At 42.4% G+C, this 288358-nt stretch overlaps 4 protein-coding genes and 1 long non-coding RNA gene across 8 annotated transcripts; 3 read left to right on the forward strand and 2 right to left on the reverse strand.

Annotated features, from left to right (window-relative positions):
• The first annotated feature begins 524 nt into the window (after window positions 1-524).
• Window positions 525-14729, forward strand: NCEH1 (neutral cholesterol ester hydrolase 1). Its single transcript, XM_088523903.1, has 5 exons — window positions 525-674; window positions 8092-8320; window positions 10258-10327; window positions 12769-12940; window positions 14109-14729. Exons 1-5 carry the CDS (start codon window positions 534-536, stop codon window positions 14724-14726), a joined length of 1230 nt encoding a protein of 409 aa, XP_088380029.1. The 5' UTR covers window positions 525-533; the 3' UTR covers window positions 14727-14729.
• LOC148594802 (uncharacterized) lies at window positions 8158-8937 on the reverse strand. The gene is made up of 2 exons (XR_015913317.1): window positions 8792-8937; window positions 8158-8332 (listed from the first exon to the last, which is right to left on the reverse strand). It is a non-coding gene; the product is annotated as an uncharacterized LOC148594802 (long non-coding RNA).
• A 21575-nt stretch (window positions 14730-36304) lies between the features above and the next one.
• Window positions 36305-43114, forward strand: TNFSF10 (TNF superfamily member 10). Of its 2 annotated transcripts, none has more exons than XM_088523950.1 (5): window positions 36305-36424; window positions 39826-39975; window positions 41386-41428; window positions 41858-41974; window positions 42646-43114. In XM_088523950.1, the coding sequence occupies exons 1-5, from the start codon at window positions 36305-36307 to the stop codon at window positions 43092-43094; spliced, it is 879 nt and encodes a 292-aa protein (XP_088380076.1). In that variant the 3' UTR covers window positions 43095-43114. The 2 variants fall into 2 exon arrangements, with proteins under 2 accessions (XP_088380076.1, XP_010217251.2); XM_010218949.2 differs by having other exon boundaries at window positions 42649-43114.
• Window positions 43115-50818: 7704 nt separating this feature from the next.
• On the forward strand, window positions 50819-54559 carry GHSR (growth hormone secretagogue receptor). Of its 2 annotated transcripts, none has more exons than XM_088523952.1 (2): window positions 50819-51575; window positions 54303-54559. In XM_088523952.1, exons 1-2 carry the CDS (start codon window positions 50822-50824, stop codon window positions 54557-54559), a joined length of 1011 nt encoding a protein of 336 aa, XP_088380078.1. In that variant the 5' UTR covers window positions 50819-50821. The 2 variants fall into 2 exon arrangements, with proteins under 2 accessions (XP_088380078.1, XP_010217252.2); XM_010218950.2 differs by having other exon boundaries at window positions 50822-51575; window positions 54255-54559.
• Window positions 54560-62644: 8085 nt separating this feature from the next.
• Window positions 62645-204210, reverse strand: FNDC3B (fibronectin type III domain containing 3B). Of its 2 annotated transcripts, XM_088523915.1 has the most exons (25): window positions 204076-204210; window positions 195050-195125; window positions 153516-153592; window positions 146112-146355; window positions 142902-143201; window positions 124990-125048; window positions 120593-120750; window positions 119446-119505; window positions 116672-116810; window positions 116302-116355; window positions 108863-108987; window positions 107352-107526; window positions 106455-106541; window positions 103119-103257; window positions 102415-102486; window positions 101562-101680; window positions 100586-100691; window positions 98794-98966; window positions 97901-98014; window positions 95408-95557; window positions 91676-91956; window positions 85087-85299; window positions 74272-74438; window positions 71655-71782; window positions 62645-64918 (listed from the first exon to the last, which is right to left on the reverse strand). In XM_088523915.1, the coding sequence occupies exons 1-25, from the start codon at window positions 204184-204186 to the stop codon at window positions 64610-64612; spliced, it is 3636 nt and encodes a 1211-aa protein (XP_088380041.1). In that variant the 5' UTR covers window positions 204187-204210; the 3' UTR covers window positions 62645-64609. The 2 variants fall into 2 exon arrangements, with proteins under 2 accessions (XP_088380041.1, XP_088380042.1); XM_088523916.1 differs by lacking the exon at window positions 116302-116355.
• Window positions 204211-288358: the final 84148 nt, after the last annotated feature.

A 288358-nucleotide genomic window follows, 5' to 3' on the forward strand; every position in this document is an offset into this window, starting at 1 on the left:
GGTCTGGGGATCACCTGGGCAAGGCCCCTGCTCCAACAGGGCCACCCAGCGCGGGCAGGTCCGTGTCCACATGGGACGTGAGGGTCCCCAGGGATGGAGATGCCTCAACCCGCGTGCCAGCACGTGGTCCCCTCACCCTGCGGAGGTGTTTCCTGGCGTTCCTGTGTTCGGCGCGTGTCCATGGCCTCCTGTCCCCCCCGAGCGCCTCCGCGGCCCCTCGCTCACGGCAGCCCGCGCGGGATGCGGACGCTTCTCCCGGCTGCAGGTCGCGCAGGGCAGCGGCCGGGCCGGCGCTGGCGGCAGCCGTGGCCGCAGTGCGGGCCCAGGGCCCGGCTGGCGCAGGCGGGGAGCCGGGACCCCCCCCTCGGCGCTCCCCGCCGGGCAGGCGGAGCGGCGGCTGCGCGGGCACGGAGGCGGCGCGCAGATAAGGCCGCTGCCACCGCCGCGGCTCCCGGGAGGGAAGGAGGGCGGTCAGCGGGGAGGGAAGCGCCGGCATTTCCTCCGCTCAGCCCGGCCCCGCGCGGCCCGCGGTCATGAGGGCCGCCCGGGTGCTGCTGCTCGCGGCGCTGGCCGCCTTGGCCGCCTACTACGTGTACCTGCCGCTGCCCGGCAGCGTGTCGCAGCCCTGGAAGCTCATGCTGCTGGACGCCACCTTCCGCGCCGTGCAGCAGGCGGTAAGGGGGGCCCCGCGCGGATGGGCGCTGCTTCCCGCCCCGGGGCTGGGAAGGGGAGGATGGGGGCTGCGGTGGCGGCGAGGGGGAAGACGCTGAGTCTCGTCGTGCCGGTCCCGTGTGTTGAGCGCAGGGCTCCCGCTGCAGGGCTCGACATGGGGTGTGTGTCGCTTGCCTGAGCTCTTGCCTCCTTCCCGAGAGGTGTTTTCATCGGGAAGCAAAGCAGACCGGGGATCGCAGGAACTTTCTGATAACTGCCCTTTTGTGGGGGATCTTTTATTTTCTGCTGGGATGGATTGATCTCCTGCAAGGAGTGATAAGACATCTTCAGGCCTGGCTAACTACTATCTATGTTAAAGTACAAAGAAAAAAAAAAAGGCACCTTTTCCCGCATTTCACTTGCATTCTGAAACATATAAGTGTATTTTAAAAATGCACTTTGCGTGGTTGAGCCTATTGACTGATTCCAGAAGGAGTTAGGTGAATCCTTGGCCTGCAATGGATGCTACAGGGCTGAGTGGGGATACGTGGGTTGGGATTTAGCCCCTCATGTCCCTGACACAGTGACTGTGGGGTATGGGGAGGCACAAGGAGGCTTGGACACGGTGCCCACATAGCTCCTATGTCCCACTAGGCCGGGCCCAGGGCTGGACAGGCCATCGGAGCTGCTGGGGCCTGTCCTCACAGCCCAACATGCCACCGAGTCCAGACTCTGGAGTGAAGGAACAACGGGGCGCTTCCAGGGCAGCCACCTTGGGCATGCCATGAAAACGATGCCAGCATGGCCCGTGGTAGCTTCGCTCTACAATAGATATTACAGCTTGACATTCATTTTCTCTGTGCTGCTAATGAAAGCATCTGGACGGCAAGCTTCCACCTCATCCAAATTCATTGATAGTATGGTCAGAAGGGCCGTGACGGGTACCCAGGATATTGCTTGCAAAACATCCTAATATTTCACCCAGGAACACCTGAATCAAGTCCATAACCTCTAGCTGAAGGAGATCTATCTTTAGAAAATCATATGACCGTCATTCCATATACATATATTACTGCTGGCTTGCGTGCACGTTCTGTGTATTGATGGGCTGCGTGAGGGCACGGTCAGATGAGCACTGCTGCCTTCAGCTTTGGAGGCTGGCGGATATCCCAGGATCTTCACTAGAGATCGTAATCCCAGGATTAGTTAGCTGAGCAGGTCTTACCGTTGTGGCGGTTTGAGCTAAACTGCCAAGCTCTGCCCATCATTCCCAGCTCCGTGGGGCTGGGAAGCATCTGCTCAGGGGGAAGTGGGGGTTTCTTAGTAGTCTGCAAGTCTGGCTTTAGAAATAAACTTGCATAATGAGGACAGTTCCTAACCAAATAGCAGTCCCTGCCATGTGTACTTTAAAGGAGGGAACAAGGGAGTATCACACGGAAGCACGAAGCCGAGCAGGGTGTGAGAGGTGTCCGGAACGGAAGAGGTGAGCCCTGGGGCACCGGTTTTGGGAGAGACAGACGAGATGTTCTGGAGTCTTTCCGCCACTTAGAGGTAGTGCAAAGCCAGGGATTAATGTGTGCCACTAGGAGGGAACTGTGTGGGCTGAAACTGGGATTGTAAAACAAGCTGCAGTACCAAATTAGTTAGAAAGCTGGGGGTTTTTTGTATGTGTGTGTGCATGCACTTAAATATAATAAAGTGTATGTCCTCTTGTAGAGCTAAGCTTCCCCTTTCTTTTCGAATTGCCTATTTTAAGACCAAATGGTTCAGCATTTCTTTAAATGTGGCCACTGAACTTTCCCCTACTTCTACATATATTTTCAGTGTGCTATTTATTCCTTTCCTTTGCAGGTGTGATTGCAGACAGAAGAAATTTTTCTGACTAAGTGTTTTTATTTTAAAATCTCAGAAGTTTACTGTAATCTTGCCTTCTAAGATTGTGAAACGAACTTGAAATGCTTCATGTACCATTAAGTGGCTTTTGCTTATTCTGAAATAGATTTGCAGAGATGTGGACTGTTAAGCATTACAATTTCTTGTGAATATATATTTACAACAGGGATAATGTGTGATAATTTATTTTCTTAGTATACTAATTAGTCAGTATAAACATAATATACTAAGGATGTCTCTGTCCTAGTCAGTTGCAAAGTATTTGACAAGCTTGGAACTCAGTGCTCTGACTCAGGGCAAGACACACTTCAAGTGTTCTGAGTGTAATCATATGATTAAAAATACTTAACTCCTGTGGGAAGCTTTCTGTTAGCAAGCTTGAAAGCATATGACAAAAGGAGACTGGAGTTATGATGATAATCTTACTTTGGCAAGGGGAACAAAGAGATGAACAACCAAAATATCTTATTTGAGGTCACATAAACTAGAAGATAACTTAGGTTGGAACCGCACATATACACATGTCCACAAAGAACTTGAGTTCACTGAAATTTGGGCAATCACAGTAAACTCCTCAGGATTATAAAACTGAGCCATAGGTATTGTTTTACTTTGTGTCCCTGCCAACGAGTATCTGCAGAAATATTTATAACTGTACAGATAAGAACAGGGCTACTGCGAGCATTTTTCCATCTTTTTCTAACCACTCTCCACCGATACAGTATAGAGGACAGCATATATTTACTTAATGAGCCCTTTGAAATGGGCTAGTTTAGAACACTGCTGTCCCGATACCTTCTATTCTGACACTTGGGAAGGAAGGGCTGATTTTTGGAACTTGGACACCTGCTACAGAACATAGGGAAAGGTCATCAGGTAGGCTTATATGGAAGGAGTTGGGCAGCCGTGCCGGGCACAAAAGTATCCTCATATTTCTCCTCATCAGCAAAGCAAGTCCTTCCTGCTTCCCTGCTACTCGTTTCCTTTCGGAATAAAATCTAGGGTGTGGGACATTAGCAGTCAGGACCAGGGAAAACAGTAATTAGTGCTGTGTCTAACATTTTAATATCTAGTCTATTTGCCCATCATTTTTAGGGTGTGTGACTGCTAGACAGATGTAAATTATAGCCAGCCAAATTGTTCATATTTTTGCATAGAAAAACAGTCTTGCAATTGGCATACATTAATCTTCTATAAACTATTAGGTGTGGCAGTAAATCTCACTGAAGTGGCACCTATGCAGAAACTGGGTTTCACTGCTTATCTACAATAGAGACAAAAGTTATTAGTTACCTAGTATAAAAGCTCATAGTAGGTTCCAAACTGCAGTTGTAATCCATTTTCTTTGCTTCTAACTAATAAACACTCTGTAAAATATAGTCTTTTTATTTTGTTAGTTCAAAAAGAAATTAATGAAGCTTAGTGCACTTGTCTTGAGTGCCAGAGGAATATCTTTATAACACAGTATGAAAAAGCTCATTTCAACATATTCTGTAGTATGCAGTAAGGCACCTGCATTAAGAAATAGTACCATAAAATAGAAGAGATTCACCTTTCAGCTTGATAAACTGTTTGAAATGCAGTCAAAACAAAATATTCTGCCTGCAACTAAATGGGGAAATGATCCTGTTTATTTTTAGTCGGGCCCTATTATTGAAAAGATACTGTAGCTGGCATTTTGGGCTCTGGTGTTACACAAATGCGCTCTGCAAAATGATGGCAGACCTGACAACAGTGGCACTTGGGGTGTCTATAACTTCTTTTATGGAGTTAGTTTCAGAGGTTCAGTCCATGTGAGCCCTGAGTGGGACATGTCTGAGTCCTGAGCAGCGTTGGAGGTGAAGGAGCGAGTGGGCTCTTTGCTTCATCCCCTCTCCTGTGTAAGGTCAGTGCAGAGCGTGGAGGCCGACGGGCTGGAACGGCACCGGGGGAAGAACCGATGTGTCCAGCTGGCCCCGGGAGGCCTCTGAGCGCCAGGGAACGCAACCCGCAGCAAGAGCTGTGGGACTAAAGGTCACAGCTACGTGAAGTCGGGAGCTTTATGTGGCCAGGCAGCACCCGCTGCAGGGGTCACACGAGGACAAAGACACCCAAATGTTCCGAGTACTGCTAGACATGAGTAGAAATCAGCCACAGAAATAAAATCACAGGTTTTTTTCCCCTAATATAGGTGACCTGGCTGAGTACAAGTCCACGTAGGAGGTAAGGAGAGGAGCGGTGAGCGTTAGGCATTCCTTATGTAATTCCCAGCTGAGGAGCTGATACAAGAATCCCGATAGTTCAGGGACAGATACTGATATGAAAGGTGCTCACGTTTGCCTCGCTCTGGTCGTCTTGTGCCCGTGTCCAGCTGCTCACCACATGCAGCTGCGTCTGTCGGCCTGTTCGTGCAGCAGCGTTTGCTGGCCACGTTTCCCTCGAGATCTCCGGCGAGAGAACCAAGTACCCTCCTTCAGACTGATGCTGAAAGCAAAATGCAGTTGTCACAAGGGACTGACCCAAAGTAAATATGTTTTCTACCTGTGGTTAGCAGAGGATTTTTGGGTGAAGTGTGAACAGAGTTTTCATCTGTCAACTATCTCCCCGCCTTTTTTTTCTGTATGTTTTTCTGCAGTTCCTTAACTTCATAACTTCCCCTTTTCTTTGTGTTTCCTCTTCCTTTTCACTATCTGTTATCATTACAGTGTGGTCATTTTACCACAGGTTTTCACTCTGTCCATCTCCTGCACACACACTTATATAAAATACGATTCATGTACATGCTATGTTTCATAGCCTGCAAGAGTCTTGTATTGGGTCATGGGAAGAAAAGAAAAATCATATAGAATCATGAATACCTGCAAAGATTAAAGCAGCTGCTGCTTGCATTAATTTCTGGATCCAGCCCAGCTGCAGGCTGCTCCCACAGGGGATGGCCCCATCCTTTTCCCTGCTCCCTCTTCCCGTCCTTGAGTCATCAGCAGCACAGTGAGCTGGCTGAGGTTTGTTTTTCTGTGTTTTCGCTGGGTTTATGCTCAGCTGAAGTTTGTTTTTCCGTGTTTTCACTGAGTTCACCCTCAGCTGACTCATGCAGCTGATACTCCAAGGCTGCATGTGCATTTGTGGCAGCAAAAGCAACGTGTCAGGGAAGCACAGTCAACAGTAGAGGTCAGGCAGACCTGTCCTGGTGGCAAAGCCATCCTCGATGAGCTTGAGACAACCACCGAGCACATCCTCTGCTGCCAGGAGTCAGATAACAGGGCACAACTGCAACTTTGCTTCCAAAACCTTTGGAACAGACTGGCTGTTTACCAGTAGAAAGTGAAATCCCGATGCCTAATACATGATAAGATACACAGATTAGATTCCAGAGAAACCGGTTGATAGGTGCTTGGCAGAAAAGTTGCCTGGATCTAACAAATGCTGTTCCTCCTGCACCCTGTGTACAAGACATTTCTCCCTAGGGGTCCTGTGATTCCTGGCAAAGGTGACACTGAACCACCCTTTTGATCCTTGGAAAAGGTGGTCCATTATGGGGAGGAAAAAACCATGTGATAAGCTTGAAGATGGCTGCATTGCTCTGCTGTTTAAAACACAGGGCAAAACACATCTCGGTAAACAACAGTAGCCTTGAAATCAAACCGTTTCTGATTGCAGGGAATGTGTGGTAATCCTGTCCACACAGAATGGAAACTGCTGTGGGAGAAAACTAAAAGGGAATGGCTATTGCAAAACAGAGTCGGCCTGAAAAATCTCTCAAAACTGTTGTTTTTCCTGGCAGAATTCCTGCAATTGAATCAAAATGGTTATCTTTCCTGAGAAGCTCCCAAGGACACCCAGAGAACCAGATCTTTAGCTGGGTCATTTGGTGGCAATCCAACAGCTTCAGTGCCAAACTATTAATAGATGTATAGCTCTTCAGATCTTAAAAAGTCAGGGCATTTCTCTATGCATCTTTGCTTCTCTGTTAATATGAAATGTTTGAGAACCTCCAGTTCAAGATTGAAAGCCTGAACTGAGTTTTCTTATGGGAATTTTAAGGAACAGTGGGAGAAAAGCATGATCTGAAATACAAAGTTACAGACTGCCTTGTGAATTCATCATTTCTTGGTGCTGGCTGGACACTCTGCATTTTTCTTACAGGGAAAGACCTTGCAGGAGGAAGAAATGGTATTTAATCTGTAAAGTAGCAAACATTTTAGAACTTTGATTCCCACCAGACTATCTCAACAGGGTGACATTACCACAAGATAAGCAGGAAAGGAGTTTTTCTGTAAATTCCCCTTGTTTTGGAAGTGCATTCCTCCTTCCACTCGCATGCAGGTCCATTGCATTTGACATTCATAAATCTCTCTACGTAAAATTGCAGTGGAAGTGAGGCCGTGCAAACCTTTTTTTTATACAGCACCTCACTGAAAGCAAATGTTTCTTTCTTTCTTTCTTTTTTTTTTTTTAACCAACAAATGATTACAGCTGAGAGTCCTGCATGTGAGAACCTAAGAGAAGTTCTTGGTGTGGATATTGCAGAATGCAGAAAGTCAGTTAACAGACTGCTTCAAAATTCGCTTGTGCAGGTTCTCCTGTCCTCTGCAATGTGGGTGCAACAAGAGCAGTACCCCCTGCCCTCTGCCTTGCTGGCAGCTTTAATTCCTCCTAGCAGGTCTGCCCAGCAATAGTGACAATTTATTTTGCATTCCAGCTCCACTGCCTTGACCCAGAAAGTTTCACAGAAGGCTTCGCTGGCTGCTCAGTTTCTAACCTGCCTTGACAGGATTAACTTTGAGATTAACTTTGCAAATGAGGGAGAAAACCCTTCTTTTTTGATGGCCCTTCTCAGCACTGCAGTGTGGTCAAGCCTTTGGCAGACCCTTTACAAGCCCTTTTGCACCATGGGGAGTGCAACACGACCACCCAAGACTAAAGGAAAGCCAGAGCTCCTACCTGCCCTTGCTCACAGAAACATGTTTTAATCTACTCAAAGTTTTTATTAAAACAAAACAAAACAAAAATCTGGTTAGCAGAAGGGGATGAAGTATTTAGAGCTTTTTAAACATTATTGACTCCTCACAGTCATTGCTTCCTCGAGGAAAGTGCTACTCTAATCAGTTTAGATAAGAGCAAACAGAGGCAGGACCTCGAATAAGTGGGTTTGTATGTTAGGATCATGTGAAAATGGCTCTGCATCACTGCCCTCTACTGGGAGCTTCTGAGGAGCTTCCTAAAGTCCAAGGGTGGAAAGCTCCTGGTGAGGGCTGGCTCCTTCCAGAGGTGTCTTTCCAGAGGAACGATCTGAATTTTCATTTGGACTTGTCTTGATCCACCTAATGCCCGTCATTTGATTCTATATGACAGCAGGAAATCTTATGGACAGGGTTTTGTTTTAATGCCACTTTAAAAGCTTTAGAGGTCTCCAATAATCATATTCATTTTCTGGTGAATATTCTAAGAACCCCTATTCATTTTTCTACCAACACTGTCTTTTGAAAACTGTTGCATTAAACATCAATGCAGCGTCGCACAATATGCTCTGAAGTAACAAAAACCTTTTTTCTCTTTTATTTCTCCTAGTGCCACCTGATTCACTATCTGAGGCTCAGCCATCACTTGATAGTTCTGAATTATGTGATTGGTACCTTTGACAAGCTGAAGTCCGTGTCTTCCGAGCACGTTACCATCACGGATGCTGTTTTTGATGGTGTGGAAGTCAGGGTGTTTGAACCTGCTGCGAAGCAAGATGAGACACTAAAGCGCGGCGTTGTTTATATCCACGGAGGAGGCTGGGCCTTGGCAAGTGCAAGTACGTGTCTGCCTGTAGTTAAATTGAATACAACTCTGTTTTCTTTGCAGTAGGAGAAACCAAAATTGCTTTCCCTGCTAGGGATCACAATTTTGCTAAGACGTATCTGCATTCAGGAGTAACTGCCTCTGCTCTGATAGACCAAATGCAAGAAGGGAGGGGAAAAAATCATAGCACACAGTAGAAATGCATATCTCATCAGGATGTGAGCTGGAAAAGGAGGAAAAACTTATTTTCATTATATCCTGAAAGGACAATATAGCTTATTGTTTAAATTGCCAGGACCCCTGGATGCGTCCCTGATACCTACGATAAGTGCTATGGTAGTGTGCAAATACTGTCCTTGGTGATCAGGAGCTAGCGACGGGTTTAGCCCCGTTCTCACATAATAATTCCCAGAAGAATGTACTGAAATTGTTCAGAATTGCATGTGTCAGCATTGCTAATGTACAGCTCCTAACTAACACTTACTTGGGAATGCATGCTGCTAATTACAGAATCTATGGGCAGCATGATGAAGGAAGCTCCTAGAGGTGGGTACCAATCACTTTGTATGACCTGCTCCCTTCAGGAAATACTCCAGGCACTTGCAGAAATTACCTTGGAAATGAGTACTATGACAGAATTCATGTAGGAGCCACAGACATAATCAGAGAAAGTAATTTATAGCTATAGACAATAAGATAGCCATTGATTCTTCCACATTGTACAGAACGAGGCAAGTCTTGGGGAGAAAAAGGGTGTGCAGCTCTCACAGCTGTCTCAAGATCACAGTCAAACAGGAGATATTCCCCTTTTCCTTCCAAACTGCTCCTGACATATCATGAAGCCAGTGCAGCATGGATGTATTCTGAAGGATCTGTGGCCTCATCTATAAAGAATATTCTGAAATATTTCAGGAACAAAATCCCTATTGATTGCAGTTGGACTACGGATAAGTCCCTTAGACCATGATTTAAGTGAGATTTAGGTTTCTAAATACTTCTAAAATCTGTCTTTCAAGTGGCTTTGGAAATCCCAACTTCTGTCCTATAGCTGCTAAAAAGCAATTAGAAATATTGCTTGTTGCCCTCGTCCTTCAGAGAAATTAAGATTTGGGTTCAAGATGGATTTTCTTAGATGCATCTAAGGGATGCTTGCTAGAACTCTGCCCTTCACTTATTTACAAATTTCTTTTGTTCTATAATAATCTGCATCAGACTGTAGCTCTGCAAAAAGTTTGTATTATTGTGCTTTTATGGATGACTGTAACTCAGCAATGTCAGACATTAGGATAATGTCCAAGTTACAGTTTCAAGATACAAAAGTTAATGGCACAAGCCTTACTGCTAAATAATAAATTCTAAGGCTATAGATACATTAGAAAACGCTTTATGCTATACTATATTTGATAGTACCAGGAAACAATGATTAAGTAACTGGAAAGGAATAAAATTACAGAAAATCAGTCCCCTGATAAATAGGATAACTGTGATTAATTTTCCCTTAAATGAGTAGTTCAGTTGACGTTAATAGGGCAACTCATTTGAATCAAAGCAATTCTGAGTCCAATGTACATGCTTTAATAAAATGAACAACACGCAGTGACTCATACAATAACAGTGCCTGGATACTAATGCCCCCAGGCCACTGGGTAGCTTAAGTTTTGCCTAAGTGAGAGAACAGCAATATGTGGATGAAATGACTTGCCCCAAGTCGCTGAGAAACAAATGAGAAAGAAAGTATTAAGACTGTAGGACTTTGGGACTTCTCAAGGCGTGAATTACTGTTTCTTCTGCTAGAATATGTATTCAGAATTCAATTGCAAGCTGGCCTCATTTACTTTACTTATATTAGCATGATGTATTTATATTTTCTGAGACTGCTTCCCTACAGCTTTGTGAGTTACTGACATAAATGGACTCATATGTCACTAATGCTATGTCATTTCATTCCAGGAACAAGTCTTTATAACAACCTCTGCAGGATTATGGCCGAGTCTCTCAATGCTGTAGTAGTCTCAGTTGAGTGAGTAATTTAACACTGATAAGTAATTTTAAGGAATTTACCTGTAATTTAGTTCTTTTGGTTATTTGCCTTTTGCCTTGTTGCTCACTTGTATATAAGAATTTAACTTGGAAAATAATTTTATCAATATGGTACTTTTATCCTTTTAAAATGACAAGTAGTATCAAAAGCTAACTTGGATTTCTAAGGCAAAAATGCAGAAAAGGGAGTAGCACTCTAATCAGCTGGAGAAATATTATAATGCAAATCCTACTGCATCTTGCAAATGTAGCTACATAAAAGGAGTGCAACTAAATCCTGAGATCAAATGACCTAAGTTATGATTCTGTAAATATTTATCAACTTAAAAAAAAAAAACCACACACACACACTTGGGCATTATACATACCCAAAAGAAGGCTGAATTACATCTGTCTTAATCTCCCCATGCATCAGGAGGGCCATTTACCCGCGTCAGTGGCCACTCCCACTGCTGCAAGGTGTATTAAATATAAAATAACTGCAAGTTTTTCTATAAAGCAGAGCTTCTAAGTCATATTGAGAAAGGCTCTGCAACATAAAAATTAGCAAGTGATTTTGGCATTGCTCTTAACCAATATATGCAGTGGAGTCTAGCACATTCCCACTGTTCTCTCAATCACACACCGTTCCAGTGAATTTAACCTGCGTAATTTAATTTAATTTTCTACTCAAGAGCAGGAAACAACAGGAAGAGAAACACAACTGCTTTTCTGACTAGCTAAACAATTCCAAGGTTAAATGAATAAATAAATAAATAAACTCTTCCTAGCTACCTAACTACATTACCTGGTTCGCTCCAATGCGACTGATACTTTTCTCATCCTTATTGTCAACTTTTAATATTTTAATTCACAAAAGCAATCACTTGATACAGCTACTCAAGTTTCCCACTTAGAGATGATTGCATACCAAGTTCTGTGAGCAAACTGTAACTTAATTATATGAAGCTGATGTTACTACTGCAAAATTAATTCTAGAATACTTTAAGGGGTGGATTTTTTTTAACTTCCTTGGTGTTTATCAGTAGAAACAATAAAAAGTAAAAAACGGATGTTGGCCATTTCAGACAAGCGGTGATTGCAATATTGGAAAGTTTCTTATTATTCATTTTTCTTGTTTATGGCAGTATAATACTAACATTTTTTTTTTCAGAGCTGTTATTGTTTGTCTCTTCTCCTTTGCCATTATGTCTCTCAATCAAGGATTTTCTACTCCATTAGTGAAGTCTAATTTGATTTCTCCTAGGTTTAATTGTACATCTCATTTCATGATCCATACACAATCTGTTAGGTACTTTTGCAAGAAGCTCCCAAAGGCCTGTTTCATATTCTCTTGGGGCTGCTGCTATACATAGATTGCTTCCTGAAAACAGGACAGAGTTAGACTCTGAAACATGTGTTAGTTAAGTTTGAAGTTTATTTTGCATATGTGATTCTGCTGGATTAGATTTCTAACAATAAAATATTCAAACCAGAAAACTGGCTTTTGTTTTGCCTCAGGAATAATGGGAATCAAAACACTTCTGACAGAAACTTTCTTGATTTGAAATGCGAAACTTTAACTTGTGTAAAGATCTGCTTTCTCTCAAGTTGACAATAAAAACTATTTTGTCAAAATAGTCTTAATCAGCCCCACTGAAAATGAGTAAAGTCCATTAAGAATATAAAAGGCCACAAACAGAAGTGTGCTTGGCATCATTATGCCCAATAACAATTCTTTTGTTACATATGATTTAGTAAATACAAACTGACTTCTCCCACACTGTTTCTTTGACACTGAAGAAGTCTAGTGAGTGGAAATGTTCTTTTATCTATCTGCACCTCAGTTTCTCCACCTCTGAACTGGGTAGATTTCTGCTTGTCTCCTTGATAAAGGAGTGGAGTTACTGAATGTGTTGCATTAGGGCAAACAGGCATTACTTCAGTTCCTGGCTATTATTCCTTTCCTGGTATACAGACATCTACCGGGAATACATTCAATTTGGGCAACACAGAACTGCTTAGGTACATAATGTCTCATTTGAATCTGTTGGGCATATATAACTTACTGTCCCCAAGGTGGGGATTTGGGACTGAAAACAAGCTGATTGCAATGACTGCTTTGCCAGAGGTGTTTTAAGTATTCTTTTTTTATATATATAACATGATGAAATCCTCTACTGGGAAACCCTAGGAAAGTGCTGCACAATTTTATATTATCTCAGTGTTATTCCTATCTAGCTGGTTAGTATTAATTTTTCTGAATTAGAATACTGATTAGAAGATTAAGTCTAACATTGGTGCACACGTCTCATATTTTTCCCGTAGCATTTATCCTAATGAAATAGTTTTTAGCTGGTAAGCTATATCAGATAATATATTAAAGCTGATAGAGAGGTATATTCATTGTAACGATTGTCTCTCACATCTTTTCTCCTGTAGATACAGGCTGGTACCAGAGGTGTGCTTCCCTGAGCAATTCCATGATGCCCTTCGTGCTACCAAGCATTTTTTGCATCCTGCTGTCTTAGCTGAATATTCGGTTGACCCAAGTCGTGTTGCAATCTCCGGTGACAGCGCAGGAGGGAACCTGGCTGCTGCTGTGTGCCAGCAGGTAACGGGCAGAGCCTGACACACACTCACTACAGCACTTCCTCATTAACTGATGCGACAGGGTGGCCGTGCTGCATCACCACAAGGTGATGTGCCAACTTGACACAAAATTGCAGTGCTCGCTACTGAAAGCCAGCATCTAGATAGTCTACAAAGAAAGATGAGTCAATTATACACGAATCAAGCAGCTTTGCAGTGTCTTACTGTATTTATGAGTTGTTATGGGCCAAATTTTAAGTGAGAAGCTAAAAGACTTATTTTTTAATCCTGTTTGTTGGTGAATGCTGTATTTTCCTGAATAGGTAACTAGATGAATAGTACCTAGATGCATAATTTATCAATTTATTTTCCTGTTTTGCAGGCACTTGTCTTAAATGTCCTTACTTCTTTCAAATACAAATGAAGGACAAAAAATATAATAAATGAAAACAACTCTTCTGTTAAATTGCCTTCCTATAACATTTTGAATTTTAAGGAAAGTTATTTCATGTATCTCTAGTTTAAATGTAACCTCAATTTAATCTAGTAAAGATCTGAAAGGCAGCCTGGGGCAAGTAATAATATTTTCATGGTTGAGTGAAATACTATTATAAGCTTTTTCATATCATCATTAACCATTGGTGATAAGAAAGCTGATATCATGTGCAGGCAGCTAATTATCATGACAACCTTGCAATATTGAATTAGGGTGAAAAAATTAATAAGAGACAATTACACTAGAAGTTTCAGTCTTGAGGACTGTTAAACATGATAGAAGCATGTTTTGGAAACAGCATTCCTGATTTCTTTGTCTGATGCATAGTACTTTTTAAATCAATGATATAGGATTGCTTCAGGGAAAGATTAAATAAGCTAAGAATCTTCAGCCTGAAAGAGAGATAAAGCTGGGTGTGATGGATCTAGAAATCTTGTACGGAAGATGAACAGAAACAAATGTTTGCTGACTCCTCCACTAAAATATTTAGGGTCCATAATGGCTATCATTACAGTACAAGAAAAAGGTCAGGTTGCTTGTATTGTGGCCAAAAGAGCAACATCTCTCAATGGGATTGTATTAGAGAAGAATTTGGCCTAAAATTTGTAAAATGATTGCTTGCATATAGATCAAGGTTGATACTGTAATGTTGATTTTTTAATTATCTCAATTCTGACCTATATTCTTCTTGCAGCTTAGCAAAGAGGAGCATATGGCCGTCAGACCGAAGCTGCAGGCCTTAATTTATCCAGTCCTTCAGGCATTTGACTTTAACACACCTTCGTATCAGCAGAACATGAATATGCCTGTTCTTCCTCGTTATGTCATGATAAACTACTGGATAGACTATGTCAATGGTAACTATGACCTGGCTCACTCACTGATGATCAACAATCACACTGCTCTTGACGTGAGCCAAGCTCTGTCCTTTAGAGGACGCTTGAACTGGACATCTCTCCTGCCCTCATCTTTCAAAAAAAACTACAAACCTGTAATACAAACTACAGGCAAGGCTGAAATCGTCCAGAAGTTACCAGCACTGCTCGACGTACGAGCAGTCCCACTGCTGGCAGAAAACGAAATTTTGCAGCGGCAACCAAAGACCTACATCCTCACCTGTGAGAATGATGTCCTGAGAGATGATGGGGTGATGTACGCAAAGCGGCTGGAGAACGCAGGCGTGGAAGTCACACTCGACCACTTTGATGACTGCTTTCATGGCTGTATGATATTCACCATTTGGCCTACTGATTTCTCTGCGGGAGTTCAGACCAGAAACAGCTATGTAAAATGGCTGGATGAAAACCTCTGAGGAGAGAGTTTCTCTAGAAGACCCCGAGTGTGCAAGAGAAAATAAAACAACAATAACAAAGTGCACTTTTCTAAATTCTGACTTCATCCGTTCAGCTGCAGTTACTGAGGGTTACAGACCACTAGCTACAACATTCACTATCTTATTGGCCTTGCCAGACAAAGTATTTTGTGAAGTACTTTTTCAAATTTCTGGGTTTTTTTGCCTTTTTTTTTTTCCTTCATATGATACAAGCTATTGCCAAACGAACAAACGTTGAGCAAGGAGATCAGCATTCCTGAAATATTCTTAACTGGCTGAGTTAAAGCTTCGACTTTTATGGCACAAAGGCCATGATTTTCAAATGCAGTGATATAAAGCTAAACACCTACATCCACATCTGGATATGTAAAAGTGAGAACTGAACTTCAGCAGTGTTAATTGAATTCCTGATGTCAAAGAAAGTGTTAGCACTCTCAGCTTTGTCAGCAGAGCCATGCATTTGAATGTTAGGCATGGATTTTGGTGTTGGTTTTTAGGCACAAAGTGAATTTTAAATTCAAAAAAAAAAAAAAAGTTCTCAGGCAGTTAAGATGATGCTAGACAGGTCTCTTAGCCAAATATGTGATCAGCTTTGGAATTTGGTCTTTATTCTGTTATTTATATTTTAAATAAGCACAGGACTAATATATTTTCCAAAAACATATAGCATACATATGTAGTATGAAGTATTATGTGTAGCAACGAACCCAGGTTGCTTTTTATAATCTTCAAAGCTGACCACTTATTTGGCTAATGAATTGGCTTTGTTTAAAATATCAGTTTCATGACCTTCTTAGAGAAAATATTGAGCGTACTAAAAATAATCTGCTGTGTGGTTTGCACTAATGTTTGTAATTAATATCAGAAGTTTTTGTTCATTGGCTTTTTTCTGTATCCATAGTGTTTAGTTCATATATTTCATTCTTCCTGGAAGGAAGAAAAGAAGGAAGCAAATAGAGGAGGGTTTTAACCTGCACTGAAGATTTAAACCTGAACTTTTCAGCTACACGATGTCTCTCTTGTAGAGTGAACCTAAACACTAGGTAAGATGATCTGGCAAATCTTTGCAGCAAATCTTTGCAGTTTGGGCCAGTCTCTAAAATTCACACAAGCAGGATAGGGAAGCGAAACCACTTGCGACAGGATATACTGTCCAGGAAGTTTGGTGCGGGCAGAAATGAAGGTCTTGCCAAAAGCCACATGTTTCTAGGCAAAGCTGAAAGAAAGGCAGTCCCGTGGTTAAGCGAGGAGATTCAACCCACCCTCGGCTTTACCACAGGCTTCCTGCAAGACCCCAGGAAAACAGCGTCATCTCCGTGTGCCTCCCTTTCTTCTTCTGCAAGAGAGGGGGCAGATACTTGCTACCTCACAAGGAGTTGTGAAGATGAATGCACAGACATTAATGAAGCACACTTGTATTGCAGCTGGCAGGCACTGGACAGGTCCCTTAGCCTCTGACTTTTCATCATCCTTTAATATGTGGCTCAGAATAGCTTGCCCCATGACAGATGGGGCTGTTAGACTGCCTGTTCTCTTAGGATGTAGATTAGTTTCTGGGATGACTCGTCTGAGAGGGCACTAAGGTAGAGTTTTTTGGCCATTGTGATACCATGAGCAAAGCAATTTCCTTGGAGCATTTCCAGTGGCCAGGTTCTGGAAAACCCTTTAAAAATGCACTGGTAGAGCTCACTGGCTTCTGTAATTTAAAATACATGTAGAGAAGTCCACTCTCACTGATAGATAGATAAGAAAATTGCTTTGCTGAACCATTGGTTCTGAGAAACACCAGGATTGTATTCATTAAGAAAGGGTATGAGTGGGGCATGGCCTCAATGCAGACCCACTCCAGCTCATCGAAACTATTTTCTGGGCATGGGTCCACACGGAGGTCACAAGCTACAGCTGCTTCACCAGTGGCCCTGATTTTTCTTCCTTTCAAATCATTACAAAGACTCGATGGGATTAGATCAACTGGATGACAATTTAAAACAGAACAAGTTTGGGCCAAGATATCCAAACAGCCTAATACTGCAGAAGAATTAAAACTTTTTTGTGTATGTATTTAAACCCTCTTTCTTCCCTTCTCATATAAGTGAACATTCAGTAGATAAAATTTACATCTAAAAGACCAACTAAAGCTATGTCCTTACAAAAGACAGATTGCCATTCTTAAAATGTGGTGTGCCCCAAAGCTCATTTTGCGTGGGAGCAATTCCTTCTACCTGGCTTTAGACTGACTTCTAGGGTCAAAAATGATTTTTACACTGAGTTGTAATAACAGGTTTCCTATTGGTTCTCCCACTTAAAGGATAGACCAAAATAAAGAAGAGTGTAATTTATATGCACCTGCAGTCATTTAAAGATAGTAGTAATTGTAGTACCAGGGAAGAAAAACACAAGTGGTTTATATTGCTATAAATTCTATAATAATTAATTTTTCCTTAGATCTGCCTGCAAAGCTTTAGATCAGCATTTGTTTATGGCTAAGTTATAAATAGCTGTTATGAAACGATAATATAATTACTGCTGTGTTTTTTTTAAGTGAAATGAAATGGAGAGGTAGAACGTATATTCCAGTGTTGGCTGTAAATTTCTTTCATGCACTGAAGCACATTAAAGTTTTGGCACAAGAGGCGGTAGGAAGCCTAAAACTGGATTGAATGTCTGTGCTAAGTCATCACCAGCTTGAAGATGACACTCAAGATGGCAGCACAACTTGGATGAGATGCTGCAGTACGACCTCGTTTATCAAAATATCCCAACTACTTTCATCATGCCACTATATGGTTTAAGCACACGATAGCTGGAAAGATGTGTGATATAGCCTGTAACATATGCAAGGAAACCTGAGTTACAGCTATAGAAATATCTTGTTCTTTCTAACAGCACAAGACACTTGCTTAAAATTCAGTGTAAACCTTTAAGTAAATCCCAGTCGCCTTCTCGTGGTTACTCCTTTTCCTTGTTGTTCTGTGCACGCAGTCTCAGTGACCAAAGCTCAAAGTGTATCATTATTTTTCAGCTGAACTGCTGTAAGCTCCCAGAAATGAAGCTGACTCGACTGGTGGCTCAGTTTGGCCTGCCAGGCATTGTTACCCAAACCCGAAATCTGCTAGGAAGAGATTAGGATTAATGCTTGTTACCATACCTCAATTTGCTCTTTTTCTTTTGTTAAACGATCCTCATCTGAGCAAAGTCCCACGTGTTCTGCTGTATGGGCATATGGAGCACCTGCATTCCTTGATGATCCCCGAAAGGCGTGTGGGGCACTCAGCACACCGTAGCATCAGCTCAAATACCTGCAACAGATCTGGAGACTATTTGAGCAGTTTTCCAGCGACTTGGCCAACATTTGCTGAAATAAATTGGGATTTTGTTTGTCTAGCTTAGCAACTCTTCAAGGATGGGTGTTCAACATCTGTGGAACTTCAAACCACTTTAAAGATGTTTCATGGTGCATAAAATATCACTTATACCGTGAAATGCCTAGCCTTCATCTATGTGGTTGCAAAATTATATCCCTAGCTAAAGCTGAATGGCTACTGTGGGTTTTAAGACCTACAACTAAAAAGAAAAGCTTTACCTTTGAAAAACAACGTTTTATAGTGTTTGGGCATCTTTATCTTTTTCTAATTAGGTACATTGTGGGTATACTTTTTATCTCTTAGTAAAGTTTATTAGAAACTTCTTCCGAATAAAAAAAAAAATGGATTAAACTAGTTTAAACCTTTTTAAGCTGCTATGATATGTGAGTAATGATGCTGTTAAAATCCCAGCTGGTTTAATGCTCTCTTATTTATGATGACGTCGAGAACCCGAAGTGCAACCTACTTCCATGAATGCATTCAGCATCTTACACACGGCTGCTTCTTACTTCTTTCCCAATGCAGGTGAAAGATCGTGGAAGTTTAAATGAGCAAGTGTTATTTAAGTGTGCTATACAAAATGAAGAACAAATAAATAAAATGAAATATATCTGTGAAGTTTTTTTTTTTTTTTTCCAGGACTATTTCTTTTTCTTAGATGTTCTGCATGTGGTTTCCAATCTGAAGTGGAGTTTTCATTTATCAGAGTCTGGAGACTTAGTACTGACTCCAGAGAGCCCAGAGTTCCTAAAGAAATGCTAAACCAAGGACTAAGTGTTTGTTTTCAAAGCAGGAAAACTTGCTTGCCAGTCCCTGGCAGGATGACCCAGCTCTTATCTTAATCTGTCAAATTAATTACTTTTGCTCTGTCAGCTAACGGCCCATAAATGCCCCAGTGTTGTTCCCTCTCTCAAGACAGACAGCAGATCTTCAGTTCTCCCCTCTGGTCTATAAATTGAGTGTTTGTCTGTTTGTTTAGCATGTTTAGGGTTTCTTTTTCAGTGAAGTAAGTTTTAGATGTCTGAAACCCTGTTTGCCTTTTCATTCACAATTACATACACAAAATGTCTTTATTTGTGAACTCCTACTCTTTTTCCTGTGCTCTCATTTATTAATGACCAAAGCAGCATTATTTTTGAAATATTTTAGTATTTTACCTTTTTGCCCAGCTGGATACTGCGACTTTCAATACAAAGCTTTTTGGCCTGCAAAAAAATAAAATGTATGGGGGAAAAAAAAACTTAAAGTGCCTTAGAACCCTATTTTAAATAAGCAATAGTCATTCGTATAATACAAATACATATAAAGTTATATAAAAGATTACATATATATATATATCACTATAAAGTGATATATGATAGGAACTATATAATAGGAAGTTTGTATTGTCCTGAAGCATTTCAGTCTAAATCCTGACGACAGGTATTTGCAGGCTTAAAATTCAGAAGTTAATTAAATCCTCCCTCATCCCCACGAGAAGTATGCAATTTTCTGCTTGCTTTTAGTTCTGTTCTAGCATTAGATTCTCTTTCATAAGAGATGTTTATATAGCAGGCACCACATCATTAACGTCTCTTAAAACCAAGTTTCACTCCTAATGTAAGTTCTGTAAATGTATAATTTTTTACCATGATTTCCTACAGTGTTTTGAAGTGTTTGTCAGCTCTTCAGCAAGAATACAGGGGAAAAGAACACAAAGAACAAAACCCTACACTGATTTCCCTAGAACTGTTTTTATTGAAGCTTGTATTTTTAATAACTCTTTCTGGCTTTGTCTAAGCAGTGGAAAGTTAAATATTTCCATCATAATCATGTATCTTTTTTCTGAAGTGTAACTTCTATGAACCACAGCACTTATAAGCAAGACAGTCCAGGGATACAGGAGAAGCAAGGTTTGGTAGGAGAGAAAGACTATATTTTATATTGAAAGTTTTAAAACAGCAATAATAATTATTTGGGGTAATAGAAAATTACCTTGCCTGCAAACACTGTGTCCATATGTGGTGATATGTGTGATATACTCCGTGCAATTGATCTGTGGGCTTCAGAGCCAGGTGAAGGGGAAAAAAAAAGGAATTTTTTTTACCACTTACCCAGTAATGTTATTGGAATTGCATTTTGGTTTCAGGCTTTTCATTAAAAAATAATCATGCACAAAACTGCCAGCAGAGGGAGCATTTAAAACGAAGCCAGACTTGGAAAAAAGACTCGAACCTGTTTTTAAAAGACAACATAAAACCGAAAGCATCGCGGAGGAGCTGCCTGTTTACATGGGGCAGCCCAGGCCCTGACACGTGAATTCTTGGAAGGACAAAGCATAACACGGCTCGCTAATCTGAGACTAGCCAGAGATTTCCTGAGGGAAAAGTAATGGAATAACAGCCATGGGTGTTCCATTTCCGCTCTGCGGGTGAGCAGGAATGTCCCGGAGAGCCGCGGCCACCCCTGCCCTCTTGCCCTGGCCTTGCTGCTTTTTAGGGCCACTCGGGCACTAACAAGCGCCTTTTGCAAAGGCACCGGCGCAGCCCAGCAAGCAGCAAACCCCTATTTAGCAGCTAAAGCTCCCCCTGAACCTGGCGCACGTGCAGGGCGTCCTGAGAACCCTCCCCAGCTCCCAACTGCTCTGTTTACCTACCACGTTGCAGCCGAACAGAAAGAACAGCCCTGCTCTTTGCTCTCTCTGTCAATACTCTGCACAACAAAAGCACCGAAACTGCCTGCACAAACAAGTTCAGACTCAGCGATTTTATTACGTTCCTCCTCTGACACGTTCTGCCTTTGGCTGTGCCCTCCTGCATGAGAGGCACCGTGTTAGGATATTGCTTGGTCTTACATATGAAGTTTTAATATTAAGTGCACCCTTTGCCTATATTTAAAATGTATATATATATTATAAATACACTTTTTTATATATATATACACATTAATAGATGCATGCATATGTATATGGCTCAGCAGTGCAAATCTGGAACCACTTTATTAAGGATTACAGACCAACTCTAGGTTCAAAATGCTCCTTTTACTGCACGTGGAATGATGTCCTTGTCCTTTGGGCACAGACACTCTGTTTCAATATGAGCCGTGCTGGGTTTTCCAGGCTGCTTATCTGAGCTTACATGGGAGTGTCCAAATAAAATTTAAAAAATGCCTTAGCCTGTCCCTTGGAGGAAGATAATGCGTTTACTGACATTGCCAACGCCTCCCATTTCTTGAAAATGCAGCTTCCATCTTACAAACTGTCTTTTGGTATCACTTTGAAATGCAGCGTTATCCGGAGCAGAGACTCCTCCCGCTCTGCCGGGCTGTCCTCCCGCGCTGGGAAACACAGGATCCCTCACGTTGACCCTGCCGGGCCAGCACGGCCCCCTGCTTCTCCTCCCCAGGCACGGGCAGCAGCCCTGCTGTCACCAAGGGGCTGGCTCCGGCTCGGGGCACTTCCAGGACACCAAGCAAACTCCTTCTCAAGCACAGAAATCGTTAAAAGTGAATGTGCATCAGGAGCCCTAAGGATGTTCTGCAGTTTGGCTTTCTGCAACTTGGCCTTCCAGGTGAAAAGATGCAAGTTAAAGCAGATTAGCGGGTTTTTCCATTAACGCCTTAATCTTTCTGCCCACGTCTGGTGGCTCCAGGCTGGGCTGGGGAACTTCCCTGCGTGGGAAAGCAGCGGTACCAGCAGGAGCTGCTCTCGCCCAGGTAGGGATGGGGATTTCCAGTGTCAAGTCCTCGCAGCGCTGGGGACAAAGTGAGCAGGGCGTTCACTCCCTGCCCGGCAGGAAGGGCTTGTGCCGTTAAGCAGAACAGCCACAGCCGCCCTGCTCCGCTCCCAAACAAAAGCCTGGATTTGCAGTCAACGAACTGCACTTGTTTTACTTAAAATTCATGATTTCTAAAGGCACCACCACACTTTTTCGGAGAGCCAGACACTCCTCCAAGCTTAGCAATACATGAGCCCCAGAGGGCAGTGCTAAAATCCGTGCCCACGTAAGGCTTTCAGGAAGGTCTGAGAATCCATACAAACCCTTTGGGAAGGATCTCGCATGGTTTTGCCTGCCTACCTATAGGCAGCTCATCTGTAGCCAGCTCACCTAACGCACTAAGTGGAGGCACCTTGGAGACAGAGCAAGGAGAGCAGGAAAAGCAGCGGACAGCTGGGATATAAAGGAGACCTCAGTGCACTCTTATAGGAGGTAACGTGTGCTGCAGGTGCACACTTTAAGGACAGTAAACTGCAGTGCAGGCATCTGAGGCTTTGGCCTTTAGCCTTGCTTTCTGGCTTGGTGATTTCCTGAGATCCATAAAATAATCAGGGAGAAGGAAGCACGCAGGAGAGCTGCCCCTTGGCCGCTGGGATCCACCACTCGCCTTCTTTTGCCCTTCCCGAAATGCTTATGGAGAAATGAGCTAGAGTTGATCCAGCTGATCTGAACTTTAATCCAGCCTCGTGTCCGTAAACAACAAGGAAAGGGGCTGGCCCAAGTGGCCGGTCTATGAGTGCCATGCTGGGAAGTCAGTGGTGGTAATTACTTGGAAAGTAATTAAAAGCCAATCTTGGATAGCATTAGGAACTAGTGTAAGTGAGCATGGTTTTGCTAAAAGCAGCAGAGGTTTCAGACACACAAAACAAAAACAAACCTTTATAATTAAGCAAGGGGTATCTCTCAAGTGCTCCACTAAGTTTCATGTTCCCTGAATGAAGTTTCACTTGTGTTTTCTCTCCAATATGTCTTGAGCAATAACCATTAAATGAAATGAGTCCAAGTGAGCAAAGCTGCCTGGTATTAGGCAGATGATTTATAGTCCTTAATCAGGGCTAACAAGAACAAGTAAAAGGTTGCTGCCAACACAGACAACATAATAAGAGATTGAGCCTGGTCATGCCAGGAGCTGCTCTAAAACATGACATTTGGAGGCCTTTTTATACCTTTGGTTTCATGTTTTCATTGAAACTTCTTGTTACTATTGGATTTTGTAGTGCTGGGAAGATACCTAGCCACCTTTTCTCAGCCAAGTGGAGATGCAGGTGTTGTTCTTCACCCTCACATTGCTTCCTTACCCATCTGCTACATGTTCCTCTTCATTGCTTGGAGGTTTAAACTTCAGGTGCCTGGAATTCCTCTGAGGTCTTAGCCATCTTGCTCGTTACTGTGAGGACAGGTCTCCCTTGAAGCTGTGCATTTCCATGAAAACACAAGAGACAAGAGACCTCTTTTATAGCTGTTCTGTGAGCAACTCTCAGGGCTCCCTGATATATATTTTCACTGCAAAGAAGGCGAGAAAGCAGGGAGGTTCTAGCTGCATTAGCACAAAGTGTTCTTGGGTTCTCAGCATCACTGATGAATTCAGTTTGCAGGGTTAATATAATTCAAGCCTTTTCCCTTTTTTTAATTTATTTTTCTTTTTTTGTCTGTTTTTTTAATGGGAAGAGAGCCACAGGAATTTGCTTTGAGTGTCTTGTGCAAGAACAGCGCGTTTCCTGGCTTTGCAACTTACTGTAAATTACATAAGAATTTTGCCTTTTTTTATTATTATTTCAGAAATGAAGAGGGAAGGAGGTTTGCACCCCTCCTTGCCTGTATTTGCTTTTTGCAGTTTACCATCAGTGCAACTCCCATGTTTACACTTGCTGCTTAAGTGCAGAGCGTTCCCAGGAAAAGCAGGGGATGAGCTGGAGACGGTCAGCTGCCCCCAAGCATACAAGCCAGACATCAGTTTATCTAAAAACATTCCACGGCCCAGGTATTTACAAACATTTTGGAGCTTGAATTACGTTTGCTGCCTTTCAAGTTCCAGTTCAGACCATATGCACCTGGAAAAGCCACACGAGGATTTCCAGGATGGTGACATCTCCCTTCATTTTCCTTACGTAATCCGGCATGCAACTTGCTCCCTCCAATTAATTTAGTGTTTTGAGAAAAATAAAATTCATATCTTAAATCTAATAGCACAGGTAGATCTGTAGGGATTAACGATATGAAGGAGAACATTGTCAAGCATATAACGATGTTTTGTGGTATGTTTGCTACAGCTAATGCTCTTAATTGCATTTTCCAGTTTAATTCTAGTAGCCAAAGGCTCAATGCACAAGGCAAATAAAAGGCAGGCTAATTGGCATGCCCAAGTGGCTCTTTTCAACATAAATCAGGCAGACAGCAAATATGAGTTGAGCAAGGAGATTGCTCTGTTCCCATTTAATTCACTCAAGATTTTGCCAAAATTAATTTCACGCCGCAGGATGGAAAAATAGGCCTGGGAAGTGAAGTCCAAACACCAGGAGGGACTGGTGCCACAGCACCCCCCTGCACATTAACATTTCAAACAAGTGTGAGGAGGCTCGTTTGCAGATTTATGCAATGAGACAAGGCTGGCTTCTCAGGTACGCTCTTCCCTTCCTACAAGCGGCTGAATTGCTGGAATTTGCATTCCCCAAGGATTCCTCCAACTCGACAGGGCCATTAGCACAGGCTTCTGGAGCAGAAGGACCTTGCTGGGGCTCACAGCAGCAATAGGGCTTGTTAGTCCTGCCAGGCCCTGCAAATTCCCACACAGAGGAACTATCTGGCTCTTTCAATAGGTACTTTGCAGCAGCTTGTATGCATGCAAGAAGCTGTGCAAGAGCCTGTTGGCATGTAAATCCTCTGGGGTGAAGATTATCTTTCTAGGCATAGGCACACAAACACATTACTACAGCTTTGCTCGTAATCCGTCTGAGTGGCAAGCTAAAATAAAACTCAGTGAAAAATGCACATCTTTTTATTTAAGTCAAGGTGCTTCACCTTCCATTTGATCTAAAAGCACAGCCAGAGTACCCAACTCTGAAAACGCTAGCATTTTTAAGGCACTCTAAATCTGACTCTTAGGCTTTTTTGTTTTGTTTTGTTTGAAGATAAATACGTACTTACATTTATAGTGATGCTATTTAACAGGATCAAATCACACAGTTCCTGTGGGGAAATCCTGATTTGCTCAAGCTTCACATATCAGTAGTGGAAATGTCGCTGATCAGACTCTAATAGCGTTATCTGGGGTTCACCAGCAGCCTGCTGACCCTGTAGCTTGTGCATCATGCTTGGACTCCCAACAGCTATTCAAGCTGTTGCACAGGCATTTTTTATTAACTGTAAGGAAAACATGTCTGTATTTTGGCCTCCTCAGAGATTATTTGGCCATCTAACCTAACAAACCACTACAGTAATGTTGTCAATCATGGCCTGTTTTGGAACACCGCACTGTGCTGACAGGATTTGCAGGCTGTGAGCCAGAAAACGAGCCTGTTCCTGCTGCCTTTCGTGGGACTTTTTGCAGTTACCTGTAACGGGATCAAAGCCAACGCACAGGCTCAATGCCACTTGCAGAGATTTCGAACCCAGAAGTCACTGTGTGCAAAAACAGAGCAGTAGTGGGATACACAGGCGGGGAGCAACGAGGCAGGGAAGTGTTTGTGAGCACGTGGAGGTAGTGACCTTCCTGCTTCCTTCTGCAGAATGCCGTGCAGCAAGGACAGCCGAGGGCTAGTTCAAGGGCAACCAGGGCAGAAGCAGCCAAGAGCAGCCCCTTTCCAACACCAACAAGCCACTAATTGGCTTGGCCTGAGCGCAAGGCGGCACCTGAACATTACAGGGCTGCTTCCCCTATATCCCTCGTTGCATTATCCAAGAGCCATTCCCGCCAGACAACCATGCGTGCCAAGTTTACAGTCAGATGCAGATCTGTGTTGCTGTGAGCATGCCTTCTTTATGGCCAGAAAAACCCACGGGGTTAGGAAGGACGCAACCCAGATTTTCCCTGTTTACCCAATATCAGCGATTTCGTAACACACAGCCTGCAAGACGTGACAAGATCATCCCAGCGCCAGGAGCACAGGCCAGCTGCATGGCTAGGAATAAGAGCTTCCAAAATGCATCTTTGGAAACCCAGATTCCACAAACAGGTAACACGGTACCTTAGAAATGTTTCTTGGGATACAGATGTGCAGCCTGGTGCTAGTGGATGAGCCAGGCATAGTGCTGACCTCCAGGCACTTCTGCTCCTATACGGACTGGGCAATATCAATACTGTTAGATTAACGCTTGATGTATTAAGCTGAACATGACCTAGGGTCTCTCTGTTTATTGGGATAATGCTTTCTTCACTTGACATTTCTGTTCAGAAGACATTTCTAGTCCCAGATCACCCAACACTTAAAAAGTGCGTAGTTTGTCTTACCTTTACAAGAGGCTTGCACTCTGCAGTAAACCTTTAGGCTCCAGAAAAAGAGCAGAAATCAGAGGAGAGTTTTTGGAAGCCAAATATTATGGATATTATGTCTTGCACCTACATGGATATGACAAAAAGAAAGGGGAAAGAAAAGTGAATACAGTAGACTTTGCATGGACTGCAAATTCTGCAGGTCAGCAGAAGTCCACATTAAACATACATCAAAGCCCTGCTCCAGGCTATGAAATAGAAAAGGAAATGGCAAAGTAACCTCACTGGGGTTTTGGAGACGTACATGGTCACGAAATGCTGATCTGCATCTGTTTTAAAATATATTGTCTATGTTAAGAAACTTTGATACCATAAATCTGATAAGCAAGACAGACAAAAGGTAATTGTGACCCCAGTGCAGTAGCACACCACATCTGGAAATGATTTTCACCCAGAGTATTCAAACTACAACAAACAGATTTGCTAGGTGCAAAGGTAGGATTTTCTAGGTATTCAAATAAATATGTGTTTAGAGATAGTTGTGTACATTCATGCATACCTGTCTACATCTATGGAGATATTTGAAGTCTGGGGCACCAACATGTACAAGGATTACCTGATTAGTACGGTTTTTAAGTAATCTGTTCCTCATGACATTCTTTCCCCGTGGGAAAAAAAAAAAAAGAAGAAGAAGAAGGAAAAAAAAAAGGTCTCAAGGCATCAATAATTCAGTCTTAAAGCTCAACTCTCACAAAGTGCTCTTTGGCATGAATTCTTTATAATCTGCCTGTGGGGAAAATGGGTCTTGAGACTCCTTCCCCTCAACTGCCCCCTTGAAGACAGGGACACACTGTGGAAGAAAAGCTGGAGAAACCTGATGGAGAGCCCACGGGAGGCCTGGCCTCACACTCCTGCCCCCAGACCACCCAGCTCAAGGTGGTTTGGTGCCATTTGGTGTCTCAACAACCATTTGGTGTCAACAACAGCTCCTAGAGGCATCAGTTAATAAAAATACACTTGTTAAAACAAAACCAATTTCCCAGCCCTTGCAGCTGCAGTGAGAAGTTCAGAGCTCAGAGAGCAAAAAGCAAAGCTAAGGAGCTGCAGGTGTTTCCAATTCTGACTTTTCCATAGCAGGATTGAGGCCAGCCCAGGAAGTGTCAATGCCAAGGTGAAGACACCTCGAGCTCCTGTGCCTGGCACGCTTGCAAGTCTTGCCTTCATCTGAAGCAAGCGTCGAGCTGCTCTGTTCTGCTCTAAGTCTCTAGATGGAAAACTGTTGCATGGCCGTGAGGAGGGGATGCACTCTAAGTCCATCAGCAAGCCAGTATAACAAATGAGGAATATAGTTTACCCTTCAGGGGTGTTCCAGCACCTCAACCAGCCCAAGGATGTTGAGCAGGGAAACTGCAAGGCGCTTCGCTGCCTTGTCCACGTGTGTAACCTCTGCTTCCCCTGCCCAGGCGTCGTGCTCCCTTTGGAATAAATCCCTATAAATCCATGGAGCGACCCAAGGCCAGCGCAGCAAGCAAAAGCTCCAGGATTACAACTCCATGGTTCTGGTCATGATTTTTTTTAGGCTAGAATTGCAGACACAAAATATACACAATATAACCAATATACTGTATATATATCTCTACCATAGACATATGTGCAGTCAGACACTTGGAAGATCCGCCTGGTTTGCCATACCTGTACACATCGTTTTGAGGAGCGTGTACAGCATGGCAAACACCAAGGAATTTGACTCATTCTGAGTGTGGCCATATGTGACATATTGGAGATGTCTGCAGGTGTGCAGGAGTTCTAAGAGCAACTGCACATGCTCCATGACATCGCTCAAGAACACCTTGGGGAAACCCTCTGAAAGCAAAAGAGGATATGAGTGGGAAGAAAAAAAACATGCTATGTATGGAGCATGTGTAACATATCGCTAACTTCCACCATTTGAACATCTTGTAGAGATGAGGAAATTGCTGTTCAACAATAGGTTCCACAGACCAGCTGCTGCAAAGGCTCTCCAAATAATGACCTATTGCCTGTGGTATGTTTGAACTGATGTAAGATTCAAAATAGCACCTCTTCCTTGTCACAGGATGGCAGTGGTGATGAACATGTCCTGAAACAGCCAAGGAAGAAGTGGTGATGTGCAGATCAGAGCACGCTGCGGCTCTCCCCTGTGGAGACGAGCTTTAAGCATGTTCTATCCTCTGGGCCATGATGAGAGAGACAGCCCAGATAACCCTCCTGATGAGATCTGTAACAGCCATTCATTGTCTTCTAGGATCCTTTAATTAAAATAAAATCTGTATACCCATCAGCTACCAGCAGCACACTAGCCCCAGCAGACATAGGGGTCTTATTGCTCAAATTACAGAGTTATTTCACCACCACCATCACTCCCAACTACTTCTGTCCATAACAGCAAGTTCAAAGGGTTTCTGGCTCCTATTTCAAGGATTAAGCTGTGGTTTCAAAAGCTCTTTTTATTTAAAATACTTACCCCCCTCATGATATTCACAATTAAGCCTTGAGATACAGTCTCTTCGAGCTCCACCTTCTACCTTTCTCTCTACAACGCGCTGCCAGTGGGGGGAGAAGTGCCTAATAAGGCAAATAAGACTGCTTATTATCATGGAATAACTTTAAATGCTTTATAGCCAGCTCTAAGCAACTTAGCCCAAAGCTGGAAAGGGCAGAAGATATTGAGTGACTGCCCAATTTTCAAGCTGGGCTTTGATCAATGGGAAGCTCTGGTTGCAGCAGTAGATTGACATCTTCACACCAGCACTGCTGCATGCTGCCCCTTAAATACAGCAAAAACAAGTACCACCCCATGAGCAACACATGGGAACCGAGGAAGGTTTCTCCTAAAACACCTGGTCAGAAAGGGGCTGGGTGGAAGGTGAGAACTCTAATTCAGCATTGCCAGTGGAGCCCTGGGCCTTGTCTCTCAAGCTGCACCTGATTTTCTCTGAAAAGCAGGGAAAAAGAGGCTGTGGGGAGCGTTGCACAGTTGCAGATGGGCTCCAGAGTCCTCTTTCCTGGACCTTTCTGGAAAAACATCACTAAGTCTGAAACTGCTAGTAACAAAGCAAATGAAAGTGCAACTGAAAAACATCCCCTTGGAGGAAAAGAGTAGTCATCTCCTAAGCAGTTGCTCTTCTCCAAAACAGATGTCCCATTAGAGATAAGTGTAAGGCAGATTCCTGCCCTTATTCATCGGACAGGTTACTTTTTGCAGCCTGAAAATAATTTATAATAATTTACAATTCAAGTGCTAAAAAGCTCTCCACAGAGTCATCTTTTTTCTCCGAGAAGTGTCAAGCAAAGAGAAAGCCAACTCTACGTTGGCACTGACGAGAGACACTGGAATAACGATGGGGGCAGCAGGATGAGCAGAACAGGACAAGACCTCACTCCTGAGCACCAGCCACGCTCCTCATTGAGCCTCCTTAGGCACACAGCTTCCAGCAAACTGCCCCTCTACCCTAAGGAGAAACACAGGATAAAGCCACTTGATAGGACTACGAGTGACACTTGTCTTTGTGCAGCCCTTTCTTTCCACGTGTTGACTTATTAAATATTATTTTCAGATGGGCTTTATTTGCATTACCTGAATAACCCTGCTATTTAATAAGTTACTTAGGAACTCTCAATGGCCAGAATAGAAGTTAATCTGTTGATAATGTGACATTTGTTCAGACAAACACAAGTAAGAGGCAGTGACTGGATGAAGCCAAAAGCCCGAGCTGGGAACCTTTTCCTTGCTGACATCTGGAAAGTGCTGGGGATCTGCTTGGTGGACCCAGATCTCAGGGCTGGCTAAACCTTCATGGGGGGGAAAACAAGTGCTACGGTTTATTTAAAATGAAGTCCTGGGCTGCATTTCAATCACTGGTGTTGTCACAACCCTAAACCACTGTTTATTTGTTTATTTTCAATTCTTTGTTCTCCATTTTAAGATGCGTTAAGTTAGATATTTATTGTCGAGATTATTATTTTCTAGCTTCCTTCCCAAGTAGAAAAGGAAATCCTCCTCTAAGGAAACCAGGGAAGTAATTGCTATAGTTTTCTTTCTTTCTTTCCTTTTTTTTTTTTTTTTTAATTTCCAGACATTGAAGTTCTTGTTTAGCAAACTGGTGCCAGCTTGCGTTTAACTCGAGTGACTTGGGTGATGAAAACAACTTGGCCACAGAGTAAATATACTGCAGCTTAGTGAAGTACACTGCAGTTCCCTTTTAGTTAAATATTGCTCTAGCTATAATTTCTTTTTAGTTAAATATTACACAATTTTGGAGTAGGAACGATGAAAACAGAAGGCACATTGACCCAAGAGGCAGTTTCCCTTTCAATTATTTCACCTTTCTTTTTTTGTCTACTGAATTTCAGTGCAGCACAAGCCCAAAATCTTGCACCTGGGAAGATCTACCCTCTGTAAATAAGGCTTGGGCAGGCTCCAATGGGCCCAGCCTCGTTAGGTTTCTTTCCTTCAGCCACGAGGCCACAAAGCTGTTTCAGTACCATGTTTGCCTCTAGCAATGGGGAATTTCTGCTCCCAACCCATTTTGGGGGACAAAAGGAAAATATTTTCCTGCCCAAAGTTACTAGAAATACAAAGTGGTCACAGAAAATCCTGATACACATATAGGTAGTGCTATAACTCCCTTATGGTACTTGCATTATATTTATATCATCAATATAACATTAAAAGTCTGTCTGTTTTTTATTGCCACTATCACAGAATTGGAAGGGACCTCTGGAGATCATCTAGTCCAACACCCCAGATACGTTCACAGATTTCATCGGCATCTTTACTGAGTCCAATGTCTCAGACCAGTGTTTACTTGAGCTAATTTGTAACTCGGCAGTGTGCACAAATAATGATTTCCCCACACTCTGCGCCTCATATTCACTCCACCTGCCACATGCTTCCTACTCATGACCTTCTGAAGGTCCCCTTGAATGCTCTTTGTGGACTTGTCCAGCCCTGAGAAACCCCAGCAGCCCCTTGCAGCCCCCTCAGCATTTACCACTGTCCATCTGTCTGACATGAGCAACATTCAAAGTGGAGCAGATACCACCAAACTGATGGCACAATCCTTCTGCTGTGCATGCGCTTAAGTAGGGGTAAATACAAAGCTATTCCCCACTGCCATTACTATGTCCTTGTGATGATTGCACAGCTGTAAATGCAAATGCATTAGGCCAGGCCAAGCTGAGCCTGCAGCAAAACTAAGATTCTGCTGGACAGAGCCGAGGTCTCAGCTTCACTCTGTGCTTTCAGTCACAAGATATAAAGCAACCCACACAATTAATATGCACAAACATACTGTCCAACTCACTCTTTTTTTCCTAGTTACAAGAATGAGAAAGGCTTTTCAAAAAATTTAAAAAAAAAAACTCCCCAATGGTATGTTCTGTCTCTTGGCACCCATAGCATTTGGTGGCTCGCTAGAAGAACATGTCCCAGTGAGACCCGCACTCCCGCTGCACTGAGCCCTCAGGTGCACGAATGGCAGGTCCCCCTCAGCGAGGCAGCAGAAATCTCATTAAATTCTCTATCACCTTGTTTATTGCTTTTAATCTCTCCCAGGAGGAAGCTACATCCCAGGCAAAGTCAGACAAATATATGACAGATGCTTTACCATGAAGAAGTTTCTGAAAAGAATATCTTTTATATATATATATATATATGTATATATGTGTGTATATATATATATATATACACACATATCTGGCACCCTAAAGAGAAATATTTATCTTCTATTTCAATGGAGGTTAAAGGCGCTCATCTATGATAAAGATAATCAAATTTTATGCTTCACGGCTTAAGCAGATTGGCTAGCAGGGCTTTGCTATATAATGGAAAGATTCCTCCCGCTTTGTAAAATATTACAGAGGCCGCTAGGTTTGTTATGGATTTCATCCTGCCTTCCTCTGGAGCCAAGACTGCAGTGAATCTGTTCCAACATTATCACCTTGTTAATGCACAGTGCAGTACAGTGACAGGCTTCACCCAACGCAGTCCTGTGAGAGCTGCACCACCGGTGAACTGCGTCAACCTGAGAGATCTCCAAGGACGTACAGGCAGATATAGCTATATAGCCCTTAGAGTGGACCCATCATCCTAATGATTAAATCATTTCAGCTACTCCAAAATTATTTTTTGGACTATTACGACAAACAGAAATTTGTAAATGAAGTTGCAATTTTAGGCTCCAAATTTCCAAAGCTCAGAATCCTGAAGTTCCGAGCTGCTACCAGCTGTACCAATCATGTTTAAAAGAATTACATATAAATCATTTCCGCTATAACGCAGGAAAACAACAAGGAGTCTCAGACCAAGGCATGCCTGGCGAAAGCAATTGCACTGCCTCATTAGGTTACGTCCCCGTGTTTTGCCAGACTGTGCCCAGCGCTTTTGGCTCAGGCTCCTGGAGCACTTGGGCTGTGGTAGTACCCTGTTTATGGGAGTTTTGCCCAACTTCATGGTAAGGTCTAGCCCACCTCATCAAAAAGATGTGTTCTTGCCCCTCTAAGCCATGGTGATTCAATAAATGTACTCGGTTTTTCAAGATACAGCAGAGGAGAGAGCTGAGGATCTGGAGACGATGCAGACAAACCTCAAACATGTAGCTAATGACCTTGTGAGGATTTACTAGACTGGAGAATACTGCTTCCAATCTGCTTGGCAATTCTCAGCAAGGGAATCACCATCCTGCACATGCACTCCCTCATACAAATATATCTGCTCTTGCAGTGTACACTGAGCAAAAGAAGTCTCCTTCTGTCCTATAATAGTACTGATGTTACAGATTAAAGAGTGTTAATGTTCTACTCAAGAACTAGCTTTCTAAGTTTTTGTAGATGGCTAATGAAGTGCTATTCACTAAAGATGAAGAGCACTCATAAAGGGAAGTATACTCTTCAAAGGTCCCCTATATAAGAAACATAATTAATGACAAATCCAAATGGTGCATGAAGAGGCCAAAGACTAAGTATTTTATCAACTAAAAATCAACTATTTGAAGTCAGAGCTAAAATGTTAGCGCTAGGGTGTTACTGGAGATCGTTGGTATGCACATGCAAATACACTCCCTGCTTTATTTACCAAATCTACTGCTTGAGACAGTGAAAGAAAGACATGCTGGATCTGAAAAAAAAAATCATTCCTACCTACATTTGGAGCAATTATTGTTGTTTGTGTGACACGCTATGCAGAAAGGGCATGATACTGGTGAGGCGGTCCTCACTCTGAGCCAAGGACAGTCTAAATCGTGATGAAGACAGGAATTTGCAATGGTTTACAACTGGCAGCAAAAAGGGAGGTCTGAGTCTGGCCAAGCTGCCATCTGCCCCGCAGATGTGCAAGGACAAGGGCTGGATCCTGCTTCTCCAGCCTGCTCCATCACGAGGCTTGACAGCGGGACTCATGGCCCTCAAAGAGGTTTCAGAGCATCAACAGCACTCAGGACAGAGGGTTTTCTTTATATGCCAGTTCGTACAGGTCCCGAGACCAAGGATTTCCTGCATTACCCTGGCGTGGGGCAGGGATTAAGGCTTATGTCTAATTAAACGGTTCACTGGGTAGGCTTTAATGGGATGAAGGAGCCAGAAAGAATCAGAGGTCTTGCTGGTGAGCTCCCTGCATGCGGCTCTACGCCGATGCACAAGACTTCGCTTTTCATGGGAGCCAATGACATTCCTTGCTGCTGGTGTCATGACCCTGGCATTTTACTGGGGTAAAATTCCATCAAAACAGTGATGTGATACTCTCAGAAACTTCAAAATAAAATTTTGACAGCATAAGCTCACAATTCTTATAGAAAAAAAAACTGAATTTGGAAATTCAATTTTTAAAAGCAGAAATAGTCTCAAGTATATTTTACAGTGAAAACGGTTGGAATTTCAATTTCCTGTTAGCTACATTGGTGTGGAAAACCCCCAAATGCATTATCAGTGTACGATTTTCTTAAGATCTGAAAAATTCAAGCTGAAGTGTGACATGCTTATTTTTGGAAGGGGTATTTGAGCATGTTTTCCCCTATTTTTCCTCATTGTTCTTTTCAAAAAAGGCTTCATTAACTTAGTCTTGCAATAATGACGATAACTAAACAAGTATTAAATCAGAGACAAAGAAGATCCATGGGGGTTTCAAAAGAAGAGTAAGGGGATGTCTTGTAGACACCTACAAGAGTTTAGTACCTTGTAGGTAAACTACCTTGAGTTTATAGTTCTGGAAGATCTTGTGTGAACTGTTAGATTTATGTAGTTCTGGGAAACTGGTAGATTTAATTAATTCTGTTGCTGCCATTGGTTGAGAACAAAACCAAAAGAAATGTATGGAAAATCAGAGACTGACTCCTAAGAATGAATACCAAGAGGACAATATAACTTTGAGAGTGCCCTGGCTTGCTTTCATTTTTGTTTCTATTCTTTTCTAAAAGTAAACACTACTGGGAAGTTTTGTTTCTTGAAAATGCAGTAAGCACTTCCTAACCATTTGGAACAAAAAGCTGGGAAAACCTTATTCAGAATGCGGAATTCGTTCTCTGAGGCAAATACCAACAACAAAACCAACTTTTTACAGGGATCTATCAGATGAAATTTCCTTCTTATGAAGCATGATAAAGCAAGTTGTTTTGTAGAATTCTTTTGTGCACATGCTAAAATATATTGGAAATTTCTATTGTGAAGATCATATAAAGAAAAACTTTGTATTAATTTAAACCAAAGGAGGTTCCTCTAGTGCTGCTCAGTAAGGGGCTGGGATGCTGCAAGCCAGACAAACCCAGGAGGTCACGTTGACTCTGCAGACAGACTGTAGGAGGAGAGAATGAGCCCGTGTTCAAGAAAACATTAATTCTCTCCATTTGATGCATATTTGGGAGTTACACAAATTGGCATGCAGATTAAATGCTACTCAAAGCCAGGCAAACAAATCGCCTGTTGCCACATTAAATAGGAATCCAGGGATTGTTTTACTATGAAAGTTTGCAATGGAAGACCAAACAATTTCTCTGTAAATGGTTCAATGCATTTACATCTCCTAAAGACTATCCAGATAGCCATGAAAGGCTCAGAGAAGAGCTCTTTGTTTTAATTTTGCCCAGAGAATTCCCATGTGGAAGCTGCCTGCATCCTAATGCACTGGTTAGGACTTTCAGGCAAGGGCCTTATTTTCATCCTGCTCTGCAGCAACAACATGAAAGTGAATCTAAGTCTCTGGGTTCAAAAGTCTATTTTGTGTGGCTGCACTCTCAGCAGGTCCATAGTGGTGCTTCCTCTAAAGGTTTTGAACCATCCACAGCTCATTAGGAAGCTGCTGCTTAACCCATGGTTATGTGTGAGGAAAAGGCTCCTACTAAAAAGGTCAGTGGACACATGCCCTAAATCACACAGATGCCTGTGGAAACCCTGATTTGGGGCGAAATACTGTAAAGAGCTTGCAAGCAGGAACCACAGAGGTTTGAAAACAAACACTCAAAAAATAAAATCTCCAAAAGTGATTTCAGATTAAGGATGTGAAAAGTGGCTTAAGGAAACAAAGTGACTTTCACATAAAGGATGTACCAGGTTCATTAAAGCATCTCGTGATGGGGGATGAAAAACTGCTCTGTCCAAGTTCCTGCAGCTCCAGACTGGGACTCGATTGAAAAAGTGCTGGATATCGTCCCAGGGACACCACAGTTGGACCCAGCAGCTGTAAGAGAGAAGTTGGGGAAAACACAGGCCAGGAAACCCCGGGACCTTCCGCACACCTCCATCCCTGCAGAACCGCGCTCCCATCGTTCCCAAAGTGAGCGCGCTCCAAAGCGCAAGGGCCGGAAAGAGGAAGCCTTGTTATCCGGGCAATTTGAACACAGGGAGGTTTATTATTATTAAGGGAGGCGGGGCGGGAGGGCAGGGATGTCTCCGCGCCCATGTCCCTCCTCCCGGCCCGCCACCATCAGCGGCAGGAGCGCGGGGACGGACGCGGGGAAGCGCGCGGGGAAGCGCAGGACGATGCTGTCCGCCGGCCCCAGCGCGGCGCAGAGCTGCGCGCTCGTGCTGGCCGCCGCCGTGCTGCTCCAGTCGCTCTGCGTGGCCGTCACCTTCCTCTACTTCACCAGCGAGCTCAAGCAGGTGGGTGGCAGCGCGGGGAGAGCCGGGCACAGGCCGTGCAGAACTCTGAGGAATCGCACACGTTGCAGGAGTTGCAAAAGTTGCAGAAACTGCAGAAGTTGCAGAATGCAACCTGGGAAAGGAGGTTCTCAGAGCTGCTTGACTTCCTCCCTGATCGCACTGCAGTGCTTGGGACGTCCCGCAGGAACAGCAGTAACACTGGGAGGACTAGAAGAGGATAAGCACTGGATGGACACTCACACATAGACAGCAAGTAGGGAAAAAAAAAAAAAAAGGCAGCAAAGGGGGTATTCTTCTTTCTTTTTAAATGCCTCCTCCAGCAACATACACAGTTTTAAGACACTGATTAATCCTGGAGGAATTTCAAGCAGATAAAGAGCACAATTTCTCCTAACGACCTGTAAAATACCCTTTGTCCAGCCCTGGTGTTTTGGGCTTCCTGCAGCTAACCTTGCTTACTTCCTCTTAACTCTTTCCTTGCCCGAAAACAAAGGAATTCCTTGGATTCTATGAAGTTTGCACTCAGGGTTTCCCTGACCACATTTACTCCTTGCTATACAGTGGTAAGAGCATATGGCTCTCCACGGCACAAAGGTAAACCCCGCTGCAGGTAAGTGCACTGTGGTTATATTATTTCAGGAAACTAGTATTATTGGTTCCCTGTGTGTTTTCCCCACAGCACAATTAAAGGAAGTGGGAGTGTTTTTAGAAGTGAAGCCCCGGTTAAAGGGCAGTATTCTGCAGTCAATGATTATATTAAACTGTACAAAACAGATTGTTTTCTGCTGAGTTTATACCTGAGGCTTCCATATTTTGCAACACAGGGCAATCATAGAAATATGATCATTTTATGAAATCAGATCACATAATATCAGTGATGAAAAATTACATCCCTGCCTTCTCATTTTTCATGCAAAAAAACCCTTGCCAATCTAAGTAAGGAGTAGCAACACTTGCCCTTCCCTGGCTTTCACGGAAATATATATACCTGAACAGGACCACATCTGCACAGAATATAACTATTTCTAAAGAATAACATGCCTGCACTTGGTGCAAAAGACTAAATCTGCTCATGCTGAAGTTCTGCTTGGCGAAAAAGTAACCTTGCTGGCCCTATGGTATATACTGCACCTTAAGGACTGCAGAACTTCATCTGGTGCATGACAAAAGATGTGAAAAGCTGATCTAGAGCTACAGAGTGCTGCCCCACATCCTCGCAGTGAACGTGGAATGAATCTCGACATACACACTGCTGATCTTTGCTCATTTTTCTTCTCTTTGCTCCCAGTATCTGCCTTTCTACAGCTTGCCCACATTACTATGGCTGCAGTGCAGATATTTCAATCTTTACAAAAAGAAAAGTTTTAACTGGCAGTTTTTATCTCTGCAGCTGTAGCTGTTAGAGCTACAGATACTTGTTTCAGTTTTACTAAGCAGGAAGAGAGCACAATAAAGTGCATTATGCTTCAGGATATAGGGCTGAAAAGCAAATATCCTCAGACTTCCTTTTCAAAAACATAGTCCTTGTAGAAGTCCTGGAATAGGAAAAGTTTTGGAAGTATTCAGATTCTATTAGCATTGCTGTAGGGCTTTCCGTGGCAGGGGTTTGCATGCTATGGATAAGCCTTGCAACACCCTGATGCCTTGTTTCCTTCACCTATAGGGCAGCAGTAGCCGTTCCTCTGCACTAGACAGTGGTTGTACAAGGTTGCAATCCCTGCAGATCTCAGTGTCGATGCAAAATATTGTTCCAGGGGCAGTGAACTGAAGTGGTTGTGTGGGGAAGATTGGTAAACAAAAGGCAAAAGTGCAGTACTGTTTGCTACCAGGTGGGAGGGCAAAGCTTGGAGGTGAGCTTTGCCAGGTGTGATAAGAGAGTAAACACGTCTGGTCTGCATGGTGTTTTTCAAACAATCTTATTATAGAATCTATTGTAGTTAAATCCATCAAAGTCTTTAGTTTAAGCACAGATGTAGATGTACCTCAGTAAGTCCATAATTTTCATGACTTTTGAGTTCTCAGAAGAAGAAACCTTACGTAAAAATATCAGTGTTTTCTTCAGCAAAGACTCGGGAGTCTTCATGGACTCAGTGTGGTGGCAGCATTCTTCATGGGTGACTGCAAAGCACAGGAATCTTTTCAAATATCAGATTAAGTCTGCTGTCCAACTCAAAGGTTTGCTGTTAGACAGCAGAATAACTGCAGTGTAATGTGGGTGGATTCTCCTAATCCTCTGAAGTGTGAAATCTCTTCCTGAATGTCTTTGTTTCCTAAGGGGCAGCAAGAGAATGGAGTGAGGAGGAGGAGGTGCAAGAGGAAGCTCTTACTTGCGGTTCTCAATGCTGCAGGCTTAAGGGCAGCTGCAACTCTGGTGCATGTTGAGTTAATGTAGAGCAAACTGCACCAAACTTCTTTAATGCAAGAAAGGTGAAATATTAAAACAAGAAGCTGGTCTGAACGGCTCTGCGTGCTCATTGCCGATTGCTGTTTTTCCAAATTTTATGTAATGCTTTGCTTGCATAATGAGTCTCACCAGGATTTATAGCTGATGCAGCACTACTGGGTTCAAAGCAAACAGGAGTTCATAATCCGCAGCGATTACTCCCAGGCTTTGGTGCTCTTGCATTAAGCAACAGCGCCAGCTTGAGTCCTGCACGTTGCCTAGCCCTGCATAGGCAGCACTGCCTGGGAGAGCTTTTCTGATATCATTTACACACTCAGGAAGTCAACAGGAATTTTGGCACTCTGCGAACTCGTTTCTTTTTTATCCTTTGGGAAAAAAAGGCACTTTCTGTCTACCCACAGAGCATAGGCATGAACCTCAGCGTTTAGCTTTATAACTCCATCTGAACTGAAACATCTCTGTTGTCTAGATTTTGCTTTGGACTATTCAGTCAAACAGAGCTCCAGGTTACTACAGAGTGACCCCAAACTGTCATGGATACATGCCAGGGAAAGCCTGCATCAGAAGTAGCATTTTCCTGAAAAGACAGAATGGCCTTTTAGGCTTTTAACTAACTTTATGGTCTGATACTTGATTTTATCCTCAGTAATTTGCAAAGAAAAATCCACTGTGCAGAAGAGGAATTTTTAATGTAGAATCAGAGACTAAAGCATTCACAAGGTTATAGTTTAGGTGTCGAATTTCCCACCAAGCTTATTTAGTTGAGTACCATATACCAATGGAGAGGGTTTGGTGTTTCCTTTGCATATTAGGTATCCTTGTAATGAAATAAAGATGCAAAATGAGAATGCGTGGTGCATTCTGCCAGTTACAACCTGCACCGTACCAGCAAGCGCTACTAGGAAAAGCCAGTGTGTGCCTAAGCTAGAGATGTACCACAGCCAAAAGCCTATGAGCACATCATAAACAAGAAATTCTGCTTTCCCTTCTAACACAGCTCCAGGACACGTACTCGAAGAGCGGCATTGCCTGCCTCACCGGGGAAGAGCTCGGAAGCTTCATACAAAACCTGGACACAATTGAAAATGAAAGAGAGGCTGATCCCTGCTGGCAAGTCAAGTGGCAACTGGGAAAGTTAATTAAAAAGGTATTTGGGAACCTGTGCACTCTTGAACTGTGGGACTTGACCATCTCAAAGAGCTACTGCCCAACAGCAGAATCAAGTTGGGCTCAAGCTGGAGCAGGGTGTACGTAATGGGACCAAGTGCCCCTACTCTATGGAATAAACCATTAGTAGGTCCGTTACTGTTAAAGGGAATATAAGAGGCATGAGCGAAAAGTGTTGTTCACCGTCCTTCCAAAGCAAGTCCCTCTTTGGCCCTTGCTTCCTGCTTGCACAAACAGGAGCTCTGCTTGACTTCCCCAATGCTTGCTTTCTACCTGCCCAAATTTGCAGAAATGCCATTCTCCAGGCAAAAATACTTGTTGTCACAAGCAAATGAAATAAATTGCAGCAGAAAAGCGCCCAAGCGACGGTCCCACCAGGAGCTGTGTAACAGGTCAGCGGGCCGGGCCGGGCGAGCAAGAGCGCAGTGCCGGGCACATGCGCTTCCAGCCTGGCATCCCGCACCTATAGCACTGCCTGCAGGGAATAAATTATGCCTGGTTGAAAGCTCAAAGGGCTAAACCCAGGAATGCTTCTTAAAAATCGCACCTCCAGCATATAAAATCCCCATCCATACAAATTCACTTCAGGCTTTGCGTCCCCTAGTCGACACCACATTTAGCAGCCAAAGATCTCAGTTACTTCAGTGTAAGTTCTGCCAGTGAAGCTCCTGTCATGCTGCGTGAAGAGAACAATGTTTTATTTTGTGGACTTTTATGTATCTTAATATATCTAATAGCTAACAGATGCCCAATCTACCTACTAGCTCCCTCATTGCACAAAAAGGCTGTAGCAGGGCAGAACGCAGCAGTAAATCACAGTATGGAGGCCAAGTTTATCATCAAGGTAAATCATCTTAAGGGCAGGTTTGCCACAGCTGTCCTGCCTGTAGCACCTGAAATGTTTCATTTAAAAGCAGTCAGCAAAGGGTTATGAAAAAAGGGAAAATGTAGGGAAGAAGATATGCTGCCTTAAAAACATTCTAGATAGATAGAGGTATAAAAAGAAAACAAATTTAATTTCCGAGAGCTAAAATCCCAAAGAAGTCTGGCACTGCAAAGTATTATTGGCTGAATGAGAACGAGTGCTTGCCCATAAATCTCTTCTTATTGAAGAAGAGCACAAGGGTCACATTTTCAGAATGAGTAAGAACTCCTTGCTGGGCACTCTTGAAAATGTATTTTTTTTTCCCCAGAACATTTAGTTACATAAAAAATGCAGCTGTAGAAATACTTTATTACAAAGAATTAATGATACAGGCTTTTTTGATTTGCTTAATGGTCAAAAATTCATAATGCCATTTATCTGCGAGTCCGAGGGAAAAGTGTCTATTTCCTGCCTCCATTGCTTTCTGCTGACAAACTAATTATTTTTCTCTGTGTTTATTGGCAGATGATGTCAAGAAGTTATGAGGAAAACATATCTGCAGTCAATGGTATTACAGTCATTTTATTAACTGCGGCAAAAAGAGGTTGCTGATGGGGTCTGATGTGTTGTGATTTTGGGCTATTTTTTAAAAGCACAGAAAACAGGGACTTCAGATTTTGCCCTATTATCTCCAGTTCTTGAGTGGCAGGTTAGAGGAAAAGGATAATGTGTTACTAGGAGGTGTGTTTTTGGGAGCCAGAATTAAAGGCTAAACGTTTAGAGCCGGGGTCCAGAGAACCTGGGGAGGAGAAATGGAGGAAGGCGATCAAAGAGGCATACAAAGACATCTGAAAGGGAGCAAGGGAGAATTTTGAGCCTTATTATACAAAACCGCCTTGTCTACTCTGTAGTCAATCAAGAAAAATGACAGCCACATTTATGAGCCATTTTCTGCCATCGTCGACCCTAATCCAAGTTTGTTTCTGCCCTCGTTTAGCTGAGAGAGCCCTCGCGTTCCCAAGCACCAACGAGCAGCCGCAGACGGATCCTGTCTACCGAATAGCAGCGCATCTCACGGGCAGCAGCAATAAGAAGAACTCTCTATCCCCGCGCAGTAAGGATAAAAACAGCCATTTCTGCCCTCTTTGCTAGCTTGGGGCTTCTCCATGCTTACACTGAGTTAATAATGAGAAACCAAGTACCAAAATGCCTTTGTGTCCTGTTGAGAGCGTTTTTCTCCCTCAGCTCATTCCTGTAGCATAGAGAAAAACCCTTTCGGCTCTGGATGCCCCTCTAACTTTTCTTCTGGAGGCTTCATCCAAGAAAAAAACAGTAAATAAAATCCCTCTTCCTAATGTTGAGCTTTCCTCTTCACTTTCCTTTAATTTCCGTCTGTTCGCCAGCTGCTATGTTGAGAAACATATTAGAAATGCAAAGCATGGACAGGGAAGATCGGACACCGGAGCTGTGCTAATGAAGGGCCTGCTGGGGTTTCTGCACCCTTGTGGCTATTTTACCTGTGCTGCTAAGAAACTGCACTGCGATATGCACTGTTTTGGGAGGGCAAAAATTGCCAGTGAGAAATGTGAATTCCCACATAGAGCTAACCAGCTTACGTATGGACCTTCAAACTGTTTGTACAGAACAGGCCTAACGAGCTGCCTTTTGAAAGCAATGGGAGCAGCCAATTTATGTGCTTCTTTTTGGAAAAGCAGACCCCAGGCTTAATTACTCAAGTGCTTTTAACTTTACATCTCCTGTCGTTTTTTTTTTTTTTTTCTGCAGTAGATTCCACACCCAGAAGAGGCAGAGGCCAAAAAATAAACAGCTGGGAGTCGTCTCACAAGGGCCATTCCTTCCTGTACAACGTGGAGCTGCGGAACGGCGAACTCGTGGTGCCCAAGACAGGCTTCTACTACATCTACTCGCAAACGTACTTCCGCTTCCGCGAAAATGAGCACGAGGACTCGGCCTTGCTGGCCCAAATCAGGAACCCCAAGCAGCTGGTCCAGTACGTTTACAAACTGACCAACTACCCTGAGCCCATTTTGCTCATGAAAAGCGCCAGGACAAGCTGCTGGTCGAGGAAGGCCGAGTACGGGCTTCACTCCATCTACCAAGGCGGTGTCTTCCAGCTCAAAAGGGACGACAGGATTTTCGTGTCTGTCAGCAACGGGGATATAGTCGACATGGACAAAGAGGCGAGTTTCTTCGGAGCCTTTATGATCAGTTAGGAGGTTCTGAGCACGCTCCACAGGAACCCATTTGCACTGTTAGGACCGGCTTGAAATTCTGTAAAATCGGGGCTGAAAATCAGACAGCACCCACAATACTGGACCCCCCATTCCCGGCTCGTGGAAGAGCTCTGGCTGTGTAGAAACAGACTCCGAAGACCCAATAAGGAGGAAGAGCAGCTGCACAGTCACAGCGGGCTGGGGAGGAACGAGGGTTTACAGCGCCCGAGGCCACCTCGGGCAAGAGCAGGTAGATGCTGCCCAAGATCATCGCTGAGCCGCGCAGGGGCTGCTGCTCCTCTAGTTACTCAGGCTGGGACTGAAAAACAAATTTTACTCATGGGCTGCACTTGGACCTTGCCTTGATCATCCCGATGCCTCCATGGATGCCAGTGGAGTTACTCTGACAGGAATTAGCTCCTATCTGAACCTGTTTTACAGAAGCAGGGCTACCAGACACACAGCACTGCATCTCTGCTCTAATCTAGCCAAGCACTTAAGTGCCTAATTAATTTTAAGCTCATGAATGGCCTCGCTAACAAGGGAGTGTTTGTGTGCTTGAAATTAAATATGTGCTTAAGCATTTTTCAGAATGAAACGCCATGGATGGATTTAATGGCCATGGAAAGCCATTCAGATGGATTGAGTCCATCTTAATCAGTATGCTGTACATAAAAAACAAACAAAAAAAACCCCACCTGCTGCAATTGTACAGAAAAGCTTTGAAATTGGCCAGTATTTTGAGACACCAGGGCATTATGGTCCTGCATATTTACTCAAGTCAGCGCTCTGCAGAGGTTTCACCAGGCCAGCAATAGGCTCAGGAACACACTTGCTGCTGCACTTGCTGACAGCAACGGTGTCACCCATAAGAAATTCTGTTTTTTTTTTTTCCCTTTAAACCCTGAATTCTGTTAGACTTTTGCCACAAATTGAGCTTGTCATGCTGCTTCCATGTTTACTTGGACTGTCTGCCACTGGTAGGAAGCAGAGCGGAAAAACTGACCCTGAAGACTGTCTTTTTAAGGAAAACATACACATCTATCTCTGCTTTACCATGACCTGCAATTTAGGTCCTTCCATTTTTTTTTTTTTCAAAAAGGGACAGACTTTTTTTGTAATTTTTTTTCACTTACACAAGCGAGTGCATTTGTTAACTGTATGAGTAGGACTGTTTTATGTATATATACATTTATACATGTCTATATTTGCACAAATCAGCACCTCTACAATATCAGCAGTGGAGCGATGCCAGATTGCACCGTGCGTGCATTTTAATCGTGTTTAGTGAAAGTGGTGAGGAGAAGAAGGTGGAACAGAAGAGGGATGGCAGATAGCTGCTCTGCAAGCCTTGCTTGAAATCAGCAGAACGGTGCCAGGAAGACAGGGTGGTGGTCGGTCTTCTACTAAATTAAGGTTGCTTTGGGAACCTTCAAATGAGGATAAGGAATAAATCCCTGTATGGCTCTTGCCTATGGGTCTCAGGAGCAAAAACATTTATCGTTCAGCTCCCTACGTTGTTTCTAAATGAGAGGAAACAAATGACAACCACTTTTGTGACCCAGAAAAGCATCACCTTGTTGTTCATCTAACCTCCTGCATGCAAGCAGCAGGAGGAGGACTTCTGAAACACCTTTTTGGTTGGAGCAAAGAAGTGCTTGCTGACTTCTAGCCAAAATTATGATTCCAGCCAGTGTTTGCTGGTTTTTGTTTGTTTTCTGATTTTTGCTGCTTTCTGTGATGGTCAGGGTGTAAATTTCTCCATCCATAACTGGAATGCTTCAATTTGTCTCATTCACAAATCATCTAATTCCCCATGAAACTGAAAATATTGTTGCAAAACTTTTCTTCAGTTTTCCTTTGTGCTTAATTCAGAAATCATATCCCCTCTACAAAAAGCTGGGCAATACAAAACCATGCCCTGCGTAGCCAGATGACACCTTGGTGAAAAGATTTGGCAGCTGCTTGCCTTTACAAATAGCTGGGGCTGTTTGTCTAAGCACAGGATTGACTCCTGTCTTTCAATCTTATAGTCATTGAGTCTATTTAATAGCTTTTTTTTTTTTTTAAGACTACATTATATGCTCATTTGAACGAAGAAAAAGCAGATTTATCAGTGACAGATTAGAATGAGAACCCTCCATGTGGCTCAGAAATTACTTCTATTACCCAATAGTCACACTGTTAAAAAGGACTGGAAATAAACTGTGGAAACATGGGAAACTACACAAAGTAAGAGCTCACATTAAGACAAACTATTATACACATTTTTTTTTTGCTTTCTGTAACTCTTCATCTCCCAATATATACTATCATAATGACTCATTTAGGAAATGCTTCCAGGCATGGTCTTCTTTCTTATCTAAATATACATATCCTTGGTGTCTGCATGCAGAGCATAGCCCAAATGGGATCATACCGAATAACCATATTTTATTTCTGAATAATCCCGAGCCATGCTTGCCGGATATTATCCTGGGGAGAAATATAACGTAATATCAGACAGGACACATTTAAAGATGAATAGAAAGATATATTCACTTCAGTCGGTAGATTTGCACCCTGAATCATCCTTTTCATCTCACTCTTTATGCCAAATGGTGAATGTAGCAAATTTTTATATGTGGGTGTCGGTTGCAGGGCATACAGTTTTTGTAATTTTTATACCTATGTTTTCTATAAAACATTTTTACTAATTAATTGTTTAGTCTTGCAGTGTTTACTGGTGTCAGTTCTGGGTCTGAAATCTTTCCTCCAACAACAGGTTGGTATGAGGTATAACTAATTGAGTGCCACCAGGGAGGTGCACTGGCTGTAGACCAGAGTCTACACAATGTTGGGTACTTCCCTCGAGGTTTCCTCACATTCCTGGTCTTCAGTAATAATTCAAGCACTGGAAATGTATTTCGTACGGAAACGTCTCATCCTTACAATTATTCTATTTAGCATGGAAACATCCTTACTATTACTGGATTATAGCAGAGGATCTATTGAATTCATAGGTGGCCATTTGCACACATCCGGTAAAGTGGGAGTAAACTGGAGGCCCCAAGTTGCTGGTTTAAGCACAGCACATACATACCTAGGTTTGACCAAGGGATGGTCGCCCCAATCATGGTCATATGTAGTGTAAACACATTTACCTCTGTGCTTGTGTTTAGCTTAGGTTGTTTTTCTGGTGTTTCCATGGGAAAGGGGGCGTATCAGCCAACTTGCTCTTATTATATTTTCCATTGCTTTATAGAAACAGATTTCTATCTTTTTGCTTCTCTAGGTAGACGTCATGACTATTGGCTGTATTATGGCAGTATTCACTTGCCCAAAAAGAATCAGGGATGTATTTTGCTGCTCACCAGCTAAAAAGCCTGATCTCCATGTTGAGATTTTGAGATCTACATTTTGCAGGTTTCAGCTGACATCTAAATGTTAAGAGTTTAAGAAAGACTGTAAGGATCAATATAATAGGAAAAAAAAAGGTGCATACTGAGACAAGATCCACATCCCTCCAATGTACCTTGCTCCCTTCAGTATCAGAAATTGCAGACAGATATGGATGATCTTCAGGTCCAAAGCAAATTTTCATAGGTTGGGAATTTCTTTTAGACTTTGTTACACAGAGGCCTATAACTTTTTCATCAAAATTAATTAAATTTGGAGAACATTCTCCAGAATTTTTCCTTCATATTAAAAGCCTGGAATTGCATGCTACATTACATACCAAAAAACATATGCTGCCCTCTGATGACCAGGGTACCTGTTAGGTGCTTGAGCAGCACACCACAGCTGTCTTGCACCACCGGACTGTTTGCTGACACATTTACAACCAGAAACTGTAAAGACATTCCCATTCTTTCTTCTCCAAGTTTTAGAGGTGACACTAAGTCGGATCACCGGGCCAAGACAGGAATGCTAGAGCCAGAGCTCCATCTCAGGGCAGAAGTCCATCATTTAAGCAGTTTCCCATTTTTCTGTGGGCTAACGGTTAGCTAATAAAACTCAAACTTCTTGTCTTTGGCACATATACACCTTTTGTCCTGAACTCACCACACAGATGGCACCTGGAGCAGTAGCAAATATTATGGAACCCAAAGTTGTTTAAGCTGCCTTTTAAAAAGCAACAATCTGAACACAACAGAACCAAGACACAAATCGCTCTTAAAGATACCTCTAGTTTCATCTGATGGGACGTCTTCAGATCAAATTATTTTCAATTTGTATTAAGTCATCCATATTTATCCCACACATCTACTGGTGGAAGGCCAAGTGAATTAATTGCCAATTCGCTGCCAAATTCAGCCAAGTTAACCCTTCCCATTTCATACTGGGCACAAAAGCATCAAAAAGGAAATAGGAAACTAGGACCAGGAATAATTAATTTTCCAGCCCCACCCTGCATGTTCAGGCACTAGCACAATTCAAATCCTAAGGAATACAAATAACTACACAACAGTCAAGTGAACATATCCCTTCCTTGTTGTAAAGTTTATTGTTCTGGGAATCACAGGGCAGGTGTCTGCTGCCTCCAGAATCAGTGACAGTGACATTAAGTCTGAAATCAGGGACCTTATTTATCCAGAATGTCATAAGGCATTCAAAAAAAAAAAAAAAAAAAGAAATGCAGAATGATCTTCTACTACTCTCCTACCATAAATTATTTAACATACTTTTAACTGAGAGCAAACTTATCCGTGACCACGTTCCCTCTCTGCTTAACGAAGAGATGACAAAGAGAGAGGTTAACACAGAGATGTAACAGAGGGACACGGGGTGAAAAGGTAACTCAAAGATGGATGCTCTGAATCTGCAGAGATAGAGCAAGTCCTTGCTGATCAATTAGCACTATTTTGCAGTCTGCTTGCGGATATTTACATCCATATAAACAACTGCAATGTGATTTGAGCACATTCTGTTTTCTAGATTAAGTCAGATGATTACCACTATTTTCATAAGCAGCATCCACTTGTGATACTTATTGAACTATAACCTTTGAAAGCATACGCCAGATGCTCCCTTCTGTTCTTAAAATGCAGCATTTGTAATAAAAGTTGTAACATCTTCTGCCTCTGGATATAATCAAATAATTGAATTTGCTGTTCTGCGAATTGGTGGAGATGCATCATTTTTACATGGGTGATCTCTCCCTTGAAGTCTGTTTTCCACTTCCTCCATCTCTCCGCAATAAAACCATAATCATTCTATAGTCAAACCTTTCAGCCATTTCCATGACAACAAACTACGATATAAACAGGAATTAAAACTTTATTGCATGAAAGAAAATGGAAAGAGTGGCCCATAGGAGAGAGGTTTCAAAACACCGTAAATAGACACCCTCTTTCAGCCTTATCTCCTAGTGCTCAATAACGCCTCTCTGTTGCACAAGCGAAGCACCAATTTTTTTTTAAGAATTCCATGAAAGGCAAATATCTGCTATTGTTTGGTTGCTGTGTTTAGAATGTCTGTTTTGGTCATACATCTAGTTAGTGGGTAAAACTGTGAATAGAAAGTGATTAATTTCCTCCTCTCACTCCTTTTTGTCTCATTGACATAACATCAGTAACTAACTTCACTCTTTTCTGTTGTTAAGGCAACATAAGAGCACTGTCCTTGCAGCCGGGGGCAGGTAGCTGGATGGAGCAGACAGCTCCTGTCACAGCTGGTGACAAGGGTTCTCCACCGTTGGCTTTCACAAATCCAAAGCAGATGCATCAATTCATTTTTAATGCAAAGTTAGTGGAATTTCACTTCTTTACACCCTATTAAAATTTGGTCTGCAATTGTGAATCAGAAAACCAGAACTGCTTCTCTTTTGCCCTTCTGCTGACGCTTCTTGTGGCCTCAGCACCCTTTAAGCAACCCAGGGATCGATGCTGTTGGATGCAGAGTAAGGCAGGAATTTCTCATGCCCGTGGTTCATCGGTCAGCACATCAAACTCCCAATGAAATAAGTGTAATAAGTATTTCCCCACAGCACAAGGCATCAGGATACTTAAGTCTGGTGTTTCCTCACCCCCTCAGTGCTTGATTTCACTGCATACACCCCAATTCGAGTATTATTTTAGTAAGAAGTCAGTAATTTTCTGAAGATCAGACAGCAAGCTTTGCTCTCCATGGTGTAAGGGAAATGATCATTTTTGACAAGATACAGCCTGGCAAAAAAATGCAAGAATTTCATGAGAATGAAAAACACTCACTGCAAAGTCACATTTGCAGCCACAGACCATTTTCTCTGGCAAATATCAAAGGTCTGCAGCTAATGCCACTGGTTTGAGGATATATCAGGGAAAAGAGTGAAGAAATTCTTTATAATAATGCAAAGTATGTGGGAAATGCAGGGAAAACCACCAGCTCCTCCATAACACAGTGCAGTGTGATATAAATTAAATTGGACATTAAATTGGACACAAAATTGTAATATGAAATAACTGTACATTGGAGGCACATGGGTTCTTTTTCCAACATGTAAAGCAATTATACGGGCAGCTGGATAAACAGAAATTGAGAAGCACATTAGTCTCTTTCTTCTCCCTAGCTGCAATTAATTTGCAGTCATCTCCCATAAAACTATCACCTGTTGAGTGCAACTTGCTGCAAAAACTGACTCACAATGTGAGATTGGGAATGAGGAATAGGGACCCTGACCAAGCTGCAAACTGTCTCATCTGACGCGGGACAGGGATGAGGCACTGACGTGTGTGCTGGTGTAAGGAGCTGGTCGAGACCAAGTGCAGGCAGAGCAACCCTGTGCTGTGTCACACCATGCACAGCCCACTAGTGAAGCCTGGCAATTATCACATACAATAGCTCTTTTCTTTTCTTTTTTTTTTTTCCTCTGGAAAACCAACAAAAAACAGTGGAAAATTCTAATTCCCAGGTGGGTGGAACTGGATGCCCATGGAGGGGCTGCGGCTTGGGAGATGGGGGTGCAGGGCAAGGGAGCAGGGCCATCACCGTGCTGTAACTTGCTCCCTTTAGCCCTCTTGCAGAGACTAGCTGGAAGGAAAAGAAGGGAAGATCCCCCTCTTTATGGGTGTTTTGAGCACTATATCACTGTCTCAGAGTCCAGTTTACGCTGCTCCCATCTTAGTGAAGGGTCCTGGGCTGCAACATTATCGGGAAACAGGAGGTGGGAGCCTGAGGAAACACTCAGCTGGAAAGGGCAGAGTGCAGGGCAGCAGAAACGCAATGAAACACAATTTAATGGCAGGTAAATCATAGCGAGGGGGTGACTACAGCAGCTCCAGCAAAGCGCAGCCTCCCCGCGCTCCTGGCTACGCCTGCGAGAGCCAAGGGCAGAGCAAAGGCACAAAAAGGGGAGGGACGGGGACTGTCCTTATATCGCTATACCCATCCCCACGTCCCCACTAGGCAGCCTGTGAGGATCTAAGGCACTTCACATCCGTGCAGCTGGAGAGAAGACCTGCACGAGGGGTGAAATGAAGCCCCGGCTCGGGCAGCGCGAGCACCCTGCCCACCCCGCAACGGCGACGCGCGCTGAGGCGACGCGGGAGCGACGCGCGCAGCCCGAGCGCGGGTGTTAGAGCCAGGAGCCTCCGGGACTCAGGGGACAGGGGACAGCAGCGGGGGAAATCGCAGCCTCCAGGGAAACTCCGCCGGGACACAGACTGCTCAGGGCAAGTCGCAGCGCCGAGCGGCTCCGCTCGGCACCGGCAGCGGCTCCGCGCAGCGCCGGGCGGTCCGTGCGCGGCCACGGGGGATGCGGCGGCAGCATGCGGGAGGGCAGCGCGGGCGGCCGCGGCGCCGAGAACCGCACGGGCCCCGAGCCCCCGCTGCACCTCTTCCCCGCGCCCGTCCTCACCGGCATCACGACCGCCTGCGTGCTCCTCTTCGTCGTCGGCGTCGTCGGCAACCTCATGACCATGCTGGTGGTGTCGCGGTTCCGGGACATGCGGACCACCACCAACTTCTACCTGTCCAGCATGGCCTTCTCCGACCTGCTCATCTTCCTCTGCATGCCCCTGGACCTCTTTCGCCTCTGGCAGTACCGGCCCTGGAACTTCGGGAACCTCCTCTGCAAGCTCTTCCAGTTCGTCAGCGAGAGCTGCACCTACTCCACCATCCTCAACATCACGGCCCTCAGCGTGGAGCGGTACGTGGCCATCTGCTTCCCTCTCCGTGCTAAGGTCATCATTACCAAAGGGAAGGTCAAGCTGGTCATCCTCTTCCTCTGGGCCGTCTCCTTCATTAGCGCCGGGCCCATCTTCGTCTTGGTCGGGGTTGAGCACGAGAACGGCACCAACCCGCTGAGCACCAACGAGTGCCGAGCCACGGAGTACGCCATCCGGTCGGGGCTTCTCACCATCATGGTCTGGACCTCCAGCATCTTCTTCTTCCTCCCTGTGTTCTGCCTCACGGTGCTCTACAGCCTGATTGGGAGGAAACTCTGGAGGAGGAAGAGGAAGAACATGGGTCCAAACACTGCCATCAGGGACCAGAACAACAAGCAAACTGTGAAGATGTTAGGTACGACGCCTCTTGCTCCGTGTTTGCAGAGTGGGTGTGCGTGTGTATGAGAGACAGAAAGACTGAGAAAAACGCTGGCAGTTCATTAAAATCACTTGTAAAGGGAAGCCTTTATTGAAAAGGTTCCATACAAAGGGCTACAATTTAAGGTATTTGTAGAGTAACTCTAGAGTAACTCTCTTCCCTCTTTAGATTTATTTCCAGCTGGCTTGAGCCAGGGCTCTGAAGGGCTTCGGCAGATGTTCATAACAATTACTGACAAGAGCAAACGCTACAGATACGATTAGCCATTGCCCTGGAGATTTCTGCACGCTTTCGCTCTGTGGCGGTGGACACCAACATTATTCAGAGAAGGACAGTTTATTTGATTTTTAAACAAAGCAAATCACTCCCAGAGCAACAAAGTTTAGCTGCAGCCTAAGTAGATAGGCGATGAGGGCGTTTAGTTTTAAATGGGGTGATTATGGGGTTTTTGACAAAGAGGAGATTATTTACAAGCGTGGCTGTATCAGCTGATGAAAACTAAGCTGTATTTTTTCACTAGGGAAACACCAGCACGGGCTTCACAGGGAGCATTTTACCTCCTTTGAGATTTTACCTCTGTCTGCTCGAGGGGATGAATTTTCTGAGTGTGGAGGTTTCGCCCGTGCTCATTTCCACCGCGCTGAACTTGCTGGGCTAATGAGCTGGATGGAGAGGTGCTGGTGGTCTGAACTTCCATAATCAGTAAATGGGAACCCAGCTGATTTTTTTTTGTTCCCGTGCTGTTTTATTACTATGCAACGGCTGCAAGAATCATAAAACCCGCAGCGTTCTTTATGCCCTTTCACTCTCAGTTTATGATCAATAGAATTACTTCAGTCTGGTAAGTGTGACCTTGGAGGTAATTCCTCATTTCACACTTCGAGAGCCTCAGAAATATGAACCCCTGCTCACTGTAACAAAGCTGTGAGCATATTCCTCCCGTGCTTACATTTCCAAATATTTCACCCTAAAGAACTCCAGAGCAATAACTGATTATTTCTGCCACAGGCATCCACATTTCAAACACCTATTTGCTTTCACAAGGTCGGAGAGCAGCAGGATGGGGACAAGGCTGTCCTTTGACAGAGACACAGCATTCTCCAAATAACAGGAGCCTAATGCTGAATGGAAAGAAAAGAGGTTCAGGAAGGCTTAGTGCTAGCACGGGCACAGTGCCTTTTGCTCTCATTGTTTTCTGCTTAAAATTTTGAAGGCAATTTCCAAGTCCTTAGCAAGTCACAGAGCACCAGGTAAATGGGAGCAGCAGCAATACCTCTTTGAGACTATGTAGTAAGGCTTTTAGGTCCATAACTAACCCCTAAGTGCACAGCACAACTTCCAAAGGAGCTATAATTTCCCATTCCTACTGAAAGCATGTATGCATGGGTATATCATGGATATATACGCATGCCATGTATATCAAGGGTATGCATGCTCACATGTGAAAATACTGGCTATGCTTAAAACACTATGTGCAATAACAGCAATGTTTGTTATGTAGGTTTAGCTCCAGAGCACCCTTGCTAGCTTGGGAAGCATGGTCTGAAATCTGCAGGGGGAGAAAATGAGGATGAAAGTGGCAATGGTTGGCTCAGGGCAAGGAGGAGCTGGAAATTAGCTTCACCAAAAGTAGTCGTCTAAATTTGGGAACTTTTTCCTGAAGCTTTTAAAGGAAGTTTTAAAGAAAGAATAATCATCCTGCTTAGTTCTTTGATTTTTTTCTGCTGTGGCCTGATGGTCTGAAGTCCTGCCTCCCTGGATTTGTTGGGAAACACTAACTCATTGCACCGGGGTTTGGATTGATATGAACAGGGCTGTTAACAAGACAGAAGAGGTGACTGGTAAAAAAGTATTTAAGACTGTCAAGAGCCCTGTCTTGAGTTTTCTATTTTTTTCTGGTATATTAACAGGTCCATTCACAATAATGTGAAAAACAGCACAGGTCCAGAGCACACTGTATATTAACAGAAAAAGTTTCCCCTTCTCTAGAATAGAAATTCATAAGGTTCAAAGATGCAAACATTTCCTGTGATTGCAATATATGTTATTATGTGTGCATCTATATCATAGTGCTAGTACAATGGTACAGGAATAGCAGGTGACAACATAATTATATATTAAGTTTTACCTTTCTTGAAGTAACTCATGTTCCAAAAAAGTGACAAACTAGAGTTGTGGAATACGAGCCTTGGAATATGCCCTCTACTGAGCTGGGTACCCTTACTTGCTTTGGGCCCTTAGTTTAAATCATTTTGCTTTGCAGGAGTTGCATTCTTCCTTATGAACCACAGTGTTGAGTATCTTGCATCATCTGTGACTTTTGTTGAACACTGCACTTGAGAGACTATATTTATGCTTTTTTTTATAACCATTCTGGTTTTTTAATTCTCTCTCTTTTTTAGTGAAAAGCCTAAGTTAGCTCAGAAGTATGCTATATCAAATTAGTGATGCAGTAGACAGACAGCCTGTTTAAATATGATAGATGTGTAATAAATATAGCTATTTTAAACTGTCAGAAAATGTATCTGAGAAAGACAAAACTGAAAAGAAATCAGGACGCATTTTCACGCGCGTGAAGGGAATAGGAATATATTTAAATCAGCCATCGCGTAACCTTCATACTTAACTCCGTTTCTTTTGCTGTTTTTGTTTTAGTTGTGGTGGTTTTTGCTTTCATACTCTGCTGGTTGCCTTTTCACGTAGGACGGTACTTATTCTCCAAGTCCTTCGAAGCGGGCTCCTTGGAGATAGCCGTGATCAGCCAGTACTGCAACCTCGTGTCCTTCGTCCTCTTCTACCTTAGCGCCGCCATCAACCCCATCCTCTACAACATCATGTCGAGGAAGTACCGCCTGGCCGCCTGCCGCCTGCTCGGCCTCCGGCCGCTCCCGAGGAAAAGACTCTCCGGCACCAAGCAGGAAAGCTCCCGCGCCTGGAGCGAGCCGAGCGTCCTCACCTGACAGCGCCGCCGGGCCCCGGAGCATCGTCACGGCGCCAAGCGGGGCCGCCGGATCCCCAGCACGCTGCGGCGGAGGCCGTTAACAATAAACTAAAAAAAAAAAAAAATTAAAAATCTAAACTTTGAGAGGATGGAAGGAGGCAGGGGGTTGCACAACTCAGCAACGTTCAAACATCATTTTTTTCAGCTGCTTTTGCCCACGTGACACAGTTTTGTCCCCCCTTTATAATGTGGACTGTGGAAAGAGCTCTGGACTTTGGCACTTGGAGCAACCAGCTCTGTCTGACCACGGGCTCACGGGGCCTCAAGGAGCCACCAATTCAAGCTGATTTTTTTCCAGAATTAACAGTAGTTTACTATGGATTTTCCCTAGTGTGTCATCAGATCCTAAAGAGAGGAAAACTGAATTGCCTTTTTGGTGCAGTAATGTGGAATTTGATATACTCTTCACAATTTTTTTTTTTAAACAAATTTTCCTCGTTCAGAGGAAAATGATTTCTTCAAAAGAAAGAGAGAAATAAAAATGCATAATTTCTATACACACTACTGAAAAATAAATGACCTCCATACCTTGCCTGAGTAGAAAGGAAATGAAAAAAATCCCTTCATAGAAATGACTCAGAACATGACCGTGCTGAAATAGTTTTTTAAGTATATATCAGTGGGACAAGAACTGACTTCAGAGCTGCAGTGATGCTATAAAAATACGGGACACAATCTCCCACCAAAGCATTTTTTTTACTCGCTAAATCATCCGTGGTCATGCTGCGCAGTTGGGCTGCAAACAGCTCGATATGCTGGAACTTGCAGGCATTTGGGTATCCCCAAAAGCAACGGCTCCTGTCTCTGCTACCCACTGTGGTCCCCCGGGTTGGTCAGCAAGGCAGGTCTCCTGCACGGAAAGACTCTCCTTTGGGTTAAAAACCACGGGTTTTTGAGTGCACTTTGCATGCACTGGGGCTGCCTTACTAATTTCAAAATTGCTCTTGCTGGCTTTGGGGAACATCTGTAGCAAATGTGATCTGGGAAAGCAATGGAAAAAAAAACTGTGTTAAAATGCAGAAGCAGAGACGTTCTTGTCCTTGAGCTGTGAAAAATCTGATTCAGTTAGTTAATTTTTGTAACTTAAATATTCTATTTAAAAGAAAAAAAAAACCCAAGCCTTTCCGTTTTGTATGCTGATGCATATGTCTTGTATTGCATCTGTTGTCACATCGACATGTAGATTTTGTGGTCCAGCAATTGCCACGTATGAGCATGCCTGTGCAATAGCAACTTTCTATTTATTTTGTCCTAGTATTTATTACTGACTGCCCCACAATTAACTCTGCAGAACGAGTTGTCCATTACCCAGCAGGTCCTGCTGCCTTGGGCTCTGTTACTGATGACAGGCCGTGTTCTGCCAGGTGTGGGCCTACAGCCTGTGTCCGGGCTACAAGTTTGGATCACGCACCTGAATTGGTTTTGTTCCCCATCAATGGTATTTTTTGAACACAAACGTATGAAACAAAATGTAGGAATAGCTGGGGAAGCCAAGACCAATCCAGGACGCCAAGGGTCCAGCTCAGGAGACCCTGTTGGTGTGACCCTCAGCTAGGCCCAGGCTGGTGGGTCATCGGTAGGAGCCATAGCCATGGTACCAGGCCTCTCACTCCCTCACACCACGTGTGCTTTGCTTAACCCTTTTTGTTCTTTCATTCCTCGCTGACGGACACACGGGTCTGGTGGCAGATACCATGCAACTCAGGGAAACAAGAAATTTGGGAAGCTCGGGAAGGCCGTTGAGACGCAAGCTCACGAACCACATCGCTGTGTAGATGACCTGAACGTACGGCCAGCGTCACCTCCGTGTTTCAAACTTCAGCTGTGTTTGTGGTATTAAATGTGAACAGAAAAATGAAATAAAGTTATGAGAACCTTTATAATCCTACCCTTTCTGGTATTTGTGGTGGCACAACACTGCGAGATACCTCTAGGAAGATATATAACATATATACCCCGCCACAACTCACCACCACTAAACCAGCCCATTGGGATTTCTCCCCTCCAGGGCAAGTTATTGCTCACGTTGTGATGCTTCAATTATTTCTTCATTCAAGTAATGGTGTAAATTGGATCTTAAGCTCTAGCTTCGTGTAAAAGCTGCCTGCAAAAAATACAGAAGCGTTTTCTATCTAGGCATAGATAGGTGAAGTCAATCCCAGTTGGATATAATGAATTTGCCCCAGGGAGCAACGCTGGGAAAGTGATGGGCAGGTTTCTCCTTTGCCAGTTCTGATAGGGGAAATGATTAGAATCAAAACAACAAAAAAAGCATAGGAGCTTTGTGGATCCAAATTTTGCTTTGTTCTCACTGCCCTGTGAGAGAAAACCCCATAGTGGGAATAATTTGCCACCTGCACTGGAGGTTCATTCATTAGACATTTCATGTCTTAAAGGCTTTTCTGACTCTACGTTTTGTACCACAGTGTCACAAATAAACAGGAGCAATCCGTCTGCCTTTTATGTCTTGGCCCCATGTTAAATCAGTGATAAAAGAGATCAAAAGCAATTCCCTAGAAAGTGTCATTCACTTTAGAAAAGTAGCCTTGATGGAGGCACGCGCAAGGCAGAAAAATCATGTCCTATTGTACTTGCCAAAAACAAAATGATTCTGGAAAATCAGCAATTTCATGTCAAATTCTGACTTAATAGATATTTAGAACTTATCTAAGTCAGTGTCAAATATTGATTGCATCAGCCCTATTTAAAGAAGCATTGTTTAGATACCTAAACCTGCAACAGCTACATCAGACAGTTTTGAGGAGCAAAAGCAGCACCTGCAGTGGAAAATAAGCTGAGCACAGTGCCCCCCAAAACATCCGGTGCAAAGCATTCGGTCTCCAATCTCCTTTTTTTCTATCCTGTTTCCTTTGGTATTTCTGCAGCAGGACTGCTCTTCGCTGGGTTTGTCCTCCCCAGGAGCCATCTAACTGCCTGGTTTCTCATCTCCTTGTTTTGACCATTGGAACATCTGTTTGAAAGGCTCTGGGCTCCTGGAGCATACCTGGGAATAAAATATTTGTTAATGGATGTGAAAGGTGCAATCTCCTGAGCTGTGTTAGGAAATAGTGTATTTTGGTGGGTTTTACAGGGTGCGTGGGTTCAGAGGCAATCATGAGCCCAGCAGGAGCAAGAGCTGCTATCTGAGCATCTCCAGCTGAACACTCGTACCAAAGGGAGCAGCACAATTTCAGATACACTCACTTCAGTGCAGTGGTTTGTTCATCAAAAAAAACAAAATTGCACTCACAACCTCAAAGCCACCAATGTTACCCTGAGCGGCACTTGACCAGAAGACAGGAATATATGAAAGACTGGGTAGTTACCCAAGTGGAGCGTGACCAGCTTGCAGACATTCTGGAGAAAGGAAGGATGGTTCATAGAATCCTAGAATTGTTAAGGTTGGAAGGGACCTCTAGAGATCATCCAGTCCAACCCCCTGCACATGCAGGGTCACCTAGAGCACGTGGCACAGGACTGCGTCCAAGCGGGTTTGAAGATCTCCAGAGAAGGAGACTCCACAACCTCTCTGGGCAGCCTGTTCCAGTGCTCTGGCACCCTCACTGTTAAGAAATTTTCTCTTAAGTTCCTGTGGAACTTTTGGTGTTTCAGTTTGTGGCCATTACCTCTAGTTCTGCCGGTGACCACCACTGGAAAAGAAGCTGGCCCCATCTTCTTCACTTCCTCCCTTGAGGTATTTGCCTACACTGCTCAGATCCCCTCCCAGCCTTCTCTTCTCCAGGCTGAACAGGCCCAGCTCCCTCAGCCTCTCCTCATAGGGCAGATGTTCCAGGCCCCTGATCAACCTTGTGGCCCTGCGCTGGACTCTCTCCAGCAGCTCCACATCCCTCTTGTACTGTGGGGCCCAGAACTGGACACAGTACTCCAGATGTGGCCTCACCAGGGCTGAGTAGAGGGGCAGGATCCCCTCCCTCGACCTGCTGGAGACGCTCTTCTTAATGCACCCCAGGATCCCATTGGCCTTCTTGGCCACGAGGGCACACTGCTGCCTCACGGTCAATCTGTCATCCATATGACAAGCTGTTTGAGCTATGAATTGTGATAAACGCAGTATTTGCTCGGGATTATGGGGAATTTCTCCGCTCTATTCACATGTTAATCCTTGCAAGGCTGTTAACTCTCCACGCTGCTTGTTTGGCTTTACTTACAGGAAACAACATCTTTCATAGATCAGAAAGTGAGGGAGATGGGCTAACAAAATTACCAAGAAGTGACATCCACTGAGCATGTTGACCCAAGGAGCTATTCATTAGCAAAATACTAGTAGACCAAAAATAATTCTGTTTGCATGCAGGACCATTCAGGCTAGCAATTAGTACTAAAAAATGTAACTATTCATCTAATAACAGCACACTCAACCTAAATAAGAGCAGAAAGCAGGCCAGCCCCTTGTACTTGAAAGCATCTCAGGAAACCACAGGTTCCTTTTGTTGTTGTACTCAGCCAAGAACCTGCATGTTGAGAAAGCGCAATTGTCAAGAGCAGAAACATATGCAATCGTTCAACATTTATTAAATGTAATAGTGATAAAATGGCCTTTTCAAAGGATCTCATCTGGCTTTCTGCTCATCCATAAAAATATTGAAACAAAACGTCCATCTCCCTCTTTCGACTTAATTGTGGTTCTCAGCTCTGAGAGGAATGAGAGATGACATTTATATCTTTACTGCAAGGCAGGTGAATGTTAATGACACAGAACACAATTTTGGCAATTCCTCCATAAATCATAATACATCCTGAATTCTGTAATAATTCAATAACTTCTAGAAAAGATTTGTACAGGAAATACAATTTCCATGGTGATTTCTGTATAGCTTTTCTCCATCAACTCTGGGCGCAGACGCGTCTAGCGAAACTGCAGGGTTTGTGTGTCATGGGTACAGAGAGGATCGCTGCATTCCCCTAGTCCCTAAATCCCCCCAGCTGCACTCAAACCTTAAATGGCTCTGCACTTTTAAACTTAATCAAGTGCTTTCTCATTATAGGGAAGCAAATCTGAGTTTCCTAAAACTCAGGCTCCACAGGAGGCGGATGAGCTGCGGTGCTGGGTTGACCTTTCCTCCCTCGCCATGGGGGCTCCCACTGCTCCATCCTTGGATGCCTCCATGTCCCCGCAGACACCCCACTCCCCAAACAAGGCTCAGGTTGTGGGTAGGCTCCAAACTCCCAGCAATGAGCAAAACAAATTCTGATCGTTCCATTTTGACGCAGACTCTTTGGTTGCGGCAACGAGGGGGAATTGCTGCTGCTATAGAAACAGCAGCCGCGTGTGCTGGAGACCACGCTCGGCCGTGAGAGGACCCAGGGGCTGCTCATTTACTTCTGTCCCTCTCCAGCAACATACACCGAGCCTTGAGCTCCTTCCTGAGGCCACCAAAGCACCCAAAGCCTGAGCTCTGCTTCAACACTCTCCTCTCACCCCCAAAGAGCACACGAGAGAAGTCGTTTTGTGCAATACTGCCCGAGTACGGACACAACGTGCTTTGTATTTCTTGGTGAAGCCCATGTGAAACTCACGGCTGCTTAACCCACCTTGATAGCCCCAGGCAGGGAAGAGGACCGGGGATGGCTGCACCATTCTCCGTGTCTGCAGCACCACTTGGAGCAAGCACGGAGAGCCCTCGGCATAAAAGGATCCTCCATCACCTCCGCAGTCACTGGGACAACAGTGCAAACCAAGGAGTTAAAAACCCAGACATTTCCTCAAACGACAAAACAGTGATTGCTATTCTACAGGCGTTTTTAAAAGAGAGTTAGAGACTGTTTTGGCAAGCACTGCTTAAAGTAAAAAAAAAAAAAAAAAAAAAAAGCTGAGCCACCAAACATGAAAAATTACATTTCCATAGGAGGGAAAAAACCCAAAAAACAAAACGCCAAAAAAACTTGCATTGTAATTTGCAGTAATTTAAAAAGTGCATTGATGCACTGATTTGAGGAAGAAAAGCCTCCTAAAACGAAAAATGTTGTGTTTGTCAACAGGTACGTCAAGGTGTGAGCCATTAGATGAATTCTTCATGATAAGCGTTGAATTCATTGCACATAATTACAGAATAAGTGCACAGCTCCATCTTTCAAGTGGTGAATGACAAATAGAGAACAAATCTGGGTATGCTTTTAACAACATGCTTTCACTTGAGCTAATAAAAAAACTGATTAAAATACCTCAGAAATGCGACTTTGAAACAGTTTCTGCTAGGCACTGAAGAGTGTAAATCAGCACCACGATGGAGATGAGACTGTGGTCGGGCTCCAGACCTCAGGTACCTCTGCCCAGAGCCTCGCTGGGTGCTCGCGAGGACTGACCTGTCGCATGGACAAGTTGGGGCCTCGAGTACCGCTTGTTACTGCCCCCTCGCAGGAAAAACTTCCTCCCTGGCAAGCAGCTCCCCAGCTGGTTCCTGCAGTCCTCCCTGGCACTGCATGGAAGTAAATGAGATTGCATTAAAAGTAAACATGGGCACAAGAGTGTCACAAGCACGAGTTCGATCGAAGCCAAAGACCCAGAAGAGCCAAAGTTACCATCAGGATTAATCCTCTCCACCATCTTACTCCTCACTGGTTTCATCAGCAACACTTGATGGGTTTTAGCCAACAAAAGCAGCTAGTAACAGAGGAAAATTATTGTAATTTTTTCTTGCCCTAATTTTATTGATTTGTTTCTTGATTGGCAGAGTTGGCCAGTTGGCCAAGATGCTCATCCCAACCTTGACAAACCACAGGATTCAACGCTACAACTCCCAAGGATTGGAAGGGGGCCACCACGCACAGGTTGAAATGCCCATGGTAAGAAAACTCCTGGTAATATCAGAAAGAATTAAAACATTTATTGGGCATAAATATATTACATATACACTACAGATACAGTTAAGTCTTACATACATAGTGTAGTATTTGCAAAATCTATACATTAAAACTGGTATGGCAGTTTTAATACAATGCATATGAAAGTCTAAAATTTACAATACAAGAAAACTTATGATTATTTTTTTCTCTTAAAGTTGAAAAGCTTGGAATGTATGTTCCCATAGTGAGGTAAAAACTTTTTTTTTTTTTTTTTCAATTTAAAGAACTGTGCAAGAATAAGGTTCATACACATTCAGTTAGGGCACTTTTCAATTGTGACACTGAATACTGAACTACTGTAGCCAACAAACAGAGTTAGAAAACACCGTATCGAGTTCATAAAGAAAAAGACAGGAAAAAATCTCCTTAAGATTTTAAATATTTAGTGTTTCAATCTACTTTTTATTTGTTCATAATTTCTTTGACAGAAGAGAGTTCTCAGATTTGATTCAATGCCTGATACTACAGGATCAAAAGACAAGGATACCCGGAGGAAGACAAGACATCACTAAAGGGCAGTATCCAGTGGCAGTGGGAATCAAAGCAGGAATGGTTTAAGATCTGTGATGCTTTCTTTTTTTTTTCCTTTTGTTAATAAATGAATTACAATCAAATCACTAAGGCAGAATACACCATCTAAAATAATGTCAAATTAACTTACTTAGGGGCCTGTCCCAACTCCTCCGGAACGCGTTCAGTGCCAACTATGGAGCTGGACTTGGCTTTTTCATCGGCATGATAAGGGACACCAAACAAATCAGCAAATCAGCAACGACAGAAATGCTTAGGGTGGAACTAACAAATTGCTTTTCTTCCACTTCTGCTTGCTGCTTGTAGAATCATTTTTTACAAATTCCAAACATTCAGAAGTGACCAAATTATGTAAAGCACTTTTATTATTATTATTATTTTTTTAAAAAAGGTGTCAAGCTTGGACTTCATAGCAGCACTGCTGAAAAAGTATTCAAAAAATAAAAAAGGGAATTCTTCAAATTTCTGGGTTTCCAAACTAGCTGTCTTCTCATTGTTTTAAAAAATACAATCTTTCCCCCCTCCATTGAAAACAGCTGTATATGATTGCTCACAAAATACAGATGCAAGGTCACAAAGTTTCACATCACAAATAAATTTAAATAAGATGTAAATAAATTTGACAAGCTGTGACTTTGGCAAAACAAACAAACAAAAAATATATATTTAGCTCAATGCCATTAGTTTGCAAGGCTAAATTAAACTAATTATAGTCAATAACAAAATACAGAACATTTCTAATATTTGCTACATCTAGAGAGGCACACAGAATAATTCATTGATCTTAGCACTTTTTTTTTTCCAGAGATGATTATGTTTTTGGATACATGTAAACGTTTGAATCACTGATAATGTTTTTTTGGCATTTAATGTACTAGATGCTCCCATCTTCAAAAACACAAGAAAATGTAAGATTAATAATACTAGGAATGCTGCCAGGTAAAAAGTTGACCTAAAGCACAATGGTATAAAACAGACAAAATATAACATGCTACAGGGAGGGTGGGGAAGGGGATTAGTACATAAGTACACTTTTTATTTTTATTTTTATTTTTTTACAATAAATAAAAGATTGCACTGTAATTGGTATTTAAAGTACTGTATGCAGTATATAGTATAAATAAACCTAAAACAAAAATAATGTTGTTTTTCCCCATTACTTTGGTTAAGGGAATATTATGCTAGTACAGGACACTGAATCTTAGACAAATGGAGACAAAGCACAAAAGAGCTAGGACAGAAGCAAAAACGAGTAGCAAAAATATACAAAAACAGTAGGCAGGGAAATACACTGTGTCTGTTGCACCCTTTTGGAATCTATTTGCACCTCCAGCTCATTAAAGTCCCTGAGGTACTCGCACAATGTTGACTTAATATAAATAGCCCAATGACTCAAGAGTTAAAAATCTAGTATCTCGATGGATTAAAATGTGTGTCTGGGAAGGGGCAGTCAGGAGGCGGGTGGGAACACGGCCACTAGAGCAAGGACTTCACATCGGCAGGACTCTCTTGGCTGAGTTTTGCAATGTACCAAGTATTTTATTTAGCCCTGTGGTAAGAATTACATAGCCACCCATTTAAGGTACTTAGAGCAAGCAGATCTCCGATACCTCCGAGTCTTGTATAAAATAGATACCCCTCCAAAAAAGTAATAATAACAATAAAAAAAACTGACAGTAAGTTTCGCTTGTGTTAAATGTAAATCTTACCTAATTCAGTAGAGGCAGTAGGCTGTCACCAGCTCTAATCATATAAATCAGGCTGCACATAATAGAATAATATCTAGTAGTAGATTAAGGATAGTTATATACAGTGACAAACAAGTTAAAGCAGCTTTTAAATAGCTGAACATGGGAATAACTAACTATTGCACAATGCCCTCTTACTTAAAGTTACTGCTAGGAATCAAAAAGGTAACAAAAATCTATAATGCTTCATAATTTATATGCAGTTTGGTTATTTGATTTCTTATACAGGCAGTTCATAGTGTTGTAAAAGTGTCAGATAAAAATGTTTTTAGGCTGCAGGATAATTTTCTGATTTAAACACACTAAACCATTAAAATAACAGTGTACATTTAATCTTGAAAAATGGGGCAAAAGTATTGTAGTGAATAAATCATAGGCAACATTGATAATACTGTTCAATGAAAACCTGGTACTGCTGACTAACACTGTATACTAGTCTTACCACTATACACACCTGTGACTAACGTTTAAGAGAAAAAGAAGAGAAAAAAAATAAGTGACTGATGATTAAAATTCCTAAATAGTAACATAAGAAACTGTAAAGATTTCAGTGAAAACAAAAACAAGAAAAAACAATGAAAAGGCAAATTGGTGACAATTTTCAAACTGTGAAGGAAAAAAAGAGTCTTGCTTTTGGTTATCTGGTTTGCTTATTTCTCCAGTTTGACCACTTCCTAGTTTTGAATTTCAAAAAGGTGCATCAAAACACTGATTTATCTTTCTTCAAGCTAGAACTGTAAAAACAAGAGAAGTATATAAAATGTATGGTAGAACAAAAGGCTTTCAAAAAGGAATATCTGAATAAATGTGTGGATTATAATGCGTAGCATTAGTTAAATTCGTATCTCAAACTCCCATTGAATTCTCTACTTCATAAAGAAGTATTGTAATATACAGGCAAATATAATTGACAAACTTGCAAAGCCAAGCACAATGAGGGCTGCAAACTGTTCATCAGTAGGAATCAAGCTCTTGATCTTGGGGTCATCGAGGCTTCCCACTTCTGCAAGCATGAGCTCGCTTTGCTGGAGCACGAAGGCAACGGAGGGGCTGAAAGGGCCGCTGAGCTCCTGTGAGGTATCCAAGCACCGGCGACACGCGCACACACGAAACCGATAGTCCGTGTTCACTTGAAGGCCTGAGATTTGGAACGTCGTCTCATCCCCCTTGTACACCTGCAAAACCCCAGAGCAAAGGTTGTTAAACACAGAAAGTGCCACCAAGCAGCCCCCTCCTTTTCTCTGTAACATGTCCGAACTTTTTAAACAAGTCTCAGATGAACCTTTCTTGAGCGCAAAATGAGTGTAAATACTCCCTTGTGCACAGAGGCACGAGAAGCTGAGACCTGAAAGGAGTCTGCGTTTCAGACAAGCACAAGCAGGAATAAATTTGGAAGCAGCACAATTTCGCGAAGACTTGGGACAGAATTTTAAGTTAGGTCAAATATACATCTTGTGAGGAAACATTTCCTCAGTCTCCAAAGGAAGGAGCTGACTATGTCAATGAAAGTTTCAGAAAAATACCACCGCATAGAGGGTTGTATGAGAAGTTCATCTGTTACAGCTCTCAAACTCAAGCTTCACCCAACTGGATATACACAAAGACAGACAACACAACCAAAGTATAAAAAGCTCCTCTTGGCTACACTGTGTTTTTTTTTTTTTTTTTTTTTTAAAACACTCTAAATCACATACCTATGCTAATAAAATGTAAGTAATGTATGACTCAAGAAAGCATGAGTCATAATATGAGAAAAAAGAGAAAACCAAGTATCTAAGAGACAGTTTTGCACTTTAAAAGGAAAGCAAAACAAAACACATTGGAACCGTTTAGGAACTCTGAAAACAAATAACTAGTCAACAATTTATGTAATAGGAAGTTTTTGAAACTGGTATTTTATGAAATGAAAAACAATGTGTCAAAAAGTGCTTGTATCTCCTGGAAAAAGAAAGGAGAAAAAAAATTCTTATTTCTTTTCTCATTTAAACGGTTTCGTTTTCTCCCCATCATGGGAATGGGAAGTGATAATAGCAGCTCTACACTCTTGAAGGTCTTGAAAAAGGGTAACAAGAGGAAAATTACAACTCATAGGGGATTTCATTTGTCTTGCTATATTTCTTATTCTAGAGCAAGTAAAAATAATCAAAATAAGAGACGTGCTCAGTTAAACACCACGTAAATAATCCAACTGTCTTGTCCATGCCTACCCCTGAGACTTACTCCTCCATTAGAAGCCAGCTTCTGATTGCTTGAAAAGATCTGGGACAAAAGACTAAAGTTTTCCTTTCATTCTTTTTTTTTTTTCCCTCCCTCCTTTTAAGTTTATTTAGGTCTTTGACAACTTTTTCAAAACAAGTTTGAGTGATGGCTATTTTAAGTTTCCAGACCAGCCAGAATTCAGTTAACTAGACTTATGTTTCTTGGCCTCGGGATGTAAATCCAGAGGAAACATACAAACAAAATCATTTTGCCTTCAGTATGTTCAACATTCATAGGAAGCTCACTTGAACTCAAGAGAAATTACAGAGAAATACATCATACTCCTACTAGAAGTATCTGTGTTTAACTATAGCTGTGTCCCTTGTCTGCCTTGTAATCTTTGTTTGTCTGTCCAAAGATAATGAGAACTGAGAATTTTTGAAGTGTACCTCGACTCTACCCCAATACCAAGAAAATCCCTGCCACTGCATTTTCAGATGGTAGTTCCATTTCTGGTGTCCACCTGCTGTGGTCAACTGTCTTCCTCTTCCTCTGTCATCTAAGTAACATCTTTCAGGCAGTTAATATTTCAGTGTACTCACAAATACAAGCCATCATGCAATCAAAATGCATAGATTTGGAGTGTAAATGTAGTTTCAATGAATAATTAAAAAGGTACATTTCCACACACTAAACTCTACTTCCAGGATTTTCTAATTTCCCTTTCTTTAGACTCCGAGACATCACAGCTCCAAGAATTTATCCTTGCAATGCAGCTGTAGGCAAGGTATGTCTTGTGGTGGCTGTTGTAATTATTCATTTCATTTTCAAAATGTATCAAAGGAACTCTAGATGGCTTTGCCATAAGAAAATTCTTTGCACCCAACATGGTTATTTCGAAGACAAATCAGAAAGCCAATATAATCCATATAATGAAATTTAATAATAAATTTACAAGCTAAACTTCATAAATTACATTTACCAAATACTAAGGATGGAATATAGCCAAGTTGTCTTTGCATTATAAAATCCATCCAGTTAATTGGTTTTCTTACTTTTTTCTTCTGTTGGGGTGGTGAATACCAGTGTAACTGGAGCCTAAGGTTTGCTAAACCAAAGACTTGTGTCTTCATTATAGTCAAATAAAGACAGATGACCCAGTTCACTTTAGCAAGCCAGTCAACAGCACTTCAAAAAAGGCCAGACAGTCTGGTGTGAGAAGAGTGCATCTTTAAAGTAAGTTTGAAAAATAGTCCAATATCCACATTAATTCAGTAATGCTCCAGAATAACAAAGATAAAACATTCATTGTACTAGAGCTAGGAAGGTGGTGTACAATGTCCAGTTTCAAGGGCAGGATGAATATTTAGCATTAAGGAGCTATGTCCTATCTCAACGACAGGCAAGCAATCCTCGTGCTCAGCTCCCATTCCCTTTTGAAAGTAGCCACTGCAACAACTGCATCGGCTGCAGCAGGATTCTGGAGAGCCTCTTTTCCAGTGGGAAATGTGCTGAGCTGGATTTTGCCAGCCCTTATGTCTCCAGGACCACAAGGTTAGTACAAAGACACCATTAGTACAAAGACAGATGCTTGGTTGTGAATGTAGTTATGTTTGGTGAAAAGGGCTTCACGTACAAAACGGAGGAAAAATACCCACACTTATCTCAAAGGTCTCCAAATTTACTAAACAAATGTTAAACCAAATATCATTTTATAAAGCATTTTTTCAGATGTAGCACACTATGCATCAGTGGAAAATAAGTCAGAGTAAAGGGGCTATCTAATTTATGACTTTCAGATCCTAGACACCATTCTTTTGTTTTAGGCACCTGAGAATATAATAAAAACAAAACGAGCTTTTCTGCTGGCTCCCTCAGTGAAAGTAATCATCACCAGTCATACACTGCTGCTGAGGCCTCTTATGGCATTTGATATTATCGATCAAACTAGACAGCTGAGAAGGCCTGTAGGCAAGTGTTCCTCAGCGTTACACACATCATTAAAGAATTCTAAAGAAAAACCCTCCATCTTTTCAAAACAACAAAAATGACAGCCACAATTGCTCTATTGGCAACTCACTGGAAAGATAACGTCACCTGCTTGTTGCAGTCCATTGCAATGACCAGTGCATTTAATAATTAATAAAAGCCTTGTCACCTAAGCAGAGCAAATAAGAGGCGCTGACATGAACTTCCAGGCATTGGGCTGCACTTAGCGATCCTAACAAAAACCAAGGTGGTTCCCTCTCTCAATGGCATCAGGAGGCAGAAGAAACACTCAGAGCAAGTTGCACTAGCAGCATCATGCCTATGCACAGCATAGAGTTACATCGTATACTGGTGTGCCCCTAACACAGGTGCCTTTGATTTGAGGAAAAAAAGAAGTGAAAAATGGTCCCTTATTTCCATTTGTACCCTACTCTGCCAGACTACAGTGGAAACAGTGGACTACCTTATGCTTAGTCGGCACAAAGTGCCCAGGTGGTTTATGCTGGTTTATGCTCCGTGATGTAAAAACTGTGCAGACACTGGAATCAAGTCTCCGAACTGCACAGCTCGGACACGTGTTGCATGATCAAGTCCATGGAGCCTGATACCACTCCGTGTGCACAACAGGTTCTCTGAACCGGCACGCGATTTAGCTGCATTTTGAACAGTCAAACATAAACCACCATTAAAAAGTTTTAACTCAGTTTTCATGACGACAGGATTTTTCTCTTCCAAGCATTTATGTGAAAGGAAGGCTTCAAATCTATTGTGTAAAGCATACAACATCCTTTATGAAGAAAAAAACACCAGCTTTAAATACCTAACACAGTATGAATGCTAATCTTGTATCATAAAAGGCATGCTGACATCTTCATAATATGCTTGCAAGAACAGCAATAACTTTGTAAAATTTCTCGAGAGAGAAACATAGACACATATCAAGCATTCTCCTTTCTATGGTACAAAAGCAAGATTCACATGCTTCATCATCTTGATTTCTACTTTCCACAGATGTTATTGCTTTACAATCTAATTGGTTTGTTCTAGTCCAGGAGATACCTGTGCATGAACTTTTGTTCCAAACCTTTTATTCCTCTTTTAAATACTGAGAGCAGGAATCAGAGCTTTATGCTAAAATAAAGAAATTTATGTAGGTCAGCTCTTAGCTATATTCATCTGAATTTAACCTCCTGACAGGTGACAGGGAGATGTGTTTTGATGGATTTATAGCAGGTTCTCTTAGTCAAATTTCTTAAGACCTTGCCATGAAAGAGTTGTCTTTAAATTGCTGCAAAGACAATGACCTGGATGTGGACAGGATTACAGATCGGTTGCCAAGAAACGGCTTTATAGCTGCATTAGCCAAAAATTTTCCATTTTTTCCAGTAAGTGGAATTTTTCAAAAGTGGATTTTTGTTCCATATATACCTACATGCCCAGTGACCTTGACTAGCACCTAGATAATGACATTCCCTAATGACACATTTGATCTAAGTGAAAAATAAGCAGAGGGGAAAACACAAATATTCACCCTATTGAATACATCCTACCGGCTGTGAGAGCAGCTCTATTCACTGTTCAGAGAAGGATCTGTCCTGCAGCAAGATTTCCGCCTTCCTTCCACTACTGAGCTTCCCCTTCCCACTTAGGGATTTCTCAGACAAGGATCGATCCCAGTAGACAGAGGCTCAACAGGCTTCATTGCTCCAGCACAAGTCTTCCTAGCTTAGAAGTAAAGCCAGGTAAAGGCCACGCTGGGAGCAGCTGGACCTGTCCAGCACCTACCACTGTCCTAGGATGGTCCCTGATGGCCACCCCAACTCTTCTCACCATGGCTTGGGCTATTGCAAAGCAAGTCCTGGGGCAGGAGAATCAAAATTGCCTTCAAGAGGCTGCATGCAGGTGACAGGGTAATGTTGTATGTCCCTTGAGACACATACGCAAAACATGGACACCAGTTCCATTTGAAAAGTAAATCTAGGGCTTGCGCTTAAAATATAATTATCACTAAAAATTGCTTTATAGTTATATATTGCTAAATAGCAGCAAGCGACCAAAGACACATCCTTATGCCACAGCACATAATGAAGCAAAATGCATTAACCAGAAAATCACTGGAAAAGCTTATCTAAGCTAAAAGCATGCACAGGGCTACTGCAGCTCAGCTACATGTACAGTAAGTCAGTCACATGCCCAAGTGCCTAGAAAACTCCCACCTTGTGATGAAGAAAAATTATTTAGATCAGTGAAACCAATTTCTGAGACAGTAAATAGAGGCATTCACCCTCTTTCCCATGGGTTATAATTAGCCAGTCCAACTAGTGAACATGAAGTGTCTGCTTTGAGAGCCATTGTGAGGAGTCTTCCCGAGTCACTTGTGAAAACACAAGCTACATTCCTCTCCGCAGGGACACGCTTCCTGTGTATTTATGAGAAATGCAAACCTTTCATATACAATCTTGAAGGTATCTTTTCATTTCCTTTATTGCTGTTCTTTTTCATACCATGGTTTCTCCTTTACAGAGACCACATCATTACCCACCTTAAAAGAACACGAAGCCGTGCCCAGCACAAGCTGCACACGATGGCTGCACGTCCGGGCTGCTTTATAAAGCAGGCAACAGAGCAACGGGTCCAATTATCCACTTAGCACCGATATTAACAGGAGAGCACAGCACACATGGCTCTTCTATTAGCTACACCAGGGCCCAGAATGTTTCCTGACAAAAACATCCAGGTTTCTATCTTTAACACCAACTGAACTGCTCTGTACTTATGTCCATGTTATCTTTCAAAATTCTTTAATTTGCAGGAACTCTCAAAAAAGGGCTTAAGAGGAACAAGGGCACAGATGCAAAAAAGTACCACTTTATTCCCATTTTAAGAATTTCATTTCCTATGCTCATTCTCTATTTTGGATTTGCCTGGAATCCACATGAGGGAGAAAAAATGGCAGAGATGAAATGCATTGCATGTAAGACTTATACATGATATATGATATAAAGGATTTAGCTATGAATTAGTTGCACTGTTTCAGCTGCTCTGGGAACATGTCCACTTGTGATCTCTAATCAACACAGAAAATGAAAGGCGGAGCAGCTTTCTTCATAAAATAAATATCTCATTTATTTCATGGTTCCACATTGCAATAAAGCTTGCACAGTTCCTGGGGAGCAGCAAATCTACAGTAAACTTGCCCTGGACAGTAGATCCAAGCATTTAAACCATGAACAGGAATGAAACAGCTGAAGCAACCAATTTAAAGATGTGTTTGAATGAAATCCTTGATAGAAGGTCTTGAGAGTTACCCTGGAAATTTGGGAACTGGCTTGGGGATTAGGAAGATAATCCGTCCAGTTCAACATCTCATCTTCAAACAGCAGTCAGTACCAGCCAGTTCAGAAGAACACACAAGCAGAAGAAGAAATGGTGGGCAGACCAAAACCTGACTTTTCAAAATGTTAGCTCAGTTACCAATAGTAAGTAAGCACAGAGTGGAAATTACTCCAATAACATAAGGATAAGGATGGTTCTACATCTCTCAGGAGAAAGGCAACCTATTAGAGTGCTTAACTTTGACTCAGCCTTTACCAAGGCCCACCTCATGCACTAACACAAGGTGCAATCCAATTCAGTAGAAAAAAAATGCAGCAAAGACAGGGTTCAAAAATATTTTCATTCTACCATCCGTTTAACGGTATTAAAACCAGAGCATTTTCCTACCTGCTTATATTCAGATTCTCTTCCAACCAGTACCTGCAGGATATAAGCAACTGGATCTCCCTTCATGGGTGGGACCATTTCCCAGGTGATTTCACAGGCATTTCCTTCCAACTGGGTCACTCGAGGGGCTACAATAAAAATAAAGGTGTTAGAATTTAATATAAAGACTCCACTGCCGTGATTTCCATTTATTACAAGACAATCTTGCTTGATTAGTTATTTCAGAATTCTTGTACCAAACTACAGCAAACAGTATGCACAGAAAATAGGACTCAGTTTAGACCTGCTTAACATGAATCTAAGAATTTTACTGTAGAACATAGTTCAGTTCCTTAGAACTAAAGTGATATAGCTGTAGAGACTCTCTTATCTGTCAGCTGTGTAAACTGGGAGGAGGATGTGATAAAAACCTTGAACTTGAAATATATAATTGCAATATTCAGTCACACACTGGTATATTTTCCAACCAGAAGCCAATTCATAAATTTCACTTGCATTAATAAAAGCAGAAATTTCCTTAAGTTTTGAGCAAACACGGAGCTGTCTAACTCACACTGGTCACATGCCATTGAAAGCAAGCACTAAAGTCAAACTTTTCATTCATGAAAAAGATGGGAGAAGGGAAGCTAAATAATCTTCTGTATTAGAGGTGAAGTCCAGCTTGTGAACTAGAATTAGAAGCAACATTTTAAATACTCATGTCTAATTTTGAGGCTTAAATTCAGACGAGCAGACCTGATTTTAGCATATTTTTGAGCAAGGACACGTGTAAGGACACAAGCTTGCTAAAGGCAACACTGCTTTGCAACCCCACGAGAAGAGACGACAGACAGAGGCTATCAAGGAAAGAAAGGCAGCTGCTGCTGCATACGTTACGTGAGTTTTCAACTAATCCACTGCCACCCAAGAGGAACACATGAATTACATGCAGACCCAAATGAAATCAATAGCCATTTACTTCTCCCTGCACATCTGCCTGTGCTGACTGATAACAGCAGGCGTCATTGCGGCTGACAAGAGCATCCTCACCCCTTCCCTTCTCCTCCTGGCACGTGCAGGTTTTTGTCCAACGTTCCCAAAACGCTGCTGCTAACAATAACGCTATTTTAGGGCTGGCATCAGTAATCAAATCATTAAGATACTTTGTAAAAGAATAAACATGTGCTTATGATTCATGGAAACCTGTGCAAAGTTTACACTGCTCTAAGCACTGAAGGGAGTCCACACAATTATTTTGTTGCCTGTCTCAACAGATCTCCTCCCCACGGCATCACTTTCTCATGGCAGTGATCACTAATACAGATTTTGTGGTGTTTTTTTTTTTTTCTCTTGTAGCCATGGGTCTGTCATGTACCCATGGCCCCATCCCACACATGACCCAGGATATCTTACATGACACACTGTATCTTAACTGCTTGATATTTAGTCCAGAGCATGAGTCACATCTAACAGGCACTAAATGCATGAGCAGGAAGGGAGTCCAAAACAAAGCAAACACCTAAATGAGATGTGACCACACTAAAAGTGGGTTTCCTCCCCCCAAAAACAGGGATGCAAGTACAGCGTGCACTGGCATCCCTGTGCTGGCCTTGCCCACTTGGTGCAGGTTAAGAGAAGCAGTGAGGCCAGGGCAGCACTGGAGCAAATGCCAACCCTCCAGGCAAAATCCATGGAGCAAGGAGGGTGCTAAACAGGCTTTAACTGTGTTCCCTCTGCACCCGGGACAAGCCAGATGTTCCTGAGGGTGGTTCAGAGCAGCTAACTTCAAGGTCAGGCAAACCTGGCAGTATTTTCCCCTTCCTAAATCCTCCTGTCACGAATGGTGCCACAAGCACCAAAATCATGATGAAAACTTTGACAAACTTGAACAGTTGCTATTTCCCACAGTGCCTGGTACTGTTTGACAAATGAGGATAGAGCAGGGAAACGGATCAGGGTGCTACCTGATCTTAGCTCTTCTTATCTGACAGCCAATTCAGCAAATCTGCTGCCTTCCTGATAATGTTTTGTCAAAGGACAAAAACTCTGCCCATTCTTAGGGCAGACTTTATAAAAATTAAAAGAAGTTTCTTGATAAAACTCCATTTTAATTAGGTCTTTTAATTCCAGTGGAAAACAAAATAAAATGGGATATCTACTGTTTCATGTGTATGAAGTATCAATTATTCTATATCCCAAAGAAACAAAAAACTTGAACAAAAAGTTGAACATTATCTACACATTACAAGCAAAATCCAGCTTTCCTAGTGTTTAAGTTGATATGTACACATATACAGCCCTGTAGCACTTATACCCCTTATTAAGTGTTTCACTAATCCATAGTAATAGAGCAATCCCCTGGGAATTACTGTTAGCGGCAGTAATTTTAACACCTCCTGTAGAACAGAAGTGGTTTGTACATGATGTACGTTGTTCATCTGAGATTTTCTTCAGTGATAATTTAGCTCTCCACCATAATGCAGTTTCACTACTCAGAGCACCAGTTTCTTATGCACATTATTCTATACGTAGGTATGCCCTTATAAGCATAATACATACTTAATAATTACTGAAATAATGACATCATTCTTACATATGTAACACGTGCAAAAAACAAACAAAAAACCCAACTCCCTACCTTTGATTGCAGGTGGGACTGACTTAGTAGTGCAGAAGGTGCAAACTTCTGAGAAAGGCCCTTCCCCAGCATCATTGACGGCCTGTATTCGAAACGAGTAACAAGTGGATTCTGTCAGCCTTTGTATCTTGTACGTATGACTCGGGCCCCTGTAAATTGGAATAAACCTGGAAACAATGAAAATGAGAAAACAAGTTACACTGGGGTAGCAGGGACATTTCTGGTGCTTATGTATAGTGGATGAAGGCATCCATACTGTGAAAACCATCGGAACATGCTTTGCAATCCTATTTAATCCTATTAAAATTAAGTATAAAAATAACATGTTATCAATACACAAACAGGGATTATTTATTGGAGAAATGAGGATTTCATTGTATCTTTTGCAACTAAAGTTTAACTTGCAAAATGATTGCATGAATTGTGTGGAAAACCTTCCATCAACACATTTCCTACTATCTGGTAATCCAAAGGGATTAACAGTGTTTTGCTACAAAACACTGAGAATGCAGCTTGTTTAAGAATATATATATATATATATATATATATATGTATTGCAGGTGAGACTACATATATAGATACACACATATAAAATAGAACTTGAGGTCTTTTCCTGCTTGACTTGGTTCTTATTCACAAGCTAAGAGCCACACCAGACCTTACTATCGTGTATATCATCTTACAGGCAGAGCAACTTCACATAAAACAGGACATATGGATAGGAGGAGGAGAAAGATGCACCACTAAGGAAGCAGCTTCCGAAACACTTGCTTGGACAGTGCCAGACATGATGCCAGACATGACCACGCACTGTCATTTTCAAAAATGTAATGCAGAACAAAAATCAATGCCACTTAATCTCAAAAAAAAAAAAAAAAAAAAAAAAAAAAGTTGCTAGGGAGACTCTGGCTTCTATTCTCAACTGCTCTGCTCAGATATTTTTTTTTAATAAATCAGACATTAGCCAACAATTTCTAACTGCTTCTCCTCTCTGAGACGCAGTTTCTGCAGCTGCTGAGCAGAATGGGAATGAGGGTTAATAGGGAGCAAGCACTCGGCATCAGGCCACGTAGCCTCTGCTCAGGAACAAGGTCATACTTGCTGGAGTACCAAATCTGGAGAATACTAAATTCATCACGTAGGATGACATCGTTTCTGATGATTTAGAACATCTATTCCAATACGTGAACTATTTTAGGTGATTCGAGATCACCAGGAAGGCAGTGAGTGATTTGTTTTTGACCTCGTTGTTTAGGCACTGCCTCTGCCCTGGATAATGAGTCCTGAGCCCTTTGGCTTCGCACAAGATGTACAGGAAAACCAATTGGAGCAGCTCAGGGAAAAAGGGACTCGTTAGCTCTCCGGGTCAGAAATCAATTCATATTAAATTACGATTGAAATCCACAGAAGTACAAATGGAGAGGTCAGGAATCATCTGTACTAAACAGAAATGTTCAGGTAATTTAAATTGCTGAAAATGTACTCTGAGGACTAATTTCTCTTACTGCCCCTATGGAGCTTTGGTTAGTTACACTTGGGCTACAAATCAAAGGTCAACATCAGTGATTTTTTAACAGCAGATTTCGAAGGCTGTTCCTAAGGGTGACCTTTTTCCACCGTGCCCCCACGCGGCCTGCGTAGGCCTGCCTGCCAGGCCGTGTTTTGGAGGCTCACAGAAGCTCCAGCAACAAGTTTCAAAAGACCTGACAGCAGATCTGGTGCAGGAGGGAGATTCCTTGGGATTCACCACGTGATGAGCAGAGCACGAGCATTTCGGATAGTGTTAAGCTGGAAATAAAACTGCTCAGCTCCAATCTCTCTCTCTCTCCTTTTTTGCTTTTTTCAATCACACACCAGCTCTGAGACCACTGCAGTGCTCAGAGGAGCCCAGAGCCTTGTTCCTCACCCTCATCTAGGCTGGGGGTAACAAAATAGATGCAATGCAATATGTTAATGCAATATTTTAAATTAATTTGTATTTGCAATCACCTAGGTAAATACAGTTGGATAAATATATCTTGCCAGCTAACAAACATGTAAACTTCTACCTCATGGTGGACTGATGGTGCCCTTGCTAGACATATGGGTAGAGTGAATAGTAATGAATGTCAGTTCTCTAATTAGAGCTTCACCTTTCAGATATGGCCAGTCAAGGTTTCATAACACTGAAACAGTGATCTGGCAACTTCAGCTCCTTCTGTAATTTGAGAATTGGAAAAATATTCCCATCCACTCTCCACATCCACCTCTCTTATATCTCTGCCTCCAGGAACATCCGTAATGAAAGCAAAAAGCATTCCAGAAAAGTTTGCATCCATATTCAGTACATAAGACCAATGAAAGAAAGCACATTTGGCCACCTTCCTTCAGAAGATGATTCTTCAATTTTAGAAGAAGAAAGGCTGATGATTAAGTCAATCAAATTCAATCACTCTTAGGTTGTTCTATGGCAATACTACTTTATAATTGCATTTGAAGATGCATATCATGATGTAGGAAATGTAATGCAGATGAAACATTTCAACTTCAAAACGCAAGTGATATTTTGGTAATAACATAGTATTTTCTTCAAGTCTAAAGCAAGCACTTCATAATCCCCCAGAGTTATTTTTTATATTATTATTTTTAAAAGCAGAGTAGTTCCCATTTGATGTAGCCTGCTACAGAATCAGAGGAACATATCCTACCATCCCTTTCCAGCCTCTCACATTTTTGGCTGAAAAAGAATTGCAATGAGCTTAACAATAAACCAAAAGGATTGCTTGTGATTGCAATGCCAGCACACATTGCAAATTTTTACAAGTAAGATGATTTGTTCAAATTATTGCAATTTGATCTTAGGGGCACCCATTTAAAAGGCTAAATGGTCATTCTCCAGATTAGAGAACTGATATGGATTAAGGAGCTACATAAATAGGCTATTTTTATATTGGATTAGCTCTCTAGCCTGGTTCAATGTTATGCCAAAACAGTCGATTGGCACAACTTTGGGGATAGCATGGGGATACAGGGGATTTCAACAAGTACCTCTGCTAAAAGTGTTCCCGGCCTAAGAAATAGAGGTGCATTTACTTTGGTTTCTTGTTTTTCAGTCACTCTGTGCTCTGAGATGTAAGAAAACAAAACACAAAGTGTGCCAGGCTGCACCTCAGCCAGGTGTGCAGTCTCTAACCTCTGCCAATCCCAGAAACGTGCTGAGAAGCACCAAGAAATGGTTAATTCTAAAATGTCGGCCCATTCAAAAGACAACAGGATACATATTAAAACTGACAGTATCTTCTTTGAAAAAAGACCACCTTTACTGATTAATGGAATTCTCAATAGCTGCCTTTTTTGTTCGCACATCCACAAGGAAAGCAAGCCTCTTCTTTCAGTATTTAATATGCTGCACTCTTGCTCCTCTCCACTGAAGGGACAGAAAAAACTGAGAAGAAAGCGACTTTCTCTTGGGAAGCCGACACTCCCCAGAGCATGTTTCCCCTCTTTTCTTAATTCAGCGAGCTGAATTACTCTCTTTTCCAGTCTTTCATCATTCACTTACTTGCACACAGTGGAGAAAAGAGAACACGATGTCCTAAAACGACTGTTTGGGAGATACCACTGCTGTTATTTTTGCCTCAATACCTTCCTATTCTCAATCAAGATCTTCTTGGAAATGTTTTACATGTTGTAGCTATTTTGTTTCCTCCACTTCAGTCACTCCCAGGCAAGCGAAGAAATGAATGTACTCGCTCTACCTTCACTCATTAGTTCGCAGCACATTTTAATCAGCGAGTTCCTTTTCAAGTTCTTTGGGTTTGTTTATAGTTTAGTAACACAATTGTCCTTACAATAATTCAATCCAAAAGAAAATCGAATGCACAGCACTGAAAAAGAGCAATGTTAAGCCCAGTGCAATGGCTGAAATAGCAACCCGAGTGCTTCTTTTGCTGTCTCCCAGAAAAAACATGCTGAGCCGCTGGAGAGAAATCATTAATATATCAATGATCTGAACCTGGTGACCTATGGTTCCTTTTCAGAATATACAGGCAACTGTATAATTTCAAACCAAAGTACATGAATTTCACAAATCAACAACTACTCTAATATTATTATCACAACAGCAAAAAACATGCCCATTTTCCACCCCGTTGGTGCCCCTACCCACTCGTTAGACCCTTTAATGAGCATTATTGAAGCACACACTGGTTTACGTGATTTTTTTTCCCCCAAACAGCAGTTCCCTGCACTAGGAAGTGGTACCCAGGAAAGCAGAAGCTTCAAAAGAAAAACATCCAATTCAACACGAGGGGCAGAGAACATTCAGTTCTTCCTAGCACTCCAAATGAAAAAAAAAAGTCCGTATTTTCTGCTGAGCGTCGCTTCATCAAAGTTCATGCGCTGCATTCACGAGCTCAGCACTCTGCATTGCCCTCTATCCGAAGGCACCAGTGGGGTCTTCATTCTGAAAGATACCTCAAAATGTGTATTTGTTTGCAAATTTGTTTCCTGCCTTGAAGTTTATATCGTCGAGTGCAGCTTGGATTTATAGCTTGCGATTTTGTACAACTCTCTCATACAGAGACCAGGAGAAAACCGAGCCAAAATATTAGCCACTTTCCTCAATTATGTTGCTTTGCTGTGGAGGGGTTTTAGAACTGCTTTGCAATCCTTTAGACTTTCTGCAAGTCGACAACAAACTTGCATGGAGCTGACATAAATCCTGCTGTTTTATGGAGGTGGGAGGTGGAACACACACTATGGAAGAAAGGCAACTAAGCACCTTGAGCATCAACCTGTACGGATGAGCTGGAGAGGGAGGACAAATGTTTAATACTGAGTTCAGCAAGTCCCAAGAAAAACACAGAGCAATATTCCAACAGCTTCAGGGCAAAGTCAGCAAAAAATCGAAGGCAGATCAGTAAAGTGTCTGACAAACAAGTCCTGTGTGGTACCATATGGGCAGGCCAAGGAGCAGGTGGAGAAAAACTAGTATTGAGCCCAAGATAATGAGAATTAGCAGCGTTCGACTGAAAGATTCAAGGGAAATTGGGAGAGCATCCAGTGGCCTATATCATCTATACAGTTAAAAAGAGGCAGACAAGAAATTAGGCAGCAATGTGCCCTCAAAGGAAAATCAGCTAACATGCTCCTTGCTGTAAGCCAGATCTCGAGATATTAAGTAGTTATCATGCTGGACAAGACATTCTTTTTCTTAGGAAACTGTTACAAATGCATAAACCTAGCGTTCATTACAGTGTAGTCTTTGGACCTGACTCTGTTCTTCTATATGATGAATAATCAGCTACACCAGTGAGGCTGGGGGTTGCAGTAGGTATGTACGGATGAAAATACAAAAGAAAGCTGCTCAAATGGGTTCCATTCTATATTATTATCTACCAAATTTCCCAACAAATCAGGGAAACTTTGAATCTACTTACTGAAAAGCTTTTAATTTTGAGTCTCACTAGAATCCTAAACAAACTTACCTCAGACCTTAAACATGCTTTTCTCACACTCCACTCTGCCCCAGAGGTGAGGTGATTCATATGTATGAAAAATGCAGTTTTATTCCTGTTTCTAGGAACAAGCTGAAATACAGTTACAAGGGTTTTAAACCAGCTCTTAGAACAGTTCTTCTCCTTTTTCATTTGCCCTGCACTCTGCAAAGCCCCTGTGTCCAGTCACAGTGTTCTTACATCTACTACTATTAACAGGGATACTCATCCATACAATGCAGCACTAACCAGGTAAACACAGGCTATGTTAAAGACTTTTCTGAATGTTAACTTTACCGTGCAAACCACGCTAAGTAGAAACTGTGGCATGCCATATGTCTTGGTGCTAAATGTTAATTTCCTTCCATCAGTGGTTTACCCAATATGAGAATTATTTTTCCTGCAGGTTTTTGCAAGGATATGTCAATGTATCTAATTTTATATTTTAATAGAATTTTACAAGCCAGTAGGCCAGATTCATATCAGTAATTGCTGATAAAATGGGTGCAAATTGTCTTGATCAAATCATGAGTGTAAACAATTTTCTAATTAGACTGCTTGAAACTGGCAGTAACAAGATGATGCTTATGCTAGTCATCAGGCAGAAAGGATGTTTAGCAATTTATCTCCCTATTTCTGTTTTGTCTCCCTGCTGAAGCAGGGCAAACACACGTGTCAAGACTGATACACAGCAGCAGGACTGCTCCCCACGGAGATGGTGCTTGCTGCTAACCTTTCTGCAAAGGCTGTGACTTAGAGCAAAGTATCAGATGTGATGAGTAACTAGGTCTGGAAGGAAGGGAAAATCAGTTCCTGCTGTTATATACACTTAAGCATGCTTGGAGGAAGAGGTTTCCAATACCACTGGGTGAGGAAGGCAGAGGAAAGGATGAAAGCACCCTAGGAAGGAGCCAGAAGCTTATGCAAGCTGAGCAACCCTGCAGGAAAACCAACCCATCCCGTCGCATCTCTGCTGTGGCTCGGTTGCTTACTGTTCCAAGCATGTTTTAATTTTTCTTGGAAAACACCAAGTGCTTTCTGGTTCCTCTCAGTTTGGAAAATAAGAGCATGTATTTTTATAATATGAGATTTTTCTCTTTTTCTAATACGCTTTCTGTAAAATCATTTACCATGCAACTGAGAAAGACAGTACTTCTGACAGCATTCATTAACATCTGGACTAGTGGGCACTGAAAAGAAGGGACCAATACATCTCCCTCGGATCCTGTGCAAAACTTGCATGTCTCCCCTGTTTATACTCAAGCTTTAAAGCCTCTATTCTGCACCTACCAAATGGGAACAAGAAAAGAAAACCTGAGCCACTAGAAGGTTCCTGAGTCTATCAAACTCACAGCTTCGATGTCCTCTACTGCCTGTACCAGGATGACAGAGCAGCCTTTGGCCAAGGACCATTACGGGTGATGCCTCCCAAAATAAATGGAACAGCCTTCAAGAACAACTCAGAAAGAGCTGGGCTCAGAGTGCTCAGCTTTCTGAAATTGTCTATGTGCTGTTTTGTTAAATGGAATAAGAGCCTGCAAGAGCTCTCTGCCTACCCGTCCGCATACCAAATTATTGCTACAGCTTCACGCATCTTACTGCTGGAGTTCTGTCAGTGCACAGCTTCATCAGAAACATCATGGGGAAAAACATCCGGCCTGCTGCTGAAGTTAATGGGCAAAAACTCCAAATGATTCAATGCTGCAGGATTTCTTCTTAATATAAATTAGGGCATTAAGTCATAAATTTCTTTTGTTGAAATAAAAATCTTCGGCAATCTCAAGGCAAGAGCCTGCAGGAATTGCTGCAGAGCAACTGTCCCAGAAAGCAATTGCTATGTTCAGGAGAAGTTCCTCCTCTATTCACACTAAGGTAAAATTGCCTGGGTAGAAAGAAATAATTCAAGGTATTATGTCATCTGGTTGCAACTTGCTTTCCCCTCCTTGGAGTAGCTAGAATTTTCCAGGGCTACCTGTACTGTGCCATGGGGTCATAACTCACTTATTCATTAACAACAATAGCTTTTACAGTGTAGAATACCAGTAAATATCACCTCCCACAACCCTTTTGCAAAAGTAGCCTTCTAAAGAATAGCAAACCTTCATGGATATTTTTAGAGTATGTTTAAATTACTTCTTAACCAACATCTCCAAGGATTCTACTTTAAAGTATAATTAAACATTTTTATTTGGACTTCTATATACACATAAAGTCACAGAACTATCTCAACTGCAAGATACCTTTGTCTAAAAGAAACACAAGCAAATGATGAATGACCTGCTAATAAAGTACTTGCTAATTTTCCTTTGGAGACTGGATATTGTAAGCATTTTGAGACACTAAGAAGCATAATTAGTTGTAGGAACAACTAAAGACTAATTACAAGTTGGGGGGAGGAAAGCATTACTATAATTAGGCTCATTTGTTTCACCTGGAGAGGAAAAATCCACAGTAATCTGGAAAACAGTGCAATATAATTAACATTATTTTTTTTGACATAACTAAGTTAGGAAATGAAGTCGCAACAGATAGTTCATTTAAAAAAGAAAGAAATTTCACAGTCCCCTTTATGCAAAGGTCAACTGCTCCCAACTAATGCTCCTATGTACTGTGCTTTCTAGAAACAGATTTTTCTTCATTTCCCCTTAACACTACACATAATTGCAAGGATAAGAGATATTAATTTGATCTTCCTAAATGTCACACACTGAAGAGCAAATGAGGGATAATTCAGGTGCAGTTCTGATGTGCACACCTTTTCCAGTCCCTACATTAATCAGTGCTAGGAGAGTTCCAAGTATTTTGTTTCACAGGGTCTTGCAATCAATGAAACATTTAGACTACAACAACCTGCCTATTTGCCTCATTACGGCATGGAAAAGTTAAAAACATTTCTTAATGACCAAGACACATTCAAGAGCATTGGTCGACTAGTGCTGTATAAAATAAGGACTGTATCTCTAGAAAAAAGCTATCAAGGTTGAAATCTGACTTACTGTTAATTATCTTTTTCAAAAAGGATTTGCTCACCTTTGTAATTCTGTATATGTTAAAATCTTCAGTGGCACTTACAATTTAACATATATTTTAACCCTCATGAGTAATCAACCTTGCAAAACGAAAGCTGCAGGTACAGATAGTCTGCAGAAGGGAAGGTTGTGCTGCGAGTGAAGGGATTTCAGTATAGAGCAGGTAAAAGTAATTTCAGATGTCTCTTCACAGAGAAGACAGTAAGAACATCTTATGAACAAGCAGGTTATCTCTGGTTAATCCTCTGCTCAGTGATTTTGAGTTATCCAGAAAGCCTTCCTAAAAGTCATGTCAGTAGACAGAGAAGACCTTTCTACAACTCATTCAATGCCATGAAATATCCCCAAACACCTTTCTACATCATTTTTTACTGAGTCATTTTTCACTAGCACCTGGCCTTATATATTTCCATTAGATGTCCACATTGCATTGACCTGCTATGGCATCACACATGCAGAGAGGCCAGTGATGTATTCCAGGATTTTTCACAGGCATGAACATGACTGTGAGTAACCGCTCAGCTGTGATGGACTTTATTTTATGGATGTGAACTAAGAGCAGACTCCTATCTCTGCGACTAACTGCTGTACCTACCAGAGGGGGAACAAGAAACGGGTCTTATCGCAAAGACCTGCCCATTGCAACTGTTCTCAGACAGGGACAGGACACCAAATCTGCTTGCTCGCTGTGCCCAGTTCCAGGGCTAGGCCTCATTTCAGACATTAATTGCACTAATTGCTGCAATCCCAACCACAAAAAGAAAGCAGTTCATGCAAGGGCTTCACTCAGGCAAAAGGAAGCAATCAGCGCAATGCAGATGAAATCAAGTAGTTGCTGTTAACCTTTGCAGGCTCACATGTACTATAACCCAGATCAAGCCCTTGGAAGACCTAGAGGAGGGACAAATGCAAAGAGCAGTAACTGCTCCTAATTAACAGTTCTTAGAGACCATTTACAATAGGAAAAGTTTGTGCAAAAGCAAATGGTGATGCTAGAAAAAGCTCTCATTCTCTGCTGCCAGGTGACATAATATATTTTATTCTTACGAAGAAACTTATTATTTCACCACCATAAAAACAGGTTTAAAACAATTTACGGCCCCTCACCATCCTACCTGCAGTGCTACGTGAAAGCAAACAAAAGCAGCCTGCTGGGTCTGGTTTCTTTAGAGCCGACTTGATCACATGCAGCTGCAGGTGATGGGCTCCTGCCAAGCATCATTGAACTCCGAAGAGACTGTTTTATCAGCCAGACTTTCAAACAGGCATTTATATTCATTGAACACCTCTCACTATTAATACAAGGGAGAACGTACCCTCTCTGCATCTCTCCCAGCTGAGACACTGGGAGGGATTTAGGCATTATTCATGGTGGTTTTATTGCTTACAATTAGAGCTGTTGGACCAGCTCTTCAGCTGGCATAAACTAAGCACTGCTTTATTTAAATTAAAAAAAAACAGGCTAATTTACACCAAATTATGATTTGTACTGAAGGCCCCTACAGATTATTTACTTGATACATCAATTACTTTATGTAATTAAACTATCTGATAGTGAGTGTTTCTTCGTAAATTATGAGTCAACTATAATGTTTATTCATTGAAGGGATCAGACTGTTAGGCAACATGAATGTTGCCTTTTTTTTTTTTTTTCCTCCTCTCTCTCATGAATTTGGAACTTATCAAATCCGCATGGAAAACTCCTTGCAATGTCCGATTTTGAACTTCTTGCACATTCAAAGCTCTCACAGCTTTAAAGAAAATTTTAGGGAAGGAAGACATGGTGGATGAGTCCTCTTGCACTTATTTTGTAATTATTGCACAGTTAGCAAGCTGACGCTGAGCTCCTACTTTGACAACGCTTCAGAAGAGTCGAGCTGTAAAATCACAACCACCATGCTGCCCAAAGGAATTTATTTTGCCCAGTTTTGTCTTAGATGTGCAGCTTTGCGACCAGTTGCTTTACTAATATACACAGTACACTGAGAGCAGTATCTCTGTTTTGTGCATTCCAAAGGGCAAAATAGTCACAATGTTGAACCTCAATATACAGACAGAGAAGTCAGTGTTTTGCTAGAATATCAGCATGGATTTCAGTTGTTCTACAATGAGTCTAACAGCTTTGTTATTTAATTTGCTTGTCTGACTACAAGCACAGAACCTCTGTTAAAACTACAACTTTTAGGTAGGTTTGTAGGTGTATGATAACTAGGAAAACAATTTATTTTCCTACTGTGATTCACAATTATTTTATGATGAATCAGTATCCGTTTTCATTTACACAGTGAAAAGTATCTTGTATCTCTTACCTTTTATTTCTGTCTTCTATCTGCAAGATATACACCATGTCATCGGCAGCGTGAAGTTTGGAACTGCTGTCTCCCCATTTCAGCTTCAGGCTCTGAGGGCCCGCTGCTGCACACTCTAACCGAGGAGGTAAGGGTGGTAATGGCCTAGTTTTTGCTTTAATAAAGTTGCTAAATGGTCCAGGTCCAATTTCATTGACAGCTTGGATCCTGATCCTGAAGTAAACAAGAAAAAAGGGTAAATGTTAAATAAAGTGCTTTCACAATGTCCTTGGATAGAAAAGTCTCAAGAAACCAAACAGCCTTCTGGAGCTGACTGATCCTTCATTAAATACTGTGTCCACCCACGGTAATCAGTATCTTGCCCTGGCAAAGTGAAAGGCTCTGTAACATAACAATTATTAGCATCCTGTTTATATCATAAGAACAGCAATGAAGACACCAAGAAATGCAATCATGCAGAGGAAGGAAGATCTGGTAAAGCAACCTGCAAGTCTGATGGCAGCCCCTTCGACCACTTGAAAAACAGGAGCAAACAACTGGCTTCTGGACTCTTACACAAACTGGATATGGCCATCATCATTGGATTAGATATTAGAGCAAATAAAAATTTGCTTCGAGTCACTCTTACAAGATGGACAAAAGCTCCATAATGTCATCTGAACCAGATTAAGGGCCTTTAGAAGAGAAAAACAGACCACCTATGTAGTCATAGCAGTTTTAATTTGGAAGCATTTTTAAAATTGAGCTTCTAAATTCTATTTATTTCTTAAGGTAATGACCCCTGGCTTTTACTCTTCTGTCACTTGCTTATCCCTCTGCACCATAGTTTACTAATTGCACAATGGGAACCTGCTCATAGGAACAAGCAAAGCACAGTAGTATTTTACTGTGGTAGCATCAACAGCAACATCACAAACAAAAAAGCAAAATATCCTTCTGGAAAGAGGGCTTTCGCTAAGAGATTGAGATTCTGCAGAAACACAAGTATTGACAGAGATGACCCTAAAAGGTTTCAAGCGCTTGTTAAATAAAAGCAGAAATAAGAGACAACAGCCTGGGAAAACTAATCGGCTTTTTAGACAGCAACCCAGTTCAGAGAGCTGGACAGATGCCATTGACTTTGAAACTCCTGGGCACAGCAGCCTAATATTTTCTCATGGGAAAAGATTCTCTCCAATAAATGTTGCTTCTTCTCAAAATTATTAGCCACCAGGAAGCCAGGAGATCCCTGGCAAAGGTGGTAGAGGAAGAAGGGAGAAAAGCTGGTATGGCATTACAACTACCTTGGGGTGAGCACAAATACTTATTTTGATTACAGAACACCAATAGTTTATTAAATATTTTTCTTTGAAGAGTAAATATGTAGCTCTACCATTAGAAAAAGCTTATGCAGAATTAACATAGGAGCAAAATATCCTTAGAGGAGATCCCTCTCCCTTTACTACTTCAGCAGTCTAAATAATCTTCTGGATGGAACAACCCATTTGATATGAAAAAGGGTCAAATTCTGTCCTCCAATTCATGCTCAGAGAGCGCTCGTCTCATTCAAAGAGGCGTCAAAAGGGCTGAATTTGGCTCAGAGTTTTTCTTGACAATCTTGTTGGATCACTGCAGGGAGCAGCACGATTCCCATGACAGTCAACATAGACATTTTCACCCATGGAGAAGGAATCACTGGTGGAATATTGGTGACATGAGAACTAAGCCCTAAACTCTGTTAAGTTCAACAGTAATCGTTATTATTGACATTGCTGTTGCATTCAAAGATGCAAGAAGAATAAAATATTTCTAAGAAACTAAAAATAGGATTTTAAAAATAGGAAGGAAAAAAGGCTTATAAAGCAACTGAATTAAAAAGGACAGCATGCTTCTGTAATATTAAGAGCAGTGCAATTAACATAAACATTGATATTATTTCATTTTACATTATTGGTTAGCTTCAGGTTGAAAAGTCATTACATTAATATTCAATAGCCCTCTCAGTTAAAAACAACAACAAAAAAAAAAACCCGAATTTTCCCCAGGATGCTGAGAACTCATCGGTTGGCAGGCCCACCTCAGCAGGGACACCGGAGGCACAGAACGTCTGGTTAGAGCAACACACTCCACAGCACATGCTCCATGACTTTGGTGTTTGGTTTTGGATAAGGCAATCTCTCAACAGGACCAAAACTGCTCCTGTCCTCAAGCTGAGTAGCTCTCCCTCATTTCCTACAGTGGTTATCTCTTTTGGAAAAAAGTAGTGTTGGATACAGATGTCTCCTAAATAACAAATCACATTTTTTAGGTATATGCTGATGGACGTGCTTAGTAGACATGTGCATGAACATACATGTACATCTGCTCATCTTCCCCACGCCAGTCATGGGCACATGCTAGAAATGAATCTCTTCCTCCTCTTCCATTTCCTGCTGCATTCACCTGCTCTGCTGCTCGTGCTCCCTGCTCCTGACATGCACATACTCCCCAAAACCCACTCCTGAAACATGCACATACTCCCCAAAACCCACTCCATGCTTCTGAACCAGGAGAACAGCCTGGTTGCTCTGCATCATCTCCATCGCGGATGCTTCCGCGCATCCCTGCCCCAACGCGGGACACGCTGCAGCTCAGCGGCACAACCCACAGTGGGAAAGAGAGGAGACTCTCCAAATCAAGCGGAGCCAACTGAATAGATACTGCGAAAACCAGTGTTTTGGTTAACATCTCTGTATTTACATAAAACTAGGGTATAAATATGTAGAATTATTTGCAGTGAAAACCGCTTTTGAATCCTTTCGTCATTTAAAGATTTGTAACTTAAAGTATCCTAAAAATTGTTTTGGAAAGGTCATTTTCAAATCTCATAATCACAGTTTCAAAGTCAAAATATAAATAGCAAATTTAGGTATATTACCTAGTTCTGTGGGCCCCAGACAAGATTATTCAATCTTGCATTTTCCCACTGTTTATTTTCAACATTAAAAAAAAAAATCAGACTGCTTATTTTCAATATTTAAAAAAATATCAGACTAGGCAAATTTAGAAACCATTCAATGACCTTTCATAGATCATTATATCTTATAAGATTCTTGACCCAGGAAAATAAACACACGGAACAGGATGCTATTTTCAGTTCAGTCATGAAGTCCTTTGTAGAGTATTCCAGCAAACTGAAAAATCACTTTTGAATTAATTTGATGTTGCTTGACATGAGAAGAGTTTGATTCACCCGTTCCCATAAGCCTGATGCAATTGGTGGCCTTCTAAGCACACAGTGCCTGCAAAACCCTGAGTTTTGAGTTAAAATGCTGCAGACTTCAAAGGGGAGGAGAGGCAGCACAGCCTTCCCCTACCATCTGCCTGCACACAACGGCTGACAATTATTCAGCCTCATAAATCCCTAGTCAAATAACATAAATTCTGGTTTACAACCCAGTGCTAACTGCTGTCTTGAACATCCAAGGAGCTCCTTTCTCATCTCGGAAGATCTCCCCTCCAATAGAGCTTAGAAATGGCTGAAAATCTTTATTCCTATAGTAAATTGAAAATAACTTTTGCTATTAAGCTTTAATAAGGCTACTGTGTTTATTACTAACTTAAAGGAGCATTCTTAAAAGTTGTTTTACAGCAAAGTATTATAACAGTACAGCAAAATTAACTACAGAAAATACCCAGCAAAGCTTGGGAACAGAGTGTAACAGAATATTGACATTTCTATTGCCATTGAATACTTATTTATTGCAGAATATGTATTAACTCGCTTCCAGTTACATCACTTCGCAGAAAACTGCTCCAAGTATTATTACTTTATTATCAGAGCTTCCTGACTATGGCAGTAAAATGGATGGATTATGGGACATACACACTATGTATTTCTGCAGCTGGCCAGGCAGACAGACACGGTCAGAGTGGATGCTTATAGGTGGCTTCTGGAAAACATTCACCTTTTACAAGAGTTTGTACCAGATTCTGGAGGTCTCCCCTCAAAATCACCTGTCCATTGGCTGCCTGGCAGATGCACAACTCAGCTCTGATGCCTCCAGCGTGTTTGGGGATGGAAACCCTTCCCCTTCCATCCTTGGCTGGAGTTACTACCAATCCAGAAACTGCTTTGGCAAGATGTTGCAGAGACTCAAAAACAGTAGGGTTTGGCTTGTTTAGTCTAGGAAAAACAAAGCCTGGATGAAAACATGTTTGCTGCTTTTAAACACAGCAGGGAACAAGCACTTGAGAGAGGGAAGAGCTCGTTGTGTTAAAACGAAGTTGACTCAAAAGAGAAAACTGCTGGGGAACAAATTTAGACAATGAGATCAGTGCTGTTCTGAAATACCCTTCCAAATCGAATGGGAGGACAGAAAACGAGGGGCGGGAAGGACAGAAATCTCCAGCACATTTTTAAAAAATAGCATAGTAATTGTGTTGAAAGGAAATACATGGCGTCCTGACTCCCACAGCAATTCCCTGGGGCTCACTCATGATGAAGAGCCTCCTTGCAGGCCTGTTTTCCAAAGGCATTTCACCTTTGCATCTCTGAGAGCACAGAATTATCAGCAGCTTCCCATGTTCTTACCATATCACTTCATTCCATTTTCTGCACCAGCAATTCCACTTTAGAGTAGCTCAAGGAAACTATTCGGGGTGGTTAATCAAAACTAGCAATATTCTTACACTTATGCGGTCCTTGGAGCCTGAAATAGCATAGAAAACTAGAGCATGTGTGTGTGTAAAGGGATGTGTTTATTTATGGACACATTTATATGGGCACAGATGTTTCCAGATTTAAAAACTGGCGTACACAAGCTTAACAAAGAAATACAAATCAAGGAGTTCTCAGTCAATCTGGTGACAAAAATATCTCTTCAATATGTCTATTTTTACAAGCACACAAATACTTCAAACTGCAGCCAGTGCTACAAGAGGTGCTATTGCAACTTGGCTTTAGACACTTGGTCTGCCCTGACAGACACAAGACTTAGGAGTTCACTTATTTTATTAAACAGCAATATTTCATATATTATTGCTCCTGATTGGTCATCTACTGGTTTGTGCTCTTAATTTTTAGGAGCTTAGCCCTACAAAAATATTTGTTCCCTTCAGCTCATCTCCAGTGGGTTGCTCCAGGCTCTTACTGTGCATTAGCTGGTTTGGCCCTTGACTGGGTAGTGAGCAACAGACTGTCCAAAAAGGATGCAGTTCCTCAGCTGGGTAATTCAGTCAATTATTAGTTTTATATTATAACTTATTATTTATATAACTTATTAGTTTTATAATAGGCTTTTGATTAGTTTTCAACCAGTTGAGCTCCCTGATCTGGCTTAAAAAAGGTCATATGAGCACCAGTGCAGATGCAAGGGAGAGTGGCAGAAACACCTGGAAATGTGGTGGCAGAGGCAGATCAGAAGCGTGACAACTGGTAGGGGAGGTGGTTTTGTTCTCATCTGCTTTAAAAGTAGAAAACACAGCTAATTTTCAACAGGATTAATTTTTGCATTCTTTAATACTGCAAGAAAGTTTTGCTGGCACAAGGGAGGATAATACTTGAGGAGAAAGAACAAGAGGGCAGGACTGCTTCCTTTGACAACTACACGTGCTTGAACTTACACCAAAGTTATTTAAAATACAAACAAACCACAGCTGAAGATTGTCAAATCTAGCTTTTTAAATAAAATACATGTTTTTTAACAACCCGGATATTCCAGGCAAAGATCAGGACTCACTGTGCTAGACACTGTAAGGACACAAAATGAAAGTATGTCCCTTGCTTTAAATAACTTCTATTAGGTATATTTGTATTTTACTTGCTACAAGAAGTTCTCTTTTTAGGGTGCATGGTAAAATTCGAGAACTGAACTTTTTCTTTAAATTTTACAAGATCTGTAGGATTGTGACCCTTGAATACCAGAGAAATTTTATTATTGGTCTGTGCCATGTCTAATTTTAGAGCTGTGCAATTAGATGTCTGTACTTACTAGAATAGCACTCAAAATAGAATTTCTCCTGACATAACTTCTGCTGTATTGCTGCTCATTTCTGGTAATAAAATGCCAGAATGTCAGGAGTTAAGGGAAAAAAACATTATATATGCCTGAACATTGAAGTAGCTATAAAATTTTTGCAATACTATTTAGAAACAAAATTTAGACTCTGGACTATTATGAAGAAATTCATTCTAAACTCAGATTTTCCTTTCTTTTTTCATATGCTAAAATAAGAAATACAGCTATTCAGAAGCATACAAATAGAAATCCATAGCATGCAAATTGCTATCCACACATAGTCATCAATATAGTTAATATTAACACTACAGACCCTTGGGATTTTATTGATTATCATCTGAGAAAAGGTGACATTGCATTCTAATTCTAGCTACCCTAGTTTGGGACTTTTATCTACCAGAGCAGCCTGTAAAGCATCATTTAAAAAGGAGAGGTAACAGGAGAGGGAGGAAGAGTAAAAAAGGGAAGAAAAAACTAGTATTTGAACCCTCCATATAGGAACTGTATCAGACTGAAGCTCACTTCTTTTTCCCCTAAACATTTCCCATGTAATATTAAGCTCTGCATTCTCATCCTGAGTTCCTGCACCTCACCAAAAATACTCTACTCACCGGTACGAGGTTTCTGGCAGCAAATCTTGGATAACGTAAGTGGTGACGTTTCCCACGGGAATGCTGCTGTCGCCAAGGTCAATGTTGTAGGCGGTGATTTCGGCCCCGTTGTTGCAGGGCTCCTCCCAGCTCAGAACAAGGCACACGGAGGGGGACATCTGGGAGGCATCCACGGGCTCGTCCTCCAGCACGGAGAGGATGGAGACGGCATCAGGCACGGACGCGGGGAGTCTGCAGGCGACTACATCGCTGTAGGGTCCAGCTCCTGCCTGGTTAACAGCCTGCGAGGCAAAACATAATTTTTTTATGGGACAAATTCTCTATTTTACATGTCAGTCAAGCTTGTAAGAGTGAACTCTGCGGTCAGGAACAGTTGCATCGATTCTCTAGAGCAACTTATAAGCAACTTCTAAATGATTTACGCCCTCCTTGTTAGAGGGACTAATATCTTCCTTTGCTATTCAGAAGTGTCACTTAGACAAGTTCAAGAACATTTATCTTTGGCCTAACAGCTATTTAATCAAACTTAAGAGTAGCCCTTTTAGCAGCAGCAAACTTTGCTTAGTAAGAGAAAACATCACAGTCACCACTGTGGGTGACAGTTGGCATCACGTTGTCCAACAAAGTGGCTACCAAGCTGTCGTGCTGCCCTGTATACAAGAACTCTGCCTTGTGCAGAGTCCAACCTCAGGTACTTTATGCGAGCAGAGCACCTCATAGAGGGCACTTTGCTTGCTAACAGCTACACTAGTCCCTGACTTAAGTAATTAAGAGCTAATTTCATACCAAAAGTTTTTGATAAAAGAAAATACTAACTCAGCATGGCGTTTAATCAGATGTGGGAAATGCTGTGTACATTGCATTGAAATGGAATGGGAAATGCCTAACATGACATGATTATTACATATGTTTGTATACAGCATCAGAGTCATCCAGGTTGGAAGGGACCCTGGGACGTTATCTAGTGCAACCTGCTACTCCAAGCAGGGTCAGCACTGAGCACCAACCAGGTTGCTTGGGATTCTGTCCAGTTCCATCTTAAAAACTACCAGGGGTGGAGAACCTACAGCCCTTTAGGGACACTGTTCAATCTTTATTTATTCTCACAATGACAACTTTTTCTACTTTTTTGGTCTTTTCCTTTCTATCTTGTTCAGACAAGATACTCCAAGTTGATCTACTTCAACTTTTCTCTGGAGTGAAATTGGACACAGAATTCCAGACACCAACGAGGGGCAAATAACGGGGAAGACCAGCTTCCTTGGACCTAAAGACCTATGTTCACAGGTTGATACACAGCCCACTACGACGTTGGCCAACATGGTACGTGGAAAGCTGGCAATGTTATAGTACAGTCTGCACTACGCCAGAGAAATGCTGAAGATACAAGCCTCCAAAAGGAGCTTTTGACATTGCCCTGCATTATCCATCACACTGGTTTCTTTGGCAGCTGGGAAAGCAATTCCAAATTCTCCCTCTGGAACGTGACTGACCTAGAAAATGAGTTTACAATCTTTTCAGGAGGACTAGGACAGCGAGAAGGGGATATGCCAAACAGCTGCTTGGCTTCTTGTTTATGCTTTGCAGCAGTGAATAATTCTGCCTGCTCTGCATAGCACAAATAGACGGCCTTGCTTGCTGTTCTAGGAGGTGCTTTGTGTAATTGAAGAGATAATAAAATTAGATTTGTCAGCCCTTTAAAAAGCCCTTCAAAACAAATCCTGCTCCAGGGACATCTTCTCTTTAGTGAAGCGCTCCGAGAGCTGTTAAGAAGAGCGCCTTGTCCTGTGACCTGCCAAGGATGTTGTTTGCTTTGCCTCTAAACCAGGGCTGCCAATCTGTATCTTGCTCCAAGCAATGCCTTTTTAGTAGTGCTTTTAACTGTTTTATTGGACAACCTTATCATCATAACTGATGGGAATTTCCTTCTTCTGGGCTTCCTAGATATTTCCCCTCCCCAGATGGCAGAATCTTTCCCTGGGTAAGAGCCACAGTTGTGGTCAGGAACAGTCATTACGCAAAAAAGCCCCTGAGCAATAGTAAAGAAAAACTGTGTCCCCTGCAGTTATATACGCCCTATTCCTTGATTTTCTGTGGATTGAGATAGCAATGTTGTGTTTATTAGAGGCCAGAGTAAAGGTTAGGGGAATCTTTATTTTTAAAAAGCAAAAGAAGGATTTTCTGTTAAAGCTGCTAACAGGTAAGAAAGGAATATTCTCCTCTCCATGTTATTTAAAAAGCCTAAGATTTCTGAAACTAGTTAACTTTCCCTCTTTGTCCACAACTCACTCTTTTTTGTCTTTATTTTTGAAAAAAGTTCAAATGTATCTTATTCAAATGCATATCAATGTATCTTCTAACATGGCTTCTCAAATGCTTCTGTGTATAACAAAGCTCAGATCTACAGAATGAAGCCCTTTAGAAAACACTGCAGGGTCACAGATTAAAATATCTTAGTGGTGGTGTGTATGCAATTCAACTTGAGCTTACACATTAAATTATAATTGATGTGTTAAGACCTGGGTAGTTTGATGGAACTCATTTTAAACCACCTACTAGAAATATCTGTCCCTTCCAAAGATTACAGATGCTCTAGAGCTGTCTCTGTTACCATTTCTCACACTGAACTTCCCAGGTCCCCACCACTGGCCACAGAAGCGACTCCATAGTCACATCTAGTCCTGCTCAGTGGATTTTCATCACTCGCCTTCTCACATGGGCAGAACGAGCTCCCCAGCTCACACTTTAATCTGTTTCTCCCAACATTGCCAGAATGAGAACACTGCTATGGGCAGAAAACACAGCGGCGCTTATTCGCACGTGGGGGGCCCTCACTCTTGGGCTTCTGACCAACAGCTAGAAAACCTCAATAATAATAATACAAAAAAGACCGCCCCATTTAACAAAATGCAAGAAGACAACGCTTAACAAAATCACGTTGTCCCATCAAAGCAAAGAGCGTGGGTGGTCCCTGCGTTGCCAGCTGGGTGCATACATGGATGTTCGGGTGGATTTACTGGTGGTATTCTGTCTTAGCACACAAATAAACCTCGCAGAAGAGAATGCAAGAGTATCCTGGGTAAAAATGTTTTTACTTCATTCCCATTTACTTCCCATTACTTCCTGTCTACTTTCTTTCAGCAGACATGAAGGAGGAAAACACACATTTTGCAAATCTAAGAGACAAAATGTTAAAGATGAGGATTATGCTTTCTGGCAGCTACAGCTAGGTACATAGCAAGCTGCTAACTGGTTTGCTTCATTCGATAAATGAAACAGCTGTTGGAGTATATTACTTAAGTTAGGGCAATCTTCAACATCCTCTGAAAAGTGGGACATAGCTATTGTTTACTTAACAATTCCCAGAAAAAAAAAATTCTGGAAAGAGTCTAGAACATAATAATCTTATTTTAATATCAGAGGGCAGTTCATTAGTGGCAGTTAACAGCAGTATTCCCAAAGGATCAAGCACATAATGTATGAAAGCAATTTCTGAGAGCTAAAAGTTGTATCGACTATCTCACTTTGAATTGTGCAAAATCTAGAGTGTTTGATTATATAGATAAGAGCACTCTGCACTATTTAAAATAGAGATACACCGATTGTGACTTGAGCACTTAATTTTCTTGTGAGTAACAATGAAAATAAAAACACAGCAGAAGAAAATTGTCTTTACACTCTAGATTGCAATACATGCAAAAATTCACAGACAAAAATTGACAAAATCCATACCTGGAGCCTACAGCAGTAATGTGCTGCTGCTGACAACTCACTTATTTCAAAACAAGTCTCTGTGCCGTTATATACAAGTTCTAGAGAGTCCTCATCTTCTCCCCACTCTAATCTGTATTCAGAAATGTCAGCACCGGAACATTCAGGACTCTGCAACACAAATATTTATGTGGTTCAACTCATGAACGGACACTTCAGATCATTGTGTTTCAGTGAATAAAGGAATAAAGTCACTTATTACTATATTAATGCACAATTACCACAGCAAATGGACACACGCTGAATGAGTGTTGTATAATAGGTTACTGAAACAGGTCAATTTTGCACAAATATTACCTGAAAGAAATTCACAGAAATGAGAACGTGCATGCTGGTTCCACAGCACTACTTTGCTTTTCATCAGGACACTCAGTAATAAATTGTCTCTCTGCTGCCTTGGCAGAAGCCCAGTATGGAGACACAAACCTCGTCCATCTAATCTAGCCTCCCTGGTGATGTAAAGCACAACTGGAAGAACTAGCCTGCAAGAGCCCTAAGGAGCTCCTCATGGTACTGGAAAAGGAAAAACCACAGCAAATGAGGAGCCTGTTGCAGGCTTTGGTGGAAGTCAGCTATCCAGCTAAGGGTCAAAGTATGGGATATGGGAATGTGGGTCAGCATACCTTAATACCTGCAAAAAACCCTACAGGATTTGTATAACCCCAACAGTTCCTTTCTTGTTTTTCAGTCTACAGGAACATGGGAACCTGAATTTGCTAGAGATGCACTAGAGCAGGCATGGCTCCCCCCAAAACCCACGTATCCTGTTTAGTGCTGCACTGCATGGATTGGGAATCTCTGCTCTACGGGCACTTTAAAAACCATACTCTGGAATAGACAAATGTTTGGCAGTTACAGCATGCAACAAGTTCTCTCCTCTCCAGTGGGGAGAAAACAAAACAAAAAACAAACTAGTAACTGAGAAAATTAAATAAAGAGTCATCCACTTTAGAACTGCAAATTTGTCAGTATAACTATTCATTACTTGGAAAACAAGGATAAATTATGGGCTCAGCAGAGGAGGCACATGAAATTTCCACCACAGGGAGGCTATTTCCAATAAAAGGAGATAGAGCATCATTACACACCATAATGACCGCCCTGAAAAAACACCCAGCGTTCACTAGCGTCGTCTCAGAGCTCCCAGTTATTTCAGTAGGAAACCTGAGAACTGCTAAGCTGGAAGTCATGAAAGGAGCATCTTGGCATTTGCAACTTCTTGCAAAAAAAGGATAACCACCTTAACTGAAATTTAACTTAAAAGCCACAATTTTAAACCAATGTACAACAAAGGCACAGTAGGCTGCATGGTAGGCAACTTTATAATTCTTTAGTCAGAAGGAAACAGTCCTCAAATCTCAACAGTCCTTTGCTGTTTTTCATTATTATCCTGATCAGCTAAAAAGTAATGGGTCATTTAGGAAAACCTAACTATTGCAAACCACAGTTTTCCTTCCAAAGACAACTACAGAGCATGTCAGAAGCAACACAGCATTCACTCATGGCTGGGGACAGCAAATAACTGTTCATGCACTCAATTAAAAGGTAACCTTAAAAAGATTAGTGCAAATTTATCTTAGCTTCGCAAAATGCTGCAAGAAATATGAACAACCTTACCCAAAACGGCACGAAACTGTGCCTGCTTCATTTATAAAATAAAACTCGGATTAAGCTTGTGTCTGGATATGCTGGCAGCACAAACCCGTACATTCAAGTATCTGACTAACATTAGTAGCTTCTTTCTCAGCGCTGCCCATGTTAAGAGTCATCCTTTTGTAGGTGACACAGCTCGTTTCCAAAGAAAGTTTCTGGCAGAATTACAGCTCCATATCGAGTTTTATGTATGACAACATCCTTTCTCTTCTGTCTTAATTGACATCAACCGACCTCTCAGGGTTTCAACTATGATTTATTTAAAAAAAAAAAATCTCAAGTCTAAAACCCTAAAGGATGGAAAGAGAACACATACAAACTTAAATCCAAGTAAATATTTGGGGAAGAGACAAACAGTTTCTGAGGGAAAGCCGAAACATAAGCATTTGAGCAGAGTTAGCTTCATTTCAGAGAGACTGGCTTCATCCAAAATCAAATATTTGGCTTCGTAATTCCAGTCCAGAACATTCTGACATACTAAAAGCCTGCAGAGAGTGCACGTCTAAACAGAACAACGTCTATCGTTTGGTGCCAATGTAGGAGGTCTCGTATGCCCATATCCTAGGTCTGGGTGACTCATGATTAACTTTATCTAATTCTTTGCAGAGAAAAGTGGAGAAGGCATTTTTCTACAATAGAAGAGTTTCTGCATATATATATATATATATATATATATATATATATATAGTTTTTAAAAATCTAAACTAGTTAATAGTTCTTGAACTGGCTTTAAAGTGTACAATGACCAAATTGGGCTGGATAAGCAGGAGAGAAATTAAACATTTGGGGCAGCTGACTTACCTCCCAGCTTATGAGGACGCCTGTGTCAGACAGAAAGGAGAGGGAAGGTGCTCGGCACTGGCTGGGTGGTCCCGCTGCCGTGGTGACCTCTGTGGCTTCCGAGTACGGCCCGTACTACGGGGGACAGTTACCTATATGTTAATATAACAGCCCGCACATCTCTTGCTCCTTTAAGACTTTTTAAGAATATAAAGGACATAGAAACATTCTGAATGCAACAAGCTTTCTCAAGATAAACTCAACACTCAACACTAATTATCAGAGTGCAGAATTAGACTGTGGCCATATAAATTATTACAAAAAAACACTTAGAATGACACTCCCACAAAGACGAGCAGGACCCACTCATATCTCACTGAAACAACAGGAATATTTCAGCAGATTTCAGTGGTCATCAGATAATTTCTGATGAATGTGGGAAGGCCTATCTTCCCAGGAGACCATAAGAACAAAAAAAACCCATCAAATAGCCTATATTTTATCAACTTGAAATAAAAATATTCATTAACAATGTAAAATATTTCTCAAAGCACATCAATATCTTAGTGAAATTTCAGTGTTTGCTTTTATATAATTAAGTTTCTTAAAAACTGGAGGAATGCAATGGAAGAGCAATAGAGATGCTCCTTTTCATAAGCAGATATGACTATCAGTAGAGATTTAGCATATTTTGATCCAGGTGATTTTAGCCAGCCAAATCACGTTTTTAATAAGAGTATTGGATTCAGAACTGCACATCCTCATCTAAAATCCCTTTAAGAATTTCTCTCTCTATATTTGTTGCCCGACCTTCATCTTTCCATTCGCCAGCACTAACATCCTTCCACTCCAGCATCACGTCCCTGGCACAACACAACCTGCAGGGCACAAAAGGCAGAGGACCCCGAACGTACCCCGCCGTCGTTCAGAGCCCTCACGCGGAACCGGTACGTCGTGCCAGGAAGGAGGTTGCTGACTGTGCACTCCAGCTCAGCACCTTGATACACTTCAGAAACGACTTCTTCAGGTTCTGTCATTTCTACACTGTACTCGGAGACGGGACAGCCACTTTCTGATGAAGGGGCATCTAGAAAGAAATCATGGAATGTATTAACAGCATTAGGACATACGCCGGGAAGATTGACTCTTCACATATCATAGACACATAGACTATCAGCAGTTATTTTCCCCTTTGAGAGGCACCTTTAAATAATTTTAACCTAAGTATTCACATGGTCTGAGCCATGACTTGCAAAGAGTTCTCCAAGGCAATGATCTCTCTCTCTGAGTGAGAAGCAGTGTTAGATACCCAAAATCCCCAATTACTTGAACACAGTAGCTACCCCTCTACTACTGACCAGTTATGGTTTCCTATCTGAAAGGTCACCACCTTTATGTGGTGGTTATGTGGAAAACAAACAAACAAAAAACCAGAAAATCCTGCAACACACACAATTTGGACAAACACTACAATTTGGACATTGGTCAGTAAGTCACAAGAAGAAAGGGCAGACAAAAACACACAAAGAACGGAGCTAATGCTAAACATATTCTTCCTGGAGCAGCACATGGTGGCTGTCTGATGTAATCTTGGCTGCTGGTTTTGTTTGGACACATGTTAATAGAGGTCCTGTACCCTCAAAATCTACTGCTTAAACTTGGGATTTCGGGTAAGGCACCAACAACACCTAATAAAGATAAAAGCAACTGCCATCTTCAAATTTATTAGTCACTCTGCATGCAATAAAATACCACAAAACATTTATGAGGATCCAAATCTCTATACAATGATGTAAATCTTGAACTTGAGTTGGAATAATAGCTTTTTTGGAAACTGAACTTTTTTGTGCTCATACCTCATTCTTTTCAGACACTTTGCTCACCATAAAAATAATATTTTTGATAATATTTTCATACTAGATCTTAAGCCAGCATCACAGAACCAACCCCACATGGAGTTCTGAAAACTGATGGTCCACCCTAAGATACAATCTTCAAAGAAACAACATGAAACACTGAATGCACAACTAAAATTTTGAAATATATGTTAGAAATAGTGATGCTCTAGTAGACACTTTCCATATTTAATTTAACAGATGATGCTGAAGAACACAAAGAGATAAAGAAGAATCTTGGATGCTGCAAGTTTATCGTAGTGATGAAAGAATCTTGTATTTGGAAAAACATGCCTTTTGATGTTTTAGTGCCATGTCTATCATCCATGTACTTTTCAAAATTACAAGCTTCCAATGATTCTTTTGCTGTTATTTTGTGGATTGAGGTTTAAATACCACCCAAGATGCTCTGACTCAGATTTCTGAGTGCAGTTTTAAATTAGAAGTAGTAAAATGCTTCTACTACTTAGTATGTGAATCACACAGTATTTTTGAGATAAAAGGAAAGATACTTTAATACAGTGGCTATTTTATAGTCTTGACATAGAGATAGGTCCTAATTAACAACAGCAGGACTACAGTTTCAGGCCCAAAGGGCAACTGAAAGACGACCAAGTTCAGAGAGGTCCATACAGAGCCACAGAAGTCAATGAAGAATTTTACTTCTGACTTGCCCAGATTTTACTGGAATTGGGCAGAACACGCTGCAACTTCTCGTAAAACCCAGCAGGACAAATAAAAGCTAATGAAGGCTTAGCAGCCAACAGTGCAAACCAAAGCTATAGCCCAGGGACACGCTCCAGCCACTCACCCCATTGCAGCTGAACTTCTTTGTGCTTCGGCTTCCCTAAAACCCTTGGTGGCCGGCAGGGACCTGGTGCAACGCTGAGCGTACGGACAGGTAAACTCTCAGAACACTGCAAAAGAACAGGAGCTGCAGTTAACACCCCAGCAAGATTACCTACAGGACTACGAAAGAACGCAGGAACTAGAAAGTGATAACAAAAAATATTTCCTACCACTGCCAATTCTAAAATGCTATACTGGCACATTAGGAATTTATCTAAACACTAGAGGATATGAGATACTATCAAACATATTACCTACAAATGCAACACAAATAGTCCTTGCATTAGCACAATTGAAAATTTCACCTGAGGAAAATCTGTAGGAAAATTGTGTGTGGCTCTATATTTTAGTTTTCATTGCTTTTTAAATAATACCAAGCACTGAAGAACTCTTCAACTTCTCACAAAAACCGATATGTAGAGGAATAAAAATGTAGGTACTAAAATGCTCTTAACTCAAATAATGATGTGAATGACAAGAATCAGTGTCTGGAAAATGTAAGTAAAAATGTAAAGATTTCAACCACATAAAAGGTGGTTAACTACTACAGCGAGCTACACATACTGTATCTTCTGATATCACCAAATTAGGGCAATACAGGCCTACAGCAGATGAGATTCTACAGCCTTTCTCAAGCAAGCTGTCAGAGCAGATAAATATTACAGTCTTTCCTACCCTACCTTTGAGAAAACAAAATCCCAATAAATTGTGTTTTGCCTGAAACAGCCAACCAACCAACCAAAGTAGTAAAGAAAACTTCCAAAATGCAGCAACTTGCAAGAGATCATTAACTAAAACTGCTGTGGCTATACTGCATTCAAGGACTAAATCTGAGGGAAAAAATCACTTTTTAAAGCAGAAATGATTTAGCATATTTAACACATAAATCTCTGAAAAATATATAACGACAAGAGTTCTTACTGTTAAATAATACTTACCTGGCTGTGTCCACCTGTGCTGATGCAGCATGCCCGGAGTTTATACAAAGTGCCTGGTTTCAAGTGAGTACAGGTATATTCTGTAGCTGATCCACTATATGCCACTTCCCACTGATTGGCTAAAAAATGAGATATATGCATATTTAGATAAGGAAAAATGCAATATATAATTACTAGTGTCTAGGAGGAAAGAAAGTCTTTAATGCGGTTTCCCATAAATTATTTTAGGAAAGTATTTATACTGCTAATATTCTTCCTTAAAGACATACATGTATACATAGAAACACTTTATAAATATACACATATGTACAGCCATACAGTAACTTCAGCCCTACAGTCTAAAGTTCAACCCATCTTATAGAAAAGGAAAATAAAAGGATAAGTAAATACCTCTCCCTCCCTTCTATAATGCAAATTCTCCCGGGAATCCTGGAAATTTTAAGGCTGCAAGTTTTACTCAGATCTGTAGCATTAGAATGTTAATGACAATAATACTCTATAATTTGCAGTGTTTAACTTACTAAGTGGTACTAGATTTAGCTTTCTGGTTAAACTGTGTCCAGTGAGCTCTAATATTTGCTATTATGACTTAGGACATAAAGACTTTTTTCTTTCCTTACATCTATGTTTCAACAAAAATTTTAGTTTTCTATTTCATATTTGGTAAAATTCATTGAGTTTTGGGAAGATGCCAGCCTATGTAGCTGAAAATGCCACCTACAATACTTGATACAATCAGTTCTTAAGCATAATCATGCAAAAATAGCATAAGAAATGATCAGAGCCCAAAAGGGCATTACTCTGTTATGGCAGGCGTTATGAGTGGAAAGGGATAAAACTGTGTCAGACCTACCTTCTGAATTTCCTTGGGAAATCTCTAATAGGTATTTTAGAATTTCTGAACCACCATTATCCTGCGGGGGATCTGAAAAACAAGGCAAGTCATCACTACATCAGATTAGGGGTAAAATAGAAGGTAAAGTTAACAGAAACTAATTCTGCTTCTGCTCTTTCTCCCTCACAAACAAACTCCCCCACACTTAACTTGAGGAGGGAAGTCTTATAGCAGAAGTTGGCAGTACAAATTATTTTTTTTAGAATGAGTCAAAATAAAGTGGCTGGATAACATCTCAGAAAGATAAAATATATGGAAAAATGAAAAAAGATACAAATATTTGTGCTAAGTATGGAGGTTTGCATCCCTGCTGAAGGAAGCAGACTGATGGGCAGCGTGCATGTGAAAAGGGACATGAAAGGGACCGTGCAAACCCTGGACATGGCAGTCAAGTGAAAGCACAACTTAATCAAAGCAAACAATGTTTTTGCCTTGGCAAACAAGTGGTTTTACACTTTAGTGCTTTTTGAGTAGTCAAACAACTAGAGCTGTGAAGCTCTCCAACACATTCAGCTCCAAGCTGAGAAGCTACATGAAAAATCTGAGTGTCTGCATCTGAGCGACATCTGAGTGACATGATGTGTCTGCATAATTTGACTTGAAATCAGTAATGTATATAATGACCTGCAAAAGCTGTAGCATGAAAAACTGGGTTGGCTTACCCCATTTGACACTAAAGCCATGGGATGTTATCGGCCCTTTAATTATGGGCCTGGTTGGAGGTCCTGGTCTGTCTGGGCTTGTGGTACAGACCAAAATTTCACTTGGAGAACTCTTTCCTTCCACATTAGAAGCAAACAACTGAAAGAAAAACACAGCAAAAATAATATTATTTCATTTTCTGATAGCTCTCCATAATATTTGTGCAACTGTTAAGGGAAGTGTTAAAACAGAAAGCACATCAGATCCCAAAGAATGTGGGCTTCTAACATTAAATATCTGATTGTCATGTTTTTTCCCCAGAATCACAAGGAATTTGCTAGTGCTCCACTAGTACTATATCATAGTAAGTCTGGATATGAGAATTAGAGGTTTTCTCCTTTAAAACTCATGCCAGCCCCTGTAGTTATACATATTCTAGGAAGATGTAAAATATTCATATAGAAAATATTCATAGAAGATGGAAATAATGACAGCAAATATGCTCTTTTTATTTTAGCGGCATCTCAAACAGTATTTAAAAGAAATTGCTTAAGAATATCAGTATCACACAATCAAACACTTAGGCAGAACGGCAGTCAATAACAAGTGCTTCTTTTGTAGTTATTGATTTTGTAGTTATTTATTTTGTGTGCAGGATGCACACAAAATAAATATTTTCAGCCAAAATTTTGGATCTATTCAAGAATATTTTCTGTAGACTTCAGTGAGAATGGTGCTGAGCCAGGAGAAGACATTAGGACCTGGCCATGACAGTGAGCAGATCCCAGTCATGTTAGAACCCCAAACGGTCCAACTGTGGCTAGTGGGAGTCATGTTAGTTCATACTAATATTTGGGACTTAAATCTGCTGCCAAGGAAATGAGTGATGAAATATTTACTATAATTGCTAATTGTGAACATCGATTTCCACTTTCAAAAGTTCTGCCACAATCGTTTCTATCATCTCTCCTAACAAAGGCCTTCAAAATAAAACAATTTATGAATTTTAAGGCCAAAAAAGAGCCATTCTCTCGTCCATGCTCCTGCTTCATAAAGCTATTAAAGTCTATATTCATTTCTGTGTGAACTAGGACATATCATTTCCATTTGTATCTGATCTCAACATTAAAAAAATGACGGCAAAAAGAACCAAACAATCATTACCATCCATGTGTTTCTCCTGAAAACACCTGAATTTGCTTGGCCTGCAATTTTCTGCAAATGGAAATTAACACTTTTTGACCTGCTAGATTGAACAGCAAGTTATCAAAGTTTCATCCACACTGGAGATCCCAATTGACCTGTCTACCTGCTAAATTAAATTAAATCAATTGAGGTTGTGGCATTAAAAATGTGTTGTACTTTCTAATCATTTATTCATCTTGCTTCTTCTCTGAATATTTTTCCATTTCCATTTAAGAAGCCTTAACGCAATCAACAGATACATGAACTAGCCAAACATCCAAGCAACAACACTAGGGATCAGTGCCAGATACAGATGCAATAAAACTCTATTTTTTAAACTAGTAAAACATTATTTCTTAAACTTATACATTACCTTCTTTATATAGCTAAAGACTGTACTAGCCTCGTAGGAACTGAAAATTCTTATTAAACTTTCAGCTCTTTCTCAGAGACACGGCTTCCCCAGCCTAGAGTCCTCCATCCTGTCACTAGAAATAAAACCTTATTTCCTTCCAGGTTACTTTAAAACAATGAGAAAGTGTACAGCAGCACTGGGAAGAGCCACTGGTGATTCCTTTTTGTGCTGAACTTTCAAATATTTCAGAGAATATGGTTTCTGCACATTTTCATATTAAGATTTCTATCATTTATTCTTCTTTCTCAAACCCTCATTCCATATTAAATGGGCCATTTTACAAAGGTATATTATGCTTCCATTATCACCGTAATGAACCAAACTAATTTCATCAAAAATGCTAGCTAAGCAGGGTACATATTCTGTAAGCACGCATGGAATAGTAGGAATTAAATTTCCCCTTTCAGTTTTATTAGCACAAGTCCCATATTCGTCAACCCATCACTTTGCCAAGGTTCAAAGACAAGTTGAGACTTAGCCAGTATAAAAATACTGCCACAGGATCAGGTTTTTTTTACAGCTTTGGGGCTCCTTATCTATGTTGTATGGCTAACGAACCCTGCACAGTCTGCACAGTGCACGAGCAAATAGCTCAGCACTGGCAGCTCAGGGTTGTGCTGGCAGTCAGCAATAGGAGGAAGAAATGCAGTTCACTGCAACATCAATGCAGCTTGGACACATTCATTTTTAATGTAAAATTAAAACAAACAAATAAAAAAATCCACTACTCAACAATCTTCCCATAGAAAAATCACAGGAGCTTTTGCAATACAAAACTAAAATATGTTTTTATTTTCATCTCCTAGTGCAACCTTGACAGCTTTCTGATTCTTTAGCTAGTCTTTATACAACTTTACAAAGCTTCTGTCCCATGAGGCAATTTATGCAAGGTTGTTTTTCAAGCTTTAAGCAATTCAGTGTGATTTTCTTCTGTTGCTACAGAACACGTTAAGATCGAGGAAAGCCAAGTATTTTTGTGCTGATCCAAACCTATCACATCCTGCTCTCACCGTGTCGCTTCTGAGTGACAAAACCCTGTTCCCAGACCCCGTGCTGTTGGTAACAGCAGTGTGCAAGCACAGTGTGCAAGCACAGAGACCACGAGCGTTGCAGGAGCGGGATCTCCATCTCCTGGAGCAGGACGCCCTCCACCGCCCCGACGCTGCAAATGCTGCCACGGGAGCCCGTCCTGCTTCAAAACACCTTGATTTGGGAAAAATCACCCTTCTTTTCCAGTTGAGCACAGCATTTCTACTGTGCCGCATGGCTTCAAGAGTCAATAAGGCAGATTTCTGACTTCTGCATGTGCAGAAATAGATTTCAAGGTATCTGCATGGGAAGCCTGTCAGCTCTGGAGCACTCACAGAGCAGGAGATATTAACACCCGCTAAACCAAAGCACAGCAAAGACCTGTGCTCACCTAAGAGCCATGTCTCTTAAGGAAAAGAAAATCCAGCATCACCTCAGACCCAAATTCATCTTTTTACAAGACTGTACTCTATAGGACACAGTATCAAGAACTATGCCTGTTTCAGAAAATCTGAGCAATGAGGAACTTCTATGGTTAAATTAGGACTACCATTTTAATATTTCCAGTCTCAGTATAAAATAATTCCTTATATCATTAGTGGAATTTGTATTTGATGGCTCAGTTTTGCAGGCATTAATAAAGGGTCCCTACAGTGCCTGGACAAAAGCAAACAACACGCAAAATACTATTGAATGACGACAGGAAAATGACCTCCTCTAAATTTACCCTAAATTTATACTGTGTGCTTCTTCTGAGATTCTTCACAGTACAGGTTTGCTCCTCTCCAGTGTACTTTGGGTGAAACACAGTATCCTAGAAAAAAAGCAAAAATAAACACGTTGCCATAACTAGGAAGTTTGAATAAGCACTCTCTAGCTTACGATATGCAGCTAGAGCACATTTGTATCAAAAGGGTGTTAAAGTGGAGTGGCTTTTGTTGTTGTTGTAATGTATTAGGTCACAAGACTTGGCTCTGAAAGTTTCCAAAAGTGTCAGATCTGCAAGCAGACCACACGGGTGTGAGCAGAACATGGACGATTGAACTAGCTAAGGACAAACTGCCTTACATCCTCTGGACTCCTGTGCAGTTTTGCAAGGGAGTTCTGGATAACAAAACAGATTTTTAAGCAGCTTAACTAAGGATCTAGTTGCCAGTAGGGAGCAGAAGAAATCACTGAGCTCCCTCCTGCCAAGTCGGTGCCTGACTTGGGGTCCTCCTCCACTTCCAGCTGCTTGCAGAGGAGGGGGAAAATGGAGAGAACAGAAAGTCCACCAGCTCTCAGGCTGTACCCGTAAGCATTTCTGGAAAGGCATCCATTCAATGGAAGCAGAGTTGTGAAATGTATTTAGAAAAAACAAATTATGAAAAGCAGAAGAGAATTTAATTTAAGCAATGCAGCCCAAAATATGTGACCTAGCTTCAGGTTCCATCTTATATATGTTGTTTTATTCAAATAACTTTTCTATTTCGTAAAGCTTTAAAGAGTCCTCATATAATCATTATAAGAATATTAAAAATGGCTCTCTACAATAGCAACTCACAGTCTTCTCAATGAAATTAAAATAAACCAATTAATAAACGTAAACCCACTCTGAGCTTCTCATTGGCAACACAGCACTTACATTATCTTCTTCCTGAATTTCCAGGGTGTAAGAAATCACTTCCTCTGGCGTACATCCTTCTACTTTATTCCACTGCAACGTGATCCATGTGACACCAGCTCGAACAAGCCTTGGCGCAGACGGTGTCTGGGGAATATTACCTGCAGTGTAACAGACCACTTCCTGGCTGTACCCACTGCACAGCGAGGGAGAAAAAGAGGGACATTAAAAACATATATAGTCAGACATACAGTTAATATTTTAAGAGCTCTAAACAATATTAAAATTGCCCAGGTTATAGCAAGCAAAATTAGGAAATACCAGAACAAGAATGAAAATTAATTCAGGATTATCTGTGTCTTCACAGTCATTTCTGCAGATATTATCACAATATTATTTGAAAATATACTATTTGACTGCCTGAAAAATATTAACTGTGAGGTAGAATGGTTATCTCAATTTTACAAAGGAGAACTGAAACACAAAGCCCAAGCTGTTAACTTTTAGATCTTTTAGAAAATTTAGAACTATTAGTCAAGTTGAACTTGAGATAAAAAGGCTCGTTTGGCAATTTCTGCCATTTACAAACTCAAAATATAAATTCTGGATAAGTTAGAGCTGTGAAAGCTGAGCATTTCAGCAAATTCACTCCCACATCCAAAAAAAGCCAGGAAAACTCAGCCAGTCATGACCATGCTGAACATCATGTGGAAGTTTTTTGGTAACTCCTACCTCTCCAGGCTGGCTCTCCACCTCTCTAACTTTCTCAAATTCATCCGCATTTGAAGGTGAACATAAAGCTGTTCTTCCTTCAAACAAGTGATTCAAGTAACATCTTAAAGCTATATATTGTTAGGAGTTTGATATTTGGGAATAGGTACACCAGTTCATTTCTTTTCCCACTGTGCAATAATTTATTATTGAATAAAGTCTAGCTAAGGACCATAACTGAGTATATAAAAACACTGTTTCAAAATTACTTCAGCTTCTTCACCACTAGACATCCTTGCTCCGTCCTTAGCTGTATAACATCTCAGCCCAGTGCTACCTACAGCATCTCAAATCCGTGAGGACTGGAATAAATCTGATTTTTCATCATGTTCATATGATGTCTATTTTCAGAGGGAAGTACAACACAAGGTATAGGGAACCAGGGTCCTTGTGCTGTGTCTGTCCTATCTTGGTCCTGGCTCTTACACCCTTCTTTCCCATCCTACTTGCCAGCCCTGCCGAAGAAGGAAGAGGCTGTACTGGTGAAAAAAGACAGAAGGACATTGATTTAAAATAAAAAAATAAATACATCAAAATTCCTTTCAAAATCTGTAACTCTGCTTCCTCTTGTTTGTTTTTCTTGGTTCACAGAGGTCCCCAGTGGGAATTTTATATAAGAGATGTATTCTTCTTGCATTAAAAACAGATAAAAAGGAAAGAAAAAGAAAAAACAGAAGCCCCACTTTACATTGCCACCGTGAGTTAAACCTTTTAACTGTCACCTCTTCTCTGTGCGAGTGCAGTGCTTAGGAATAACTTACCTAGTACCAATGTCATTCTGAGCTGCTAATCGGAAGGTGTATCCCAAAGCTGGGCAAAGCTTGGTCAACTTGCAGTGCTTCTGGCTTCCGAAGTAACATTCTCTGAAACCACTGTTTCTTTTTCCCTAGAAAGAAAACGAGCCATAACTGGAGAGCTATGAAATGAAAGCATGCATTGCTTACTTTATTTCTTCCTTTGAAAAATAACTGTTGAATGATGTTATAACTCAATACTTTTACACAAGCTCTGTGCAAAGACGTGCAAGTCGCTGACAGCATTGCTATGTTATTTAAAATAAGACTTATCAGCACAGTCAGTCTGCTGTCAGATTCCTTTCCCTATCAGATTTCTATCTCCATGAGATGCATTTCAGCTCCTGTCCTTTCACCTGAATTGCAATTCATCCTACTTATTAGACAAAAAGTTTACAAGCTAAATGTGAAATCCGTCTCTGAAAGAACCAGGTCACAGGCTCACAGAAAACTTGCAACCAAAGTTTCTTGGCAGCGCAAATTCTCCGTGAATCCTTCAAAAATGCTTCATCCCACAAGAGGGCTCTCGCTCCCCACGGTCGGCCAAGGCACGGGAGGATTTGTTAGACAGCAGTAAACTTTAAGAAACTTGGCTTTCCAAGAGGTCCTCTTTGTGGGAACTTCCCATTAATCTGACCTGGGGCTAGTATGAGCTCTGATAAAGCCAAGATAACATAAGAGCAAGAAATGATATCGAGACACCTCTCCAGCTCCCAAGCCCTTCCTAAGGTACATCAAACACCTTACAGTTGAGGACAGGAACATTGAAAAGCTCTCTCCCTCCCCTCCACATTTAACAGAAAGCAAAATCCTTTTCCACCCAGCCCAACTTTGTATGGTCTATTCAGGATAAAAACACAGCTGAGGCTTCTGCAGATGTCCAAGAGAAATTGGCCTTTTTCTGTGTCTGACTGCTCACACAGAGGAAATATTTGCTTTGAAATCTTTTAGGACTGAGAATAGACCTGCAGGAATTAGAGAGGTGATGATGATGAGAGGTTTCATTTCAAAACTGAAATGAAAAAGTAAGAGACAATAATGAAGTAGAAGTACCTAGAAGTAGAGCAGATGAAAAACCTACCCAACAAACCCACCCTACCTAATCATGTGCTCAAATTGGCCCCCGAGAGCAAACTAGTGGTCATCTCTGCAACTTCTTCTAGCATAAGCAGCTCCGCAATGCCATTTTTGGCACCTATCTCTACAGGTTTTCTTGGTAAAACTCAGGTCCTGAGAGCCTAGGCAAGACTAGACAAGACTATACATTTCATGTGACACAGCAGCTTGGCAGAAGACTCCACATTTCCTAGGCTGACCATCAGGGGAATTGTTTATTGAGATGCCCCTCCATGCAGCTAAGGGCCTAATGTCCTGACGCCTCCAAGAACACTGTCTTGCCTCCCATGCACCCTACCTCTTCCACAGGCAATACATCATTTTATCTTTAATGATTGCAAAAATGTCCAAGTGGGAAACATTTTTTTGCTGGCCCATTCTTTAGCCCACATCCATTTCCACCTCTTTTCACTCAAACTGCATCACAGAAACAAGAATTTCACAAAAAGTTTGCAGTAAATCTCCAAAATGTGTTTATCTAGCTAGAAATTGTTCACCTCCTGCACTGCACAACAATTTGGAGGCACCTCAGGGACATTTAGTACACTGGAAAAGAGCCATAACTTACTTTTATGTACACAGCAATAGCCTACATTAGTTCTAGAACTTGTTTTTATACACAGTCTTTTGAAAATTTTTGCACCTGGTCTGGTTGTGACTCTGCTTTGCAGAGCAGCTAAATTAAGGTGTAAAATTGGAAGAGAATAATTAATTCTAAAACAAAAGTTCTTTATATATGGGAAGACATTAATCAGATCTTAAATCCTGGGCACAAAGTTATTTCATAGAAATCCTTTTGGAGAAAAGTAATGGGTGACAGCTCTGATGTAATATATTTAATATCCAGCTTACACAAAAGAGAATTACCAATCTAGTGTCTTAGTAAATATGTCTAATATTGTCTAAAATTTTTTCCTCCATAAGCTCTCTTATACACATACAGATGCTTTGATTTATTTTCTCCTTAACACTTTAAAATCATTATGACTTCTGTATTTTTAAAGCATTCAAAAACAAAGGGCTTTTTCCTTTTTCTTTCTGCTTAAGAATACATTTTTACTTGATCATTTTCCTATGCTTTCCCTCCCTAGCGAATGACGGTGGCCAAAGGCTCAGAGCGTGGATTGATAAAACAGATGAGCTGTGACGGCTGCCTGAAGAGCAAAGTCCCAGGGAAGCATCACCTGTAGCACGTCAGCTACGGTGCCTAAAATATAAGCAAGTCTCCGAAAAAATTCCGGATTTTCAAACTGGTGGCTTAGATCTTTGCAAAGACCCCCAAACACTTATGTTATCTTCAGCTTTATAGTAATAACAAAACAAAAATGTGTGTTTATATCTATTTTTCTTCGAGAGCTGGTATTGTACATTCCCCAGACATGCTCAGAGACCAACTGGTATTCCAGTTACTCAGACTGGCTGGTATTTTGGATTCTATTGGCATTAACTGGAGAGGCTGGCCGATATTTCTAATTATCCTGGCATTAATAGCCTGGAAATAGTCTCTCCAGTCCTTCCCTCCCAAGATTTATGGAAGCTCTAATGCTGGCACAATTATAGACAAGAGCAACTGGCAGGCTGGTACTGGCTGCCACCCAAGACTCTTACAGCTTTCCCAGAATCCTTCCTCTCTTATTCTTTGTAAACTCAGCATCCACGTTTTAATCCTTCAGATAATGTTTTGTAAGTTGCTTAAAATATACTTTATCATTTCCTCCAATCTTTCGAATCCTCAAGTTTCAGATGGAAAGCAGACACTGCCTGCCTGCTTCACTAGTCCTGCCTTCTCCAATCCGGCAGTCTTGTCGGTACCCAGGATACTGTGGAGACAATCAGGACCTGCCCAAGGAAACAAGTTCAGCTCCACAAATCCACTAGAATTTGCATGATACTATAACACAGTGTGGACAAAAATGTCTTGCCTGCCATTGTACTTATATGTGCACTTATATACTCCTTTAAAGCAGAGTGCTCAAGTCTCCCTTGGCGAGACTATCCAAAAGCATGTTTAGATAGTGGTTATGAGATCTTAAACAGCTTCTATTGACTGTACTCCACAGAGCAGACAAAGCAGTAAACACGAAATAAAGAATAAGCCAGCGCAGGTAGAGTGGATCCAGAACCAGAGCACGGTCCCTCAAAAAGAGCGAGTAAAAGCTGCCAGCACAGAACTGCGATCGCAAGGCCAGCCGGTAATCTCTTCCAGGCCGTACTAGCATTAACTTCTTCTATTTGGTTCACACTGGCAATAAAAAGCAACAGACTGATATTCAATCTGACACAGAGCTGTGGAACAAATTGCCAGTGGTTTTTATAAAGCACCTTAATATCACAGCAAAACATTTACTGAATTGGCCTTTTTTTTTTTTTGATAAATGACTATATTTTCTATATATGCAGAAAACAGAACAGGACCTGAGGCACCCCTAGGCATTAAATATAACCGGAGACACCCCTCTTGCATGTCTAATATCAGTGGCATAGCCAGAGAACAGACCTGGAGGGCAAAGAAATACAAGCCTGAGCATGAGAGTGGAACTCTGAATTATGATGGATCATCATGAAGATTCAAGGACCAGACTATCAGATAGTATAAGTTAGCATATTCCTGCTAGTCTCAAGGAATTGCAAGCTTTTTAATCTCTACCTATTAATATATAAACTTAACTATTAACTTTTCACCACCAACCCATTAAATCCTCTAGTAATGCATCTGCATCAATCCTGTGCAAACGAAAATGAACATTTATCACATCAGAATTAAATCTGCTTTCGAGTTATATACGGAGAGCAAAACTGCATGAGTGAGTGAGATGTCCTTGTTGCTGCCTCTGGAGTAGTTCTCTGCTTTCCCATAGAAAATGAATAGCAGACTTGTTATTTGTTCACCCGGCAGAAACCTTTATGTGCCACTACTTAACCACAGCAAGATCACTTCATATCCAAAGAGGAACAAAGGTACCAGTCTTGCACCGGTGCCAGGAGCACACTACAGTTATCAGCCACAGATTTTTTGAACACTGCGATCAGAAGGAAGCATCACATCCTCTACAGTGATGTTTTCCGCTAGGTATTTTTTAATATACTTTTTTCTGATCAGCCTTTTATTTACCCCGGTTGATCAATATTGGCACAAAGTTGTCAAGTGCCTACTCTTAGCTTGTAAATTCAAAGAGAAACACACACACAAGAGACAGAGGCAGGTGAAGATTTCCTTAATTGCCACTTCTAAGCGAAGCAGTTGCCAGCCACACCATTGGTAAACACTTGAGGTTTCCGGATCTCAGTGACCTCCAAAATACTTGAGAAGAGGGGCTGTTTCCAAACCCTTTGAAGTCACAAAAACTTTGATACTGTACATCCAGTTTCACTGGATGATCAGTCACTAAATTGATCTTTTATTCTGCTGTTAAAGAATGTTCACCCTAGTTCTTTAGGCAGTTTAAGCTAAAAGAGTTTATTAGCAAAGCATTAGAAGGGTAATTCAAAGACCTGCTTTGGTACTGAGAAAGCAAGACACCTTTGCATCTTCTAAATAAAATGTTAACATTGGTCGTACTACAAGCAACTTAATCCAAGCTGGGAGGTGAGAGGACAGAAGGGCAGGTATTTCTGCCATGCTATTTTCTGGAGTTGGCAGGTCAGGGGAAAACAAAAAACCAACGACTTGGGACTAAACTGAAGAACAGAAAGAAGCTGGGTAAAACTCACACAATGCAACGGCCTCTTGTCAAAAGCAGATCAGATATAAGGATATCTGTCGCAATAAAGAAACAAACCCAACTCACATGTGCTTCTGCTAAAGCTCAGCTAATGAGCTCAATGAGGACTTTTAGCACAGAGGGAAAATAAAAGCGTAACAAACTCCAGAAACCAAGCAAACCAATTACTTGCGGAGATAACTCAAGCCTTATCTCCAGTAAAGCTCCAAGGGGAAATGTCTTCACACAAACCCATCCTTCTTGCTGACAGGCATCCCGTTCCCGGCCTCCGCAACCGCCACGAGAAGGTTGCTCAGGTCTCCAGCTCCAACAAAGTCTTTTCCACAGCAATGCACATAATCTGCATGGCAGCAACTAAAACAACTAAAACATACACTAGATGTATTGATAAGTTCCTTTTGGAAGGTCTTTCTATGTCCTTCGAGCAGCTCTCGGAGCTCTGCGCCCATCCCGCTGCAAGGCACGTGGTGGGATATGCGCCGTGGCCAAGTCCTAACGAGATCCCCTAATGACAAGCTGGAATTTTAAACACTTCAGCCCCGGCAGTTTTAGCAGCTGCAGCCACCAAGGGATTAGACGCTGTCCTCTTGTTCCAGTTTCCAACCTCCTCTAGTCCCATGGCTATAAAATATCACGCCCTCCTTTTATTATTAGCAGATAGATTATTAGTGGATAGATATTATTAGTGGATAGATTTCTTCTTCTCCACTCGCACAATTTAATTTCCCTCTAATCACCGTTTTCCTGGGTTTATATTTCATCCTGTGCCCTGCAGCTAAGGAGCGCTGCCCTCGCTGAGACCTGGCGGAGCTTCCACCTCGGCCTGGCCGCGTTTTCCTCCTCCCCGGGTAACGTCATTCTTGATTTCACCAGGACACAGCGTGGCCCTGTAACCAAGTTGCTGCTTTTGCTTACGTGGTTTTTACATAACCCCGATAAAAGGCACAGGACAGGACATGGAAATGCTCTTTTGTGCCCACACGCGGTGACTTCAGCTACTTTGGTAGTTCCCGTACACTAGGGCCTCAAATTTCAAGACTGCTACTGAGAAAATAAGGTAATTAAAATAGCTAGACTGTGAAACAGAAAACCAGGATTTTTTCTTTTCTTTTTTTTCCTATGGGTAAATGGGGTAGCCTAAAACAACTTTTAGCTTGTCGAAATAGTTGCAACAACAATTCCTCCCAAAGATGAACCTCTAGGTATGATAAATGTGAAAGGCTTTATAGGATGACAGCATTTACAACTCTTACACAAATTCAAGGTTTTGATTGGGTTGCAAGTGGAAAAAATAACACTCAAAGCACATGCAGTGTGTTAATGGTTTGTTATGGTCTTTCTTCTGACAGGATCTTTTGTTACTTCCTTTCCCTTTGCACATTTCCACTACTTCATTCCTCTTTGGTATTATCTTCCCATGGAAATTATGGAAGCATTGCAAGAGAAAACAAATGCACAATCTAGATGCTGCAGAAGGTACAGTAGGTTTCAGGGCTCATGTCTCTGATTAACTTGGCCAACTCTTACGGAGATTTTATTATTTCCTTCCTGAGATGTCATATTCCATCATTTTTTCTTTTTCCCTGACAACCTTTCCCTGCGTTATTCAGACAGGGGCAGCAGGCCATTCTTAAGCTGTTGTCGGATTTTGGTTCAGTTCAGCGGGTTTCTCATCGTGCTGGTCCCACTTGCTGTGACACCACATACGCCAAATGTCTGCACAGTGTGAGGTCCCTAATGCCAGACATGTAGCAGAATGGTCTGGGAACCTGCTACTAGTCAAATGATGGAAAATGATTCATAACATAATACCCCTCTTAAAACACTACCTGAAAAATACTAAAGACCTCAGAAGAGGTTTATCAGACTGCACAATTTCTAAACAGCCTTCCACACTTATCCTTTTTATTTTTGTTCTTTCTAAACATGTTGCTCAAGCTAGTTCTGTCATCCAAAACATATTTTTTTCCTTCAAAGAAGATGTTCACTGACTCATGCTTTACACAAAAATATGGCTTGTGCAATGGAAAGAAGGCGTTAAGGCAAACCGAGGAAGAAGATCAAGGTCTTTGGGGCAGAGAACTTATTCTCCATTGTGTCTGTAAGAGGACTAGTCACCCATATGTAATGGGCAACAATTTTGGGGCCTCAAATGCATTGTTTATAAAAAGGACTGCAGGATCCCCATCTCCTTTGAGGCAGGAACAGAGCTTTATTCCGTGTTTACACAGCATGCAGAAGGAGAGTGTGACTAGAACTTTAAGTTCCATCACAAGGTAAATAACAATACGTAATGCCAATTAACAAATTAACTGCACCGAATGAGCACTAAAAAGTTAAGTTTCAAGTATGCAGAAGCAGAATATTGTCTCTGCAAAAAACACACCGGATGAAAAGTACTCCCCTCATTGCCCTTTCACCTTTCGAGATCTTTATCTAATGTCATCAGGATTTCATTTTCTTACTTTTAGTTTCCCCTGTATTTAATTATTTTTCTTTACCCGTCAAATCCTTGCAAAGTCTGAGTGCCATTTATTTATGTATTTATTTCAACTAGTTACTACTTACCTCATCCCATTCTAGAAGGTAGCTGGTGATTTTTGAACCATTATCAATGGGTGCCTATGAACAAAAATAAACAAAAGGCGATTTTGGGAATAAGAGAAAACTACGTCCCCCTCAGGCAAATGACTACAGTCTGAAGTGAAACCAAAGCTCAGGGTAACCAATAACGGGAAGAAGCTGATGGTAATGAAACACACACATTTTAAAAGTCATGCGTTAAGTCAGTGCATGGGAGGGCTTCATTGGAGCACAGCGAGTTCAGGTCTGTTATACTGGAAAACGGTTGTCTCGGCTTTCCAGTATTTTCCGTGCTTATGCCAGTAAAGTGGATTTCTCCCTCCTTTTTCAAGCGCCTGGTCCCGGTGCTACCTACCTTCCACTGCAAGGTGAGGGAGCTCTTGGTCCGGTGCGAGGGCTTGGGTGGGAAGGGAGGCTCCGGGGCGCAGCTCGGCGTGGAGAAGCTCGCCGGCTCCGAGCACGAGCCCTTGACCGAGTTGTAGATGACGTGTACCCTGCGGAAGGACACACGGGCACACGCGTTATCAATGTGCTGGCCATTGCAAAAGGAGAGTGCGCTGCCTCCAGGACAGTATTTGACTTCCAAAGTATCCCCGAGGACACCCACTAATGACAGATCTCTCCCAAACCAGGGGCTACCACTACTCTCCTGCAAAACATCAAATTCACAGCAGACGATCACGATGGTGTCTTGTGCAACTGCTCCCACAGGCAGCTGAGATATCGTCAGCTTTTCTTTTGACTGCACCAAGTCCCTGCCACTCTTTCCATGGCTCCTGGCTGTACTTCATGCACTCACATCCTTTCCAACAGACAACAGCAAGTCTGAGCTCATGAGGAAAAGGTGTGAATGTCAATGCCCTGCTTAAATTTGATGTACATGTACTGCTTTCAGTGATAGCTATTGCTGCTGCCCTTCCAGAGGTGTAAGTTTCTCCTGTGTCAATATTCAGTAGAGCTCTGTGAATTAAAAACTAATGCTGTAATAGAAATAGCTCAAAAACATTCCTTTGATAAACTAAAAATCTTGATTTCAAGCAAATCCCCTAATGTCAGCAAAAAAAAGGAATACGCTGCAAACTAATATGGGAAAACAAGTACAATGTATTTGTGCACCTCCTCATCAGGTGCTTTTCTCTGAAAATTAATGTTATTTTTCCTGTCACATTTTCTGCACAGCAAAAGGAAAGTGCGAGTTGCAAGTCTTCGACTCACAAAACATTTGCACTGTGCCCAGACAGTGACCTCAGGGCTGGCTGCAGCTATTGTGTGCTTGAATGTAGAGTTTAAGAAAGGGCAATTTCTAATTTGTTTTCAGTAGATAAGAGTAATTTATGTGCAGTGACCACCTACGTAGAATTAAACCTTTGGGGGGAATTCACAAGAGCTGCTTGCCCTTGGTAGAAATATCATGTAGTGCTGCTTTATATATCTTCTGTTAGCAGTCAGGAGTGAAAGCAAATGCAATTAATTAATTGAGGCTGCATCTGGCAACTGGATACACTGTATGCATGTGTCCTGGAAACCAGAGCAGCTCCGAGTCCCAGACACATCACTGGGGAACACAACCACATAAAAACGAGTTTAACAAGAACATCTCCTACAAGTCAAGGGGAAATTGCACTTTTGCTTCTGCCTGTTGGACGTTGCCGTGGTACCTGAGCTTTGCTTGTCAGTGTTCATTACTGCAATGCTACTGCCTACTCTGGGGTGTAATACAAGCTCCTGAAAAAGGAAGGAAAACAAGTGTCCTGGAAATAAGCGGCTCTGGAATTCCTGCGGCAGAATTCCTTGTGCAATAGGGGCCTCTCAGGAGATTAAAGGTTTAAGCATAAAAGGGCCCTCCGATAGGTGTGCAGAATCACCTCTGTAACCACTCAGATAACTTGAAGAAATGTGAGATTCATATGGAAGCAGGTTATCCCAAGTGTCTAGGGCCTCACAGAGCAGCAATAAGCCCCCAGTTTATCTGCGTGAAAAAAAACAGCCCTCAGAGATGCTGCTGAGATTAAAGATGGCCAAGAAGATCTGTAACTGTTGGTCACAAATTTCTTTATTTAGCAGATTTATTTCTTTAGAGTTGTTAATGCAGATTGGAGTTTTAACAAAGGGAAAAAAAAAGAAAGAAAAACTCTCTGCTTTTAAATGCTCCCCACCACAAATGCACACTGCTGCTTTTAAGGCTGACTTTCATATCTGGCAGTTGCTTATTCTTTCTAAACTAAAGTTACTGCTAAGTGTTCACAAATGAGTTATAATTTGGCAAACATGCAGAAAAATACAGGGAACTCTATGTGGGTCAGAACAGACCAATTTGGAAGGTAGCCAGGACATAGGGCAAATACCCTGAGCACCATTAAAAACTGCCTGAGATCTCCAGAGCGCCCAGTACGTGGGTATCACTTTGCTGTCAGAAACTTGCTTTAGAAGCAGCGTTTTACAACTTTCTTGCTTGAACTGGTGCATTTCACTTACTCAGAAGTTACTTAGGATCTTGAGCTTCTCCTTGAAAAGTGTATTAGAAAATATTCTTAAAAAGAAGCTATGATATTAGAGAAAGTGAGACTTTTTGGTTTTTAGGAGTTTAGAAGAAGAGTGTTTGATTTCTAAAGTATTGCAAACAGTAACAGCCTTGATGAGAGAATGTTTGCCAAACTTAGGGCTTGTCTGGAAAAACAGAAGGAAACAATAGACAGGAGTGAAAGGAATTTTTTAAAAGGCTGTTGAGCATAAGTGAACAGGATGTGAATTTGAAGTCTTGGTTCATAAGCAAAATCTTTCAAAAACGCAACAGACAATAAAAAGCTGGTATTAAAATATCTAGGCTTAAAATTGAGAATATGTTAATAACTGTGTAACCAATGCAAGTATAGGTAGACACTCCCTTACTCTTCCTTTAGCAATGACAACAATATGACAGAAAAGTTCAGGTTCAAAAAGGTCTCTCATAGCTTTGAGGCTAAAATAAAAGGGATCAATGAACACTAGGAGGCATGAAAGAAATCCCACAGAAGTGACCACAAAAATTTTGAGTTGTGCTGCATATATTTAGATAAAAAATTTCCACGTTTATTCTCACATACCTGAACAGACTATATTTGAGTGACATTTGGAGTCACGCAGACTCACCTGACATGATAATCTGTTGCTGGCCTAAGGTCTTTCAGGTTATATTCTAGTTCTTCTCCACTGCAAAAATAAACCATAAACACATCATGAAAATCAGTATCATATTTGGTGCAGCTATTGATCTGCCAGTGACTAGGGACTCCTGCGTATTATGATTTGGAAAAAAAAAAAATCCATCACAGAAAAATAATAGTAAGAAATACAGGTCTGATCTGTCCGTGCACTTCAGGCTTCTGGAAACCCTTACAAAGCCTGAACTGCAGAGCAGCTATGTTCCTAGTCTATAAATTCAGCTAACTATATGGGATAATTTCAGGGCTATCCTTACATCTGCTGATAATCATATAAAGCTTCTTGTATTTTTCTGCCTTCTCGGAGTTGAAAGGAGCTGAATAAATACAGGATGACTGTTGCACTTCTTGCATATTTACTACTTCAAACTACCTTAGAAAATGTGAGAGGCAATCTTCACAGCTAAAAAGTAGTTCGTTGCACAACTGTTTCGCCCTCTCTTCCAGACCCTGTTTGCCATGAGACCATGGCAAGGAGATGTGCAATTAACCATCTGACAGGCAGACCCAGACCTCTCTTCCAAGGCAAGAAAAGTAGAACTGATTTTCAGACATTCTAGGAAGCAACAGCACAAAATTTATTAATTTCAGAAGTAGCCAGTGTAGTTCAGGGTTGTTCTTGTTCCTCCTTCTTGTTCCTCCAGCTTGTCTGCTGCTAAATAAAGACTAGACCGACTTGTGCATTGCTGCTGTTGTGACAGGTAAAGTATGGGCCAGTGCTTAATACAGCAACAATCACCCCATGTATCTGTTGGGTTTAGTCATTATTTTATTGAAATATGAGAAACAACAAATAGTCAGAGTAGTCAAGGTCACATATCAGTTTTCTATCCTAGACATCATTAGAGGAGAAAAAAACAAAAGGCATAACCATATGTACTCAATCACAAAATAAGCTCAGATGATCACTGAGATCTTCCCTGAGGATCTAGGGGAGAAATGGAAGGAATTGCAGGCGGCCAAAACAGTCCTACTTCATGCAGCAGATGGGGATGCGCACATAGGCCCTGAAAGCTAAGAAAGATTCTGTCTAATGGAACCAGAATTTGAGAGTAACACAGAAATGATACCATTACCTGTAAATTATCTTGTATTTTCCATCTCTTCCTTTATCTGATAAGGCAACCTCGTAAGTACAGGTGTAAGGCAAACCGTTGCTATGTCTATCTGCATTTAAAAGGCCGGTGGGAGGTGACCACGTAAGTAAAGCTGTTCTTGCTTGAATATTTGTGACCTATAAAAGAAACGTTAGTTATTCCAAATTCAAGAACAAGGTTGTCTTTAGAACCTTTGCTTTTTGCTTGCATCTTCAAAATGAATTTCTTATAAACAGCAATAAATTTAAGAGCTGGAGGTGAAAAGTAAAATTAAAAATGGTCATGAACAGAGCAAAAGTGTTCACAGAATAAACTACCATCTAATGCATGAGGAATACAGGGATTCACCCCCCAAAAGAAATGGATACTTAGTGCCTGAGGTTTCCTTAAAGCGTTCCTTGCACCATTTTTAACTTATCCTTCTGTTGTGCCATTATCAGGAAGCAAGTGGAAATAAGAGGAACAATGACTCCATTCTATAGATTTTCTTGTCCACACTTATTTTTCTAGATCGAGATTCTTGAAAAAGGCAGCAATGGCATTTTTACTCATTCTGCTCCTTCTTGTAATTCGAAGCCGCAATAACTCAAGTATCTGCTAAGTTACACTGTCTCAGAAGCCTAGGGAAGGATCGCATTAAAAGTCTGACTTCATGGCGAAATAATAAATCCCAAATCAACCCCTTTACACCCTGACAGAAAAGGGAGCATTTCTGACTCATGACCGCTGGGTGCAGCTCTGCAGGGGGATCTAAAGGGTAGATGGGCCAAGATTCCCTTGGAGGGAAACCGTGGAAAACGCCTCAAGCCCCATCACCACAGCAGCTCTGACACGGCCATGGGTTTTCTTCTGGAAACACAGGACAGAGCTTCCACCCACAGGCTCGTTGCCAGCAACGTCCTTCATCACATGTGGGTGCAGAACAGCAGCTTCAGTGAGGGGTTCTGCAGGACCATCGCCTACCTAGCAAGGGGATGGAATATCAGATTTAAGGCCTGCTTCCTTACATTTAAAGATATCCAGAAGTCTGACTCGTATGTGCACTGCAGAATATTTAATTTCTCATATGAAACACATTGCTTCCAGCTGAAAAGCACTGTGGCTGCTGTATGCGATACTGATACCCCAAGCACATGCTTTCTAAGCAAGTCATAAATCTGCGTTTTTAACATAATGACAAGTAGGTGAAACCACAAATTGTCTCATCTTAGCTTCAACGCTGTGCTCTCTAAAGTTAAAGGCCTTTATTTATTGCAGCATTTAGTCTTGCCAAAAAGAAAACTTCTGTTAAACATAATATGGAAAGCAAGTTGTAAAACAAGAGGTTAACTAGTAGCAACCTTTTTTTCATTAAACATATGAGCATGCAAATTCTGGTACACATAGTTCTTGCTCTAGTCACATTTTTCTGCTGCAAGGAAATCAATGTTCCCTTCAAAACTTGCACCAGCAAAAACTGATCTTAAATGATCTATGTATAAAAATTCTGAATTTTTCAAATAAGCAAAAAGATAAATATCATATACGTGTGTGTGTGTGTGTGTGTGTGTGTGTGTATTGAAATAAATTTAGTTGTGACAAATATATTTGAAGCTAAAAACCTATATTTTATATAGTGTACAGAACAGGTCTGAGAATTGGATAATAAATAGATCCAGATCAGAATTTCTTTTAACAAACATCACTACTATTTACCAGCTGAACCCATGAACATGTAGTTTCTTTTATTTTTATGGAAATATGCTTGCATAATTGTTTTTCATAAATTCAGATGGACTTGGAGCTTGAGGCATGCTATCCTGCCAATGTTCTACTGCAATGTTTTTCTCTATGACTACTCCCGAGGACACACGTATGTATATTCTGCATATGGCAAAAACCTTGGCCTTTCATGAACTCCAGCTAACTGCAAAAGGGCTATTATTGTTTCTTAAAATAAGGCTTGAAAAGCCATGAAAATGGCCAGTTAGCCTTCTAAGAGAGTGCAAGTGCATTTCCACCCGGGGGATACGAGTCAGGGGCAGCTCCTGAGCACAGTGTTCCCCTCCCTGCACCTTTGAACTGTTGCTGATAGCAGCTTCAGAGCTACTGCAGACCTGCTGTGTGGTATTACACACCAAACTGCTGATGCAGGTTTTTAAGTAAACACAATGGATGATTAAATACAACTGTGAGCTATAGTGAGTACCCACACCAAGCAGCAGCAAGTAAGGGTGAGTCTGTATGAAACAGCAATCACAAAACTATGCACACTGTGTATACATACATATATATATCTATATACATCTTCAATATGTTATTTAATGGCCAAGCAATCACTTAACTTTACTAAGGGAACTTCTGCCAAAGCCTCCAGGTGCTCCTGGGTACCAAGCAACGTTTCTGCACAGCTTCCATCATCTCCCTGATGCAGGGCTGGGTTCACGGGCACTGGCTGCTGCTTTGTGCAAACACAAGCAACAGGCTGGGGGCCCAGCGAATTCACTGCCATTGCTCGGACAAGGTTTCACTTTTAAACTCTGGGCCTAATCTTGCAGTTTCTGGCAAAAATCCCCATAGATATTGAGGCGTTTGGGCTTGGCCCGTGCCAGTAGCACTTCCCCCTCGGTGCTTTCAGCTTCACTCCCCTGTGCTGCTACCTGACTGGCTGGTGTTTGTCTTCATTCCATGCAAGTGTTTTTTTGAATTGAATTGAATTGAATTTTTGTTTTACTTCTTTTGTATACACATGAGGCTCACTGAACTATGGTCCAGCTGACTAATACAATAACACATATTTCCATCACATATAATACTAAGTACATGTCCATAATTATCGAAAGCAGTCAGTGCATAATGACAAATGACAAAGTTAGAGAAGTAACAGAAAATCCCCAATGACATCTCCTTAAACGTCATTGCTATTTAACCAGCATTGGTTACATTCCAGATTTCGTTAAGATACCTCTAAGATTTACTTTGGAAATGGTACAAGGAATTTTATTTTTTTCTATTTGTATTTTTGCTGCTCTCTGCTTTAAGCACCTGTTACCAGGTATCTAACTGCGCCGAGCTCTGAACGCTGCGGGTTGAACGGGCCTTTCCTGCCGCTCTAACCATGTCCCGTCACGTTCTTCGTGTCAGTGCAGAGCATCTGTGTAAAAGGCAGCAGGCTGAGACACACTCAGGTGTAAAACTCTGAGTGTCACCCTCTGTGCACTCCAGTGACCCAGCTTTGGGCTAACTGCCCATTCTTAGCATTCCAGTCTCTCCGAGCAACCTTTTCCCGAGGTCTCAGGCTTTACACCATCACTTGTTTCCAAATGAAATAAGGCAATTTTCCCACTTGCACACAGAGATTGGTGCTGCAGCCCTCTAACGTTTGCCATCTCCAGAAGTCTGACTTCAGTCTGGCTGGCCTGGCTTAAAGCAGACACCCTCAGAAGCAAGGATAAGAGAATACAGCAACTGGACACCCTCCTGTTTTATCCAGAATGAAAGCATTTAATAAAAAGATTTTAAGATCCTAAAAAATGAAGCCTTAGCCCCTGCTCCTGCATGCCTTTCCCTCCCATATGTCCCGTGGGCACTGTAGCTCTTCAAACTTCCACTGCCCAATTTCTTCCCTTCAGCTGTTCAGGTGCTACTGAGCTCAGTCCTTACAAGAGCATTTTAACTCTTATTTGCCCTCTTATTTATCCATTTGCTCCCTAGGCTTCCAGCCTGACAGAAAAAACCCTGCCTGTTTTCAGGGTGAAGGATAGAGAATCTCAAAGCTTCTCACGCTGCCTCCCTTGTTCAAGTGTTTGCTTGAACTATTTATTTAGATCCACAATACCCTCCTGGTTTTTCTTTTGACCCAAACTAGGAAAAGATCAGAAACACAGACCTTATAACCAGATTTATTAATAACCTTGCTTGTCTAGCATTAAGGTTATTGTACAGCGATTGAATTCCCATTGCAATTCATGTGCTTTCTTTTGCTTAAGACAAACTCTAATATAATAATTGCCATTGAATAACACAATTAGCTTAATTTAATCATGATTATAGACATCAATTGCTTATGACAAATAAAATTAAACCCATGGGGAGGGGAAGAGGAGCTATGTAAATCATCACCTCTATGGATGCTGAGAGTCCCTTCCTGCAAGCAGGGGACTGGTGCAGTTTTGCAGTGGGCAGAGGCCAGACATTCCCACAGCAGAGAATATACTTAGAATTTATACCCACTGACTACATCCCTACAAAGTGAATTAGATAAAAATATGCAGAAGCAACAATCTAGCAAGTAAAAATTCAGAGATGCCTCTTTATGAAATCCCCGTCAATCAGGACAGAATGCACTCATAATATTTGCTATTTTTTTCTTGTATGTGTAATTCTGGATCACATACCTGTGGCTTCTCCATTCCAGAAAGAATGTCTTGAACCCTTTTTGTTTCTGAATCATATTCTGTAAAACAGAGAATGTGGAAATAGGAAGACAAATAAATTACCACCATTAAACAAAAATGTCACCTATATCAATATTCCTTCAGGAAGTTGTAAACAGGAGAGAGAGTGATTATCTGTACATGAGTGCCAATTGTTTTGCTATTGCAAATTTAATGTGTGCAGTTGCATAAATTCATAATAAAAGTGTTATAACACAGGGCAAAGAGGGAATTAAATGACACATAACTGCAACCATCCAATAAGGTGGGATTTTTTTCTACAAACTGTGCCATCGGCTAAAATCTGGCTTGATGGAGCAAAAACATCCCAGTTCCAAAGATTGTCTGTGGAGGAGGCCCAGGGGTTTGTACAGCTCAATTTCTGCTGAACCTAATCCTGGTTTGTTAACTAAGTGCATCCTTCCTGAACCTAATCCTGGTTTGTTAACTAAGTGCATCCTTGCTCCGCCATGGCAAACCTGGCTCCGTGCCTGCTCCTGGGGACGACGAACGCGCTTCTTGCACCCAAGCCAAGCCGAGCAGGGTGACCATCCTAATGCTGAGATGCGGGGCAGGAAGAGCTGCCATACACCAGCCATACAACAATCTGTCTTGAAATGGGATATTCATTTAATGGTCAAAGCCTTCGTCACAGCCTCCCAGCTCTCAAAGGGGTCATTTCTTGCCAGGCTCAGTCAGTGGGACAGGTCACAATAACCGATTCCCTCCCTGACCCCTCCATCCAGCGGTGGCTCTTACAGGGGTCGACAAGCAGCGTCATTAAAGAACAGGGTGTGAAAAAGTTAGCAAAAATAAGTTGGATTCTTTTGAGCACAAAAAGGTGCTGCAAAAACGATGAGCTGAGCAGTGGAATCAGCCTGAACCCCTTCCCAAAAAGTCCTGAGGTAAAACATGAGCTGAGAATAATGAGGTGACACAGAGCAGCTTTATCCCTTTTGGACCACAGCATAGAGAGAGGCCTCATTTTCCACTAGAGCATTCCTTCATGGAAAATGAAGAACATTTTTTTGTCTTTTAATCATAATATTAAAAAGTTTGCTAGCCAAAGCAGACGAATACAAGCATACACCTAAACCAAAATAGCAGGATCTCTGTATAAAAAGAGTAAAATTTTGGCACGAGAAACTAAAAATATTAATAAACTGGCAAGATCAGATCCGCAGCTTTCCCAAAAGATCCCTCCAAAGCCTGACCTACTTCTCCTAGCTGAAGAACGCGTCTTTATTTTTGTCTGTGACCTGCTTTTGAAAAAAGCATCCCTACTTTTTTGAAAATTCCATGTGCTGGGATGCCAAAAAGCAAAGCTGGCTGGATGCTGGTGGCTGAGCTCCAGTGTAAATGCCCTTCTCTCCCGTAAGGAATGCACCGCGGTGCCGAGCAGGAATGGCAGATCTCCCTGCATGGCGCGTTCCTGAAGGCCTCGGCCGCTCCGAAAAGAAAAACGCGGGAATAACATGGAGCAAGAGGGCTGCATCACTGTCTTTTTCCCCAGCTGATCATCCTTAGAGTGTATTAATTCAGTGTATAAACTGGCAGCGTGCAGCCAGCATAAGATAAAACTCACTTGAAAAGTACACAGAGGGACCCAAATTGCTAAGGAAAAGATGTTGAACCAAATAAAAATGTCATTGAGGTTTAGGGGGGTTCAGAATTCAGGTTCCTCTCAGTGTTACGAGAGAAGCAGAACTGAGACACGCAAAGCTTGGACCCAGACCTGGAAATTCTGGAGGTCTTGTAGGCTTATCTCAAAAGGACGTTAATAAGAAGCAGTTTTTGCACTCACAGAGCGTAACAAAACGCTGCTACTATTCTATTGAAAGTTTATGGTTATTATGTCACCCCTAATTACAACCCCCAGAAGCTGAGCATGAATCATTCCCAACCTAAAATCCCAAACATGTGGACTGAATTTGCTCTCCTCCCTCTGCTTTCTAGCAAGGATGCTATCTGTGTCACACTGAGTAAGAGAGGAAAATAAACTCTAAAGCCTGAAGAAATCTCACTTTCCTCTCCCGTGAAAAACGATCGCTTTGCACAGGAACCCTCTGGCCCTTGTGGGTCAGGGCTGAAGGTTCAGACCATTGCAAATACTGGAGCTGACTTTAAGACCTAAGGGAATAGGGTATCCCCAGCAAATACGTTTGAAAAATGCACAGGAATTGGAAGTGTGAACATGGATATTTTTGCTATTAATTCTCCAAGTACGTAACCTGCTCAGAGGGTAGGGCTTTGAGTCCCAAATACACAGCAGCCTTCAGCCATGAATATTGATGACCACAAGAATTCATGCAGATAACCTGGAAGACAACTGAGATTTCCTCAAAGATTATGGGGGGAGATAAGGGGTGAAGAGGGAATGGAACAACCACAGAACAAAGGTGACAGTGTGAATACAAAGAAAAATTAAGAACTAAATATAAATGTAATCCCCAAGGCCAGGACAGCCTGACACATAGATAATGACTACAATAACGTGTATATGGAAGGGCTTTGCATCATCTTTTCTCAAGAATAAGACCTGTCAGATGTTGTACATATGCTGACCAAATACATCAGAGGTTCCCCCACGCTGAACCCCCTGTGTTCACACATGAAACTGGACAGGCACATTCATAGCATTTCCTGCACATAAACCTACCTAGAGACCAGCTGCATTTGTTGCTATCTGCTAATACCATGAATAGTATTACAAAAACAACAACAAAAAAGAGAACAGATTTTATATCAAGAAGCATCTTTCACCATAAACTTTGAAAAATCACTGTACCACATAGAAAGAACAATTAAAATATAAAGCCTAAATTAATAGGTAATGCACTGTGAAAATAGAGTGCATATAAAGTAAAAATTAAGCATAATGAATGCCTTTTATAGCAGAATTGGAGAATAAATCAGATTGGAAGGAAACATCATAAGGTCATCTAGCCCAGCCTCTTGTTCAAACCAAAAACAGTGCTAAACTGTCCAATGGACAAACTTATTAACAAAACTGAAGCCATCAGTTACAAGCTACATTCTTGTAGTATTTCAAACACTTTCTCATTTCATAAGCCATAAAACATTCTCAGACTATGGATGCTTGATCTCCTCTCAGTAAAAAGAGCAGAATTATTCACTCAGGCTGAGTTAGACTAACCTACAGACAACTAGACTCGCCATCAATCCTTCCTTCCACAGAAAGGTGGTCTTACCTGCTAACTGCTTTTGTAACATATCAAGCATCAAGCTCAAAGTCCTCTCGCAAACCAACGGGGAAGAGAAGCCCTTTTGAAATGGAAAAGGGTAAGGAGAAAAAAAAAAAAAAAAGCATCTTATGTGCCCTGTGCTGATGTTAGAGTTGTGAAAACCTTTTTCTCTCCCCATTGTGCCTAGCTCATTACTGTTAAGCATCACCCACAGAGCACTGTTGTACTAGATGGGACATTTGGGGATGAGAAGCTTATGCACCCCAGAGATGTCACTGATGTGGTGTCACAGGTGGAGAAGAAGAGGGCAATGGAAAAGGAAGCTCCAATTTAAACAGAGGGTAAAAATTGGAAAAAATACCTACAACTGCTTGGGAAAAGGGCTAGGCGGGGATGATTCACTGACTGAGCACTGTCCTCAACTAATGGACAGCTGATTTACTTTTAATCTCTTCCTTCCTTTTCCTCAGCTAATTGAGCTCTGAGTATGTGATACTAATAAATACAAGCTTTGTGTATCTCCCTCTCCAAACTAACAGTGAAACTTGCAGAGCCAAGCAGCCAACACGAGCTGCTTTCCATATTTGACACCGGGAACAGAAGTTCAGTCATGTCAAGGAAGAACCCAACTAACACTTCAGGTCATTGTCCCTTCTTAACTCTTCCCCTAACATCTGGTCCCTGCATCTGCCAGGGCAAAACGAGGAAGCTGGGGGTGGGGATAAATTCCTTGCAAGGCTCCACGGAGCCCTCCAAGGGACAGGACAAGGCTCCGAGTTACCCTGCATTGCTGAGATATTAGAGCTGCCCCAAGCTAAAAAACGAGGCTCTCGTTCCCAAGCTGTGGGTTATTTGGATCCAGTGTTTTGGGTTAACCCGTTGCAACAGAGAAGATCTAGCTGTAAGACCTAGACCACATCTAAACTTGTGTTTTGATCATCAACTTCTTCCTCACTCCAGGGTGAAAGTTTTTGGGTCATAACCAAAACTCCACAGATATCATAAGAGTAAATGGCCCCGAAAAATGATAAATACTTTCCCAGCAGCAGCTGTTTGGTACTAACAGAGTTTCTGTGTTAATTCTTCCTGAACTAAAGCCTTTTATTATATGCTTCTGCTAGCCTATGTCTATGTTCCTTCCTGCACGTACAGTACAAATAAATTTTCAGACCTTTCCAACAATACTTTTGGAAACCAGAAACAGCTTTAAAAAACAGAAAAAAAAAACTTGTCATTTCAAGGTAAGTTTGAAGTTTCCATGAATAGTTTTCATGTTTGCCTGAACGGCAGCTGTGTATGTAAATGGTTTGAAATAGCTACGAGCTCTAAACTAATTAAGATTTTCCCATTGCAACTACAGATTGTAGGTTTGTTCTGCATTCTTTCCTTCACAGAAAGGAAGAGGTCCAGCTCAATACTTAGCTTCTGGCCACAGACAGTATTTACTGTTTCAACGGCCTTCCCATTCCAAGGCAATGACATCAGCACTGCTGCTTTGCAAACTTTTAAGTCTAATTCTCAAGCAGAGCTCAATGCTCACAGATATGCCAGTCATAACATAACATGCTTTCTCCCAATTTATTCCAGATTTATTGGGGCTGGGAGCAGCTTTTATGCTAGGAAAGATTTTTTTTTATCAGTCACATACAGCACAACATACAATTTGTAACAAAAACATACACTTTGGTACACAGTACATCTCCTTCCTCAAGTGCCTATCGACGTCAAAGTTTCAGACAAAAAGAACACATGGAGACTTTTTCATCTCAGATGATTTTAGAAATATAAATCAAAAAATCTTAAGGGTGAACCTAAAACTCAGAACGCCTTGCTGCAACTGAGTCACAGAAAACAACACTAGAGGAAATGCCACAGAGTCACCAAGTCTGCATCCCTCCCCGAAAAAAAAAGATCACATTTGATCTTTTTCTAAACTGTTCCTTAAAAATTAATAAGCTCATGGCCTTGGCAATCTTGCAGCCTTCCTTGGCTGGGCAATCTGTCTCAGCACCTAACCACCCTCAGCATTTCTGCTCAAGTTTCCCTGCTGTTCTAAATGTAATGTCTCTTTCCTGTGCATCCACTCGGGTTTATCTGGCCGTCTACCACATCTCCCAGCTCTACTCTCCAGCCTGAACAAGTTGGTTTGAGAACACCTCCCTGCAAGGCAGCACTTTGCTCCATCCTGAGCCAACTGTTCCGCTCGTTTTGGTCAAGGCCATTGGCAGCTGAGTCCTCCTTTCCCCCGCCTGCTCCACCAAGCACTCTCGACCCTACCAGAGCCTGATAGGTTCTAATTTAATAAGAATCAATTCCATCAATTCCATTTCTTGGGTTCTTAATGAAACTATTGAATAAAATCAGGGCGAGGATAGATCCACGCCTAATCTCATCTGACACAGCTTTCCCCTTTGTCCTGTGCAGGCCTGAGCAGGGGGCAGCAGCAGGGAAACGTGCTGCCAAACAGGCACAACACTGAGCAGGAGCAAGGACCAGGGTTTGCCTGGACACACGGTGCTTCCTGCACCCCCTTCCGCCCCTTTTTTGCGACCTGAAAATCTCGGGAGCCCTTTATAATCCAAAGCTTTTGAAAGAAATAGTGTGGTTTTATCAACTCTTTTGAAGATAAAATATAATACCCCAAGGAAGATCACTAATTAAGCCTACAAATGCCCGCATGAGTTTTCAATTCCAACTACTAAATATTTCAAATTTCTGCTAAAGACACAAAAGCTAATAAAAACATTAGGAATAAAAGATGACTGCAGCTCCCACATTCAAGCTAAGGGAGCTGAAAGTTTCCCGCTTTGAGAAAAGATTCAACCATTGAAACGTTCTAATTCTTAAAAATAAGCAAACAAACGTTGTGCATGAGCACCTCCCATAAGTCTTCTGTTTCTAAGAACCTTCCCACTGAGTTACTCCCTAAATAATTGAAGTCATAAACCAAGAAATCCAGCATTAAAAATAGAAATATATATTTCCAATATCAATAATAATAAATCCTTAGCAAGAGAAGTATGCTTACAATCCTGATTCATAAGAATTAAGGTAAAGGATAATTGAAGTGTTTACCTCAGCACCCCTGTAATTAAGGCATGAATTTAATTATGTGTTATTCCACACAATACTGAGTATCTGTTAACTCAATAGTTCTACTGCTCTCCCTCTATCAGTGGGTAGAATAGCTGCAGTACAAATGCAGTTCATCTGGTTTGACCTTCTGTTTCCAGTCTGCATTCTGCATCTATCTGCAACACACGGCCAAAGATCAGATGTTCTCACATCAAGCAGACGTGGAAGCACCCAGATGTGCACAATGAAGTCACTTCTGCTACAGTTCGTTTTAAAAATAAATGCAAGTTCATTGGATTCTCCCTCTCTCCCAGTTTTGTTTTGAGGTACATTGAACAGAGCAAGGAGAGTAAGATCAGCTGGACCAACCATAAAAATGAAATACTGGATGCAAGGGACAAATGGAGTGCAAGGGACACACTGGTTTTGGTTTTCTCTACTTCTTTGTTGCTACTGCTGCGCACAGCAATAACAACTCCTACTTTACTGGCTAAAGATCTGAGCAAATTCCTGCTCTGAACATGCAGCCGGATCCATGAGAAGGCAAAAAAGGGCTTTCTCAGTAAAAATACAGTACCCCCATCTCCATCACACACATTTCATACCCTAAGAAAGTGCTTTGCACCTCTCAAAGAGGGTAACAGATGCCACTCACTGCATATGGCCACAGCTGGCTGTTTTGGCCGGAGCACCAAATTAAACAGAAGCAGAGAAAGTGCAAGTTAAAGCTGCTAGAACAAGACAAGTGCAAGACTTGTGCACTTGGACACACTAACTCTTTCTGGAGAGCTCTCTTCGGCACTTTGGACTCATTTTCTGGGTCGAAATAATCTTTACATTGCAGGAGCTCCCCTCTTGCTTGGGTTTGAGAGCACGGACATCTTTGCAGATACACACGGGCTGCCGCGTGCAGAGGCCACCAGCCTTCCTTTTTCTAAAGAAAGCTGTGAAAAAGGGCACAGCTGTCCTACCGAAGGAGCTAACAAAGAATAACCATTTAAAATGCGGTTTATTTTTGTTTTATTAGCATCATCTAAATGCTCCAGGCTCCAGTTTCAAAGGGTTCTTCCAGGCTGTGCCAGCACAGGCAATAGTGCCTGTTGGAGCATCCGCACACGCGACACAGGTGACGACACCGCGGGCCAAAGCCTCTCCATCCCGGCACATCCTCCTGCACGGGATGTCCCTTGGTGAGGGGGAACAAAGCAGCTTGTAAAAACCTGAGTTTCTCCCCTTTTTGGCCAAGGAGGGGACACAGAGCATTGCTCCATGGGTGACCTGCCCACCTGGCACCAGAGTAAACATGGGCTCAGTGGCAGGACATCACCTTTGGCAGAAGCGTTAGGCATCATCACCACAACGAGCAGCATTAGAGTGTGCTAAAAGTAAAATGGTGAGATTGAAGTAAATGGAGAGAGAAAATGACACCGAATCATTCTCTTCCAGTCAAGGAATGATTTTGGTCCTTGTCCTTTCCTGCACCTGGTCTGATTGAGTGCTGAGACCCACAACACTGGGGGGTTTATTTGGGTCTCTCCCTTTTAAACAAGCATTAATTATCTTCCTTCTGGTTTCTATTGATTTTCTGTCTCTTTTGTGTCGTTGCTGATCTGGTTAGATTTATGAGAGCTACAGGCTTTGGACACATCCTTGCAAAACATTCTTCTACCTCTTCTTTCAAATGGGCATATGGCTATTCAGAACTGCCACTGATGCTGTTCAGTTTGAACAGCAAGAAATAATATTTTTGCTCTGATAATGAACCTGAGATGTCATTTTACAATTTTCCTGAAGTTCCTGTCTCCCACTTGCAGGATAAAGAAAAACTCCTAATGCTTCATTTCAGCAAGCTTTGCTTGCACACACTAACCTTTTTCTAGATGCAGTGAGGCTCTTCAAACATCTTATGATTTCCTACGATAGCTGGAATGTGTGGCATGGCTTCATCCCTAATTCCTGCCCTTTGTGCACCGCTTCATGCCTTCCTTCTCTTGGTTCTCCTGATTTCCTGCCGCTCTAATCCGGGGCTGCCTGTCTGCCTCTCCCTCATCAGCATTCAGGAGTCGTGGTAGCTCTGGCAGGAGAGCCCCCGGCAGCTCTCCAAGTCTGCGGAACTGAGCGGTCATTCAAAAGCAGAAGCCGCTTCTGCAAAGATCACCAAGTCGCTGCTGTTATTGCTACAGGCTGCCACAAACGACACGGCCATAAAAACCCCCTGGTCTCTCCAGTGCAAGGAAGGATGAGGAGGAGGAGGGAGCCCAATGAACAGCCAAGATGCCCATCCTTTCCAAACACAAAAAAGCTTCCACAACAACTCACAGGGATGTTTCGCTGATGCCAGCTTGAAGTGACACTCACGAGTCCCCACTGCTACCAGCCTTGGTGGCATTCAAGCCTGAGGCCAAAGGGTGAAAAGCTTTTGCATTCTGCGACTGCTGCCCAGCACCGACCAGGAAACACTTTTTTTTCTCCTGAAATACTAACTCCAACGCAGGGAGACGAGGCCATCTGTATTGAACTTAACATGAAAGTCACTTTTGCCCCCCTGAATCTTCAAAAACACAAGCACATGATAAGCGGCCAAAGAAAGCCTTTGATAATCTGCCCGTTGTCCAAGATTTGAGCATTTTTCTGCTTAAAAACAAAAAACCTATCAAAATAACCTGCAAATCTGCATATTTGCACAGGAACACAAGCAGACAGCACAACCAAAGCGAGCGCCATAGGAGCTCCAAACTTGGTCTGCATTAAGCGGAGCTCCGCAGCCAAAATTAACAACCTGCATGGCAAAGACCCTTGCACAGCCCCTGAGTTTGCTGCAATGATGTGAGGGAGAACTTCTCCAATGCCAAGGCACGAGGCTGCCCAGCACAGGCTAAGAAACTTCAGGAAAATAACCTCAGGCTCCATTTTGCCCTCAGTCACAACCACTCGGCCCCACTCGAGTCAAGAGAATAAGGGACAAATGTCTCTAAGTTTTACTAGGGGAATGAAAAGTGCTTTGCAATGCTTGAATTTAGCAATAACTGCTACTGCACTCTCCAAACCAGACAGCGGGTGAGTTATGAGTCCTTCAAGGGAAAGCGGCCTTGCTCTACAGCAGGACAAAAGCACAGGACTCATCTTCATCACTTGAACACTTGTATCATGTCAAAATATTTCCATAGGCTATTCATAGTATCTGCTTTTAAAAAAAGCTATATTCCACTGGAAAGGCCTGTTTTTAATAAAAATTCACTCCAAATTAATTCTTGGAATATCGAGCCTGCTCATGGAGCCAGTATGGTTTCTTCCCAGCCAGCCTAGACGAACGGATACAGAGCTGCTGAACCCCATCTTTGCTTTAATCTGAAGTAACTTATTGTTACCCCTTTAGCAACTAACCCTTTTTCCAGATGAGAACTATGAGCTAATCTGATGGCAGTGAGCAGAGGGACATCACAGAAATTTGAGAAAAGAGCTTCTTTTTCATGACAGTGAGCGCAGCCCCCGCACCTCCATGATGGGGAAGAGGAAGAGCCGCCTCTTCAACCCAAACCAGACTCCTGCAAATTGAGAGCAGACCAGAGACAAAACCATCCTCCTCGTGACAGGAGACGAACAATTCACTCGCATAACCCCAAGCCGAATCATTTTGCAATCGAATCTCAACGACGAACTACCTGCAGCACAAGAGGCTGTATTCCGAGGAACCCGCGTGATGAGAATTACCATCCCAGGAACAGCAAGGAGGAGCAAACGGGTTTTGTGCAGATGTTGGTTGCTCCAGCTGCTCGCCAGCTGGGCCCTCTCGTCCGGAGGGGCCGGTGCTCCCGTAAACCTCGCGGCACATCCGCTGCCAGGGCTGCCTTTTAAAGCGGAGCCTCCAGCGAACGCAGAGCCCATCGCCAACCCCGCCGGGTGTCACCTTCCCGCAGGACAAGACTAGAAAAGCGGACGAGATGCTACCCGTGCCCCCCAGTTCTGTGCTACCAGAGCACGCCCACAATAACGCCCGAGTAACCCATGGGTCTCACCAACTAACCCGGAGGCAGAAAAACAGCCCATGCCATTTCCGCTACCTAATACACCACCTCAAGCACTCGCACCATCAGCTTCACCACGGAGAATCTGTCCAAATACTTAAAATGTCTCACTGAAATATCCACCTGGTTACAGCTCGCTGGGAAGGCTTCAGCAAAGCTACCGGAATTTCGACTCGATTTGGATTTCGTTGGTCTGAGTCGCATCTCAGATCAAAGTCACATGGAGCACAGTAAATGAAAGCAGCTGCTTTTAGGTCGGCTCCTCATGGAGAAAAAAAAAAAAAGGAGAAAAAAAGGCAAACCCAAGCTTCAGGACAAAATCTTATATAATCAGCCCAGGAGGAAATGGAAATGGCCACTTTATTTGAAAGAAAGCTCTACACATTTTGCTCATCGAAATACCCAAAACATCTCCCTGCCTAAAGGACTAGGCTGCATTTTTTACATGAAGCTTCCCTCCCTCTCCAAATAAAGGATAGTGAAGATCACAAAAACTTTTGAAATCAAATTCCATCCCTCCTCTGAAACCAAAAGTAAAAAGTGGGTTTTGTAGGACAGCCTAAAAGCTGCAGGCAAACAAACCCCATTAACTTCAGTGAGACACAAACTCTCAATGCATTGCCTGGTAAATGCAGACAAATATACAAATAGACACTGTTCAAAACATCTGGGAATACAAATCCCTGTTTTTTGCTCATTTAATTGTTTGACTTGAAGGTGTTTTATCTTTTATGCTCTGCAGAGAGAAAATGTTCTACATCTTTACTACAAATACACCCTTCCTTCTGGCTCAATGTCCCAGATACTTCCAGATAAGGAAAGCATCTCTTTCCATGTGATCGTCGGTGGTCCATATTATCTCCTATTAAACGGTCAGAAAACACTGTTTATCTTGTTCTGAAGCTCTGAGACCTTTGTGTAACTTTTCTCCCCAGCACAGGGATTTATTTAAGTAGGATGAAAGTGAACTTGATTGTCTTTCCTTTTGGTCAAGTATCTATAAATTACGTAAACTCCTAGGAAAAACACTCAGACTCGGATTTCAGTCTTTTGGATTTGACTGTCAGCTCCAGCAGAAGCTGGAAATTCCTGAGATAATATGAAGATCCTCTGGGAGAAGAGGCTGTGCCTTACGTCATTCAAACCCAACTTCCTGATAAATCACGGAGCAGATAGCTTATCCAGCTCTGTGCAGCCAGGGAGACGGCGGTGGAAACATGAGACAAGTGAGGGATGAAAGCAGATAAGAAAAATAGGAGCATCCACATGGCGTTGATCGGGACTGTGAAGAACAGCCTTGGGGAAAAACTCCAGACACAGCTGAAAGGATTTTTAAGTCAATGATAGGGTCAACTGAGAACCCTGAATCCCGAGTCCCCTTCTCTTTAACTAGATGTTCCCTAGACTATCCTAGATGGACTCAATCTGTCTGTAACAGAACAGCAAATGCTAAAATCAGGGAGCTTCATTTGGGGCTTGTTTTGTCTGACCTTCGCTGATGAGACTCAAGAATACAACCAGCCAGGGTCACTCACTCTGCCCTATTTCAGCCTCAGGCCTGCAGGAGCCCAGGGGACCCATCCCTCAAGAAGCTTCTCATCCTGCCAAATCAAGGTTTTCTGCACATCTACAGCTAGATACTTTGTTTATATTTTTCAACTGCAAAAAGTTTGGATAAATCCAAATTTGACATGTTTCTTCTCACCTTCTAAAAGAGCTGAGACTTGAGATAGGAGAGTATTGTGAAATCAGTGAGGAGCTGGCCATGCTCCTGTTCAGGTGATGAAGTGAACATCTATCAACAACTTCCAGTGCCTGCTTTAGGAAGCTGGGTCCTTAGTCTTCCTAGATAAGGGCCCCAAAATAGTGTGGATATCTCTCTCCTGCTCCTTTTCCCCAGTCTCCACATTGCAGGCGTCTGTGCTAATGCAGCACAGAACAGCTTTCTGCAGGAAACAGAGGGGTAGGATTGTAACACGGTTCAGACCTCTAATAAACTTTGTTTTTATTCCTGCAATACGAACGCTGTATTAAAAGACCTCCCTGCTCCCAATGTTCCACATGAAGACAAACTTTCATAGGCCTGTAAATCCCTGGAAATTATTTTGTGTGCGGTGGACCTCTGGGGAAAAAGTTGGTCATGGTGAGATGGACTACAAGGAACCACTCACAGGCTCAAATCAAAACACGGCTGTTCTCGAAGGTGGGCAAAGCCAGGGCTGCGGGAGGGAGGATGTTAGCGCAGAGCATGGACCAGCCTTTCAGTATCGCTGATATTTATCCATTTGATTTTCTCCAGAAGGGAAAGTCAGCTCCCAGACAGCCCAGGAAAGGGAGCCCCGTTCCTCTCCTGCCGTAAAGCACCTTTCTCACTGCTCCTGCATAAACATCTTAGCAATTCTGCTTGCTGAAGAAAAGCCATAAATTAAACCTGATCTGGACACATTCTTGCACTTGTGCACATTGACACGAGCTTGGGAATGCACTTTGCTTGAACTCTGCATAATGTCAATATGCTTCTAATATATTCATCAGTCTATATGAGCCCGCTTAAGTGGGCTCACTTAATTTCCATGATTATTACATAAAGTGTTCTTTGCTAAAGAATCTCTGTGGTCCAGCTAATGGAATCGACTTTGGTACACAAAAAAACATTCTCAGTCTGTTAAAAAGTATCTGAAAAGCATAACCATTTTGTCTCTTGCATAGATAAGCAATTGTACAGGCTATGATTTGAGAGAGAATAGGAGAGAGAAGGAATGTTTAACAAGTAGACATACATCCACATAAAAACCAACATGCACGGAGCAAAAACACGAACTCTGTGATGTGGTAAGAGCTAATGTAGAGGTACAAGAATATCACCCTGGAAATATCCTGGTATCACAAATTAACTAGTTTCTGAAGTCCAGGCTAGTGCCTATTTAAAGCATATTTTCTCCCATTTATTAAAACTTAAAGAAAGTATGCACACCACACATGTAATATGTATTTCTAGTTAGATATAAGACTATATAATTCCATCATGCAGTATTATTTGCCGAAACTGTAAAAAACAGCAGCAAGAACAGTAACACAACTTTTTTTTTTTCCTATGTAACGCTAATCAATACTCACAAGATTCAGCATGTGTTTCTGTTTTGAGTAAATACATTTCATATTTCATTACAGGGTAATACTGGAAGTCACATTTACTGACAAGTGTATTTTAGCGTGCAGAGTGCTTTTTCCCTCCGTCCTGCTAATAGGAATCACTGTGTCAGTTTTGACAGTTTGTCATCTTCGCAAACACATCAAGGGAAACAAGGGAAGCTGGCACTCACGCCGGGGGTATTTTATACGCTGGCAGAAGCACCATTTACGACAAGCTTTGTTCGCTCCAGCTCAAGGACATCGCCTGCACGTGGGTGTGCAGGCAGCTGTGGGTGCAGCACCTCGCTGGGAAACCGCCTGCAGCGACGCTTCATTCCCGCTTCCCCTTTCCAGAATCCAGCCCGTCCAGGGACAAGGATATACGTAACAGCTCCGCTTCCTGATTTCTACTTTTATTCATTCTGAGTGTTTGGTTTGGGCTATATTAGGTTCTTAGAGCTTCAGTGGTGGGGAGGGCTGGAGATTTTATCTGAGAGGGAAGAACATGTTTTATTAAGAACCAGGCAAAGGCATTTCAGGCATCCTCAGAGCAGCTCACGTTCCCACACTCCCCACAGTCACACACCAAACTTCTCAAACTACTGCATCACTCCATGACCAACAAGTGAACCACTGAGCACATGAGAAGGAAGTGACTCAGACCGAAACGCATAAAGGACACATGAATGGGACAGGATTTCCCCTTACAGCTCTAAGTGGCAAGGCTTCTTTATAAATAATAAAGGAAAAAAAAAAAAGGGGGGGGGGGAAACCTGACCCTCCTCTTCATTCAATTTTTGAAGCAGCTCTGCCAAAAAGCTGCATATGGATCTTAAAGCTGGATTTCCTATTGCATACACCTATCCCCACAGCACACGGCCTGCCTGTACCAGACACCACTCCCTACCTACCACAAGCACTCAGTAGCCATAAACTTTTTAGACCTTTATAAACCATCAGTATTTCTTCCTTATTTACCTTAAAACAGCATATTTCCAGCATCTAACATAAAACAGAGATCTTTGTTTACAAGTGCATCTCCCTCCAAAAAGCCTCAGTGCTTTTACTGCAGAAGGCCAGAGGCAATGGACTTGTATTCCCAAACCAAAACTGTCATTTCTGTGCTAAAAATCCACTATGATGCTACGCTACAGGGCCAGCCTGAGGTAGGGGTGTTTATAATAGAAGCACTACCATGTCTTTAATGTACCATCATATCAGTACCATCGTGCCCAGCTGTCTGCTTAGGGCAGAGTCTATGCAGAGCACAGAGAAGGATGAAGGAGAGTCTGGTGGATCTGCTGTTGATGAGGCAGGCAACTCGAAAAGCACTATTTACCTACTATAATTTAGTACTACTGGAGATGCCATCAGGCTTTTCTGCCTCCCAGTCCTGAATCAGCAGCTTGGAAAAGCCCCAACTCTGTTGTCATTAGAAGGAGACACAAGGCAGAACTTCCCCACAGCACTTGTAGCTTCATGGGTCTAGGACCTTTACAACACAAGGTTGCAAGGTGAGCTTGAACATCCCACATCCCCTCATCGGTGTCAGGCAGTTTAACACGTAACAAACCATAAACTGCCATCGCTGGAAGCCGGACCTGCGCATTCCTGCACCAGTTGCACATAAGAATCGGTCAGGAACAACAGGATATGCTACAAAATACACCACAAAATACACCGCAGGGTGGCAAATTCACGGAAACAAACCCATCTCATCCAGTTCCTCCTCAACCTTGTCACTTTATTCTTAAGTTTACACTCCTGTTTGCCGCTTAAATCTTTTCTTTTTGTGGATATCTTGTTTTCTAAATCAAATCACTCATTCTTTACATACTATATACCCTCAACATCTTTTTCAGGACACTCTGCAGTTTTGGAAGCAGTACTACATCGTCACCACATTTTTGGTCATTAGCAGACTTAAATCTATACACCTACACAGAAAGTTGAAGGCTTAAATGGCTTTACTACTTGCTACTTCTGAGTGTCTTAACTATCCTAAGCAGTCAACCATCTTGGCAATATGAACCAAAATTACCAGATGTTACCAGCTTGCTTTTCCCTTTGATTACAGGTACTTCTACAGCCCTCTTAATCAGGTATCAATAAATATTCTAATTATTCAAGTAGAAACAGATAGTGTAATTATAAAATAGCAGCTGTGATTGTAAGCTTATAAATAGCAAGGTTTATTATTTTAGGGCTCTGTTCACCATAAGTCATTACAAAGCCCCTGGGAGAACATTTCTGCAGAAATCTGTGCTTTAGTATCCAAGTATACGTGTATGAATATTCCTAAGAAACAGGCTTTGATGGGAAAAAGCCTGCACTTCAGTACACAGTATGGTTTTTAATACTCCCTTTCCTCCTTTCTGCACTATAAGCATCCATTGGACATGGACTTAACCCCAGAATAGTGAGAGGACGTGACCAGTTATCACTGAACATAGATATAGCACCTAATTTTAAAACATCAGTGAGTTTGATATATCAGGATGGTGTGATATTTGCTACTTGTTTATATGGTCTCCTGCTATGGGATTTTGCACAGTTTGGTGGAGGACTCCACCTATTCCCACGTCCAGGCTCTCTCCCCAGCTCACGCAGCAGATGTCCCATGGCCCTGATGTCCCTCCTTCTCTTGACATCTTGAGGGTGTTAAAGCTCTTCAGCTGGAGGAGGGCACTTTGCTCCAAGAAAAAATTGAGTCAAACACAAGGGTTGCAGAAAGCCCTTTACGTAGATACTCTTGGAAACAGCTTGTTTTAAAGCTGGGCATCAAAGCAGATCTAGCAACGCCTCAGACTATGTTGCAGTTTAAACGCATAAAGACTATACTTTTTCCCCAGATCTTTTGTACAGATGCTTCATCCTCATTAATGCTACAACAGACTAAAGACACAAAAGAACGTCCATCCGTGAGCACCGATTTTAGAGGTGCCATGAACTGGTTAGACATGAAATAATTAGGAAGTTTAAGGCATCAGAGGAAAGGCAACTTGTAGCTAGTCAAGACTTCACCTACAGCTCCTTGGGCTGACCTTACACACAGGATGGAAAATCAGAGCGAGAGCCGGGGACACCTCCCAAGATATAAGCATAATCTTTCTAAAAAATGAACAATATTGGGGTTTACTACAATGAAATGATTCCCGGGACTGCCTATATACAGCCTGGGACCATGAATGTCCTAAATAATATCCAGGCTCAGGTAACACTTTCCAGTCTCCGTGTTAGAGCTAGTTGGTCCTTGCTCCACTACTGAAATTCTTGGTTAGGGCTCTAAGACAAACTCTGAACTTTGTCCCTCATGTGAAAATGTTCAATTTAACCTTCTTGGATTAAAATAGTCTTAAACACAGCTCTCCACTAATCCTAAGGAATCTGAAGAATGGTTGGGAATCCTCATTCCTTGGTACATTACGGGCAATTTTCCTTCTTTCAGCTAGTGAGGAAGTTGCTCCTCCTGAGTATTTCTTGCAGTTATTTCTCATGAGTAAAAATATACAGCCAAATAAGCATACACTGTATTTGGATAATGGAAAAACTATGTCGTCTGCACAAATCCACATAAGAGATTTCAAACTGTGCTCTACTGCATTCTAAATATTTTAGATTGATCTTGTTATCAGCTTGCTTTCTGCATAAAGCTTTCTTCAGCCAACTGAGGTTTTAGCAATCAGAAAGGAGACAAGAAGAAAACCGAGTGGATGTGAGGTAGAGTTGATTAAAGCAAGCTACTGACCTAAATTTAGGCAGAAGAGGCTATACATGGAACGATTGGGGTAAACAAGAGATTTGATGATATGAATGACCAAAGACTCAAATTTTTTATGATAAGACTCCGGAAATGTGGAAGAATATTATTTCTATCATACCTACACTTGGTTAACCACAAATCCCAACTGCTAAGATTAAGTATTTTTTCTTCAATTTCTTCTGACAACCAATTTGATTCGTATTGAACTTTTACATAAGGAAATCTGTTTTTTCAACAACCTTTCTAAATGTTCTACCAAGTTAAATACATTCACACAGGCGATACAACACAGCACTACCTACTCGTCAGGTTCTGGTTACAGCTTCAATTTACAATAGGATTTTTGTGAAGCATCAAGATGCCTGTGTGAAAAGAAAAATAAAACCAAGAACTTGCCCATAAAATGCAATTATTTTCCAAAAAGTTAGGAAGAAAATGATGCTGCAGCTTCCAGGGAGTAATCATGAAAGATAGGGAGGTAACAGGCTCCTCTTACAAAACAAATACAGTGTAGCAAGCTCAACATTTATATTTAAGTTCACACTGTATTAACACTGTCTTTGCGTGTGGGTGGTAGTGTTTTTTGGCATAGTTACTAGATCCATACACAGGCCGTTGCGAGCCGGAAAGGTGCAATAAAAAGGAATTAAAAATAAATAAAACTGTCTTTACCATGTGGGTCTTGTTCACTTGACTTTGGGCTGCTTCTTGCTCTGCGTTCTGGTTTCTTTACTGCTGGTGCCCCCCCGCCGCCGCCTCCTCCTCCTCCACTGCTTGCTCCGTTGTGACTCTTTGCATAACCGTTATATACAGTCGTGCAGCTGCCTATATGGCTTTTGTAGATGGATGAAGGAGGGCTATTCAGCCGGTTTTGGCGATCAATCTGCCGGTCTTTGAGCTTTTTGTGCTGTGGCTTGCCGTACTGGTCTTCCCGGGTGATGTAGCTGGACATTCCATATAGTGGTATGATTTCTGAAATGGAAGAATTCACCCACATTAATGCAGAACAACAACTAAAGCACCAAAATTTCACAGAAAACCCAGTTCCAGACCATCTTGAAATGAAATGATGCCAGATTGTTCTAGAGATACATTTCTATGACACGTCTATTCCTTTTCCTTTTCTTAAGAAAACTTTGTTCATTATTTTTTGTCTTGAGCATCTTGTGTACCCTTTTTATATCGCAGAGCTTTTTGGTTGACTGTCTACAAACCAGCTAAACTCAGCAATAAAGCCTACAGTTTTCTCCCCTCCTTCTCAGGCTGTGTGTTCCACAGACCCAGATTTCAAGGAAAAATGCCAGGAAGGTTTTCCTAAACTCAAAGCAATCCAGCATCTTCTTGCCCAGCACCTGATGGGTGCAGTAAGCTGCAATCCACTGCTTTCAAGCTGCCATCACTGGCTACATCCAACCTAACTTTCCAGCATAAACAGACTTTGCAGTGCCACAACGGTGCCTACCCAGGGAGAGAAGCAATAGCTCTGCATCAAGTGGAAGCTTTAGGCTTTACAACAGGAGCTAAAAAGAAACACTGTTTAAGAAAGCTTCCAAAATGTCTTAAGAACACTGTTTCTTAGGGTTGCATGCATTTCAGATAAACTTCATTAAATGTAATGCCTTCCTCCTCCAAGAATGACTGTCTCCAAATTAAGGCAGGTCAGCTTGGAGGAATATGAGAAGTCTCCACTTTTCTCTACAACTTGATTGCCCTTTTTTTTTTTTTTTTTTTTTTTCCCCTTCGTTTGCCTTAAGTTTGAAGTCTGGACAAATTCACACTCAAACCACACAATAAAAAACCCTACCAGTTTTGCCTTTGTTAGCAAAACACCAACTGCTATCCAATATATTCCTTATACTTTTTCTACGTCCATTGGGAAGCGATCTTACAAACCTCCAAAGCAAACAAGCATCCTAGCCAGCTCTCAGAAGCCTTATTTTTAAGTTGACACTGCCTTATCGTATTATAAATTTCCAAATTGTTTCAACTTGCCAGATTTTCTTTCCTTTTCTCCTTCAATGGTGTCTAGTCTTTTATCTTTCCTTATCTAGGTACATGATTATACTCAGGCTCTCGCATCAACTAACAGCCTAAGGACAGCATGCCACAAATGCGTGCAATTTTTGTAACTTTGGACGTGAAAGGACACGTCTGAGATGGAAGGATTTGCGATCAGTGCTTGTTAGGAAAGAAAAGACTCAGACTAATTGTTCTATTTAAAGTATTAGCCCTTGTGCAACAAATCTGGAATGGTGACATGACATTCATCAGTGCAACATTCACTATTTAATTCTTTTCCTATTACAAGTATAGGTCATTCCAATATATCAACCAAAGAATTTTTCTCTCTCAAGTTGAATCACTTACTTGTTGCCTCCAGGCTATAGAAATACTCAACATCTACTTAACTAGCAGCAGAAAGTCTTCATGTTTACGTAGCACACTGCAATATTTGCACATAAGGCTTTGTTAAGTAACCTCACAAACGGTAGTGGTCCCTTTTCAAGAGGGAAATTTCTGCTCTATTTATCTGATTGGCTATCCTGTCCTCTCATATTTACATATAGGACAGCATAACACTTCAATCAAATATTTCAAAATGTATTTTTACATAAATTAGCATTGTTGGCAGTTTCCCAATAATTTGTGAAGTTTCAGTAAGATTACAGTCTCCTCCTAAACAACTTTCATCCTGTCAGCATTTTCGTCATGAAAAATTGAAACCCATCTTCTTCGTGTTCAAGTAGCTTCAATATTAATTGGCAATTTTGGTCTTTTTTTTTGGATGTAGTACAGGTTAGCAAAAAAAATACCACTAAAACAGACTGCATAGATTCTGCTCCACTTTCTTTCCACTCCTGCCTCTCACCAACCTACTCAAGTTAAATGTAAGTGGCAATGGTCCATTCTTCATTAGAACACGAAGTCTGCTGGCCAACAGAAAACTGAAAGGGGAGCATAAATAGATACCTTTCTTTCTTTTTCTGCCTCTTCTCTCTCCACTCTAGGAAAAAAAAACCCCAAACCTCACATCTGGTGATTTAGCCTAAATTCTTTAGAAAGGATATTAATTCTGGGAAGCTTCACAATTTGGCAGTAAGACACATGAATCCTGAACTGATTTCCATGTTAAACACCTCCAACAATTTTGCTGATTATTTCTTTGGTTAACGCCCTCTCTCAGAATACACCAAGACTTATCTCAAGGGCAAAGCAGACACAGCAATGCACAGTTGGACAGAAATACACTGCCTTCACTCCCTTTTTCTGCAATTATTTACTTATGGTCTGATTAGTGTTGCCATGCTACCCTTGGGTATCAGACAGTCATTTTCAATGATTTCCTGCACAATTTAACCAGGATAAAACACTGAAAATGCCTGTTATTTCTTAGAAAACCACCAGAGCTATAAACAGCTAGGGGGCAAAAAGCACATTTTTGCCAACAGGAAGCTGGTATTCAGCATCTCCCACTGGAAATGGGGTGAGACCTGTTGGTACCATCCAGCCCTCCTTCCAAGCCCCTATTCACCCCCATTCCCAAGACAGGATTGACAAATTTTGTTTTCTGTACAACGCTGCACCATGGTGCAGCGAGAACGATGAGCATGACTTACACCTCTGGTTTGGAACACAGGAGGAGAAAAGTTTTCCCTTTACATTTGAAAATCCAAATTGTTTTTGCATCCACAATCTAGAGCTACAGCATGCAATGTCTTGATTTCTTGCATGCTGGATGGTGGCACCCCACGACACTTGACACTCCATTCAAGTGAGAAAAGCCCTTTTACCAATTCTCCAATTCATCTGCTGTCCTTGGTTTCACGAGCCCATAACCCTGCACCAACATGTGTGTTTCTGCAGCACTTGCTTTCAGCTCACCTTGTTCTCCGTATATTGTAGGGGGAAGATGGTGCTGTGGGAAGAACTGTGGTGGCATGTCCCCAGGCCCAGTGACGGGAGGATAAAAAGCCGTATGAGAGTTGTGAATAAAATGGGGATGATGCGCCAGGTACGGAGGTAAGTGGTGGGTCGGAGAGATGGCCGAAGGGTAACTGGGAGGGTAACACTCCGGAGACTGCGGAGTAACCACCACCCTCCGGACGCCCGTGTTGTCTTCTATCACCTACAAGGCAAGAAAAGGAGCGTGTTATGCAGCATTGAACACATTTTTAAAGCAGCACCGTTTACAAGTTTGTTCTTCCATTAGAAAATGGGCGGTCCTAAGTTTTACTCATAAATACATTTCTAAAATGAGTATCAGCATAAGGGTAAACACGGGGTAATGTGTTTTTTCTCAAAGACTCAGATAGCCACCCTAATCACTGAAATACTAACTGTTGCTAGAGATAACTATGCAGTGAAGGAGCAAAATAAATATCCTGTATTTAAGAGAGAAAACAAGAAAGGAGCAGAAAGCACCAAAATAAGAGTATTCATTAGGACCAATCTCACCTTGCCCACATAAAATTTATACCAATTTTGACAGTGCTATTTGAGTGAGTACGGACTTAGTAACCCTTAGAAATTACCTGACACTGCTACTGTGGAAGAGCTTGCATGTGTGAGTGCAAGGAGACGTTTTCTGCAGGAATCTGTTGTGTTGACCTGCTTTTTCAAAGTAATTGCTCTGTTCACCAAAGGTGCCCATTAAAAACAAACTACAGGGCAGAAGTATTTTTCTACTACATCCTGGTCTATGTGTCCATGCAAATCAATTCTGAAATGTGCATAACTTGGCCCCAAGTACCACAGTCAGAGCATGTAAAAACAGATGTAGAAGATGGAAATGTGCTTAGGTTGAAAAAAAAAAAAAATCAGCCTATAATTTTTCCAGAGTTATATTTCTGGAGAACAGTCAATCTGCCAAAATTCGGTCCAGTCTTAAGAGCCAAACTTTTCTCTGAACTTATGCAAAAAACTTCTGCCATTTTGGAGAATTAAAAATACAACCACATAAGAACAACTAATATTCCTTTAGTTTTGTATGTACAAGTGCATAAGGCATATAGAAAGCACAATTTAGTTTCCTATAATAAACAGGCTGTTAGAGACTTGTATTTCTCAGCTGACTGAGGACGCTGGAGGAGAACAACAAGCGCAATGAATGTGTTTTGTGAGATAAGCGTATGTGCAAAGGCACAGCACAAACGAAAAGAAAAACAAGCTTATTTATCGACTAAGCAGCAGCACATGTTTTACCTTCAAGGTATTCCCGTTGAGCTTTTAGGAGGTTTTGCTGCTTGGCATTCAGAACATCCTCACCTCAGAGCTAAGGTTTTTGGAAGATGAGGTCTAACGGAACGCAAGCATCTGCTATGAGATCCCCCTGCTTGACCCCATGAGTGCTGGAGAGACCCATCTCCCATAGTAGCATCAGCAGAAGAGATCTTGCTCCCACACTCCAGCTACTCTACTAACATCACAGTATCTGAGCCTAAACCATAAAGAAAAATGTGCCTATGCTAATGCATAGGGAACTAAAGCAGTCCTGGCATGGGCAGCGAGCTGCTCCTGCTCCCTGTGCTGCAGTGTGAGCAGCTTGGTCCAAGGAGCAAAGCCAAAGAGCCTCCAGCAAACACGGGTCCGTGCCCCAGGCACCATCGGAGCAAGGTATCAGAGGGTAACGTTTAACCAGTATTAGCTGACCTGTTTCCCACCCATTGATGCCCCAGGCTTATCTAAAACTAATCTCTTAGCTATGGTGTGAGACCACACACGTAAAATCTCTGTGAATGAGCTGACTCGCTACAGAAGATCATTTTCTAGAAAAAGTAATTCAGTCACATGACAAATTGATATTTTATGCTTAAAAAAAAGTTTCTTGTGTTATCCTGATTAACCAGAATCAAAATCATTTACTTCAGTGTTTTTGTTCCTAATCTTTCACCTTACACCCTAAATTGGCAGTTTGCTATCTGCTAGCTTTAAATTTCAAAGACTTTGCATAGTCCTGAAAAGGCAGCTGAGCCTCAGACTAGAATGTTGCATCATTTCAATCATTTTCAAGCCTCCAATCTCTGTTACTGAGGTTTACTCAGCTTTCACAACTGCTCTTATTCTTGCATCAGCTTCAAAGCATATACTCAGAAATCTGGAGAAGAGGAAAATCTTTTCCAATTAGCACACACCTAAAAAGCAGAAGTTCTCATGTAAGACTGCGTAGAGAAATGCTGGACTTAGTCCCTTAGACTTGGATCACACCTTCACCTAACTGAGATACCAAGTTCCTAAATTTTGATGCGAAAAATTTTTGTTGCAACTTTACCTGAGTGAAACCTGAAAGAGAATTTTGGTGTTTCTCCCCAGTCAGTACAGGCTGTTATTGGTACACTTAGACCATACGACAGATGCATTTTATGCCTTAGATGTGTCACCAGCAGAATCAGACAGAAAGACTACACTCTGTAGCAGCAGATAACGTAAACTAAGAGCTAAGTTATTAGGATCTGTCTTCACGAGAGCACTAGCTTTACAGTATCAGCACTGGAGAGAGAAAAGCCATGGATCAGAGGTGAGAGCCTTCAAAGAACCTCTGTCAAAAAGCTCAGCCTACCTTCTCTCACCTCCTTCCAGGGCACAAATGCTTGCAACATACTTGTTACTGCACATCCACATGTTCCACATCAATTCGGAAACACAAACAATTATTTTATTTCCTTGCCTACAGGACACTTCCTCTCCAAATGAGGATTTATACAGAGAGAGGTACATTTCTGAAGCCACACATACAGTCTATAAACAAGAGATTCTGTCTCCAACAGCACATAAAATTGGTAATCAATTATGCGGTAATATATGTGATAAGTCTTATGGAACTATAAAAATAGGAATGGCTGAAGTGCAGGTGTCTCCGATTTGTAAAATTCACCGGGGGTATATTTTAGCATTTTTAGTGCCATTCTGGGAGGGGACATCCTGTATCAATTTGACAGAATGAACTGGCTTTTATCCATTACTATAAAAAAACATAAATCAGCAGAGAGGTTAAACTTTGCTGTTTAAAGAAATCTGCAATTCTTTGTGTCTGCTTAGAACTGTTGTGAAGACAGCAAGATCTTTAGGCAATGCGCTGCTTCCTGAACTGCCTAATTCAGTGCCCACAAGCAATGAAGCCCTAATCCCTGTTGTGGTTTCTAGAAGTAACTGGAATATTAAAAGCAATTACTAATTTTAACAGCTTATATTCATAGAAAAATATTCCTGGTCATTTGGCTCTCAGAAGCAAACTTTCAGTATTTTGTACTTTTCAAACTTTACTAATTAAATCTTCTTTGGTGTTATATTTTAGTGCTTGACGATGTTAATTGGCACACTGCCTCTGTAATAATATTATTATAGCAGCTTCATATATTTTTTTTTTCATATTTTATGAAGCTTAATTACTAAGTGCAATAGATGATCTTTCAGAAGATTTTGGATGAAAATAACTCATACACAAAATTACCTCCCACGCTGGTTGCCACATTTTCAGAATAGCATTTTTGGTTACCCATTAAAGATATCATTGTAGAAATGTCAAGTCAATATAACTGAGAATTCACATCACTTCATGTTCTCTTTTCTTTTTCCATCAAAATACAACCCTACATTTCAGGAAAAATAAAAACATGAATTTTGTACACATATGCTGTTTCTATATTTTTAAAGTTCTACTTAAGGAAATACAATTATTCTTACCTGTAACATACAGGTTTACAGAATAAGTATAATATTTTAAAGTGGAATTAATTTTCAGTCTCTTTCAAAAAATATTCTTATTTTAATTAGATCTTGTGTGCTGGATTCTGCAAGGACACCTGGAGCTTGCCCATTGGGCGGGTTCTTATACCAAAACTTTGGGGATTTCATAAACTAATTCAAAACTTCATTCATAAATCAATCGTACCAGAAAACAGTATGAAAATGAGCTCATCCTCAATGAGCTCTTGATGTCAACATTTTACTTATTCATTTAATATATTAAGGATGCCAATGCAAAGTCTGGCTAGTCCTAACAAGTTTAGCATCACTATCTTTGCCATCCATTATTTAAAAACACTAGAGTTTGAGTCTGTGCTTTAAACTTGGCATGTAGACAGGACAAATAACTATAATGTTGGCAAGAATGCAGTGAGATTTTACATCTAGAGTGATATAGGTCATTAGAGCTAATGCTTGCTCCACACGAGCAACTGATCTAGAAAATCTGGCCTGTATTGAGGGCGTTACAGAGGATCACCCTGCTGAAGGATGACTCCATCGCTCACAGTCCATAAAACAGAGAAGAAGCTCTGAGAGCAGCAAATCATGCAAAATCTGTGGCTGAAAGCTTAAGACTAGGCAAAATGAGTTTGGAGGAAAGGCCTTAAAATATCTGTGGCAGAGAGTGAACGCTGACAACTCTGTAAATAAAACCAAAAGGAGGGTTTCGTGCCAGATTTTGCTCTCACTAATGTCCAACTACATATGAGTAATTCTTCAAACTCTGGTGGAACATCTCCAGATTTATCTGAGTGGAGTCTTCAGGCAATGGATATAAGACAAGTTAATATTTCTATTTTTCAACTCTTTGTCATTAGGACACCTCAAATCCGCCTCCCTTCCTCCTCCAAAATACAGTGTGAAACTCAGAGTGCTTCATGAAGATGTCCCCACATTTCACAGTTTAGCATCCAAATGATGGATCTTTATCCTCAGGAAGCTCCTCAGAGCAGAGGCAGCCTCACATCATCCCCTCTAATGTGCCCAGCACACATAGCACCAACAAAACAGCTTCTTGTGGTTCTTGAAGCCTGGAAATAAGAAGAATCCAGCCAGGTTTCTGCCAAGTGCCACTGGAGCTGGTCGCAGGGGGCACAAAGTGACCTCCCAATTCCCATCTGATGATCATTTCTCCTGGACCAAGGAGGGAATGGAACATTCCTTGAAGCTGCGGCTAATGGAAAAAAGATTTCATGGCTTTTCTTAACGGGCTCCATTCCTCCTCCACAGAGGTATCAGCTCTCTGCCTGACTCCTAGATGGTCACTTTGGGGCAAACCAAGTGAAAAATCAAATGTGTTTTTATTCACTTCTCAGAGTGAATTAATTTGCCTTACAGCCTCGCTCCTCTAAGCTTGCCTTCTCAGGGTTTTTTCATGAAATAATTTATTAATTGCAATACAGCAGAGCAAAAGAAAAAGCAAGGAAAGCAGAGACATTTATTACAATAGAGCTAATTTGATTACAACATGCTTGCAAGGATTATTTCATATCACATCATTTGAAAGGCAAAAATGCTCACTCCCCACATGGCAGAACAAACATCCTGCTGCTGAAAAACACCAAAGAGTTTTTCCCTAAAACTTTACAACACATTTGCAGCCGCTTGGAAATTTTTCAGAGGAGGATTTCTTTCTTCTTTCCTCCCCCCCTTTTTTTGGTGGAATTATGGTGCCCTACAAAAATTCTTGCAAAGCAGACAGGAGGAACGGGGTTCAGATAGAGGCACAACTGGAAGACTTTCATTGTGCAGTTTTGGAAAGCACTTCATTATAGAAAAGCATTTATCTTAGTACAGGGGCTGGTTGGTATAAGCAGCTTAATAACAAAAAGGTGTCAAAGCTACTTCAAAGGAAAAGTTAATCTTTTAAAAACAAAAGCAAATGGAGTTTTCATTATTAAAATATATTAAAAAATCACCGCACAAAAGTCAGCCCATTGCAGCAGCCCTACGTGGGCATTCTCAGTGGTGTCCAGGGACAGGGCAAGAGACAACAGCTACAAACTGAAGTACAGGAAGGTCCATCTGAATTTGAAGAAAAACTTCTTGACTGAAGAGGACAGAGCACTGGCACAGGCTGCCCAGAGAGGCTGTGCAGTCTCCTCCTCTGGTGACACTCAAAACCCACCTGGATGTGATCCTGTGCAACGTGCTCCAGGTGACCCTGCTTGTGCAGGGCCTTGGACTAGAGGACCTCCAAAGGTCCATTCCAGCCTTGATCCTGCTGTGATGTTGTGAATCTGCTTGCTTTTCTAAGGGCACCTTTTGCTCAAAAACCAAGGGAAAGCATGAGCTGTGAAGTTGTAAACACGCGGTCATTGCTGCACCAAACCAAGAGAGAGGCTGGTCCGAAAAAAAAAACGGGCTTCTCATCGGGACTAATGCCTCGGTTTCTCATATTAACTGAAATTGAAGGGCATCGATCCACTTTGGGATGTCTAGGGTATTATCTTCATCAAGAAGACAATTAGGTCATACTGCAAATACCAGCATAAACAGCTCTCAGCAAAGCACTGATTTCTGATGATTGCCTCCAACATCTCCCTTTCACATCCACCAGAGCTCAAATCTTAAACCAATAACGGTGAGGCAAATAAAATATGATCCTTCCACCTACGGGGTACTGAGCAACAAAAAGTTTCATTCTCACAGATTCCCTGGGAGCACCCAGGAGCACCCAAGATACAAGACCATTCCCCGTATTCTATCAGAAGAAGGTGCACTCTGGGAACTGCCCAGAGGCTTTCCCAAGATCCAAAGCTCTTCTCAAACTATGGGATACTTTGGAGATTCCTCTGCATGATATGGACCATCCTTTTAAAAATCGGTGGGCCTGTAAGGAGTTTTAAAAAGCATTTTAAATGCTCTCTCAATGCGTACCTCAAACGCCCACCTCAGGAGACCTAAGGCGTTGGAACCAACCACCTTGCTGGTCTCTGTACTCCCTCCCAGGCCAGGAGACCAACCCGCAGACAAGTCTTCCAGGCAGGTCCTTCCTTCAGGAGACAGAAGCCCATGTCCTCTGTATTTGAGGCACGCACTGTACTCAGAAGCTAAAGTACCACTGAGTGAATCAAGTATCTTGTAGAACTCAAGCATCATCAACTTCTCAAAATTACACAAATTCATCTGCTTGGAATCCCTTTCCCTTCCCAGCAAACAATACATTCTGCACTTCATATTAACAAGAATATAGGTATCAGAAATTCTTACGTTATCCATTAATGATACTTGAAACATATACACACTCTTTGATATACTTAATGAAGTTTTCAATCCAGTAGAGGTCTTGGTAAAAATCAGATTTATTGTATTGTTCACAATAACTTTGCCTTAAGACAAATTTTCCAGTTTAAAAAAATAACTTAAGTTTATTTAAGAAGATAAAAGGAAAGCAAATAATCAGGTAATCTTAAAAGGTTATTTAAAGAAAAAATAAAATAAGAGTATTTCTAAAGAACTGCACGCTTCAGCCATGCGGACTTCTCCACATGAATCAATGCTATTGCTTTTATATGCATTTTAATTCCCAAAGAAGCGTACCTGTGAGATATAACCTGGAGGCACATGGATAGGGGGAATGGATCCGTTGGGTGACATCATAGGAACCTCCGCTGGTCCTAGCACAGAGGGAGAGATGGCATTTTTTTCAGTTAGAAATATAGTTGCTCAGACAAGGATAAAAATAGCTTTATTTTAGAAGCCAAAGTCAGCAGCTCCACTAATTCCAGGTGTATGGATAATGCCTTGTGCCCTCGCATACAGAATAAGATCACTGTTGAATGACTTTAACATATATTTTGTTGAAATAATATTTTCATCATAAAACAGCTAAAGCACAAGCTTTATGTTACCCACTGATCAAGTCATATAGCATTAGGCAGTAACATAATATGCCCTTTAACAGCCCACAATTCCTATGCTGAAATCTGGTTAAGTTATTCTCGTCGAAGGCAGGGGAGAACTGAACAAAGCAGAAACTGTGCAGGCTGCAGCTCGGCACCTCCCAAGAAAAGCGTCCAATTGTACCAAAAATCACATATGCGAAAAACTATCTGTCTGTTTAAGAATGCACAAAGACCAAACTCATTATCTCAGCTATTCAGACTAACCTTGGAATGTGGTTATATAAGCAAGAAGCTTATGGTTTCCACTCTGAAATCCAGCCTTGAACATACCAGCTCCATTTGGAGGCACCGAGCACAAGTATAACAAAGTAAGTGCCATAATCATTAGAGGCTTTACAAACAGAGCCACACAGCTAAAAAAGTGCCTTAATAAAATGAAAATTGTTCACTCAGTAGCTCATTGACTTAGCCATTAAAACCAGGAATATCATGCAGGAGAGTCAATAAAAAAGTGTACCCAGACATCAGACAGATGCTCACAGTGAGAATTTAATGCTTTGAATAGAGAAGATTAACTTAATTACTTTCTTATTGCATATGAAAATGTTCACACTAACCTGGTTGGTCTAGCACTTATCATGGGCTAAAAAACATTCCTGGTCAGGTACTGTCACTAAACTGGTAGGCGAGAACTTAAACCCATCAAACTCAGATCTGTGATCGAGCCATAATGGACAGAAGGCAATAAAAACTACTTCGCCCTTTTGAAGGAAGCCACTGTATTTAAAACACTAGAGAAGAGTTTGCAGAAAAGTCTGCAGTTTATTACTACAAATTGAACATTACCACTACCACAAAAGATCACTACGTAGCCTTGTCTGATAGAGAAGTCATTTTAAACTTCTGTCCTTTATTGCGTTTGAGGAAAGGAAGCTGAAAACAATCCATAAGGAGATGCCTTTTGGGCAGAAGAGGGATGCAAGAGCCTAAACTGGCTCCTGCCCGTTGGCACAGGAGCTCATAAAGCTGAGACGACTTCCATAAAACTGCTGACAACACCCAGCGAGCCAGAGTTCATCTCTCTAAACAGAACAGCAAAAACAGTCCATATAATTAAAGAAAAGGCTCGTTCGCTATGTACCTACATTTCTGTACTCTTGAGGCTGCTTATCCTACAGCAACCAGGCCTCCTGACCGGCTCCAGCCACACGTTACACACATGAATTCACCCGAGTTATTCCCATCTCCTCTGATCTTGGTTCACTTTTCCCATCCAGTTATTTATAGTCTATTCAACACGCATGTTTTTTGGGCAAACAAATTCTTCCTATCAAAATAGCCTTGTAACACTCTTTTTAAATGCTTTCTGAATCCTCTTTAGTTTAAATATATGGCCCATTTCACGCCACTAAGTCGGACAGTATATGGCTATACATCAGGGCCCACGCACCATGGTACCTTGGTGCAGACTTTCAATCCATGCCGGATTAGCAAGGCTGGTTCAGTTATGCGGGATGAAACAGAGCTAAGAAGAGGTAAGATTAATCATCAATATTGTTATGTTACCCGCTTGTCGTTGGCAGCTTTTCAAATCCGAAAAGCTTCAAGAAAACAAAATCTGCATCCAGTGACGATTTCTGAATAGCCTTTAAGGAGACAACAACTTAAAGTGAACATTAAAAAGATAAAGCTTTAGTGTTGAAGCTATTTCAACCCTCACCAAAATAGCATATACTGATATTTGCAGTGGCCTTAGCTAGTGTGTTTGGTTTTGTTTTCCCCCAAGTACGTAGGCTGACTTAGAATTAAATTTGAAAGGAGCAAGTTTTGGAGTTTCTACCTATAGACGAGGCGGCCGCGATAGCGCCCGCTCATCGAGCGTCGGCATCTGTCCCTCCAAAGCGCCTGCCAGCTGCTCACACGGAGCTGCAACCTTCTCGCAGGAAGAAACCAAACGCCCACACAGATGCTGTTGACTGTAACACTTCCATTTCAATAAAAAAAGAGCTTGTGTTTTATCATCAAAACGTGCACCGCGCGAGAGGATTCTTAACCTTGGATTTGACCCGCAAACTGTTAAAGTCATTTGGATAACAGGTTTTAAAGGAATGACAGCTTGGTGATTTGCAGCTAGGTTTTGTTTCCAGGGCTTTGATTTCAAGGCTAGCCAAACGACTTTAGCATACATTATTTCATCTCTCTCATCACCGTTATCAAAACAACTTCAAGAGGTAGTGAGTAATACACAGAGCACATCCCCGCAGCGTGACAAGGCCCAGGAACTATTCGAGTCTATCCTTTCACTGAAGTCACTGCACATTTACCAGTAAAACAAAAGCTTTCTTCTGTCCTTTTCTGGTGTATTTTTAGTTATGGCTAATATTTTCGAACTGTTAAAAATAGTTATTTACAGAATAAGGTTCCTCAGTTAGTTACATCCAGCTTCTACTCGGGCCTTAGCTAAGGAATTAGGATCTTGCAAGTTTAAAGGAAACTTCTGTTTCGATACAAAATTTGACCTAACCGCAAAAAAATTCAGTCTGCTTCAATATGGCTGCTGCAACACTGAATCGAGCTGGTTTTAATACTTTTTGAACCTGTTAACAGACCGGGAATGTCTCCTGGGTTCACACTGAAATGAAGCCAGGAGAGATTTGGCCATCTCCACTAACAAAAACCAATAGGCCAAATTCCACGTCGCCTTCCAGCACCATGAACCCAGCACACCTCTCCACGCTCCTGGAGGGATGTTCCTAACGCCAGGAGGCTCCAAATGCAGGTGCAAAGAGATGATTCCTCCTCACCCGCCGTCGGAGGAGAAGGGGACAAGCCAGCCCTTCGCCAGCTGGGAAGCGAAACAGCATTGGGAAAGAATTGGGAAGACCTTCCCAATTTTGTCTAGTACACACCTGCACATCTAGAAGAACAAAAATGAAAGCACTTAGTCCTTCCTGAATCTATTACGGTAAATTATGTGGCTATTAAATGCAGATTTAAAACGTTTACTTTTAAAATTCTTTCTTCTTCACATTTATTCCTCCATTTTTATTCCTTCAGGAATTCATCATAGTCCAGTTGAGGAATGTCTGTCCCACGGCTTTAAAGGCTACTTACAGTCTCAGATTCTGTCGGTGACTTTTAGAATTCTTGTATAAAAACGACTGTGCAAGAAGCGCTTCTCTGTTCCCGAGTAACCTTTTCACGCAAACAGTAAAATGCCTTAAACTGTAGAAGACAAATCCGGCATTTCAGTTCTCAGACTACACAACTGATTCTTTCTTTCTTCCTGTATCACACACTTGTTTTCCTTCCTCCCTTGTCATATCTAAACACATTGCTTTGCTCTTCTTCATAAAATGATGCCCACTGGAGATTATTTTCCACATCCAGAACGTAGCTATGTGCTTCACTGTATGTTTCCACTCATTTTTCATGGCCTAGCAATAAAGCTCAAAACCCACCCGGCTTCATTACAAGAGTTACTTTCTTACCAGAGCCCCTGAAAGCTGGACTGAAATTTCTGAATTTCTCCAAGGAACTGCAGCTCTGCTTCGACCCAACTGGTGCCAATTTACAATTTCGCACTGCCATACTTACATTACCAGAGAAACAAAATTTAGTGATTTTGGCAGATTTACTTTGAAGACTCCTATAAATTTTAATAGCAGGAACCCACTGCACCAGCTAAGCAGAAAATGAAAACCAGGCAGGTAAATCCATTATGTTCTGTAAAGTTTAACAGTTGGTCCAGGAAAACACGCACTGCCTTCCTGCCCTTCGCCCCAAGAGCGCTATCGCATCCTTCAAAGCCAGCTCGGGAGCTCACGTGTCACACGAGGTGTCACTGAAAGAGCAGGTGTTGCCACCACTGTCCCCTGTCCTGCAGCAGGGGTGCAGGTGGCTTTTCCCTGGCCTTTGGGCCACCCAGTGAAACTGCTCGGTAGCACAAACTTACCACGATGCATCGAACGTGCGTGTGCCAGAGCAATCTTATAAAATCCCAGTCCTTTAAAGGAGGAGCTTAAATAGTGTTCACAAATAAAAACAGCCACAATTTGGAGGTGCAAACTCTCCTAGGCAAGAGCTAATCCAGCTGCTGCAGGTTGTACTTGAAAAGCTCCTGACCAGGATGCTTGAGAAACCTGTGCGATCTCCTTCCTAAACAGAACACTTCCCATCCATGAAAATTGGTGCATTCTTACGAAACCTGTTTATTTTACCTGGGTTTGCTACCTGACCCTCTTGCGCACGGCGAGAGGCTCCAGCACGTTCGATTTGCAGCTGAAGAGCAGCACTCGACACGAGCTGCTCTTTAAACCCAGCACCAAGAGGCCCCTGTCCAGGAGCTAGCTTGTTTTGCTGCGTTCGTGTGTCTCAGATGTAACCGTCTAGTTTGTGGCGTATTCTAGGAATAACAACACCTAACCTGTAACAGCAGGAAATCAGCTCGAACAGCCCGGCTGCACGGAGCGTTCGCAGCACTGCGAGGCCAAAAAGATGGGGAAGCGAGCTGCAACCTGCATTTTTATCCCCCAGGCCAGGCAAAATTCTGGAAAGCAAAGGTGAAAGCAGTAAGTGGCTGTGCTAGACAGGACGGAGAGCAGCAACACCCTGCAACGGAGGTGGGTGCTCCCTGCCCACCCCTGCAAGGTGCCTCCCCAAACTATGCCCATTTATACCTGTAGGATATTTAAAAGCAAATGAGATTTCGGGAGGACTGAAAATGTCTTTTTTCATTTGTAACAGAAATCCATTTTCATACTTTTTCCCCTAATCTGGATAAAGTAGTGAGACGCTTAAGCTAAAACATCCCTTTTCCGAGCGCTACTGCAAAAGCACTCGCAAGGAGTATGTTGCAATACTTCAAGCACTGAAAATAAGCATATCCCCATGGCCATTCACCAGATGGGCTGCAGATTGTAAATCATGGATGTCTAGACTAAAACACAAGAGACAAACATCTGTCTAAAATCAGTTAACTTGAATGGCAAATACTGTTAAATAAATTAGGACTACTCTGGAAACAAAGAAGAAACAACTGCACTGAAAACATCTGAAATTAATCCATTTGCACATAAGCCACAACACAATAACCTGAAACTGTAGCAAAATTAATTATGGGATGAATATTAGCCTAGGATGACACTGTAACTTCTGAAGTCAGGCGAATACGTCCCCCTAACATCTGCGTGCAGCAGAGTTGCAATCCTCACTTTACAAATAAAACCGCAAGACAAAAAAATGAAATAACTAATGCAGGGTCACGCAGGAAGTTTGTGGGAACAGAACTGGACAGAAACCCAAAACACAGCGTAAGTCACAAGCCAACGCTTAAGTCCAAATAAGTCTTCGGCCTTTTAAAGACCCGTTGGATACCTCATAGAAAAATATTCCAGTGAGGAAAAAACAGATTCTTCTTCTATCTGTTATCTTCTATCAGGACTTGGCTTAGCCGTTTGCTTTACGATACAAATATTTCAGAAAAATAGTGGATGAAAACGCTGCAGGGCACTGTGCAGAAAGGTGAGGCAGAAATGAAGTCACGCAGCACACGCAGCATTAGAAATTAGCAGCATTATTTGCATTTCTAAAACACTGCTCACCGTTATCAGTAGGGATTATTTATTTGTGGAAAGGCAAACACCAAGAACCTCGTAGGAGATGGAAGTCAACTCCTGGATTGTTTTGTTGGTAGTGGTGGGTGGGTTATTTTGTTTTGTTACCTTCGTAATTTGAAAACAGCTCTTCAACCCTTACAAACGATGCACATGATTGAGGGCAGGGGAGGGAGCTTTCTCGTACCTTATAACATGGCTTTGCCTTGTAAAAGGTTTGCACCAATGTTAAACTACCGACTTTGAGCACAACCCCCTTTAAAGATAGCAATAATTACACAAGCCCAGTTTTCTGCAGTAATAACAGAAAAACATCCCAATTATTCATATTATAATTATTACATTACCATGGCAACCGCAAAATGACTGTACAACGAGCTACAGATCTGATGCCAAGCCAGCAATAAAGCTGCACGAGTGGCTCTTCCACCCCGACGGAGGCCACGGCCACCACGGCTGCTCTTTACGTTGACCCCCAAGGTGACAGCTACCATAGGGACCATGAGGACCCAAGTCACATTTACAGACTCCTGATTCCTATTGCTGCTCTGCCCTTAATCAGACCAGATGAAAAGGAAGGTGCTTAAAGCACTGCCCCAAGCTGATCAGAGCTACCTCAGTCCCAAGCAAGTGCCTTGCATTCACTTTTCTGCTTTAACTTTTCCTTATCCTTTCCCCTGCTGCTCTCTACACATTGGGTTTCCTAGGGAAAGCACCAATTCCCTTTATCACAGTCCACTTCCATTTACTAAAAAATATAAATAAATACCAGTGTGGGAGGAAGGATGTGACCCGCCAGGTTGTGTTTGGCTCTGTGTCCCCCTCCCTCATTCCTACTGGCTTTTGTATTCCACTTCTTCGAGTTCCAGGCTGAGCCATGGAGATAAGAGCATTAGTTGAGTAGTGTTTTAAAACTTGCTTCTTGGCTCGTGACACCATTATACTCTTCAAAAAATAAGCCCTAGCATAAACCATATGCTCTTGTTTTCCTCTGTCTCCAGATAAGCAATCCTGATGACACCACGTGAGATAGCAGGGTGACATTTGACTCATGCTCTACACAGATTAATTGCTCAGGCAAAACAAACATGGTATCATTAACCACATTCTTCTAATCAAAGTAACACTTCTCATTTAAAAACATGAATCTGGGGTATAATCTCTAAAATATTTTTAAGTTTTCAAATCCATGATGGCAAGTTTCTCACTGTTTACATGTATTGTGAAATTAATTTGCTATCTAAAGCATTTCTCAAGTCACTTGAGTAACAAATTGCAACCCCCGGAGAGTAGGGGTTTCTACAGCTACCTACGAACTGGCTGTCGTTCTTCAGTTCTTTTGAGTATTTAGAGGAACCAAATGCAGTTTGGGCAAAACGGAACATAGAGGTTAAGAAAAGTTTCCAAACATTTCAGCAAAGAGCTGAATTTCAGTGGTTTTATAATAAGGTCTTCAAATTGTTCACGTTGAACAACCTGAAGTTCCCACAGGGATTTCCCTCGGCACAGCAGCGCTGGCTACGACAACTAGGCGAGCAGGGAATCTGCAGAGCACAAGCGGGGTGCGAGGAGAAGGGATTTATCCACTTTGCAGCTATTCAAGGAATGCTCCTGATTTCCTCTGAACAACCTTAGGTTGAAAAACTGTCCACTTAATTGCTGGAATTTGTTGGTACTCCTCAGTGCTAAGGTCCAGCATCTCAGTTATCAAAGTAAATGAAGTCTCAACTCAACATTATATAGCATTTCTCCTTAAAGAGGGGAGAGAGAAGCTTACAATATACACAAAGGGTTATTTTAGAGAATCAAATGCTAAGAAGGCAACATTTTGAAGCACAGTTTAGGTCCTTGAGGCTACACGAGTGCCTGTGCTAACAAGGCCAAGGAACACGTGACTAGGTCAGCATGGGGAGTGCAGCGCCCTCAACTTCAACTGACAGATTAAACAAATTTTACTGCATTTTACTTGAATTAAAAAAAAATAATAATAAATAAAAAATAAATAAATAAATAAAAGCTTCCTAACATTTCCATACCCAAACACTTACCAAACATTTGTGTGTTAAGAAGAAAAAAAAAAAGAAAAAAAACACACACATTTATTTCCAAAATGGCTCTCAAGTTTTGGTACCCGCATGCTCCTATGGTTTCACTCTTGCACTGCTACCTGCAATTGAAGCGCTGCTCTGTTCAAGAGCAAAGCAATTACAAGCATGTTCTTCTCCTGCAGCGGCACTGAAGGGACAGGATCACACAATCCAGTCCTGGAAGGCAACTTAGCCCCTGATTTTAGGCAACAACACTGTCCACCATTATTTTTAGCCTCAGGGATACTGAACATAGGATATTAATTAATTCAATCACTCCGCATTTTGCTCTGTATCTGAGTTGTATCAAATGAATATAGTTTTCATTAGAGAAATTATCTTTTCCAAAACTTTGCTGCGTCAGCATAATAGGAATATTACTCCATGCCATATGTTTGAAGGACTTCCACCCTTTCTCTAAATCATGTGTGCACAGATATACATGGATCTATATGCAGATACAAGAAAAAATAATCCTGAAAAGTAGCAGTAAAACTTAAACCCATCAATCTGGATTCATAAAAGACAATCTATTGCAGGAGACAAAAATGCAACCACAGTAAAGTGAAATTTTGAATAAACTGCCCTACGATCATATCCATACAGGACTAATTTTTACACTGAGAGCATGTTCAGTGAAACTGTTCCACATTCATCCAAACAGAGGTTATTGATATCTCAAATGGGTAAGTAGAGCTGCTTGAAAGTTTTCCAACAAAAATTTAGTTATAGAAAACACCAGTTTGCCAGAATCAAAACAGGTCAAATGCAAGTTTTGATGACATTCCGAAGAAAACTCCATAGGCTTTCGAGCAACACTCGTCCAGCAGCTCTCCTGGTGGCCACAGGAGCTTTAAGGACCTGCCAAGCCAGAGATCCCCAGGATCCTCACGTATCTGCTGGAGTCAACGGGTGGCAAGTTTGACTTTACAAGATATATGGTGACAGATCAAACATCTTCCATCTTTTTCTTTGCTTGTTTTTTTCTTCTATGAAAGCCATGATTTCAAGTCAGATCTGGCTGTAAGAGTTTACTCTTCCTTACTCCTCCTTAAGATATATAAGATAAGGGAACATCTTGTAAAATTGCTATTTAACTCATCTTGTTTTAAGATAAACAGAAATTCCTTAAATTTATACATTTATGGATATTTTACAGCCCGATATACTATTCTACATGCATTAATCAAAGCTGTTTGCAGATATTTTATAGAACTGTGCACCATATGAAAATACTTTATCAGCATTTTTACAGTTAAGCTATTCAGAGGTCTGAAAATGAACTTTCAGCAACGATTTATAACACACTACGAAGTCTTTATGAGCACTCTGATGTGATTCAGTTTTACTTTTTCTAAACATACAAACAGTTGACTGCAGCTTATGTCAATAGTCCCCTCAGAATCCGTTTCTTTAACTACCAAAACACTGGAGCAGACAGCAGTGACTTCCCTCCAATGAAAAGCTCAGTGCCAAACACTTCCCCGTGGTTATTGCTTAGACAGTGTGTGCGCAGGGCAGCGCTCTGAGCAGAACCGCAGCAGCTCAGGGCTTTTCACTTGGTTTTAAGATGCATTTCTGACTTTCAGCAACTCTAGCACTTTGTACTAGCTTCCCCTTCCCTATAAAAGTATTTCCAACCTTGGAATTGCAAAAATGTGAATCATTTTGAAATCAAAAATAGATGAGCAGCACGCTTAAAGAAATCATATGTGATGTTTATTTAGGTTAAATAAAAATATAATTACGGAAGGGAAGAATGTTTGGGGGCAGAGGGAAGGGAACAAGATTGAAATTTTAGTTTTGTTGGAAAGAGTCGGATATTATCAATCACTGCAGATTATGTCAATTTTCAGGTCAATCTACCAAAATCATCTCATACCTGTCAACAAGTTACCTGCACTATTCAACTCAATACCGGTTGCATAAAGTTCTGCTCCCATAAAGTCCTCTAATAGCAGGTGGCAGAGGAGCCCTTGGAGAGGCAGACATTACTCAGCAGGGTCCAGCAGAGAAGTGCTTACAGGCTGCACCCCAGGCTCAGAATTAAAAAAGAATTACTTTACACATCTTATACCAGCCTCTTTAAAAAGGATCACGATTAACTTGTTTGTAACAACAAGCATCCTTTCCCAAAACACATGGAATAAGCTAAAAATACGCATATACAATTTGATAGAAGTTGTAAATGCATTTTTTTCCTTTGACTCTGACAAAGAATAAAAATTCTGTGCCTTCTTTTTACCTCTCCCCTTCCCAAACCCTTGCGCTAAACAGCAAGGCAATATTCTGATACGAAACTAAAGGATTTATATATGTATTTTTTTGGAAAGGAATCCTGCTCCCCTGCTTGTGTTCCGCAGGGCCGGACACAAGGGCAGGCATTCAGGAGCGGCTCGGAGCGGCGGCCCGCGCCCCGTTGGCAAACACGGCCTGTTTGGGCAGCGAGCTCCGCAAACACGGGCATTCCTGCGCCCACAGAGGCGCCTTTGTGCGGCCCCCCGCACCGCTCCGCGGGACACGGGCATCCGGGAGGGAGGAAAAAGCTGGAAATCGGGCAGGAAATGCCCCTGGATTATGTTTAAGTGTCTTCGGGAGCTTCGACTTTTGGGCAATAATAAAAATCTGCCTGCGGGTGTTGAGCTGGTCCCCAAAAGCATGGCTTTTCGAATGATTTCAAAGTGACAAATGGAAATCACCGAGCGTCTGTCGGCCCAGAAAGGACACCTGGTGTCACCATGGACGTGCAAATTGAACCATCGGCCAAAGCAATAGCACGTTTTAGCTTGGAGGCAGTTCTGGAAGCCTCTTCAAGGCTTCCGAGCACCCCTAAAGCGTCACCTCTCCCCATCACACCTGCCTGGCCGTTGAGTCCGCGGCTATCGAGCTCCAGGCCTCGAGTCAGAGGCTGCTCTGCACTGAGCCCAACACGTGCAACAGGGCCGGAAAGTGGGGAAAAGCCGCGTGGAAAACAGACCTCAGTACACACGAGGATCCAACAGGAGCCAAGAGGACTCAGAGATGCAGCCCCTGCTTTGGGCACCTCCTTGAAGCGCTCAGCAAAGCAGAGGAACAAACCCTTTCTCAAGCTTCCAAAATGGACGCCCTAAATCTCATGGATCTTCTCGTTTGCCCCCCGCGCTGCAGGATTCTCACAGTCCAGACCCCGCCACATGCACGCAGAGTGTCCGCGCGCTCGCCGCCATCACAGACCACTCGCCGTAAGCCAAAAAATCAATCCCAGCTCAAGGGTTCTCTCCAAATGACAGGGAGGCCCATTTTTAAACATAAAGTGCAACAAAAATATTTCCACAGAAACCCTGGAACATTATTCAAGCCATCCACGTGAATAAAATACCCCACTTTTGCCAAGTTTTGTTCAAGCTGACTTCAGCTTTCTGCTTAAACAAACCTCAGGCCATACTGACATCATACGTAGCAGAGGCAGCATTTTATTTAAACTCGAAGTCTGAGGGTGTTGGGGAGATTACCAAATAAAGAGCTGATTTTTCATCTCCAGAATCTTAAATGACCTGACTTCAAAGGCTGAATTTAGACTTACTAAACCAACGGAAAACAAACATCTTTAATCTCCACACTGACATGAGGCTTGCACAAAAAATAATTCTGGCAAAAACCTTTTATCCTCATACTACCACACATAAAAATAGGAGAAAGGTGGAAAGTCCAAATGATTCTACATAAATAACCTGCTTCAGAGGCAAAGTTACTTATTCCCTCTCCTCCTGCTGCCTTTTTCCATCCCATCTTACTCCTTTTCTAAATGTTAAGTTATGCAAGGCACTGAGCCTAAACAAACATACCTGAACACTCAGAATTTACTCTAGGGCAAATCTGGACATAGGGGGTACATGTGCAAACACCTAAATATCTGCTCTCTGTACCTAGGTGCTACTGCACTTTAAATAACTAAGAAAGAAGCTTTCCACATGAAAGGAAAAGATGTCTGGCAGCATGAAGTGATCATTCTGCGCTCTGGAGATGTCAAGATACTGTACCTCAAATCTTGTTTTAATACAGGATTCAATATTATCTATTCCCTATCTTTGAAAATAAGTAGAAGACTAGTCATCACATGCCTGGTTAAAAAGGATATGCTAAAATCCATCATGCACCTCTGGCTTTCAACAGATGCTCAGAAGCCAAAATATAAAATATATTCCAAAAGAGGGGAAGACAGAAGACAGCCACATCTCTTAACCTCCCAATCCTGCAACCAAGTGCTGCGTGGTCCAGGCACCTGTATGAAATTACATCTGCGATGAAACAGGTTCTGCATTTAAAGGCAGAAGCTGTTAACCAACCAACAACAGGAAAAGTGGGAAAAATACCATAAACTGTTGGAAATTACTAGATGAAATTTATTTGGGAGAATTCCAGTATACTATCCAAAACAGCATATACATCCTTTATTCAGGTGCTATAAGCTAAGTGATCTAAAGAAAGATGTTACATGCTGCACAACCCAGACTTGTAAAAACATACTCACAAGTAGTAACACGCCAGCACATTTCTTTTTTAAACAAAATCATTGCCCTTCTTTTGAAAAGGAATATAGAGTTTCCTGCTGAATAAATTAAGGAAGCTTCATTATTTTTTAGCATGCTAAGTGAACCTGTCAATCTACTTACATAAAGATATACAATTAACTGAATCCAGCAAGATGCTTAACACGTGTAAATCCCAGACTTCAGAAACCTGAGCGACTCAGTATCTTGCAAGTACGGAGCTATGTATCCTGACTGCAGGTTAAAAGTATCAAATAGAGTATTAAATCTGGAAGCCCCGGTTATTTCCTTGTACTTTGGCACGGAAGCATATGCAAAGTTTAGGTTTGCCATTGCTATGTACGTGAAGCCCCACACATTTTCTGTGTGTGGATGTGCAAAGCCAGCTGAGCCGCAGAGCAGGAGCACCGGGCGACACTCTCCACACGTCGCTCTCTTGAGTAACTTCACGTTACTAAACCTCAAAGCAGAGCCGTGCCAACACGCTGGGCTTTAGCTGCACACTCAAACCTGTGCAGAAGAGGTGAACAAGGCCAGGGGAGCCCCAAGCTGAATTCTCCCCATATTCCTACGTCTTTGAAAACGAAACTGTAGCTTAATTCAATTTGATCTCAAGAGAACCTACCTTTTTTTTAAAAAAAAAAAAAAAAACAGCACCTGGTGGTCAGCGAAGCTGTAGATACTTTCTAAAAATTCCTCTTCCACATCAGTGAAGAGCTCCCACACCAAGCTCTTCAGCAAGAAGTCTTTACTTATCACAAAACTTACACACAACAACCCACTGGGAAGCTGCTGTAGGAAAACTGCCACAGCAACACAGCACCCACAGCTTTGCATCATGAATTTCATCTGCACAATTCTGGTAAATTTTTCAGAGTGGACAAAATAAGAACTTGAGAACACAAAACAGAACACATAATACTTCAATAGGTGGAAACAATTAAAATTATTAAGCAGGACTCCTGAACTTAAAGTGATTTTGTATATTTATGGACAGCATTCAGCAACAACTAGAGTGGAAAGCCACCTAGATTCTAAGTCCATCCTTTGAAACATCAAGCTGGAAATTTATGTGCAACTTCAGATGGTTCTTCAAAACCTAAAGATTTAATTACAAACAGTGTCTTTGTTCAGATATGGATGTTTTCCTTTAACTAGAAAAGCTATGGAGAATACAGAGTGTACAGGGAAGATGAAGCCTTTCCCAGGTGCCTTCTGAGGCACCTCAGGTGCACAGGTGACAGGATGACACACAGAAACTGGAACATGGGAAAGCCCCATCAGATACACTGGTTTTATTTATTTTAAATCGGGAGGACAATACTGTCAACATGAGAACAAGCTACCAAAGTTGCAGAATCTCTGTCCCAGTAGGTGATCAAGACTCAACTGAAGAAGCCCCTAAACAAATCCGGTAAATTTTTTCTTTTTTTTTTTTTTTTTTTTTTAGCAGCTCTGAGTAGCTGAGGATTGGATACAATGACCTTGAAAAGTGCCTTTTAACCTGAATTACTCCATGATATACTTATACAACAGAAATCATTGAGTTTTAGTGCTAAACATAAACCTTGGAAGCTCCATCTATAAAGTCCCCTTAAAATACAAATTATATATAAAAGGCATCCAAATCCACAGAGAGATAAAGTTTACATAACACATTTCTTCTCCTGACTGCTAAATGAGTTATGGTCTGTTAATTACTCCACTTCATGGCAGCATTTTCATTATAAATCCAGTAAGTATGAGAAGAACGCAAAGAATATCAAGTAGAAAACACCTGCAAATTTCTTCTGGTTGCAATTTGTTTCAACACTTAGTAATAGTGAGTGAATTATGTATAGAAAAAGATAGAAAACCTAAGAGTACTAAGCAAAGTCTTATAAGAATTCTTGAAGCACTTCTTTTTGGGAAGCTTAACTCTGGTACCTATTAGTTTTCCTCCTATATAGGCAATACCAAGAGTAAAGCAGCTTTTCTCTTGAAAGCATTGTATTTAAATACTTGATATCATTAGCAAGAATTTCTAACTCTGCCACGCCACTCTGGATATGATCAAACAACACACAATTATTTAGTAAAGGCCATTGCATGGACTTCGTCCAAACCAATATCCGGCCCGTATTCATCTGAACAGTGAAATTGTTTTTGAGTTGCTAAATTTTAAGATGGCATTAAGAAAATCTATTAAGAAAGAGCTTTTTAAGCACTCAACAGACTATTTTATACCATTGTTGCTCATGATCAGCATTAAAATCATGATAATCAGATAAGTTCAGGGCTTTAGGAAACCATGCTCTACCATCCAGGGACTGACCGTGCTGGAGTAAATCAGAAGCAATTACTAATTCCTTTGACCTAAAGGTATTTACAGTACTAATTCTTTTTAATTCAACTGTTTGCAACAGATCTTACAGGCTGTATTTTGCTATTAGCTAGCAGCAACAACACAACCAATGCTGTGGACCATGCCCAAACAAGGTGAAGGTCTTCACCAAGCGGGTAAGCACCATGCGTGCCGTGATGCTGCACGGGAAGAGTTTGTTCTGAACAGGTATTCTCGACAACTGCATGACCCCAAAGCAGCCTGCTAGCCTGCACGACAGGAGAACTGTGCTTTCATGAGGAAAAGAGGAAAGATTCAGCAAAGCCAGGGGTCTTAAGAATTTGGCACTACAAAATATCAGTAAAACCAACTACCTTCAGATTGATCCAAAACATATTTGTTAGGTCACTCCCATACATGAAGAGGCAGCATCATCCTATACCCAAGTTTCCAACAGAGACCCCCTGCTTTCTTAAAACTTCTTGAAATTCACTTCTGTGATACCCAATGAACACTCAGAGCCACTACTGACAACCAAGAGGTCACAAGAACCACATTCCAGGTACTTTCAGGCTTTAAAAGCAAACTCCAAACTTAGAAAATCCATCGATCGGATTGAGGCACCCTCCAGTCTAAAGACAAGGGGAAGGTCTTGAGCCTGCACACGCAGGCACAGCTTACACCCAAAGCAAACGGGCACACATGTGCTTCATCTGAGGACTGTGACTATTCCCTAGGACAGGGGTCACCAAATAAGTGAAGCCTTCACACTTCCAGTTCCTCCAATTAACAAGATTCCAGTTCCTCCAATCAACAAGATTCAATTTGATTTAAAAATAATCAAGTTGTTTTAATATTTCATTTGTACAGTACTTATCGTCTTTCCAATTTCAATAGAGAATCTGCAGCTTTAATAACCACAGTCTTTCCCAATCCAGAATTACGTTTCTCTGCATCACGCAGAAGCTACCAGCGGCACCAGACTGACATCAGCCATTTGCACACAGATTTTCCAAATTATGAGAGTCAAGAGGCAACTTTAGACACAATTTTCCAATATATACACCTGCTTACACTGAGCATTAACTGGATAATCAACAATACTTGAAATCTCACTTGTCAATTCAAAGGAAAATATAAACACAGAAATAGTAGCCATATTTATCCTGAACTCCCCTGCTTTTCTTTCTGAAGACTTACAAACCCGATTCTTTAAAAGTTTTATTTTCTACTATTATATGAAAGACATACCAAAGAATGACACAAGAATCACCTAAGGAGCTATCCAAACAAAGGAGTTTAATGACAGTTAAATAAAAATACAAAATAACTAGCTTGATTTTTCACTCCATTTCTCCTAACCACTCCTCCTTCTATAAGCAGCACCAAATAACACATTCAAACAAGGAAAGGATTTAGAACAAAATTATTTCTTTAGAAACTAAATTAAATTAAATCATTGTCATTTTGTGGAAATTATAATAAATGGGTAAACATATAAGCACATGAGCATTTTCCTTAGCACATACACAAGCAGGAGAAAAAATGACCCAGGCTTTTTGTAAAGCTTCCTTCAAAGGGTTTCTTCCCTTGTGTTTAAAAATTAATCTTGCTTATTAATTGTTGCCTTTTGAATGAGCAAAGCTTTTAGTTGTGTCAAATCTATTAACAGTGACGGCTCTGCATTAAGCAAATTAAATATTCAACAGTCTCATTCCAAAGTATTTCTGTAACTGCGTTTACCAAGCGCCTGTTCTCTTTTGTAAATAAAAAAGGTATTTCTGTGTTTGTTTGGGTTTTTTTTTTTTTTTTTAAGCTAGCTTATTTTACATTTCAGGGGAAAAAATACAAATATTTATGATAGTTATGTAAATATCAAGTGAATTTTTGCTGCAACAGAAAGCAATTACCAGAATATTGAGTTCCTAGGGCTTGTACCTACGCAGTGTTTAGAATTCCTGGAATTGCTGAGCACCATTACTGGGCATCAGGGCAACAGTAACTACAGCCCCCATCTCCGCTGGCCGAAACCTCCTGCAAGAAAAACAGCAGCAGCAGCCTGGGAGAGAAAAGCTCTAAGAAATAAGGAGAGTCTGCAGGGCTTTCACATCAACAAATTCCATTTCACACTCTAAAAAAAGAACAACAATAATATAACTAAGTGGAAAGGTCTACTAAAAAAAGCTCAAATCTCCATTCATGCTCCTGCTTGCTATCAATTACATGGAAACACTGCCTGTATCTTATTTTCCACTGGGATCAGTGACCCACCTGGAAGGAGGAATGAAAAATGCATTTTACTCCTCCATGCGTCTTCTCAGTTTGGGAGATCCGTTAGATGCCCTATTCAATTAGTGTGGTGCAATATAATATTTTCCTGACACGTTCTAAACAAATGTACACATTAAACACGCAAGCACACAAATGCACATATAAATACACACTCAATAGGTAAAACAATTCTATATATAAAATTACAGAATGAGAAAATGACAAGCACTGTTCTACAACCAGAAATACCATGACATGAAGAAAAGTTATAAAAAGTTACAAAAATGATGCTACATGCAGAATGACAACAACATGAGGGGAGGGGAAACAAAAGCATACGCTGCCTTAGAAGTTGTTTCTTGCTTACACAGATCAAGCCATCAGTAGAAAAAATAGCACTTTGATTTGTTTCACTAATAATCATTCTGAATTTCAGGTAATGCGGAACAGCCTTCTACTATATCCTCACAACATGTCATGCAAAATATACCCATTTTAAGAGTTGGATATCGTTTTTTGACTTATCTGGTCATAAAAGGTGACCTGTTAGATTAATTTTCAACCTGTTCAAGCCTGCAATATCTCCTACATCAGCATTGCAGACAGAATGCAGATAGGTGTTTTAAGATGCAGACAGGATAAGCATACTGTTTTTGGAGTCATCCGAAGTATGCACAAGTAAGTAAAATTTTACAAAGAATTCCCCCAGCAAATGCTGTGATACAAGAGACAAACAGCAGATACTATGAGAAATGAACACTAAGTGTAATAGATTTAAAATGAAGAACACAATTCTATAAAAATCGTGCAATAACAAACTCAAAGATTTACATCAGATTTAAAGGTTAAGAAAAAGATTTAAAAAGGAGAAAAGAAGCCATTGAAAGCTTTATTATTTTCTGCACAGTATTTTTAGTAAAAACCTTATGTATTAAAAATAGCTGAATATTAGCAGATCCTTTCTCAAACAGCTTGTGCATAGATCTGTTACCTTGTCATTTAAGCTAAAAGCACAACTGATGCAGTGCTCAAAAAATCTTTCCCTTATGCAAATAAAAGGTTCCAAATAGGTTTGGGGAAGCATTTCCCCCGCTATCAGGAGGCTGAATTCTTATGGGGATCAAAACCATTTGACCAAAGTCTAAGCAAACAGGTAATGTTTCTTTTCATATAGACATTAAAGTTTGTGATACTGAAAACTTTTTTTTTTTTGCATTATCAACTGTCACCAAAGAAATGGAACTCTAACCACAAGTTTTTTTTTTAAACAAGTTTTATATGGAATAATTTAAGTTTATTAAAAAGATCTTATGCATATATGCATCTGACCTTGTTGCATGCGCAGCTACCTACCACATACTGCATGCTAAACATTGCAAAGGTTGCTATATTCTTTCTTTACAGCCTTTAGTCACAAAACACTCCAAAAAAAATCTTGAAAATCTTTGTGCAGAACCAAGTAAATATCAAGAAACTCTGCCACAGAGCTACAGGTTCATTTTTTAGCTAGTGTTTAGGTCAGTCTCTAACACAAAGTATTTGTTGGCACACCACTGATTTTTTTTTTTTTTTTTAAGGTTATAACAAGCTTCCTGAAGGAAAAGAAAAATCAAAGGTGCAAATAAAACCGCAAATGTTAAGTGAATGTCTGGTATTCTGAAGTTGGACTTAAGAGAGTGCATTTTTCATCCAATGTAAACCGCAATCCTCGATTTTTAATACCTTGCATGAATCTCGAATCCTGCAATTGAAGTTTCCACTTTTTATCCTGAACCTCCACATGAGAGGATTATGCTCTTAGAACAGCGTCTCCAGAAGAAACAAAGGCATTAGAGAAATCAACTTCACTGAACTTTTTAAAACAAAAAAATCATTTCTGAGACGGATTTAAGAATTCCGCATCCTTAACATAGCATAAGGAAACACCCATCAAAATGCGAGTAAAGGAGTTAAGCATTGCAGTCTAGTTACATTAGTTTTCATTATTAACATTCTCATCACTAGCTTTAGCATTAAGTAACTGTTTTCATTTACAGTTTTGCACTATACTTTGAGAGGGAATGAAAATAAAGTTTGGCAGAAAAATAAAGTCTAAATTTTGTAGTTCAGATCAATCTACATGAAGATGCCCCAGCAATTTTGGTCCAAAACAATCACTCCAGTGCAGCCAGGAAGATGCCCAAGCTCAGTAAAGTCCTAGGAAGGCTGAAGCAGAGCACAAGCAACCAGCAAAGTCCCAGCAGGGTCTGGAAAAGCACATGGAAGCTACGGCTACGCTTCCAAAGAAAAATACGGAGTCCAAGATCCCATGGACTGTCATGGATAACAACCTATCAGTAAGAGGTGAAGCCCATGAAGTCTGGATGGGGAGAAGCTTGTTACAAATCAATAGATCTGACTACAGTCAGGTAGTTGAAAGAACTGGGAAAAGGTAAAGAATCAGGAAAACACCTCACGTGCTTTGATATGTATGAGTTTATTCACCTAAATACCCGGGGGGGGGGGGGGGGGAAGGGAGAGGACTAAACACAGAAGCATCATCCTGTAGACAACCGTAACCATATCTGCATGAGCAAGACATGGGAAAAACGCTACGACGTCACCAACGCGCTGCTTTGCCAATGCCCACGCTCTCCATTTAAAGTTTGCTATAAATTCAAATGTTGGCAACGCTATTAAGGAGGGAAGCTCTGAAAGAAACGTGTTAATCCAAACACCTCAGGGAAAGCAGGATCCTGGCAGCAGGAGGATACGGATTTACCAGGACAGCTGGCCCAGCCTGCTCAGCTTCCATCCTGAAGATATTGGGGTCTCAACCAAAATACAAGAGATGAGAGTACACATGAAGACACTCCCCATCGCTTTCTGCTAACTTTAGAAGGAATGGCTCGTGTATTTGCCCTCTCCTTTTTTGAAACAAAATACCTCCATGTCCCCTGTTGTCTTTATGCAGTCTAAGCTCAATTAGCAAGTTTGAAGTACCTATTTTAACTGCATTACTGAAGCAAGGCAGCAAGTTTCCCCAGTAATGTAAGCCTTAAATCATTAAGTATTCAAATTATAAAACCTGCAAGCAGGAATAACCAGACAAACATTTTCACGTATGTTGCTTCCAACTGTCAAGGGAGGTTTTCCCAATAAGAAGCATTAAAACCATTAAAACTTTATTAAGAGCTGCTGAAAAAGTTGGAGGACAGGGAAAATGAGGGCTGTGACAGACGGTTTCTTTCAAGCTCGCCTCCCCCACGGCTCTCGGCACTCCCTACCTGGCCCACGGCGATGGCTATCTCGGCTGCTGCGATGAGAGCGAGTGTCGCATTTGACCTGCCGAGAGCTTTGCCTACGTATTGTCCTATTCGATCTAATTTGGGTCCCTAAAGTAGCTACAGTGCTAATTCCCCAGTGCCCACCACTTTCCCAGGAATCCTTTGTCGGATGCAGCGTTATTCCAAGGTTCTGCTGCCTGAAACTGCCTCCTTTGTAACGGGAATAAACACTTCAACAAGAGCAAAGCTATCAAAAAGTCTGTAAAATTATCACCCTATGATATGCAAACAGAATGTCTTCTTGATTATATTTCATTAACATACCCTTAATACTTCAGAAAACAAAGTACCTCTTGTCAAAACAGACAATCTCCAAGCAGCAGCTGCCCATGCTTAGTCAGGCAGGGTTCCTCAATCCTGCCCAAGGACAGTCAAAACTAGAGTAGAGACCAAGCAGCTCCATCAGCTTCACAGCAACCAGGTCCCAGCGAAGAGCTTGATCCAGATTCACACCATCTAACTTCAGGTGCCCGGAGCAGTTGCCTCATTGCCCTCACTGATGCCTCAGGTAGCCTCAGGTACCACTGGGATGACTCTGACCTTCCAGAGAGAACCAAGGCCACCAAGCTTCTGATTTGGTGACCTCTATAAAGCATCTGAAGCTACGTGAGATCGGTACAAGCCTTTAGTCATTCACCAAAGTGAATCAGAAACAGAACTGCCTCCATAGCAAAACACCCTGAAGAAACAGTTACTCCATTTTAGCTTCCTGGAACTCACAGAATTTTTCAGATTCTTAAGACTCCTTCTTCACCTCCTGTTCTCCTAATTCCTTCCCCAGAGATGCACTTCCAGGACAGTTTTCAGAGAGAGCTATTGGGAGGCTGGAACAGAAACACCATTTTTAAGTTATTTGCCTCACTATCTCTTTCTAAGGTATGGCAACCATGTATCTGACCAATCTCTCCAAAAAACAAACATAAGAAAAACTGAGCAAGTTTCACCTTGCTGGTCAACTGAGAAAAACATTACTTCAAGGATATAGGAAATGAAATCGTCTCTACTCTTTGATGTTCGGGTATTCTTCCATCTTCTGAAAAGTAATTTTGATCATATTCTGTTATTCAATGCCTTGCACTGCAACAAAGAAGACTTATTTTAAAATAAATACACTCAGTTTCTGAAGTGTCTCAAGATAAGTGCCATTAACAGTTCCCAATGACCCCTACTCTGTCTCTCTCCTCTTTTCCTCTTACTTTAAAGACCAAATGACAACCCAAGGCAGTATTTTTTTTTCCAATTCTTTTCATATATTTAAGCGGCCTCTGTTCTATACACAAGTTATTGTATTCACGGCAGGTTCTACTACAGAAATTAAGCACGGAATAACAAATGGCCAACAAATAGGTGGAGAGCAAAGGAAAGTGAGTTCTCGATGGCCAGCTCCTTGCATGACTTTGCTGCATTCTCCCAAGCAAGCACAGTGACAGTCACACACCTAAGTGTGAGAACCTGGGACGGGCAGAACAAATGTTTTATTGTCTGTCAGCAAAAACCAAGTGGCAAAAATCAAAGAATTTTATTTAGATGTGCTTGGTGCATGTTGGGAAGCTAAGATGCATTTGCATCCATAAAACATTATTATTAAGAAACAAGCAGTAATGAGGCAAGTGTTTTCTTTCAAATAGAGTTTTCCAGCTGATGTACCACTATTAGTCACAACATAGCTGTTCCATCACACAGCTAAAATAAATGCACCCGTTCTTGAGGGCTGTATGGCAGCAGCACACCTCCGAGCCTGCAGGAGCATTACATGACTCACAGATGTTGGCAACGTGAGAGCGGGGGACAGAAATCTCCACATCTGCTATTGTGGGAAAAATCCATGTTGGTGTTTTGTCAAATCGTCTCTATTAGTAACGAATACAGCTGTTTTGCATCAGGTAATCTATGTTGCAACACTTCAAGTAAAGTGACTCCACACACAACTATGCCCTGCTGTTCTTGCTCAGCTGTAAAATACTGATTGTCAAGGGAGATGCCACAGGGCCCTTTTTTTTAAAAAAAAAAAAAGTGTTGAATGCAGCTGTTTCTGCTTCACATGATGTCAAAAGAAATCCTTTCTCCTTACCATGTATGTATTTTTCACTGTAAATTAAAATGCTTTGGCACTAACACAATTGCCCACTGGCAAAACACAGAGAAATGCCAAGCATTTATTCAGCCTCAGTTAAGTGGCTAAGGGCTTAGAAGAGACCAGTGACGATCTGAATTTTAGTAGAAAGACACACAGGACTGAGAAGTTACCACTTCTAAGTATATCAGCGTAAGCCCTCGAAAAAGCAAATGGTTTTAATGCACACACATCCCTCCTGCAATTGGTTAAGTTCTTGCACAGAAAGAAACCATTACCAGGACTCGCACGCTCTCATTGAAAGAGAAAGAGCTCAGTGCTCTAGACTTTAACTTCCATTTATTATGCTCTTGCCACTTCTACACGAAATAGGTGCCCTCTCCAGAAGTTATCTAAAACAAGAAATACTAAAGTAAGGACATCGTAACTACTTTGACCCATTGGCAGATGCACCCCCCCCTCTGCTCCCCTTTGAAATACCTGAGTTACCATTGGAACCTGACATTTTTGTGCATCTTCCCCAGAGCTCAAGTTTCAACCTTTGTAAAGCTACCAAAAAAGGAAAAAAGAAAAAAAAAAGAAAAAAGGAAAAAAAAAAAGAAAGAAAGAAAAAAAAAAGAAACCCTGAGCACAGAACCCCTTTGTATGCAATTCCAGGTGGGTATCTTTGTCCTGCTGCTGGCACACATCTCTGAGGAGCCTCTTTCTTGGGGAAAGGGCAACAAAAAAATCTCGTCTTTCAACGGATACAGCAGCTAACATTGTAGCAAGTCATTTGCGCCAGCAAAACAGAGCTGCTGTCAGTATTTGGTCCTAAAATCACCATTAGTATCAAAACATGTTTATAGGCCAGTGAAAAGATTTCAGGTTTTCAGACAGTAACATAAATGTGAAAAAGGGAAAGAGCTAACTGGGAAGTTAAAATTCAGAGATATGCAAAATTTCTATTTGAAAGTGTATGTGCTGCATGTGTATTTTTTAGACTCTTCTATTCACCATCGTAATTCAAAGGAGGATAAAAATACCAGATGGACAAAATTGCACATTCACAAGCAGAAACGCAGGTTCTGGGGAAAAATTCACACAGGCATTAATAGTATGCAGGTTTATATTTAGAGAACCATTACTTTTTCCCTGCCTCACAGACAGACCAACAAAAGGGCAGAGTCGTGTTCCTCATATCCACTTACCACCCTCAAAAGCTTCCTATTTCTGAGGCTTTGCACCAGCAAGCACAACCCCAAGCGGGGTGCAGGGGTGGGCGCACGTGCAAGGAAGGCTGTATCACAGCTCGCTCCCTGTGAGGATTTAGCTGAAAGGGTTTTCTGTGGACACAACATCAGCACACAACCCCAGCAGCACAAAGGAGCTGCCATCTCTTTTCCTCTTTTTCCTCCTTTTTTTTTTTTTTTTTTAATATTTGAAAGCTATATAGGATACTTCCAGGTGAGAAAGATTCTGTGAACATTCATGCTGCACCAACATTAGCACCTGACTGAGCCTTTAACATGCTAAAGTATGAATGACTTACCAAGTAGAGGTAATTCTAGCCCCTCTGCACAAGATACATGCACATGCACTGCTCCTGCCCATCTGGTGCCATGGACAAGCTTGCTGAGGATATATTTCATCCTCTCCCCTTGATGAAAATGATAAGCCACAATGCTCTCAGTTTCAACCCTACAAACACCACTTCTAAGCAGCTGCCAGTTAGACTTGAACTATAACAGACTACTTGGATCTGAAGGTCAAGTCAACTTTTCACCCTCTAATCCACATCTCCTTAACACAAAATGTTACCAACCTATGAAGTAAATACATTTCATTCAAGAGGTGGATGTACACTAATTTTATAGGAAAGAAAAATTTCCTCTCCAATACACAAATAACTTATTTCAGCAATCTAAACATCAAAATATTGAAAACAATTTATTTCTTAACTAACGAAATTGGCTTTAAGGAAATCTATATACAAAGTTTAATTGCTCCTTGTGAAAAGCATCCGTTCAGCAAAATGATGCCAAGTACCATCTGACTGTGGTGAGGAGACGGCTGTTTCTAGAAGCTTTGGAGGCTGCTCCGAAACAACCACGTCTTTAGAAAGAGCAGTGCATGGTCTGTTCCTGGGCCTGCAGCTCCACCAGGTACACAGGTGACCACTTTAGAGAAAAACAAAACAAAAAGCCCTCACTCTTCTGGCATCTTGGGATTCCTAAAATTTCTAATATTTGAGTTGATCAGAAAAATTCATGATTGTTCAATTTAAGCCACAGAGTGATGAAAAATTCAGAAATTAAAAGCACGCCATCCAAAATGCTGAAGTCATTTCCCTCAACTAAATGGGCTACTGCCATGTAGAGTTACCAGTCAAGGTGCAAGCCCACTGACTCTCAGGATGGAAAAGTACTGCAGCAGCACAGAAGCTGGAAGTGTTTCCCATGGAGCGGGTGGACTGAGGCAGTGAAATACCGAACACACGGATCAAGTGGGAAATAAGTTGGAAATACCAAGAGCAGGACTAGCCACCATGCCCTTTTTGAACTTGAAATAAGAGGTGCCAAGGCCTCTCCAGCCCAAAAGCAGCTGTTATTCTCCCAGTATTTGGAGAAAAGAACAAAACAAACAATAGAAATAGAAACTACTGCAGGAATTTACAGTGGTCTGAAATTAAGGAGGAATTTTACACACTGTTGCATATAAAGAATTCCCCAAACAGGGCTGGGAAGGTGGTGGAGGAACAGGGCCACCTCGGGAGATCTCTTTGTGAGCTCTTCAGAACATAGCGGTCCATGACAAGTCTGTTCAACGTTTTTTGAAAATAAATTAAATGGTCCCCCAAAAAAATCAAAGAAAAAGCACAGTTCTGCCCAGAGTTCTCAATACCAGAGTGACAGCTGCCCGCCTGCTACCTCCTTTGCTAAAGTTCCTCTTTGGCATTTGAAATTTCCACTTTCCTTCTGGGTGGTTTAACCAGCCCTCAATAAGTTTCACGACCAAGAGCAGCTGAGGTTGCCTCGAGTATAATTGAGGGTTTCTTTGTGGGCCGTGTTTCAAAAAGCCCCATGGAGAGCACGTGCAAGAGAAATAATAAAGAGGAGCCGAGACACGGGCGGCCCGGACACTGCTCATGCAGGGAGGACAGGGCCCAGAAGCCGGATGGGCAACACGCGCACGCAACGAGCAACATGAGCACTTAAAAACACACATACGCTAACCTAAAGAAGCCAACAAACAGCTTTCTTGCACTCAGAACTTTCTAACATACAAGCTCATCGTCCTAACCCGTGTTATTTCCTTTAACAACAACTGGTAAATAGGTTTGTGGGCTGGTGCCACCAACATGGCAGCCTCATTCTCCTCTCTCCCTCCTTCTAGCCTCACCTCCCTGCACTGCGGAGCTGTTGGAGGAGATTTAATGGCAGAACAACTATTATATTGGTAGGACCAGTGCTCCCCAAACAGGTTAACTGCTGGTCAGGCAGATACCTGATGGCTGAAGGGAACCATGGACCATGAGACAAGGGTGAAGAGGCCGCAGAGGGTCCCACCTCGCTGCAGCAGCTACCCAGCACGTCCGCTGCCACTTCTGTCAGCGTGGGCTGCTCTTCTCCAGCCACACAAAAAGGACAAGGAAGAGAAGAGCCTCAGCAGAACAGCATTGCTGGATGCCGGCAAAACAAACCAACCAGAGATAAAACAAGGAAATGAGGAATAAAATGCACACTTTGCACCATTTTCTCTTTCCAGAGATGCGGTGTAGGAAAACACAATTAACATTTTCAGGTAAGATCCTCCACAGCTTTTTATCTTTTTAGCAAGTTAATTCTGCAGAGAACAGGCACAAAAGAACAGAACTGTCTAAAATTAGCAGTATTTTGTTTGCCCTATCTGCTCCGAAATGCTCTTTTTTAGGAAGGGACAATTCAGAGCAAGAGGCTAAATTACATGCTCCAAAACTCCGTGCGCCGGGGACAAATGAGCACCGCGGGCTGGGCAGCAAGATCAGGGCCGTCGGAATTTCTCCTTAGGGAAAAGCACGGGGGGCTGCAATGTCAGATCCCCCCAGCAGCTACCAAGGGGCATAAAGAGTCATTTGTTACTGGCGGGGAAGGAGATGACATGTGCGAAGACAAATCTCTGCTACAGAACTGTTGAAAAAACAAACAGCTTTGATGACAGCAAGGCGCAGGCATATGCTCTTGAAGCAAAAAAGAGAGAGAGAGAGAAGATAAATACACATATTCTTTATCAGCAGCATCGCATGGTATATGTTTTTAAGGGCTATACAGCTTGAAAGGCAAGATTTTAGTCTCTAATGATATTTGTACTTAAATCAGAATTTCTCGTGCTTTATTTAATCTCTTATCTCATTTTAAACTTTAAACATTCCACTCAAAAGTATCTAGACGCTTGCAGAAACTGCATTTAGCAATTCACTAAACCTGAGGAAAGAAGACTAACCACTCCGTCTGCTTGGCACATCCACCTTTAAACGAATAAGAATAAAAAGAAATAATGCCCCAAAATTAAACACTCAAAATTGGTCATTGCAATATACATTACAACATAAGCCAAAGGCTTAAAAAGGGTGCAAAGAGAAGAGATGCACTATTGAGGGAGAATTGCAAGGACACATCTTGAGGATAGAAAATAACTATAGCTCTATTTCTAGCATAGCAGCTGGCTCAAATAACTGGTTAATTCACTTATTTTGAGCATAAACTTGTCTTATTACATATAGAATGGAAATAAGTATGGAAATGAGCAGCACTTCACAGGTGGTAAATGCCACAGACCTCTTCCTTCAGTTTTGTGTATATCATGCAATTCAAAACAGTTTGCCCAAATTTGATGCTCAGGTATCTGGGATGGCCTTAAATCTGAAATTCAGTTTAATTCATCTAATTTCCTGTGCTCGGCAACAAAATAATTCTATTTTCAGCTGTACCGTGAGGAAAACGCAAACTCAGGCTACCTGAATGTATGAAAGGCAACAACTTATCGGAGAAGTGGCAGCAATAAAGAAACCAAAGACCATCCCCAAAACCTCTGAAAAACAGAGTGCCTTGCAGAATTACCTGCGGAGGGAAGGAGAAAATTCAGCTTATGACACCATGACCCAGACTCTGTCTTTTTTTCTAAACACATGGCCTACACTGAAACACACTCAGGAGGCTTCCATATGCTCTGCATGACAAATTTTTCTCCTTGATTGGAACTACTGCAAAGCTATTAACATATAGAGCTATAATTATTATGTCTACCACTTCCACATGCCCCACCACAAGTTCTTCTTTCTGTTCAGTATCTTGCCACTAAGTTTCCTAAGCCAATTTTACATTTGGAGTTTAACTAAAGAGCTCCATACTGCTTGTATGCTCATCGAAAGTTTTGCAGTGCAAGTTTCTGTGTCAAACAAACAAAAATTATCATTTGCACACAACCAGCCCAACATTTGCAGTCTCAGAGGGGGTTACTCACCAAAGTGTTTAGCATTAAAAAGGGTTTCTAAATGGCATTCATGTTAGCTGTTCAACAACAGCATTGTGAAACGGGCTAAATTGGGAAGCTAGTTACATTTCACTGCTAGGGAAGTAATAAGAGGCTTTTTTCATTTATTTAGCTAGCTAATTCAGCAGTTAAAATAGTTTATAGACAATGCATCAGAATGCCCTACATGCCAGAAGGGCAGGAACGCCTAAACACAGCATTTGTACCGTCCCCAAAAGCATTTGCAAGTTGAATTTCTTGCCTGGGAAAGTATCAGGAAGCACCCCCACTCTGCCCCTAACTAATGTCACTGCTCGACAGGGGACACCGGCTCGCTTAGGAGCCTGCTAGCGAGCCTAGGCTTTCATGAGCATCTCTGTGAAACACAAACTGAACTCGAGTACCCTGGAAGACTGGAGAGTTTAGAGAAATGCCAACGATCACAAAGAGAGCACTGAACATCCCTACAAAACACCCCGAACGCTCCTGCCCTGCCACGCTAGCTACCAAGCGGCTCGTAAGAACAGGGTATCCCAGAAGAGATGCTCTGGAGAAGCTTAGTTAAATACCTGATTATTCTTGATGTTAGAAAACACAAAAACACATGCACAAACACTTCCATGGGAAGAGATCCTGGGGGAAATTCTATAAAATAAGCATAAAGCCTTTATTTAAATCAGAGAAACAATTAAACCATTAAGGGCAGATCAAAGCAGGCATTACTAATGATCACTTAACTGACTGCATTCCCAGCTCGGACATGCAAACTGCACCAAAAGCAGGTTTGTTACATATTTATTTCTGTCTGACCGGAGCACAAAATCCATCAGCTCATCAGCAATAGCTGCTCAATAGAACACAGATTTAAAAGAGACTGTTCATAACAGCCCACTTTTCTTACAAAACTTTTTTCATCTACCAGTATAGAGATGTCTACAATCTTAGGATCCTTTTAAAGATACTAAACTTTACTTAAATACATGAAACTAATGATTTCCTTTTCTACTTCACATGCCATAATATGTAATGGTAGATAGGAATCTCATCACAATATTCATCAACTCTAACTATAGGCATTTGTTCACTCAAATACACTTTCCAAAGAAAAAGATATTTGATTACTAGGATAAAAATAAGTCATACATCCATGAAAGGGGGAAAAAATGAGAAGGGAAGGGTGGAAAGGACAACCACAAGGATGGGACTGCAAAGCTTAACAGGATTTCTTAGCGAGTCCTCTTCCCTTTTTTCAGGTCTAGTTTCTTCAGACTCCACCAGATACTATCTGATCTATATGAATATTTACTCCAACCTGCACACGGCTCAGTTACAACGGGCACAAACATGGGCCTGCAACACTCACAATGCAAACTACAGAATCTTTATTTCTCCTTAATCACACAAAAGGAACAGTGTTGGTCACTGAGAAGTGTTAAAAGCCACACATTTGTATTTAATCATTTTAAAGAGAGGAAGAATAGCCTTCCTATAATGAGGGGGAAAAAGACATTTTCATAACTTGTTGATTTTATTTCTTTAAAGTATTTTCCCTTATTTGGATTTTACAGTAGTTGCCCTCTGACAACAAGACAACAATTCCAGTATGATAATGGATAACTGAGTATTAAAATGTATTTACAAGCTCTCTGCAGTTGTTTTATAACCTGGTGAAAAATGATAAAACTGAATGGGAAGAACCAAGAGAAGACACAAGTTGCTACAAAGAGTGGTTTCGGTTCAGGAAACTTCACTGAGACTTCAGGTCTCCAGCGGGAGATACCCATGGGTTGTGTTCAGGAATTAGCACAGAAATTGCTGGTGCCACCTGCTTTAGCAGAAAACCTGCATTTCTCTTTCCAACTGCACTCACAATCTGTGAGAAACACGACTGAGCACTCCAAAGGCTTCCTCCTTAGCTTGATGATGGGAGGAATGGGGTCCAAACAAGATGCAATAACAGAGAAACCATCTCAGAATCAGAGCTCCCAGCAGAAACTGACCTTCTCACTAGACTGATAAAATAGGGTCTCTCTTAAAAAGTCTGCAAAAACTACATTGACTGTGACCACAAATAAATGCACGAGTTAGAGCAACTTTTCCAGTCAACAAGAGTTTCACCTACCGTGTACTGCGACAGGAGTAAACAAAACAATTTTATAATTGTTTTGTACTAACTGCAGAAGGCACCACCTGACAGGAAGTTAGTCTGCTCCAACTATATCAAAATAGAAAAGAAGCAGGCAAAGCACCTAGTCTCCAAGAAAATTACAATATGATACTCTTAATTATACCAATTGTGTTTCGTGGTATTGAGGCAGGATTAATATAGTATTTCTTATGCTAGATTTCATAAACACAATTGGTTTCTGCTTAACTCTTCTTCATAATTGTATTTCATAGTTCTTTCAACCAATTAGCCACCAATTATGCTCGTTCCATTTTGCAGATGGTTGATAAACATTCAAGATATCAGAATTCTCCCCCAAGGGAGACAAATTACTTCTTACTTGTTAAGTAATCCTAATGAACCCTTAGGATTAGCAAAAAACCGCTCAGAGCTTGCTTGCCACCTCTGTTCAAGAAAACCTTCATCCAAGGGAGAACTATTCTCAATTAACACCTCAAGAACAGGCATACAAGAGCTACTGTCTTAAAAATAAGAAAATGACCATGCACAAGTATGTATATGCACACACAAAAACACATTTTATTCTAGAAATTACCAATATGTCTGAGTCAGAAGCAAGTCCCAAGGCAACAGGTGCTGGGAACAGTACTAGAAAGATCCTGTTTGTCTCTCACTCCCACCCTGCTCGTCAAAGCCCTTTCTCCAGACTCAAAGCTTTTGGCTCAATACAATGGAGAATGACTGGCATTGTGTGGCTGTTCCCTTCCAGGCACAGCTCCAACACTCACAATTCAGCTAGAAATGTTCAAAAATGTTATTATGAGATACTATCTTCTGCTGAAATAAAAATAATGTCGCATACTGTTGTGCCAGACTCATCTGTGCAGACCTAGCCAAGATGACATTTGAAGAGAGCGATCCCTAACAGATAGAGGAGATAATCAAAAGTGTACATTTTTCTAAGCATTTTAGGCTGGATTTTAATCAATAACAGTCCAACCATCCTTAAAATCTACATCACTTGAAATACGACATTTCCATAACCACAATACAGGCAGTTAAGGGCCACATTCTTTCGCATAGAACTTCATGCAACTTTGCCTGAAAGCTCTCCCAACACAGAAACAAGTATCTTGAGCACCCTACCAAAAACACAGAGGTAAAAAACACAAAGCAAAAGGAAATGGAGACTCCTGATTAGCAACATTCGCAATAGTGAACTTTCCCTAAAAGACTGAAAATAGGAAAAAAAAAAAAAAAAAAAAAAAGTAGAATTTCTTAGCACTCTCTAAGGGTTACTCAAGTTTCTTCTTCAGTACCTATGGGGTCACAAGCGCTTCATGTGCAAGCAGAAGGGAAGACAAACCTTTCCAGTGAATAATTTGTCATAACACAACAGCATAACATTTTTCTCTGTGCTTTTAAATATTTTTAAAGCCTTCTATAGAGGGAATTTGCACAGAATGAACAGTAACCTCGACAACAAGTGGGAAAGACCAAAGAGGACATGTAGCTTCTAATAGACCTTTCGCACCAAAATGGTCCCCTCCGTTCCTGTCCACAGCAAAAGCAAAAGGTATCTATTGACCCAAAACCAAACAAAAAAACAAGAACAAAAACCAAAAATCACACTCCACCAAAAATGTTAAGAATTGAGGAGTTGGAGCCAATCACCAGACACAGCTTAAAACAAAGCATTTGCAAAGTCTACAAATGCTTTACAAACACATACAGATTACAATAATTAAAAGAAAAGTTGCATCAATTAAACCCCAGAATTTCATCTCACACTGAAGGGATTCATTTTTAATTAATATTTAATGACATAAAACCCATAAGGTTTTTCGTTTGTTTGTTTTTTAAGACGAATAAAGCAACACTCAAGAAACGGACATATTGCTCCAGAAGATGAGAGTCAATCTGAACTTCTTCCTATTTAAGGAAGCCGTTTAACACCTCACTTCCCCAAAGTCTATTCACCTACTTAGTGGGTTAATTTTACAAGGACAAACATTCAAACGTCTGAAGTTCGTTTGGCTACGGAAATGACAAAATCATGCCCTAGCTCTGCTCTCCTTTTCTAAATTATCCTGTCATGCTGCAGCTATGTGCTCTGCTCTGCAAAGCAAAACAAGCACTTAAAACGAGTAAATCCCAGCATAAGTTTGTCCATTAATATGAACTTTCAACTATTTTAGAATACAAATTCAGTTTTCATATTTACTTTTTACTCAAATATTACTAGTGTTTCTGGATGGCATTCTACTGTCTTTGAGTCTTTGGTGTCCAAAGAGTTACACTATTTCAAACTAAAAAAAAAAAGAAAGGTTAGTGATGCTTTCACCACAAAGTTGACTCAGTGATCTATATCTTAACAAATGGCTTCTTAAGAAATAGTGATTTAACATGCAATGAAAATATTTTTGATATAGAAAATGATCTATTGACCTTACAGGCAGAAATATTGATGTCAGAGGCAGAAAATCCATTCAGAGCATTGCGGTGACTATTCACAAATGTTGGTGCAGAAGAAACAAGCAAGACTTTTAAGGGTATGATGATACACAAGTACACAACAGCTTGGATTTCTCAGAGAGTGAAAGTCGTCCAACTCAGAAATTGGATAAAGTTAATTTCAACACCAGCACCAACAGCTGCAGAAAATGGACCTTTCAATACCAAGCACAGCTTTCTTCAGAGCAGGCATAAATACAACTTAAATTCTGCAAAACCAACAAACAAATGATATTTAAAGTTAATTCAATTAATACAAAAACATGCCACCACCCAAAGGTATTGTTAGTCCATTTTAATTAGAACATAAGACATACTGCAATAATAAAAAAATTCTGTAACTAAGCCGAATGACAGTGCTTTGCTTTATCTACATGCCCCAATCCACATCTACCTTAATTTCACAATACATCAATAAATGATCCACGTGGCTGCCAAAGAAGAGACCCTCATAACCTCAGCCTCCCTCCAGGAGGTAATTTCATCAGCAAATCTAAAATGAAGTTCCAGGTAGAAGTATTTGGAAATTGTTAGCAAGTTTGTTTCAGTTTCCTCTTCACTGCTGAAATGGGCCACAGAGAAAAAGTCGACATTTAGATGCCAGATGTTCAGATTTGGGGGTTGATGATCCTACTGCGTAGAAGGAAACGTCTGCTTTAGCAGTTTTATAAATGTCATAAAAAATACTCACTGTGCCACTTCAGATGGCCACAATGGAGCCCCTAAAGTTAATAAAAGCAATAACGCTGGCAAAACTTCCCTCGTGGGAACAGAAAGTTTCATTCCTCCAAGCAAACAGCACACTACTGCCGACCTGACCCCTTGTCCACAGAGGTTTGTTGCCTGGAGCCGCTTCAAAAAGGGACCTCATGGAGAGACGGTCAAGGCCTGGCCAACCCTCCTGCTATGACCCACTGCAGCTCTTCCAGGCGGGAAACTGGGGACCATCCAACAGGATCTCTGAGCTCCAGGGATGGTGGTCAAGGGTCAGGAAGCCCAGGTTGTTTTCTCCTCCATCGTGCCAGGATGTGAGGAGGAGATGGATATTTCAAGTCACCTACTGGCTGCGCTGCTGCTGTTGCTGGGGGAGTTTTGATTTCTATGGCCATGGGACCCTGTTCGAAGACCAACAACTAATGCCGAGAGTTGATAGTTTTTTGACACAAGTGGTGGAGGAACCAACAAGGAGAGGTGTGCTGCTGGACCTGGTATCCTTAAGAGATACGGAAGGACTGACTCAAGAAGTCACAAGGACTTGACAGGTTGGGTATCCAAGACACACATCAGCTTGTGCAGGGACACAGGCAAACAAAAACCAGGACTCCTGTACATTTGCTGTTCTTCCTGATATTCCCCTTCCTTCCTCCCCCTCTCCTCTGTGTATGTATACACACACTAACATGACTAAGCCAAAAAGGACGAAGAATCAAGAGTATGGCAAAACAAAAATTTGTCTATGAGAACTAATAGAATTTAATAATCTGATACAATAATTCCTTGACTTTTTGGCCATCAAATATAATTGCTTCAGATTAAGAAGGCTGAGTCCAATTGCTTTACTAGCTTCAAACTATAGCTGTATTAAGAAACTTTAAAAGGATTAAAAACACTGACTAATGCGTTTGCAATGTCTGTAGACTGAGTAAAGAATGTGGATCTTGGATTTTAAAATACTGACACCATTGACTGGAATGTGCCAGGTCTACAGTTTGAACAGTATTTTCATTTGAGCAGGTCCTACATAGACAATTCAAGCATTCCTGCATAGATGGATTTGCTTTTACCTTAAAAAAAAAAATCACATAGATTCTCCATGTTTTGGAGAAAGATGCATATATACTCAGCTACATTTAGAAACTGCCAATATGAGAATGCTAGTGAGACCCTGATTTTCAGAGTCTCTTCAAATTATTTTGAAGGCATCACACTTCCTGATCCTTCCAGGCATGGGTATAGGCAACTAAAATAAACATGCATAGGCCAAATACAAGACCCACATATTTGCAAACCCACAGAATTCTGAAAACTAAAGACACAGAACACGCATTCTGTGTCTTTCGACCCTGCCAACGTACTTCTAGAGATAAATGCATTTTCCAGCAGTCCATTCTGAGGTACTCAAAAACAAAAATACCAAAGAATAAACGTTTTACACGAACAGCTACTCTGCTGGGCTGTGTGCTGTCGCTCTGCGGAGCAGGCCGCCTTGTTTTTATATGCTTGCAACTCGAGGAGCTGGACTCGTCGTTTACTGCTGCTGCTGCTGCTGGTGACTCACGCGCGTCCCGTCCGCTCCGCGCACTGAAGCTCCTCTGTTCCCGCTCGCGGGGAGGCCACGTCAGCAGGAAGCGCTGCCAGCTCCGTGCGGGACCGTCGGGAGCAGCCAGCGCTCGGCCCATTGCTCCCGCTTCCAGAGGCTGCGGAAACGCTGTGCAATTCCCCTGCACATCCATATGGCTGCACAGGCTCTGCATTTCCTACCTACACTTGGATTTCTGTGGACCGGAGGGTTTCAAAAATCTCTCCACATTGCAGCAGTGTTTCTCTCCCTTGCTCTCAGTGGGTAACGCGTGGAGACTTTGGAGGGGATTAATATAAGCCAAAGCAAATTCAGTTACACATTGAGCGTTCGTTCCTGTTTAAAGTCCTGTATCGAGGGAATTAGGTTAAATAATAGATACTAATTCACCACACTTTAATCACAATGGATTTTTAAAGTACTGTAAAGTATTCGTTTTGTGCAGTAGGTCACTCTGTAAGCTAAATCTACTATTGAAAATGCATCCTAGCCAAGATTTATTCTGGGCACATGAAAAAAATCATGAATATTGCCAGTGTTATCAGATTTAAAAAGAAAAGGCTATCCTCACAGCACACAAAGCATCCGATTGTGCACTCTGCCTTCTTACACAGCTTCCACTACTACATCCTAGCCCGCAACAACAAAACCTAGGGGAAGAAAGGAGTTTTGTGCTACAGTCTCGATGACAATAAAAGGGGGAAAAGAATCTACTGAGTTAGCTCTCCTTCCCTATGCAAGATTTCAACACAGGTTTCAGTCAAGGTACAATCAAGCCTTGTTTTTTTTTTTTTTTTTTTTTTTAAATTATCATATACTAAAAGACTGAAGGGTCCACTTACTACATCTCTACCTGAAATATGGGTAGAAAAACTAGAGAGAACTACACTGGGTGCTACAGATAATATGGACACATAACCCCCAGTCAAACCCAGAATATGGGGAGACACCAACACTGCAAAAACTGATTTTACCAGAACCCTGTAACCAGCCTGACTCAAAGAGGAGACGCAACACTCCAAAGAATGCCAATTCCAAAGAATGCCATTGACTCTGTAGATAGAGCAGACTTATTTTGGCTAATACAGCAAGGACTGTTTGGACAGGAATTAGAAACCAGAGTCATGTGATTCTTCCAAACCATAGTCCTGCCCAATGTTTTGTTCTGAAGGATATCGTGCAGATAATCCATCTTTTCCCAGCAAAAGAAAGAATCTTAATAAATCCCAAACGATCTAAGCCTTAAATACTGAATCTAAATGCCGAATAAAACAAGATCAGATGCTACAGATGAAGAATAAGAATTACATTTTTAGACATCATATTAGCATGGAAAAGGCCCTTTCTGTAATAGAAAGGCATAAAAGAAACCAACAAAAGCAAGTAAAAGCAGCAAAACATCACAGCAAGAACTGCATTACCACCGCACGCTGAAGTAAAAGCCAGTTTTACACCAAGTCCAATACAATCCATACAATCTTAATGATGTAACTACAGCGTGATACTACCTTTCCTACTGGAAGATTTCCATACGCTGTATGGAGTCTGCATGGTGACTTGCAAGGCACAGCCAAAGTCCCCTTCCCGCTGCCAGCTCCTTCCCCAGGCTCCTTCTCCATCCCTTAGGAGCAGACCTGATTCCTATGCAGACAGACAACTAGCACTGGAGAGAGGTCCTCTGTATACTCAAGATGTTACTTTTAGTTCCTGCTTTACAGAAAATATAAATACAATGCTTTACAACATATTCTGAACACTCTCAGGCTTTCAATGGATTTGCAGTGGAAATGCATAGAGGGGCTAAGGGAAGGACGCGCTGGTTCGAGCGTGCTCCGTGTTTGCTGCGCTCCAGAAGCTGCCCGCTGTCTGCAGGTTCTGCTCCCACTGTCTGCAGGTTCTGCTCCCTTTCAGACTTCGGCCATCCCAAACCTCTGGCCCTACACCCAAATCCCTGGTGTGTTCCCTCTGCTGCTCCATCTCGGCCTCCTCCTGTCCCCACCCAGGAACACAGCAGTTATCAGGCATTTGCTGACATGATGGCCCATCTATTTTCAACTCTTTCCTTCCCTCCAAGAAACTGAGTCACTTCCTTGTTTCCAGTCTCACACTAAAAAGAGAAAGAAAAAAGCGTTTTGCTTCAACTACACTTAACAGTAACAGACTTACTTCACACACATATCTTTCTATATAAATCCACAGTACTTTAGCTTTTAAGAAAATTACATATTTCATTGTATTGGTGAAAATCTTTGGTGTTTTTTTTTAATAAATAAATCACTGTATTAGTGTTGATCACCATTTATTTGGAACCTCTCCTCTTCACAAGTTAAGGAAAGATTAACTCCAGAATACACTAAGGAAACCCATGCTGAATGTGTTAGCATACATCTTGCTTTCCCCTCAAGTTACTCATTTCAGAGCCAGAGAAATTTAAATCATGCATTCTTTGTTTTACAAGAGAAAAACAAGTCAGGACCCTCTAGTGCTTCAAGTTCAAGACCAATGGCAAAACACTGGAAAATATCAGCTGGAGAGAATGCTGATATTGGGAAGTTGGGTATGTTTATTACCTTGTTTTCATTTCAGACTGTAACCCCTCCACACACACACACCCCCAAAGGCAATTTAGGCTGCTCTTTACTGCACAAATATTCATGCTTAAAAACATAGCTGAAACCCTACCATGCCCCTGCACATTTTCATCTTGTCCTTGAAAACATCAAAACCAAACAAAAACTGAATGTGGGCTCTCGACCTGTGCAATGCTAGGATTAAAGCGCATCATCCTCCTCCTCTCTGCACACAGCAATTTTGGGCTTTGCTACTCCAAACATAGGGCAGAGACGCCAAACAATCAAAGAGGAGAGATAAGTTTCAAGAACATGTTTTCAAAAGCACAGTCTAGACACAATATACCCATCTGAATTTTTATTACACTAGGTGCTCTGCTCTTGTGCGTTGTATCCTTTCTTCTATTTTTTGCTACCTGCTGAATTTCTATACAGAAAATTATAGAACAAAAAAAAAAATCCTTTGGTTCATTTGTGGCAGAAAAGCAGATCTAGCTTGGCTGTAATTTATATTGATGGCAATGTAAAAAAAATACATTTAGCAATAATTGAACAATTTTGTGTCGTCAGCGGATAAAAGTTGTTTACAGCATGCCTCAAGCTCTCTGGCATATGCACATCTGTACATACGCACGTGTGCATTTCAGCATAGGGATGACGACCGCATTTCAACTGCACCAGAATAATTAAGTTGTCCATAATACTCACAGGACAGTGCACACAACAACTTGGCATTACTGGCTTCCAGTACAAGACAGCACTGAGCAGATGCTCGAGTGCAGTTCCGCTGACTCAAAATATTCCCAAACCATATTTTTAAGTAGCTTAGTATCTGACATGATTCTTGTACATTAACATAAATGTCTACCAAAAATCTTAAGCTATTGACTAAAAATATCAGTCTTCAATCAGTCAGTGGGGGACAGGAATTTGCTGAATAGATCAGATTTATCCAGAAATGTAACCCAACACAAACCTATTTATTCTGCAATTCAGAAGGCAGACTGATTGTTTTTCAAGTACAGGGAGTTTGTTTGGGTTCTGCAGCTAATCAGATACATGTTCTCCCTCTCGTCCATATCTCACTCTGTGTGATGACCCTGAAGTATTAGCTAGAAGGAACCAAGGAGGGTGCAAGAGCCACAGCTAGAGCTGAGCAAAATGGGTGAAGATCCTGCACGGTCTCTTCCTTTGCACAACTAGCAGCAATCTACTGAGTGAGCCTGGGAAAGAGTAAACAGAAAGAATAAATGAAGCATTTAAATCATCTGACAAAACTGCATAAAAAGGTGAAGTAGTACGCAGAGCACTTTTTATGCTGGCAATACAGTATATATGTTCATATACAGTATATATGTTCATTTTATACTATGAAAATATTGGGTTCAAATCAGTCTCTGACTCAGTCAGACTCCAAATCAGTCAGATTAAGAGCACAGAGAGGCTCAAGATTGAAGACAAACCCCAGAAGGAAGGCAGGGCTGTGGGGACAGGACCGTCAAATCTCACAGCTCTGTCACTGGGGAGGAGACCGACACCAGCCATTTCCCCCTGGGTCCCGACCTTTCCAAGGGACTTAGGCCTGGAGAAGCCCATTCCCTGCATGAACCCATTCCATTCACAAAATCAAGTATATTTCCTCCAAAGGAGGCAGCGGCTCCTGCTGTGTTTCAGGCTTGGTGGCAGTACAAGTGGCCACGTCGCACGGGTGCTGCTTCCTCTGCGGATGCTGCAGCCCATGTCCAGCCATGGGGCTGGCCCCAAAGGCCATTTTAGGCCGACACGTGCCTTAAATTCAGGCAATCAGAAGTAATTCATGAACAACTGAAGTTTAGAGCTCAAATCTCCATGCAAGCAAAGAACTCTGCCACGTTTCAGAGGTGCCAAGCACGTATCGGGGATTTCAGGACAACACAAGGCTGCTCTTCCCCTCTCCCCAGGATTATCACTATTTTTGGAGGAAGTATGCTAACTTTGCTAACTAACTTTGTTGTTAATGCACATATGCCTTTAAAGGAACAGCCAGAGATTGGTCCTCTAATAGCATACAAATAATGTACGTGATGCTCATACTTTAATTCAGGCCAGGTGGCCAGTTTCAGTTTTCAGCAAGCACTCAAATGCTTAGCATGCCTCGATAGACAAGACAGCGGGGTTTCTGGCTGCAAGATAACATCAAGCCTCAGCATTTTACTCATCTCAACCTTAAGGAACGCTTAAAAAAAAAAGAAAATCATTTCAATCAATCCCTAACCTACCCTTTCGTTATTCCTTTTTCTGGTCGTTATAAACGTTACCACAGATTTGTAATCTCGTGTCATTCCTCTGCTCCTCAATTCCACAAGCTGGAAGCTGATGCCACCTTTTCACATGACAGCTTTCCAATCACCAAGCATGAGAGTTTTTATCCCCCTTTGTCAGCAGTAGTTTGATTTTGGATAAGTTTCGTAAAGAATAAAAACTATAACGTAAACTCAGCCCAAGTAGAGAGAGAGAGTATTTTAACTTAAAATATACAGAATAGTGCAATACAGCAAAAAGTCAAAAAGGATTCTGAATTTTTAGAGCAAGAGGATATGTGATCTTTGCAAACATTATATAATTGTCTTGAACCTCAAAGCACCGGGGGGGGGAAATCAAGGTTCATAACCTTAGTGCTTTTGCTAGCAGATTCAGATTTTTTTTTATTTTTATTTTTTAAGTGATTGATAACATTGACTATTATTTTCAGATTCACAAGTCCACTGTGAAAACTGCTCAACCAAAAGAAAAAAAACAGCGCACAACAGCAACACAAAACACACACAACGAAAACCAGCGTTATGCTAATCCATCTTCCACGGTCCGAATAAAACATGGACTAAAGCACTGGCCTAAAGAGGACATCAGAATTTTCACACAGAATTGAAGCAAAGTTCACATAGATACACACACGCGAGCACATGTCTATATAGTGTTATTAAAGATGCTGCTGCTGAGTACCAGTCAAACACTGTTAGCACTAATATGTTAAATTACTGGAAAATAGAGAAAAAGAAGGTTCCCAATTGCATTCATTTTACCAGCACCTCAAGAACACTGTTCTCAAAAATATAAATAAATGCTGTCATAATTAGGTTTCTAATGGAAGTACCAGATATAAATTTTAACAAGTTTTAAATTGCTGCTGTTACTGCACATCAAGACCTAAGAATCCTGGATAACGTCTGAAAAAGTTTCAGTAATTCATCTCTCAAACAACTATTAATTCCTTATTTCCACAGGGATGAAATTTTAAACAACAAAGAAATCCAGGTCTTAGGTGCATAGCTAGAAACCTTGCTCTAATATTTAATATAACATCTGAAATGTCTTTTGTTTTTCAGTTGTTCCTCCCTTCAGAATTTGATGGTCTCTGTGTTACTAAAAACAAGCACTATCAATCATACTTACTTCATTTTACCAACAGGTAAAATATCAAAAAGTCTGCTTACATACCTCTATCCAAGTTAGTTAACTCGCTCTGCTTCTAAAGAGCTGATGAAAACTTTTGTTCAAAACCAGCCTGACGTCTCGAGTATTCTATGTTTCTGTGCTACTTTTCATTCATTTTTCACTCCTAATACTTGCATGAAGAAAAAAAGTCTTAGGCCTCCACTTGTCTGTTACTCGTTGGACTCACAACCACTCATTTGTGCTACTATTTGGTTATAAAATAAAACACCATATATATACATGTATGTATTTATATTGATAAACGACTGGGGGCATGGAGAAAAAAAAAGAAAAAAAAAGAAAAAAAGGAGAAAAAAGATTCCCTTAACTTCCAAGAAATTCATGTCTCATTCTGAGATATGAGAAGAAGGTCTTGTAACACAAAGCAGTCACACCTACAACTTCTCAGCAAATGTATCACTATTTTCAGATCTACACATCACATTTCTGAAGAAATGTTAAAAGCTTAAGAGTTTATTATTTTCACACTGGAAATAATGTTTGTCTGCATATTCCCATATACTCTTACCTTGGATGCACTGCAGGGTTCCATCCTCAGCCCTTATTGTAAAGGTTTCACCTGGATTAACTTGAACCAGAAAGACCTGCCAAAAGAAAAGACATGTTTCACTCCACTCTAAGTGTTAAAGTTGTTCAATCCAAAAACTGTTATCCATATTTTGGAGATTAAAAACTACACCCCACACAGTATATTACATCTTTGGATACCAGCAAAGTCTAGGAGTTGGTACAGACTTTTTTGCCCACTCAACTATATTTTAAGAGCTGAAACAAAGATTTAAGTTAGTAGTTGGGTGTAGGCAAGAGTTATGGTTCAGGTTCCCCCACCAAGGACAGCGTATTGGGCTTGGCCAGATGCTGCCAGCGAAGGAGATAAATCTTTGGACCACAGGTACCCTTGAGTAGACAGTACATAAACTCCTGTGTGAAATACCAAGTCATACGATTTCACTGGAATAAAAAGTCCTTGTAGTAACAATGGGAGTTTTATCCATTGCATTTTTTAAAAAAATATCACATCGTAGACACAATAGATCACAGTAAAGCAAAATCCATAGGCGAACACAGTTTTATGTTGCAAACAGAACAAAAAAGTCTCCCTCCTCATCTCCCACTGCTCAGTTCTGCACAGGATGGGAACGCCACAACATCCACAAAGTGCCCAAGACTCCTTTTCCACACTCCCTTTGTATTGTAAATGAGATGCTGTCTCAGGAAAGAAAGTGTTTTGCATTTACCCATCTTACTGTTTCCTGGCTCACGCAGGGGGTTAGGTTAGCAGTAGCTCTTCTTAGCGAGACGGAGCAGGAGTGTTTACACTGCCGGGGCTTGCAAGCAGCTCTATCCTGATGGCAAGGAGAGGCTGGCGGTGCTTTTTGTAAGCCAGCATCGAGGGGGGACCAGATCCTGACAGATCATAGAGTGCAGAGCAGCCCTGGCCCCTTCCTCAAAGGGAAGCTGCCCTGGGGCACCCTATACTGGCACGGTTCTTGGCCGAGACGCCTTCGAGAGTCCACCTGCACAGCGTGAAGCTCAAACAGCACAACCTGCACTGGAGGTTTGCGACTGAGAACCTTTACTGACATTAAATTGATAATGCAGATAAATATCTTTTTGTGAAGTCTCTCGAAATTTAGCTCTAGTCTTTACATTCTGGGACAGCTGTGCTCAGAGTTTTTAAATCATGCAATGGGAGATCTTGAATTACTGCTGCGTTTCTGGAACGAGTAATAAATTACTGCCTATATGAGCTTCTTGGCTGCAGTAATCCCACAGAAACCCAATGTCACAGATTTTTCAGTGCCCAAACTGGAGATCAGGAGAGTGACAAACACTAGCCACCCTTTGGTGTGCATTAAACTTCCCAGAGAGCACAGATCACATCCCTAGGAGCAGCTCCTGCGTCCAAGGGCAGAAATTAAGCAAGGGTAATGCTGCTTTATGATGAACTTCCAACACAAAAAAGTTGCTCCGTCAACCAACTCGCTTCCTGGAGGGAAGAGGAGGCTCCAGCCTCACGCTCCCTTACGCAGGCTCTGTGTGCCCAGGTGCTGCTGGCCTGCATTAGCCACTATTTGCTGTAAGATAACAAGTTAACCCTGGTACCTTGGCCTGTCCTGTGTATGGGCTGCAGTGTTTTGCCCAGATATTCACTGCTGCACAACACAGAGCAGAGGCCACAAGGTATTTTCACTTAGGATCGTATTTTGAGGTTAAGTACCAAAGTCATTAAGAGGATAACACCTTTTTCAATATTATGCGTGCAATTAAACCATCACAAAGATGTTGATTTTAAAATAACCACGTTACAAAATAGGATCCCAAGTTCTCTGAACACGCCTTTAGCAAAGGGAAGAGGAGAATGAATCCTTAGGACCCGAGTTGGTTTCCTTTGCTTACAAGCCCCGAGCACTGGAGGGTCCCCACCAAAGCGGTCCCTGGCCACGCACCCAAGTGCTGCCGTAAGCAGCAGTTCTAGTTTCAACCTCTCGCTCAGCACAAGCTTCAGCAGACAGGGAGCCCAGGGCTCTTTCCTGAAGCGCTGGACTCCAACTACAAGAAGCCACTTCTAAAGAGCAAAGCGGGGTTTTCCTGCTAGAACTCATTTTTCCCCTGTGGTTTTCAATACTATCATTTCAAAACAGAAAAGTTTCCACCCTCCCACCACTTCTTCCCCTTTCAATAAGGCAGCTACTGTCATCTTTGCACCCAACAGCAAGTGTCAGAACCGATGGTAAAGCCTTGGAGAGTTTCTTGCAATCTCTCTGTTTGGAATTTTGCCTTATAACATTATCCTTCTCAAATATAACCCCTTGGGGGGGGGGGAAATGCAAATATTTAACTACACTCACATATGCAAAATACTTTGGTATCTACCTGCATAGATTTTTAATACATGCTCTTTAAATCATCCTGTTGCTAGAGAGAACGTGCACTTTGTTCTGTGGATCAGTGACCTGCACTAAGTTCCATCATGTTTTTCAATTAAAATCCAGTAAATCAAATCTCGACTTCCTGGGCCTTAAGCAAGTTTCTTAGTGTCAGTATTAATAAAAGTACATTTGTGAATACAACCATTTGTACCATTTTATCTACTAACAATAAAGCTGAGAGACCACTTACCTATTTTCATTAATATTTAGGCATTAAATACATATACAAGCCCTAAGATTTTCAAAGGAGATCAATTCTATTAATTCAATTCTAATAAATCAATCCTAATAAACCAAATACAACTTCTGTGAAGAACAGTAGCAATCCCACTGGATCTGCTTTGAGAGTAGTGTTTTTCTTATGCTATAGATAAAGAAGCAGCAACATATTATAAATTTGTTTGCTTCAGTTAAATTGCTTAGAACTTAAGAGCCAAGGACCAAGAGGAGAACCCCAGCTTCCCAAGGCCAAGCCTTTGCACATAATTGAAAATGTGCAAATGGGCATTTCTCATCAGTTCCCCAAAAAGAGGAGTTATACAGGATTTCTCAAAACAATGACAAAATCAACCTGTACGATGGTACAGAAATAACATTAAAATAAGTGGTGAGAGCACATATGAATTTAAAAGTTTTACTGTAGGCAAGAAAAATTACATTATAATAAAAATACTGCAGCCACTGCTTTCTAAATGACAAAGAAAACCCCAAAGTTTGGAAGATATTAAGAGACATTCTCCTGCCCCGATGTCCAAATTCATCAGCAGCACAAGCAGAAACCCTTGCGGCCCTGTTGCTGGGGGAGAGCAGCTATATTGAGAGCAAACAGGAATGATCCCCACGTGACGGAGACGAGCTCTGGTGCACACCAGCACCGGGAGGAGGATGGACACGCACAGTGGTGGCCTCTGTGCGAGCTCGGGCTCAACAGCGCTACAACCACCGCTGGATCCACGGCAAGGCCCCGGCCTTGTCCCTGCCGCCCGCATGGAGCTCTTGGCCGCCAGCCCCAGCTTTTCCTCTCCTCAGGGCAGCCACGGCAGCAGGTTCCAGCTCTGCACAGTGGACAGGTTCCAGCCCTGCGTGGACAGTGACCTGCAGCACCGCAGGCCACGGCGGCTCTGCTCCCCTCTGGGCTGCACACTGCAGGGGTAGGGTCCAGACACACCATGAGACATCCACCTCACCACAGGTGGAAGAACAGCCCGGGGGCTCACAACCCCAACGGGCTGCAGAGCTGGAGCAGCCCAGAGGGGACCACACACCCTACCACAGCTCCGCATGTTAGAGTCATCCATCTAAAAACAAGCTCCCGAGACAGGCTCATCCACACGAGGAGGCATGGAGCCTCGTCAGGAGCCCGCCATGGCTCCTCCCTGCCCACAGCCACGGGCAGCAGGCTGTTCCCATGGTTAGGAGCGGATCCCAGCTCTTCGAGCGACGCCGTTCCCTGCAGAAAGCCAAGACGTGAAGCACATTTTCCAACCAACGCCCCCAACTCTCCCCCGTCGCTCCGATCGCGCAGGAATAAAATGAGATTCTCTGCGTGCCTGCAGCTTGGGCCTTGCTTGTGCACCATGACATCAGCGCGCGCGAGGAGCCAAGTTTAAGGCTCCATCTGGGACAAATAATATCTAGGCACATTGTGACTTCTCTTGTTTATACACACTGAGTAAGTATGCCTTGGTGGGAGATGAACTAATTCAAAGATTTATGTCTCCCAAGCCCTCCTAAACAACAAAACAATATTCTGCATTCTGGAACATCACTTTTCTCTTCCAGCTTGCCTGCTACACGAGGGAGCTGTAAGAGAATGCACTGTTTACAAAAGCTATAATTAAAATCCGAGCTGTATGAAAGTGTCTACGGATTACATCTCCATTTTAATGTAAACAAGTGGAGAGGATCTTTAATTGTCATGTGTCTCCTCCAACATTTATCATCCTGAATGAGAACTTTTATGGGATACTTCCTCCTTCAAGCAGAGGGGAGAGAACTCAAAAAGTCAATGTGAAGGGAAGCTGCTGCTATGGGCTCACATGTGGAAAAATGGACTCTCAACAGCTGCGAGCAGGGCGTCAGCAACAACTCCAACCCCTTTCCTCCAAAAAGCGGGAACGCACACCCGGATTGTCATTTTGGCATCTTGTCACGCTCGCTGGTGGAGCCTGGGCCTACCTATTGCAGCATCAGGGAGAGCTGGCCATCTTCACAGCACTCTGACACTGCATTTATTTTGCATTTGAGAACGCTGTTATACTTTAAATAGCTGTATTAGCTAAAACTCTGATTAGCGTTACTAAGTTACCTGGTTAATATAAATATTTATGCTCGCACAGGCACCCAGCGCTTGCTCCACGTCCAGGCTAAGCTTTCCCAGGAGCCAGGGGTTCCGCTCACGTCCCCTCGATCCTGCTGTCCAACTCTCGTGCCCATGGGGAGCAGGGCGACGAGACGAACGAGCCTGCCAAAGTCTAACGGAGCCTTAGAGCAAAGGTTTGGGAACATAAAACTCATCTACACTGCAGGCAAATAGTTACATACCAAAAAAAGAAAAATACCTGCTGAGGACCCAGCATGTGTGCATGTGGGGCATGTTCTTCTAAACAGCTTTAAACATATAAATTGTGAATACAGTAGATTTAAAGTTGCACATACTTTGGAATATACTGCAGCTCTGGAAAAAAAAATAAAAAAAATAATAATCCATTGCGCTCAATCTTATTTGTACTTTAAAATATTGTGTCCCAGCTCCTGCTGAGCTATCAACTGCGGTGCCCCAGGAGGAGCAGGGGATTCAGCAACAGCTTTATGGAATATTCTTTCCAGGAATATCTTCTCAGCGACACAAAAAGTAGATAGGATACTCTCAGCATCACTTCAGAAAAGTCAGATAACACACTGCTTCCAAAGCAATGACTTCTACAAATGAATACCCTGATAATAATATTTAAGTTATATTATCTGGTTTTCTTCCATGGGACAAATTTGAGGTATGGGGAAGTGAGCTCACCCTGAATGCTGATAGCCAAGCTCAAAACCAAGTGACAAATCCCAAGCCCTGTGATTTATGACAGCTTAACAGATTCTCAAACCACCAATAAAAAATTCAATACATCTGTGTAACAAATTACTCTGATAAGCAAGTAATTTTAAGCCTCATGAAATATTAATGAAATTCATGTGTTGCCATTCTTGCATTCCCAGAGAAAGTCATTTGGGAGAGAACTCTTGGACATCACCCATGAACATTCTTGGATTAAATCCCACCCTTGACACCTTGGTAGCCAATGCCTCCAAAAAGTTCATTCTAGAGACTTCTTAGAAAGCAATGAGAGAAAAATGAGAGAACAATGTCCAACTTTGATAACACTGCTGGACTGTACTTTTAAATATCTTTGCTAATATGCACTGGAGCTGCTTTAAAAATCAGTGTATTTAATTAGAACGGAATTCAAATCACAGAGCACAGCAATATGCTCAGGAGTCCAGATGCCTCTGGTACGTTCAGATGTTCAGGAATGGAAAAACTGCAGCACGGGAAAGGCTTTTGCATTCCTGCAAGGTGCACAGATTTGTTGCGCTACAGAAAGATTGTGATTTTTGTTCCCCACTGCGAGATTTTTGTTCAACCCGCTCTGACTTCCCTTATTCAAAGTTTATGACCCTAGAAGGCAAGAATACGCACATGTAAGTGCTATATTCAGCACCTCTTCTCAAGTGCAGGAGTGATAAAGAGGAACATGGTTGCAAAACTTGCTCTATGACTGCTAATCCACCGATTTAAACAGGACAAAATAAAATATCCCAAAATAAACCACGCCGTATTCTGCAGACATGCACAGCCACTTGCCCCTCCACCTTCACACTGCAAGATTTTTAGAGCATGCAGTGAAGCAGCTACCAGAAACCGGTGAAATTCTTGGACCAAAAGTTTAATTATAACTCCCAGAATCCCCCCAGGAGTTACAAGTGGATTAGAAAGAGAAACAGAGTGAGCAGCAGCTCTGGAAAGGACATGAAAGCACTAAGCGCAGTCAGCTGTATGGGAGATTAAGTGTGGGAAGCTAAAAATGTTTGTAACACAAATGCCATTTTGGGCAATCTAGAGAAGGGAGACAGTGTTAAGCAGGCAGAGAGACATTCCTAGCTCTGCCCCAGGAAGATGAACAACTTAAACACGCCAAGGCACTTGTCCTGCACCACGGTCCTGACTGCTGGCTGGCAACACTCCTCTCCATCCGGCTGCTGGGAAAAGCTCAGGGGTTTTACCAGCTTCAGTGTGACTGTCCACAGCACGGGAACACCACTGGCAGGTCAAACACTTTTCTTGGCTGCAGCTTTTCCTCAGACAAGCTTTAAGCAAATGCAAGCTCAGGAGAGATTAGAGGGCTGGGAACAAGCAGCCCCTGCCCTGCGTTTTGCCCCTGGGACTGACAAGGGCCCTGCCCACAGTTTCTCAGCTCTTTCTCAGGGATTACACAGGTAGCACGAGGATCCCTGGAGTTCCCACCATCATCCTTTGGGTCTCCTGCACTGACCAGCTTCAGCAGAGCCACCTCTTCCCTTCTACTCTGAAACCTTCCTGGTGACATCTGCAACCCAATGACTTTCTCCAAAGTGAAAAGCTCTCTGAAGAGTTCTGTGTTTGCAACATTAAAAAGCTTCATGAGAAAAACCCAGGTGGTCAAGGAATACCATGTGCATGTGCTGTTTAATTCCAATGAATTTAATTCCAGGAGAAAGCAGTATGTAGAGTGTATTGGCAGAAGGTGGAATGAGCAGGTATCACCGAGTACTCTACATAAATAAAAATGTGTTTTTTGAGCAGAATCTTTTCAGCAGAGCCTCGTGTTGCTGGTTACAGTTTAGAGCACAGTTCTGCAAGGAACCCCACTGGCATTGCAGAGGGGATCTTCCTCATGGAAGCCATTCTCACATGGAATGAATCTGAAGGCTCCTGCTGCCTAAAAAACAGCTAAGGTAAGACCTGACACAAACATGTAACATCTGCCTGTGAATTAAACAAGAAATCATGTTGATAGCAATTAATATTACTGCTGCAATGCGCAAAGATCAAATAGATTTTTAATCCAATAATTTCCTTCTAATTTAAAACTATACTTTTAAAAGGTAAAAGTACCAATTAAAGCTTCAGGAACAGGCTGAAAGTGTTGAAGCATAAAGGCAGCTGAGCCATGCTACGTATGACAGCACATCATGACCAGAGGGAGAAAACTCACAAAACGTGTTCCAGCTACGCGTAAAGAGATAAAGTGATAAATTATTCTCATTTAAGGTCAAATGTTAACGCAGAAAAGTAGTCTGACTCAGACCGGCTCTGCTGAGTCACATTTGCTCAGCACAGGAAAAGCACCAAGTAATGCACTTGCACCACATCAGCACAGCTTTGCTCCAAACCATTAGCCGAGAGGCTGATTTACAGGCAGCAGAGCTATCTGCCAAGCAAGGCTACTGAATCATTGCTGATGGGGAAGTGCAAGGATCGCCCTAGGGCTCCACCTCAAAGGGGTGCTCAGGAGACCTGATTTATCCTTTCGGTAATGTGGACAGACTCACTGGACATTCTCACTTGGTAAGTGCTTTCCAGCAAGGAAAAACAGGCTTATTTAAGGAGTAATTATGCTTCCAAATACCAATAAGCTTGTTCCTTCACTTAGGCATATCAATAGTAGACTTTGTAAACTGAGCCATTAAGAGCTTTTTATTTATTTATTTTAAGAAAAAGTTCCAAGGTAGAAATAGATTTTCAAAAAGCTACAGTAATGAAATCCTGTATTATGCCGAGAAGCCAGATAAGCAAGCAGATTTAAAAGCTTACAAGAAAAGGGGAAATCATCCTTCCTCTCAGGACTGCTGCAGTCCTGAGACTTGCTAGGATAGGTGTTCTACTAAAAGAAAGACTAACCCAAGATGACAGGCTTGGGAATCTACCAACTATGAAGTGGAACCTTTAGGCTCTATCATGACATAAAGGCATCTCCATGGTCTTATTTTATCTTTGACTAGGCTTGCTAGAGAACACTTCCCAGGAACGTCTGAAAGAAACTTTGCCTTCCTTCAAGTTCTCCCTCAAAATTCACTTCTCCTCCTCTGAGGTTTATAAAAAAAGCACAGTGATACATAGGTCTGCGGTGATGAGTACCCTTAACTAAGCTAAGAATAGCAGACATCATAGGATGCTTGTCTCCACTATCTCACTTCTCTCCTCTCCTTCTACAATATAGTCTGAGCATTTTGAAGTATTTAAAATTTGTTTTTACAGGTACTAGCAAAAGAAGCAGACAACAGTTAGCACATGAACTAACAGACTTTCTACATAATCTCAGATACTCAACACTTGCAACTGCCTTTAGGCTGTTATTTTAACTCCTGTGAGTATACCTGCAAATAATCACATTGAATTGATCAGTACATTTAAAGCATCACTTCTGAAGCTATCCCTGTGAAAAGGTGGACTTCTATTCCCTATAAAAATCCCTGCTCTCCTTATTACTTGGGGAAGACAGAGCTTTTTTTCCCGCCCCCTGGATGGGCCAGGAATGCCCCAGCGAGGCCGGAGCCCGCGCCCAGCGCTGACCTGCTGCGATCCGTCGCCGTTCACGATGTGGGGCATCATGGCTACCTCCCCGTTCAGCAGCGGCGGCAGCTCCAGGGGAATCTGGTCGGTCATCATCATTGTGACGTACATTCATGGAGAATTTTCCTCAACGGGCTTCCTGCAAGAGAGGCATCAGTTAAGGACTCCGGAAAGAACAGAAAAGCTGTTTGAGCTGATCGGAGAAGCGGGCTTTAGCTGTTAGAGCAGCGCCACGGATAAGTCGGGTTTTCATGCAAGATTTCAGAAAGCGAATTCAACTGCTTGATGCAACAGGTCTTGAAAATACACCACGTGCATCATAGCTAGCGTTTTGCCCATCGGTGTTACTCATCATACTCACAGTTCAAAGCCAAACGCCAACTGACACCCAACATATAGAGAACGGTGCCCAACCTTCACTCACCACTATCCAACCGTTTCTGTTGGAGTGGGAGGGACAGCACAACCCTCCACACTAAGCACCTTGTAGAGAGGGACATCTATATATAGAAGACAGCAGACCACGATGAAAGATCTCACTCAAGAATCCATAGTGAATCATACATCATTTTCAGCACAACTCCCCCCTTAACAGCTAATGGCTTGAAGTGTTACAGCAGCAGCACTAAAACTCCAGGGTGATTGCTTAGGAAAAGCAGGCCTTAATTCAGCATGAATAGCAGCACTGCACTGTTTTATGGGGCAGCAATCCAGTTCTTTAAGGAGCAGGACGGATGATCTAGTTGCACAGCTCATCCAGGCTTCTGCACATGAACTCCTAAGCAACCAGAACAGTTTCCTTCTACCTTCCATGCCAGGGATTCCCAAAGTGCTCCCAAATATATATCAAACTCAAGGAAAAACAATAAAAAGGAAAGATTATGAGATGTGCTACTTGGATGGAGCTCTTTAACAGAAGCGCCGCAGAGCCATGGAGCAGGAGCAGGGAAGCGAGTCTGCTGCCGCAGGGCTGAGCCGCTCACCGAGATTAGCACGGCTGGTTCCAGCGAGTCTGCACGCTGCAAACCTAATACCCTGCTAGCTAATCTACCCCCAAGGGCTGCTGCCGTTTAATTTTAGATGTTAAAGTATCTGTTTAACGACTCAGTTGAGAAACAGACTGACACACGTGCTCGCTTCATTTTTATCCACTTTGCTCTGAGCGTCTAGAAACGAGCCCTTCCAGAGGCCACCACAATCCCACTGCCTGCAAAGCTGCTCAATAAGCTGGGCAGACCAGTAGGCAGGACCCCAGCGAGCGAGGAGGAGGACGAGGAAGGGCACTCACATGATGAAGGGGGCCCGAAGTGCCCATTTATACCCACGCACTCAGCCCTTCTCTCCTATCACTCTGCCCCTCAAGGCTCAGCAGCAGCCAAAGGCAGGAAACGCATTCGCTTTTCTGAAGTTGGATAAACACAGCCCAGGCATCTTCAGCTCCACAGCTAAAGACAATTTTAATTAACTCTGTTCCAAATTTAGGATGCCTCTCACAGCCCTTTCTGATGCTCTTGTTAGCGTGGAAACGCCGCTCTCCTAATTGTCACTTCACCAAGCTATAAATAGAGGCCATCTATTTTCATCTGTCTTTCAATGAAATTTCTCCTTTATTTGAGACTTAATTACAGAACAGACTCTCAGAAAGCTTGAGAAGCAGTGTTAACATTAAAAAAAGGATACTCTATCTATTATACCCTATCAAAAAGCTCATCTTATGGCCACATCAATGGTTTTGCTCAACAGTGCCTGGCAGCGTCATAGCATCATCCCCTTGGTTAGCTGGTCTGATGGTGCCTACAGGCACAGAAGGAGGAGCAAGGAAAACCAAATTCCCCCTCGGCACGTAGGATCAGGCTCTCCAAACGATCACCGTGTTAGGGCAACAGAATCTCCCTGGCTTTTCGCAAACCACAGCTCTCAGCTGCCAAAACTGCCGCGTCTCAGACCCATCTGCTATGGGGGCTACAGAAACCTGCCCAAGGACCAGCAGCTTTGCTCAAACAACTCTCCTGCACCCTTGGGTTTCACAATATTTGCAGTCTTTTTCCCCTAAATCTTTTGGGCACCATTATGTAACAGTCTCAGGTTTAATTTTGAGAAAGATGAGCAATAAAATAGTCACGTAAGCAGTTTGGGGGGGGAGGTAGCAGCTGGGAAGGGAAATGTGCTCCTGTCCCCACCCATTAATGACAGGGAAGAAAACACGACTTTCACAGTCATTTCTTAAATTCTTGGGATTGACAAAAGCAGGGAAAAAGCCTAATAGTGACATCAACACCAGCACAAACACAGGGCTGAGCAGTTCTCGAAGGAAGTAGACATATTCAGCCAGTAGCTGTACCTCTATCTACATTCATAATCTATAAAAATATATAGCTATATATAACTTGAAATGATTTTAAAAGAATGCAAAGTTCAGGGGACCCATCATAAACGCATGAAACGCCCTCCCCTCTCAATGACACACTCGGTCTGAATCTGAAAGCCTCAGCTTTAACAGACTTTAAGCATCATGCCAATTTTCTTAAGGAGAAAAAAAAAAGCCAGACTGTAGCTTGAAGCAACATATTTTCCTAGGAATATTTCCATTCCAGGCACAACAACCAATATGTTGACATTTATTTGCTATATGTCATTATTTGAAGTTTTACAGCTGCATTCCTTTTGCTTTATTAATGGTTTCTCGCTAGGGCCATGTCTACACTTGCCTCTCTATAAAGGGGAAAAAAAGGGAAATTAAAGTTTCCTTTTTTTGCCAGGACCGGTACCGCTCCACCAGCGGCAGCAGGACCAGCACCGGGACCGGCCACAAAGCGCTGCTGGCACCAGGGGTTTCCTGACAGCCCATCCTGTAGCTGGACTACGCGCAGCCGTAGGTGAGACGGGGTTAAAACATCCACCGCGGGACGGGCAGACTTCACCCCAAAGCCAAGAGCTCTGGAAACTGCCTCACACGCTTTTTTTAAGCTTATTCTCTCATCCATCCTATTCAAAATATAAATTAGAAAGGAAAACAAGCTTATGCACCAGAAATGCACGCTCTTCCTCCAAACCAAAGTTCCCTCTACCCGAGGGGACGCTTCATTAATACAAAGAATATGAGGGGTTTCAACACATGCATTTTTCCCCTGTAAATTCAAGGGCAACACTGGAAGAAAACACCAGACAAGGACTGAAAGAGCTAGGTCACATTTCAGGATATGAGAACTCTTCCTCAGTTAAAATACGAGCTGCCAAATACTAACCCACAGCTTTTTTTTTTTTTTTTTCAGGTACTAACTCAAATTTTGGGTTTTGTCTAGAAAGCTGACTATATTTAAATTTTAAAAAGATATTTCCTGTGCGTCTACATTCCCTAGGTTTGGCTGGGACAGACCACAAAAATGCCAGTACTTGCTGAGAGGCTGCATTTCCCTGTCTAGCTACCTCCACAAGTACTAGAAATCTCAGTGTTTCCAGTCCTGCTCCTGCTGCAAGGAAGCAGAAATAAATCTCCAAGTTTTCTGCTGTTTCTCAACCCAGACCAAACTTCTACATCTTGTAGTATTTGCAAGTTACTGTTATAAACTTGATTTTCAATACTGCAGTCTTCTACAGATCACCAAGATGACTCTAACTTTCCTTAAATTAATTCAACATGTGAATTAGTAATACATAAATTAGTTGCATATGGCAACAGAGGAAAAAAAAATCAAAAACAGAAGAACAAAGTGTAACTATCTAAAACCAATGTCCATGTATGGTGAATTACTATGACCTCGCATGTGATGTCAAGAGTTCTCCTTAAATCCCCAAAGCAGCTTGAAGCACATTGAGATAACCAAGTGCAGTGTTCCTAGAAGGTTTTAGCCATGCTGTTAATGGAGGCATAAGCCAAGAACACTTTTCTTTTTGTGATTTTTTCCCCTCTTCTACAAAGACAAAAAATGTCTGCCAGTTAAAGTGAACAAATACAGAAAATCTGGGAAAAGAGTTCTAAATATTTCAGCCTGTAACTGTTTTCCATCCAGGCTAAATTTTTAATTATCTGTTGCAGACAAATAAAAAACTACCAAGTGCAAAGCTCTGCTTTTCATCAGAATCACCTGAAATCATGAAAATCCCTTTACCACATAGATGGCAGTCACCTTGTCAGGGATGCCCCTATCCCTGTTTATTTAAGACACAAGAACTCCACTCCAAGTGCATCTCTGCACTGCTGCAGCGCTCGGGGCTGTTCAGCCTCACTAAAAAGTGAGGAGCCCTAAGACACATCACCCTCCGTTCACTAAGGAGAAGACCTGAAATACGCAATATAAGACTTGAACAAGAACAGCTCCCTTTAAAATAGACATTTAGCCTAAATAGCAACTGACAACTGGCCTAAGTTTATACATACACATTAGTGCAGGCACACGGAGCCCAGAACGTGCACTCAGTGGTTTATAAATAGGCAGAACCACTTGGATTTTCTGCTAGATCTGTACTCAGTCGTGACAAGCAATTTTGCCTGTAGCCGAGCTCTGCACGGGAACAGCTCTGAGCATGACAGGGCTGAACACAGCGCTCGTGGCTACCAGGCCCCTTACTGGAGTAGCCTGCATTTCCCTGGGGAGGAGGAAGGGCAGGAACCGCAGAGAAAACAGGGCTGCTGCTCCACTCTCCCTCTCTAAATGAGAGATAAACGCATAATTGTCATAATCTGTAATCATAAACTATTCCGGCTCTATAGCAAAACCTAACAATTACATCGGATTAGCACACATGATATGCGCCCAGCCCTTCCTCCTTCCCTCCCGTCCCAGCGGAAAATTAGCCCCAAGCTTTCCGTATAGAATGACTTGGTCACCAAGAGTGTCTCACAGACAAGAGAATCTATTACCCAACACAAGCGTTCAAATTCCCAGCACACACATTGCAGAGTTTAGAGGGGGCAGGAAAGGCCTGGATTCAAACCATGTGTTTTTCCAAATATCAGGGTGCAGAGTTCCGTCTGATCCCATTGCAGACACTTTTTCACCCGTTCTCCACACAATAGCAAGCATCTCCTTTGGACAGGGATTGTTGTGTGGGTCAGAGAAGCAACCCAAGGCAACAGGGTCTTCCTTGGTAGTTAACACGGCAAGGGGGAAGGCTAATTCACGTGTGGGCTCAGAAGCTGAGATGAGGACATGCCTGGTTGAAGGCCTAGTCACTTGAGGTGCGACTGTTGCCTCCTCACTACGGTTCTGTCCTGGCCTTAGCTACATATCCAACCTGGGGCAAATCAGATCCCCAAACCAGCCAGTTCAGAAGCCAGCCCTGCTCTGAACACAGACCAAAAACACTGTTGGACTTGAGGGGCTTTTCCAACCGTAACGGTTCTATGATTCCCGACACCTCATCTGAAGCACAAGGCCCAGCCCCAACACCATGACCAACCCAACGCCTCTGCCTTCAAGCGCGGGGTTATTTTCAATAGGGACAGACTGACTGTCCCCAAGCCACTTTGCCAGACTGACTCATAGACCCATTGTATTGTTGTAACCAGAGAATTGCTTAACACTACTTTGCCATGGGCACACACACAAAAAAATTACATATACACATGGAACCACAGCCTCATGTCAGAGGGAATCCTGCTTTACAAAAACAGGCCCTGATAATGAGGAAAATTCCAGTATCTCTAGAAGCAATCTCGTTTAACAAGAGACAGTGAGATGTAATGAGAGAATGACAATAAGAAGGTTATATCTAGCAGGCACAGATTATTCTTTCATCAAAAAAATATTTCACAGTATTACTTGCTATTTTCTAAAGATTTATATAAGGAATTTTAGAAAAACATATCATATACTGTTTTAGTGTTGATTTTTTTCCCCAAAGATATCTTGAATGACCTCCACCATAGAAAAATAACTATGAAAAAACAACTAAATGCACATGCCTACATGTACAGAGAAAATCTATATACACTCAGACTAAATATTAAAGCATGTCAGGCTGCACATACTCCCATAAGCTTACTTGGGCACAAACACACATAAAGAATCTGAAAACGGTATGTGACCAACTAGGAAAGCTCCCGGGGGGAATGTTTTTTGGGCACATTATCATTAATGCTACTGCTTGCAAGAGATGGAAAAGCTTACACAGAGCCCAGTTCCTGACTGCTATGTTTTGTGCAAAACACATCCCAAAGTAATCTTCACCAAAACATGCATAACGTAGTTATTTTCACTGAAAAGCAGCGGCTGAGCCTCAAGAGCAAGTCTAGCTGCTTTCAAGAAGCTCTTGCCATGGCTTGCCACTCGAATTCGCCAAGGAGTGGTAATAACTGTTCATGGAGAAAAGCCTCTCAAGACATGAGCAGTACCTGGAGGTATGCACACAGATGGCTGGTCAAGGCACAAACAGTCTGGAATCTGTCTTGTCTGATGTGCGTTCATTAGTTTAGTTAAATCACATCTGTCTGAAGAACGACTTAAACCTAAAAGCATTCTTTCTGCGTTTAATTGCAAACACGGTAGATTAATTTGAGAGCATCCAAACAGACAGGCTTATTTGTAACAATCTTAAAAGAACTATATGCAATTTTTAAAGTGTATTATGACAGCAAAATTGATAGGAAGGGATGCACATCTGAAAAGCTATTGACATTTTAGAAAAAAATAGTGAAGTAGCTGCACTTGATCCCAGCACCATGACAACTCTGATTTTGCCCACAAGATTTGAAACTGCACTAATTTTAAAGAACAAGCATTTTCTAATCCAATCAGTTACAAACTCCTCAAAGAATATTTTTGTAATTTAGGAATAAAAATTGATCCTACCTCAACTCCAGGATGAAATGGAATAACCAAGAGAACCTTAATTCTTATGTGCTGTCGCACCTACAAGCAAAGTGGGCCCTTTCCCACTTTGAGAATGTATTTACATGGTATTTACCTGCACAGTCATAAACCCAAGTTGTGTGTAGAGTCAATTTTCTGATTCTGTTTCTCCTGCACTCCATACATTTTCTGTTCATTTCCCTGTTTTGATTAGTCATAATAAATAGCAAGAAAAAAAAAAAGAAAGTAAAATATAAAGAGAGCATCAAACAGCCAAAAAACACTAAAAAATCCACACTATTACTAGAGCAGAGGGCACAGAGACCATGCTAATACTCTACAAATACAGGACATCAAAAGTGAGCGTTAGGAATGAGGTTATTAGGTTAACCAGCGTTATGCAGGAAGTTGTCTTATTTCACAAGGCAAATAAATCTAATCGACATATAATAGCTCTGATGAAATGCTAAAATAAGGTGAGCTGATGCACAAAGGAGTCTTTTACCAAAGCAACGTGTCATGCCACTAGTTCCTTCCTGTTTTTCCCGAGGGGAATCTTGTGAAACTCAAAGGCAAGACAGCTCCCACTCTTCCTATGGGCCCCAAGGCTCTGCAACACTAACCTGCCCCGGGACAGTCGTATTCAGAGAAAAATACATTGGCACCAAGTTTACATGAGAAAGACACCAGAGATGAAGTGAGCTTAATAAAGTTACTGGAAGTCCCTAGCAGGCACATCTGAACAGAAAGCCACAAGCATGCAAGCTGAACCAAATCTCACAGCATTCTCCTTTGTGTAAATACTATTATAACACCAAGGTGAACTGCCACTCAAACCCTAAAATGTGCCAACACTCAAATAGCTGCGGCTTTTATGTTCACATAAAAGTCAGGTAACAATAAAGAAAAGCCTTTGTACAACTCTTACCATGTGGAGTGGTCCCTGTGCCTTTTCTTCAAGCTAAAGCTTAACACTTAATCAATTGGCTATCTATATTCCTCCTTCCAAGTCTTCACACCTTCTTTCCTCCTCTTCCTCTGCATTAGTCACAACAGATAAATAGGTCTCAGGCTATTTTTTTAAATTGAACCGATACGGTTCTATAAACAGGCAACTCTTGAGGCACACAGATCTCAGTATTTCACACCATTTCTTTTTAGCAGCAATTGCTGACCTCAACTCTTCTGCCATGACAGTGTCCAGCGGTAGCATCCACACACAGCAGATTTTTAAAGGCCTAAATATAAAATTTGCTCTGGCCTGATTTGCCTCATGTAGCAGCTGCTTGAAACAATTGCCTTTCCATTTTAAGCAAAATTAATCTTTGCAATTCCAGGAATACAAGCCCTATCAACGTTTCAAACAGGCTGGTCTGTTCCTGCTGGCCACTCACAAGGGGAAGGATGCTGCCCACTGCGTTTGCTAAAACTCTCCCCCCAGTCTGATGATGCTCTTTTGCAGGTTCCATCCAGTCTGTATTACCTCTTTTTTTTTGAGGAAAAATAATCAAAAGCAAGAAAGACTTTCAGTGTGCTTGAAAATGGTGCCAAACACACACCAAGCTATGCTATCTATCTGCTTGAGAAGCAGCAAATCCCTGAAATCCAGACCTTCACCCGTCCACAATTTCAGCCCCAATCCTATGAATATTTGCCCTCAGGGATATCTTTCTGCACCGCAGATAGTTTCACCAGCAGCCCTATACCAAGTTATTAATCTCACAGGATGGGGGCTCGTCCCGTGCACATGCAAAGTGTCTGCAAGAGCAGAGGTTCTCAGAGAGGTGCCAATCAGAGGAGGTGCCTGCTTCATCCCCTTGCTTTCTGCCCACACTTCATGGCCAAAACACTAAGGACGGTTTCAGATCGACACGCACACCGGTCCGCGATGAGTACTCCCCCTTCACCTCCTCTCAGAGCAGCAGCATCAGAGACCTGGCTAGCTCTTCTAGAGCTCCTATCCTGCATAAAACCCTAAAGAAACTACTTAAATCAAGGGGTCTTAAGCACTAGTTAAGCACTAAGAGGAAAGAAAAGGTTATCTGCCCTGTGGATCTGCGCTGGGAGGCGAGTACCCAGGTTCCAGCACACCTTTATGCAGCGCAACCCCCTTTGCCGGCGCTGCGAACCTGGCTCCCGGCTGCCGCGGCCCTGACAAAGTGCCCCATTGTGCTTCTGTGGGAACCGGCGGCACCCTCGGCTCCCACCGGAGCCCGGGATGCGGGAGCCGGCGCCTCCGGAGAGCTGCCAAGGCGGCGGGGAAGGCGAAGCCATTGTGAGCCCGCGGGGTCCGAGCACTGCGGGAACAAAACACGAGCAAACAAAACACCCGCTCACCACCAGCACCAGCAGAAATTATATGATTTTTAACAGCATGCCACCTAAGAAGGTGTCTTGATTTGAAATGGATAGGAATCAAAAACACACAACAGAAAACAGTACTTATTAATCACTCCTGTATTTTTAACTGAATACTTCAAGTATCCAGCACCTTACAATAAGAAACCCTGTCTTCCCCAGTTACCTGGTTTTCCCTTCATGGTTAAAAAATATCAAACAAAACACCTAAGCTTTAGCTGTCACAAAATAGCAGGGGTTGGGCTTTGCAAGTGTTGTTGATAAGGTGGGAATAAGCAGGGTCTGCATTTACCTCTAATGAGTTCTACTGCAGTTATAAACCAAGAAATAATCTATCACATCGAGCGATAAGTGACCCTACCTCCTTTTCAGATCAAAACATATCTAAAAGCTACTTAATGTATTTCACTACCAGCAAGCTGGATGATGCATATCTAGAAGTAAGCAGAGAACTTGGGGCTCAAGGCAGTCCACAAAAGGAATTGGGGTTTACTGAATCAAAAACCATTAGCTGGCAAAAGCAGACTACATAATTTGAGTTTTGCAATAGCATCAGTTGACATATACTGCTGTATCTCCAGTATGTTATCTGCAGGAAATGCCCTGATTTGTGGTTACCTGTCTAAAGCAGACTCACAACTTTAAGCCCAGACTAAAGGGAGGGGGGGGGGGAAACCTGTTCTGCTAATCCAGTAGCAACTAGGCCAGCAGGGTTATGCGAATGAGAAACTGAGTTGTTTACCAGCACTCCTGTTGCCCTCATAATTTAATCCTGATTTTATTTTAAACAAATTTAATTCACACTCTCTCCAAAAAAAAAACCAATTCATCCAGACAGTGGAAGTCACTGAGGCTGAAGTTTATGCTGAAAGCTAGTCTAGAAATGTAAGTTAGTCTTCTTTGATACCCAAATGCAAAGCAGCATCAGGCAGCTTCTGGTGTGGAGCAAGAGCTAGGAGCACTTTAAAGAACCTGCAAGATGCTGCTGGTTCTCCCAAGCAACTCCAACAAGCAGGAGTTAACGAGGTGTGAATAAGTCTTCCTTAATTAGGATTTCCTAATATTTCAACTTTAGACTTCAATATTACTGCTCTCAGCATCAGCAGAGCTCAAAGGGGGGATAACATCTTAAAGCTGCAACTAGAGACTCTTAACACACCTGACACTAATTACATTTCACACTATGGGAAACATCTGAAGACCTTTCTCATTATCCCTGCAAAAGTTAATATACATACCAGTGCCCAAGTCGCAGAGGTGCGAGAATGTACAGGCAGTAAAATTAAATACATCTACGCAAGTGAGGAAATTCTGCTCGAGAGGTGAACCGGGTTTTCCGCGATGGGAGGTACTCGGGACTCCTCACCAAATGCCAATGCTTTTGATATCAAGGGAAAAGAAGTGCCTGATGAAGGGGGTAGACTCTTATCTCTCCTCTGCACGAGACACTCAAGTACCATCTTATTTTAATTCAACCCTTCCCCTCCCCTAAGCTTATAGAGCTTCATAGCGTCATCTCCACGATGTCACTGCAGAGTAGTATCCTGATGAAAGAGCAGAGAACCACAAACCTCCTGGTTTCCTCGTTGCTGAGCGCACGTTGCCGTTCCGACCGCGCCGGTGCCCCGCGCAGCCCTGGTGCGGCGGCCATTTCACCAACGTGCTACCGGCACCGGCCCCATGAGGGGCTTCGCAAGCAGGGACGGCCACGTGGCCACCAGCAGCAGCTCCGGCTGCCACCACGTGCCGCAGGCGTCCCTCTGTGTCACCACGTGCCGCAGGGATGGCCCCTGTCCCACTCCAGCCCCGCTAGCCTTGCCAAGGGAAGGGGACAACAACCACCTTCTCTCTTCTCCTCCCTGTCCCCAGCATGGAGCTCCTCTTCGGGACATTTTAGACTACGTTTGTCTTGACTTCTCAGATGTTTAGACACAGCCAGACACTTCAGATCTTTGAAGGATACAGCGAGAAACATGCTGGCTCCAAATTTCTTCATTCACATTTAGAATTAAACCAACTGAAAGTGTTTGGGAAGGCACAGTGAGGGATGGAGGAGAGGCTTTGCATCTTAAGATATATATATATATGTATATATATATACACACACACACACACACATATAGTAACCCAAATCACAGGAAATGGATCTTGACTCAAATTAGTACACATGGTGTAGAAATAACCTTGCAAAAAAAGGTAAGCAGCTTTGAAGGCATGGACTAAGTATTAATAACATGCAATTCACACAGAGAACGTCGATAAATAGGCAAGAACAGAACATGCAACTCCTTCAAACATAAGGAAACCCCCTCAAAACTCTACTCAGGAGCATCCAAGCTGGAAAAAGGCAAGAGACATGAAACCAAAAAGCACTAGTGACTGAGACTACAGGAAAGGCTAAGTCTTTTATATTTGCTTTCTACCATATCTTGCACAAATATAAACCACTTCTTTATCAGCACGTATGCTGACACTTCAGTGTTTCCTTGCCTCACTTGGCTTATCTCAGAAGAAAGCTAGGCAAATTCTGACGCAGCAAACAACCTTATTTGAAGTTTATGGCCTTTCAGAATGACTTCCAAATTAAGTAAACATATATATTACTACACATATATATATTTTATTATATTAGAAGGGTAGTTAAACTACAGTGTTAAGCTACATTTGGTAGGCTAGGGAGGAGGGGATCTCAAGCCCATGCAGCAGTTTTAATATGGGCTGTCGATACCAACTGGTCTGCACAGGAAAAAAGCCCTCCAGCTCTCTCATGTACATATATTCCTACTTTACACACACTTTTTTTTTTTTTCCCCCATACACATAACCCCAGGATAGTACAGAAACACAGTCTGTTTTTTGCCCCCCCCCCCTTTTTTTTTTTTTTTTTTTGTCTTTTATTGCTTTGGTTTCAAGTGCTGCGCAAGCAAATCCTCCCAGCCTCAGACAGCTGTACAGCATCTCACCCTCCTCCCAAGGTTCACTAAGGAAATTCCCTCATCCTTAGTGAATTCTGACCATTTTTTTCCACTGCCTGACATGTTGCTTTGGACATAAGATTTTTCCCTAATCCTATTGTGTATTCTTAGGCACCACTTTTTCAAACCCCCATTACGAATAAGCTAAATCACAGGTGTATTGAGTCAACTAATTGACTTCTGCTTGTAACAAGCTCTGTTGGCTTGAACCTCTTATTTGACAATTATCTAGAAATCATTTACTCTAGGAATAAAGGAGAAACTGTTAGGATAGCCACCAGCTACATTCTGGTTTTACTGTGGAGGTTGAAGTCAGGGGGCTAGAAATTCTTCAAGATTGAGACAGGACTGATCAAAAATGCAGAGTACTGGAGGGGTCTAAAGCAGAACTACTAAGCTGTTAAAACCACAGATTTTTCAGAGAGGTACTAGACTAGAAACCAGCTACAGCATGTCGCCCTTTCCCCTCTAGGAAGGACCACAGTGGAAAGAGCACAATTCTGGGGCAGTAGAGCTTCACATCGTGCGCTGAATCAGATCTTCTCCAATGCAGATCTACAGTTGACCTCAAGTGACTTATTAGTCCTCCAGCAGCCATCACAGGTGGGTAATGCACAAACAAAACAAGAGAGCTCCCTATCCAAAATATTTACACAGGTGCAGCAGACACAGGGATGAGAATTAGAGTAAACATGGAGCTTATAAGAAACCCTATCCTATATAATGCCGCATTATTCTTTGAAGTTGTTTACTGAGAGGTTCTCTCAGACTGAGTTTAACAGTTTACAAGGCAGAGGACACAAAAAGATGTTTTGAACATATAAAAACTATCAGCAAAGATAAAAAGAGGTATAGCAGGTACATAAATTCACTGCTAGATCCAGGAGAGATAAGTGCTCTTATAGCTTCTCTTGGCAACTTGGCCTGCCTGTAGCCTCCACTTAAACTTATTCTCCCCTTATCTAATCACAAGGGGCTTGAGATCAGAGGGTAAGTGACTGGGCTCCTGCATCAACAGCTTTCCTCACATGCAGCTCAAACCACTGTTTTAACTTGAAGGATGCTCATTAATGAGAATACCCCTGTATACACACACACACAAAAACTGTATTTATATAGTGGGTATAATGTAATTATTTTAATTAAAAGATTCTTAGAAGGCTAAAACCACGTTCAGAAATAGGGAGTTCAAAAACTATGCAAAGTTAGAGAGCAATGCATTAAGAAAACACTTGATTTTCCCTCTCATTTTCCTGGCTGTAACCTGCTACAAAGGTCTGTAGCCCGCCAGACCTTTTAGCCTAAAAAGTAAACGTGCCCCTACACCAAACCCTTACACAGCACTTGCTTCAAAAGACCAAACGTGCTGGAGGATTCGGCTCTTGCCCCTGGCACATACCAAAGATTCCAAATATTTTTTACACCACTGCTAAAATGTCTTCATCAATGCTTGGTTTCTGTTTTAACATGTCCAATCTAGAAATGCAATCTCAGAGTGGTAAATTCAATGTTGTTCCAGGAAGACTTTCCTTGGCTGCTGGGTGCAGAGAGAAAATGGGGTAAGATGCTTAACACACAAAAATCCTCCTATTTCCAAAAACAAAGCCCAGCTATAAACTCTAAAAATGCCACACACCCCTACCAAATTCCTTCCTCTATCAGCATAAGAAAGCTCTGAAGGGGGCACTTGGTTATTGCCTCACCTCTTGGTTACACTGGCTGCTTTCTGTAAATTTTGCCAGGTGGCTAAACACATGTTGCAAGCTTTCAGACATGTCTACAGGCAAAATAATCTTCTATGAAAGTACTTGTTGCTAGAAATAAAAAACAAAAGGGAAGATTGCAGTAAACAGCACGCTCTCATTGTGTATAATGGTTACAGGCCTTTGTTAGAAACAGCCATCCCAGAAAACGCAGCCACATTGACAAGGTTGAGTGAATTATATCTTTGGTTCGCAGAAGGAAGCCCCACAAACTGCCTCACAAAGGTATTTTCAGGGCAGGAAGCTCCAGTACCCGACCCCTCTGCGCTGCAGGCGCAGACCAAACACACTTCGGTTCCACTGAAGGGCTAAAGCCATCATAAATCACCAGTGCAACTCTGCTTTATGATTTAAGCTTTAATTCATTACAATACAATGGCAAAATATGCAGCAGATTCTCTTTGAAAGCAGCCTTCCTCCTAAAAATGTTTTCCTTTTCTAGAGGATCTAATAGTTAACTATTGTACAACTGCTGTACGTTGTTAGCAGAGATAAAGACTACTCAATATGCACACGAGTACTGCAGAGGATTTGTAGGTACATAAGTCGTCCATGTTTTTCAGTTTCCCGCTGCTTTCCTGTTTCCTTACTTCCCAAAAGATAGGAAGCCTACAGAAAGAAACTGACTGTCTTCCACCTTCGTGCCCTTAACGCGCAAATGGATCTTCCCATAAAAAATATTGTTGAAAAATAAAGTTCTGGTGGACTGGAAATCTCCCGAGCAGAGGAGCTTCTTTATGATACTTAAGGAATTCCACATTTTCCCTTATCTGTTGCTCCACGGTTTTCAACACATGCGCAATCACGTAACACGGGCTGAGAGGGCGACGCTCCCCACACACCTTCCACCGCGCCATGGGGGAGGCCAAGGCCTCACAGCTTTGGTCACAGCAGCTCTTTCCAACTTCCCTTTCCACCACACTAACATCAACCGCTGCCCTACGGACCCAACACGAGAAGCATCGCGGCTCTCCAGCTCCCGGCAGCGTCCATCCTTCCCAGTCTCTCCTTGCTCATTTAATGGTCTACTCTTACAGACGTGGCTCGGCCTTTGCAGCCAGCCCTTCGCTCGATTTCCTCGACAAGTGCACTCCACAAAAGCAAACATCCTGGCAGCTTTCAGAGCCAAGTTCACGACGGCAGCAGGCAGCCCCGGCAAGCTGGGCGGCCCGAGGAGGAGGCACACGGCGCTCGGAGCCCCGGGCAGGGGCAGCTGGGGCAAAGCCTAAGATGCCACCTCTGGAAAGAGGTGGCCTGTTACACATCGCTGCCCTGTATTTCTAGACAAGCGAAGCAGAATTCTGACCATACAGAATTGAACACATGAAACTTCATTTTTTTTTAAATGATTTCTCTCTAAATGCTTCAGTGTTCCTTATTCTTCTATTAAAAAAAATCCACATTTAGACTATTAGTAATACTACACAGTATTATACAGTTCTTCCACTTTTAATGCTTGCTCTCCATTTAAATAGTCCCTATCTTTAAAAGAATATGGTTCGTCACTTATGATTTCACTGGAGACAAGCAGTTCATTTGTAAAATACTTCCAAAACATCTGCTACAATTTTCAGTACTCCAGAAACAATGGTTCTTTTAAAGCGCTTCAATATAGCCTTAACCAAAGGATATTTTCACTTTAGTCAGTTATACTTGCAACAGCTGACAAGCTTATGGGAAAAATAAAGCCATTACGAGCTAATGCTCCCCATACACTGATGTTTGTGCCCTGATTATACATATACATTAACGCACTCTTCACAACCTAAGCGTTGCAGAAGTCGCCACTCCACCTCCTTCAGCTCTGCTCATTGCTACCTGAAATAGAAAAGCAGCCCAAGCTCTTCGATGTTACTTACAAGGGCTTCCATTGCATTCCGTTGCCCTTTCCCCTGGAATGAAAATATTCACATTTTACTAGTTTAGGACCAAGGCAGAAACAGGCGCGTGTGTTCATGCGCGCACCATCATCATCATCACCAAACATGACGCAAAGTCACTGGGAAACCCTTTAATCTCCACAGTAACACACTATACACTATGGAGCTTCTGGCTCCGTATTATTACAGTAGTTTTATTACTACAGTCCAAACGTAAGATCTAAAGCCTTGCTGGGACTCCACTCACCAAACCCTCTCCTCCTGCCTACCCCAAATGCCTGCAAAACAAACCCAAATAGACTGCGGACTTCCCCAACCAGCTGGGGAAAAACACGAATTTGGTGGCAAAACAGCTGGGAAAGGGGCTTGTTGGCAGCGGCTCCAGCACGCAGCTCACATGGGAGCTGGGCCTGGCCTCCTCTGCCACAGCAGCTGCCCCGCGCGCTCACCTAGGAAGAATCAAATAAAATGACACACTTGTCAATGCTGTTTTTATTACTCAGTCAGTATTGAAATATGCTCCAAAAATAAGATCCTACCAACTCCTGATGTTTCTAGCAATAACAGCAGTCACCTGAAGTCTGAGTAGCTTCTCTTTCCACCTGCAGTGGTCAGTTTTCTCCTGACACACAGAAACCCACCAGCCTTATTTAATTTTGTATTAAGCACTCGGTGATATCAAGATGCCCTCAGTAATTCTGTTGCCAGTCCATTTGCTCAGGTAATGAACTTGACAGTAAGATACAGACATTTGAAAGCTTTTGTCCTGAGGGCCACATTGCTTTGCTCTCAAACGAGCATCTGCAGTAAAACTCCCAGCAGCTTCCGGAGATCCAAGATTGGGTTTCCTATTCCTCAGTTATTTCTAAGACGGTGGGTCCTGCCAAACAACAGCTGTTACACTTTATTATTATCGCCGCACACCAAAATTCATTTCCTCAGAATTAACTCATTCTTACTATAGAAGCACTAAGTATTTTTTCCAGTAGTAGCACTCCCTTCAAAAGGCTGCTCTACATAAAGGACCCACCTCTCAAAAAGAGATGCTTGTATGCACTGGCTGTCCCTCAATGCTGCAACAAAAGTAACTTCTTTATCATAGAATCATAGAATCATAGAATGCTTAGGGTTGGAAGGGACCTCCAGAGATCATCTAGTCCAACCCCCCTGCATACGCAGGGACACCTAAAGCACGTGGCACAGGACCGCATCCAAGCGGGTTTTGAAGATCTCCAGAGAAGGAGACTCCACAACCTCTCTGGGCAGCCTGTTCCAGTGCTCTGTCACCCTCACTGTTAAGAAATTTTTCCTTAAGTTCCTATGGAATTTTTGATGTTTCAGTTTCCGGCCATTTCCTCTAGTCCTATCAGTGGCCACCACTGAAAAGAGACCATCCCCGTCCTCTGCACTCCCTCCCTTGAGGTATTTATATACACTGATTAGATCCCCTCTCAGCCTTCTCTTCTCCAGGCTGAACAGGCCCAGCTCCCTCAGCCTCTCCTCATAGGGCAGATGTTCCAGGCCCCTGATCATCCTTGTAGCCCTGCGCTGGACTCTCTCCAGCAGCTCCACATCCCTCTTGTACTGTGGAGCCCAGAACTGGACACAATACTCCAGATGCGGCCTCACCAGGGCTGAGTAGAGGGGCAGGATCACCTCCCTCGACCTGCTGGAGACGCTCTTCTTAATGCAGCCCAGGATCCCATTGGCCTTCTTGGCCACGAGGGCACACTGCTGCCTCATGGTCAACTTGTCGTCCACCATGACACCCAGGTCTTTCTCCGCAGAGCTGCTCTCCACAAGCTCGGTCCCCAGCCTGTACTGGTGTCTGGGCTTTATGCCTGAGCTTGCTGTTTTCTGTGGTGAACATCTACTGTAGGCATTGCCAACAAGCTTTGACTAGACTGCAGGAGAGAGGAGCAGGACCTCAGCACAACATCTGCTCCTACACGTTTGCCTAAGGGGCACGGGGAGGGAAGGGAGCCAGCAAGGCAAGCAGAGAAGGTTTTGTCCTCAGGTGACACTGAGCCTATCCACACACGCCAAAGTTGCTCTGCAATTAGCATGTTCTTGATTTTGTACCCTTAGAGAAGCTAGGCAAGTCTATTTAATCAACTGAAAATCAAGTAGTTCAAAAATGAAGCAATTTAAGTAACTAATTAGTTAAAAAGATGGCGAATGGAAGCAAAATGAAGTGTCTAATTAGGTAGTATCAATGTTGAATGCTTCAACAGAACAGGGACCTATTAAAAACTATTTCCTAATTTACTCTAAACAATTTAATTAAACACTACAACTGAGCAACAGCAAGAGAGAAAAGGTTATTTTTCCAGTTACTTAAGCAGCTATAACAAGAGTTTAAATCTTTCTGGAAAGGTTCAATAAGATCTTTTCAATCCACAGAAGATCTTTATCCGATAAGCAAATACCACAATTTTGAGAAAAAATTCTATTGAAGTTAACTGGCAATCTTGAACCAAATTCAACAGATTTATAACTTGATCCCTAGTATCTAAAGGAATTTTACTCAACAAAATTCATTTAAAGATAAAAATGTTACATTTTTATTTTCCTTCAGGGTCCTTACAAACTGCATACCCTGCTGTATCTTCAACTTTTCCTTTCATAGCAGCATCTAAGCCTTCAGACCTAACTGAACAGCCTATTGAGAGGCCAGCATTGACAGGTATTAATTAAGCAGGGAAAGTTTTCTTTAAAGCCTCAAACTTCATTACTCCACTTTTATCCAGCAAAGGTTTTATAATGCTATATAGGCTATGAGAATTTTGTCCAAATGAAGGCAGTAGATAAACAAGGCTAAGTAAAAATTGTTTTTTCTTCCCTTGCTTGGAAGGTAAACTATGATAGTCGGATGACCAAATTCATTTTTAAGCATAGAGAGAAAAGAAAATATCCACAGGGAATTAAACTGACATAGGGAGACATGCTAATAAAAAGTTGCTCTCTACACAGGCACTGCCATCATTGGAGCCAGGTGTTCTGGCAAGCTGGAAAAGGGCGTTCTGCTGAACTTTCTGCTCTTTATTTCAGATTCAGGTAGAGCAGAAAGAAAATGCATTATTAGAAAAATATCTCATGCTGCTCCAACTTGAACAAAATTCCTGAAATGCAGCATTTAGATGAAATAGATGATTTGCTTTCTTAAGTCCTTCTAGGACATTACTTGGCTTTCTCGCTACCTCTCACATTATCCATCATGAACATACAACCTAAACCTGAAACAACTGAAGGTTATCAGATTTCTGACAATGTCATTTTAATAGCTTAAAGTGTAACAATTTTAGGGACATACATGAAAGCAAGGAAGCTGCATCCATCTGCATCAAAGCTACGTGCTTGTCAAATTCTTACTTTATAAAAAAAATGAATAATTGCTACTGAGAATGAGCAACAAGAGGAAGATGCGGGAAAGACAAAAGCTAATGGAACATTTCTGACCTCAGAACATAAAGTTTCCTTGGAAGTTATTCCAAATTCAGCTTCGCAGAATTCAAATGCCAAATGTAATAGATGGTTCTGATTTCCCTTTCCAGGAATTCCATCCCTGACTTTTTTTTTTTTTTTTTTTGATAGAAAATGAACCATCACTCCGCTCAGTAACAAAACAAGAACATCCCAAAATCCTTCTGTGTGTCCTGGAAATAGCAACAGTACATTTTACAGAGAAATGTTGTTATAGTGTTGGCAAATATTGTCCACATATATTTTCCTTATGAAATCAATAAAACACACACACTTCTAGCATTGAGTACCAACCACAGTAAAGTTCTGTCCTTGCATAAAACAAAAGCTGAAGTCCCATGGATTCAGATGCAACCCCTTTTTCATAAAACACATTCAATGTTGGAGTATTTGCTAGTATTATCAGCAGTTCCATGAAATAAAGGCAAATTCTTTCACCATTGCACAGACCTTCCCATCCGGACACCGAGCAGCCCCGTCCTGCTCCATGGCTGCATTTCAATCCTTCAGTTCCCCCTTCTGCAAGACCAAGGCAATGGCTGAGCACGGGTCTGGGATGATGTAAGTGATGGAGCACCAACGAGTGTGAGTGTAGGGAGAGCGCAGGTGAGTCTGCTTAACCTCAGCTGAAATCCACCCAGTTGAGCCCAACACCTCTAGGGCAGACCCCGCTACACGCGGAGAGGGAAACATGACCCAAGGGCTTTATTCTTGGAGCCTTCATAAAGCGATGCTCTGTTGCCCAGCACATTTCCTTTCGGATGGGCTCTTGTATCTGAGACTGCTAACAAACATCCTATTAAAGGAGATGGTATCAGCAATTCCCACAGTTTGGTACTCATCAAGCACATGAATACTGACCTCTCTTACAGGCACCTTTCTATGACTAGTTTGTAACCCGCTCTCTGCGTTAGCTTCTACGTGTGCTGCTCTTCCCCTTGTAAGGGCAGGGTCAGACATCCAAGCACGCTCCCTTCCAGTCAAACATACCCTGACTAGTTCAGGCTTTACCTAAGCAGACTACAGCTCAGCTGTGTTTGCTCTCAGCTGTTGTTTCTCTCTTACTAATGCTGCAGTAATTACCTCTGACAAAAGGGAGACATTAATTAACAAGCAATGGCCAAGCTTTATCTATAAAACTTCTCTTATGGCTGAAGTTCAACCTCTTTAAGCAGTTACTAAGTGCCAATTTTGAGCAGTGAATAATCTGGAGGCATTCATGTGACCGCACTAAAACACGTATTCTGTAGCCACATCTGAATGATCCAGGGCAATAGGAACTGCACAGGAACAGCCTCTCCCCTGCCCCGCTACCTTCCACGGACTTCCAATAACGCAAACGAAACAAGTTGTGCGCCAGAAGCATCGTCCACAAAAGGAGCCTGGATGCAGAAAACCTCTGCATGGCGGTGTGTGCTGCCAGGGATCCTAATTATTTGTGCTTTTGCAGCACACACTGCTCCAGGGAAGCCTAGGTCGCTATTATTCAGCACAATGAACTTCACATTGAGTAAATATGAAGACAGACAAGGGCTCCAGCTCAAGCTGTTCTGAAGAGAAAGAAAAGGAGAGAGATCTTTAAGGTTCTTTCTTACAGAGGACGTAGTAGCTCCTTTACTTTGAATAAGAAAAACACAGGGCAGAGAGTTTGAAAGTATGAAGAAATTAAGATATTGAAATGAAGGACAGTTAAAATATTTTTAAAACACTAAAGCAGAACAAAATTTAAACCTAAAGAACAGTTTGATCACCTGTTTAAGCAGGCATGTCGCTGACCAAGCTGTACTACAGGAACTTGCAGGTCAAGAGAGCTTTACACCTTTATGCATGGCAGGACATTGAGGAGTCCAAGAGGTTATCTGCAAAGGTTTTGCATTCACCTTTTCTCCATCCTTTTTATTTAGGATAGAAGGTGGTGGTTAGTGGAAGAGACAAGTGGACAGGGAGAACAGTCACTGACATTTGGATTCAGAACAGTGGTAGTATTTAAAAATTAAGAATTAAAGGGAGCAGCACATACACGCATCACCTCTCTGCTTTATACTACTGGTTCCCATTTCCACTCCTAATTCCTCCCCGCTGCTAGAAAGTTACATAACCAATTATTTCAATTGTGGAACAGACCTGGAATTGCGACGTCATTTTATTAGTGAAAAGCAGGGAAACGCTACAAGGTCAATGTGTCCTTGTAGCACCGTGTCCCCCCAGACCTCCTTGCAAGTATGACAAGAGCACAGGAATGTCACAACTCAGAGTTAGTTTAGATTCAAAATAACCCATCAGCTGTTTGAGGGCCCTGGAGAGGCTCTCCTTCAGGAGAGGTTCAAGCAAGCCCAAGGCAAGGCCGGACCTACCAGCAGGTCGGACCATAACCCTGGTCTCCTGCTCTGCCTCAAGGACGGGTTCGCATTCAGGCAGCATCAGTCTGTGAATCACCTTTCTCCCAAGCTAGTTTTCAGGCAGATCAACTCATCGCACACAAGTGATAGGAATAAGCAGGAAGAGGTGAAAGTAGGACTGAGTTAAGGAAGCAACAGCGACTTGGAACTGTTTAATGTGGCCATGGACATGCACTGCCAAGGGCATCTGCAGAGCTTCAGCAGCTGGCACAGAGCTGCTTACACCACCTCTGTCTTTAACATCTCAATGCCCAGCTAGTTGAAGAGGATACTCTCTAGTTGATGGGTGAAGGATACCATTTTGTGGCAGATTATCTGAAGAATTATTTGATTATATTCACAGCAGTGAATTCAAAACAAAACTTCCCTACATCATAGCATTAGAATTACAGAAAAGCACTAAGTGCATCCAAGACTGTTGACAGGGGTCAAGGCAAATCAAATACAGAAGAAAAGGTGACTCACAGCACAAGAGGAAAACAAATTGTTTTTTAGAATACATGTGGAAGGAGTGAAATCTAGTAATGGTATAAACGCATTGCAAAACAGAAGTGAAAGCATGGCTAACAGTGCCCCAAAAGCATTTACTAAGTCCTTCCCCTGGACATTTGAGAAGCAGCAGAACAGCCTTGTAGTTAAGTGACCAAAGAGATGCAAAGCTCTTCCACCCCAAAGGTACCGTCCGAGGAAGTGCCCTGCTGCTCTCGATGGAACTCCCGCATCCGATGCCAGGAGCAGGGAAAAGAGCAGGACGACCCAGCACCGACATGTCATAGGACACAGCTTTACTGACCAAAGAAACCCAAGGCAAAGTAGGATACCAGAAACAGAGAATTCAAAAACATGAACACCATCAGTGATGTTCTGCTATGTAAACAGGTCCTGCTAAACAAATCCTGCTATACTCTGTGATGAGACTATGTATTTGTAACTTGAAACAGGGACAGCCCTACTACCATATGCATATTCTGTAGCCAACGCTTGACTTGGGCCCATGCAACGTTCTGGTAACAGATTCAGCACTGTACAATCAAACTGAAATATCTTAAATGTATTAAGAACTGGCTAACGGACTGAATTAACCTGTGGATTGATTACACTTTCCAGGAATCAACCACGCTATGGGCACTGACTACCCAAATGGCTCCACACGTCACAAACCAACAGGATTTCTAAGCACTGCACAGGATGTGTTTGTATCGGTACCAGAGCCGGGATGGACCAGACATCAACGAGCAGTACGAGTGGGTGAGCAGAAGCAGAAGCCAGGCAAATGAGAGTTGGACACAACATTAAAAGCAACCCCAAAAGATTTGTCACTGGAGTAGGTAGCATCAATCCAGGGAATACAACCATATTTCTTCTTCTGATAGTTCTGCATCAAAATCTATGACTTCGTATGTACTAGCCAGAAGGGTACGTTACAAATAAGCCAAAATGAGTGCATAAACTTTAAGTTTCCTCTCCCCCATTTTTTTAACCTTACTAAATGGAGCATACTCTGTACAGCCTGCTGACAATGTTATTGGCTTTTATAAGTATTTCTACAGATATCATGCAAAAGACCAAATGGGAGGTAAACCTCTTGCCACATGAAGGTGTCAGCATCGCTCAGCTGGGAGAGACCTTCCAAGGTAGCTGGAAACCACACACAGGTTTCAAAGTCAGGGAGACCTGTGAAGTCTCATTTCAGACAGGGAATCCCCCAGAAAAGTGCAGGCTACTACTAGGGTTCCCAGTCCAACCATAACAAGCAAGGATCTCCAGTTATTTCACATTGGTGCTTTGTTTTCTCAGCTGTGAAACAGCAGAGAAGATGGATTTCATTATCGCTAAGTGCTCTGGTACCTACCAAGACCAAAGCAATGATCATATTGACTGTTCACCAATGCTTAGACAATAATTTGCTAATGGAATTGACTTAGTCCTACCAGTGGGAGCAATTAAAATCCTCAGTTCAGCATCTATTTGTTGGTCCACGTTACAACTTTCCATCACACATCTTCCTACAGAGCACATTCTAACCCTGGAACCACGAAGCAGATAGTAGGGTGGCACCCAAGCTAAATCCAGCTATCCCATCACACACGTAGCAGTAGCAATTAAAACCACCCCACAGAACATTGTCATTGCCTGCGTCTGAGGCCTTCTTTCATTCAGCAACATTATTTCATGGCACTGGGTATCCCCTGGCCATGGCACGGAGCTCCGCGCGGCGCCGGAGCCCTTGGCAGCCTCACCTCTCCTCCCGCTTCCCCGGCTGCTCTCCCAGCTCCTCCCTTCCTGCTCTCCCACCAACACTTTAATCTCCTGAAGCTGGCTTAATTTCTAGCGCCAGGATTAACTCCTCCCTTGCCGCGCTGGGTTAAAACCCAGCAGAACAATAAAAGTTATTTCAACATATTTAGCACCGAGCGAAGCTTTATTGAGCAAGAGCAGCCACAATGCTAGAGGCTGTTCCAGTTGTTTCACTAACTCCCTAGTCAGATTTAAAAAAAAAAAAAAAAAGTCTTTAAATGCACTGGCTTATTGTAACTTTTAATTAGAGCCAGGATTTCAGATAGTGCACACCCAACCCCAGGAAAGGGGACGGGAAGAGAAGAGTACCCAACTGGTTGGGAAATCATCATCCCTTTGTCAACAAAGCCCATATTAAACCCAATGGCAACTCCGAGCTGTCCATCCACCTGGCTTTAGAAGTTAGCAGCTGGGCATTCCATAACGCGGGAGAATTTGTATTTAATTCGTATTTGGCCAGCAAGGAGTCTCTGTGTTGCGCCTGGCGATCCCCCCGGTACTGTTTCTGCCCCGTTTCACCTTATTCACTTCAGCAAATAGGAAGGCAGGCGACGTGTGCGTTTACAAGCGAGAAGACAGCTGTTTTGTAAGTGGTTAAATGGCAGAGAGGCAGCACACTTCATTATGCCTGTCAGTGGCTCACGTCCAGAATCTGCCACCATCTGGAAGTTTGCTTGGCTTTTGTTCCTCGGCTCTCGCGCTGCTGGATGAAAACAACCTCCCCGTTCTTCTGCATTAACACGGAGACAATTAAAACATTTTTCCCCCGAGTAACTCATAAACAAAAGCACATCACACGAGAGTTAAGTGTATCATCAACACGGCCTCATTTGAGGTAAAACCTGACTGTTCGGCAGAGAAAACACAAAAACCTCGGTTCAATCAGAGAAAAGAGCTTTGTCAACAAGTTCCTGTGACTCCTTGCTGTAAGGGGGATGAAAGCGTGGAAAGGCACTCGCTGGGTGCTCCTCTCCCAGAAACATCCACCGCTCCCTGACCAAAGCGCTTCTGCTCGGAAAGAGAACACCACAAGCCGGTATTAAAGCAATTCAGTAGAGCCACCAAGCAATTAACTAGTAATACCTTCACTACATGCTGATTTTTGCTTTTTCAGAGTACTGGTGCAAACATAAGCAGCCATTTGTTGTTTGCACAGCCACTTCTGAAGCTGCAGGTGACTCAGTTTAGATCCTCTTTCTTTCTTGTACCTCTAAGACTATTTCTTTGGCATTTCACACCTACTCACAAGCTTAAGTAGTAATAATAACAATAAAGTGAAATAAGCTTCCATACTGTATTTTAGGATAATAACTTCCACCTTCCAGTAAATACAAATGCAGACATTTTGATCATTAAATATTTAACCTCACATTGTGAAATACTGATTATTACTTAAAATAAAGAAAAAAAAGTTTCTCTTGTATTCTGGTTTTTAATTTCATGATCCATGGAGTTAATGTGCTCCTTCACAGGAATTATGATCAACAAAAGTTTGGATACAAACCTCCACGCTTTACTCCAGTGAGTGACCCACTACTTTCACAGTCTTAAGAGAGACCTTCGCCATCTCCCCTGGTGCTTAAAGCTCTTTGAAAATTACCTATCTTTATTTTTTTTTTTCCTGAAGTCAGATTACATCAGGAATTTATACAAGGGCACAAACAGCAGTAACGGGCCGCAGGAATGAGGGTTCAACCATGATTGCAGCCGTATCAAAGCTTCAGCACCAAGAGAGCTCTGCACAAACACAACCTCCTCTAGGAACAAGCGTCCCCAGAGAGGGACAAGGCAGTTGTCCCTGTCTGGTTGACTGGGGAAGGACAAGTTCCCACTTCACTAGATTTGTGCGGGACACTTACATTGTCCAAACAAAGGAGTCTATGGCATTTAGATCTTATCCGTTTTAACATTAAAATTGACTATTGACATAAAAGCCTGAAAAAAGTAATTGTTATCATAACACTGCTTTACTAAAAGAGAGATGATATAAATTCACTGTTTCATTAAGTGTTTCTGTTATACAATATTCAAGGACAGTAGGTCCCTTTCTGTCCTCCCACCTCACTGGAGCCAAACTTTCACATTTATGGTATTTATTCATATTTGTCTTTCAAACATAGGCGAACAGAATACATGTATTTCTCAAATGATGCCCCACAAGACCTAGCAAAATGAAACAAATCCTTTCTTATCTCTTAAAAAGGATCCTATTCTAGATATTGTCTGCACGCTTCACAGCTTTACTGCTACCAACAGAACATATGCTATGGTCAAGGAGTACAACTAGTTGCATGGCTAAGTCTATTTATCAAACAAAAACAAACAAAAAAACCCCTTAATATTAATATTGAACACAAAAGTAGGGAAAATATGCTGCTAGCGGGAGAAGCAAAAAAATACAGAAAAACCACCCCACACAGAGCAACCGTGTTAAATCCTTGCCTAACAGAATTAGAATAGATAAAAAGACTATTTCTCCACTGCCTCCTCCCAGCTGCTTGTGTGTATCACTGAAGTGTAGGGTCACAAAGTTTAGTTTGCTGTTTCTCCCACTTCCATCAAATTCATTTGTATTCTTATTCATTATTCAAAAATACACCAGCTGATGACATGAGAAGCCTTTGCTAATGAAAAATAGATATGCAAAAAAAAGGCACTAAAGATGCAAGCTAGTCACTAAAAAAACCTTGAATACTTGAATATTTACTTGAATACTTGAATATTTATAAAAAGCAGCAGCTTATAGGAGGTTCTTCATTCAAACTGCCTAAACTTTGAACATAGCTCCCCTAATTTGCCTTGCAGTTCCCATGGGCAAGAAGGACAGTCGGAGCAGAGTGGACACATTCCTTCCCTGCCCTTTGCAGGGCTGGTTCCCAAATCTTACCCCGGGCTCCAGGAGCGATCCAGGCAGCACAGGGATCCTGGAGGCAGCGCCGCACTCGCAGCTTTCCGAGGAAAACATTAGAAGATGATTAAGCCTCACTTAGGGAGCCAGGACACCAATGCACAGTTTTGAGCCATGCAAACAAGACAATCATTTTCTATATAATTAATGGAAAACAACCCTCCCGAGGACGGACGAGGAGAAAGGTTGACAGGTCCGAGCTGCCGTCCCCGTCTACTTTCCGACTCGAGCGCAGAATCTCTTCTGACCATCTGGAGCTAGTCCAGGCACCGGGCCAACGCTTTGCATTTCCCTCCCGAAGTGAAACGACGGATTTCTAACTGCCACGTTGCTAACCTACAGCCAGAAAAAGCACCTCGTTCTCCATCCAACAACCCTCACGGTTTTACAGTTGCAGTAAGAGCCTACTGCTTCTGTCAGGAGGATATATTAAACTTGCTCAAAGGTAGTATTATTACTGATCAAGTAATTCATTATATTTATGTTTATTTCATTTATAGATTACCAGATAATCTTAAATGAAGGCAGGGAAACAAATAATATGTTCAATCTACCTGCAAACTATTCTTTTTCTCCTGTGTTTTCAGTGTTCCCTATTTCCTACCTTTTAAGTTTCAATGTATGTTAGAACCTCACTTTTGTCCCCTTGCAGTATCCCAACAATTCAGGATGCATTGAAAAAAGTTGTAATAGGGGTTAAAAATAAAAACAAACAAAGGAAGAAAGAGCAAACTAATGAAGAGATACTAAGACTGCTGATTGAAGCCCGAGATCGGCCTGCAGCGAAAGCACTGTAATAATCTACATGGTCTGAGAAACTGGAAAGCTTTTTACAGATATGAACAGACAAGGAAGTAAAGCTGTTGATGTCCAATCCCAGTGCTTTATGTAATGCTGTATGGTCTTTACAGTACGACTGCAGCTCTCACCTATGCAGCCACACAAAAGCCAGCACGTAGCCATCCTGCACGTTAAACTGACTGTGACAGAAGCATCTGCATGACCTTACCCAGGCTGTGTCCAGACAGCGCTGCTGCTGCAAAAGAGATCAGAGATCCTGTCGGCTGTACCGGGCATAGAGCTTCTTGCTCCTGCTTCCTATGGTTGCACAATTTCCACTAATATAACCATTTCCTGACCACCGAGTACAGCAGCTTAGAAATCCAGACAAGGCTGTCCACCTCTGCTTGGTGGAGAGACGAAATGGTAAAAGACATAAGAGAGAAAACATAACAAACCGGTAGAAATAATAAAATAGGGTAGCAAGACCATTCCTCTCCGTTTCAGAAATCCTAGCGGTCACGGGTGTGCAGAGCACTGCAAACAGCTGTCACCTGCAACACGTATCCACATGACAAATGGACTTCAAATGAGTAACAACAGTTTGCTCTGCACGTCGAAAGAACTCAAAGGCAGAGGATGTTTATCTTCTGAGTAGTCATTAAAAGCACCAATGAACCTAATCAGCAGTAATAATGATCTGTTAGAGCAGCATATGGAGTAGCAAAAATAAATATGTGCAACGCTGAATCCAACAAGTTAACTTTGCCACAAGCTGCCTTCAAAGGCGTATTTATTGAGGCTGATTTTATGTAAGCATGAGCAATGTTAACAGCTCTGATCACTTTGTCCTCCTTTGCATCAAGTTTTGGGCAGGTTTCGCTTCACTGAAAGCCTTAGAAGGACTTTTTTTTTTTTTTTTTTATTAAATCTTGACTCATAATATTTCTTACCAAGTACAACTTCTGGTTACCTATCAACAACCTAAGCCAGATATTCCATACAAAATTGTCAAAGTGTGATTCTAGCTCTATCCATGAATCAAAATTTAAATATACTACAGAGTTTAAAAAAAAAAATCCTACACACAAAACACCACTTAACTACCTTAAGTTAATTTATCTTCCTAAAACAATAATTGACTAGTACAGTACTATGTAGAGAAGGACTCAACAAGATATTATCCATGTCATTGTGGCTAAATCCATGGGATAATTTCCAGACTTAAACTTACCTCCACAATATCTGAAGTTAACCAGAATATGATACGTGAACTCATTTTGGTTTCCCCTTATATTTTGTGAGGTTTTGCTGAACTGAAGAAAACGTTGATTTATAACAAATCAACCTCAAGGATAACAAACAAACAAATAAAGCAACACAGGTGTGAGCTACCTACCCCTTCCAGCATACCTGAAACTCAGAAGTGCCCTATACAAAATTCTGTTTGGGTTTTATTTGTTCTGAAAACAGTTACTTTCCTAAGGATTACCTGAGGCCAGCAGAGCATCTATTGTAATCTACATCAGTAATTTATAGCTTGCACACAGTGAGAAAACCACAATATCAAACAACTCAGAATCAAGACTGTATCAATGCAGTTACTCAATCCCTATAAAATTACCCAACCATTTACCCTCAAACAATCCAAAATATATTTTCTGCTGGTATAAAATAGTCTCAAGCTTATTGGAACAGAACTGAACACATGCAGGGCTGTGGAGTATCCAGTGAACAGTGGGTCACTGTGCCAATTACCAAGTCATTTTGCATTGATCCCGAATCCCAAGTGCTGCTAAACTCCACAATTTATTTTGTGGACTCTTTGCAATGCTGCTGCCTTCCCCGCTCCTCCAAACACATGTAACATCACTCATTTAAAGAGGAAGCTCTGTATACATGCTTAGCTCCTAACACATAAACATAGCAAAAGCATTATTCTTTATCAGACTGACAAATTAAGACAGGCTGAAACTTAGAAATTATTTTGATTTAAGGGGTTTTTTTTGCCTTTAGTTTCTCTCATCCATAAATAACACACCATTAGCCTTCCAGCAAATCAGACCACCTGCAAATTGTTTTCCAAGGTGAAACTTTCTCCACCTGTGCATGTGTTACCCAATTTTGCTCTTCTTTCCCTCATTAAAGCTCAGCTGAGGTGTTTGTCTCTGACACACTGCCATTCAGCCTGCCCTTAGTGGTTACTGATTACAGCCAAGCACCACCACAATTAGTACAAAACCCCACTTTGGCTCCCATGATCTTCCATCACATGTATTGCATTTTTCTGATATTCCTGTCTTTTTACCCATTACATTGGCCTTTTCCAGCACATCTCAGTCCCAGTCTTCAGCCTGAAAGCTCTTCCCAATTTCTCTCCTCCTAAGGCACCCAGCTCTGCCATAACACATTACCTCCTACACATGATTTACAAAAACATGGAGCCACTCCGATGCATTCCTAACTTCTCACTCTCTTTTGTACCGCTCTCCACACACGAATATCCTTAGCAAACAAGTGAGAAAAGCATCTGACCCATTTCTCTAATTCCAGTTCAGATAGATGCCTAGGGATCCTTCCTGGGCATCAACAGCTGGTAGGTAAGTGCCAGTGCCTTGGCCCATGTGCCCCATGTCCTGCCAGATGAGGCCACTCAGACTCCTGTGGAGGTTTAAGGGCCATTTACCAGAGTCTTCTTTAGTCAGTGGAACCTACTTCAGAGCCAAGACATGGCCACCTTCACTGCGTGACCGGCCACACGTGGATGGACACGTGTCCTCCCGTAACGCAGTATATAAATGTTGGCAGTCACGCAAAGGCCGCACGTCACCCCCACTGCAGGATTAAACACACGAGGCAAAGGGAAGAGGGGAAGGCACGGTGTGCCACAAACACCAATCAGCTTCTTCGTCCCCTTCTGAAACACTGAGGGAAAAGGCCAGCAGACTGCAAGCACTGGGACAAGTTACGTGTTTGTCCTCTCTTGTATTCCCAGAAATGCGTGTCGTTAGATGAAATGAACTGCTCAGGAAGGACCTTTACTTCTTGAGCTTTCGGTGTTACACACAGAGCTCTGGTCTGGAGCAAACACAGCTAACCTCACTGCATTACCAAGGGTGACTTTTCAACAACTGCAGCCAACAGAAGAATAAAAATCACCCAGAGATAACTAAACCAACCCAATATCTTAGCATTAGAAATCACGGTTAGCTGATGAACAAGCATGCTGAAGAAGTGATAGGCAAGTGATACCCTGGAAAAGGCCTGGGAATGGAGCAGTATCATCAGCAGAAACAGATTCAGTTAGAATATCAAATAAGGAACTGTTGCTCATTTGTTTTTCCTTGTGATGCCACATCATCTAACACTTTCCAGCACTAGAAACTAAAGCCTTGTCACCCTCCTCCTCCCAAGGCTGGCCTTGAAAACAAGTTTCCTGGTCTACCTGCCAATGCGGAAGATTTGACGACAGCCAAGACTGCCCCTCTATCAAACTCGGAGGCTGAATCAGTGGAAACTCCACTCAAAAAGGAGTTTGTCTTCCCCCAGTTGGTGCAAGTGAACAGGAACAGGTTCCTCACCTTGGTTAGAGCACACAGCTCCCAAGGCCCCAAGGTTAGAGGCAGCATCGTGTGCTAGAGGAACAGCACAACGTGCTTTGCTGAAGGACAGCAAACTTCCAGATCCGCCAACATGAGCGTGTGCAATTAACTCAGATTTGAGATGCCACGAGTTGAAACAGTTTAAAACAGATCCCAAAGAATCACAGTATATTCCAAAATAATGCAGCTCAATGTCATGAAAGCAGATTTTTTTCCTTGCTATTAGCTGCACTGGTCCAGCCCATGCCTGTTTATTTACAGAGGCTTATTTTGACCTGAAAAGCAATACAAAAGTTATCCAGTTCACACTTTAACAAAGTTCATTCATATGTAAATGCTTCAATATTTAACACACTTATACAAAATATATATAGCTATGAGAATCACAGTGAGCCACCAAGTTGTCTTTTCAAAAAGACAACTCTTAAGGAGGACAAAATAGATGGCCCAAACAAAAGCCAGTGCTGTGAAAAACAATTACTTTGCTGTCAGAACGAATTTGGGGGAAGAGGGAGAAAATAAATAAATAAATAAATAAATCACTCTGAGGAGTCCGAGATACTCACAGCCCAATTATTTGGGTGTCAGGAACATGTTTACCACAGCCTAGGAAACAGGCCACTTTAAAAGCTGCTAACACTTTGGCTGTAATATACTGCTTTATAGCTTGGGCTAATGCAAGTCCCTTATACCCAAGTGCAACCTAGGAGAGGAAAGGCAGAACATTATTTAGGTGAGGAACTTCCACAGATCAATAAATTGCCTCCACCACATTTCCTTGCTTAATCTGTAGTTCTTTGGCAGTCACATTTTACACCCTAGTCTACATCAAATTGTTAAGGGGAGCTTGGAGGACTGCAAAGAGAAAGAAGAATGAAAATACCTGGGTCCCCAAAAGGGTTGGACCAGTCTGCTCATCGGCACCACACTAAAACCCTCTGTAAACTGCAGATTTTTTTTTTTAATTTCTATTAAGGAATGAGACCCTTCTCATTCTTTTTAAGTTATCTGCCAGAAGATACATTAAAGAGGAGGTGCTACAGACCAGCGTCTCTATGCAGGGCTGTGTGCCTGCTTTAAGAAAATCTAAACCTGTCTACCTTTATTGAAGCAATTTGCAACAGCAATAATAGGCAAATATGAAAAAAAAAAATATGTACCTACAGTGTTTTAGATGTATTATTAGCAACACAAGACAACTTTCCTTCAGGTAAGTTATGCCCACGTTGTTCACCCTTACCCCCTCTATCCGTACTCAGAGGCCAAAGCCAACGGTCAGGCTTTCATGTTTAGGCACGCACATCCACAGTCTTTTCTTTCTTCTTTTGGCTGTGCCATTTCTGCTCTTTTAATTTATTCTAATAAGGGGAAACCTTTTTTTTTTTTCCATACACATTGGAAGCCATTCTCTCCTGTAATTAGACCTTAAATTATTCTGCAAGAAATCAGACTCACCTGAAGGAAACCTATTTAATGCTCTCACATATTGACAGGTGTCGCCGCCTTTTTCTTCTCTGTTGCATTACACCCCATCAGTGAATAAATAACCAGCAAAAGGAAAGCACAATACTTGATAACGTGCCCACATCAGCCCACCACGTACAAAGACACTCATCACATTATACAGGCATGTACTCCACAGTAAGGCAACCTATAAGCCAATTAAATTTTTCCTAAAAACAGAAACAATTCTGAAACGATTCTGAAACAAACTAGAACTCCCCTCGCTCATGCGGTTTCTGTTAAGGTTAAAAAATAAAAAATGTACCATTGTATTTCATGACAGAGCTCAGCTTGACTGAAGTTATCCAAAAATATTAGACATAGTAGAAAGACCTAAGCTATCACACAGGATGTGAGCATTAGGAACAACCGTGCAAGACTGGCAGGCCCCTGCACAGAGCGCTGCCCACAGACGGAGCACAACACGCCTGGAGGGCGCCTGGCTGGACTGGAAGCACGAGGACATCTGTCCACGACATTCCAGGGAACCTGCGAGGGTCATCGGGAGCTGCCGCTTTTTGGAGTTTTTATTGATAGGCTCTTGAGAGCAATTTCTTAATTTCTCTTTTAAAAGCATTCCATATGAAGTGTTTTCAAAAAGCATGAAGTACAGCTATTTGAATATATATGTATTCCATTATTAGACTTCTTTGCAAGAAACTAGTAAGGTTCATAATTATACATAAGGCAGTTACACGAGTTACACATAACCCACTGCAAGACCGCGCAGGGCTCTGCAGCCCCACAACAGTCACACACTCACGGCAGGGCAAGCCAACCAGCCTGGCACCTGCAGTGCCACAGAATTCAGGTTCCCTTCAGGTTTCCCTAAATCTGCACCACAGCAGCAGAAACCCCCCACACCGATTCCCTCTTGAACTGTGGTCATTCCGAGAGACCAGTTTCCTTCCAGAAACTATGAGGCAGTCCCCACAACGAGCAAATAACACACACCAGTCTTAGCTGCGATCTTGGCTCCCTTAAAGATAGAAAATATCACATTTAAATATTTACCAATTTTTTACTGCTTCATCTTACATGAGTTAGACCACTTGAAACAGTTGCAGTTTAGTAAACAGACTATCAAACAGTAAGTTTCACTACAGATCACCATTGTAAACTGTTACAACTCAAAATACAAATAAGAAATGTTTCCTATACTGTTGCTGTAGTAGCTGGGTTTTGTTTGTTTATTTTATCCTCTATTAAGGATAAACAGGAAAAGCATGTATGTACACCTCAGTTAGAGTTATCATGAGCCAGTAACATAAAGCTTCACCATTATATGGTATAAGCCACTCCAGCATTTTAGCTTACTTGATAATTCAATAATGGCACTGAAAATTAAATTCAGCAATTGTTTTTGAAGAAACAGTAATTCAAACTGATTATCCTTCCAGCTTCTACACTAAGCCCCTTTACCGACTCTGTATCCAAGATCTGGGCAGACCAGGTCCATCCTACACATGCTGGGGAGCAAATACTTTTTAAAAAAAAAAAAAAAAACAGTAATTGTCAACTGTTACCCAAGGTAAGTTCCCATCGTATTCCAACCACAAGTGAGCAGACCAAGTAAAGTATTAAATAAAACAGGAGAATTTCTTTTTTTGACATTGGGCCATTAAAAGCAAGCAGCATTCTACTGCTGCTTCTGTTCTAAAGTTGAATATTTCATTAGTACCACATATATGTGCACACAGTTGTGACGAGGTTCAGACAAACTGTAACAATCAGGAATACTGTACTTTAGAACACTGAACTACCCCCATTCAAATTAAGTGTATTAAATAAACCCACGGCCTTCTAACACTACACTCAAACTGACATATTGCTACTTCAATATCACAGACAGAAGTCGTGTTTTAATATTACTTCTATTTATTTAGTGTATGAGGATTTCAGGTAAGTTATCTTTATTCACAACACAGTTCACTCAAAGAAAAGATTCATCAGATCAAATACAGAAATCATGTCACTTGAGGAGTGGTTTAATTTAACCTCTACACCTTTTGATGCTAGCAGGCAATCCAACCTTTCACAAATAAAAGCACAAATATTCTTACAAAGCCGCATTACCTGAAACCCCTAGGGGAGCTCCACTTTAGAGCAAATATATTACCAGACTGTGCTTTCCCTGGGAGCTTGCTAAACAGCACTGTAGCTTCCCATCCAGAACAGAGCTCAGATTTAAAATCTGTAGCAGCATGTTCTGAAAGGCAAATAATCTCCATAGTGCCGTTGCGAATTCCGCAATAAATCACGTTTAAACAGCTTGTGCTTCTTTCTGGCTCTCTGTAGTCCAATAAGAGCAGGCTTTTAACTCATTTTGCATAGAGAGGTGTTTGGACTAAACTGGGAAAAGCGCTACCCGCCACATCTCAACTGGAAAATGTTTAACGCGTTACCATCTCCAAACACACGAGCATTCCTGCCTGTAGATGGCCTGTTACCGTTGCGTATCTGTCGTCTCCTATTTCGACTGTGTTGTTTGAAGAACTTCCCTCTTCCCACATACCTTCTATCTCCAGGGACAGATCACACAGTGACACTAAACCTTGGCCGTAAACAAAGTCACTTTTGATATTCCCGTTTCTAAAGGATTCCCCACTGCTCAGCTGCGGCTGTTTCGTGGTGCAGGAGTCACCTACATGCAAGTCAGTGGCTGGTTTGCAAAATTCTGCATCGTGCACAGCTGAGATTTCCATACGCTTCTGCTGCCTTCTTCTACTCTGACTTTATTTGCTGTACACTGAAGTCACATTTGTTTGCTGCAGTTATTAACAACCTGCTGGGTGTTCCACGAAGCCAATGTGAGCTATTGGAACACTTGATTTCCAGACTTAGCGCCTGCTACGCGGGCAGTCTTGGTGGAGAGACTGTGATTCTTTCCCAGGACAGCCTGAACTGCCACTCCTTCCATTTCTCAAGAATTATTCCTTTTCTCCCCTCACACTTCTGCTCTGTTGAGAGGAGGGGGCTAACTGTATTGAGCAAAGTATTGTTGCAAGTCATTTATTTTATCAGTTTTGTATGGGATGGGAGCTTTCATGTAATTACCGATATTTGGTAAGAATTAAATTCGTCATACTGAAATTCGTGCTGTAAACTCATTCATTATTCATACTGTAAACTTTGCTTATGTGTTAGTGTTCACCAGGCTGCTGACCTGCATTTTTGAGGGAAAAGCCAATTAAACTAATTAGGAAGTTCAAATACAACCATGCACACAGACTTGCTGTATCTGTATGCCTTTTCTTGCACAAATTTGTGAGTTGCAGACGTTTCACCTTGCTGCTTCTCTGTCTCTCCTTAGAGCACTTAGTGGAATCTATAAAGAAAAAAGAAAATTCTATGCTAGGAAAGAGGTAGTGTGCAATAATCTTCTGCAGGTCACCAAATACCACGCATAGAAGACAAGTGCCAGAATAAATGCACTTCAGATTGGAAGTTATAAACCTTGCTTTAAGTAAAGATAAACTGCTTGCAGTATTAGGTTACAAGTCCAGCCTTCTCAGCTATAATAAAATACCAGCTTATTTTGGATGCTAACTTTATTCACTTCTTATACTTTGGCCAACTATGGCGTAGCAGCACGAAAAAAATCTCACTGCTGTCCCAGTAATGACCTCAAAGCCAAATCAGCTGAATCTCAACGGTAAAAAAATAACTTCCATGCAGACTCATCCCGAGCTGCATAAGGACCACAAACGAGTACAAGGCACTACCCTGGGAAGAACAATATATGAAATTTGTGGGGAAGTGGATCCTCCTAGCACAGCAGAGCCTTGTCATAGCACAAAGCACAACTGCTTAGAAACTACCGAGGAGGGACCACAAAGCGCTGAGGACCAGGAGAGCACTAAGAGACTGCTTCTGTGCAAGACCCTGCGTGACCCCAGGAGCCCAGCCAAGAACCACTTTCTCACTGGTAACACCAGCAGCAGCTTCTCTTACTGCAGATAAAAGCAGCCCAGGTGGCACAAAAAGGCTGGGGGAGATAAGCAAGGTGCTCTGCATACGGAGAAAGAGCCCGTCTCCGATTCCCGAGCCTTATGAAACGATGCGTTTCTGTGCGGAGCGGCCTCCTGCCAAGCGTGCCCAGGCCAGCGGCTCCCCGCGGAGCCCGCCTGGCTCTGCCCAACCAGCGCAATCTGCAAATTCCAACCTTTTTAAGCAAGCTTGGCCGCAAGAAAAAGTTGGGAAACGGGGATCTCGGCTTAAACAACAGGCACGCCTGGAATCCCACTACCTCGCACGTTGTTAAACTCCAGTTAGACGGGTTTAGCACCTCTCGGAAATGTATTAGTTACTTCTGCTCGGTCCCAGGCTCTGCACAGGGATACGGCAAGTGGGGTTAGGGAACGCAGCAATCGGGACCCCTACAAATCTCACACTGACTTCACAAAGAAAATAATAATAAAAAATACGCACAAGAAACTTCAACTTTTCCATGTCTCCATTTCCCCATCCGCGGAGGGGTAACTATCGCTTTAAGGAAGCAGGCAACTACTTTTAGGTACCCAGACAAAGAAACGCGAAATGCAAAATTATTAAAGGGGAGAGAGGGCCCTGGGTCTCCCCCGCCTCATTCTGCAAACACAGATGGGATAAAGGTTTTATTACACGGAATTCCAAGCGGCGTTACCTTAGCCAAAACCTTATTTAAACAGGACATTTCTGAGAAATGGGGAGGGGGGAAGGAAGAAGGGAGGGATGCAGACGCGGTCTTAATCCGGGAGGGATTAGGCTTTTTAGAAGTTATTTTTTTTTTCCGCTCTGTCTCCTGGTAGCGCGCCACGAAAATACAACCGAGGTGCCCGGCCAGCAAATCGCAAAGTTTCCAGGCCTTTCCCTCCTCGGGGCAAGCGCGGAGCGAGGGCGAGGAGCAGCCGCTGCCTCCGGAGCCGCCTCCGCTCCGGCGCGTCCCCGGGATCCCGGCGCCCGGGAGGCGCTGCCGGGGCGGCTCCACCTGCCCCTCGGCGCGGGCAGGGAGCGGCTCCCCTCGCCGAACCGCGAGCGGAGCCGCCCGCGGGCAGCGCCGGGGCTGCCCCTTCCCGGCGAGAAACTTTCCGCCGCCCGAACAAAAGGGGCGCCCCGCGGCGCCGCCGCGGAGGACGAGGCGCCCTCCTTACCTTGCGGCGCGGCGAGGCGAGCGCGGCCCGGGCGCGGCGGCGGCGGGAGGGCAGGCGGGCGGCTTAGCGGGAGCGGCGGCCGGGCGGGCGCGGCGGGGATTCCGCCATGTCAGTGATGTCGGCGCCGCATGGGGAGCGCCGCCCGCCCCGCGCTACCGCGCACCCTCGAGTAGAAGCTCCCGCCGAAAAGCGAACGGCGGGGAAAAAGCGGGGGGGGGGGAGGAGGGGCGGGGAGCGGCAGGGCGCGCGCGCGCGGGGCCGCCCGCCCCCGGCGGCGGCTGAGGGGCCGCCCCGCCCCGCCCCGCGCCGGCAGCCGTTGTGGCCGTTGCGGCCGTTGGGGCCGTTGGGGCGGCTGGTCGCGGCGTTTGTAGCGTTCGCGGCCGGCACCGCTGCGAGCTCTCCTCTGGCCCCCCACATGCACCTCCTCCACTTCCCACCTCTCCCTCCTTGTCCAAGCTGTCCCTCGCTGTCCCCTCTGCCTTCTGTCCCTGTCTTCCCTCCCAGCCGGTCTCTTCCCCAACCTTCTCCATAGCTCAGGCCCTGGCGCTCACAGCCATCCCCTTCCAGCTGCCCCGTCCTGCACAGCCTGCGTTAGCCGCACGTAGGTTGTCCTGCTGATCCCCACCTGTCTCCCATCCCACATTTCCTGGGCTCCTGTGTGTCACGCAGGACAGAAATGGCCAGCATCGTTATTTATCTGCGAATACTGGGGTCACCCCTTGACTTGGGCAACCACCAAGCCTGCTCTGGAGTCACCTGCAGAAGAAAAGATACCCCCGCAGGGCCTCGCTGCAGAGAGGTCCCATTGCGGGGCCCTCACACATGCGGATTGCGGCTGGGATCTTCTCCCTTCCCTGGGCATCCGCGGTCGGTTGCTCCAAGAGAAGATCCTGCAGATCAACTTCTGACTAGACTTGCTGTGGTCGCTTCTATGTTTCTATGAAGCGAGTCAGGGAGTCAGGAGGAGAAGTTTTGGACATGTGTTTTCAGAGATTAAGGGATACTCTGGCATATTTAAATTGTTACAGCCAAAAAGAAGGAAGATTTATCCTCTGGCTCTGGAGCAGAGCCATGCGGAGCCACGCTGGTAATTCACCTCCCAGCACAGCATCTTAGTAATGTAGGAATCACAACTAGAGCTTTAATCTGGATATAGGAAAAGTTTAAAATAGGAGTCTGCCTCATGCACACTACAAATCACACCCGTTTTGTGAAAGATCTTTGGATTGGGCCTTAGCATCCCTTGGTTATCTACCCTTCAATAAAATCTCATCACTGGCGTCTCTTCTATGTCTTTGACACTGTATATTTTCTGCGGTGTTATTTTTCCTAACACTTTTTGCAGTGGTTGATTCACTTCATCCATAAGAGTAAGGTTTCCTTTCAGAAGCTAGAAAACTCTATAGTCTTACACAGCTCGGGTACATTTTCGTTGACTTTCATTAAAACACCAACGAAACCTTTTTGCCTTTTGAGGCTCCTTGCTTTTTCCTTTGTTGTTGAAACGATCTCTGAAAAACATCAGTTTGGCATAGAGGTTTGGCAAAATCAAAACATTTTGCCCAACTAAACTTATTTTTAAGTGTCCAAAACACTGAAAAAATGAAAATAAAGTTATCTGAAATAGATAATTCCTATGAAAATACCAAATTAGTGTTTTCCCATGGGAAAGATTTTTCAGTGTGAAATGTTTGTGTGGCACTGACTATTGTTCATCGTTAATTGCAAAAATTTTTGTAGTGAATAAAATCTAAAAGCAGGAAAATGTTTTATTTTATTAGTGACCCAAAACATGCAGACTTTTTGATGATCCTGGATTGAGTTAGAGAATCAGATGAGATTGATTAATCACTAGGGCGATAGAGCCTTTACTCGATGCTATAGACTGTTTTATGAAGGAAAGGATAGGGAAAAAAAGGAAAGAGGAAGGTAGTGAAGACAAGAGTGTCGTTAGAGAAAGGAAAAATCACTGGTGCAGATTAGAAAATTATAAAAAGGCAAAATGTAAACTGAAGAGTAAACCAAACCCAACTCAAAGAGGAGGTAATGATAATAAATAAAGGAGAGGAAGGAAATGAAACCGCTAGGTGGATTTGTTGCTTTCCTATCAGGTGGGCCAGAACGAAGAGGCTGCATCTGAACTTGTCCTCGTTTGAAGAAACAAAGCGAGATTCTGGGCGCAGGGGCATTCGAGATGTCGTCCATCCGCTACAGAAGCAGAGCAATGTCCCCTGCCCTTGTCGTGAGCGGGTAGTTCAAGTGTTTCTGTAGCTGTGTAAAGCTTTTACAGTTCACCCTTACTTCACTTTGGCTTCACTGTTGGAGCAGAATTCAGAGACACACTCATCTGCAGTAACCCCATTTGACAAGTTTGAGCACAAATGCACCCAGTTAGTTGATTTTCATGTGGTTTCCAGTCTCACCTGAAGCCATGAGATTGGCTGGATTCACATAAGATACAGCAAAGCTGCCCTGGGTTGAAAATAATGTGTCATCTTTCTTTACAACACCTTTTATTCAGCCGCGCTATACTGACAGACCCAGGAACCAGATAGAATTAAGAGCAGTTGTCAAATGGCTCAGTGGAAACTGGACATGTTCTGCAAAACAAGGAAGAGGGCAGAGGAGAGGGAAGCAAGGACTGCTCTTCCTCAAAAATCCCTACATAAATAGCAGATAATGCTCATTCTTTAATGGCTCAGTGCCTGAGCGAGCTGATCAAGGAAGGGCATTAATCAGGCCAAGAGGAAACATCATCTGCCCCGAAGGTTTCCTGCAAAAACTAGTTTAAGCAGGGACGCAACCAGGATATGCAAATTATTTTGGGGAAAATGACCTAAACAATTGTCCAAATAAATGTAGATCAAACTCATTAACCTTTCCGTTTCAATACATCTATTTTGTTTGTTTGAGTCTGCGCTTTCAATAAGATGCAGATTTTTTAGTTTTCACAGGGGTGTATCTGTTTTTCCATGAAGCGAGCTGAGTCGGAAATGCAGTAGCACATTCGCTCTCTCTTCCCATGTGTCCTTGTGGCAGAGGGACAGGATGAAAGGGGGATTCTGCCTACTTCTCTGGCTTTACTATTGGAATTGTGCACCAAGGACAGTCATTCCCAAGATACAGATCTACTGGGACCAGACTGAAACCACTCACTTCTTTCAAACAGGAATTGTTTAGCCATCAAACAGTAACAATTTAGGCACTGTTGACTGGGGCTGGATCCAAACCAATTCTAAATCCTGTATTCTGTCGTCATTCCCCTCAGCCAGCCAGTCCCATTTGGTGAAAAATTCCAGAGAGGGGTCTGTGGAAACTCTGTCCATTCAGCCGGGAGGTGACATCTCAGATCAGACATCCCTATAAAGGCTGTGAAGACAGTCTTTATTCTCGGGAGATACTTTCCCTCAGGTTTCTGATGGGATTCGAGTTAAACTTTTACTGTTTCAATAAGCTGCAAATTCTGTATTCTGGAGGGCAAGTAGGCTGAGATCTTGGCACCAGTTCTGTTTTGCAGTGTACAGAGGATGCTTTGACTGATTTATTTGCAGAATACTGTTGTTTTGTTTTATTTTTTTTTCACCTGGGCCGTACTGCCCTCAGTCATTTCTAATACCCGTAGCACTGGCAAACGCTGGCCCTGGATTTAGTGTCTGCCGTGTTACTGGTGTGTTACATGTACCATGTAGGAGCTCTGGGGCCAGGCTCTTACCCTCGGGGCCAGCAGCACCTTGGACTGAGGAGAAGAGAAGGACTCGGCCTCAGTGAGAAACTCCTAACCCGACCCCACAGCAAACTCCAAGCAGGCTGAGCGGGAATTGCCCAATTCCTGCAGTCACATCGTCCCGGGCTGCAGGAAGACGCGTGCGAGGTGGAAAGGGCAGGGGACCCACATAAAGAGAATGAGACAAGGGACCCCATCCAGAGCAAAATGGGTCCTCCCTCCTTTTCCTTTATTGTCACAAACTTACTCTTCCCATGGTATAAAGAAAGGACAATGTAATTATTTTTTCTTGTTAATTAAGCCTTTTTCTGGGCAATTGTTTTTGTGTGGGTTTTTTTTTGGGGGGTGGGGGGTTGTTTTTTATCACAAGCAAGAAAAATCAGTACAATTTAAACAATTAGGTACTCACGATCATTCAGACGTTTCTGCTCATAGTGATATTCTCTCATTTTTCTCGTTTTTCTGGTAAAGGGACAAGTAAATGCAGATAAACTAAATAGTATGGATTAGAATGTACTCAGTGTTTAGTATCTTTTATTTTCACGGTACTGCCGGTGGAGACTGGCACCAGTCAGAGGGTCTGGGTAAGTCTCTCGCGCAGGTCACACTGCTCAGTTTTACTGTGGGGAATCCAAAATTCTGCAGGAGGCTCTTTTGAAATAGCTAGGGCATGTAAACATTAGCACGAACCTGGATTTCTATCTGTACCTCTCTATTTAGAGCAAATGAATGCCAGTTATTCACTGAGGGGATATTCATGTTTTTTTGCATTCATGAACTCGCAGAGTTCGGTGAAGAGTCTGTATTCATGGTATTAATTAGCGGTCTTTTCCCTTTCTAGGGCACTGCTCAGCATTTCTTGTGCTCAGTAACACACAGAATTCAACCATCAAAAACTTTTTCTTGCAGTAACATCAAAGGACTAATTACTGTAAGATTCTGAAGTAAAAATGAGCTCCCTGTCTTTTGATTGGGGAGCTTGGTAACTTTGCACATTGGCACACGAACCTGTGACAAAACCAGTTTTCTACTGGACATACTTCTCTTAGTTTTAGTAGGTAAAAACCTAAATCTGGTGTTTGCATCATCCACACTATTACTGTGCAGTATTTCAGCCCAGTCAAACTCCATTAGAAGTCGGAAAAGTCCCACTGACTTCGACAGGAGCTAAAAGCCTGCTAAATACCATGTCATTTCTGACACAACAAGCGGAGGTTTTTGTCAGGGTTATTATTCCACTAGCTGTTTCATAAGCTTTACAAAGGCATCATGGAAAGAAAATGTTCCTGTTGCCATCCCCTCCATGAGAAGCACCATTGTCTTCGTAATTTGTCTGCTTGAAGCTGAGGACTTACACAGTGCATTTTTTACATTTTTCTCGTCTACGTTGGTTTTATAAGTTGAAATAAGTTCCCATCCGCCAAGTGCTTCCAAAGAGCTTTGGCGTTTAACCAATTCAAGAAGCTGGCCATGAAGATTACACACCAGTTGTGCTTATTCAAAACAATAACTTCTGACCACTGCACCAAAAGAAAAAAGCCTCTTTCATTGTCTCCTAATCATGTTTCTCTGCAATGTTAGCTCTGCTTTTGCCAGTGAGCAGGATGCCCCTTTGATTCTTTACAAATATTTCAGCTAAATCTCCTTAACACTGTGCAGTTCTTTGGCTCCTTGGGTTTTGTTTTGTTTGTTGAAAGCTCTTGTTTCAGTTCAGGCTCTGCCGAAAACCAGGGTATTGCTTGAACTGTTAAAGCCAAAAGTAGGGCCATAGGAAAAAAAAATGCCTTTTTGGAAGATTTTGGAGATTGGTATTCATGAAACAGCTGGAGATGAAACATACAGCACTAATCTTGTCCAGTTGCTCCTGGTCATGCTGCACATTCAGGAAATTCATAATGAGGTGGTTATATCCCCAGTGTTATCCCTGCAGCACTCTTACCAACTAGCAATTTATCTTTCTTGTCATTAAAAAAAAAATAAGAAAAAAGACTACAAAGGAAAAAGAGGAGGAGACCATAGAAACAGGAATGACTTAAATACACTTAATAATTTCTTCTCACTTAAAAAAAAATCAGATGCTGGCATTTCTGCACGTACCAGCAAACTTAGGCTGATCCTTTGCCCTTTTCTATCACAGTATTTTCCCTTCACACCGTATCTCCTTCCTAATCAGTGTCTTGATTTTCTCTGACTTTTTTTTTTCTTAGCCAGTTATAGAGACACTTTCCTCTAAAGAGCAGCCACACCTGGCAATTAAGAAATAAATGCTTTAGTAAGTGTTTATTTTTCTCGCTGAATAGAAGCACCATATGTGGAATTTTATTCCTAGCTCCCTACTAAATTTCTTATTAATTCCTACAGAGTTTCTGCTCTTTATTTTAACTCTCTATTTCTATCGTGAAAGTCTTTCCCTGCACATTTAAAATCTTAATACTGCACATCATAAACCATGTTTTGCAAAGCTTTATTTTATTTTTCTTGCTTGTATAATCTTTATGTAAAAAAACTTTATCTAATGTTAATTACAAAAATTTGCAATTTGGGGATTTTTGTATATTGAACAATCAGAAAGAAACAATGTCACCTTTGGAGTTAAACCATACCAAGGACTCAGCAGAATTGTTCAGCAACAACAGATTAAACTCAGGGTAACTGCAGGAGCAGAGGTGGGAGGTTAAAAATCATTATTACAGAGTTTTCAGGAAAAAAAAAGTAGTTTTTAAAAAGCATCTGGGGAAAAAAAAAGATGACTATTCAGTTAACTTTACAATTATGGAGCTTGTATTGAACCTATGATTAAGATCAATCCATGATAACAGGGAAGAGGGTTGTATTTGTGTGCAAGCAGAGGGCTCTCCCCATTCATGCTCTACGAATACTGAGGCTCTTTGAAAACATTATGCAGAGACATAACAGTTTTCCAAGAAGAGACACAAATTCCCCCAAGGCTTTAGACTTCTTCAGGAAAACAAGTTTCATTATCCTAAGTGGTAGACCTTTCTAAAAAAAATGTAAATCATCAAATTTCAATACATTACCTCAAAAATGCATGAAATTTAAGAAAATTTCATGTTAGATTCTTCTCCATCAATGACTTGTTTCCTGGAGGTTCCCTCTGATTGCATAGAAATGGGTAATATATAGCTTTGAAAAAACAGTCAAGCTGTAAAAATAGTTCACCAAGTGGATAATTTTTCCAGGCTCAGAACGTTGTGCCTGGGATCAGTTGTCTGTTTCACGCTGCTAAATGTTTGAGTGTGGAATACAAATGTTTGGTATGGCCTTGGAAAACTCCCTTTGTGTAGCTGTGCCTCAGGCTAGCGTGATTTTAAAAGCAATGTTTATTTTAAAATTCCATGACTTCTTTTATCTGCAGTAAATAGCCAGGCTTAAACTGTCATCTTTTATCACACCCAAATTCTGCCCACCTTCTGAAAACTTTAACAAAATACAGATCTTGCAGCAAGCCCTAGAGATCAACAAAACCTCAAAACTATTTTTGACTCGGGGAGGAGCAGTGGCTGCCAGGAAGCCAATGGAAGCAACGTATGTTCTTAGCTCCTCTCTTTTGTACACATCTTGGCAGGCCACAGCTGTGATATGTGCTGAGCCGAAACAGTCTCTTACATAAACAGGTTCTGAGCCATTCGGTGGCGGACAGCTCAGAGATGAACTTGTATTTCACCTGCAAACTAACCACAGACCCACTGCAGAGCTGGAGGTGTGACTGTAGTGTGTTAAAATAAGAAGGCGAGTGGATTTTTCCCTAGTTTCTGCCTCTGGTTTTATTTTAAGTCTTGAAGATTAGTATGAATTACACTAATCTTGACATGTTGGAAAAGCAAATAGAAAAACTTTTATTACCCACGTGTAGATTAAGTGGGGCTTAATTGAGAGATATTTATTAAGGTGATTTGCGATCTCCAAAAGCAAATGTTGTTACAAAAGAAATCTGCCATGTATATGCCAAAGATTATTGTTATGATGTAAAAAAAATGCCATACACAGTAAAGGTTAATTAAATGTTATAGACACTTTAGAAAGATGGAAGGAACTCCCCTATGTGCATTTCATAAATCTCTCATTTCCCTCTCCCAAATTATTTCAGCTTTAGAAAGGGAGTTGTGAAATAAAGAACGATCTCCCTTGGGTTGCAGTCATTAGTGAGTCTTTGCTATGGAGGATGTATTTCTGTTCTCCGAGTTAAATTACGGGGCAGATTCAGAGAGCCGGTTCCCAGCGCCCCGGCAGGGCTCTGTCCTGTGTCATGGTCCCCTCTCTTCAGCAGCTCAGACTGCACCTTGGGGACGTTCACGTTGAAAAAGAGCCTTTCTGCAGGACGCAGGTCCCAGAAGGACATTGAGCCATCCTCATCATTGCACTGGGTGCCCTTAGAGCTTCTCCTGTCGCTTGTCTCAGCATGGTGCCGTCCCAGGCATCAAAACAGGAGAAACTTCAGTGTCAAATGAAATTTCTGCCATGCTCTGTGAAAGCTTGTTGAATGTCACTGTCGTAGGCAAAAAAATACTTCAAACTCTACCCTGATAGTTGGCCGAATGCGCGTGGCTTATTCTGTCTTGCCTGTGACAGTCCCTGAATGACTATGGGAAAGGGAAAAGATGCTCCAAGATGTCACAGCCTCCTCCAGGCTCCATCTCCTTCCGTCAAGGTTGTAAAGCCATGATTGCATGAGCATTAATCCTGGGTTTGTGCACATTCAGCTTCCCTCTCCGCGTATTTATCCTGGAGCAGGCATTTCTGTCGAAGCTGGCAGCGTGCGTGATGCAGTTCACGTCAACGGGATGCCTTTGTGCTAACCCTGCATCTGCTCCAGGATGCAACATATAGCTGGTATGAACTGATGGACGTGCCGGATCTGACAGCAAGCCTAGCTCTTCAAAATTAGTCTATCAGACTTTTTTTTCAAATAAACTGAAAATGGCAGAGGGAGTTTAGACCAAATAAATACTTGGTGTCATACAGCAGCACGTCTTAAATCCTTGTCCGAAGACAAATTCATCATGTCATCACACCACTCCCTTAGTCTTATGATTTTTTTTCCAACTGCAGAATGGGGAACATAGCATTTCTGCAATGGCATTCGCATAAATGCCGTGTGGAAACAAGAAGCGACTTGGAACCAACACTGAGCTGACACTGATCATTTCTTCTGACCGGCATTGAACTCCTCACAGATTTACCCCAAAGTGCATCAGTCCTTCCAAGTGTCAGGGAAAAGGTATTTATATTCAACATTAGCCGTAAGTATATACTAAAAATAACACATTAAAAGTGATGAGTTTGTCTCAGCTCATTGTATGAGGCAGCTGTAAGAACAAACTGCTCACGCACCAGTTCTGGAAACACTCACCCACTTACCTGTGTTATCACCCACCCTCACACTGACGTGTTCAGGGTAATCAAGCAGGCACATGCAGCACCAGGATCCAAGAGGGAATCCCCTGGGAACGTATGGTTCTGTTTGGCATGTATTTAACAAAAGGCAATGAGAAATACAAGGTTAATTTCAATAAGTACTCAACATAGACCACATCTTACTTTATATTTCTTCTGTAATAGTCTGCTTGGAAGAGAGAGAACTACAGTTAGCCTTGTTAGGGAAAGATTTGACCTTTAGATATATATATTTTCTAAGTCTCAGTAACTCATATCTTTTTACAAGTTTGAACTTGATCCTGAAGACTGCTCAGTTCCGCTCCTCGACTGACTGTCTGCAACTGCATTTTAGCAGCTAAAAAAGAGCACCTAAATATTTCAGTGTAATTCACTGAAGATAAAAGAGAAAACTCATTTAATCCATAAATTATGCATTCAAAACTCACAAAAACTTACCTATGTTTAGCAGGGGATGGAGGATGCGTGTTTAAAATAAGGTGATGCAAATGCTACATTCTAAAGAGCCCAGAGATCCTGCTAAAGAAGGGGAAAACAAGTACTTTTTTGTGAGATATTGATGAAATGACCATTTTTTAAAAATTTATTTGGGACAACTGAGAGGTTAAGAGAATGCAAGCCAAGATAGTGAGAGGGGAAGACACTTTAGCCAGGTAATTTTAAAAAACACTTGTTAGCACCTAGTTCAAAGACTACCAAACATTATTAGTGATGTTTTCCTTAAAGCAAACGTTTTTCTACTGCCTTTAACTAAAAGCAAGAGCACATACACTGCTCAGAAAATGCAGCATGTGGGAGTGCCTGCACAGCGCCTGGGAAGAACCGAGATGAACAGGATTTTAAACCTGGGATGAAACAAAATGGTCTTTTGCAGCTTCCTGATTAATTACACTGGTGAAAACAAGCTGCTTAAGGGAATAATGAGGTTTCTTTGGATGAAAGATGCAAATCTAAATTCATGCCCCCTAAATCAAAGGCAGAAGTAGAGAACAGCCAAGCTTGTGATATTTCTGCGCTGTTCAGAACACAGACAGGGCTGGGCTGAGCTTTACCCCCCAAAGCGCAGCTCGGGCTGGATTTCTGCATGCAGAGGCTTTGGCAGCAGTTCAGCCTCAAGATACTGCTGGTCCTCGCTGCTAGCTCGTACCTTGAGCTCTGCCCTCCTGGTTGGGCTGCTCTGACTGATGTTTCTATCAGCGCCGTGAATCAGGTCAGGAAATTGATCTGGCTGAAAAACAACATTCCTAAAACTGTTTTTTTTTTCTTTCTTTCTTTTTTTCTTCTTCCAGCCAGATAACACAAGGCACAAGAAGCTGTGGCCCAGCTGCGGGGACAGAGTGCTCCATTACGAGGCAGGATGAATGGAAGGAGAGGATGCTGTTCAATAAGGCAGCATCGCTGCCAAACACAGGCAGCAACATGACTCGGAGCCGTATCTCATGCAGATACGCATCACACGTTGCATTCCACCACAGAGACACAATTCCCCTCTAGTGCAAGCACAAGGGACTTGTGGGCTGAGGACAGAATTATCTCCTTTCTCCTGCCATGCCTTTCTGAGCAGCTGCAACGTGCAGCCTGGTGACAGCCACGGGCGCCTTCCTGGTCGCTAATCCCCTACCTGCTCCCGTGGACGATAACCACGAAGCACAAACGCTGCCCGCAGCGTGTTCTGCGGGGAGGCAGCCCGGCTGCTGCAGCTGAAGGCAGAGCCCTGCCGAGGGCCCTGCAGGGCCGCGGGCGCCCCACGGATCCCACCCACACCCACGGTCACGGGCTGCTGCCTCAGTTCCTTCTTTCCTCTCCCCCAGCCCACGCGCTCACATGCGTGTGCAGAGCACGCGCTGAGCAGCTCAGGAGGGCTTCCTGCTTTTACGCCTTGATTTACCCTGCCCGGATGCTACCTGCAGGTGTTTTCTAAGGCTTAAATGCCTCTGGATGCTGAGATGCAGCGGGAAAAAAAAACAAGGACGTAGGGATCCTAGGGGCATCTTCGCAGGAGCAGCCTGGTCACAGGGATCCTGCTTGTTGTAGATGCATGATACGTATACACAGGCACTCCTGCATTCTCAGTCTGTCTGCTGTCCTTGCTATCACTCTCCATTATCCCTCCTCTTTGAGGAGAACTCTCCAAGTTCCCTTGCTGTTTGTTAGCCACCTGATCTGCCCAACTTATTGTCCAAATTCTTGGCAATTTCTCCAAATCTCCCTTATAGATGAAGTGCCGATTCAAATATAAAGTTCTCTTCTAGTAGGGTAAGTGGTGCAGCTAGTTAACGTTAACTCTCCTGTGACATAGTTGTGAACCACACTGCAGCTGGTAAGCTGGCGGTGACACCAAATGGTGACAGCCTGGTGCCACCACAGCAGCCCTGGGTTAGGGTTTGTGACCCAGCAGGAAAAGTCTCCATATTCCAGTGCTATGAGTCAGTCACTTCTCTACTGCCATGGCCCTTTAGCACTTCACTCTCTACCAGATTGGTTTTGGGGTCCGTTCTTGTTTTTACGATCCTTAAAGTTGTTATTAGGTTATGTAAAAAAAAAAAAAAAAAGTTAAAAAAAATGCTTTCCAATGAACTTTTTAGGAACATACATTTGCATTTGCTTGCTTTTTCTGCAGACTGCCATACAAATATCTAGAATACCCAAGCAGATGTCAGTTCTGAATGTCTGAGGAGAAGCTGGGCATTCTTCATGTTATCTATGGTTCTCTTTCTTCTACAAATAAACCTGGAATTAATTCTCCCTCAGGATAAACCTATGTGCAGGTAAAAGCTTTTCAGAACTTGAAACATCTGGTGAAAAGAACACAGCAGTTTCCCTATACATCTCAAACTCTTCAAAAAAGAGTAACAAGGCAAGAAAAAGAAAATCACTGAGAGCAGCCAAAAGCTTACTTTGAAAGAAATCCCATGTGGAATGATGGAAATGTTTGGAAGGGAGACTTCCCTGGGGTGAAAAGTGTTGCTCAACTGCAGGACTGTTTGAAATGACCTGCCTGTGTCCACATTCAGTACAGGGCTGTTCATCCATGCACATCTGTAGCTGGTATCAGTGGAAGCCAGAGTACTGACTTCTCCGGAACCACTTTTTCCTCTCCTCCTGCCTTTTCCTTTATTTTTGGAACTAGTTCAGAATTAGTTGTCTATTCAGAGCTTAGATTATAAATGACTAACCGTGATAAGGGATGTGCTTTTCTGTGCTGTTGAACTCTGCGCCTTGCCCAAATGCATGTTCTCCTTAATGCCCAGTGCTGAATGATTTGTGTCTTGTTATACTGGTATTGGTGCATCGTATTTGTGAGTTTCACGTGTCTCAGAGGGGTTGCAGGGACATAGCTGAGTATGGCTACGTTATTCTTCTGTGCTTTGTTACAATGAGAGAAAACCCCGAAGAGCAGAAGGCACATACAGGACGCCCTGCTTTTTTACCCTTCTTTCCAAACCCTGCCAGCTGGGTTAATTTTCTATTGGTGTTATTTACTGTAATATTATCCCTTACGTTTTATGGGTCCTAGAGGCCCTCCTACCCATGATATTTCAGAGCTTCTCCTCTCTATGAAGACGATTATACGACAGGATTGCGTCTACCCAGGGCAGACATCTCTGATGGGGTTGCGTCCTACCTATATCAAGCGGCGACCTACCCAGGTCACTCATATTGTTTAGGCTCCCACCGACTTGTTTGGGTGCCCCAGCTCAAGGCAAAGCTGCAAAAGCAAAAGGCAATTAGCAAAGTTCCTCCTGACCTCCCGCTATCGGCAGACGAGGAGGCATGGGTCCATAAACTCAGTGTTTAGTTAAAACATAACTGCTGGAACTGGTAAGTGCATAACGAGGAAAATGAGGAGAGATCAAAAGACTTGCTTCTCACAGATTTAATTTTCTTCCTCGTCTTTGCACTTTGATCGTAAACACTGCAGTTCCCCCTCTGCCCTCCTGTTCCATATACTGAAGATTAAGTTGGGAAACATTTTTAGAAAAGGCATGAGTATACAGAGGGGAGAATTAGACTGTGACCTTCTAGCTGCTTCTGAAATTTTTGAAGGCTGCATGGCAAATGTTCTTAGTATTTCCAAATTCCCAGAAAGAAAAGGAGATTCATAGATTGCTCTTCATTAATTTAAGTGTAGGAACTAATTGGCCCCATATATGTTTATTCCATCTCTGCCTCTCATGCCTGCACACACAGAGTAAAGCCAACACACATATTCCGAGAGCTCTGAAACAGAGATAATGAATCCACAGTATTGCCTCAATAGTTATTGGCACGGAATGAAAAGTAAACAGCAAAACAGGAAAAGGAAAGCTGAAACTAGATTAAACAGATTGCTGCATTCAAGAGCGTGTAGTCATCTGGGAACTTAATGAAAAAGAAGTTGAAGAGAAAGTTAAAACAAATAGCATACAGGCCTCTCTTGTATTTTTTTTAAGAAATCTTTCACCAGCTGTGTGGTAAAATGACTTTAATAAACTAGCATGCAGTATAAGACTGTAAAGATACATAGAATTAACCTTTCATTCACTAAGTAAGCAAATTATCAAGTTATTCCTCATCACTGGAATTCAAATTAGGCCTATACCATTTGATGGGAGATGGAATAAGATACAAAAATGGAGCTTTTTTTGTCTCAGTCACAGGGTAATTTTTTTTTCAGGATAAATACATTACCAATAGAAATGTATGCTGTGTGTACATAACACTTATATGCTGTCTTCAATTATGAGTAAAAAGAGGTGTGCAAAAATGAAGGTGATTTAAGAAGCTGGCCTATCACCAAAGTCTGCTAAATCTCTCACAATTTTTACCATTTGAAACCGAAATCTCCTGTTGAATACTCTAATCCTCTTTAATCCTGATTTGGATTTTTAAACTGCAGGTCTTAGAGCAAATCAAGTCCAGATTTTAAATGTTCTTTCCAGACTATATCTGATCATAGCATAACCCTATAGAAATAATCTGGCATTACTTCTGTAACAATTTCCAAGGGCTGCAACTAGGAATTTTGCTATTTTCCAGACTGACTTCACCAAGATACATTTTCAATTTAGGTGATCTAGCCCAGAAGTAATAGTCCTTCCTAGCCTCCTTTTTCAGTGCTTATACTTGGAAAAATGAATGCTATTTTAGCTTGAAAGTTCTATTGGTACAAACCATCATGTCAACTAACCAAATAACTAACCATCATGTCAACTAACCACTCCCTCTCACTGGGTCTCCCTGATCTCCAAGAGCAGTAGGACAAGCAGATTACCTGCCATATTTTGCTATCATCCCATGGATTGAAATAGCTTTTTGAAGGAACAAAACACATTGCTTCTTACTGGGCAGAAGGAGCAAGAAGAAACTCTTCTCAGGTTAAACAGAAATGCACCTGCTGTTACTGTCTCAAACATCTCCAGCCAATGTTGCAGACTGTTATCACCACAGAGTCTACAAGCTAGAAGTAAAAGTCTTCTATTATGCTATCAAAAGCACTACAGCTAGGAATGTATTTTCCTTCTGAGGGATTGTAAAATAGAGGACACTTCTTCCTTAATAATCCCATGAAATCTTCTGTTTCAGGACAGAAAAGATCTTCTCATTTGATTAGCGCAGCCTGAGGTGACAAATCCCACAGGACTCACCTGTAGAGCATGTGGGAGCCCGAGTTACAACCCGGGCTTAAGTTTCTGAAGAGCCAGAGATGCATCTTCTGATTTCAAACACAGCTAGCTGTGATTTGGCTTCCTGCATTTGCAAGGATATTTAAATAACATTATACATTTTTGGCATTGCTTAGCCTGTTTCAAAAATCATATGTATTTCAATTTTCCAGAGACAGAGATCCAGCTAAAACTGCATGACCACCAGTTCTTCTGAATGATAGGTGTTATCACAAAATACAAGGCAGGGGTTGTAATTATTTGTAGCACTAGTATCCATAGATATAAGAAAAGGAGGTGGTTCTTGTGAAAGTCACCAACTCTTTTCTTCTAACAGGCAGGACTTATTGCTTCTGTGCACCAAAATCTTACTCATATAGGTGAGTAGAAATCTATTCTCATATAGATAGATATGTCAGAGTTCCTTTTAAAGAATTTAAAGAAAATTTCTTCTTTAAAAGGAACTCTGACATATCCATCTATATGAGTATTTGGATTATTGAAAATCCTTTGAGAAGATGCTATTAAAGCAGGAACTGGGACTTTTTTAATTGCGATTGAGCTCTTGGCTACTGTGAAGAGGAGTCCTCACTGCACCAAGAAAGCCCAGACTCCTACATGTAACTTACACAGACCTTACACAAAAATTACACATTATAAATGGACATGTTTGTGATTCCATCTATATGAGCTGTAGAGACCAAAGGTCATTCCACAGAAATGAAAATGTCTTTGCCAGACGTGAAGCATGAGGACACAACAGACACAGGTTTTACATATAGAAGTCTCCATGGCTGCTATCTTTTCATTATTTTACAGATTGCAGGTATAGGTATCATAGAAACAGCATGAAGACATTAGAAGTCTAAGATATAATGCTCATCTCTGTCGTTCTAATCTTGGAGATTACTCCTCGTGCTCCAGTGGGAATACAGGGAACTGTGCCGGTTTTAGCAGCCATACCAGAGGATGAGGTTACAGCTGCTCTTCCTGATGCTGGGTTTTTGTGCCCGATGGGTTCTTGGTTGCCAGTCCATGGATCCTCCTGTCCCCTCTGCCCCGGAAGCCCTGCAAGACCCAAAGGTTTTGAAGCAGGGATTTCTCCCGTGCGCCCTGCCGAGCCGCAATCCCTGCGCCCGGCGGAATGCAGATGGCAGATAGCAGGCTGCCATGGCTTCAAGGACTGCAAATAGAGGGGAAAAGCACTCAGAAGAGATGAAATCCTGACCCAAATGAAATCAGAAGGAATTTAGCTGTTTACATGAATGGGGCCAGGATTACCCCTCTAGCCAAGATGATAAGACCTCGAAGTTTATCTATACATTTAGTCTTGTTTTCTGCCAGCAATAAACATAGTAAAGAGTAAGATAAAGTAGTATCAAAGGAGCTGACTGTGCTACAAGGGATGTGGCTCCTAGCTGCAGGCCACAAGATTATCTTGCACAAAGCAGTAAGTATGAAAGCCGTTGTTTATTTTGTCATATCACAGCTAATCATAACCCTTTCAAAATGCTGACCAGATATTACGGAAAGCACCACCCTGTCATTGCTATGGAAGGTAATCACTGCTCATTCCAGGAGATCACTTAAACCACTTTGGCTATGGCTTTTATGCGTTGTTGTTTGAGATTTCATGGCTCATCTGCTCTTGAGAATGAAATTTAATTGCGGACAAGATCTGTTCTGGATACGAACTGTGACATACGCTAAGATCTGACTGTTATCCACTATGCCACACGTGACACAACCGTCACTGGCCATAGCTGCCTGTCCTGCTTGAGACAAGCACATTTACAGTAGATGAGGTGTAACCCAGAGGTATCAAACGTGGTGCTGATATGTTTATGTGCAGCACCCATTTGTCTGAGGCTTGCTCTACCCATCTCAGCTCTGCTGTCACCTGGAAATCCTGGAGAAGTGGCGTTTGGCCTCAGATGACCACTGGTGATTTACTGTCCTGACAGAGCTGTGACATGAGGAGAGCAGACAGAGCCAAGGGACATCTGCTACCTGCCTGGCTGCTGAAGGCTACTGCTTCTTGCAGGAACATGGCAGAAGACCTGTCTGCACAGGCCAAGGACTGGCATATTAGCTGAAACCTGTGGTAAAAGTGGATTTGTACCGAGACATCATGCTGTGAGCTGGAGCAGCAGGACACTCGTGAGGGCAAATAGTGGCCACCAAGCTGGGGCAGGGACAGAAGAGCAGCTAGTGGCATGGCGGGGACCCTGCAATCTCCCCGTGCTCCGTTTTGGTAGAGATGCTGGCGCAGGTAGCTATTTTCTTGTTCTTTTCCTCATTTAAAAAAATATACTGAGAGGTTAGGCTTATAAAAAAAATCCTCAGTATGAGAAGATTTAAGCCATATTCAATTTACATTTTGTATTCTGATTTCTGCTTGTTGCAAATCGCCTGAGCTTGGAGGCACAGAGAAGAGCAAAGCAAACTGAGAACTATGGTTGTCCAGTCATCACAGCAGGGTCAGGATCCGGAGCCCATGGAAGCAGGGTCGTTCCTCAGCTCTTGCTCTGCTTGCTGAGGCTGTTACTCTGCTTTTACGGCTACCAAGCCAGGCATCAATAAATAAATCAGCACGCTCCAGCCTTGCAGAGTCTGCTAGACAAGCTGGCAGTCCCAGCAGAGGTATGAACTTCCCCAATTAATCTTAATGAAGTGTTAACTTCAAAGCCAGGCTGTAGCCATTTATAGGTTAACAGAACCTTAGAGGGGAAAAGGGAAAAAAAAAAGAGAGAAAAAACAGTCCAGCTTGACTTACTAGAAAATAGCTCCAAAGGGACAGGGAGAGGATTGGTCAAATTTGGTGGCTATTCCGGGATCTGGAAGAAGTCCCACGTCGCTGACAGCCTGTGCTTGTGCACCACTTCCACTGCAGCCGCATTGTTAAGAGACGCAGGGCCAGGCAGCCAGACTGGAAAAATCGTACAGTGAATGCAAGCTAAAAATACCACTGGAATGGAGCAGATGGAGCAAGATAAGGGGGCCTGGAAGATAGCAGGGCTAAGAGGAACTGTGCAAACTTATAGAGCCCCGTGATGACCTTGCTCGTGCCATCCTTTATTTTAGTCAAACATCAGAGCCAAATTTGGTTTCTGAGCCCTGATTTGATCTATTTTCAGAGCCCTTAGCTACCAAGTTAATGACTTCAGGATGCAAATCTGTTATCCTGAAAGCAATAAAAGTGTATGCTTCAAACTGGTCCGTAGATGAGGTTTGGGAATTGCTATTACATTTTCACCAGCATCACTTTCGGCTACCGGTTACGTTAGTGCATGTGGGTGTGTGTATCCATATCATGGACTCAAAATACAGGTCTGGGAACAAGTCTTTCATTTGGAGGAGTCTCACAACACTGTTTTCCTGCTACAGCAGAGCTTCTGCAATGAAATCTTCCCTGATATGTCTCTACTTGAGTTTTCGTGTTTAGAGGGATATGATTTGCAGCCACAAAGCCCACCTAAGAAGTGGGGATGAAAGATGTGGCTTGTGGAACAAGGTCCAATCTTGGATCCAATCCAATGTGCTCCCTTCCTGTTTTCAATGGAAACGGGTTGCTCTTTTTGCTCATTTATGCCCTCAAAAGAGAATAAACGTATTGAGCTGGTGCAGTTTTAGCGACCATATGATCTGGCAGAACCCTCTCTGGAGGGGGTCCAGGGATGTATCCCCAGTTCAGATTTGCATGACTTCTGCTCCAACAAGGCAAAACAGAGGTGCCTCATTTTTTAACTGTCAAAGCCACAGAATAAACAAATAAATAAACCATCCCCCATTTGAAACAGCTGATCTATCCAGAAAATGTTACTGTGCAGGGCAGTGCAGATTTGCATTCCAGATAAAAGAACTTAAATATAAAAAGGGAAGATTCTTCCTGGCACTTTATTACATGCTCCCTTGCAGACCTCTGATTCAGCTGATAACTAATTGCCAGAACATGCCCACTTTACCCTCTGTAAGCTTTAAAACTATAAAAGTGGAAAGAAAAAGATTAATTATTCCTATTTTGAGAAGCTCAAAAGCAAATGGATATGTTGCTGTGGATGATGGGATTTGTTATAATGCTGTTCCCTCTTCATCCTCCCATTATTAGCTACTCGTAACCCACCAAGCTCAGGAGGTGTCTGCTAGGTGTCTGCTTTTATGACCAAAAGGCTGAACAGATGCTGCAGAACATCTAATGGATCATAACAGCCCTTCCACATCTGCAGGGCTTTCTTCTGAGGACCTCAAAACCAACTGCACTCCCGGGGCCAGGACGCAGCTATTTTCCCATTGCAAAGCGGTGTCATGCTGGCACTTCCAGTGCACTCTGCTTCCTCTGGAACTTGCAGATCTGTGCTGGGCTCTCCCAAAACATGATGTGTTCATGGGAACGGTGTGGACTAGGTGTACCTGAGCAGGTCAGACACAGCCTACGCGCTCCTGGGTTTTAATTGCATATTCCCTATGCTCTTCGTTTACAGGATTTTGCACAGACCAGAAAGTAACTACTAGGAGAAATAATACCCTGTTTTTCACAGGTTAGCAGTTATGGTTTAAAACTTCGCACTATTTCTTCTCTCAGTTGTTACCATTTACATAGTAACGGCAGGAACAATGCGCTTTGTAACAAAACAAAAATACCCTATTGAATGGGAAAAAAAACCCAAGTACTTGCTCTGTAGGCCTGCCAAGACACTTATAAATAAGTTATGTTGTTGTATTTTTCTTCACCATCCAATTTGCATAGTGTTGGGGCCTTAGTAAGAATATATAGGAAAGTGGAGTTTGTGGGGAACTGGACCGACGCCTAGCAACCGAACACCTGGAGGAGAACCAATCAGCTGGGAGCCTGTAGCCAATGAGTGCTGCTCCTCAGCGCATGCCCACCTGCCCCGGTATAAAGCCCTGCTACAGACAACAGCAGGTGGAGTTGACTTTACTTTGTGTGGAGGTGTTGTTTGCTCTGGCTTTTGGGGAGGGCTCTGGCACTTGGTGCGAGAGTGACCCTCGACATCTGGTGACCCCGACGTGATCGTGCGAGAATGCGAGGGATCTTACTGGAGAAAAGCGGATTGTGACCACGACCTGGTGAGTCAGAATGGGAATTGGTGCATCTAGAGTGGAAGTTGCTGCAACAGCAATGGAACATGATACTGTTGAACGCTTCGTAAGGCTTGCTCAAAAAACTAAGATCGAGGTCTCGAAAACAGAGCTAACTGATTTATTACTATTTTGTAAGAAGAGAAAAATCATAGAAGAAGCTTCCCAAGCATATAAATTTGAATCGTGGGAGCGAGTAGGAAGAGAACTATGGGACGGTGTACAATTAGGCTCGGAGGAAGCGTGGCGCCTCACCAAGACATTTCGTCTAATATGGCCTATGTTTGAGCGGTTAGTTGCTATTGCGTTTTGGGAAGCGCTCCATGGAGAAGAAAAGGAAAACGGGTCTGAAAGTTCTGAATGTACCAACAATACTGAGCCAATTCAGTGTAAGAAAATAGATAATAAGAGAAAGGTAACCTCATCTAAACAGGCATGTCCGGTAACTTTGGCGGAACGAGAAGTATGGGGGGGAGTGGATGAGTATCTCCCCCCGTGGGAGGGGGAGGAGCGACCACCCCCCACAGCACCTGAATGGGAAAAGCGACCACCTCCCACAGCGCCCGAATGGGAGGGGGAAAAGCGACCAACCCCCACAGCGCCCGAAATGGAAGTGGACCCAGTTAAAGTACCGATCCCAGATGGATCGGACGATGATAATGCCGTGGTTCAAAAAATGCGACAAGAACTTCGGGGACAGGCAGAGAAAATGACAGAATTATTAGAACAAATGCGGCGACTAGACGGTGGGTCCAAGGCCAGAGATGTGAAGGCAGCCTATAAGGCTGCCCATAGGGCTATAGTGGAAGGGTTGGAAAATGTAGACAAACAATTAGAGCAGTGGGAGGCACGAAAAGATGCCCCTAAGATTCAAAAGAAAGCAGCTGGAGCAAGTGACCCAGCTGAAGAAGGATTGTTGCCGGAGCTCCCAGCCACTTCCACTGCAGGTGGAAGTAATGATGAGGAAATGCCACCTGTTAATCCAACATTTAATGCGGGAGCACGGTATAAAGGGCTCATAGAGAATGCTCAGTTACAAGGAGAATTTGTATTTACACCACTAGCAGCTCCTGTAGTAACGGGAGCCCAGGGCCCCAGGTGGGAACCTCTCGATTGGAAATTTGTTCAAGGCATACAAAAAACAGTAATGCAGTATGGGCACGACAATAAGTTGGTGAGAAATCAGGTCTCCGCCCTGTTTAAATATTCCCATATGGTACCTGCGGATAGCAGAGCGATAATGGAGCTCCTGCTTTCCTCTACCGCTTACATGCTTTGGTTAGCAAAATGGCAGGAAAGATTAGAGGAAAAACAGTTGGAGAATCTAAATCGCAGTATGGACGATCCATTAAGGGTTGCCACCCTTGATCAACTGATGGGCAATGGGCGTTACCGGGCAACCGAGGTCCAGGCAGCGCTCCACCCCAGGATACTACAGCAATCGAAAAATGCAGCGCTAGCCACTTTCCTTGCCCTACCACAAATAGGAACGCCACAGTTGCCATACACCAAAATAACACAAAAACCGAATGAGTCTTTTTTCAACTTTGTTGATCGACTGAAGGAAGCCTTGGATATGGCACCTAATGTGCCTGTGGAAATGAAAGCAATATTGGCAAAGGATCTAGCAGTTCAGAACGCAAACCAAACTTGCAAGCAACTGTTAGCTACTTTGCCACCAGGAGCTTCAATTGTCCAAATGATAGAGACCTGTGCCCGAGCGCCATTGATGGAGGAAGAACAAAAAGCAAAAATACATGGTGCGGCTTTGGCCGCAGCAATTAAAGGAGAAAGAATGTCTAGAAAGGAAGACAAGAGATTTCATGGGACATGTTTCCTATGTGGTCGATTAGGACACATGAGGAGGAAGTGTCCCAACAGATTCAGGATGGAGGATATGGGCCCGAGAGGATTTAATGGGACCTGTACGAGATGTCAAAGGTTCGGGCATAAGGCAGCGGAGTGCCGATCACGGTTCCGCAAAAACGGCACGCCAATACAGGGAAACGGGAGCCGCCGCGTTGTGAGGGACGCGGCAAACAAGTATCCCCAGATGATGGCTGCCTCCACGAACTCTCCGCCGCAACCCGAGGAAGTGCAGGAGTCGACCTCTATGTGGCAAAATCCACAGTGATTAGAGATTCTGACGTGCATATTTTAGAATCAATGTGCACTGGTCCCCTGGGGAGGAGCTGAGAGCCAGTGACCCCCCCCCCCCTCCCCCCCCAACCGCCACCCTCTTCTCCTTCTCCTGCCCCCCAAGCTGCAGTGTCGCCGGGAGCAGGCCAGGGCGGGCGGACGAACCGGACAGAGCAATGAGCAGCGGACGGAAGGGCAGATTTGTGGTCCTCTCAGAGGTGGCAGTGAAGTGCAACTTTAGCACAGGAAAATGAGTGAGCTTGACCAGTTATGCCAGGAGGCCGAGCAACTGAAAAACCAAATCTGGGATGCACTGAAAGCTGATAGAGCAGGTGTCCTTGCCGGTCATGATAACCGTGTCAGTTGCTTAGGTGTGACTGATGATTGAATGGCAGTGGCAACAGGATCGTGGGACAGCTTCCTCAAGGTCTGGAACTGAAAAGAGCGGCAGACTCCGTGACTGGAAGAACTTTCCAGCGGTTGAAAACTAAAACTGATAGCATATCCAGTCTGACCATACTAACTTGGACCCCCATCCTCCCCAGCTCCAAAGGGCAAGATTTTTTCCTTCTCCTGTTGCTGAAATGAAGAGCACAATTACCTTTCCAAGAAGAATTTCTGTGGTTGTAAGCAAAATGAAATTGTGTATTCCTTTGGGACCATTTTCTTTTGTCTTGGGAATGTAAAAATGAAACACTATCATAAGCGTGACCAGAATGATTATATTTGTGCTTGCAACTAAGTTACTTTGTTTTTGTTCATAATATTTTGATGCATGGTATTGCCAATCTTTGTTTTTTGTAAAAAGAGGGGAAATGCTGAGGTTTACAGCTATGTTAATTTGTTTTTTGTAAATGTTGCAATGTTTATTGCTAATTTTTGTTTTTTGGAAAAAAGAGGGGGAGATGTTGGGGCCTTAGTAAGAATATATAGGAAAGTGGAGTTTGTGGGGAACTGGACCGACGCCTAGCAACCGAACACCTGGAGGAGAACCAATCAGCTGGGAGCCTGTAGCCAATGAGTGCTGCTCCTCAGCGCATGCCCACCTGCACCGGTATAAAGCCCTGCTACAGACAACAGCAGGCGGAGTTGACTTTACTTTGTGTGGAGGTGTTGTTTGCTCTGGCTTTTGGGGAGGGCTCTGGCACTTGGTGCGAGAGTGACCCTCGACAGCATAGCAATAGAGCTTGCAATAGTTCAAATTCAGACCAGTGAGTGAACTCTGCCTGTTTAAGTACCAAATCACGAAGGCTCCTGCAGCACAAATTCCTAGGCATCCCCCATCTCCTCATAAACTCAGGACTAACGAACAGAGTGGCGTGAGTGCCCCTGCTCGTGCCTACGTGCGCCTGTGTATGTATATATGGAATAACTAAGTAAACGATGACTCCTCGGTCTGAAAAGAGATGACAGAGGGAGGAATGTGGTAGAAGTCTGCACAGAGTGTCATGCAGATGGTGAGTAATTGACTTCTTGCACTCTGGTTCTCTCCAAGAGCTGATGGGTGTTGGATAAAGCCAGCAGATACCAGCTTCAAAGCTAAAAAAAAAAAAGATGTGGTTCTTCACATCATTTAATTTTGCTGTGAAATTCCTTGCCACAGGACATAGTGCTAAAGATTTACATGGCTTCAAGGGAAGACTGGGCAAGTTCACAATATCCATTGACAGTTATGAAATATACAGTTTAAATATTAAAGCTTCTGAGATCCAATGCAGGGTTAATACGATGACTTAAGTTGAGCCTTGCTGTATAACCTCTCTCTGAACAGAATAAGCTCCCAGATACCCACTATATTTTCATTTTTGGCTCTCATTGAAATGCTTCATTTTTAGTAAAATAAAATAGCAAAATGAAGACAGAAAACAAAACAGTGATCTATTTCAACATGTAGATTCATGGAAAGGAGTCTGTTGGAGCTGCCTGTAACAATTACAGTATATATAACATACAGGGCCTTTGAGCCTCTCATAGCATGGCCTTGACTTTAGCAGACCGTGGCCAGGCAGGGAAGCGCTAACGTGAATCATGGGCTGCCCTGTGAATCACTTCCCCTTGCCATTGGGATCACACAGCATGCGCTGCCACACACAACAATAACATTTACGGATAAATAACGGCAATTATATCATTAATGTGCTAAGCTGATGAAAATACGAACACCACCACCATGCTATTCATTCCCTCTCTGTGGACCACTAATGATATATTTACTAAGGTTGCTGAGCCATAGGAACGTGTAGACCTGTAATTAATAGCTTGAGTCATTCAGATGAAAATTTTCTCCTCTGAATTTCTATGACTCTAATTAAGTGCATTAAAGAAATCTATACTCAGTACCTACTTTTTTTGTAATGTTACTGTTTTGTGTATTACCTTTATGATATTACTGTTTAAGAGAATTATAAGGAGTAAATGAAATAATGAGATTACTAGTTGCAAAAAATGGAAAATTTATTGACCTTAATCTATAGATCAATATCACTCAGCAGGGATCAAAAAAGGAAAATAAGTCTGCTTCCCTTTTCCTCCTGATGCAGCACCAAGCTCTGCTCTAATTAAAAGCGCAATTGCTGTAATTGTAGTGTAGGGTGCTGAGACTTCTTCTGTTCTATGATTAGGCCAGGTGAGCAAAGTGCAAGGAAGGACCTGAGGACTTGTAGTGTCAGCATTCAAAGAAACGCTTGAGTTTCTGCTATACGCACCAGAAAAGGATGATCGTGACACTGTCGAAAATGCATTTGGCTCATCAAATCCTGCACTTCATCTCCACTAGGAAAAGACCCTTGGTCAGAATGAGAAGGAAAGAAGGGGGAGCAATGGCCTGCAAGTGGCAAACTGCAGAGGCAGCGGTGACAGCAAGGCAGAAACGCCCTGCGGAAGACACTGCTCTCCTTGGAAGCGGCAAGGCCAGTGGCTAGCTGGAAACGGGAGACTGGTGTGGATGGAGAGAGAAATGACCTGAGCTTCTACCCATGGCCTCATCTGCAGCCAGAGCAGAGCTTCAGCTCATACCTTAGTCGCTCCCATTACTCCAGAGTGATTTGCTGTTCTCGGTGCTTTTCATTTCGGTCTGATGTTAAATTTCCATAGGAAAAGCATTGTACCTCTACAGACAATAACCTCCATGAAACACGAGCAGGGAATGGAACAGCTCCCATTCACGGGCTTCCTGCTGGCCACACTGCTGCCTCGCTCGGTTAGCGCCGCTTCCCCCCAGCCTCCGTCCCTGGAAGAGCGCAGGGAAACGCGCCCGCCGCGCGTCAGTGCTCAGCTCCCTCCCGCTGACTCACCCCAGCAGACTCGAACATCCTGACTTCACTTCCTAATTCTGCACCAGACGCATGTGTAAAAAAAAAAAAAAAGTATTATTTTAATCCACTATTATATATATTTTTGTTGTTGTTGTTATCCCGGTTATTTTTATCAATGACACGCTAGGTGCAGACATCTTTGCAGGGGACATTGCTTGGGGACATGGGTGCTGTAGCAGACAAGGTGCTATCATGCATCACCAATGCTGTCACTGATGATGAGACTGCAAAGATACCCTCTCATATGCACCCTATTGTGTCTTGCTTTGTGTCCAAGCTTAGTCTGTCTATCAATTAATAATAGATTCATACACCTTGTAAATGCACTGTTCCCACTTCCATTTCCTCCACTTCCAATCCAACTCCAAGTCTTTCTAAAGACTCAAGAGATACACAGACATTCCAAATATTACTGCCATATCACACCTAAAAAACATAGGCCTAAAGTGACTCTGGCTTTCCTAAACTGACCCTTTCCTATAGCTCTCCTAAAACAAGCTGTTTTATTTCTAATAATCTATCATCTAGCAAGTTCATTGAACTGTCACTTCATCTTTTCTTCCTTACAACACCTCTCCAGAGACTGCCCCAGATCCTCCATCCCCACATGTGCCCCCTCCTTTGCTCTCAGGAAGTAGATGTTGCCCTGCTCACATTAATTACCTGTTTTACCAGTGCCTCAGGTTCAGGAAAGGACCTCTTACATTCCTGCTGAGGACCTAGTACATCTTCCAATTCTTTTTATAGCTTAGCTACTACTGAAGCCAGTGCACAGGAGAGCTTGTCAGCTCAGCAGTGCTGCCTGAAAAGAGCACCTGACTTTCATGCCCTTTTTCTTCACTACTTTTCCTTGAACACCAGACAATGTAAAATATCTCAGCTTTAGGCCCTTGCTACATGGGCTTGGCCTTCCCTAACACCCTTGTTTCACCAGAGCCTGGTTCAACACAAGAATGAAAAACATCCTTTACAAGTGCATTTGCCAAGGAAAGTAAAAATCATAGAATCCTAGAATTGTTAAGGTTGGAAGGGACCTCTACAGGTCATCTAGTCCAACCCCCCTGCACACACAGGGTCACCTAGAGCACGTGGCACAGGACTGCGTGAGTTTTGAAGATCTCCAGAGAAGGAGACTCCACCACCTCTCTGGGCAGCCTGTTCCAGTGCCCTGGCACCCTCACTGTTAAGAAATTTTTCCTTAAGTTCCTGTGGAACTTTTGGTGTTTCAGTTTGTGGCCATTACCTCTAGTTCTGTCAGTGGCCACCAGTGAAAAGAGGCCGGCCCCATCCTCCTCACTGCCTCCCTTGAGGTACTTATAGACACTGCTCAGATCCCCCCTCAGCCTTCTCTTCTCCAGGCTGAATAGGCCCAGCTCTTTCAGTCTTTCCTCATAGGGAAAATGTTCCAGGCTCCGGATCATCCTCAAATCATATTTAGAAGGCTCACTTAGAGAGATTTAGGTGACTATGAAACTTGCCATCTGCAAATAAAGTGTCAGTTCAGCTGCTTCTGCCTTATATCTTCTTACTGGTTTACAAAATGACATGAGTATTAAAGTTAACATCTTTTACATTGGTGGGGCAAGAGGCAAATCACAGCTCAGCTTTTTTTCCCCCCTCCTAAATCTCAGGTTTACTTTGTACCCTAGGTAGTTAAAAAAGTGATCTTGTAAAACTTGTGAAATAGGAGAATTTATGTGGAATCATAGCATGGCAGTCCAAAGCCCCACCAAGGAGTCATCTTCCTGCCGGAGACCGCACTCCAAATAGCCTCGATGACGTCGGCCGCAGACTCGGGGGCAGTCTACAGAGATAACTGTCGTCTTCAGGACACGATGAGCCCGGACCAAGGATCCCAGATCTGGGCAGAGATCATTTGCTCGGCCCTAGCTCCGAGACGCAAGCAGCAGCGCTGTCATAAGTGTGAATAACTGGAATTTGTATCAGGGTGACGGTGATGTAATCTGTACAGCTGGGACATCACATGAAAGCCAAAGAAAAATAAGAAACAACACATTCATAAACACAGACACACACACGCTATCGGGAAGTTTCACCTCAGGAAATCACTGTGGCTCGCTGTTCCTGCCAGCAATGCGTCTGCAAAAGTGGCCCGGCAGCAATGCCTCACTGCCCTGGCAGAAAACAGGCAACCGAAATGGGCATGAGAAGGAGATTGCCACATACTTCTGAAACGAGTCAGGGGTCGGACCAATTGGGAGAAAAATTATGCAACAAAATAAGCAACTTTTTGCCAAGAAAACCAAGAGTGAGGGAGGAAGTTGCTTGTGCCAGGGCTGGTCACAGAGGAGAAAAGCTGTTTCTTTGGGACAGGACAATATAACTGGTTTCAATATTTGCTTTTCCTACTTGCCTACTTCCTTCTCTACTTAACACTTTGGATAGCCTATTTTGTCTGAACGCATTGTACCCAAAGTTTCCCCAGTGAAATGGCATCTGACTACACACAGGCTTTGTGCCTGTATGAAACCCCTGTACTAAAGTGCAGCAGGCATGGGAAGACAATTTCGTTCATGCAGAGAATGGCCATTTTCTTCTTTGACTTAAGCTCACAGGAGAGTTCTGTTGCCTAGCCTTAGAAATAACAGCCCGCTTATCTTTATATTGACAATCTAACTGTATAGTATATAAAAATAGAGCTATTGTATATATAACAATATAACTATATAGCATATAAATATTATTACCAATAGATATTAACTATTACTATAACTATTGAGACTAAAAATTAGAGAAGAAAAAATGACAGGCCCAGGAAAATCTAATTCCATGTTCTACTGTCTGTGAACACACCTCTGCTGCACATTAAAACAAGAGGATGGGAGACCAAACCAAGCGCGCATCTTCAGGCAAAAGAAGAAGAAACGGAGATTCATGGCTGTCTGTCTTTAAATAAGAGCCTACAGGGATCCCTCACTAGAAAAGTCTCTTGAGTTTCAGCTGCTGGTGTCTTGTGGGACACAAAGTAGTGTTAGACAATCCGAATTTAAACCTCATTTCTAAGGTCTATTCAGCTTCCAGTGGCTCTGCTGACTTTATTAGCGAATTTGCCAATCACGGTGGCCATCACAAGCCTGCTAGGAAATGAAGTCACAAGAGTAGCTGGAATGACTTCAGAAAAACCTTCAGCAAAGCCCCTACTGAAGAAGGCTGAATTAGAAACAGCGCAAAGTTCTGCGTGTCATTGCAAGCTGCCACAATATGCAGATTAAAAAGGTGATCTGGCTCGTGGTGCCATAGGCCACTTCAGGAAGACTGGAGAAGGAGTTGGCTCAGGAGAGTATTCACGGCGTTTTAACAGGTTAATACTGGCAAGTTTATTTAACACACTGAGCTCAGTTCCTGTTGGCTGATGTTAATGTTGGCACAATTAGGCTGATGAAAACACTGTGCAGACGTCTTCTGGTGATCCACTCCCTCCCCACCGCTTGTAACGATCAGATAATAAACTTTTTCCATGCTTGCTCTGGTTGGTGATTCACTGAAGATTACTTACTCCAGTTTCTCCGCTTCCTTTTGGGATGTGCCTGGCCTAACTCTGTACTTTGCTCCCAGTTACTGGCTGGCGAGGACATCTCCAGGATTTCTTGTGCCTGATGCAGTGAGCAGGACGGAGCTGGGAGACACGGAGCAAAGGACCTTCACATCCCAGGCTGGGGCGGGTTGGGAAAAGCCAATTTGGGCTCAGCTGCAGTGCAGGGGTAAAGGCCTTGGCACTCTGCTCATCTCATCGCTTTTTTTTCAGTTGGAATCCTTACAGGTGCTTCACTTGCTGGAATTTAGGTTTTTTTCAACATGAGCTTTTGTACACCAGCCTCGCCTCACTCCTCTGCAGATGCTTCCCTGCTGTTATTGACTAAATGCAGCATTAAAACGTGATTGCAAATTAAACCTCCCACATTATTTAAACTTCTGTTCAGAATTATCAGAGTAAATCACAAGTTTACTACTGGAGGTTAACTAATTCTTGTCCGTTGCTTTTGCCTCTGACAGCTAAGTGTAGCTTCCTGGTTCTAATCTCACCCTCACTTCTAATTATGTTCATCTTACCCTATAATCACGGCTAGGATAAAGTGGAAAAATGAGAGTTAGATGTGGGTAAACCAATGGGTTTTAAAGGTGTGTGTCCAACCTGCAGGCAGAGAGATTGGATCTTGGGAGCTGTTTATGCCCCCTGGCAATGTCCAGACCAAAGAACGTGGGTTCCATGGCATTCAGACACTCCCCAGCTCTCTCCTCAGTGCCCAAGTTCCCAGATTTTCTCTGTATTTTTAGTTCTATCAGACAGTATGTGTGGGCCAGATGGGGTCACTCTGTTGTTTTATCAGATTCTAAGTCAGGACATCAAGGACTGGAGCCTAAAGACATCTAGTGCCACGTACCCACAGCTCATCTGAAGTGTCGCCTGCTACAAGTCCCTATTGCCAGGGAGGAGAGAGGCCCTTCATGCGAACTGCAGAAACCTGGCTGCTCCTCTCGTCCTGACTTTCCTCCTATTTTCGCTGTCAGAGCATATTAAATAAGCATTTTCCCAGTGTTTCTCTTCCATGCAAGCTCCCGTCCAGTTGCCATAGGGATGGCCGGGGCCTGCGCCTGGCGCGGATCTCAAGGCCATCTCTCTGGTGATGGGACGTCTGCTGTCAGGGAGTGAAAGCCCCGACTCATTTGCATTTCACAGCCCCAGCGATGCTATTGCCAGCATCGGAGCAGATGAAAAGAATGATTTGTTTTGCTTAATCTATTTTTTTTTCCTGCAGGCCAGTTACAATTCTAGTTTGTATTCTCTTCTGATAGGAGTCAACATGAATCAAGCCTAGAAACTCATCATCTGAGGCAAAGAATGCGCTGCTGACCTTATCTCCAATCTCAAGATGTCAAATAGATTTTGAAGAAGCATGAAGCCTAAGGAATTGATGTGTGCATGCAGCCATCGGTGGTCAACTGTTCATTTCAAAAGATATTTTTGCAGAATGTCATTAATCATTTACATGCAAGAGAAAATGAGACAAGTAGCCTTTCTTGTGCTTAATATGGTTCTGAATTAAAAGATTCTCTAAGCCCAGGACGTGATAGATATGATACTCAAAGAACAGAATAAATGCAGTATTTTAAGGAGCGTCCAGACTGTGTGTGATTCCTTCCTCCTTCCTCCCACTGGGCAGGGATAGAGCTGCCTTCCTTTTTTTTTGCCTGTTCTCAGCAATTTGAGACATGTCTGAACTACAGCCCCAGCAGTGCTTCCTGCTTATGGATCACACCCGAGCATGCAGCTTTCCGCTCTCTTCCCCTATATTTTGGTTCCTATGGGAAGGAAGTTGAGGCATATTACTCTCCATCCAGGTTTCCAACGGAGCAAGATAGCAGGAAAGACCTGTGAGAACATCTCCCATACAGCCTGCACAATCCCAGGATGAGCACTGCCCTGTCTTCTGAGAAAAGAGTTGTTTTTGTTTCTCTGTCTTTGCCTGCTGGTCTTACTTCTTCTGCTCCTTTTGTAGCTTTTAATTGCTTCCCTTTTCCCCTTTGCTTTTTCCTCTCCTCCATCTCTTCTCCTTCTTCCCTTGTTCTCCTATGTCCTTTCTGGTGCGTGCATGGGTGGAAATTTCCTCCCAGATGGTGCTGGGGGATGGTGCTGGGAGCAAGGTGGGAAGGATTGGTAGAGGAAAAGTGGATGCACAAATGCATGGAAGCTGTGGGAGAAACACGGAGCTGCTCCGCATGACCTGACACCCACTGAGGTTACTGAGGCTGATCGGGAGGGCTGAAAACCTGCGCTAGCAAAACCAGCCTCCACCAACGCAATAGAGGGACCGACGCTTTTCTGCCCTGGCAAATCAAACTGTCGCAGTTACACCCGTGAGAAATAACCCAGTTCAACACAGTACTTGTGACCTGCTTGCTCTGCTCACAGCAACGTTTTTGTGCGGTACTTCCTCAAAAACTGCCAGGCCCTGGTTAAGAGACATGGGAGACATGCAGCAGGATAAACATTTGTGTAGCGTGTGACTCACACAGAAGCAAAACTGCTCTTGCTGCTAAGGTCCAGGAAAGCATCCCGAGGCTCGAGTGTCCCAGGATACCCAGCGTCCGCTCGGCAAGCGATACCCGGCGGCTCTGCCGTTCTCTGGGTCCGGGGAGCATCGCGCTGGCAGCTCAGCAGCCGTGGTGCTTATCCAGCTCCAGGCCTCATTCCCTCCTTTCTCCGATGGCTCCGTGAGAGCAGGAGCCCAGAGGCCTCAGTCGTTTTGTTTGTATTTTCACATGCCTACTGTTCTCACGCTTTTTTGTGTGTTTTCTTTTTTCTTTTTCCTCCAAAAGCTGCATCACACATGCCTGGCATTCAGCTCTTTTGGGTGAAAAGGATATTTTCTCTTCACCACTGATAACTAATTGAAGCCACGTATAACGAACGCAGCCGCCAGCACCAAAAGCCCGTGTCCACGAGCAGGGCTCATCAGCGAACCCCCAGCTCCCGTCCCCAAAGGGGCAGTTTGTGTCAGAATTGGGCAAATCCATTTCGCTTGAACTGTTGCTCTTTGCACCCATAGCAGCGTGAAGCAAGTTCGTGAAAAATAAAGTAGGAAGAACAAGAGCGGCTGAATTAACCATCAGCAGCACAGGGCAAACACCCATATTGTGTCTTCGCGGCACTGCAGAGATAAAACTCACCTCCCCTTTCAGCACGGGGGATGTCCTTAGCCCTTCCTGCACTTACACATTGCAGATAATCGGTGCATTTAGCCCAACGTCTCTGCACGACCTCCTGCGCTGAGCGCGTCAGAGCCTCGTGGCAGGAGATGAGGAAGGAGCCTCAGCCCAGGCCAGGAAGATGGGGAAGAAGGGGTGCACAAGGGGCTCTGCACACACAGGATCTTAGGAAAGATAGATTTATCATATATTTATTTTGTGTCTGGCTGCTTAAGCAAAGGCATTTTTGTTCCACTGAGCTCTGCTAGTGCATGAGAAAGTCAAAATCCACCCACAGCGACAGAGTTTTCAAACGATCAGCAGGTGCAGGTGCTAGGTTCATGAGTGCCCTTAATGGCCCTGATGAGCCCCACCTGGGACTTCCATTCCCATGCTGCCCTGGGCCCCAGGGCACCTATTTAAGCTGAGCTGAGAAGCCAGAGCCTTCCCTTAATCTTTGCTGTAGGCGTGCTGGTCTGTAGTACTGGTCTCCTCTCCTGTGTGGACCTTAGAGGGGTGCTGTGGTGGTTGCCCTTGCATGGGTAAATGCTCTCTAGCTTTGGCCTCATCTCCTTTGGCCTGGATGCCTCAGGTTTGCTGCTTTCTGTATGTGGGGTTGCTCACGGACCTGGCTCTGGCTGCAGACCAGACCCTGGGAGATGGCGCCTCTTTGATGCCTGCACTGGGGTCCCCCTTGGCCCCCTCCGGCCCTTGATGTTCCTCAACAGCATTGGACAAGATCAGCTTGACCTGTATGCTGCTTGTGCACGTTGCCTCCCCAGGAAACTGCAGGTACTTTTTCTTGGGAGCTGGGGGTGGGTTGCTTAAATCACTGAGGAATTGCCCTAGGCTGGCTTGTTGGTGCAATCTCCCTTGTTCCTGGAAGAGCAGTTCTTCATTCCGCATTCACACAAATAGGAACACATGAGCAGACCCTCCTGGTGTCTTATGCTCAACCTCAGTTCTGAGAAATAGGGAGAACTTGTGACTTTGAGGCTAAACCAAAGCTTGTGGGCTCTGATTTACGTATAAACTGTTTCCTGTTCTGAGATTGTTGTTCTGACATGATCACCATTGCTAACACTAATTTTGTAGCAATTGCTCTTCTATCATTAAAAAGGGGTTAAATCTTGCCAGATCTGAACTAAATATTTTTATGTAATTGTAATGATAATATAATTAGGACAACTGCTGTTAGTGGATGCCTCTCTTGACAGAATGGGCTGTTAGTTTCAGAGAGAGCTCACAGAAAAATGCCAGCCCGTGTGTCTTGCCTGCTGAAGCAGTTGGCTGCAATGTAGCTCCAAGCCAGCCCCTAGGAAGGTGCTGCAGGTTGAGCAGGTGACAAGCTGAGATGGAAAGATGAAAGTGGCAGCACCTTCACTGAAGTGCTGTGTAGGCTGCAAGGAGCTGCTGTTAGTTTATCTATGCTCATCCAAGACTGAAAACCTCAGGTGGAGCCAAGGAATGGCTGGAAGCTGTCTGGAAACTTGCATCCCTTTGTGGAGATAGGCTGGTGGGAAAGCAAGCAGGTGCCTGGACACCTGTGACCACAGGACAGCCAGTGCCCTGAGACCTGCAAGACTCCCCTAACCTGTTTTTCTTAGGCTTTTTTAAAGTATCCAAATATTGGCATGAGTCCTTAACTTTAAGGCATCAGCCAGATCTGAAATGCAACATGTAATGGGAGTCAAGTCCCTTATTACTCCAGTCTTCCTTGATTACAGGTTAGACCTCAGCTAGGCAGCAGTCAAAATGACACCCTGGTGTTAAATACCTCTGGTAGGTGCTTTATTGCTAACACCCATGTGAGGAACAACTTGGAGAATTTATGGAGAGAATATGCAAACACACTCAGCTCAGACTTAAGGTTATCAGGGAGAATCTCCTTGTTTTTTAGGGACAAGGAGAGATTTTTTTTTTGAGGCACTAGCTTGAAAATTCCTCATCTTGAAAAATAAATAATACAGAAACTGAGAACAGTGCTAGTACCATATGGCCAAATGGTACCTCAGAGCAATGGTCTGGCTGCAGCTTGTTGGTCTTCAGGCAAGAGCAGAGCTGAGTTTCCTTAAATCAGTGCTCAGGAAGGCATCTGCTGCTGGTCACTAATAGCAAAGCACTGCAGTGTGAGTGTGACTGAGCACACCTGATTTTCAAGGCAAATCAGTCCCCTTATCCTGCATTCTGGCCCTTGAAACTGCCCATAGCTGCAGATAATGTCTCTGCAGACAGATGCTTCCTTGGAATTGCATGGGCAGCTTTTGCTTGGGTTACAAAGAAAATCACATAGTGCATCAGTCCAGGCATTGCTGGTGAGGAGTGAGCGTGCTCCGTGATCGCTGCGAGGGAGCTAATCCAGTGCTGGGCAGGATAAAGGGTTGCTTAGCAATGCTTTAGTGGTGACTAGCAATGCTGGATTTCTACTTTACCAAGACTTTAATTCTAGCTCAGGTTTTTAGTAGTGTTTTTGTAAAGGTTTCTCTTGAGAAACTGTCAGACTCGTCACATATAATGAACAGGCAGCACTCAGCAAGCATCTGATTGCTGATGATGTGTTGATTTTTGGCTGGGCCTTGTTAAGTTTCCTTATCTCTGCCTCTGCTTTCCCTAGGAGTTCTTTAGTTATAGGGATTAGATTATTTAAAGGCTTTTCACACAAATGACCCCTGGTCTCATGTTGATTCTAAATGGTTCTGAGGATGGGATTTGTCCATGTAGAAGGAAACTTGCACTTAAACCAGAGATGTGTTGTGGCAGTGCCTGTACCAGCATAATATTTCTTACCGGTATAATATTTCTTTAATACCATAAGTAATAAAGAAAGCTCTGTTCCTTGATGGGAGGGGACAGGTATGCTGTGCTATACAGTCTCATATTTTCCCTAAAATGGCAAGCTGACAAACTTGGTGACCATGTGTTCTAGTCTTCATATTTGGGGCATGTTATCCTCAAAAAATGTGAGCACGAGTCAAATGGATTCTGTTCTGTCTAAGTCCTGAGTCATGGTTGTTACTGCAGAAAATGTCCAGTAATACTTCAGGGAAAGGAGAATGAGTCAACGCTGGGGTGCATCTGGGTTCTTTAGGTATTTTTCTGGCTGCATCTAGACTGCAGCCTGTGCTAATGAGGAAACAAGTGAAAACATGGTGATCCCCAGCAAAATAGAGCAAGGAGGCTGCCTGTCTCCATAGGAGAAAAATGCATCCCCAAAGATGCTGAGGGCAGCACTTGGAAGAGCAGGTTTTGGCATTTCCCAGGCCAATAGTGCCTTGTTTTGCACAGAAGGGAAAACAAACAAAAATTACACTTGGATTTTCATGCATCTACAACCAGTGTTTGTACAGGTATAAGCCACTTGCAATACTTGCAGCTACCCAAGGAGGTGATTGGTATGAGGCTGTGGAGTGTGAAGACAATTTTGCCTACAAAACAAAGATGACAAACTGATAAAGGTCTTGCCTGATCTTTTATGAATAATGTCAATTAGAGCCTAAAGGACAGCAAAGAATTAATGGTGACATTTCTGAGCTATTAATATCTGATTCTTCCGGAAGCATCCTGCAGAGTTATTGAAACTGGGAAGGTGAGTCCCACTTCAGACTTAAACCAGACAATTTTAGCAGTTATCTCAGCACTGTTACTGTGAGATGTGAGCTCTGTGCATCAGTGCAGCTATTCCACTTGCAATTTATTGCTGGTATTTTTATAAGGTACTTGGTGAACTATCTGTGGGAATCCTCCAGCACTTGTAGCTATTTTAGCACATCTGCTTTCAGGTAGCTGTATGAAATCTGAGGTTTTTGTGCCTTGTCGGTATGCACAGACTAATAAAATTCAGTATATTCATCCTTTCTACCCATTTTTTTCCAGGACTGTCTGGCTGTCAGCCCTCTGGGTGCAGACATTTGACACTGAAGGCTTATCTGAGGATTTTCTAATGCTGTTATCTGGCTGCAACCTGTCTAAAGCATTTATTACCTGAATGCAAGGCTCTGCTACATCTTCCTCCTGTGCTCCACAGCTGTGATGAGAAGGGAAGGCTGCAGGGTAAGAGCAAGGTATGAGACTTTGCACCTTTCCAGGGAAACAAGGCTCCTGGGAAGGAAGAGGACAGTGATGCACTCCATAAAATAAAACCGAATGCAGGCTAGGTTTTCTGGTGCAAATCCTTCAGAGGAAACTGTTAGCTTGAAACCTTATTTGGCAGAGTTTGTCCTCTTTGCTGTCTCTATTCTCTCAAAATAGAAAAATGAAGGGGGGCTGGCAAGAACTATCCCAAAATTCTAGTGAAGTGCTAGATGATGCCTGAGTTTCATATTAATACTAGTATAATCTGATGCATTTCATTCAAACTCACCTGGCAATAGAGCTTAGAAGGTTTGTTAATAAAAGAAGCTTTTTTCTCTGAAGTAATAGGAAAAATGTTGTTTTAATGCAGGTGGGCAAGGGAGGAATATAGGCATGCTCTGAGTATTCTTTTCCAGGGAGTTCCTGCTTCCACAGAGATGGAAAAGCTTCACACCAGAGGGTGAGACATGCAGGAAGGGACTGTAATCCCACAGAGTGAGAAAGTATCTATTTGTTTAGTTTTTGGTCTTGTGTTTGCCAAGATAAGCTCGTTGTGGAGCATGCCCAGGGTGCATCCACCTCTGTGTACCTTTGTGCCGCAGCTCAGGACATGGGAAGGGCTGGTGCCCATGAAAGCCCGGGCCTGGAGGGATCGGATGGTTCAGTGAGCTGAATCATCTCACCAAGGGGTTGCATGAGCAAGATGCAATGCAGGAGTAGGTGCCTGGGGCCAGCCCTGCCTCTGGGGATGCTGAGTTAATGTGACTCAGACTTCTCATGAAACCTTACCTGAAGGCTTGGGAGCAGAAGGGGAGGACCAAGATGCTGGAGGTGAAGCTTCTGATCCAGTATTTATCTAGGCTCTCCAAAGTGGCAGGCTGGTCAGAAGGGCACCCAGAGTATGTGGCACAGGGTGGCATCCAGGCGGGTTTGGAAGATCTCCAGAGAAGGAGACTCCACAGCCTCTCCTGGCAGCCTGCTCCAGTGCTCTGTCACCCTCACAGCAAAGTTCTTCCTCACATGGAGGTGGAACTTCCTGTGTTTGAACTTACACCTGTAACCCCTCATCCTGTCACTGGCCACCACAGAGAAGAGCCTGGCCCCATCCTCCCTCCAATCACCCCTCAGGTACTTAAACATGTTGATCAGATTTCCTCTCAGCCTTCTTTTCTCCAAACTAAACAGGCCCAGCTTGCTTAGTCTTTCCTCATATGACAAATGCTCCAGTCCCTTAATCATCATTGTGGCTCTACGCTGGATGTTCTCTCGAAGCTCAATGTCCTTCTTGTACTGTGGAGCCCAGAACTGCCCCCAATACTCCAGATGTGGCCTCCCCAGAGCTGAGCAGAGGGGCAGGATCCCCTCCCTCAACCTGCTGGCAATGCTCCTCCTAATGCAGGCCAGGAGCCCATTGGCCTTCTTGGCCATGAGGGCACACTGCTGCCTCATGGTTAACTTCTTGTCAGCCATACTGCCTTTGCTCAAAGTGCCCTTGCTTTGAAGAAATCGTTCTGTGTGATAGCATGCTACTCGCAAGAGGTACTTGGGATATGTTGGCTGAAATTATCTGTAAGTTTAGCAAAGGTAGATATCCTGTTCTAAAGATTTCTTTTTTCATGCGTATCTTAGAGATGGATCATTTCAGTTTAGCACATCTGAACTGTGGACAAAAAAGGAATTGTTGAGGACTTATTCACCATAGCTGGTCAGACTGCTGGCAGGAGAGGAGTACAGATATTGGTTCCACAGGGCAAGATTGCAACCTAAATGCAGGAGACTGACTGCAAAGTGTCTGTGGTGTGACAAAGTTCCTCTGTCCCCTTTGCTCCACAGCAACCCTATAAGGATCTGTTTAAGCCTCCTGAGCCAGGCCTTGAGCAGTCCTCCCCCAGAGAGCTGATTTTACCTTCTGTGCTTGTTCCTGCTTGCCATGAGACTGCTGGTCATGGGAGTGTTGTCCCTCCCTGGGAAAGTCCTGCCCTCGAGCCCTTCTCGTGCTGCAGATGGGCATTACTGCAGCTTATGGGAATTTTCAAATAGGCACCTAAGTTCCAAACTGGCTTTTCCTCCCTCCTTCTTTCTCCAAGAAAGTGGGGGTGTAATAGCATGTCCCGAGTGCTGGTCAGTGCCACCTGGGGAGCTTCTGGGCTCTGCTTTTAACTGGTGCCACCTGGGAGACTGAGCCCTAAAGCCTTGGAGAGGGTGGGGGTTTCAAGCTATTGCTTCTTATTCCTGCTTTTCTTCCTCCTCTATTTGTGACTCAGCAGCTGGGGCACTGGTTCCTGTTATGCAGTATATGACCCTTGCCATGTATGGAGGCTCCATAACTTCACAGCATGGCTGGGAATTCACCCTGGCAACCAGGCATCTAATATCCAGGTGCTCTGGTACTGGGCATGAGGGCATCTTCATCTCCAGCTGGCTCTGAGCTTCAAAAACTGGGCTGAGTGCAAGCTCAACTGAGGTCAAAAGTCCAAGAGATTCCAGGGCCATTGGATGCATGTCACAGCTTGTAACCTGCAGGAAAGATGAAATCTTGTACCAGCTCTGGGCAATTTGATCGTTTTCTTAATCCAAGAAGTAGGTGCATTTGTTTACCTCTGAGTAAGTCTCAGACTCGGTTACAAAGTGAAGTGAGTTACATTTTCCAGAAGATGTGTATGATACTGTCACAACATTTAGAAAAATGTAAAAATACACATCTTCAAAGGCATTTTTACAAGAGTTGTTCTTGTTGGCTTTTTCTCAGCTGTTGCTTTCAAACGAAGCGTTTTCTCTTTTAAGAACCTATTGCTATTAACTAATGTCTTTTCTGCTTTGATCTCTACTAGCAAAATTGTTTTTGCATTTCTTCTGCAGCCTTTTTTCACTGTGTACTGTTTGACATGCTCACCTGTTTGTTCCTGGATTAGTTTCTGATTAATTATCAGTCAGTTACAAAAATTGCCATCCAATAGGATAAGAAGCAGTTTGGGGGTAGCTATAGAAGCAGGCAGGCACTCTCCTTTCATGTGGTTTGACTTTTAAATTGCCCCACAGGCAAGGGATGAGCTGATTCCTCATGTCAACTAGCATTTACAGTGCACTTGGCCATTAAAAGGAAGCAGGAGGTAGTTTGTCAATGATAAATCATTAGCAGGTGTCCAGCCGTGGAGAAGGTTGATGGGGCTTCACTGATGTTTTCTTCCCTGTTATTAGGCCCTGCACAGTGGGATTAATGTCCATTGTCTTCTGAAGCGAACCAAGCATAAAAGCTGGAAGCTAAAGGGAAATGTTCAAAGTTGCCCAGAAACCAAACCTTTCGGCAAGGCTGGTGAAGGGAGTCTAGGAAGAATCAACTCCTCAGAGCGAGGTATGTTCTTAAGCAGGGTTGGAGAATGTGAACTTCCATAACCTCTCCTTGCACGGAGGAGCACAATTACAGTTTATATGCTGAAACATGCTCTTAACTGCTAGTTTGAGCCCGTGTTTCCGAATCTTCTGCAAAATTGGTAAGCGCTGCGTATTTGGTAACCGTGGCTTCCCTAGCCTTTTTCCTGAATAGGATCATTTAGCTCCAATTAGCTTTGTGGTGCGTTAGCACAACTGGTGCTCCAGCAACAAGAGCTGCAGTGGGCTCTGATCTCCAAGCTTTGCCATGGTTGGATCTGATCCTTCCCTCCAGGCAGCCCTGAAGGGGAGAAATGCCCAAACCCTCTGCCCTGATGGCCTGGGTGGAGACACCTTCCGTGAGCTGCTCCATAAGACTTGGTCCTGTGACATGATTTCTTCAGCCATGCAGTAGCTCGGGTGTTTCAGTGGGTTACTCAAAATCTGCTTGGTGCCAGTCAGAGCAGGAGCTGTCAGCCCTGCAGTTTTGCTTTGCCATTGCAACCAGTGGCAGAGCCAAACTGGTGATGGTGGTGGCAAGGTGCCAATGGGAAACCCTTGGTGTGAAATGTGACCTAAACCAGGTGTGACTGAGGCACGAGGATGGCCTAGGGACAGCTGGTGTGCTGCTGCTTTCCTCCTGGCTTGAGGGACAGAAGACTTGATTGGCTAGGATGACATATCTAGAGCTGAGCTATTTTCTTTCTTAAACTACAAGCAAAACAAACTATGTGTCTGTGCTGTTTAGATCCTGATTTGCTCAGCTAAGGAGGCATGGCATTTCTGAAGAGCTGGAAGCTGAGTGCAGCCTGGTCGTGTCACCTGGAGTTACTGCTGCAAAATATTACAGAGCATCTTCATTACAGCTGCTCTGCAGAATTAATTGGAGAACTCATTGGTGGGCAATGACAACTCAGTAAGGATGTGTGCTGAACTGGAATGCAAATTACGTTCTTGGGGAGATAGATTTTATTTGTCTGCCTATATGTACTGACCTACTGACCAGGAAACTGAGAGACTACAGGTTATCAGGGAGGAGTATTTTGGCTGCCTGCCATAAACTAGTCATGTAATTCAGATAAGCAGACTGTCAGACCCAGGGTAATTTTGTCTGACACGCTTACAGAATTAGATTTTAATTGTGACAGTTGCTCTGTGGATGGATAAATCCATCTAGTGCCATCCGATGAGACAGAAATCTGCTTGAGTTACGTTGTTTTCTGAAAAGCCACACATTCTTCCATTCTATTTTAGTAGGAAACACTCAAAATATCTCTAAGTTTGATCAAATGAATGATACTTTAAGACTGGTTAAGCAAAACCACTGGAAACTGCATTATTATTTCCAAAAATCTAAGTAGCATTAATGTTTCCATAAGTATTGCACAGTATTTCTATGTAATTTAGGAACTGTTGTTCAACTATACTAAAATTGTAGTACAGACTTGCATAGGTCATTAGATATCATGATTGCCAGACTTCTCTTGCATGGAAAAGATGGTATCTCAGCTTAAACCATGGTTATTGCCTCTTTGGACAGAAACATCTTAGGCAGAAGCTCTAAGGAACCTTTTTTTCCTGTTAGGAATTAGTAAAAAGTTGGCAGAAAAATTAAGTTTGAGGGAGTTGCTGACCTTAAGTTGTGGCTATTGAAGAGTGGGGAGCAGGTGAACTGAAAAACAGCTGTGCAGGGACAGATGGAGAACTGGATGGATGGAGGTGGTGGGCTCCAACAGCAGATCAAGTCAAGAGCAACCCATAATCAGCAACTGTTTGTAGCAATGCTGCAAGTTGGAGTATTCCCCACCCCTCCCCCCCAAAAAAAAACTTTGCTACAGCCCTAAGAATGTTCTATGATATCCAGGAAAAGGAGGAAGAAAAATGGATGATGTTTTTTCTCATTTATCTTGTAATCCCAAGTAAAAGTTAGAATTTTGAAGATTGCTTTTAAAATCTATACAGAGCTTTTCTACTGAGCTGTGTAAAAAGCCTCTGAAGAATCTGCACACTTTGCTTCTGCAGTTTAGGGTATTTTCCAGGGTGCAAGTATGAGCCAGTGTTTAGGCAAGCAATGGAAAGAGCTTAGTTGCATCACTTCACAACACTTGATGCTTTTCATCTTTAGCTTGACATGTGCAATCTTGAAATCTCTGCTGTCAATATGTACGTTCAGCTGAACTATAACATGTGGCTGATGGCTGCAGGTGAAGGGGAAACAGTCCAGGAAATGAAAAACACAGGTTTGCAGCCTGGTTGTACTGCAGATTCACCCAGGTCCTAATGAATGCTTATTTTCATAAGAATGCTGGTTACAGCCCTTGTGTCAAGCTGAGTTCAGTGGGATCATCTGCATGTTGCTGCTAGGGTTGTGCTGAAGTATTTTACTGAACTGGGCCCTCCATTTCCCATCTTCTAGAGCAGGCCTCCCATTTGAGGTAAGTGTTTTGCTGTTACCTTCTACTCACCTTGATATATATATAAACATCAATGGTCTCAGTAAGATGCCACTTCTAGTCAAATTAAATGTGCTAAAATTAAGGCACTGCTCAGGCTTTACAGCAAAATAAAGTTTTATGGTTCTTTAGGACTGCTGAGAACTGTACAATGTTTTGTGAGATGAGGCTGTAAGGGGCTTTTAATCTCAGTTGGTGTGAAAGGGTTAATTCATTTTGCACAAAACCCTATGGGAAGCACATGGAGGGTTCTGGAGCAGCTTTCTGCTAGAGTATTATGTTTTCATAGCAGAAGTCTGCATTAAAGCTTGTGTCTGAAGTCTGTGTTGGTTGCTACTGATTATTTGTTTTGAAAATTTTCCCCTGTCAGGAGCGGATTCTGTAAGCACATTGAGTATCTGGAGAGCTCCCTGCAGTCAGTGTCATCTTCAACATGTGCTAATGCTGACATCAGGCTTGGAGACCTCCATAAGTTCTCAGCAATTCATGTCCTGCCATATTTTTGATGCAACTGCTAAATTAACAGCTTCCTTTCAGTGTGCTGGAGACTGGAGGTTAACTTGATGCAGATCTGTAAAACAGATTGTCCTTGTCAGTGGAGATCTCGTTACCCATATTCATCATAGCGTCCAAACCAGAAAGGCATTTCTGATCCCGTGTGGTCTAGCCCCAGGCCCACAAAATCCATCAAGACCCTTCTACTGCCTCTGGGATCTGTTCAGCTCTGGAAGGCTCAATGCATGGAATATTTTGGCACCCCTGGGTGACCTAGAAGTTGTATTTGGAAAAGCTCTATGGAGAGGTAGTTCAGTGCTTGTCTTTCTGGAGTTTGCAGTTAAGTAGAATAATGTTGGTAAATACTAAATAGAGCCCTCTGGAAGAGGTAAGCCCTCCAGCTCTTACCAAGCAGGCCACCTAGGCATGTGCTTGTTTACAAGCAAGGTAAAAGGAGATGCTCAGGCTTGGGGCTATGTGCTTGTTTTGGGCTTCTGGGTTTGGCTAAACTTAGGAAACTCATTGCCTGAAATAGTCATCCTTTTTTCTTAATGAATGGAAATTAGAGTCTGAGGATTTTACCAAATTTCTTTAGCAAGATTCCATGAGGTCCCTGCAGTGCTGGGCAAGAGCTGCATGTTGGTGCTTGGGCTCTGGTGGGGCAAGAAGAGGAGGAGGAGGGAGCTGGTCACAAGAGCTGTGTCCCAGCATGTTTGACCTATAGCTCTGCTATTGGGAATATGACTTGATGGGCAGAAGTGCTTTGATATGGGGAGATATCCTGGTTTTGCACATGGGCTCTAGGAGAAAGATGCATCAAACACTGCATATTGCATCTTCCTTTCTAAAAAGGAACATGAGGCAATGCCAAAAACTTGCTGCTTTGCTCAAGTCCACCATTATTAAAAAGGAAAGACTTTTTTTTCCTGGGAAGTCCAGCACAAAAAGGCAAATGGTCACCCAGCTCAGTGGGAAGCTGTATCATCCTGGCCTTTCCCTGGCAAATGTTGGTGAATTTTTTTGCAGGGCGGTGTGTCTCCAGCTGGGGTGGAGGTGCATGCATGCTGGCATGTCTCTGTAGAGCAACACTGATGCAAAGAGGGGAAAATAAATGCTCAAAATTTGGTTGTGAGTTTTTTTTTATCCTTCAGTTGAAGCACTTGGCAAGCAGGTGCATGGAGTCTGGGGCTACCTGCTGGCAGCTGGTGCTCATGCCACAGTTTTTTTGTGGCTATTTATTTGCAAATTCTCAGTGCTGAATGGGTGCAAGTTACTTGAGCAGCCACCATGGTGCATGCTCTGTCCCTCTCCTGGCACTAGCTCTGTGCCCCTCTGGGAATGCAGGTGATGCTGCTGCTTCATGTGATATTTAGGCACTCAGATCTGGGCTTGTGCTCATCCCCAGTGTGCACCAGGTGCATGGAAGGTTGGGGACACATTGGGACATCAGCTTTGTTGCAAAACCCTCCTGCATGGCTTTGGTGGCTGAGGCTTGGGACACTTGAGGGTTGTGATGGGCTGGGGCCCAAGCATGGGGCAACTGTGTGATGAAGAGAGGAGGAGCTGGGGCCAGGGGAATGGTGTCCATGGGAAGCAAAGCAATGGCTCTGGGTCATTTAATGCTCTCTGCAAAATACAGTGGAGGACATGAAAGTTATAATGTGAATGAAGCTTCAGGGAATGGAAAAATTCAACTGCTGTCCTGTCCTCTTGGTTGTTAACTCTTGATGTTTCTACCCTGCCTGTGGGGTAGGGTCATGGTCTGGTGCCTCCTCACGCTGTAGCTCACTTGTGCAATGGCACTGATCTCCTGGTGATGGCCAAGAGTAGGGAAGATGCCCCATGAAGTCCCTGTCTCTCTTTGCATGAGAAGAGGGAGAAGGGCACAGTGAGATTGTGCTACATTGTGCTAAGCAGTGTGTTGGAATGGGCAAAAATGCCTTTTTGGGGGGTGACGTGTGCTGATGGGTGGTTATTTTTGATGCCTCTTGCTGTTTGGGCAACCATTGTGTGTCTGTGCAAGTTTCAATGGGTCTGTGTTATTGCCAGGGAGCAGTTCAGTTGTAAGGAAGGAAAATATTCCTCATGTCAAAGCTGTATAATTTCCATGCAGCTTTGATCAGGCCCTAAAACCATAGGCCCTTGCTAGATGTGCTAACAGGGCATCTCTGCTAGTCGAGCAGGCCTGGGATGTAGAGGACAACAAGGGCTGAATTATAAAAACTAGTTCAAGGAAGGTCTCATTCACATGGCTTCAGGTGGTAGGGCCAGGTGGGTACCACTTGTGACGAGTTCCCACTGAAAGACTCACTTCCCACTGAAACTGAGACCAAAAAATATCTTATGTTCTGACCTGCTGAGACTTTTTTTTTTAATAAGAGTTGTGAGTTAAGTGCTTTTGTTTTAGCTCATTTCCAACTTTGAGGGCAGGGGGAAAGCACTTTGTTTTTATATTCAATCCCTTCTATTTTGTGACTGCAAGAGAAAAGGGGTAGATGGGAATTAGCACCATGAATTTCTTATGAAATACTGCTAAATAATAATGTGGATTTTTTTGGTGGGAAGACATTCAGTGAAACGACATTTTGCTAAAAGCACCAGAGGAATAAGTCAGAACAGGTATGTCCATGCAGTTGACATAAGAGCAGTGACTAGTCTTCAAAAATTGAATTTATGTACTTGAGTGCTAACAATATTCCTCTTTATAGAAGAGAAAATAATGGTGGTAAGGGGTAAAGGGGTGGATATTTGGCATTTGTCCTCATAGGAAAGGTGCCTTCCCTGTTGACTGTCCCAGATGAGTTCTGCAGTCCCCCTGCTTTTACCTGCACCCAACTCTCCAATTGCAGTTACCAGAGTTTGGTGCATCCATTCTCTGGGGGAAGCTGTAGAAAGCCTTTTAGGAATAATTTAAGCCTCCTTTGACCCAGATCTGTTGCTCTCAGAGCTCAGGAGCTGCTGCATGCAGTGTCTAGGGATAGACTATTCTGCAGTGCCTGAGATAATCTGTCCTCATTCCTCCCTAGGCTGGTGTATGCAGAGATAAGGAGATGAGAGAGATGAGCTAGGAAGAGCAGAGAGCTTAAATCTACCTTTTGTAGACCAAAAACCCAACAAAACCTCTTTGTGAAGCCCTGTCTGCAGTTGCTCTTGAGCATGTGAGGGGTCCTGGGGAGGCTGCAGTGAATTGCATTATTCTCCATAGGGGACAGGCACGTTTTGTCCTTGTCCTTATTTCAGAAACTGTTTTAATGGGGAGAATACTTGGCTTACTGGCTTGCTAATAATTACTGGAATACTGAAGTTACTGGAATACTGAGCTGATAAAAACAGGTGCAATTTCACTCATTTATGCTCCCCAGCAGCATGTCTGGCTTTTGGACAGTGATCTTTTTTCCAGCATCTTGGCCCCACATGTATCTTTACTCCTAATTTCTTGAAGAGGAATGGAAAGAAGGTCTGAAGATGTGCTTAGAGCAGGAATGTGCACAGGAACACTCTGAAAATAGCACGATCTGGCCTCTGATTTCTGGGGCGATCCAGAGCCTTGTGCAATGCACTCCTGTGGTTTGAGTTCCATCTTGGCAGGCAACACAGACTAGGGCCCAGTTTTTTGTGGCACTTTCCATTTTCAATTTTTGATTTAGAGAATCTGAAAAATACTTGTCTTGAACTTGAGCCTGGAGTTACAATCTTGGCATATCCATACCATAAAATTCCCATGGATAAAAACAGAAACATCTGGATTCATGAGTGGCTGTTGGCTAAATTGACTGGGGGGGGGAAAAAAGGCTAGAAGGGATCCTGGAGGGTTCAAGCCAGAATAAATAATACAACAAAATAAGAGCTGCTAGGCGTAATTGTAGCACTGAAGCTGAACTACAAGAGGAGGGCCAAGCCCTTTTCACAATTTGCTTTTCCAGCTCAGAGGCCTCCAATTTACACTTAAGGCACATGTGGCTGGTGGAACAAGGCAGA

This window comes from Tinamus guttatus, unplaced genomic scaffold (genome assembly GCF_059628265.1).
Source record: "Tinamus guttatus ecotype Peru unplaced genomic scaffold, ASM5962826v1 Tinamus_guttatus_pri_ptg000198l, whole genome shotgun sequence".
NCBI classification, from domain to species: Eukaryota; Metazoa; Chordata; class Aves; order Tinamiformes; family Tinamidae; genus Tinamus; species Tinamus guttatus.

What these genes read in the sequence shown, in the direction of transcription:
- NCEH1 (XM_088523903.1), top strand. Translation starts at nt 534, where the DNA reads ATGAGGGCCGCCCGGGTGCTGCTGCTCGCGGCGCTGGCCGCCTTGGCC. An exon ending in TCCGCGCCGTGCAGCAGGCG is followed by an intron (nt 675 to 8,091) that starts GTAAGGGGGGCC and finishes TATTTCTCCTAG; the next exon opens with TGCCACCTGATTCACTATCT. An exon ending in CTGCTGCTGTGTGCCAGCAG is followed by an intron (nt 12,941 to 14,108) that starts GTAACGGGCAGA and finishes TTCTTCTTGCAG; the next exon opens with CTTAGCAAAGAGGAGCATAT.
- TNFSF10 (XM_088523950.1), top strand. Translation starts at nt 36,305, where the DNA reads ATGCTGTCCGCCGGCCCCAGCGCGGCGCAGAGCTGCGCGCTCGTGCTG. An exon ending in TCACCAGCGAGCTCAAGCAG is followed by an intron (nt 36,425 to 39,825) that starts GTGGGTGGCAGC and finishes CTTCTAACACAG; the next exon opens with CTCCAGGACACGTACTCGAA. An exon ending in AAACATATCTGCAGTCAATG is followed by an intron (nt 41,429 to 41,857) that starts GTATTACAGTCA and finishes GCCCTCGTTTAG; the next exon opens with CTGAGAGAGCCCTCGCGTTC.
- GHSR (XM_010218950.2), top strand. Translation starts at nt 50,822, where the DNA reads ATGCGGGAGGGCAGCGCGGGCGGCCGCGGCGCCGAGAACCGCACGGGC. An exon ending in GCAAACTGTGAAGATGTTAG is followed by an intron (nt 51,576 to 54,254) that starts GTACGACGCCTC and finishes TTTTTGTTTTAG; the next exon opens with TTGTGGTGGTTTTTGCTTTC.
- FNDC3B (XM_088523915.1), bottom strand. Translation starts at nt 204,186, where the DNA reads ATGTACGTCACAATGATGATGACCGACCAGATTCCCCTGGAGCTGCCG. An exon ending in GCAACAGATTATCATGTCAG is followed by an intron (nt 116,811 to 119,445) that starts GTGAGTCTGCGT and finishes GTCCTTCCGCAG; the next exon opens with GGTACACGTCATCTACAACT. An exon ending in CCCTCACCTTGCAGTGGAAG is followed by an intron (nt 116,356 to 116,671) that starts GTAGGTAGCACC and finishes TTTTGTTCATAG; the next exon opens with GCACCCATTGATAATGGTTC.